This window comes from Crassostrea angulata, chromosome 6, assembly GCF_025612915.1.
Source record: "Crassostrea angulata isolate pt1a10 chromosome 6, ASM2561291v2, whole genome shotgun sequence".
Lineage (NCBI taxonomy): Eukaryota > Metazoa > Mollusca > Bivalvia > Ostreida > Ostreidae > Magallana > Magallana angulata.
Window position 1 is genome coordinate 14,409,493 of NC_069116.1, and position 258,008 is coordinate 14,667,500.

The 258,008-nt window shown below is 34.5% G+C and overlaps 19 protein-coding genes across 40 annotated transcripts; 7 read left to right on the forward strand and 12 right to left on the reverse strand.

Annotated features, from left to right (window-relative positions):
* Positions 1-2,492: 2,492 nt before the first annotated feature.
* Positions 2,493-4,379, reverse strand: LOC128188506 (titin-like). Of its 2 annotated transcripts, XM_052859600.1 has the most exons (7): positions 4,275-4,378; positions 3,998-4,099; positions 3,385-3,693; positions 3,252-3,299; positions 3,075-3,119; positions 2,963-2,990; positions 2,493-2,587 (listed from the first exon to the last, which is right to left on the reverse strand). In XM_052859600.1, exons 2-6 carry the CDS (start codon positions 4,079-4,081, stop codon positions 2,967-2,969), a joined length of 510 nt encoding a protein of 169 aa, XP_052715560.1. In that variant the 5' UTR covers positions 4,082-4,099; positions 4,275-4,378; the 3' UTR covers positions 2,493-2,587; positions 2,963-2,966. The 2 variants fall into 2 exon arrangements, with proteins under 2 accessions (XP_052715560.1, XP_052715561.1); XM_052859601.1 differs by lacking the exon at positions 2,963-2,990 and having other exon boundaries at positions 4,275-4,379.
* A 2,479-nt stretch (positions 4,380-6,858) lies between these two features.
* Positions 6,859-19,914, reverse strand: LOC128188505 (GTP-binding protein RAD-like). Its single transcript, XM_052859599.1, has 4 exons — positions 19,034-19,914; positions 15,585-15,670; positions 14,492-14,675; positions 6,859-8,510 (listed from the first exon to the last, which is right to left on the reverse strand). Exons 1-4 carry the CDS (start codon positions 19,722-19,724, stop codon positions 8,248-8,250), a joined length of 1,224 nt encoding a protein of 407 aa, XP_052715559.1. The 5' UTR covers positions 19,725-19,914; the 3' UTR covers positions 6,859-8,247.
* A 9,264-nt stretch (positions 19,915-29,178) lies between these two features.
* LOC128188507 (uncharacterized) lies at positions 29,179-39,036 on the forward strand. Of its 2 annotated transcripts, XM_052859602.1 has the most exons (7): positions 29,193-29,780; positions 29,884-29,981; positions 30,821-30,923; positions 31,353-31,394; positions 32,061-32,102; positions 32,687-32,773; positions 37,849-39,036. In XM_052859602.1, exons 1-6 carry the CDS (start codon positions 29,714-29,716, stop codon positions 32,770-32,772), a joined length of 438 nt encoding a protein of 145 aa, XP_052715562.1. In that variant the 5' UTR covers positions 29,193-29,713; the 3' UTR covers position 32,773; positions 37,849-39,036. The 2 variants fall into 2 exon arrangements, with proteins under 2 accessions (XP_052715563.1, XP_052715562.1); XM_052859603.1 differs by lacking the exon at positions 32,061-32,102 and having other exon boundaries at positions 29,179-29,780.
* Positions 39,037-39,938: 902 nt separating this feature from the next.
* LOC128188510 (uncharacterized) lies at positions 39,939-46,631 on the forward strand. The gene is made up of 9 exons (XM_052859607.1): positions 39,939-40,320; positions 40,414-40,505; positions 40,836-40,938; positions 43,071-43,162; positions 43,784-43,886; positions 44,228-44,269; positions 45,148-45,232; positions 45,491-45,519; positions 45,717-46,631. Exons 1-9 carry the CDS (start codon positions 40,269-40,271, stop codon positions 46,403-46,405), a joined length of 1,287 nt encoding a protein of 428 aa, XP_052715567.1. The 5' UTR covers positions 39,939-40,268; the 3' UTR covers positions 46,406-46,631.
* A 235-nt stretch (positions 46,632-46,866) lies between these two features.
* Positions 46,867-65,806, reverse strand: LOC128188508 (uncharacterized). Its single transcript, XM_052859604.1, has 33 exons — positions 65,586-65,806; positions 64,941-65,223; positions 64,366-64,504; positions 63,919-64,155; positions 63,486-63,758; positions 63,086-63,204; positions 62,726-62,839; positions 62,353-62,533; positions 61,803-61,953; positions 61,502-61,605; positions 61,091-61,253; positions 60,744-60,865; positions 60,503-60,579; positions 60,093-60,297; positions 59,442-59,611; positions 59,200-59,336; positions 58,812-58,941; positions 56,949-57,004; positions 55,258-55,457; positions 54,720-54,986; positions 54,003-54,254; positions 53,465-53,583; positions 53,224-53,340; positions 52,840-53,017; positions 52,444-52,594; positions 50,995-51,098; positions 50,623-50,785; positions 50,410-50,525; positions 50,001-50,083; positions 49,446-49,656; positions 48,888-49,048; positions 48,540-48,670; positions 46,867-47,268 (listed from the first exon to the last, which is right to left on the reverse strand). The coding sequence occupies exons 2-33, from the start codon at positions 65,220-65,222 to the stop codon at positions 47,127-47,129; spliced, it is 5,055 nt and encodes a 1,684-aa protein (XP_052715564.1). The 5' UTR covers position 65,223; positions 65,586-65,806; the 3' UTR covers positions 46,867-47,126.
* Positions 65,807-67,455: 1,649 nt separating this feature from the next.
* LOC128188509 (uncharacterized) lies at positions 67,456-95,150 on the reverse strand. Its single transcript, XM_052859606.1, has 17 exons — positions 94,997-95,150; positions 90,609-91,407; positions 85,553-85,671; positions 84,231-85,226; positions 83,667-83,939; positions 83,346-83,458; positions 75,249-75,449; positions 74,574-74,676; positions 74,236-74,357; positions 74,006-74,106; positions 73,277-73,443; positions 72,132-72,273; positions 71,632-71,768; positions 70,905-70,958; positions 70,527-70,618; positions 68,929-69,336; positions 67,456-67,588 (listed from the first exon to the last, which is right to left on the reverse strand). Exons 1-17 carry the CDS (start codon positions 95,103-95,105, stop codon positions 67,514-67,516), a joined length of 4,011 nt encoding a protein of 1,336 aa, XP_052715566.1. The 5' UTR covers positions 95,106-95,150; the 3' UTR covers positions 67,456-67,513.
* A 12,207-nt stretch (positions 95,151-107,357) lies between these two features.
* LOC128188511 (junctophilin-2-like) lies at positions 107,358-115,089 on the reverse strand. The gene is made up of 2 exons (XM_052859608.1): positions 113,245-115,089; positions 107,358-108,873 (listed from the first exon to the last, which is right to left on the reverse strand). The coding sequence occupies exons 1-2, from the start codon at positions 113,627-113,629 to the stop codon at positions 108,758-108,760; spliced, it is 501 nt and encodes a 166-aa protein (XP_052715568.1). The 5' UTR covers positions 113,630-115,089; the 3' UTR covers positions 107,358-108,757.
* Positions 115,090-116,001: 912 nt separating this feature from the next.
* On the forward strand, positions 116,002-119,685 carry LOC128189363 (zinc finger protein 629-like). Its single transcript, XM_052860939.1, has 2 exons — positions 116,002-116,692; positions 118,229-119,685. Exons 1-2 carry the CDS (start codon positions 116,629-116,631, stop codon positions 119,329-119,331), a joined length of 1,167 nt encoding a protein of 388 aa, XP_052716899.1. The 5' UTR covers positions 116,002-116,628; the 3' UTR covers positions 119,332-119,685.
* A 2,012-nt stretch (positions 119,686-121,697) lies between these two features.
* Positions 121,698-141,401, reverse strand: LOC128188700 (tonsoku-like protein). The gene is made up of 25 exons (XM_052859919.1): positions 141,275-141,401; positions 140,314-140,409; positions 139,833-140,051; positions 134,852-135,031; positions 134,443-134,515; positions 134,191-134,362; positions 133,816-133,924; positions 133,348-133,493; positions 132,986-133,138; positions 132,006-132,131; positions 131,616-131,823; positions 131,243-131,322; positions 130,892-130,972; positions 130,389-130,625; positions 129,950-130,064; positions 129,469-129,571; positions 128,176-129,033; positions 127,694-127,850; positions 127,446-127,524; positions 126,820-126,972; positions 126,292-126,461; positions 125,486-125,657; positions 123,401-123,576; positions 122,681-122,754; positions 121,698-122,571 (listed from the first exon to the last, which is right to left on the reverse strand). Exons 1-25 carry the CDS (start codon positions 141,303-141,305, stop codon positions 122,208-122,210), a joined length of 4,332 nt encoding a protein of 1,443 aa, XP_052715879.1. The 5' UTR covers positions 141,306-141,401; the 3' UTR covers positions 121,698-122,207.
* Positions 141,402-141,403: 2 nt separating this feature from the next.
* Positions 141,404-143,809, forward strand: LOC128188701 (Bardet-Biedl syndrome 10 protein homolog). Its single transcript, XM_052859920.1, has 2 exons — positions 141,404-141,531; positions 142,150-143,809. Exons 1-2 carry the CDS (start codon positions 141,516-141,518, stop codon positions 143,784-143,786), a joined length of 1,653 nt encoding a protein of 550 aa, XP_052715880.1. The 5' UTR covers positions 141,404-141,515; the 3' UTR covers positions 143,787-143,809.
* A 2,486-nt stretch (positions 143,810-146,295) lies between these two features.
* LOC128187721 (uncharacterized) lies at positions 146,296-161,094 on the reverse strand. 16 transcript variants are annotated; one of them, XM_052858217.1, is made up of 13 exons: positions 160,963-161,072; positions 160,279-160,601; positions 160,033-160,102; positions 158,516-158,609; positions 158,012-158,157; positions 155,234-156,586; positions 151,989-152,108; positions 151,543-151,599; positions 150,945-151,019; positions 149,814-150,028; positions 148,670-148,796; positions 148,020-148,157; positions 146,296-146,825 (listed from the first exon to the last, which is right to left on the reverse strand). In XM_052858217.1, exons 3-12 carry the CDS (start codon positions 160,072-160,074, stop codon positions 148,056-148,058), a joined length of 2,331 nt encoding a protein of 776 aa, XP_052714177.1. In that variant the 5' UTR covers positions 160,075-160,102; positions 160,279-160,601; positions 160,963-161,072; the 3' UTR covers positions 146,296-146,825; positions 148,020-148,055. The 16 variants fall into 16 exon arrangements, 15 of the variants coding, with proteins under 15 accessions (XP_052714177.1, XP_052714178.1, XP_052714176.1 ...); XM_052858218.1 differs by having other exon boundaries at positions 160,279-160,327; positions 160,963-161,036; XM_052858216.1 differs by lacking the exon at positions 160,279-160,601 and having other exon boundaries at positions 160,967-161,094.
* Positions 153,163-202,362, reverse strand: LOC128187720 (paraplegin-like). Its single transcript, XM_052858214.1, has 19 exons — positions 202,178-202,362; positions 201,656-201,773; positions 201,089-201,256; positions 200,798-200,940; positions 200,249-200,317; positions 199,978-200,102; positions 199,498-199,669; positions 199,201-199,359; positions 197,851-197,995; positions 197,365-197,476; positions 196,916-197,039; positions 196,301-196,463; positions 195,706-195,932; positions 195,185-195,268; positions 194,924-194,996; positions 191,915-192,075; positions 191,667-191,744; positions 191,250-191,468; positions 153,163-153,173 (listed from the first exon to the last, which is right to left on the reverse strand). Exons 1-18 carry the CDS (start codon positions 202,331-202,333, stop codon positions 191,322-191,324), a joined length of 2,424 nt encoding a protein of 807 aa, XP_052714174.1. The 5' UTR covers positions 202,334-202,362; the 3' UTR covers positions 153,163-153,173; positions 191,250-191,321.
* On the reverse strand, positions 164,834-168,072 carry LOC128187729 (nuclear envelope phosphatase-regulatory subunit 1-like). The gene is made up of 6 exons (XM_052858241.1): positions 167,961-168,072; positions 167,446-167,517; positions 166,833-166,906; positions 166,388-166,497; positions 165,863-165,917; positions 164,834-165,206 (listed from the first exon to the last, which is right to left on the reverse strand). The coding sequence occupies exons 1-6, from the start codon at positions 167,980-167,982 to the stop codon at positions 165,171-165,173; spliced, it is 369 nt and encodes a 122-aa protein (XP_052714201.1). The 5' UTR covers positions 167,983-168,072; the 3' UTR covers positions 164,834-165,170.
* LOC128187723 (nuclear receptor coactivator 5-like) lies at positions 168,057-183,241 on the forward strand. Of its 3 annotated transcripts, none has more exons than XM_052858231.1 (14): positions 168,057-168,175; positions 169,946-170,426; positions 171,227-171,337; positions 171,471-171,564; positions 171,712-171,765; positions 174,334-174,477; positions 174,700-174,786; positions 174,955-175,077; positions 175,277-175,476; positions 176,959-177,273; positions 177,406-180,086; positions 182,438-182,607; positions 182,705-182,775; positions 182,920-183,241. In XM_052858231.1, the coding sequence occupies exons 2-11, from the start codon at positions 169,964-169,966 to the stop codon at positions 177,906-177,908; spliced, it is 2,094 nt and encodes a 697-aa protein (XP_052714191.1). In that variant the 5' UTR covers positions 168,057-168,175; positions 169,946-169,963; the 3' UTR covers positions 177,909-180,086; positions 182,438-182,607; positions 182,705-182,775; positions 182,920-183,241. The 3 variants fall into 3 exon arrangements, with proteins under 3 accessions (XP_052714191.1, XP_052714193.1, XP_052714192.1); XM_052858232.1 differs by having other exon boundaries at positions 168,100-168,175; positions 169,897-170,426; XM_052858233.1 differs by lacking the exon at positions 171,712-171,765.
* LOC128187728 (synapse differentiation-inducing gene protein 1-like) lies at positions 184,384-188,888 on the reverse strand. 2 transcript variants are annotated; one of them, XM_052858239.1, is made up of 5 exons: positions 188,733-188,888; positions 187,266-187,410; positions 186,916-187,044; positions 185,094-185,115; positions 184,384-184,979 (listed from the first exon to the last, which is right to left on the reverse strand). In XM_052858239.1, the coding sequence occupies exons 1-4, from the start codon at positions 188,783-188,785 to the stop codon at positions 185,104-185,106; spliced, it is 339 nt and encodes a 112-aa protein (XP_052714199.1). In that variant the 5' UTR covers positions 188,786-188,888; the 3' UTR covers positions 184,384-184,979; positions 185,094-185,103. The 2 variants fall into 2 exon arrangements, with proteins under 2 accessions (XP_052714199.1, XP_052714198.1); XM_052858238.1 differs by lacking the exon at positions 185,094-185,115 and having other exon boundaries at positions 188,733-188,886.
* A 15-nt stretch (positions 202,363-202,377) lies between the features above and the next one.
* Positions 202,378-212,447, forward strand: LOC128187725 (centrosomal protein of 76 kDa-like). Its single transcript, XM_052858235.1, has 12 exons — positions 202,378-202,532; positions 207,001-207,232; positions 207,416-207,640; positions 207,881-208,066; positions 208,286-208,512; positions 208,777-208,968; positions 209,301-209,464; positions 209,726-209,846; positions 210,080-210,292; positions 210,538-210,625; positions 210,780-210,909; positions 211,476-212,447. The coding sequence occupies exons 1-12, from the start codon at positions 202,470-202,472 to the stop codon at positions 211,612-211,614; spliced, it is 1,980 nt and encodes a 659-aa protein (XP_052714195.1). The 5' UTR covers positions 202,378-202,469; the 3' UTR covers positions 211,615-212,447.
* A 569-nt stretch (positions 212,448-213,016) lies between these two features.
* LOC128187727 (aurora kinase A-like) lies at positions 213,017-224,212 on the forward strand. Of its 2 annotated transcripts, none has more exons than XM_052858237.1 (8): positions 213,017-213,124; positions 218,901-218,995; positions 219,108-219,225; positions 219,320-219,399; positions 219,590-219,728; positions 219,968-220,116; positions 221,842-222,073; positions 222,378-224,212. In XM_052858237.1, the coding sequence occupies exons 2-8, from the start codon at positions 218,901-218,903 to the stop codon at positions 222,513-222,515; spliced, it is 951 nt and encodes a 316-aa protein (XP_052714197.1). In that variant the 5' UTR covers positions 213,017-213,124; the 3' UTR covers positions 222,516-224,212. The 2 variants fall into 2 exon arrangements, with proteins under 2 accessions (XP_052714197.1, XP_052714196.1); XM_052858236.1 differs by lacking the exon at positions 213,017-213,124 and adding an exon at positions 217,535-217,581.
* Positions 214,909-217,227, reverse strand: LOC128187724 (uncharacterized). Its single transcript, XM_052858234.1, has one exon. It carries the CDS (start codon positions 217,127-217,129, stop codon positions 215,084-215,086), a length of 2,046 nt encoding a protein of 681 aa, XP_052714194.1. The 5' UTR covers positions 217,130-217,227; the 3' UTR covers positions 214,909-215,083.
* A 13,681-nt stretch (positions 224,213-237,893) lies between the features above and the next one.
* Positions 237,894-246,290, reverse strand: LOC128189199 (uncharacterized). The gene is made up of 6 exons (XM_052860708.1): positions 245,690-246,290; positions 245,098-245,301; positions 243,468-243,583; positions 241,649-243,291; positions 240,672-240,839; positions 237,894-238,190 (listed from the first exon to the last, which is right to left on the reverse strand). Exons 2-6 carry the CDS (start codon positions 245,285-245,287, stop codon positions 237,995-237,997), a joined length of 2,313 nt encoding a protein of 770 aa, XP_052716668.1. The 5' UTR covers positions 245,288-245,301; positions 245,690-246,290; the 3' UTR covers positions 237,894-237,994.
* Between the last annotated feature and the right edge of the window lie 11,718 nt (positions 246,291-258,008).

Here is a 258,008-nt window from a genome sequence, read left to right on the forward strand (position 1 = left end):
TCTTTTCATAGAGTATATTCTCCTCCTAGAAAAAAAATTAAGGCCGAATAACGTTAGATAGCCTACATCACAAACCAAAAATTGGATAAAACTTTATTTTCAAAATGTTTTGGGTGCTTTGGATGGCAGTCACATTCCAACCAATGTCCCCAAACATCCGCAACGTGCCTACATATATGGAAAGAAAAAAAAAATCCGTTATATCTCAGGCATGTTACAATGATTATAATGAATTGTTCAGCTTCAACAAGATTCAAGGTGGAAAAACTGTGAAATTAATCTGTTGCCTTCAATGCAATACACAATATCCGCCATTTTTGTGACGTCATAAAAAGTTACCATCGCTTACAAAGCTCTAGATCGTCTGCAGAAATGTCTACCTATGGCAAATTTTATCGACAAACATTGGTACCGTTGGCATACCAATGGTAAAAAAAAATTACCGGTGGTAATTTTGTCAGCCAACGGCAGTACTCTGAACGCACCCAAATTTATTCTGATAAAAATATCGCCTTCGCTAGCCAAGGGTTTTTGTATAAAATATTGTTAGTGTTTTGTCACTCCAAAATTAAAAAAATACATTATTTGAAATTCTTACCAATAAGCTACATGTATATCTTAGTTACTTATTATATTTGAATTATTGATGGAATGTATATGTAAGAGAAGGGGGGGGGGGCAACCCCGAACCCTACTCTGGATCCGCCAATGCTTACAAAAGCCAACCCCCTACTATTTTACATAGGCTGAATGTCGAGTTCGTGTGTATTTTAGGGCCAAACGAAAAAAGATCACTTTCTTACGACAGATTTTACAATATTTACTTTTTTTCATTGTCTTTGTCTATGATAGCATTGGTCGTTTAAGTTACTCAGGCGTATCGAAAGTTACCTGTGCACGTGCTTAAAGTAGTAAAATTTATTCGAGAATTCGCTGCCTATCGTGCAACAGACCCTTACCCACCCACTAAGTTTAAATGTTTTTATATTGTAGAATGTTGAATGAAGGAAAACGAAAAAAAAAATGGTTGTACGTATATGATGTAATAAAAAAAGTCTTGCACTCGCGCAGCCGAGCTGTTCCTATATATTGGTGTTTTGAGTTTTAGTGTATGAATATTTTATGTTCGTTAGAATGGGTGAATTAGAACATAATTTTATTTATTCAAACTGCAAACCAACCTGACATCGGAGTTGTCAACCGTAGATTTCGTGTGTTCAGATTGTGTAGATTATTTTTTTCTAATTAAAATGATTATTAATGTTATTAATTATATATTTTTTTTAAATCGTGTAAAACATAAAAAGTAAAATAAGGAAACCCCATATAAAATAACTAAAGAAAAACTTAAACAAAGATTTCCTGCGTTACAAATAATATTCCACGATTGAAAATAATATGCCAAGAATCATATTTCATTTTTTAAAATATTGAAACATATTAAGTTAAACTTTAATTACTAAGATATTCAGGCATATACAATTATAATATTTTAGAGTATTTTTTAAGCAACAATATTTAAGCCATTTAATTTCTACTGTCGTGTTGTAAATCTGCCATCTGGTAAATTAACAAATTAACAACAGGACTTTGAGATACAAAATTCCATAATTTTATGGGATTTAGGTCTCGAGTAGTGCACTCCTACAGTGGCCGGGCATCTGCGATACCTTTAATTATGACTTAATTAAAAGAATATTTCCTCCTCCATGGATAGATCAGAAAAATATCTTTATTTAAAACTCTTACATAACACAGAACACACACGATGCAGACCCTCGGTTTCACCCTTTGATTTTCTCGCCTCGCCCTAACGACTTGCACTCTATAGAATTACTTTTGAAATCGCGTTTTATGCACAGTGCACGTGCTAGCTCTCACAACAAGAGTCAGGAGATTTCGGGTGCTTAGTGCCTCTTGTACTTTTCACGTGTCCTTGTATTTACAAGAGTACATACAAGATGATAGCTGTCATTATTGAAGTTCCTACTGCAAAGTGTAAAAAGGACTCGCGTCAATCATAGGGGATACGGATAATTATATCACTCATACTGTAACATTGCAGAATTTTTACCGCGATTGTATTTGTTGTCTATTTCTACAATGCATGTTGTTTTAAAGTCCTCTTTTATGTTTTGGTAATGCAGAAATTTAAAACCACCGTTGGAATTTTGAGAATTCGCTCACTATAGATATAAAGCCTACATAGATGTAGATGTACAATCAGCTAAGTTACTTTGACACGTATTAATAATTTCTCGCTAAACACTGGTCGCCGCATGTCGTACCCTTGTTGGCTACTTACTGCAGAGTTTATGATCTACATGTATCTGTTCCATGTCATGACCTGTACTGTCCGACTGACCGTATTCTCTCTTACACCGTCACATGAAATATACAGATATCTTCAAATTAACACAATTAGTTATAGTATAGATGACAAAAGGGATTGCGAATGTCGTGTTAAAAATATAAGATATAATAAAAACTACTAAAAGTTCAAAAATAACTTTATTGAAGTAATTTATTCAATTTTTTTCAGATGTTCATATTCTTCTCGTTTTCCAGCTCAACTCTCTTTCTCGTTCTACAATATAGGTTATGTACATGTATATTCATTAACAAATACTTGAATATTTAAAAAAAATATTAACAACAATGTGTATCTGATCAACAAAGAAGGCCCATGGACCTCAACGATCACCCGACCATGAAGCAATGTCTGTGTAAGTGTTCGTTTTATATACTTGCTTGCTAAAAAAGGGTAATTCTGTTTTTTGGAGGGTTTTTTTTTTGCCTCTTAATATATTGTATGGTTTCATGGGACCAGAGTCTGTAGAATGTATTGATATTGACAGGAAGGGTAATTATTCATTTCACTTCTGCCTGTTCCCTTTGAACTCACAAAATAAACAATTTTGAGTGTAAATTTTGACCTACACTGTAGTATATTCATACATACCATATCATTCTTCTGTTTTCTCCTCAACCTGCATATAAAATATTTTTACAACAATAAATATAAACACCCGAAACTAACATACAACAAAACAAGATCAAACGGCTGGTAATACCTGATTTTCCTTTGGTTCATCTACCGGCACTGGCCGAGGGACAAACTAAATAAATGAATACACATTTATTAAAAAAAAAAAAAAGAATAAGAAAAAATACATGTATACAAGTATAAGTAAAGATAAGAAGATTTTCCTACACCTCCCCCATGCACCCAACCAAAATGACAATCATACCCTTCTCTTGGGCGGCTCGAATTCTTCTGGTGTCGGTCGACGAACATACTGAAATTATTTTTTCTCTAATAATTTTATACAGTACATAAGATTAAACATTAACCACACAACTTTGACTAGGATATGCACTTACCTGACTAGGGGATGGTTTAGTTTCCGGTTTTAACTCACTGCTCCGTTGGACTGGTTTCGTCTGAGGTACCAACTCTTCGTCCTCCCCATCAGTCAAATCTCTTCGTTCAACCGGTCTGGTTTCCGGAACCAAATCCTCTTCCGCATCCTGTTCGCTTCGAATTTGTTGAGCAGGTTTCGTTTCCGGTTTCAAATCTTCCTCGACTGCGAATTCCGGTCTAAGATCTGCTGTTCTTGAGGACGGTTTGGTTTCGGGTTTTAGTTCTTCCTCTTTCAAAGAAGATTGCTCTGTCTGTTGCCTGGATTCTCCCTTGCAATTAATAAAAGAAATATTCTTTCATAAGAATATCTAAATTGTCCAAAACATGAACAAATGATTTAGGTTAAACACTAAGTATTTATATTCCCTTTTCTTCTCTTTTTTATATAAAAAAAATGGTATTGTGCCAAAGTTTTATTTATACGCATCAGAACAACAGGTACGATTGAGAATAGCAATAATCAGCTATTCTATAAAAAAAAACTCTGTGATGGTTAAAATGTGCACCCCATCACTTTTATTATTAATCACAATGTGATATTGTGGTAAGATTGCTTGTAAGAGAGTTATTCACCGGCTTGAGCGGGAGTTGTTGTATTTGGTCTAATGGAGCTCCATGGGCAGCAACAGCAATGATGGCGAGGAGCAGGAACTTCATCGTAGTGTCTGGCAATAACTATATCCAAAGAAGAGAGAACAGACAGACGTTGGCTAAAACAACATTATAAAACCTGTAAAGACCTTATGTAGAATAGCTAACACTGTAACTTTAGCCGCGAACTTGGAAATATATAAATACGTAGACCAACATTTTTTGTCTATTCACAGTTTATTTTGGTTGAAATACTTACGTAACCTATTGCATCAAACGGGAATGATTTTTGGTGTACAAAACCCGGGAGTTTATATCTTATTTCGGGCGTGTTATACAAAATCTATAGATGAGTTTTAGGGTCTCCAGCTGTGCTAAACAAATGCCATTAGGAGCACCATAGCACTTCTGTTAGCAGTCCGCAATAACAAGGTACCATAAATACTGGTAGACACATGGCGAGACTTTAACGTGCAGACAACAGTATCAACATTGCAACCTGTACAGGGTTATTGTGCCACTGATATTAAAACGAAATGCTCAAAGATTTCAAAATAAAATCTTTTTATGAAACTTTATTGTATACATGAGATACATGTATGTGCGTTTTAGAAAGGTAGATAAAGAGATATTAACGAAAGTTAGTAATGATAGGGCAATTTTTGGTAAATTCGGCAAGTGGAGACAAATTAGCTCAAGGCCATTGTATGAAGAACCGTTATTTATTAAAGGAAATATTCAATATTTGATGCCAATTGCTGCTCACATTTAGAATTCAAAATCGCAGTATTTCTTGAACGGTTTTGGAGATTTCAAATTAAATGTATACAGTTTATCCTCATCCTTTTTGATTACTTACTTTTTCTATTGTTCAAGTCTTCTCCTTTGCTGACCCTCAATCTGCAGTTAAACAATAGTCTCGATTAAACTTATTAATTAAAAAATGTGTCGAGTTTTGTTCAAATAAATGAATATTAACATATTCCAATGTTTGAATTTTTTTTCCTTTCAGCTGGTGCGTTTTTCTAAACAATGCTATCGCGTACGTATACACGCACTCAGATAAATCTTTAATCGTAAAACATGTGCAAGAAACATCATAACATTATACTTATTATTGCATTCAGCAACTTTTTTGCGTTCTTGTTTTATACGAAGTTTCCACCCTGGTTGCTCCGCTAGAATTCAGCGCCATGCCACTCCGTTGCTTCCAAATCAACCAAGGAAATAGCATGTCGCCGTTTGATATTTACTGACACAATGCTAATTTTCAACGGCATCCTTGAAATGCCTTTTGGTTTTATTCTCTCTCGCATAGTACGGTGCATTTTTAGGGTGCAAAAAAACAAAAAATACAAAACGAGCACGCTCATACATACATCTATAAATGCGGAGAGTTGTCATTAATGTCAGCATCCTTGATGCTAAGACTCTCCAGTGCAACTCGTAGACTGCATAAAACATTGCTCAAACATTCTTTATGATAATGTTTGGACAGCCAGCAACAAATATTCGGTGCATTAAAAATTATAACTTTTGAAAGATGATCCATTTTCAAAATACATGGCTTAGCAGCACGGATTCAGAATTTTCAAAGTTATAATCCTGTTGATATTTTTGCTGCCAATTTCATGGCCAGTGGCATTTTAACCTTGGCAATATTTGAACCCATACCTCTTAAAGGATTACAAGTTGTAAACTTGAGCACTAAGCGTTATAATTTGGGTAAATACTCTTTTCAAATTACTACGAAATTCTTATTCATTATTGTGTATATGTTCACGTTTTTGGCAGTTAAGAGTTAACAGAACGTCAAAGAGACATTTTCAACTTCGGTTTCCACAAGCATTCTGTAAACAGCGCATCAAAGTACAGAAATGAGCATTAGTCATCGTAAGGCGAGAGGCTGCCAGATCTCAAGTAGTCTGGGGATGCCCAACAGGTTCCCCTTTTCCTATGGAAGTGTTATGATGATGGAATTTTATCATATGAGAGAGAGAGAGAGAGAGAGAGAGAGTTTTATAGTACATGTAGTTGTTGCGAAACAAACTGAAAAGAATATTTACTTAGAGATCAAACGGAATTCAGTAACTTGTTTCTTACAGCAAACGTGTATAAATCTATAAACAATTGAAGTATGAGATAAATTGTGAATTCCAAGTATGAACCGGCATTTCCTATATCAATTTGATTAGATGACAATGGTATGGATATTTTTGATATTATGCAATATCTATCTGTTAAAGTTCTGCACTATTAATTAGATAGATATTGTGAATCAGTGGTATGAAGCAGAATGACCTATCAATTTGATAAGATGACGATGTCATGGTCTTTCTTGCTAAATGAAAACATTTATCGGTAAAAGTTTAATACTAGATTTCAGCTTTAACCTTTAATCAAGATTATTTGCGTTTTCTTCGTTTAATCATTTATGCCTTTTTATACTATATAAATTACGAAACAGCAAAATTGAGCGGGGAAATGATTATTTTTGCAGACATTATCAATATGTTACATACCCCACTTGCCCATAAAGTATCTAGTTTGATTAGTCTTAATTTATGGAGCAATCCACGTGATAAAGTGCTAAGGAGTTTATCGGTGTCACGTGGGCGTTAACCACACTTGATTGCAACTGCGCCTTCTGAAATTGACATAGCACCTGCTCCTTGGCAAATAAACGGAAAAACTGCCATACAAAAGTTGCAAATCAAAAAATTATCCCTGCATAAAAAGATATGAAATTCATCTTTTTTCATATGTACGCACTCCATGGCCAATGATTTTTTTCTCTTGTCAACGTTAACCTTGATCGTCTCTGTAAAATTTGATTAAAAAAATTCTTCAAGTTGCTATTTTATTGACAGAAAAATGAAACATGGCGTATAGTAAAACATCGAATGTTTAAATATATACATAAAGAATATATCTGTATGAAATATACACATTATACGTATAAAATTATAACAAACGGAATAACTTTGGATTCACAAGATGTACAGAGCACCATATGAAATTTATGAACGAGGATCATGTTAACAAACTAAAATACAGATTCACAACAGTACAATTGTTTTACATAGGCGATAAACTCTATCGCTTCAAAGATATAATCCCCATCACACAGTCATCAAAACGTACGTATATTTACAAAACCATTCCCCATAATCTAACGAGGATGAGCTTCGGCTGATACCTTTTCTTTGATAAGCAAATAGTAAGTATTCTACAAAACTGATAAAATTTCTTTGTTAGATAAATATATATATTCAATGAATTTTGCTTCGGTCATTCTAACCCTACTTATCAGGCACATGCCAGGAGTGGAATGATTTAATTAAGAAGTCATCAGGTACGGGGTAATTCTCCATACATTTCAAAACATCCTGATCTTTGCCCCCTTTCATTGCTTCCGCCTGTAGATTATTTTTCACTCATTTCAATTGATAATGAAATATAAAGGTTAATTATACAAGCTAGAAGAAGGAAAACATCGTAATATGTTTATTTTTCAGGACCATTTCATGAGAAACTAAATTAACACATTAGCCAAGAAATTGCTTTTGATTAGAGGTACTCCCACAAAATGTGTCTACAATCAATGATAGCAAAGGTCAAGAACCCCCTGCTCTCCTATGAACGTGCTTTGTTTTGGTAAACAATTTTTTTAAACTTCAAGTGCAGTTACTGTAAACAGGGGGCAATGATTTAGAATGTAAAAACTAAGAAAACTTTTGTACATAAACTGAATTTCTAGTGCAAATGAAAAAAATGTAGACAATCTGCGCCATACATTCCGGATCTATTTTGAGTTTTCTATTCGAGTCATTTATCTACACAAATTTAGGAACTCGGGGGTTATTGATTTAATAATAGTAATACTTGATTGTTGGAAACAGAGTAGAAGAAAAGACATAAACAATTGATTTTGAATCAGTGTAATAAAAAATAAACACATTTAAATCGTAACATGTCAGATCAAGAACAATACTATACTTATTCTCGAATAAGGCTGAAGAAATTTTCATTATTATTGAACAGTACATACATGTAATAATTATTGATTTGTGGCGATATATAAATATCACAGAGTATAATTTATAAATACATACAAAATAATGAAAAACATTTTGCAAATGATCAAATTGCTTTTAACCAAAAAAAAAAGAAAGAAATTAAAATGCCATTGAAAGTGATCTTAAATGATTTTTGATTATCGTTTCACTCTTTTACGGTTTCAACAGCTTCGGTGACTTCTTGTTCCCTCTGCTAAAAAGCCTTCTGAAAAAGTCAATTGGTCCTTTAAATGATGGAACACGCATGGCATGCGACTTCCTGGTGTCTAATTTCAGAATCGGTTCCGGTAAGGACGGATTAAGTTTGTACCGGATGTGGTCTATAGTCCCAACCAATAGTTCGTCTACATTGTGATTCAGCGCGGCCGAAGTTTCAGTGTACTTAGCCTCATACTGATTTGCTACCTCCAATGCTTCTGCAAATAAAACATGAAATTGATTCTAATTAAAACCAATATACACAGTGACACGATTGTTAAATTATGTTTCATGTACAGTTGGAAACGTATGATATAATTCTTGAAGACATTGCCATTGAGCACGTTTTGTATCATTATATATTTACATTTTCCTGTGTCTTTGCCTGTGACAACACTACGTATCGATTTTGTACTATATAACTCATAAAGCCAAATTGAGGCGACAGCGGGGTTTGCTTATTTATATTTCCCGATAAATATTTAATCGTAAGATGGTTTAAAATTATATAAATATAAGAAATAAGGAATCATTCTTTGAATATTATGAGGTAATAATTTCGGTCGGGGCGTGATCAAATCTATCATAAAGCCCTTCGGGCTTTATTGGATTTGATCACGCCCGACCAAAATTATCACCTCATAATACTCAAAGAATGATTCCTTATTCCTTATATCAAAACTGGTAACATGTCCTAAGTGTTCCTCCTTTTTAGGACATGGTTTATTAACTTTTTGAGTCTAAACGTAATTCATCAGATTTAAATTGACATACACATGCCAAATTTTTAATGAAAACGTATCACATGAGAAATAAACGCAAATTACCCGTCGCTGAAAAACGAAAGATAAACGATTTCAGGGCACGTGCGTTTTAAAATGTCTAAAACACCTGCTATAGGATAATTACCGATGAAGATGGTTATTTTTCTTTCAATTTTTACATCACGTATTTTACTGATGTAGACATCTCACTTTCACCCGAGAGCTCCACCTGGACCGATAAGTTGCCAAGACGTTAAGAACAGACAATAATGGCGGCCTTGTTGGGGTTTAGCGGACACTTGAAAAATCACGACTGCTCTCAGATATCCTTACGTTAACTTAGGGTTTTTTGAAAAAAATATTACAGAGGGACTATTGAGACTGGAAAATGTCGATGTTTTCCAGAAGTATTTTGTGACGTAAACGATGAACTTTACAAGAGCCGGGGTTACATGTTGTTTGTTTTCAAATATAAACTATCGACCCCTTTCTACGAAAAACTATTCACTTTGTAAATCATCTTTCAGAGAGATGGTGGAAAATTGGCATTTCAACTGCATATATCAAATATATAAAAGTCTTCATCCGATATAAACATCAAGTTGAAATATAGGCAGGTTTTCGTTGATAACGGTTCTTGTAATTGGTTATAGAGTTCTTACAAAACCAACCAGTTAACTCTAACAGTCATCCAAGTTACCTCTCTGAGAAAAAGTTAAAAATACAGCTAAAGAAAATATCAAAAGAAAAAAATACACGGGTAATTAATTTCAAATGCAGCATAAGTTAACATAATTGTCTAGAGAGTTAAATAATTGATCGATCTTGAGGGTTTATGGCAAATAGCTTCATTCTAACCACGGGAAATTCTTTATTTTTCACAACATTCTGCCAAAACTACTTTATTGTTCTCGCCGATACGGTCTGTAAAAATGCATCATGTGGCCCGATAATGAAGAACATGTTTAGGTTAATTAGTTCAGGCATTTGACAGAATTCCAAAGTATTTTAGTTAAAACATAACTCTGTAACGTGAATATAGCAAATGCTCTCGTTTGTAATTTTTTGTGTGTTCAATTTTCCGAAAATAAACGGAAAATTTAATTTGTTAGCAAATGCACAATTGTCAAAGAACTGGAGCAGACTTCAAAAATATCAAGTTCCACAGCCAAAGAAAACATTAACTAATCCAATCCAGCATTCTTCATGTGGAACAAAAAGTGCAGTTATAAATTTGAAATTATTTGATGCTCACCAGATAACGTGATAAAATCTAGGTGCAAAAAATTATATGCATTAAGTAAATCTATAAATTGATTGCAAAAAACGTTTTCTTGATCAAGATTTCGTTGGGAGTGTCAGAATAATAGTTGTCTGCATGACGTCACAAAGGGGAGTACCATTCAATATTCTTTAATAGAGATAAACAGATGAATTTGGCTGTTCAAATCCTTCACAGACGGACAGCGATGTCAGTGAGTGAAACAGACAACGCCAGCTCTGACATTCAATCAAAAGTAATGGTCTCTTCACTGCAAGCTTGCTTATAGTTAATAATTTGATGCAGGTTCCGGAAGGATTGGAACATTTGATATTAAGCCTAAGGTTTATTAAGAGAGAAAGAAGGTTTGGTAGGATGGATATATCATATGTTGAAATCAAATGTAAAACAGTGCTTTTAACAATTTAAAATTGGTCTTAATGCATACATACACATCAAATACTGTATTTACTTTGAAATTCAACTTGATGTTTCTTTTCTTTTCAATGAAAGAAAAATCAATACATTATTTCTTCAATAAGGAATAACCCTACACATAAGAGGTACTTTGAATTCGGTATTGTAAACCGCATGAACTATGTTTGTTTCCAGTTGAAAGAATAGACTCGTCAAATCCATGCAAACTTGCAGACTATTATTAAGCAATGTATTGTGTCTATGAATGCTAACGCTGTCTTGGTGATTCTGTCTCAGAGAAACGTGATGCAACGAGGACAACGACTAGCAAATAGAAAAGACACAATGCTTCGCAACAATTTATATTAATGTGTTCGTCGCTTCCTATCTCTCCATTCTGACGTTAGCTTCCAATGTGTAGCCAAGAGATAACCATTACAATTCCCAGATAAATCCACAGGTGCTTGTGGACTGGACCGTGCACTACCCCCCCCCCCCCCTCCTTTTTAAATATTTTTTTTTCAATTTTTTTTTTATTTCTTTTATTAATTATCATTTACAACCCCTTATATATGTCTCCAGTCGAAAAATAAAAGAAATATCACGACTTGGTAGCATTTTATAATCACACTCGTTTCCCCTATATATATAAAGAGAGAAGGTAAGCAACTCCCGTTTGTTTACATTGAGGTACCACCTGGGAAATTCAAACGATTACTATATCAAAAATCGCTATACCTTTGGTGTCATCTATTTTTCTCACTTCCACACATATCCTTCTATCTGAAAACTTATATAAATTAGCACGCTGAACCGTAATCTATCCAATTAATAAACATTTGTCACTCGCGACCACGATATTTTGAAACGTTTCAAGTAGAAGCTACGGAAGTTAGCTGCACAGCGACATCTATGCTAAGAACGATAAGTCATCCCGTGTTCCGAATGTCATTGACTTAACGGTAACGCACGAGAGGCCCGAAAAAAAGTTCGGGAAAAGTTTTAGTGCAATATTTAAGAAAATGGATGTAGATCAATTGTTTACCTTTCAAGCAGCAATTAATGGCCATAACTTGGTCATCACTGGCCAAGCTGGGACAGGCAAAACATACATAACTAAAAAATTGCAAAACACATTAGGTATACTAAAAAAAAAAGAAGTATCAATAGTTTGCTCTACAGGCATTGCAGCAACACATTACCAGGATTTGAAAGCCCAGACACTTCATAGGTGGGCTGGCATAGAAGACGGCAGATATTCAAATGCTGAAATTTTGCATTTAATCTAAAACTTTTCCCGAACTTTTTTTCGGGCCTCTCGTGCGTTACCGTTAAGTCAATGACATTCGGAACACGGGATGACTTATCGTTCTTAGCATAGATGTCGCTGTGCAGCTAACTTCCGTAGCTTCTACTTGAAACGTTTCAAAATATCGTGGTCGCGAGTGACAAATGTTTATTAATTGGATAGATTACGGTTCAGCGTGCTAATTTATATAAGTTTTCAGATAGAAGGATATGTGTGGAAGTGAGAAAAATAGATGACACCAAAGGTATAGCGATTTTTGATATAGTAATCGTTTGAATTTCCCAGGTGGTACCTCAATGTAAACAAACGGGAGTTGCTTACCTTCTCTCTTTATATATATAGGGGAAACGAGTGTGATTATAAAATGCTACCAAGTCGTGATATTTCTTTTTTTTTCGGCTGGAGACATATATAAGGGGTTGTTAATGATAATTAATAAAAGAAATAAAAAAAAAATTTTGAAAAAAAATATAGAAAAAAGGGGGGGGGGGGGTAGTGCACGGTCCAGTCCACAAGCACCTGTGGATAAATCTAGTAGTTTTACAATCTCAAAATGCTGGATGATAGAATCATACTTCGGCGATTTCGTATGTACTCCCTGTAATCAAATAAGTAGTTGCCAAATTTACATATTTGTGCTGCGAAACAATGCTATCATTCTAAAATGCAAGAAAAAATTAAGTGAATGACATGCCAAATTTTAGTTGTTGCTCTTTAAAAACGGAGTTTTTTCAGGTGGTTAGAGATGCTATCTTTTTGACTTTGGCAACGTATTCATTTAAAAATGTGAATTACGCAACTTTTGTTGTTGTGTATTCTTCGAAAACATTCTTCAACCTTTTACTAGTCAAGTGTAGTTTTTACGAATCTGTCAAGCAGACGTTTGACCTTACACATAACAGATGTTGCCAAGGTAACTGGTCGTTTGAATTCAATTTCCGGGTTTTGTATTGATAGCTGAGTCACTTGCCGCAGCTACTAAGATTGACGAATATTCATAAAAACCTCTGGGTTCAAAGGGTGTTCAATCAATAGTATGAAAAAATCCCTAGATTTCCCCTTTGAAACGTTCCCCTCTAGCATGTCAATGCACGGCTAAAATTTCCATTGAAAAAGAAATTAAAGTACCCGGATGATAACGTTGATAAATTGTGCGAGGTATTCGATGTGGCTTCCGAAAAAATCAAAAGTACTGAAGAACTGACGGGAGCTGATTTTGTCGATGTTTATTTATTTTAAAATCAACGATATGTTATTTTGCATGACAAGTACATGTAGTTTCTAATTTGAATAACGCACATTTTTATAATATGGATTTTTGGACTTTTTCGACAAGAATGTCGAGAAACCCCCATATGAATCATGTTAAATAATATTCAAAGATAAAATTAATTCAATCTACTATGTATCAGTAATAGAAATATTTGTCGAAAATTGTATGGATCCAAGCAAAACTGATCTCTAGTCTCGTTCAACCAAACGCTCGGCTGACACCGTAATTATCCGACAAGGATTTACGGAGACAGCCGAGCGTCCAGTTGAACGAGACTTTATTGAACTCTGGCGTAGGAATACATACGACTACCAAAAATATTTAAATTGTTCGTACCATTTAAAATCTGACTATTTTCAAGGTATTTATAAATAAGTTTCCTTGAAAAACAATGCTTTAGCATACATTACATCGAATTTATCAATTATTTTCAAGAACTAAGTCTTGTCAGCAGCAATGATTGGTGCTGAGGTCCAAACACTGTTTCACTTTCGGTTTGTCTGAGTAACTGCATTGGAGAGTTGATTAAAATTAACTCCCCAAAAAATGTCAGCATTCCACATTATAAATCTCCCTAAGAAATCGGTTTTCGTTCCTGTGAATATTTTTTGAGTGAAATGTGAAAATGTGTCAATGAAAATATTTCGAAAAGTTTCCCTTTCATCGATTTCACTTGCACTTCTCTTACAGGTATGTGTATATTTATTAAAAATAGTTCAAATGTGCGGCATAAATATATTGGGACAGAATTTAGGTTAGGCGAATCATAGGCAGTTCTAAATGTATTGATCTCACAAAAATAACTCGTTAATTGTACAATATTTTACTAAATGCAGAGCTACGTGAGACAGTCTACAATCAATTCTTGCAACAGAACTCAAACTCAAACTTCAGTCGAAGGGCAACTATCTTGATAAACTTTAATTTTATTAATAATCGTGGGTATCAATTTTCGTGGGTTAAGTGAAAATGACATTTACAAGGATACTTAAATTCGTGACCAATAATTTAAACAAAACAATATGTTACTTAATATTGTACTTCTGTGAACATTTAATTTCGTGGATTATCTTACTAACAACACTCCTGATAATTGGCATTGAAACCAAAGTACATTGTATAACAGTTATCGTTGTGCTCACAATTATGGGTATATTGGCGGAGTAGACACTAACCTTCTGTGGTGACTTTACGCTTTCTGACCAGATCCGACTTGTTTCCCACTAGAATCGTGGTCCGGTCCGTCCCTAGGTCCATACGCAGCTCCTGTAGCAGTTGGACGGCAGTGTCAAAGGTATCCCGGTGTGCAATGGAAAATATCACCAGAAAGGCGTCCGCCCGAATGTCCTCTAGATCGCCCTGTAACAAAGCAGCATGTAAATATCGAACCTGACGCATAAAACAAAAAGCGTGCAAAACAAAGAGATTTTTCATTCAAAATTTTTAATTAAGGATCCTCTCTTTTAATATGCACATTTAACAGATACATACATATATCTATGGTATTTTTGTAAAACAAAAGTGTTATGATCTTTTGAGCTAAATTAAGTTTAAAAGAACAAATGTAATATAGAAACTTAAACATTAAATTACCAGTACATCAAGAAATAGTAAACGAATATCTCGCTTTTAAATGAATTGAAAAATTGAATAGAAAAATTTGCAAACAATCTAAACACCAACAGTCATGGTAAGACTGAGGAAAAGTACATGAAAACATGAATTTTTATGTATGAGTGAGCCACGTTTTTATTGTTTATTAATACATGTACATGTTCTTTGTTGTCTTTGCATTTGTTTCATTAGGGCAATTGCATGTAATCTACATTGTATGTTGAAAATGATGTAGAAAAACTTAGTATGAAGTTTATACAATATGACTTTCTCAAACTCTCATTTATTAACAAATCTTTAAAAATAAGAATTCTTTTTAAACATGATATCTACAAATAAGGACAAAATTATTTTAGTTTTAAAAAAACTTGTGCATACAAGTTACATATGCTCAAATTTATCACAAAAATGCTGAACTTATTGCTGAATACATTATCATGTAAACACAGTCAACGACTTCATAAAGATGCAGCGTCTACAAACTATCAATTGAGCGATGAACGATTCTTCAAAAAGAAAAAATAAAGAAAACGAACCTACGTGTACTAAGACATTGTCCACTTATTATTTGCTCAATATATCTATTTTTACCTTTTCATTTTATTGCAACAATATTTATTTCTGTTCATAAATGGACCCCGTTTAATTGTATACCTGTATATCAATGCCATCAAGAAACTCGACGGTAGATTCCACCCCATTCAGTAAGACCGATATCGTTTTCTCATGCTCACTTTGATCTACAATAGAATATACAAATATCATTAAAACACTGAGAAAGCATTCAAGGATACTAAAGATAAACAAGGCAATTTAGCATTAGCAAGATGGTTTTTGTTACTGATCCAAGATACACGGCAATGTTAATTGCAGCAATTAATTAGAGGGTATTTTGGCGGAATTTTCTTGATCTCTTTGTTAAGTCTATCCCTTGACGCCATGGAAGCTGTTGGAAATACGATAACTCAAGTCAACGTCATCCAAAAGCCTTCTTTTAGATTTCACCCCAAATGCAAATCGGTCAAATGTTTCAGTTTACATGCAGGCTGAATCATGGAGTTATTTTTGAATGTCTAACAGCCGTAAACTATAAACAAATTGGTCTAAGAAGCTATTTCACGTGTATAAATATATTGCCAGAACATGGCGGATTTTCATACCACTAGAAGCAATTCTTCGGCTGGAGACACTCGCTGATGTCAAACTTCGTTAGTTTAAAATGATAAAACAACATTTAGTCTGATTTTTCCCTCTCTGACTGTGGCCATGTTTCGTTGGTATTCTATGTCAGTCGACGGAGATTGATGCGCTGTTTACACGTGCAACAGAACCCCAAGAGCTCTAGAGCATCGGTATTTCAGAAATGTTTTCTTCTCTTATACTGTTGATTTCACTAAGTAAAATCATCTATCCTCAGAGATAAAAAGGGGTGATATAAAATGGGTGGAAATTTTGTACGTTAAACGTACGATGCTGATGAGATCGCAACATGCGAAACGCTAAAAATGAAAAAAAGTTTTCACATTTGTACATACATAAAATTTTAGCTTTATTTGTATCGAACATAGTTTATCAAATTAAATGGGGTATTTTAACTTAAAAAGTATAGGAAAAATTAGCAAAAATTCTTTCAGACAATGAAAACTTTAAATCCGGAATTCAAATATCTAAAAGAATCTGATTAATCCTCTGGGTTTTTTTTCTACGGTTTTTTTTTTAATTTCCCCACTGTCAGGGAAAAATAAAAAATCGTTGGTCCAAATAGTGATCGAGATTTTCGAAATTACACTATTTAATCTCCTGTCTTCATGGGAAATAAATGAAGGGTGTTAAAGATGAATTAGTTGTTCATTCGAACTCCCTCGGCTTATTTAGATCAGTAGGTTAATACGCAGTCCTAAATTCTCACCAAAAAACAGATTATCCTTGAAGAAAATCTCTGATTAAAACTACACAAACTGGTTTCTAAATTTGTCGGCTACGTATCGAAAGTAGAAAAGGGGAAGATAGCAAGGTATATGTAGAATTCGCGTCTTTTTGATATCTGTGTGAACGTAATCAGCTGATTACTCATCTCCGAATGATTCCTGATAATACAAAAAAGGTCTCACACCCTATGACCCTTTTTAGTTCATGTGGTTTTTTTTCTAGAAATTAGTGGCCATGACTCGGGGTTTTTTTTCAGCTCGACATATTTAATTAAATTAACTACATGACCATCAGTGTGTGTGATAAACATTAAAAGTATGGCACTGTACACAATCAGCGGAAGCTGAGAGTATTATCTCTGCAATTGCAATAACCCTAAATCGTTTGAAAAACCCTTCTGCGTTCCTTAAATAGATCTTTAATTAATGGAATTTTTGCAGCCAAAAAAAAACCACGTATTAATTGCTGAGAAAAGGACGCCTTGTATTCCGAACAGTAGAGTACCTAGAAGCTGTGTGCCCTTCGAGAATCAAGTGCGCCTTGGAGTACTAGTGTTCAGAGGAAGTCCTTGTAGAAAGAAACCTGACAATGTCCATCCTAACCCTACAGTCAACGCTTTATTACTCGCCATACCGCACAAAACAAAGTACTTGAGACACGAAGAGAGAGAAATACAAAAACATAACGGACAACGAACTTCTCTGACTCGGAACATGATTTAATTAGAGGGCAGGGAATATTAGACAGTAATATCATCTAAAGGACCTTGGCTTTCCTTTTAATATGCGTATAACCATCACTTGGTGTTGGAAGCTTGCTTTCTAAAATTACGGCGTAGTTAGTCAGCTGTCTTCGAAAAAAAATCTTATGAATGAATGGTGCGCTAAACAAGATTCGAATCCCCCCCCCCCCCCCTCCAAAAAAAAAAAAGAAAAAAAGAAATCGAACTGAATCCTGCCATTAGATATTGAGTACAGTGGCATCGACAAATGTAATTTTGATTTTAAGGATGTTAGTTAGCCATTGGTGAAAATAGAAGTATGGGATTTTTTTGTGTTCATTTTATCCTCATTTTTTCACTGACTCGATTTTACAGTAACATGCGTAGAAGCCAATCAATGTGTCAAGCACGTGGCCAAAAAGTGAGAAACATCAAAACATTGGTCCCGGAAATTAACAAGTCTTAGTTTACATAAAACATATTCATGAAATGTGGTCGTTCACAAACAATGCCAAAAAATAATAAGTGTTCTCTTAATTTTAAGTTTCTTTTCGCATCATGTTAAGTAAAAAGTACAGTTAGGTTGAAGGAAGAATTTCTAACAAATACGACTTATTGAATTGTAAGTGGAAAATGCTCATGTAAAAATCTTGCCACTTGAAAATATTATGACAACAGTTTGGAAGCTGTTGATTTTTTAACCTAAGCGCATGGCTCTCCTCGGTCAGAGATCGAGATGTACTCTACACAGCCAGATTTAGATGCTTCACGGTGAGTTATTAGCTTTATATCTGCGTTCGTCTCCATAGAAAATAGATTTAGCATTATTGTATTTTATCAAAGCCATCTAGCATATTTTAGGTATCCTGGGTTACATTCCATTAAGCACTGTTAAATTTCCTGGGATATTACGTCATATCAATTTAAGAGTATGATTAAATTAAAAAACGGCATACGTGTTTGTCGTCACAAATTCATAGTGCACTAGTCATTTGTACTAATTATACTTTTATCTTGACAGTATTCTAAAGTATATCATACGAAAATCCCTCATGAATGAACATTCAGATGAACACGTAGCAGTTTCTTTTGATAAGTTTGATTAAATAGTTATACTTATACTTATTCTAGACAGAATGCTTTGGCTTTTCACTGGCATACTGACATTTTCATTGACAAACAAAACCTTATTATTTACATTCAAGCCATTCAATTGTGTTCACCATCAGCAACAAATTACGTGCCATTTCTTTTTTTCATGGTTAAATCAATTATATGCATATCTTAACACGTACATGCATGTAAGTTCGGAGAGAGAGAGAGAGAGAGAGAGAGAGAGAGAGAGAGAGAGAGAGAGAGAGAGAGAGAATATATAAAAATTAACTTAACATAATTATTCGTAGACTTTTAAAAGTAAATAATCAAAACGATTGATAATAAAAAATAAACTTGCCCATTGAAGAATCAAATGCTATATACTCGGATGTCATAAACTGCTGGGTAATGGCGGTTTTTCCGACCCCCGGCGCTCCAAGTGCCACGATTTTGTAGTACGAGGAGTTTTGGTCTCCGTCCATTACAGGTGCAGGGGCTAACCGTGGGGTGGCCGACAAATGGGGGCTGACATTGGGGGTCAGGCCTCGGGGAGGGCTTTCTTTGCCAAGCCCGCCGCATCGGGCCCCCTTTTTACGAAATGAGTCTCCTCTGTTGACCACGCCTTTTGATGTCGTCTTAAACGAACGCACCCTACGCAGATTTGCGTCCGGTTTCCCCCGGGAAACGTCCTCATATGACACGGACAGGAGGTCGGGGGAACTTCCGGGAGGCTGAGAGTCGCGAAGCTGGGGGCTATTCACACGATTCTTGTACTTCTCAACTTTTTGCCTTAATTCCCCGGGCTCTCTGAAAGAACCACCCCTGATTACACCAGGCGTGGGAGGCAGGAGTCCCTTCGAAGATTCCAGACCTCGGGTACCTCTGTGCTCTCTTACACTGCTGGATCTAGAGTGGGATCCGCCACTGAAATCGGTTGGCTCCAAGAGAAGAGGTGTCGTCTGTTCCATACCGGAACCTGTGCTGGAATATGAAGAAATACTGGTGCCGCGCGGCTGGCCGTGTCCCCTCGCAGAACCGTGGATAGTCATTTTATCAGAAAATAAAAAATCAGAAAGCACAATTTATTCCTCTATGTCCAGAAATCACGACATGCTGCTGTTCCAATGTTTGTTAGGTTCCAGAAGGCAAATGTATCATAGCATGTTATCTGATGCGCAGGAAGAGAGCTGAGATACTGCCGAGATACTAGCCGTCGCCCGACAAATTGAACGCTCCAAGACGAGGCACTGCTTTGTATATGCTACAGAAGCTGGGATCACGTGCTTTGAGCGTTTCCTTTGCTTTGTGTGGTCGATGAAAGTTTTAACAGGATTTCATAAACAAATAGCGGTAATCCAAAACTTGATTCCCAAAACCCTCGATTTTGAACAATGATACATTGTACCTGTGCGTATTCAAAAGTAAATTTTAATTACATATCATCCATGCTATTTTCATCAACACATTTACAACTTTTTGATAATACGTTATAGTGGTTAATTTAAAAAAATACTCTGAATTAATCATAAAGCGTATTAAAAAACCAAAAAATATATCAATATCCAATTTTGTCGGTGGTCTTTACTAAATTCATATTTTACACAGACTGACTTTTTCTCCCCCATTACTAAGATATCTTACTTATATAATCAACATTCAGAGCTCAGGGCGTTTGGTTATATATTCAATGCTCGTGTTATGTTATTTTGTTATGTTTACACAATTAACAGTTTTAAGAGCTTATCGCGTCTTATCAGTTTCGGTATGGTATTTTCTACGCAACAATCCGAATGCAAGAATTAAAGTCGACCCCTTTTTATACATAACAAGAAATTGTAGGATAAATTGTGGCAATTTGCCTTCAAAGTATGAATTATAGCATTTCTTAACCTTTATAACCCCATCTTTACTTAGTTATGTTCACAACATTCATTCAAGTCACAACAAACAAGAAAATGTTAGCATTGTTGAATTGTGTCTTATATAAACCGCACTAAGTTCATTATAGCATTGAATGATTTATTTTTGACGTCGTCGTGTCAATAACTGCCGTCAGGTGAGCAGACAAATTGAATAACGCGCGTTAGCGCGTTATGATTATTTGTCTGCTCACCTGACGGCAGTTATTGACACGACGACGTCAAAAATAAATCATTCAATGCTTATATTTACATTCCCTTACTGAAGAAATCAATTGTTTACTAAAATAAATCGATATAAAGTGCAGATCATGGAGGGAGTAAATTAGTAACAGCAAGAACAGCTGATTTGTAAAACCGGTTTAAACTGGTTATCACAGAGACTGTTGAGATGAGATCGACGAGCATGAAAATATAATCCATGAAAAATAACTTTTGAAATGTTGCTTTTAAAAATAAAGTCAACTTTTTTGTTGAATAATTATAAAACATGGTGTTTTGACAACATTTATAAAATACATCTTTTAACCGATAACACAGAAATCACTGTTTGAGAACTACTTATGTAAATTACTTGTAAATTCATACGCAGTAAATAGGTGTTGCATTTAGAGGCATTTAAACATCACAGAATTTAATGGAAAAACACAGTGGAATGTAAATATTAACTATTTCGAGACTTCGGCTACAATGACAACAAAGGCTTCACGGACTGCACTCACACACGTCTGATTTACTCTCTTGTAATTTTTTCCGTAAATCTCGGCTGGTTCTGCTTTTAAGGTACATGTACACGACCAAGGTATGACGAGATATAACCTTCCAAATATGGAAGAGTTTGATGTTCTCTCCATGCAACATACTAATCGACAATTAAGATAAATTATGCATTTTTACGCACATTATACATATTTATTATGTAATTAGATTAGAGATTGAAAAAAGATATCAAATTATAGACAATAAGCTGTTTTCTTTGGTGTTTCACCAAATAAAGCATTTTATAGTTGAAGTAAAAGCTGGTCGTTGATCACAGTTGACAATGTTTGTGATTGACAGTTATCCGATTGACAGACAGGGATAACTCTGGGTAGCGCCATCTGAATGGGGTCGCTAACCTTAACCGTATAGATCAGTGCCTTTAGTTATTAATATGACTGTCATATTGATGTAATTTACTCGTATAACTTTGATGTATAAAAGGTGCAGTTATTAATGAGTTTATTTATAAATTTTAGAAATAACTTTGAATTTCATTTAGTTATTTTAATTTTGAGATACCTGTATGTTAGACAAGATACTTAGAGGAAATTCTCATCTCCTCTGTAAAATGAAAAGGAAAAAAAACCAAAAAGGGTGACTGTTCTGACTACCCAGTATAGTACAACATCTCAGAACTTTTAAATGTGTACAATATTAGCATAGATGTTTTCTGGGTTTTTTGGGTTTTTTTTAAATAAAAATTACCATTTCACGATTCGTTTCTTGCATCAAATATAACACAGCATTGATTTCTTGCAATTTCATATTTGCTGAAAAATAAAGCAAACACATTAACAACTGTTACAGGGTCAGTATATATTCGGAAGGATGTTGAATAATATAAATAAATGACTCCAGTTTTCCTACCGGTGGATTTTTAGTCCCACCCATTCGTGATATGATTAACGTAAACAAATGGCGTAATGAAGCAAATCAGTGTTAATTTCGAGGACACTAGGTTCACTTATAGTCATGTCAACAAATAGGCCTAGTTGTATCCCAAAATTTGTATTGTCTTTTTTACATGTCATAAATATAAGTTTATTTGAGTCCTCTTATTCCAATGAATATATATTGTAAATCCATTGAAAGTGCATAGTAAACACAAATTACACTGTACAAAAGAATTATTTAAAGAAAACAACAATCAATTACAAAAACTTTTCCTGCAGAACTACCCCTAATTTTGATTGCGAAGAAATATGACGTCAAACAAACTATTTACCTAATAAATTATACCCACTGCGCTCAGCTGTTGAAAACAATGAATGTCTATCCACACAGAATCTAGCATTTTAATATTTATCTTAAACTAATTTTCACAATATATCAAAAACAAGCAAGATAAGGATTGAAATATGAAATATAATCGTATCAGTGAAAGAAAAGTCAAGCTGCACACCCTCAGATATCAATTAACACAAGCACCTACTTGCAGGTGCCCGCTGTGATGAATGCTTGTTTGTAGGGACTCGCTAACCGGTGTCGCCGACTATCCCCCTTTTCCATTGTGTTTATTACGCTGCTTTTGATGGAAGGGATTTATCCATCAAGTTCAAAGTAACAACATAATTTAGCAGTTTCTTCAGTTTATTAATGTGAGTGTAGCTGGTGCCTTTGGTAAATGTCTGCGACATGATAAAGAGTTATCAATTATTCCAGCAATGCCTTGGTTGCGTTTCTTTTGGTTTATATCACAGGTAGCATATTGAGCTAGTCCTTGCTTGCACCCTGTTCTTCTAATTTAATACATGCTCTTTTCGTATACCAACAAGAGTACAAGCTCCGACAAAATCACATCCTAGGAATGCATTGGATTTGGCGGCTTTTACAATTTGTTGAAGTTCTCTTTGTAACGTTTTTAAGACTGATTGTTTTTTGTGTTTCGTTGGTTGAAAAGATCAAATATCAAGTATATGACGCAAGTAATAAAAATTCTACAAGTAATTTTTCTTTTGACAAGAGTAAAACAGATGGCAGTGACAGTGATGTGTTCTATGTCACTTCAGCTTGCCACTTAATTAAGTTCTCAAACTTAAAGACAGTTTTTAAAAAAGGTCGGTTACAACAGAAACATTGAGTTATTTTTGTTTTTTCCCTCAGAGGGAGATCTACTGCATAATGCAACGGCGTACGAAGTTTTCCCAATTCTTCATCGTTGTAAATGTCTATATAGTGTAATGAATCATTATATGCTAATACTGTATCTAAAAAAAAACAAAAGAATAAAATTATATGATTAATTTGTTTCGATTAATTATTGTTGAATTAAAAGGATCTTTGGTAGTGTTATTTCTCAAGCTATTGATAATTAATGTATCATTTAACCCTTTTAAAATTTTCTATAGTTAAATTAGTTTTTGAATTTTCCATCTCTCTATGTTTCATTTTCATTTTCTTATTTGTTTGTTATAACCATTTCTTGCAAGCCATTTCTTCAACATTTCTCTATATTAACTAATCAGAAACTCGCATACAGATAGTATCAACGTAAAAAAAAACCCACAAAACTTTGCAAGAAAGAGGAGAAATTAAGCCGTGTACATGGGTAGGAGATCATGTAGTGGGGTGAGTAGACGTACGTTTACATTAATGTTTGAAATAAAATTTCACCATGCAAGGAAACTCAAGTCATACGGGACATTTGACCGCAAGGTAAAGGAGGCTGGATGGTCAACAACTGACTCATCAGAACCACCTTAAGGTGGCATGGGACACCTCCATATTGTGACGTATATCCTGTCGAAATAAACAATAAAATCAAGTATAATTCATTCCCAAAATTATCACCCAACAGAGTACCGCAATGGGTTAGAGCTTTAACTACTAATCTGTAAGTCATGAGCTCACTTCCCGCTGGAGCTTTTCATACTTTTTACCTTTCCTAAAAGTTTTAAAGTATCCGATCCATATGAGGACATAATTTTTCTAACTCTGAATATCCATCATTTATAATGCTCTGATATTAATTCAAAGCTTTTTAAAGTAGAAAAAGATTTACCGAGAGAAATTTTCAGAAATATTACTAACTTAGCAGTTATCAATTAATGAAGATTGCATTAAGGCCTATGGGGACAAGCATATATTTTAAAATAAAAAAGTAAATACTAGGAATATCAATATATGCTTTGGTTAAAAGATGAATTTAATCATTAGGAATATAAAAACAATTAACAATAAATTTTATACCATATACATTTTTATAGAATTGATTTTTATAGATTAAAATCAAATAGGGACAACTCTTCAAGAACAGGAAAAGGTCATTTATTAGGACACATTCAACTCCTACCTACTGATACTTAAACATGAAAATCATGTCCAAGTATACTGAGTATTAAGCCCATACATATCTGTTATGCAGATCCATTGAATCTGGGGCTATTATGTGTTGGATACCTTAAAACACATGTTATTTGTCAAATATTGCAAAATTTGAGAATTCTAAAGAAAATAAAGTATTTTAAAGGTATATGTGTCGTATGTTTTGGTGAATAACATTACTAAGATCAGATTATTTGCTTCATGACTTTATTTAAATATAGGACTTTCACATTAGCTAAGCCGTCTAAGCAATCGCATAACAAAGATACGAGAAATAAAAAAGAAATATTTTATTTTTCTATTTGCCGTAAAAAATAGAACAGATTTGAATAACCCCGCCTTAAATGGGTCACGTGACATCAATCTAATATAGCTCTGTCCATCAACAACAATGGTGACGACGAGAAGGAGGGGACAGGCACGTAGCATCAGGGGGGGGCCAGGGGGGGCCTGCCCCCCCCCCCCCCCCACTTTTTCTCGCAGCAACAATTTTTTATAAAATTTACATATAAAAAATTGAATTATAATGGAGTTGGCCCCCCCACTTTTTTGGGAGTATGCAAAAATTGATTAGGATTTTGAAGATTTTGGAAAAGTTTAAATTTCCTTTTTTTTTTTTTTTTTTGCTTGTCAATATTTTTTGGATGAGGCTGCCCCCCCCCCCCCACCCCCACTTTCAAAAACGATGCTACGTGCCTGGGGGAAGACCGTTAAAAAATTGAATTATAATGGAGTTGGCCCCCCCACTTTTTTGGGAGTATGCAAAAATTGATTAGGATTTTGAAGATTTTGGAAAAGTTTAAATTTCCTTTTTTTTTTTTTTTTGTTTGTCAATATTTTTTGGATGAGGCTGCCCCCCCCCCCCCCACACTTTCAAAAACGATGCTACGTGCCTGGGGGAAGACCGTTAAGTTTAACAGATTTGGTAAGAAAATTAAAGAAAAAAGAAACAGAGAAGATAGGGAGATCGTCATCGGAGACCATGTAGATTGACGGAATAGGAATTAAAGCCGAATTAAACTTAAGTTTCCATCATGAAGTTGTAGGGGTTTTGCTAGTCAGGTTCGTGCTCCATGTGTTCCACATGTTCCATGTCTTTACTTTATTAGTTATAAACTACAAGTGGATTGTCGTAAAGAGAAATTTTGAATAAAGAATCCTGACAAAAACACCCCCAGTAATATTACATGCATCCCCCAGGGAGGGGGTATTTACTCCGTTTACCGTGTCGATGACGCCAAAATCTTGATTACACATAATTAACAATTTATATCGGTCTCCATTAATGAGGATAAGAATAATAATGCTTCGAGTATCATCTGAGACAAGACTATCATGTAATTTAAGAAATAAAAAACGTGATTCTAAATTGTAAACAAACTGTTCTTCCATCGTGTTTTCAATGTTGGGTTTTCCCGTACTCATGCGCAGTGGCGCTATAAATGGCGGACCACATTAATATTCATCAGATGTTTAGCAAAGTTTGGAGACAAATAACTTAGGACAGAACCTGTTTTATGGGTCCACAGTTGGTGAAACGTCTAATTATACGAAGCATGATGGGTTTTTTTCTCTTAAACTCATGTCAAAATTTTTACTCCAAATACGGCACATATACCTTTTTTTACGTACTGTGAAGTGACATATACAGGTGGGATTTCCTATTATGAGTTCCCCCTGTATGCCCACATGTTTATAAGTTTGCTAACAAAATTTTTATAAAATTCAGGGAAATAAAATTATCACTTTTATCCACATAATGATTCTGTCTGATCATAGAACGGATGTCTCTCATGTATCGTCAGTCGTGTCACGATATCATTGCTAGACTGTTAAATTAAGATTATAATTTTTTGCATCTGAAAAGCTACAGGAAATTAGACTACCGATATATGAATGTACAGATTTGTTTTCAAAGCTTATGAAAAAGAAAAACAACATTTAAAATCAGAACGCATGTCCAATTAGAAAAGTTTATACAATTGTGCATGTGTGTGCGCGCGTGTCGGTTTTGAAATCATTAGATAATAAATTAATGTTCTATGTAGAGTATAAATTGACCTCGTGAAACATATGCATACAAGTAGGACGCATGCCAGAAAAAAAATCATCGTAAAAGACACAAAATACCTTCATATTTTTATCATTTATTAATGATCGTCATATGTTATAAACGTTATTCTAAAGTACCTATTGTATTACATAGGCATCGGACCAGGGGACTTTGTTTTGCAAAGACAGATACAGATATAATATAATAATGAATGAATCAATCATTTTTAAAAATTCTTAAACTTGAGCATTATCATTCTAAAACTGCTTTTCGACAAATGCACTACAGTTAACCAAGAAGTAAATTGATTTTCAAGCAAACAGGTTGTATTATTTGATTTTACAATCAAACACGGCTAACTCCAAAACTTTGACGTTTCAACACTACTGTGTGTAAGCGAAGAAAAAGCACTAAAGATACAATTGTGTTCATATTTCAAAATATAGTAACTATCTCGTAATTTTCCGTCTTTCTTGCTCTTACGATATTGTTGATCTGCTTAAAGAAAAAAGAATTCCTGAACAATTTCATCGCAGAAACTCAGGTAAATATATGCGAAACATACCCTGGTTGTCCGACTATGGAGCAATTTACCGGTAGGCGGGGGTACAAGTTTTCAGAGTTTTTTTTTGTATTTTTTCAAGTCAGAAGTAAAATAAGGAGAACATGACACCATTGAAGCAGGATTTACAGCAATAACTGTGTTTTGCAGGAAAGTTATATACTTAGAAAAGCAAATGAACAATTTTTCTTTAAAAGAATTGTTGTTTAATACGTATACACTCCACTTTCTCCCAAGATGAGAAGATTTTTTAGGTAGAAAACAGAGCCGAGCTAGGCTAATATATTTCCAGTTCTACATATAATGAATTATAACCGATAGTACATGTACTGCGGCAAAGAAATCGTCTTGACAAAAAATTAGATTAAAAGATGTAAATTTGATTTCATACGATCTTTCTCTTTCTCTTTCCTTCTTCCTTCCATTTTATTATAGACAAAAAACCGCACATAATGAACTTTCCTTGGGAAGTTTGTGTTTGATGCATAAACTTATGTAAATCCTGATGCGCCTTTTGTGTTTAGTACATACTAAACATTCACCCACTGCAAAACCCTTTGTATAAATTGTTTGCTTAGAAATCATACGTCGTTGAGAGTTGGGTGATAAACGAGAACAGGAAAGTCTGGTGCAGAAAGGGCGGGTCGGTTCATAAAGTTCATAAAAATTAGGTGAAATTGGTAAATTTTAGATAAAATGAAAATTTATAAACTTCGTCCGGGAGACTTCCCTTCCGATACATTTTTTTCTTCTGAGGTTTTAGAGATACGTTTCTCCGACTATGTTATTTTATTTGGCTCTGTTAAAACATAAAAAAGTGCACCATCTATCATCCTTTTCATCTTATTTACTTTCTTTCTCGACTTTTTCTTCCGACATGTCACATTGAATTCATTTCAGATAGATCAGACAAAGTGTCAATCCGGACATGACGTCAACGTTACGCGCCATTGAAAGCAGTAAAGCGTGACCTCATTTAAGCTTCACATTGTGAAAGTTGATTCCATTTAAAAGGAATAAATTCTATTAATCTTGACAGCTGGTTTGTTTTAAACTACTTCATTATTTGTATAACCTACATGGTTTGATGCATACTTTCAATAACACATTTTGTCAGTTTAATTTGTTCTTCCGAAAAAAAAAAGTTACGTCAGTAAATGAAAGCTGCTTCATTTGTAAGATAAAAATGGCATCAGTTAATTCTCATTACAAGCAAAATTATTTTCCGCTGTTTATTTTGTGATTTACATTGCATTCTGTTGTGGATCAGATGCTATTTGATGAATTTCTATTTAATACAATTGCTACATTCTAAACTTCATGCAGTAAAAGAAAATAGCTTTCATTTCGGTTTATGTTACAAACGAATTGCAAGATGAAGTTCTGCAAATAAAGTTGAAACATTTGCCCGTTTGGTGGATTAGGAAGAAAGTAAAGCGTTTGACAACTCCAGGTTTCACCTAGCTGCACAATATCGAAAGCACAATCGTTTAGATATCAACTGATATTGCGAAATTCCCTTTTGTAAAAATCTTTGTTCGAAGGAATCTATAGCAGTTATAAATAATTTGATTTGATGTACATGATTTGGCATATACTTGAATTTATTTGGAAGTTTATGAGTCATGATTGATTTTTTTTTCTCCAAAATAAGTTGTATTAAAGGGAAGAGTTTTTTGTTGTTTTTTTTTCCAAAGATTTTACAATTACCACCCTTTTTTACATTTTTTTTTTGTTAGATATATAGATTTATAATATTCTTAAGATAAATCTTAAAATTCTACTCTATTAAAATAAAGTGAGACGGAAGAAAAAAAACCCAACTCTTCATACCAGGGATCATTTATTTAATATACTATATAAGTACATTGTACATTATTGAGCTTTCAAATCTTTTAAAATTATTTCACATTGGACATTTAAGGTTTATCAAACTTCGGTGACCTTTTTAACAGGTCAAAAGGTCATATTTTTGACGTTGCATTGTTCATTGCATGCGCTTATGGTTTGACGACTGTAATATCACACACATGAAAAATAATAATTATAAGTAATAGCATAAATCTATATGATTTGACTTTCTCAAACAATAAACAGAATGTTAAAGAGTTTATCGGGGTATGAACTTGGTTGGTGGCTATATCTTCTCAGAAGCCCTTCGGGCCTCACGGATTTGAACACGAAATCATGCAAGTTCGTATCCCGTTGAACTTTTTAACATTTCTGATTATTTCTTTGATATTACAGAAATGACGTTTTACTCATATGTAGGTTCATTTAAGGAAATATATTTGCAAATGTAAATATTTAAAGATATGTTGTTTATCAGGGCATCGTTTGACATCCGGAGATAACCCCAAGTAAAAATGTATATCTGTCTGTTAATCTGGGTCTTTTTTCATTTACTTATTTTCCACCATGACGATGAGAGCACACTTGAAATTCATTGTCCTGCTTTTACTTCCACAAATAATTGGAATGCAAGGTAGTAAATTAAAAGGACCATCTGGCGACACACAGGATGAATTATTAATACACTGAAAATTTTGTTTCATATTGACGCTGCATGTTTTATTTTCAAATCCCAGGATCTGTATCAGATGATGAAGAATCCATGTTTGATGGTTCTGGCTCTGGCTCTGGCTCTGGCTGCTTCGAGGTGACCGCTGTACCCGGGCTTTGTGACGTAGGTTTTAAAAACGTGTTATTGGTCTTTATCAGTTCACATATGTATTGGCGAAATAGAACATGATGAACTATTTAAGATTTTTTGAGATATCAGAAAAAAAATCACTCTCAGTTTTAAACCAAATACTGTCTTTGAAAAGGGATCAGCGTAGAATAGGGAATTCTTAGGCTATGTGTACTCAGCTTTTGTACCCCCTAAACGGCAAATTCAGTATGTAAAGTTTTTTAATACTTTAAAAAGATTAAGTGAAAAATGAATCATAATTACTGCCAATATGAAAATTGTTGTTTTACAAATATTTACATTATTTACAACGCTCTTGTAAAATGGGATAGTTTCTTTGACGATCTCTTAAGATAAGATACATTTCGATCAATCCTTCTATCTTTAAGCTTTCGGCTTTAAAAACTTTCTTCTGTAGTGATTTGTTTTAAAAAATTGAAGTTCTTAAAAACATTGTTATTCAGTGCAGCAGAGACTCTGCACTCAATTCCATGTGTTAAGTTTAGATTGCTGTATTTCAAATAAAATTTAGTTGCACCTTAATTGAAATAAAAGCAAAGGCATTCAGATTTCAATTTTAACATTTGTGAAACATGCTGCCTAATCCATTTATGTAAATATATATTTGCATAATAAAATATGTTCAAATCAAATCAATATAAACAATATGAATTTTGAGAAACAATTTACAATGTACCGGTATGTCTTACATTTTATAGCGCAAAAGTGTCGTCTTTCTAATGAAAATTGCATCAGATTCCTTTACATCTTTTGCTTTAAACCTATCTACTTTTGTTTCGTGGTCACGAAAGATGGTGAAAATCAATTTTTAGTGTACGGTCCTGTACGACTGCCTGGAGACCAGTTCCCGATCACAGTGTGAATCCACTCTTGGGGACTGCTTCACTAGATTCGACGGAACAGGGGGATGTGACGGTAGGTCGAACGAAAGAGACTCTATATACAGTTGTACTATTGTACTGTCGCGTGTAAATTTTGAATTTACCGGGTGGCAGTAGATACATAAATTTCAAAAATTGTCACCTGGTATATATATTCAAATTTCAGTACCCTATGTAACATTCCTGGTATTAGATTGGTTGGTATTAAAATGAATTAAGCACGTGAATGATAGAGATGCATTTCCGAAGTAGATTACTTGTAAAACTTAAAATGTAAATCCGGACAACTGAATCAGCTGAATAGTATTTATGCTTTATAATTTGAACTCTCGTCATCATCAGTTGTCTTAGATTGTCAGATTGTGATACCCTAAGAATATATATACGAATAGAATTAATACTTTTTTATACTAATACATATTTAATTAAGCAGATTGATATTTGCTGGTTTCTTTTTTTTTAGGTGAAACAAATTCTACCAATATCTCGAATAAACCACCAAATGGTATGTATCTATGTAAAAAAAATATTGAAGTTTTTTATGATAATAATGTTGATAAATAAATTTTTTTTAAATTATTATACTTTCGTGTTAAATACTGTAATCTGATTGGATTAAACACCGTTGATAATCCGTTCTATTACCCTCAAGCAACACGCTTGGCAACGGGTAACGTAACGATTTGTTATATGCGCCTAAATTATGCGCGTACGGTTCGCCGTAGAATTCACGTAATTTCTATATAAAAGCAATAAAATTTCTCTAAAATTAAGACATTCAATAATAATAATTAATAAATAGTGCCTGTTTGGGAGAATAACAGTTGAAATTGACACCCCTCGAAACCATTGTCAACCTCCGCTTCGCATCGGTTGACAATGGTTTTCTCGCGTTGTCGGCACTATACATATAAAGTTTTCTTTCCCAAACAGATAACATGTGTATGATTTAATATCAAGCTTTATATATATATCATAAAATTTAAATTCTGACAATTTGAAATTTTTTTCAAAGTTCGTTAATTTTTGGACATTATCAATGCACTTTAAAATAATCTTCATCGATTGTCGTGAATTATGATATTTTAAGAAAATATTTCCGTATAAAGTTAATACTTATTACATAGATAATCAAGTAGTTTGATATTAATTTACTGATATCATTTTCTAGGTGAAACGAAATCCACCAACACTTTGAATAAACCACCAAATAGTATGTATGTTAAAAAAATAAATAGCAAACATCATTAGTATCTCGAAAAGATAATAAACAAAAAGGATTTTTGTTGTGAATAGTCACTCACAGAGTAAGAGATAACCGAGTAAAACACTTTGTTTATATAACATTATACTTTTTATGTTAGTAGCTTTTCCAATAGTAGGTCTCTACAATTGATTAATACTAAACCCTTAGTTACAAAAATTATTAAATTTTTTTTTAAAATCCCAACTGACTTTAAAAACGATAATTTTTAAATTTTGCAATCTAAAGGTTTTTTTTTTAAATAAAATTAGACAAATGATGAAAAAAGTTACAGTTAAAGAGTTAACTGGGGACCAATATGTAATGACAGTTACATTGGGGACACAGTAGTTTTCTGTAGGATTCTTTGGAGAATAGATGGAGTGTTCTGGAGTAACACTGGACCATATTATATCATCAATCAAAGGAATTTCATTTGAGTGTCACTGGAGTTTATTGGGGGAATGTAAAGTATCATTGGAATTTGTTAAGGTTCATTGGGGTGGGGAGAGGCACATATTTCAGTTTTTTTATATTTAACTTTCATTTTATAGATCTTCATGATTCAGCAATTGTTTCCCAAACGTCTTGGTTTGTAGTTGCAGTGAGCGCTTTGGCCGCCTTAGTTGGTTTGCTTTGAGGTATGTGAAATGTTTAATTGACTTAGTTTTAGGTATTGATAAAAGATGCCCATACTCGATTTTTAAGGATACTTTTGATAACAGAAAACTGAAATCTATTATTCCCTCTTTTTCATCCTATCTACTGGCTTTGCTATGATCGGTATCTTGTTAATAAAAAATTCAAAAATATGTTTTAAAACCCATATACTAGTATTTGTGTGCGCTTTTGTGTTAATTCAAATACATTCAAGAATTATTAAGAAAACACGATTTTGCAGCAGAGAAATCCATGTTAAAAAGATAATGGCATTGTGATGAATTCCCTGGTTTTTAATTATTTTTAATTCAGCAGGATACTAGTATGGTACTTCATATGCAGTTTATTTACAAAGCTTTAAATTGACTTGACTACTTAAAGGGGCATGCTCACGATTTTGGTAAAAAATTATTATTTCGATTTTATTGTTTACATTGCTTCAGAAAGAAATTTTTTAGTAGGCAACCAAAACTTCATTCGTTGAGTTATAAGCGTATGGTGTCTGGATAGGGCCATTTGCGTTAGCGCGACATCGCGTTCAGATAAACAAGACATCGCGCTAACACACAACACGCCGTCGCGCTAACGCAACTTTGCACAACACGCCGTCGCGCTAACACACAACACGCCGTCGCGCTAACGCAACTTTGCACAACACGCCGTCGCGCTAACACACAACACGCCGTCGCGCTAACGCAACTTTGCACAACACGCCGTCGCGCTAACACACAACACGCCGTCGCGCTAACACACAACACGCCGTCCCGCTAACACAACTTTGCACAACACGCCGTCGCGCTAACGCAACTTTGCAAGTTTCACAGTCTAGTAGGAAGTCGTGTCCGGAAATATCAGACTGCGCATGCTTAAATATGTAGGCATGCACGGAAGCATGGATGAAAAATAAATAAAATGTACTTTGAAATATATATATTATTTTCATTTATTATCAATGCATATGAATAAAAATATAGTTACTAGTGTGTCACTGTATAAGGATATGAATTATTATAAAATCTACCAATTGATCCATTAACCTTAAATATTTGATAAAATTCATTAAATCAACAATAATATATTCATGACATATAGGCGTCGGAACCGGGGGGGGGGGGGGGGGGGAGTCCCCCCCCCCCCCTCTTTTTTTTGATAAGTAATACCTCACCATTAGGAACATAGCAGAATATAGGGTTCAACCCCCCCCCCCCCCCCCCCACACACACACACACACACTTTTTATCGCAGAAAACATAATTGTTCCGTAATGTACGTTTGAAAGATTTAGAAGTTGGAGTAAAAGGCATAACCCCCACCCCCCACGGATTAGGATTTCATGATTTTGGGAATTAGGTTTTTTTCTCTCAATATTTCTGAGGATTAGTCTAGCCCCCCACTTTTAATTTGCTTCCGACGCCAGTGTGACATGTTATATACCTGTAATTTTACATTTTAAAATTTCTTTGCTTTGGTAATATACAGAGCACCTAATATGAATTTGTGACATGTACATGTTATAGATAAATCATTGCTGAATTAATTAATTACATCAAATATTTAAGCTAAATTTATCAATTGGTAGATTTATTAATAATTTATATGCACTCTAGCATATCTTTATACAGTGACATACTAGTAACTTTATTTTTATTCATATGTATTGATAATAATTGAAAATAATATATGTATTTCAAAGTACATTTTATTTATTTTTCATCCATGCTTGCATGCAGGCCTACAAATTTCAGCATGCGCAGTCTAATATTTCCGGACACGACTTCCTACTTATGGAGGGTAATCGTGTTCAAAAATCCAGACATGTAAACCTGTAAATCCGAATATGCAATCGTGTTGATGTGTGAGCCTGAGCATGAATATGAGTAATTCTGATCGTGTAACCTATAAAACTCGGGCATAAACACGTGTAAGATTTGACTCAGTTCCTTCGCATGATGCACATTTTGCAACTTTATTGTTTACATTAGTTAATTAAACCTTCAACTTTGCACACTTTCAATCCGTAGTTTCTGCGTTTGTAACTTCAGGCTCGGCAATAGCACATCTGACATGATACAAATTGACAAATGTAAAGTCTACAAGTTTGTCGAATTTTGACATGACCTTATATGGAAACAGTGACGTCACTGATAGAAAAAGGCTAGCTGCAGGTAAAGGCATGCCGTAATCGCCCGAATAGGGACGGAATAAATAAAAAAAAATGTTAGGTAAGCCTATAATCATATTATCTCTGGATAACAACATTTCATAGAGTATTATTTTTCGGAAAATTAAATTATGAGATTGGTGTACATTTTATCAAGAGAATGTATAAAAGATGCGAGTAAAGAATTCGATCGGCTTCAGATATCCTCTTAGAACTGAACAAAATTACATTTAATGACTTTGTTTGAATACACGTGAATAAAGATGTATACGCATTTTTATTCATAGGCGTCTGAACCGGGAGGGTGGGGGGGGTGGGGGCTAGGGGGTGGGGGACTTAGCCCCCCCCCCCCCCACCCACTTTTTTGCCAAGTTAGATCTAACCATTAGGAACATAGCAACAGGGAGGATTCAACCCCCCTCCCCACTTTTTCCTCGCAACAAACAAAATTGTTCCTTAAAAGACCTTAAAGAGAATGAAATATTAATAGTGATATTGAAAATTAGAGTCATAGTAGGTATACTAGCACCCCCCCCCCCCCACCACCACCACCACCACGGATTAGGAATTTCATGATTGGGGGGGGGGGGTTGAGCAGGTAAGATTGGAGTTATTGGTATACCCTCCCCCACGGATTAGAATTTTCATGATTATGGGAATTCTTGTCAATATTTTTCATGATTAGTTTAGCCCCCCCCCCCTTTCAATTTGCTTCCGACGCCACTGTCTGTTATTAAAGTACATGCAACAAATTGTTAAAGTATAGGCTTCGGCTGCATTAAGAAAATATCTCCAAATGCATCCTTATCGCTACCACAAAGTTGTGACAAGACCCCCCCCCCCCCCACGCGAAAAATTACACGGGGTCCGTCAGCTGAGTTGCAAAGTTATCGATAAGAAAAACAAACCATTTAAAGACATTGGTTTTGAGATTGTGATTACCCGGTAATATGAGACATAAGAAGCGACACCCTCTTTAAAAAAAAATAAATAAAAATTCCAAAGATAAGGTTAACTGTCGTAAAATTAAAATTTTAAGAACTGTTTCTTTGCATTGTCGGCAATATATAGGAAAAAAAGCCTATCATTCAGGTAAAAATTGACATTTTTTAAAAATTATTTTAAGCAATTATTACGGGATTGAGTATGACGTCCTGAATGTCGGTTCAATACAGACTCACTTTGTGAAGTTGGCTGATAAAAATTTTCTGGAGAGCTAGTATAATACAGCTTTACAGCCCCTTGTGAACTAGCTGCAGGTCTGTAGCTCCCTGTCTAAAAATACAGATGGACGATCTTTGAGCTACAGTGCCTCCCATAGTAAAACTTCAATTTACGGCGCACAAAAATATGCGCTAGTTTTTTTATATTATTATTGAAGATTGTGTTATTATTTATCTTTCACTTACACAAAAACAAAAAGTATAAATACATGTAAAGTAACATAAATTTTTCCGCGAAAAATTACCAAATCCTTGCAGGTCGTTTATTACCATGAGAATTATATTACGGAAATTAGCGCATTCGTCACATCGGCAACGATTTTTTTTCTACATTAACCTCTTCCTGTTTGGTCCAGTTTCAATCATACTTCAAAAGCTTATTGCAACAGTTTAGCTGAATATTATGTTTATTTTTCGTTAATTCCGGTCCGGTGGTTACGGCATGCCTTTTCCGCAGCAAGGCAGTTGCCATATAAGGTCATGTCAAAATTCGACAAACTTGTAGACTTTACATTTGTCAATTTGTATCATGTCAGATGTGCTATTGCCGAGCCTGAAGTTACAAACGCAGAAACTACGGATTGAAAGTGTGCAAAGTTGAAGGTTTAATTAACTAATGTAAACAATAAAGTTGCAAAATGTGCATCATGCGAAGGAACTGAGTCAAATCTTACACGTGTTTATGCCCGAGTTTTATAGGTTACACGATCAGAATAACTCATATTCATGCTCAGGCTCACACATCAACACGATTGCATATTCGGATTTACAAGTTTACATGTCTGGAATTTTGAACACGATTACCCTCCATACCTACTAGACTGTGAAACTTGCAAAGTTGCGTTGGCGCGACGGCGTGTTGTGCAAAGTTGTGTTAGCGCGACGGCGTGTTGTGTGTTAGCGAGATAGTGTATTGTGTGTTAGCGCGATGGCATGTTGTGCAAAGTTGTGTTAACGCGACGGCGTGTAGTCTCGTTCAACCAGACGCTCGGCTGTCTCCGTAAAACTCCGACGAGCAGAGAGTCTGCTCGTCGGAGTTTTACGGAGACAGCCGAGCGTCTGGTTGAACGAGACTAGACGGCGCGTTGTGTGTTAGCGCGACGGCGTGTTGTGCAAAGTTGCGTTAGCGCGACGGCGTGTTGTGTGTTAGCGCGATGTCTCGTTTATCTGAACGCGATGTAGCGCTAACGCAAATGACCCTATCCGGACACCATATAAGCGAGTTACAGAACTTACAATTCTTTGCTTTGTTAACAATATGTTTACATTTTGGATGTTGAAGAGAAAATTCCAGTTTAAGACTTAAAATAAATGTGTTTAACTTTAAGAATTGTTTATTTTTGCTTAAAATTAATAAGAAAATTGACAATTTAGTTTGATAAAGACTTTTGCTGGTATTTTGAACAAAAGCAGGGCACGAGCCTTGTTTACATTACAAAGTATTGTGAGCCCTGTATCTTGCTTATACAGTAACTTTACGACTGACTCTTAAATTACATTTAAGCATTAGAAAAGCATTCCTAAAGCATTGTAAACAGCAAAAAAAAGAAAAATAAAACTTGACTAAAATCGTGACCATGCTCCTTTATTGAATACATGTATAATAAATAAGAACCATGAGAAGTGACCTCCTAGTAAATCTAATCTAGTTTGATTTGTATTATGTCCACAGAGCAGCTGACCGTCACTGAATGACTGTAGTTAAACGGGCCAACCCACTATTCCATACAAACCACGATCGAGAGAGGCAGAGTTGAAATTTCTATGATTCTTCTGTAATTTTGATTAGTTAATAGCTGAAAATATATTCCTTTTTTATATACAGTAAATTCACACTTGGATTAAAGCTTTACAGGTAAAATCTTACAGTTACTATAATAAAACCAGTTGTATTGTTGCATATTTGCATTCAAATGTCCAATATTGTTTTCAGTGCCATGATTTAATTTGTGTACATTAGACTATTTAATTATATGTAATAAATAAATATTCTTATCTTTATAATACTTAGAGAAATATTTTGCCTTTTATTGCAACTACATGTGTACATAGTGACGGTTTATGCTTTTCTTGATATTGACGTCAATCCAATATGATGTATAACCGACTCTCGGACAAGATAAGGGCGGATCAGGAACTTTTCCTGGAGTCCAATCCCAGCTCAAGCATTTTGAAAAGGCCAAATTTGGCTCGGCTTGATATTTAGAAGACGTTTATCCATGCAAGCATCAAGCCAATTGGAATCTCAGTCGAGATTTGGGCGGTTCCAGGAACTTTTCTATATCCTTGTGTAGCAGTAAATAGGCAGAGAGCAATGAAACGTATGACAAAAATTCTTTAAATATTGAAAGCAACCCTCCAAAAATTCAAATATGAAAATAGATTTGCGTTGCTTATTCTAGATTTGTAATCTCAGTTGAATTGAAGGGGTTAACGTTGCTACAATCCACAGGTTTTTAAAGTGAGCTTTTCTAGTCAGAATTTATCCGTTTAGAACTGTCGTGTTTGTTGTCGTAAAACTTTTCTTCTCTCCAGAACCAATTTGCCAAAGTTGGCATAAAGCATCATGGGGAGAAAGGCTTTTTATTAAGTCTAAATGAAGAGCCATGTTTGATTTTCATCAGAACAACCAAATAGCCTAATCCATCCTTTAACGTAAGGGTCTTATTTTTTTTGGTAGATTTTTGTTCTCTACAAGGGTTTAAAGTTCATTATAGAAAAAAGTATAAAACAGCACATACATTTTCCTTCCGAAAAACATAAACACGATAATTTATTATATAGAGGGGACCAGTTACACTGAATTTTTAGTGTCATAGATGCATGTCGTTTCGTCTGTATGTCAGATTGAGGTTGGGGATTGATTATAAATTCAGGGGAAAATCGAATAAAGCAAAAGACTTTAAACTTTTCGTATATGAAATTATTTCAAAGAATGTTTCAAATTTATTTATGCTATAATATCAGGGTGCAGACTGGCATGTATTTTGATTTTGGGGGGAGGGATTGGATAGATGTTTTAATGAATGTTGCACCCATGTGATGAGGATCGAAATCACGAAGTTTTAGACAGAAGTCGGAAATGTTTTCTTTGTTGCGCCACTGCGTCCATTAAGTAAAAAAATGGAATGTGTATTGAATCCATCACTCATCTGCGCATGAAATTTAAAATGTGTGACATGGATTCTCACAATAAAACACCAAACAAATGAATAATTAATAAAAACATCGTATCAATCAGGCATGTAGCATCGTTTTTTAAGGTTGGGGATGTTACGTGCCTGTCAATTCAAGTGCTATGTGTCAAAAGTCCGACTACATGTAACTCTATTTTTACATGGTGCACACAGAATAAAAAAAGATAAAATAGATAAACGGATGTTCAATATAGATAGCTTTTTTTACATAATTTCCTGGCTTTCATTTCCCTGTACCATTTCTTTCCACCATAATAAAACTTTTTCCAGTTTTGTATTCTTGGTCTTGTAGTATTGTAATGAGATCCTACAAAAGTCGTAGAAACAATTGCTGATTCACTTCTGGGGTCAAACTTTGTTGTTAATTATTAATGAAAAATAAAGATATAAGAAATAGGAACCAGTTTCAGAAGCATTCAGGAGAGGAGCGCTTCCTGTTAGATTATTGCTAGTTACATAATGACTAAATGAAATATTTACGTAAAATAACAATTTAACATTCGAAAACGGTTTCGAATTTTTTTCGCCTCGCTATAAAGCTATATATCGTATTCCCTTTGAATAAGCATTGGGCCACGAAGTGACGGTGAGTTGACGCTTTTGAAAATTCATGTTGTCTCAAAGAGGGTACCACGTGATTGATAAATCAGTTGTTTGAGAGAACTTTTGAGTAAAAGGCATTTTGATTATTATTAAAAAAAATAGCATAATATCAGTTTTAAAACCCAATATCCAATCATTTTCGTAGACACAAAAAGAATTAGACAGTGTCACATGTAATGTAATTTTTACTATTATTTTTTTCATTTCATAGAAGTATTTTTAATATTGATGTTATGTTGGCGGAAGTAGACATCCGTCCATGTAGACGGGACAGCTTCAGGTTCGTTTGACAATGAAAACCTACATACTGCTCCTTGTTGTGATGTTATTTCTACAATCTTATGGTAAACAAGGTTATGATATCTAGAATATTTATTGTGTTTGATAAGTTTTTAGTATCTTCTAAAATACAAAAATGCTTTTATTTAAAATCCCAGGTTTTCTATCAGACAATGAAGACTTTACGTTTGACAAATCGAGCTCGGGTTCTGGTTGCTGCGAGATTACCATTGCATCGGGACTTTGTGACGTGAGTTTTTTGGTCATTTGAAACCGCACCTAAATGTCAGAAAATTTATTATTGCACTTAAATGTCTTGATTTAAAGTTTTAAATTATAATTTGAAGACTTTCTGGTACTATATTTTTAATGATGCCGTAAAATGACATTTTTATTACCAAAAATTCCTTTTTTTATTCTGATGTTATATAATTCGACTTTCAAAAACTTAAGTGTATCGCAAATGACAAGGCTAAGACTTGACTATTTCCAGCTGACTAAGTAGTATCATGCTTAATCCCCCCCCTTCAAATCCAATGTTTTTTTTATTTTTTAACTGAAGGTGACATTTGTCTTTCAGTGTGCCGTCTTACACGACTGCCTGGAGACCTGTCCCCGATCACAGTGTGAGTACATTCTCGGGGACTGCTTCACGCGACTCGAAGAAACCAGAAATTGTGATGGTAGGTCGAGTGTTGATCACTTTATATGTGATGTATCATACCTTTGAACTCTGTGTCAAGTACGAATCCACTTAAAATCAGATGAATTTTCTAAACATGCTACTTGTTTTTGTTTTGTTTTTTTCTTAGAAACATCCCTTTAATTTGGGTTAATCGGGTCTAAGTTATACGTAATCGAAATTTAAAATCTTACATAAGTACCTGGGGGCCTGTTCCCGTTACAGGGGGGGGGGGGGGGGGACTTTTGAGGACAGCTTCACTAAATTCGGAAAAATGTTATGGTTAGTCGTGTGTCAATCACTTTGTATAATTATGATATAACATGAGACTTTGTTTGTATAAATTAATAAAAACAACACCCCATTTTCGCAATTATAAATTTCCCATTTTTTTTTAAATATTCATGAACGGTTGATTAGATAGGCCCCAATTATGGAGGATGAAATACAATTATATGTATTGAATCAGATCAAATTGTCGTAAAATCAAATAATAAAGAAACAAACAACATGAGTGATAGTTTATATATTTGCTTTTTCTTCGCTCTCTCAAAAGCAGAGTTTGGCCTTTTAAGTGCAGTTTATGCGGGTTTATTACTCATTTTCAATTACCTAATTATTGCTTTTTCGCGCCCATACTTCTAAAACTACGAACAAACTACTTTTTATTAGTTGTATTTTAAGACCAACGGACCCAACTTGTTTTTTAAGACCAGCGGACCCAACTTTTTTTTTGAAAAACATTTCGAAAATCAAATTAAAAAATATGGCCTAATGCATTGGAAAAGAAACAATATATTTACCTAGTGCTTCATGTAACTAATGAAAAAAATTATTTTAGAGTGGGATAAATCAAGTGTCCACGCATTTTTTTCAGACCGACATGTGTATGAAAAAGAAAACTATTTTGCAAATAACATTTTACTTATAATTAAATCCTCCAATCAAATATAATTTCCAGACTTGGTTTTTAAAATTGTTATGCTAACACTTATGACTAATTTGGTGTAACTTCGTTTTTGTAACCTTTCGTTTTAGGCCCCTTACAATATAGATAAGACCCTTTTACACTTGCATCTCCCCAATCTATGCTGTTGGTACTTCACTGATAGAGTACTGTTAGAGAATATTTCGGCAAAGCAAGTCAGTGAAAGACAATGCCTTGAAGGTAAAGTTGTCAGGTCCTTGTTATCGAAACTTTAACTTACGTGTATCTGATGCCCCCCCCCCCCCCCCGCCTTTGTTTACTATCTGTCTTTAACCATACGCTGGTAAGTAAAATTGGCGGGAACATTTTGGTTAAGAGTGAGATTCAATAATATCTGGGTTGTAAATGAAGACTTCGTTGGTATATACAGCATACTTTTTAATGGAGTCATAATTCTGTTATCCAAAATGAATAGATACTTGGGGTTTATGTACATCACAGTGAATGTAAGTACACAAGTGTCCTATCATTGTGAAGTATCAGTGAGTCACAGACACATGTCGTCAGTTCAAGGGGAGATTGGATTAACCTAAATAGTCCCAGCATAAATCATTCCACAATGATGATGGTTAAAATGTTATCGTTCACAAAGGGCACATGCACCATTTTGAATTTTTTGTTTCGATTTTTTCTCAAATGGTGAATTTTATTGGTGTTCTTTCATCAATAATCTAAATTTATTGATGCTGTCAGGGGTACTATTGCTAATTGCATTAAATAGGTTCTGACTGATTAGTAAATAGCATTACATAACATGTACGATGAATCAGATATTTAACGTAAAAGCTAAATAAAACTGTCTCCCTGCTCACATGTGATGAAACATTTACATATTACGTTACGTAACATTTGACTAATACCTAATTATAGTGTAAATAAGAAATATTTTGTGTTGTTGTTTATCGTAGCGGAAGTTGACATCCGGTTATGACGTACATATACTATACGACAATGCATGCTTGGTCTGGGTATTTTTCAATTTGTTCGCAAGCTCCTCAATGACAATGAGATCGTGCGTGCAAATCATTACTGTGATTTTACTTCAACAAATCTTTGGGATGCAAGGTAAAAATGACTCGTACGCTCTTTGGGTCTTCTTGTGAATATAGTTTTCTACCGAACACATTTTTTTTTTCAAATTCCAGGATTTGTTTCAGATGATGAGGAATATATGTTTGATGGATCGGGCTCTGGCTCCGGCTGCTTTGACATAACCACTGTATCTGGGCTCTGTGACGTAAGTTTAAAAAATCAGATTATTGGTCAATGTTAGAGCATATACCCGTTATGTATATGTATTGGTGAAAAAGATGTTGCATAATTTTTTCGGATTCTTAGGACCTTCATGAAAATATCCAGACGCCTCATCTTATTTGAAAATTTGTTCGTGAAAAGGGTTCATTATAAATTTGGCAATGAAAAATAAGCTTTGTACCCTCTAATGATAGATATTTTGTTTAATTTTGCAATTCGTAAAGCTTAAAAACGTATGTTTTGTAAGTCGAATAGTATGGAACTACAGGTTACATTATATACATGCTACAGTTAAATATGTTGATGATATTCAACTAACATTGTATTAAATAGCTTAGTATTATATTATCGTTAAAATTATTTTTTTATTACAATAATATTTTTAATCAACCTTTAACTCAGCCTTTTAGCCTTTCTTCATTTACTATAGGCATTCAGCACTTAAAGAATTTTATTTCATTTTACAACATCTTATTGCCCAAAAAGCGATAGAGCCGTTACTACTCAATATCATATCAGACTGTTATGCATTATTAAACACCCCCCCCCCTTCCGAACAAAAATGTTTGTCAAATAACAATCATTTTTGACCTTTCAATTTCAGTGTGCCGTCTTACACGACTGCCTGGAGACCTGTCCCCGATCACAGTGTGAGTACATTCTCGGGGACTGCTTCACGCGACTCGAAGAAACCGGAAAATGTGACGGTAGGTCAAGTGGAGATTATGTAAAGTTTCATACCTTTGAACTATGTGCCGAATATAAATCCACTTCATATCAGATGGGTTTCCTAAACATGATACTTAAATTGATTTTCATAGAAATAACCCCCCCCCCCAATTTCTGTTTTATCGTGTCTGTTTCTTACGTAATCGAAATTTAAATCAGTTGAGGTATGATTTCAAGCTTTTTTATTTAACCAAAAAAAACCCCCACATTTTGTTTGATAGTTGATTTCATCCAAAAGTTTCATTAAACTGTACAAATATAGAGCCTCTTTAATCGACAACCTTAATGAATTTAATCATAATACACTTTTTTGTTTTAGGTCAAAACAACACCACGAACATCGTGAATAGATCAACCATAGGTATGCAGCAGCATGAAATATTTCTGACAGGTTTCTTGTGAAAGTTTTAAAGCTTGTTTTAAACAAATTTATAACATATACAGGCTTCACACACCACAGGCACGTTTGTATTAACTATGATTTGATTTGAGACATTGGAATTCGCCCAGTCTTAAATTCGCCCATTGACAAGGAGGGCGAAAGGGGCAAAAATAATACGGGGCGAATATTTCCCTGTATACAGTAAGAAAAAAATTACCAAATTAAATTACGAGAAGAATTTTGCTAAAGTTTTTAAGAAATGTTGTCTTTTAAAGTAGGAAAAAAATAATGTGATGAAAAACAGCGTTTTTAAACTAGGTGTTTACTTAAAAATGAAAAATCTAAAAAGAAATCTATTTGTTCTGTATCATTTAACTGAATTGGTCGTTCTAAGAAATAAAAAAAATTAAACTAAAAGTCCAACGTCCCGAAAGCTAGACATCTACATGTGAAATAGCAAAGGCTTTCAAGCTATCATCCTGATTGTAATCTGCTGTGTCTCACGTGAATTTCAAGCGGAAAATTTCCCGCGAAAAAGTTCTTGAAAGTGATTTTCAATTCACATAAATTTCACGTTAAATTCACGTGAATCTTTTATAACTGGCTGTGTACACAAGTCCCTTTGGACTATGTGATTTATGGTTGTTTGGAGTCCGTCATTGACGTACACTTGCCTCTGAGGACGACATTGAATTATACTTTCAACATGTTATGTCCCATATGTTTAACTTAATGTTTACCGACTTTGTAGCTTGTATGGAGTTGCAATCGGTACTGTTTGGAGAAATATTGATGAAAACATTTTGTCGGTTATTTTTTTAATATTTATTACATCGGCATTCGTTTTTTCGTTCTAGACGGTTCTGAAACAACGTGGGTAGTTGCTGGAAGCGCTGTGTCTGTCATACTTGTCACGGCAGCTGTGGCCATGCTTGCTCTGAGGTAAGTAGAATGCATATACTGTACAAATGTACCTACCATTTGACAATTTTGAAAACTCAAAGCGTGCTTTAAAGTTTATCGGAACTGTTGATGTTGTGTTTATTCTTATAAGTGACAAATTCATTCTTTAGTGAATGATAAAAAATAAACTGTCGTTAATTCTTCTGTTACATATGGATTGATATATCGATACCATTACACTATAATACATATTACATACCATGCATTCTCTTTTGTATCATTTTCAAATAATTCTAGGAAGAAAACATGCTGTTGTAGAAGAAAAGGTAATGCGTTAATAAAAATAATTATTTGTTTTAGCCGATAATGTATTTCAAAATTGATCAGCTCTAAAAAAATTTGTTTACAAAACTGATTATATATCTGATATCATAACTATCATTTTACTGTTATTTCTGGAAACTAACTGGTTAAAAAGTAGGCCACCAGCAGTGAGTAACTTGTCACTTTGTGTCTTGTTCAGGGAACAGCTGTATCCCACAGACCATCGTTCACCAGCAGCCCAACACACTCTACCAGGCAGACTTTGATGGATACAGCACTATCCATATAGAGACCATGGCTTGCAACGGTCAACAAAACGGTAGTAAAATAAAGAAGGAGACCCAACCCATGATTACATCTCCAAACCAAAAGTTAGTCAGACAAGTTAGCAACAGCTCGAATGATTATCAACTAATGCCAGATATGTTTATCAATGACGTTAAAGAACCTACAGGACATCACATAGTTACAGTGAAAGAAGAAGCAGACGACAATCACAGAAATACCACCTACCAAACCGTGACTGATTTACCGGTACACTATAGTAACCATTACCAAGCGATTAACGAACCTCCGTCATCAGAAAAGAACGAAGCTGAAACTTACTATCAGCCAATGGCGGCCACCAATGATCGTACCTCTCAATACTATACGTTTATGGGAGATACTTCCGGTGTACAGGCTGATGACGAGTACACTGAGATGAAGGACGCGCATGACCAGAAGTGTGACGTTTACGACAATAGCACAACCAGTGAGAACGTCTATTACGGAAATGACGTGGGTGACGTATATTCAAACGAGCCAATCAAAGAAAACCTGATTCCAAAGTGTTCAAACGTCCGTAATCTTAGGGAGGACGAGATATACGAAAAGATAGAGTGTTAGACACTAATTTGCGAAGCTCAAAGGATATTTCCTGATGTATCAAAGTCGATTTTTTTCCATTTTTTTTTTGAATTTTTGAACGGGTACGTGTAAGGGGTTTATTTCTGCTTTTTTAACATGCATTAATAGAGTAAATCAAACGGGTTGATTTTCTAAAAGTAGTAAGCTACAACATGCAAAGGTTTCGACTGTTTTCAGTGATCATATTAAAACATTTTTCCTTGAACGAACATAGTTTATTATTAACAACATTCCCTGTCTTTATTTTATGAATATTTGATCCTTTTAGGTTTTACTTTTGGATAGGAAATAGTTAGTGAAGAAAGTGGATAAAACACAGTCACTTATTTCAATTTTTATTAACAGTATACCTCATATAAAATAGTATAAAATCTAAGAATGATATACAAATGGATATATAAAAAGTGACCTATGAGATAATTAACATTTAAAAGATTATAGAACTAATTATTACAATCAATAGTAAGTATGAAGAAGATGTAAAATAAAAAATAGTTCAAAGTTTTCCAACAAATTGGTATAATGCATTATTTAAAAAAAATCATTATGCACCAATGTATTGCTATGCCATTATCTCCCTCGCTACATACTAACAAAACACTTGTATTCCCTCCCTCTCCCTATACTTTGCTGTTACAGTCGGGCAGACTCTATAAGTCACAGGTTCGGCATGGCGCGTATGTGAAAGTTTCGCACATCGCTAATCCTTCAGGATGAAGTTGATGTACCCAGAAATGTCCGTCAGTTCCGCACTGTCAAAGCTTCCGCTTATCTGGTGCTGCCCACTTCTGTTTACTGTGACCTTGACCGTGTGCTTCCATTCAGAATTGGCGGGAACGTCTCTGTAAAGGTCGAAATTTCGAAAGTCAAGACTTGGGAGATCAGCATGCAGTTTTAAAATAATCCATGAACAGGAGAGCTAAATTATGTTAAAAACTACGAGTCATATAACTTTTCATATAAACCATAAGGGTGAAAATAGAGCGTGATAACTGAGAGGATACTTATTTCAAAATCATGAAAACATGTGTACCTTCATGTTTAATAACAATCCATTATTAATATTGAACTTTATCATGTTCATTTTATTTATTATTCATTCATGATTTCTTTTAGTCACGGGTTCCTACTCAAAGAAATGCCATGAAAAATATTTAAATTGTTTAAGTTGGTTGAGACACATGTTACATGTAAGTCATATCGTACTCTTTCTTCAGTGGAAATCTTTCGAAATATTTTGAAATTCATAATTAAAACACCTTTAACGTAGTCATATTGAGTGGTATTGTTTTACGTGTACGTTGTTATTTGTTAACTTTGTTTTTCTTTTGTAACTGTCAAAAATGTTGAATAAATAACCTTATCATTCTGTGACTGGTGCGTTGTAAATCAATTGAGTCAACAAACGAAACTTTACAGTCCCGATGATTGGACTTGAATATTTTCTTTTACAATATCCAAGTCCTTAAGCTGTGTGCAAGCAAATACGTTTATGTATGGTTTACCGATTTCAGTAGCTCTTGTAAAGATTTCACCAAATTTTTTAGATAATTTTGTTTTTTATAGATAGAAAAATGCACACTTTTTTGCAAACAGTTGAAGAGAAAAAAATATTTGTTTTATTTTTTAAAAATACAAAATAAAACTATTATAAGTGCTTTATAATTTCATGTATCATTTTAATACAAAGTGTTTCATTCAAATAATATGACTTGAAAACCATGCTGTGTGTGATGGTTATTATCCAAACCAGATACAAAGGTCAATCAACAAATACCTAAACAATGTCGCTGTCTGTCATATATTTTTATTTTCGTTATTATAATAACTTACACATCAAATTATGCAACAATACTTATTTTGTCGTGTTAACGCGCTGGTCACGAACTTTTGGAGACTAGGATGTTTATATATATGGTGTCTATTGTGGTTGTGTTGCATGATGCTGTGCAGTCATTTCAAGTGGGACGAAAACTTACTTTTTTCGTCCCACTCAATGACTTGATCCCACTTGAAGAGCATGTGAGTGTGTATGTGTGTTCGAGTATGTGATAAATAAGATATTAATTTATCTTTGAATGGGATCAAGTCATCAAATGGAATGAAAACCTACGATAGCTTGACTTCATCATCCTCCACTACTCCGTCCAAATCGAGGCTGCATTTCGTAAGAGGATGTGGTAGTGTGTTCTTGAAGGAAACTTTCAGGTCAAATGGGACTCCATTCTTTGCATTTTTTGGAACCTGAAAAGGTATCATAGGCGCGAAACTTGAGATATATATATATAAATATATCCGTATTGGTACAATGGGAAATAACTTCCCTCTAAACCTAAATCACTAGAATAAGCAGAAGAATATCATCAACTTATTGCCCTGAATTATTCGCTTTACATTTTATTCACACAGTAGTACTTTTAGGACTTTGATTTTTTGAGACGGGTACAATTTTTTAATGTACCTCGAAAGACAGGTCTGGTCTTCGTAGACGGAATTCGTCACTCTTGATGTAGATTACGCCATTTTCTTTGATCAGTGCTGTCACGCGCACCTCCATTGCACACTGTTCCACGAGATGAGGGACATACGTCTCGCCCTTTACCTCGTGAGTCAGAACTTGTTCTACGGGGAAAAAACGTTATTAGGTTTTTAGGACATGACAACCTGCTAGTCTCAGTTTGAACAATTTGGGGTCTATTATAACCTGCCAAATTGTTAGAGTTTGTCATGAGTTATACAATTTAAAGGTTAAAGGCAAAAACAAGAATATATGCAGACAGAACGACAGACAAATAGGACACACAAGCAAAACATTTTGAGACCCCGATCCTTGATCTAAGGGACAGGAGTCAAAATAAAATACATGTATCAACCTTTAAACAAATATCAGACATGTTGTCTTGTTTGATCTTTCCCAAAGAAAAGCCGTCATAATACATGTACTGTATTTGAAAATGTTCTCAAAATCGCTATCACGCCTCCTTAATGTCATGGCACACCATCATTCTACTCCACTTACTTTCTCCTTTCTTTCCATCCAAAGCGATGTCCGTAAATGTATGAGAGGTCACGTGGGACACGATATCGCCGGTGTACCTCTTCGTGTACACCTCCACAATCAACTTAGAAACCGTCCGCTTTTGTTCACAGAGTTTCGTCACTTCCGTTTTGACCTTGAAGTTTTCTCCTACCATGATACCATCCTCATCCAGAATGCTAATTCTTAGATCCTAAAATAGGAACCTGAGCTTATAGAATAACATATAAAGATTTTTTTACAGAGGCATTTCATCTAAAGTTTATGTGGTGCTAAAACAATTTATAGCTATATGAAATTGTCAGTATCATCTGGATAAGTGTTGGAGATAAAACAAAATTAATAAATTACCCGACTGTTGTCCAAAATTCTGACATCTCTTAAATTCTTTTTTATACAAAAGACATGTCTTTTATATGAAATATTGTTTAACCAAAAGTCGACACAAATTTTATCCCTGCAAGCACTACAAAAGTGATGAACCGCCCATTTGTATGTATATACATGTATTTTATTTAGGTTTACAAGCATATATACTTTTAGTTGTGTCTTGAGGTTATCCCGGTCCACTTTGGCAGACTTAGAGGCCTGCATAACTGCCATTCTCTCTTCCAGAGTTCCTGTTAATAGTATAGAGGCAATTTAATTAATTGCTTTACGCGCTAGAGTGTTCGAATCTGCGACATCTTAATTTTTGGGTTACTTTATCAATTAATACGGAAGCAGAATTTCTTCGGTCTTGCAATAAAAAAACCAGAATTTTTTATATAATGAAAAATTTAAGTAGTCTTTGTAGCTTTAGTATAAGTTTGAAGTATCGTTGGTAGCACCACCAGAAGCCTTGAAGTAAACTCTATACACAGTGATACAATTACGAAACTACTCTTATTTTTACATGAAACAGTTTCATTCAAACGACAGCATGTACTAGCAACCCTCTACGTACCCTCTTTACATTTATAGCTGTCAGTTATGTCTTCCCGGAACTTTTCGGAACCGACACTGAGAGTTTCTGAAAAGGCCTTCCCGTCCGCCACCTTGGTACTGATGCACCGACCAACACTACATACAAATAAGAAACAAAATGTTCTTATGATGATTTAACTTTATAGGGGATTATAAATTCGTTAGTTAAAGTAAGGCACTTTTTTAAACTTACTCATCTGTATCGCTGTATAACATCTGCCATTTGTCCTCCTTTAACCGGCACCACACTATTTTGTCGGCGTTTACTTCAGAGAAAACGAAAGCTGTGTCGTAGTTGACGGAACAGTCGCCTCTCTTAATGGCGGCCACTGACGCCGGGCCACAACAGTATGTCCCTATTAATAACATAAATGTGTAAGTGGTGAGGAAAGTATCGGCGCCAAAAGTTTCGATGTTTTATAAACTGATGGAATATTATCATTGGTCCAGTAAGGTTTCAAAAGTGATATTGAATTCAAATACTGGTACATGTACATGAAATTTGCATTTCATACGGCCGCATGGTCATACATCTTCCGTTATTTAAATTCTTAGTTTGCCTTACCCCCGCTGAGTTCCTGCGGCGTTGCATCTATTGCCTGCCAGCCGTGATAACTGGTACCTAGATCCCCGCGGGCCATCCATACTTCATTCCAGACATGAAAATTCCTTTTAAAAACATGGGTTACAGGTAAACACACGTAAACAAGCAATAATGACCACGTTATTCATTTGTTAAAAAATTTATTAAATTTATGCACGCACAATCTTAGTACAAGTGACAAGTATTTCAAGTGAAGCTCTTACTAAATTTTCAGTTGATATCTAAAAAAAATTTTTGTAGGTCAATAATAATGAAAATTGATTACGGCTGTTTAGATACAGTTCTAAAGTATATCGCAAGTGAATCGATATAATTTTGTCATTTGAATATCTTATTTTTTTTGCACATAAACGTTCTTGTTGACAGTATACTGTCCAATATGTTGCATATTTACAGCATCCAACAAATGAACAAATTTTTTGGTGCTTATACTGACTTGAAAATTCTGCGAATGACCGGATGTATCTACTTTATACTCTTTATCGATGACTGTGGGTGACATTTTTTTATTTATTACATAATCAAAGGGATTTTGTTGTTTTATTACCGATTAAATATTTGCATCTATTTTGAACTGCCGGTCAATGGACTGCGATCTATTAGACCGCCGGTCAATATACTGCGATCTATTGGACCGCCGGTCAATAGACGATCTATTGGAACGGAAATGTATTTCAGAACGCTGGTATGTTAATGTTACATCCTTTCGATAGTTCTCAGGGAATGTATATTCCTTTACACAGACGTTGTTTTTAGTACTTGGTGAAACCAAATTCAATGTTATCTAAATGGAGTATCAAATAATCAACAGCTTTAAAGCCTCAAATAAGGTAAAAGACTATTTAAAATCTAATGGGTTTAAGATCCCCCTCCTTTGTGTAAACTAATATTAAATTGAGATGTTGTCATGCATGCAACAGGTTCTGTGCATGTAAAAGGTGGGAAAAAATCTGAGTATATTGCATAATGGCACGAAAACCATCTGCAATATGCAAATTGTAAACCCCGAAAACTAAAAAAGGAATTAGGTTATAAAACAATTATTTAATGCTTGAACAGTCAATAGACCAAATTTTTTTTCCCTTGGTGCAGGGAACAGCTCAGTATGATCTATTGCCCTCGGCCGTTGGCCTCGGGCAATTGATCATACTGAGCTGTTCCCTGCACGCTGCTCAAGCATTAAATAACTGTATAATATTATATACTGTAAGTATACATCGTGAAGACGATAATATCAGTTACATGGATTGTAGGTGTTCTGGTATGATATACATGTATACATGTATATTTGCTGTCTTATGGCCCTGTACTGTACGTGATAAGTAAACTAAATATGGGACGGGAGCGAAGCTGTTTACAGTATAATGCAAAATAACAGCTACGTGTGTATATATATAGGTGGCGCTTTACCAGACTGAGTCGTAACAGAGTTCCGGTATCTTATCCAAGCCGCCTTTCTCGTTCTTACACATGACTGTGTCTATAGTCAAGCTGCAGTCAGTGTCATGCGCAGAACTGAAATTCGTGACACTCCTCGCCGGCATCCCGAGCGCCCTACAAACTTTGGACAGGAAACATATTAATGTCTATGATTTTTTAATCAGCTTACCGGGATTTATTAATCGAATTGTACATGTACAAAGATTTTTTTGTTTGGAAAATCATGTCTTTAACAAAATTAAAATCTTTTCAAAATGAAAAGCATGCAACTAATCGACTAGATTCTCAAAAAGTAAAATGATTTGTAATTTACAAGATAGAGTTCTAAAGAGACTGTTATAGATCTAATATGATATATACACGTACCTGTTGTAACGAGCCCAGAAAATACCCAGCATTGACCAAAACAAACAGGGTCCCCCTTATTTTTTTCGTACTGGCGCAGAATCTTTGCACTTCCGGTCCAATGAGTTGGCTTTTTGCCATCACTGTAATCTCCGGACCAATTCCCCACGAGGACTCCGTCATCATCCTGGCAGTTTAACTATTGACAAAAGACAGTTCATATCATTTACTCGCAATAAGACAGCTGCAATTTGATGGTAAGTTAATTAGAAGTACAGTACTAGTTTTATGAAGGCTATCAAATTGTAATTAACTGCTATTATGAAAGAGACATTTGATGTAATTGAAATAAACTTAGGGTGATAAATCTTGAAATAAGTTTACTTCGACAGTGGCTATGCTTACAATTTTGGTAATGGTCCGTGAGATTTGAATCGGGTCTGACATCTTGGCTCCGTTAACTGTGTTACCGTGGGATCGTCGCAAAAGATGAAAGCAAATCTCTAAGACACCTTCCTCAAACTTTTTTGGGGAAAAAAGAGAAATTCTATAAATTGATACCACAAATATAGAAAAAATTTAAGTGGATATTCAAGTTTCCATGGATACATCCAGTTTGTGTTCGTGTTTATAAAAGAAATAAAACCTGTCCAAAGTTCCATGGCCGCCCTCCAATCTGTCGATAGTTCCCAGCGAAAATCACGCCTCTATCGTTCAAAACATACTCATTCAAAAGGTTCTCGTTTTCTAGGTAAACTATGTCGTCTGTTAAATAGATAGACATAAACAACTTGTACATTATACATGAAAGTCATTTGTTTTATACGTGTATCAATAACTGGTGAGGACTCATTTCTAAAAGGTGTATATTTTGTATATGTCAAGTAGCCGATATGGATTAAATAAATCAAAACATATAATCGGACACGTTCTTCTCGCGAATTTTCAAAAATATTGTAAACGTATTACATGTATAGTTACGTGTACATTTATTCCTTTTAGCGTTTTAAGCGTAAAACAGTTTTCTCTACATCAAGTACATCCTTAAATGTTATGTCTATGAATCAAAACTAAATATACCAATTCAGAAATAGTTGAAAAATCAATTTTTGCCAAAATTATTCGCTCGAAATAACACGTAAACAGTACATGTAATTCTCGTGCAGTTTGTCGGGAAAAAGTACCTTTGCACCAAGGATTCAGCAATATATTGATGTCGTCTGGAAACAAGAAACAGAACAGGGAACTGCTTGAGAAGACAGTGGTCACACTGAGTGACCACTCCCCGATCACACAGGAGCTGGACGGGGTGATGTCCAGGGTCAGACTGTCGCCTTTAGTCTCGTGTACCTGGCTTTTCCACCCATGTTCAGCTTCCACTGATTTGAAAGGTTCCAGTTGTACTAATGTGAAATCGGAGGGTCTCGGGTTTTTTCCTGTAAAAAGTATGATTCAATGATTCTCACAAAGAAAAAATTATTGCTGTATACAGGATTATGTTCGCGGTGTTTTTTCGCCCTTATTCACTTGCAAACGATTTCATCCCATCTTGAATTTGCCCGGACATAGTTCTGTTGAAAGAGAGATAATTTAAGACACTGGAATTCGCCTGCTAACAACAAGGGCGAAAGGAGCGAAAATAAAACGAGGCGAATATTTCCTTGAATAGAGTATTCCATTACAATATTGTGTATGTTAAGAGTTAAAATTAGTGAGTTTTTTTTTTTAAATGAAATGAGGATTTAATTTTAAAATTAAGTTATATCATATTAGTTATATATATTTTGAATAATGATTAGCTGTGGAAATTTTGCAACAGAGTACCGGTACACACGTCACATTATGCAAATGGTTAAAGATAATTGGACATCAAATGTTCTGACTTTTAATTTTGTTTTTACCTGTAATGAATATTATCTGCATCCCATGTTTTTCTTTTAAGAATGGCTGATTAAATTTGACTGTGAATCTAAAGGGCTGACCCCGCCGGACGACTAACTCCGGGGGTAGGGACACCCCGTCCTGATTCTTGCGAGCCTTGGTACACGAGTACTGAGATGTTCTGTGTTTCTCGCAATTTTCGGTTATTTTTACATCAACAGACACAACATGGAGATCTTTAGCTAGCTCTTCCTCTGAGGCCTTTTTATCTTCTTCATCTTCATCACCTTTATAAGTGCCAAAAAAATTAATGATAAGATGAAAAATTTGCATCCGTTAAATTTATATTAGCACATATAAACTGTCATGTACCAATGGACATTATTTTTATTGATATCATTACCCAAAATTAACGAAGAAAAAAAAATTATGCATACATATTCGATCAACTCTGATGTAAGGTAGAGAAAATCATATTTCATAATATTCAATTAAAATTCATGCCCTGAATATCGACTAAATAATGCAATACAACTATAAAAAGATCAGAGCACTTACTTTCGTCACCGGCGTTGCGTGTACCGAGGCGTTTATCCCGGGCCCACGGCCTCTCTTTGACCCGGGGTGGTCCGTATGTAGCGATACTCCCCGAAGCGACAGGTTCTGCTGTACGTGTCGGGGCCACAGGATCTGACGGCGGGTCTTCAAGGGGGATCGGGGATATAAAGGTTCCACCGCGATATAGTCTTGTGTACATTCTGAAAATAAACATAAAGCCATTAATTAAATAATCATACTGATACGAAATATGTATTTTATACTTTCAAAAAATCAAGAATTGCAAACAAACAGTTTACAATTACGTTTTGCGATAAACATGGCGCATGAACTACAATTTCCCTGTTGGTATATTTAGCTCAACATATGCCAGCACAGCAGTTGCAGTTCCTCTTACAATATATTTCGCAGAAAATGTTGTTTACAGCGGAATTTAAACATTTCAACTAATCATACCGCCTTTATTTTTTTTATGAAAGAAAATTTTATTGATTGATATAGTTGGCGGTTTCAAGGTGTAAATAAAGGAAATTAAACCACTTTATAGGTATCTACATATTGTACATTAGGTAACATAAAAAAATAAAAGTAAAAAGTCTGAAAGGAAAGCCAACATTTTATTACATGAGTTTTCGCAGTTTTCTTGGGGCGTAAGAAGACATTACAGTATAATATCATTTACTTGGGTGCAACTTCATGTTGTGATTTATGTAACAATCTCTCTCTCTGTACAACAAAAGTAACCATGAAATTTTAATTAAATGGACAATGGCTATGCAAAATATAAAATGATGAGTTGTTAGTTCTCAAGTTCACTACAAAATAAGTCAGTAATCGGAACTAACATTGTTGTACATTGTACTTTCTAGATGATACTTGTGATGGTGTTTTGGTAAAGCTAACGCAGTAAATCTAATTGAGGTCATTCAACAACGTAACAGAGATGAAACATGCAACCAGGAAACATATTTTATTGGAAATTTTCGAAATTTTATATCATTGTAACGTTGACATTAAATGGCCATGCATAAAATTCAGGTCTATATAGAATCGGCATTCGGTATTTTTTGCACATTAGTTTTTAATAGCTTCCGAAGTTCATTAAATATTAATATTTCAGACAATACAGAAGAATGCATACATGTATATCCATGTGCCAACAGTGTGTTCAGATAGATCTATTTCAAAAATAAGTTTTTGATTATTAATTTACTTTCATCTTTCATTTTGGGTCTTCTCCGTGAATGTTATGCGCAAAGTACGTAGACTTAATGTTGATGAATGGTTTGTACAACATACTAGTATACATCAGTCTCCATTAACATGAAGACTGTGACCTTTAAAACTTGAACGAAAAATGTACATGAAGACTACACTTGTCTTTTAAAACTTTAACGAAAAATGCGTCATACGTGTTTAATGCATTCAATTCTCGAGACAAGACATGACAAAGGACAAGAGACTAAATTAAATTGAATAGATTACTAGATTACAATCATGCAGAGAGAGAGAGAGAGAGAGAGAGAGAGAGAGAGAGAGAGAGACTTACTTTACTTCAGCGTCTCGTCAGCAGTAGTGTTTACAAACGTTCTTTAGAGTTCAATTTAAACTACCTTCACTGTTTACGATAATCTCTAAGGGCGCGATGTTACTACATCGCTTCACTTGTCATCAGTATACCGAATCAATACCCATTCAAAGAGCGAGTCCCCAGTCCTCTTCTACTCACCCAAGGCGGAAGCTCACTCTATATAAACTTTTTATTTTTTTTTTTAAATAATTATGCACCAGATGCGCATTCTATTCAACGTCACGATATCGTATTTCAGACGAGTCCTAGTTGTTCTTTACCTCTGGTTTATTTTATTTTTCAATCAACAGAATCAATAAGTTTTGTCTGCATGAATCCATTTAAAGATATCATGGCCTTGGCTTGCCAGTCCACTCGGAATCTTTTTACAAACAAAACTTACCCAAAATCAATTAGCAAACAATTAACGCATCATTTCATATTATCATAATAGGCAATAGAAATAGACATAGCCTGGAATTTCTAAGGAGTCAATAGCTCTTTCTTTTTTGCAGTTTGGTTTATCCAAAACTATTTCTTTCATAGCGTCAACTTTACTTTTAAAAATGGTGCGTGTCATATTATAGTTTCATAATTTACACAGAGTAAAACGCCATGCAGTATCTGATATGATCTGTATCTTCCTGTCTGTAACGAACACGAGACAAGTCGGAGGGGTTTTTCTTTTTGAAATTCTTTAACTTTATTGTAAAACATTACATAACGTCAACTACTAAAACCTTTAAAAACAATCAATGTTGACTTCAGAGAGACATGCAAGGACAAAACACAAGGGTTAGGAATGCGCTTTAGAAATACTATTCAAAGAAACGACTCTATTTTTACTTTGGACTCTAATCCCAACAAAAAAATTATTTCAGATTTTTTTTGAAAATGAAATGAAACATGGATGATGCAAAAATAGTCATAAAACTGGTCCTTTTAAATAACGGATAGGAATGCCTTTATGAATACGGTTTTTAGAAAAATTGTGATGAAAAATTAGTAGGACCAGTTGCAAGTGTCACATGTAGCAGCATCTGTCCAAGGTTAGAAATCTCAAGAGGCGGGAGAATGGGTGGGGGGGGGGCTTTGGGGTGGCGGATCACAGACATATCAGGCGCGCGTCCGCAATACTTGTTATACTGTCATTTCAGATCATGTTAGGGTTGATTTTTAATCAAAATAAATTTATGACAAAATGTGATATGTGAATGTCTTTCAACTATGACCCCAGTGAACTGTGCATTGACTTGGAACTATTCTGATTAAACGTGTCTACAGGATATTTCTAAACAAATCAATTTGTGGAAAAAAATGTATCCTTTTTTAAAGATTCTGCTTGGCTTTTAAAAAGAACATTAAAAATTGTTATGCATTTATAACGGGGTTCTTTCATTTATTACGTAGTTATGTCAACCATAATTCAAACTACGAAACGTATTTATCTTTCAAATATTAGAACCATCAGTCATCGTGATTCAAATTAACGTCGTCTTCGATTCAAATGGAGGTCTATAAAAATAGACTTATTGCCGAGAATGTCGATGACGACAAAACATCCACTGTTAGCATTGCTTTAACAACCGTCAACCGCTTACATAATCAGTTGATGGAAACAATCAAAATACTTGTATAATTTTATGGAATTTTATTTATCAAAAGACAAAATTTCAAATTCTCTTGACATCTATATCTTATGAATATACAAAAAGTGTTCTAAATACTGTTGGACAATGGCTGAATATATAAGTTTACTGTTATTTACCCAACAGTTAATGAAAGGGTAATCAGTGCACAACCATTTCTAAACAATAAGAAATAAATGGTCGGAAAAGTGTGAATCTTCTAAATTGGATTCCTTGAAGGCTGAAACTTCTTTTCAAGATACATGTACCGGTAGATATGTAAAAAAATTCTAGTCTCCTAAGGGTTTTGCAATGTATATTGTACAAATGCTAATGTTCTTTGTTGTTCATTTGACTTGGACTTCCGCCCTGCCGGTAATGTCGGGAACTTCCTGGGAGTCAAAGGTCACAGAAAACTGTTCAAGGCCGACTCTCTTGGCCTTCACCTTCACAGATAACTTCCAATCCGACTTAGCTGGAATATCTCTACAATACATGAAGATTTCACAATGTTATTATTTACCTTTATTGCATGTGTGCATCTGACAATCTTTTACAAGTATTTTTTTCCTTACACAGTGATGTTTATTAAAAAGTACTCATCATATACTAGTATAGTGTGACTGTAATATCTGTGTATCATTGAACATTGGTGTTGAAATCTAAATAAATGAATGACAATACCAAACAAAACATGAGAGAAGTTGAAACCACTCGGCCGACTACAAAGTTCTGAGTTCTTACTTTTGGGGTATTTTCTCCATTTTTTCAAATCCTGCTCCCCCCAGGTAAACAACACACTTTGTCATGGGGACTGGTAAGTGGTTCTTAAAACTAAGATGTGCTGTAAGTTCCTCCCCCTTCTTGCAACTTGTGGGCATCTACAAAGTCAAAGATCCTCATCAAAACTAATGTACTCAAATGCACTCCTAGAAACAAGATATATGTGTATCATGAAATCATATTTCTTTGGTAAAGCAGCTTACTTTGATTTCAATGTCAGCTCTCCGAAGTCTGAAGTTGTCCACCTTCACTATGTTGTCTTTGTTGTTGTTTTCCTTGGCAACAGTTGCCGAGATGATAACCTCCATGTTGGCTTGCTCAGCAATCTTGTCAAGATAGTCTTTTGACTTTACATCCACACTAAATGTTTTATCTTGATAAAAGAGAGAATCAAACTTAGGTGACCAGTTTTAACCACTACACCTAGAGAAGCTTTTAGTGCAACATCCCTTTGTACAATGCCTATAATAAAGTTGCTTTCTGATGATGATTTTTTAATTCTGTAATAGGGAATATAAAACTATGTTTAAAATTACCATACACATACAATTTCAGCATAACCAGGGATGAGTAATGTTAAATTAAAAAAGATACTACAATAAACTGTATAAGAGCATATTGTGGAATCACTAATGTTCATACAGACCAATTTTTGTGGATTGCCAGTAGGGGCATATTTCGTAGTTTTTCTAACAAAAATAATGAATTAAAATTGTGCTTTTCAATTGTTTGAAGAGTGTGACTTCCTGGATGACAGTACATATAGTACATTATGAATAATTCCATAGTAAAAGTGATTCATCTCCATAGGTGTTATCTTATCAGCAGGAACCAGGACATTCTTCCATAAATACCTTTTTTTCCTTCCAGTGTGAGTCCAGGGAGAGGCTTGAAGAAGATTTTGGATTTGATTTCCCCTGTGTAAAATTTGGAGTAGAGTTCCAAATGAAGGCTGGAGACCTCCCTCTTCTTCTGACTGGTGTTGACCAATCGGAACTCGATGGTGAAGTCCTCGCCGACCATCATCCCATCCTTCTCTACCATCTCAATCTTTACATCCTAGATCAAGAACAAAAAAAACAAGGAGTAGCACAACATGTTAGGAGATTCTAGAAAATGGGTAAAAATTATTCACCGCTGGGAATAAACAAACAGCTTAATCTAATTGTATACCAATTTCACATACAATTAATAAATTGATTTCGTCTGAAATAGTTCTGAAACAATGACACTTTTATTAAAAGAAGAGCGTTGGGTGACATACATTTGGGGTCTGTTTTCCGCGGAATACCCTGGAAGCTTGGGCTGCATTATCTACAGCTCTTCTCTCTTCTCTGGATCCTTAACAAAAAAGAAAACATTGTATATGTATCGAAGTTTATGCAAAGCTTTCAATATATTTCTGATAATTAATGGTGTTTGTTAAATATCATAAATAATGTAAAAAAATTTAAAAGCTTAAATACTTCATTTAGAGATTTAAGCCATACAGTACATGCACTGACCTTCAGGAAACTTGTAGTCTGATGTCACATCGTGTGGACTGGACTTCTGCCATCTACTGATGGTCAGTGAATCGGTGTAGGGTTTACCATCAGGGTTTTTGGAGAAGATCTTTGCCCCAGTGCTAAGCAAATATTTTTCATTTGAATACTGATCACAATTTGTAGTTTTTTTTTGTTTTTTTTTAAAGTCCTTATTTATCTCGTGTAAGCATTGTGAAGTGCAAAATATGGCATTCTTCCAATTACCACTGTGTTAAATGGTCTTACATATCAATATGTCAGCGCTTTAATTTAAACAATGATAAATTCTTTAGAAAATACTGGTACAACAAAAACTCAGTAGTTACCGCTTTGTATCTGACCCCATGTTGATCCAGGTCAATTTGTTGACATATTCCCAACGGATGACGTCAGAGTTCACCTCCGCAAACACAAAGGGGAGGTCATACAATATCTTACAGTTCCCAGTCTTAATGGCTGCCACTGGAGCAGGTCCACAGCAGAAGATATCTAAAAAATGAAGTAACTGGTAATGTTCATTTTTATTTCAGATTTTGAGTTTTTAAAAGTATTTTTTATTTTGATTATCTGACAAAAAATGCAGAAATTGTTCCTCAAACATATCTTATACAAATAAAAAAATGTAATGAATTTAACACCAAACTGACCTTGACTCAACAATACAAATATAACAGTTATTGAATAAGCCAAACATTAATTCCAACATTAATGCCAATATCATGTTACAACAGACTTACCATCACTGATCTCCTGAGGTGTGGCATCAATCACCTGCCAACCATCATACTCATTTTTCAGGTCCTTTCTTGCCATCCACACCTCATTCCAAACATGGAAATTCCTGCATCAAAGTTTTGAATAAAAGTACTTTCATAATCTTTGTCCATGTTGTTTTTACTGATATTTTGATCACCTTTAGTTTAATAATCTCAATCTTGTGGACATCATTTATTTATATTTTCAATTAGAGAAACTTCAAGTATATAAAATTTGTTTCTTTTTTCAATGGTTTGAAATAACAGGGTGCTGATACACTACCAGATAGAGTCATCTGTCCTGTCGCGATCTCTCTTCAAATAACCATCAGCATTACGGGTAAACACGTAATCAATGGTCGTACTCCCATCTGTGTCATGTGCTGAATCAAAACAGGTCACACTTTTGCATGGTAAACCAATAGCTCTACAGACTGAAAAAAAAAACCCAACAGATTTAATAATTTTGGTTATTTCTATGAGATTCACATAAACATAGTCCTATTAATTTGCACAAGCAGGATATAAGGAAAAGGAGCACAATTCAAATGCAGTTTTCTTGGTATATTTGATGCTGGCATCTTTAAGGGGAAGGAAGGGGGAGGTTATGTGATGGCTGATTTTTGGAAGTTGGTTTGTAAATCAAATCCTCTATGCAACAGCTTGCTCCAGAAGTGGTGTGAACATTTGCACTCGTTGGATTAATGAATCCACAACATGAAATAAATCTTTGAAAAAAGGAGATGATTGTTTCTGTTATTCATTTCAGACTATATCAAACAATAATCCTACAAAAATTCAACTCTCTTGAGTAGTTCCAGTACTTTGATTACCTGTAGTGACCACTGCAGAGAAGACCCAGCACTGGCCGTACCTGACCGCCTCGCCCTTGTTGCGGCTGTACTGTAGTAGGATGTCTGAGCTGTTTATCCAGGCGGTAGGCGAGGTTCCATCGTCATAGTCCCCAGACCAGTTACCTACCAGCACTCCATCATCATCATCATTGGAATTCACCTGGGAGTAGTTTGTATAAGAAACTTTATACCGTACTAGACACAGATATTAAGATATGTTGGTAGTGGAAAAGATATTATGTTTGGTGATTCATGTGTAAATGAATCTAAAGCTAGCATTTTACATTCTGTACACTTTGTAAAGCAATGAGAAATAAGATTTTTTTTCACTTTGACCCTGCATGAAACTCACTATGGCGGATATAGCCCTAGCCATGGTCACTGGGTTTGACATATGAGGTCCAACTTTGTAGCCATGAGATTTCCTCAGCAATGAAAAACAGACCTCCAACACTCCTTCCTCAAACTGAAATCAGAGAAACAAAATGTCCTCCTCAATGAAAAATTAAATGTAAATATATATGTACATGTTATACACCATATGCATCTGTACTTTATAGATGGCATCAGTATAGAACATTGATGAAAATGCTTGGTCCAAATATAAAAAGGAGAGGACTCTAAGTTTTTGGAACTTGTGTCCAATCCTTTTGGCATCATTAGTCAATGAAATGTGTTCAACTCAAATATCAAAAGATGGTTCAAAAAGTACCTGAGCAAAATTCCAGACTTTTGCACCAATATGGTCAGAGCTGCCTTGAAACACAGCACCCTGGTCATTGAGCACGTACTCCTCTAGTAAGTTTGTGTCCTTCATATAGACTTGGTCATCTTTTAAAACAATTATTGAATTAATTGGAAGAAACAAAAGCTTTTTTTTAAAATATAAATTGTAAAACACATTACATATGTTTGAGTTTCAAAATTACAGAATTTTCAACATTGAAACAGCAGTTCACAATACAATACATGCAGTTGGATGATATTTAAAAGAGTCATCTTTATTTAGTGGTTTCAGCAAAGGTTTAATGTGTATAATCTTTTCCTAGCATTGGAAGACTGACAACTTTGCATGTTTCAAATTGATATAAAAATAAGATATCTCTGGAGACCTTTACACCATGGATTCAGCAGTATGTTGATATCAGATGAGCATTCAAACTCCTCTTTCTGGACATTTTTGTCAGGCATCTTGCTCTGGGCGGAGATGAACAAAGACCATTCCCCTACAAAACAGTTACAGGGCGGGGACACTCCCACTGTGACATCAGTCTTGTTCTGACCAATCAGGCGAGCATGCCAATTTTCTGGATGTGTTGGTGCTCTGCCATTTTCATCTACTGTTAGAGTTATGTCTGTACCAGCAATTGGAGAACTATTGGGTCCTGAAAAATAAAATATGCATTTTCTAAATCTCAAGCTGAGCAAGGTTCTACTATATACAGAGAAATTCCAACTCAACGTTAATGAATTTTTTATACGTTCTGTAATATTACTAGCAAATACTATTTTTAAATGCAATTTAATTATCAAGCATAAGAATACCTGTTGTGAAATGTAGGACCAGATCATGCTTTGCTTTGTCGTACTCCTGATCCAGTTTTAAAATGAGGCTGAACTCTTGACCCCTACGTACCACGAGTTCTCGCTTATCCTCAGGAAGCTGAGTGAGCTCAAATTTGTCTGTGTGATGAGCTTTACAGTTGTCAGGGATGTTCATGTCAACATCTTTGATACTCAGAGGTCTTTTACTGGCTCTCTCCTTCTCCAGTCTCTCACGTTCTATTAATTCATAGCAAAAGAATGATAAAAATATACTGCTACTTGTGTACATGCTTGTATATAACAAGAACTCAAGGAGGTTTAGCAACTGCTTCAAGTGGACTTTATATGAATGAATTAAAACCCTACAGGTCTACTGGTTTTTCTGTAATATATATTCCATCACTTTTAATTATAACATTGATAGAGGTTCAGTCTCCTGAATCTGACCTTCTTTTTCTCTTCGCTCTTTTTCTCTCATTTTTTCCAGTAATTCCTCTGCTTCTTTCTTCTCTTTCTCAAGCCTTTCTTCTTCTTTTCTTTTCTTTTCTCTTTCCCTCTCTCTTTTTTCTTTATCTTCTTCCTTCACCTGTTTGAACAATATTTATAAAACCATAATAATAAAGAACATTACCATACAGTTGTAATTCATTAAAAGCAATCACACACAAATTCATTAAAAATGCATAAACAAGTTTTAATACTGATTTGTTTAATCACTACTCTGAATTTTTTTTACTGCAGTGAAAGACATATTCTACAATATGTTCTTTATTAAAATTATCACAATTAAATGTTACCAGAAAAACTTTCAAGAAGGCATTTTCTTTCCTTATGTTTAGTAAAATAAAGGAAAAGGCAATCCAACATGGAAATCAGATATTTCTGTATTGTTTTTTAATCATTAATCTCCCAGGACCCCAATTTTCATTATCTTAGAAAAATCAATTAAAAAAAACATGAAAAGCATTGTCCATTTTTCCCTCAATTTTCCAGCCATCAATCCTATCTTATTTGATGCCTACCGATCTTGGTCGTCGCTCTTCGCTATCTTCCCTCTGCCTAGCCACCCTCTCCCTCCTCCGCCTGGAGGATGCAGCCATCTCTTCCAGGTCCCTCATCCAGGGATAGGGCCGGTGACGTCCGACCCCGTACCTGTCCATTGAGTAACCGCCGGAGTATGGGCTGTACATGCTGGTCCGGTTTCTCCTGTGGTACCCCACCCTGCCCCTGTACCCTGTTCTACCTCTGTACCCCACCCTGCCATGGTACCCCACTCGACTATTGTGCCTAAAGCGCCTGGGCATCCTGGAATGAGATGCATCAATTATAGCTTTTAAAACTTTAATGTCTTTACAAGACCTGTCCATTCATAATTTAAAAGCAAAAGGGGGGATAACATCAATATATCTAGATAGAAAAAAAATTTTAATCAATACAATGTAAAAAACATTCACTTGACAATGACTGACCACACCTGACAATTGATCAATCTCAATATGTTGCCTGATGGAAGTGAAACTAGATAGACCCCTACCAGTAGTATTTACCGTTTATCTCATCAATTCCATAGTCATATATGCACAACATGATATGTGCAAATATAGTACCATGTTTTCATCATTTACATGCAGCAACTATTTTTGCAAGTTTAAAAAGCTGTTACATACCTGGTCAATGTTTATCATCTGCTTCTGATAGACTCCTGTAAACAAGCTTCTGAAGAGTGCAATGTACCCGGACTTTAAAAACACCAATACCACTTGACAACAGTGCTTGTAAACAGACAACGTTATGGCTGGTTCATCAAATGTAGGCTTCAATGGTTTCTCAATATTTTTACCCTTTAAACTCAGCATGTTTGGTGGAAGAAACAACCTTAACAGAATTTTAAAACCCCTTATTGACGAGAGTATTTCTGCATATATAGAAAACTATGCCATGTCATTGCTAATCAAGGACTTTTAAAAAATTATGATTTTAAAATCTATTCAAAATATCTATTAATACACACAGTTGCATGTGTATTTCTAATCATCTATACAATTGACTTCCTTTCATGGTTTCTCCTCCATATACAGAATTTCAACAACAGAAAATCCTTGCTTACTGAGGCCTATAGTTTTCTCAGTCAAATCAATGTGTAGCTGGATATCAGGGTATTGATTGACATGCTTCAAATACTTTTCATAAATCAGTCACGTTCATTTAACATAAAAAACATTGAACATAAAATACCCTGAAACCAATATAAAAACAAATTTGGCTGTTTGCTGGTAACTAGGAGGATTTAAAAACAGTTTATAAACATTTTCTGTTTTTCATAAAATTAATTACCTAGAAACATAGAATAGGAAATACTTAAATGTATGGATGTGTACTGTATGCATCTGAGGCTCTGAGCTAATCAAAGCCAAGGAGGGGAAATCTGCGCTTGATTGTGTATGTGGTATCTTGACTTATGCCTCAAAATATTAAAAAATAAACAATTTATATATATACATCAAGTAAGAAGTAATAGAAAAGGTAAAATATGTGTATCAATGATTCCAAATTATATTGCGGATATTAATATTAAAAAATAAGCTTAATGTCTTTCGATTCAATAAAATATATATACCAGGTATACATGTTGTCCAAGCAACAAGAATAGTCAACACTTTAAGGGGCATAGTCACGTTTTTGGTTAAATTCTATTTTTCTGTTTTTATCATTTACAATGCTTTAGAAATGCTTTTCTAAAAATCAAATGAAATTTGAGTCAGTTGTAGAGTTAGAAGCAAGTTACAGGGCTCACAATTCTCAGTCATGTAAACAAGGCTTGTGCCCTGTTTTTGTTTATATAGGTTCAATTTACCTGTAAAAAATCTTTTTCAAGCTGATTCGTCTATCTTCTCATTCATTCTAAGCATAATAAAAACAGTTCCAAACATTCAACACATTCTTTTTCAGTCTAAAACTGGAATTCTCACTTCAACATTGAAAAGTAAACAAAAGCTTTGTTTACACAGCAAAGAATATTTGTAAGCTCTATGACTCGCATATAACTTGAGGAATGACACTCAAAGTTTGGTTGCCTATAAAAAAAATGCCTTACCAAAGCATTGCAAATATTGAAATTGTAAAAATATTTTTGACCAAAACCGTGATCATGCCCCTTTAAGTTTAGACATCTAGGGCCACCTTCAAAATATTGTTGCCCATGAAATAAAAAAAAAATGTCTTATTGACAGTCAAATTTCAGACCAACAATCTACGTTTTTATTATCAAACAGTTTGCTGGGCCACTTGTTATGTAATATAACAGGACAGTTTATAAAATGTTTGTGGTTTTAAGAATACAAAAGTAGAGTTCAAATTCTATTAGTAAAGAATAATTGCTTCAAACAATATTCATCACCACAATGAGCATTTCTATTAGTTCTCGCTCTCTCGCTCTCTCTCTCTCTCTCTCTCTCTCTCTCTCTCTCTCTCCCCCCCAAATGGTTTTGATTACATGGTAACCTTTTTTCACTAATCATTAAAGACCAAAAAAAAAAGTCTTATTTAATAAAATTTTATTAGTTGGTAAAAAAGAATAATCGCTCTCTATCTGTCCTCAGGTATCAGTGTCATCTTCCCAGTCTGGTTCAGCCCAGCGGGGCATTGAGGTCTGGTAATGCCAATCAGGGCCCTGAAAATATTCCACACAAGGAGAATCTCACCCTAAACTCAAAAACAAATACTAACAGACAAAGTTCATAAATCTAACTATTTTTTTTTACATACTAGTAAAAAATTTTGAACAATGAAAATTAAAGCTCATATTGCTATAAGGGAGATAATTCTTTTTACTCTTTAGACTAACCACAGTTTCCCTACTTTGTAAATATTTTTAAAATATTAAAATGAATTTGACTCATAATTTTCTCCACAACAAGAATGTCAAAAATATAAAAAAAAAAATAACAGTTCGTTAGTTGAAAAATAAAGCAATAGTACAGTGTATATCAAGACTGGTAGTAACATACACTGCAGTATTCATTGTCGACCAATGAGGCCAAAGAGGTATAACGCACTTAATATACGATTTGGCCTCAAATATAGCCTTTTGCAAACATCAGACATTTTCAATATTATACAATATTTAGTTTAAATATATTCAACGAAACGCAAATTACACAATCACCATGCTCTAAGAGTCTAAATTATCTTACACGACATCATTAAAATATTAAGCTTTTGTTATGGATATACATGTATAGGAAAGTAGTTAGTATACGATAAAAATTTGGATATTTGACTATTTGAACCAGTCTTAACCAAAGACGTCCGATTAAAATTATGTTCTACAGGTATTGTAGTACACCTTTACAATGAATTAGATTTGGTTTAACGTGGTCTTCGTACTGATAATTAGACAAATATTTCAATTAGTGTCTTTTCTAATACAATCATTTATATAGCCATATACATGTATATGTATATTGAAAATGCATCTGCTGAAAATGTTAGATGCTTGGCCTAGTGGTAAAGTGGAGGTCATTTTGATTTTTGTGGTCGCTGGATTGAATCCACTAAGTAGTAATTTTTTTCACTTAAATTGAAACATGAACAGAATAGAGAGGTTAAGTTACATGTATCTATTCTTCTGGTTTTTTTTCAAAATTATCTTGTTTAATTCAGTCTGAGTATGAGCATACCCAATATAAACAGATCTCTTCATTAACACTATGCATGTACTCTATTTACACTTAGATCCATTGCATTTGCTTGAACTTATCACAGTTCAGAATATCAATTACTGATATACACAGAGTTTCCCGAATTTATGACAAATCAGTTGTTACAAACACCATTATAAAATCAGTACAGTGTATCCAGGTTTCGAAAATCATATTGCGACAGCTAGGTACCTGAAGCCATTTTTAGTAACAGGTACTTTCCACCCAAACACAGGTGTAGGCGAAATAATGGGAAAATGCGCTATACCTCTTTATCAAAATAAGTCAATTTTGTATGTCAGTTGCCTACCTTGTAGCTGAGGGCATGCAGGTAGAGTCTGAGCTGACTTGGCTTGGGATCTAGATACTGCTTCTTACACTGTGGACAGGATTCAGAGGGGAACCATTTCTCCCACTGAAATGGAGGCTGAGGTTTTCCATCCATGGTCAACCTCTGCTCACCATGAGTCTGAACACTAGAGGGCACATCACAGTCTGAAGTAAAAGATTCTACTGAGGCGGTGTCACTTTTCACATCAGAATCAAACTTAGTCCTTTTGGAGTCAGGTTCTGGATCCTGGGAAACATCGTTCAGATCCTCGGAATCTTTTCCTTTCTCTTCTTTCCTCAGCTCTTGGATCCTCTTTGGATAGTCCAGGTTATCCCCTTTAACAGTCCACATTTCCTTGTTGTGTTCCTGTTCCTTTAATTTATGGATCTGAATTTCAAAAATAAAATTAATTAAATGTGGCTTATCTGTACACATCTATACTACTATATTAAAATAATAGACTCGAATTTATGGTCTTTAATACCAATAAATCATAGGAATACTGTCTTTTATATATTCTAAACGTCATTGGTACTTGAAGATTACCAATTTGTTTCTATTTTTTCTCAGTTAAGCTTTGCTAATTAATAATCAACGAAAATTCCTCAAAAAATCCCGGAAATCAACTGGATTTTTTGGATTTTACAATCTTGCTCTTGCGCATTACATTCACGTTAACGGGATCTTTAGTTTATGTTTCCACAATATCATATTTGCATGAAAATACCCAGGAATGATAATACAAATACAAATAATTTTCAATGGAAATTTGCTATATATTCTCTTCATATATATTATATTATGATTTCTTATGAGAGAAAGTATAAAATAACAATTAATATACATTTCAACTAGGTATTTACTTTGTCTTCGTGATGACAAAAAATATTTGATTACATGCAAAAAATCCACATTATATTTCTTAGGAGAGTAAAGATAGAATATGTTTTATCGTAAAAATTAATAATGTCCAACGGACCCAGTTTTACGATAAAATGCCTTTCGTGTATTGTCTCTGTAGCAAAGACAATACATGTACATTGGTAAAAAAGTGTTTAATTCTTCCATTATATGGAGTAAAATTTTTAGATGAAAGGTATTAACAGTCTCAAAAAGGTTTATTATAACGAATTTAACTGTTATTTTCAAGGCAACTTCATTAATTTTCTCCAAAATCGTTGCTGAGCGATTCTACAATTTTCTGCTACAAACGGGTATATGGAAGGCATTCAAACTGTTGTGAGGGCCTTTCCCGAGATACAGTTAGATAATTCAAACTAAGGAAAGTGTAGTGAAACTAACAGCATTATTGTAGGCTTATAGCTTTGTTATGTAAATGTCATTAATACGGTGTGTCGATGTATCTATTTCGTAAATGTCCGATATGCAATGTCAACCCGTGCACGCACAGGTTAAAATTCTAGTATACAATATATTTGTAGAAGTTAATGGCTTTGGGCATCATATTCACTTGTGAAAAGTATAGCTTTACGTATAAAATCATCAATGATGACAATGAGATATTTTCAAAGTATACCATAAACTCACAGCATCAGGACTGAAACAATCCAAGTTACCTGTTCGTCTGTCAGCTGATAGTTTCCACCTTTGCCTTTTTCTGGACCAAAACAAAGGCTGTTGTAACATGGGTCATTGACAATAGGGAAACCTGTTTTAAATGCACCAGACCAACGATTTAATTTTCGAAGATAACACATGACTTTAAATATTGTGAAATCATTTCAATTTTTGGTGTCAGCCATCACATAAAACTATTCTATTACAAGATCAACATCAATGCTATTTTATAGATACATGAATGTAACATGATCCCAATTTAAGAACAAACATTTACCTAAATGATTCAAGGAGGTAAATTTCTGGAAAGGACTTACATCAAAATCTACAAATTCTCTTTACTGTTATGGCTTAGACTGATTCAGAGATAAACTCACCGAGATATTGCAAATGTACCCTGATTTGGTGAGTGCGACCTGTGTGAGGTTTACCTGTAACAATGAGTGAAACCAAAATCATTCAATAACTGAATATTGTACCTGGCCCGGGACCACAGAACTTAAATGAGCTCACTTTCAATCTTAGTCTCACTTCTCCACTATTACAGTTGAACTTCGATATCTCAAACTGAAATCTCAAATACTATATATGGAAATGTGGAAGTGATTTGTAAGTCCCAATCACTTGTATTTTTTTTTAAAGTTGAACCATTTTAACAAGGCCTTGGACTTTCAGTAGGATGTAACAATCTATTTCTTGCATCAAAACAAGTTAAAAATGATGCTGGTTTCAAGCGAAATATGCACCGGTTGCGTAGTCTTAGCTCTAAAGCCAGACAAATCTTGTTGATTTCCAAGAGCCATGGCTGAGTGGCTAGAAATGAAATAGACAGGCCTACGTCATAGTGCTGCTAGACACCAACTACCCTACGTCCAAGCTCTTGTTAAAATGGTTCTATTTTCCTTGCAATATTCAAATACTCAGATATCTTGAAGATTTTTAACAGTCCCATTTAGTTTGCGATAAGGGAGTTTGACTGTATACCAGCATGCCTTTTGTAAGTTTTAAACTTAAATCAAAAGTGAGCCTGACTAAATTTTATGGCCTTGGAACCTGATTTTAAAATTGGAATTGAGACATATTGATTAAATGTCCTGCACTTACATTGAACCACACTGGTTTTCCCATTGAAGCTGAGGCGGGTGAAGGTCGTCTTTGAGGGTTTCCCGTCCTCTCCACACCTCATGATTCCGAGCTTAGAGCTCACTTTGGCAATAGGCTGCTCACATACCACCTCCCCTCTGTAACACCGGATCAAGTGATGTTATCAAACGACACAAGTCATGCTTTACATTACAAAGAAGGTATAAGTCTTCCAATACAAGCCCTAAAACTCATACATCCCAACAAATGCTGAATTGCATCTAGAACAAGTGTGTGTAAATACCAAGTAATGCACTTCTATAAAAGTCTGGATAAAAAAAATTTAAGCTACACTAAAATAAAGCATCTAACCATGTTATCTATTGTCCATCTGTTAAGAGTTAATGCAAAATTTAATCAATGTGGATCTCTATTTTGGCAGACAACAGTAAAATTTTACATCATGGAATAATATCTATTTAGAGCAACTTTTGCATTCTGCAACAACTATTTTGACTTACTCTGGGAACTCTCCCTCTACTCGACAGACGTATACCTTCTCCACGTTACGGTTAGTGATGTCATCAATATACTTCCTGGTCGCTGCTTCATTCTTCGTGAAAAACAGTACGCCCGACGTCAGACGATCCAGTCTGTATGCCGCTGAAATCGCAATATAAATGAAATCAAAATTTATTTAGCAAATGTTAGATATACACATACAAAAGGGCAAGGTTTTGCACTCAAAAGTATTGATAGATATAAACTAGAGGTACTGTGAGCAAGCCCACAATTGATACCCCCCACTAAGAAAATCATAACTCATGTATTTTTTCTATTATAGAAAACATTGGATGAATCTATTTCACCATCCATTTTCTATAAATAACAACTGCTCTATTTTTTAATAAAACTGTTAATGCTAATATGAGTACACAAACCAATCTCTATTCCTTAAATTCCATTTTAGTTCAAGTTAACTGATAATGCATGAGGACATTTTCATCCTTATGTTAACAAACATGACTCGAATCAAACAAAATTCCACATGTCAAGCAGCCATTTAATATAAACATTTTGAATTATAAGTTTACTGAGCCCGATTTTTTTTTTTAAACAATGACCTTGAACTTCCTCAACTGACATTGGGTCAAGGTCATGACACACCTTCAGGTTATAAGCAATCTTGATGTGAATTAAGAACTTCCAATGTTTCTCCATAAGAAAGATATGGACTGGACACGAATTTTGAACTTTTTCTGCCAGTGACCTTGACTTTGCCCAAATGACCTTGGGTCAAGGTCATGACACACCCTTAGGTCATAAGCAATCTTTGTGTGAAGTTAGAACTTCCAATGTTTCTCCATTAAAAAAGATATGGACCGGACATGAATTTTGAACTTTTTCTGCCAGTGACCTTGACCTTGCCCAAATGACCTTGGGTAAAGGTCATGACACACCCTTAGGTCATAAGCAATCTTTGTGTGAAGTAAGAACTTCCAATGTTTCTCCGTAAGAAAGATATGGACCGGACACCAATTGAACAGACAGACGGACAGACAGACGGACGGACAAGGTGATTCCTATATACCCCCAAAACTTCGTTTGCAGGGGGTATAACTAAACATATAAACATTTACTGGGGAGAAGTTTAGACCTTACTCACTTCTCAGATTGGCATATCCAAGTTCCTTGCCGAGGATAAAAATCATGGAATTATAACGATAACCTCCACAGGGATGGCAGGGAATGGACGAGGGCTTGTTAACTACGATTAAATCCTTGTTATCCTCAATCACCTCAATTCTTTCCCCTGTTACTGGGTTTTCATGCCTGGAAAATGCTCAGGAATTAAATTCTCTCTTATTGGTCTACAATTGTTATTTGGATAATATGTATCAAAATTTAACAACAGAGAGTGGAAATTGAGAGTAGGCGAAGATAGAGCACAAGTTACAATGTGCAAATGTAAGTATAGAATTAGAAACTAAAATGTGAAATAAAGCAAGCAACGTGCGGTCTTTTTTGTTGCTAATAAAAAGTTTAGATGGATGAAATCTATATATCTAGGCACAATTGGCAACTTGTACATCACTGGTATAGTAATTTCAGCTATGTTATTCTTTATGTATTAATGAACATAAAAACAATACAATATAACTTAACCACTTAACCAGGCACAAACATCTCCAATGCACCAAGATTAACATTGCACACAGTTTTATGAATCTAAATTATAAGTTGCAAGAGTAGATGACCACAGTTCACACAATTTATACACAGTTTCCTAAAATGCCTATCCTATCTGCCATTTATTCACTTGGAAAAAATTTAAAACATGCATTAATTGGCTTTTTGAGTAATTCAGACACAAATATAACATATTCATAAGTACCTGTGTATGTTGTTTTCTACAATGTCTCCCTGCTTGATCTTATAGTCTAGTGAAACAGCTTTACCATTCACAGTTATGTGACCTTCTTTCACCAAAGTTTCCTAAATAAGGTTTAAGGTATTTTTATTGTTAAAAGCATGATATATAAAAATTCACTATTTTATAGATATTATAGATACATGTACCAGGAATGTTTCTTTATCAAAAAAGAACAATGAACATAAACTCACCACATCATATTCCTTGGCCAAGGAAAACTCTGTAGTAAAGATATCGTACAGTGTTCGTTTAAACCATCGACCTTTGACAAATGTGGAGAAAGCATAGAAATAGGGATAGACTTTCCTTAATCCTGAAAGAAAAGTGTCAAAAATATATCTCAAAATGTAAGAAGTTATGGATATATACATGTACAAATCAACATGACTCTAAAAAAATTAATGATCATCAAGTAAAAAAAAAAATCGAACAAGTACATGTAAAATAAACTATCACTAAAAAATGTTCAATCGTTTATATCAAATTGAATGCATATTTTGAATACTTGCAACAAACTGAATACAAATACCATTTTCAAAGTAGTATTCTGTTTCACTAAAGATGCTGTATCCGGGATTAGGGTTGTTTGTCAAGCCTTTGTTTTTTCTCTTAAGTTCCTTGTATTTTTCTTTCTAAAAATTGAAAAATATGAAATAATTAAAAATACATTCAAATAACTGATTTTAAAATTTTTAGAAGGAATTCCATCAGGTACCCTATGGATATGGAGGAGGAATAGGGAATGATAAATCAGGAGAGAGAGATTGAGAGAGAAAAAAGAGATAGAGGACATATACATAATATGATATACAATATATGTGCACGACGGTATCTGGTTGGTTCCCCTATCTACCCGTTTGCCTCAGTCCATTCACCCAGTATGGTCATTAGAATATGTGTTGAATCAACTAAATTCAGCTTTTTCATTATCAAATTTATATAATTTGATACTGTATTTACGAAGAAAAAAAATTTAATTCTTGAATCTATGATGAACAGACTCAAGTGAACAAATTTAAGGGTGAAATGGATTCTGGGCAAATGGAAATTAGGAGGAAAGACATCAAGGGCAAACAAATTTTGGGCAGAACGAACATACATTCATGCAAGTCAGGTGGAAGACACACTTTATTGTGTTTGTATTAGTGTATAGTTATTTTAGTAGTGAACTTTAAAAATAGAGATATTTCTGCTGAGAACTGACCCTAATGAGGGCTCTCCTGGCCTTTCCAGATAAGTTTGCCAGTGTGAGCTGCTCTGTAGTGTTGCTCGGTCCTGCGTGGCTGGATGAAGGGTGCTGAGAACTCGAATTTTCTGTGTCATTTCCAGCAGTTTGGTGATTTGATTCTATGTCAATCTGTGAATCTCCATGAACTTCTGGTTTTGAGTTTTGGACATCAGTCATCTGTTTGAAGTATTAAACACTTTTCTAAATATCACACAATACATGGGATGAATCAGTTATCCCATTTAAAGGTATGTATATGAATGAACTTGGAATAAGGAAAATAGTGTATCCCAGTATTAATTAATTACTGTTGGTTTACCTTGGAGAATTGATGACTGCACACTATTCTCTTTGAGATCTCTACATTTATTCTATGTGTTAAAATGATCATCAGGGCTCAAATGTCAGTTGAATTATCGTAAAGTTCCAATATACATGATCAAATCTTAAATTACGACATGTTGTATGGGCGCAGCCATATTGGAATTCTATTATTCAAACCGAAATCCGCGTTTCCGATATTTTACTGAACATGAAAAGTGCATTCAATCTGATTAAAATCAGTATCAGAACGGCTTATTTTAATCAGATTGAAGTGCATTATAATCAGAATATTTCACCGGTCTAGAATTTTCAAATTTTAAATAGTCGACCCCAAAAATACATTTAAATTTTTTTTTGAAATAATGGAAATTTTAAAATCCCCAGCGGGATTCGAACTCTTGACTTATAAATTCGGAGTGAACGCTCTAACCCATTGCGCTTCGCTGGAAAGTGACAATTTTGGGGAAAATATTTACAAAATACAAAATTACACTTGATTTTATTGTTAATTCGATAAATAGTTCGTCAATATGGGAGTGTCCCATACAACCTCAAAGAGAAAATTTCACATGAAATTATACGACGGTTCCTCTCTGTAATATTATGTGTGTTAATGTGTTTATAACGCCGGATGATAAATAGGTGAAAATGTCATCATCGATGACTTACAGGCAGTCAGCTTTAAGTAAGCTTATGCAGGACTGGTCGTGGGTTGCCAGAGATTGAATGAGAATGTTCTGTACTTGGTTTATGACGATGATAAGAAGATTCTCCAGAGTTTGCAGCTTTCCAGACCGTCTAAATAGATGTTGGGGTACCCATACTTCGGGGGATTTCAAAACAAGAGTAAGAACCTGTATGGTTCCAGACGCAAAACCTTTTTCCATTGTGAAACTCCCTCTCGATCCCTTAGTGTCCATCTTACCTGTGCTCTTACTTGAAAACATATTTCCCTACGATCTTGAACACTTCAATAGATTCCACAACGGCCCACTAGACAGAAATCTCTGTCGTTTTTATTCATGTCAAGATACTTTCATGTTTTATCATTCATTCTACATCTTTGTACCTTGTACTTCTTTCCAAAGTTGTTATTTTTAGTTTGCCCTGCTTTGACTTTCTGACGAAGTCCACCGGATTGACTTCTAGTGTGAATGGTCATTATTTTCCTTCACATTGAATTTTGGTTATCCAGTTATCTGTCTGGTTAAGGAGGCTTGGTGGTCAACAACAACCATCAACATTTTCCGAGAAATAAATTATTTTGTTAGAATTTTCCAGTTTTACAGTCATATAATTTTGTTTCCTTTTGATTACGCCACCGTTTTTCTTTTCAACTCACATTTTAGTGTTCATGCTTTAAATTTGGTCAACACAATTTGAATTTTGCTTTAAATATCAATTCTGTTTGTTAATCAGAGTATTATCAAACATCCTTGATATTTGCATGACATTATATAATTAGTTATGCATGTATAACAGTTAGTACAACCACAATTGCAAACATTGGTTAAGTGTTAAATTACCTTCAACTCGCACCACTTAATTTGTAGTCAATTTCATGTAACAGGGGGGGGGGGGGGCGTTAAATTGTAAAATTTTTAGAAAGAAGAAGATGCGACTGAAGCGCCATATAAGATTAATATTTGCCTATCACTGCCTTGTTCTGTATGTATGCATACCTATATGTCCCTTATAAGTACTACTTGCAATTATAACTCCATAAACACAATTACTCCAATTATCTCTGCTGACATATCTGTACCGTATTATGCCAGCTGGTTTAAGATAATGTTATTCTCCTTGCCCTTAATTCATTACTTTGTGAATTTTTGATTGTTGATTAACAGATAAATACATTCTAACAATATTTTATTGGCGTTTCCATACTCTTTGTTAATCTGTACCCCGTGTAAACCATGTACATGTTTATGTTCTTGAAATGACCATGCGCACGCAGTTGACAATTTTCATTCCATTCGTAGAGGTTTTCAGTATTGTATGTAATGGTATCTTCAATGTTTTACTGATGTTTTAGTTTTTTGATAACATTTCAATGGTGGCATACCTCTGCCCCTTGTGTGCAAGTTATATTTCTATCAAATATGGATAAATATGTTGACATGCAAGATAATTATGTTAACATGCAACATAACTATGTTGACATGCAAGAAAACTGCAATCAGATAAGAATTTTACAAAATCTCAAAAAATCTCAAATATCGCCCACCTGTGACATCCAAGATGCTAGATGCTACCTTTTTATGTCGACATGCAACTTATTTATGTCAACATGTTGACATGCAAGATAATTATGTCAACATGCAACATAACTATGTTGACATGCAAGAAAACTGCAATCAGATAAGAATTTTACAAAATCTCAAAAATCGCCCACCTGTGACATCCAAGATGCTAGATGCTACCTTTTTATGTCGACATGCAACTTATTTAAGTCAACATGCAACTTACGTATGTTGACATGCGAGATAAATATGTTGACATGCAACTTAGTTATGTTTATATGCGAGATAAATATGTTGACATGCAACTTATAAGTTGTATGTCAACATAACTAAGTTGCATGTCGACATAAATATGTTGCATGTCAACATATTTATCTTGCATGTTAACATAACTAAGTGGCATGTCGACATAAATAATTTGCATGTCGACATAAAGAAGTTGCATGTTAACATAAATAAGTTGCATGTTGACATCAATAGGAAGCGTATCTAGCATCTTGGATGTCACATGTTGGCGATATTCGAGGTTTTTTATACCTCTTATTTGATTGCAGTTTTCTTGCATGTCAACATAGTTATGTTGCATGTTGACATAACTTTCTTGCATGTCAACATCTTTTTCTTGCATGTTGACATAATTAATAGAAAAATAACTTGCACACAAGGGGCAGAGATATGCCACCATACATTTCACTGTCTGGTACTTCAAACCATTGTTCCAAAGGTTGTCATACTGATAGCACCTCTAAAAGTCTAGATCCTAGCCTGTCTGTTTGGCTTGCATCAAGTCTACAAATACTGCTGCTGATAGGAGAAGGGATGAAGGCAGGTAAGAGCCGTTTTAACAAGAACTTTGACTTTGGGCAGCACTTGTTAATCTCAAATTGGATGAGGGTGAGTCTAATCATGGTTAAATGGAAAGTCTTGGCTAATAGATAAAAATACATAGAATGCAACGTACTTGTCTGACTTTATCCAAGGCTGTATCTTTCAGTCGAAACAGCGTGAATTTTACACATTAGAGCAGACCGTTGATTTCGACAGTCTGTGAATATTGATGAGCTTCTCTAAGCGAATCAGAAAGAAGATATTCAGTATTTGGTAGCTTGTTTTGATGAGCAAGCTAGATAGTTACATGCCATCGAAAGTCCAAGGTTTTGTTAAACTGGCTCTGCTTGGCGCCTGAAAACCAGTGCGTTTGGTAGATTGGGCTCACATGTCTAGGAGAATAATTCATCTAATAGAAGGAAAACTCTGATTGCAAACCACCGCTGCCTAACTACCATATCCACTTATGAGAAAGGCTAGATGGAGGAAATATAAAACCAAATGGGCAGACTGTGCTCAATTCACAGGGATGAAAAGTAGCTATAGTCTAGAAAGGAAACTCCAAAATAAAACCACCTTTCCTCGAGTTAATTAGAGGTTTGCACAGGACCGACTACCCTACCTACAAAAATTAAAAGTTACAGAAGCCCGAACGACAAATCAAAACCAACATAACCTGGACCAGATTGGGCCTACTTCAAGGAAAACTATGATGCTATAGAATGAAAACCAAAAGAAAGTTGCAGGGCTGACTCGCATTTTGGACACCCAGGACCAGGTAAACCATCAGACTCGCTACTTGGAGCATCACAACAATGTAAAGAGCAGGAAGAATAGCAAAAGTATAGCAAAGGAGATGAAGCACTACAAAAGTTAGAACTGAGTGAGACGGAATAGTTACAGATAGGACACATGAGGCTGATCATGCACCGAAGAAACTTTGTTGTATTCAGGACACTGCGCATACTGATGGTGTAAGCTTTATGCAATCCCTGACAGTTCCAATCAAGAAGAGCCAGATCAAATTGAATATCATCCAGTGTTATGTTCCCACCAATGATGCTGATGACAAAAAGAAAGATGCATTTTACCTATTACACATAGTCTTGAATAAAGCAGGGAAGAATGATATGACAATACTCATGGGCGACTTCAATGCAAAGATGGGCGACTTCAATGTCACAGAAAATCAGATCGACCATATTTTCATCAACAGGATGTCAGGATGATGAGAGGAGCAGACATTTCATCAGACCGCCATCTTCTGAACACGCCAATAAGGATTTGCCCCCAAAAGTGTAACAACGCAACAAAAAGGAGAACAAGGTACAACGCGAGTGTCCTAAAACAAAGAAATTCACTTTGGCATGTACGACAGATTTCAGCTCTTACAAGACCAGCTAGAAAACGATGATAAGAGCATCGAGACACAAGGTAGCACATCAAGGAAATGTTGCAAGAAACATGTGAAAAAGTCCTCGGCAGAAGAAAGGCTCAACACGAGTGGATCTCAAGAATCTCTCCAACAAGTTCCAACGGACAGACAAGCCACTGACGGACACGAACGGGAGCCCTCTCAAAGCAACAGGAGAAAATTGGAGAGATGGGTAGAGCACTTTAGAGAGCTATTAAATAGACCAACACCAGAAACATCTCCCGACACACAACCATCCGATACAGACCTCCCGATCGACTGCAATTTTTAACAATGAAGTCATATACGACAAAAATCAGGATAGCATTTACTACACTTACGAATGGAACGGCAGCAGGGTCCAATGAGATATTAGCGGAAGCCATCAAAGCTGACTCAGAGACAGCTGTTAGCATTTTGCACAACCTCGTTAAGTAGATCTGGGAGAACATTGCGGATCAATGGAAACTTGCAACCTTATTAAGCTACCACAGAAAGTAGATTTGGGGGACTGCAGTAATTACTAAGGAAATATACTCCTATCCGTGCCTAGCAATGTCCTCAGCAGGATCCTTCTAAAAGGGTGATGTAGGCAGTGGACCTACAGCTCCCGGACCCACAGGCTGGCTTTTAGTCTATTTGGACGCAATAGTTATGGGCTGACCAAATAGTGAGTCTGTGTATGATCATTGAAATATCGTCACTGGGAGTCTCCCCTCTATATTAACTACATCGACTTTGAGACTATTAAAGATGAGTATCATTTTGTATTTATATATATGTCTAATTTTTACCCAATTGACTTAAGTTTGTTAAATTATACTACTCCCGTAGACCTAGTGTATTCAAATTACCGTAATTCAACTGTTTTGTAGTACGAACACGAAAGAAAGAAAAAATAATTTGCTTTTTAGCAAACAAACATGGATCTCAATATTTTAAATCTACATAATACAAGTACGTTTAGTTATTATGTCAATAGGGAAAGAATGTGTACATACTATAATTAATATACTATCTTTTGTAAGTCTATGATGCATGTACTTATCATGTTCCTGTGTTATGTTTTTAATATGTAAACCTACGAGACGATTGTCTTTCAGAAACAAAGAACTTGAACTTTTTTTAAAAAACGAGAAAGCGTTCAACAGCGTGGAACGAGAGACGTTGTGAAAAATTTTGAGGCTTATAGAATACCTAAAAAAGCTTGTCTCATTGATTTGTAACCCATACCAAGGTATAAATTATTGCTCTACGCTAACATCTACTAACGAATCATCATGGTCAACCACTTAAAATGACTGATCTAAAGCTCCTCGACATTGTACATGTATCTCTTTCTATAATTATTTCTTGGACTTCATTATTTACCGAAGATGCTTACATCTAATTATCAGCAGTTTGTTTAATATTTCAAGTATCAGTTCTGCCTTTCCTTCTGTAACTCTAAGACAGTAGTAGCCAGTTCTTCATTTCCATACTGTACCCCATTGAAAGCATGACGGTATGTTGATGATACAAGTACTAATAAAAACTCAACAATTAACAAAAGGAATTGACGTTTTATTGTGATACTAATAACTATAACCAACTCAGCTGGTTTGTAATGGAAGGTAGCAAGAAAATAGATGTTCCTTCAATTCTCCTAAAGGGTAAAACGAGAAATCGTTTGTAGACAAACTGGCTGCCTTGAGGAAATCCAACACATTCGGGCGCAACCAGGTCGCGCAGATCACGTGTTCATCAAACCCACGTGACCCGTAGCGCATAATCGTTTCCAAAATTTAAAAATGAATTACTATATCAAAGGAGGAGAAACATTTCACAACAATCTATCACCATTGTGCTTTTTTAACAACTTTTTAAGGATAAAAATAATAATTACAATAAACACCAACAAATTTCCAGGTCTCTTTCTCTAGATACATTAAATGTAGTAATAAGTTACAAGGGGAAGTTTAAATATCCGATTTATTGGTAATGATTTTCACAAAAATTAAAGGTTAAAAAAAGGGTAAAGCTAAAGATAAAGAAATTTGCTCCTTATTTGGTCAATGAAAATCAGAAACATCCAAAATGGAAATTATATCAAAATCAAGAATTAAAATAAATCTTGATTTTTGTAATGAAATAAACATGACATTTTCCGTCAGGCAAAAAAACTAAAAAATATGGTTATATGGGATAATAAATGAAAAAAATGTGTAACTTGCGAATTATAATAACTACAGTAACGGAAAAAACCAAAACAAAGTGATATATTTTCCTTTTCTCGCGTTCCACTTTTTAAACAAAAAGAAAGATACCAATTTAACCATAATAACAATAAGACCATCGCTAACTCGATACAGTTTAAAAAAATCTTAAGGTGCAAACACTCTTTAAATGCAATTTAAACCAAGGATGACATAATGATGCACATGCTCCAGAATACAGCAACAGTTGCAGAAACTCGAAGACAGAATCTGAGTTTAAAACCTCTGTCCTTCCCCAAAAATCATACGAATTCTGTTGTAAACTGGATATTTGGTTTTTAAATTTGACCTTAAAACATGACAATCTTATAGCACCTTTTTAACACAATGCAGTCACTCTTCACAATAAAATATACAAGAAAATAAATAACAATAAATAAGTACATATAAATACATGATTTTCTTCATCAACAGACAAAACAGCTGTACAAAAAACAAACTGTGAGAAGAAAATGGCCGAGGAAGGGGAACCAGTTTAGATACAGTGCATTTCAATTTCTCCTACGACAAAAACTCTCGAAACAACGAGATGTTGTTCAAAATACGAGGTTTTAAAAAAGAAGAAAAAAAACTCAATTGAACACCCTGTTATAAGCTCATTCAACAGCAAATTTTTCAGCAAATATTGATAACAAAACTAAAGGATAACCCACACACATATGCACACAATCTGTTGTTGTGCCTCTGGAATGAACAAAAGGGCAATACCATCCTCACTATAGTTAACATTGTCATCTATACGCGTCAGTAGAAATTGGAAGATAATAAAGTGATGATACAATGACAGCATTCCGGATCAACACTCCTAATAGAATTACAATTCGGGAAATGATATAAAATTGTACAATTTCATTGACGAATATAAGTCATTCAATGTGTTTGTTAGGGAGAAATGCTTTGCGGTGGTAGATGAAGAACAATAAGAAATTTAGTAAATGTGAAGTTAAGATTTTAAAGAATTGGTCAAGCTTTGTATATATTAATTTGTATACAAATAATCTCTGACTTTGGCTGGTAACAAAATATGGAGATCTTTAAATGTCGCGTAGATGATACCAAAACCACTTGGAATTTGTTGTTCAAAACTCACAATGGTCATTCCACACAGAGTTCCAAGAACTGAACTTTAGAAATAAAAAAAAATGCCGACACTCATACGAATACATCGTTACTATTCTCTTTTAAAATGGAAAAAAAAAATCAGCAAACGGTGTATTCAAGTCACAAAATTACCGACCGACAGAGGGGGAATATATGAAAATTCACATAAAAAGGACAAAACTTTGGGATAAAACCAGTATTAACACGGTCGTCTCAACAAACATACGGAAAAGCAGGTGAACACAGTCTTTAGTAAGTGCGGCCTCGGCATCATGTGTTGCTTTACTGAATATGTTCATTTTTGGTCGAACCTTGTCAAAGATTCCCATTTTCTTGCACATCGAGCCCGACCCCGCATAGGTGTGCTTAGCACTTTCAAAGAACCGAAATCCTAATTCTGATTTCCGCATCATCAAGAGAGGAGGTTGAAAAACATTCCAGCAAGACTCAGATTCAGCGCTATAACTAGAACTAATAGCTGGCGTTGTTGTACGAAATCCTGTAAAATAAAGCATGTCATAGTAAAGTTATTGACACAAGTTACAAATATACTCGTATTTTTAGATTTAGCAAAATTCAATATGAAATACGATTAAACCAGATGTTTCAAATGTTAGAGGACCAATTAAGACATAGGTACATGTCAAGGTATACATGTAAAGTGAAAGATAAATATATTTGATTCCTTGATTAATATGCATTTAGTTGAAACAATGAACACACCAGTGATAACCATTGAATAATTTGCAAATGCACTAAGCCTAACTGCAATTTTCACCATTAACCATACTTACTCGAAGATCTCCAAGAATCACGGTTACATCCCCTTGTCTTCTGCGTTCAGCAAGCTCTTGTAGTTTTCGCAACTCCTCTCGCCTTTTCGAGCTCAGTTTGAAGGCTTCTTCTCTCGACATTGGTTTGATTTTGTCCTTCTGTTTCATTGCTGCAATGTCTGGAAGACTACCACGATTACCACCAGATCGAGTCAAGCTATTTTGGCTCTCTATTTGGAATTCATTTGGAAGGTTTCCTTTCGACTTTGAAGGAGTTGGCGCTGCATTCACACCCGTCACTCGCTTTCGTATTCCATTTTCAATGATAAAAGTTTCAGGGTTTCTCACATTTTCACTGCTATGCGCAGTTTCCTTTAAACCAGATTTGGAAATATCGTTCTCTTTAACTATACTTGGCATAGTGCTTCTCCTTACTAAGTGTTTGTCGTTATCAGTTTCCTGTGACTTTTTAGAAACCTCCTCGCATCGGGGCGGAGTACTGATATGGTTTCCTTGTAAACGAGTTTCCGTCATGTGACCCTCGGTTTCGTTCTGTTGAGCAGTGTACTGGTCGAAGTGGTCATTGAGAATAGTTGAGTTAAAAATCTCACTGAACCCTCGTCCACGCCTTGAACCTGCAAGGAAACTATACCTCCTGATCTTCAGGGATGACGGACTCCGGCTATGAGGCGAATGATTTGGAACGTTATTCCCAGGTGAACTATTGAATCCTTCTACGTTAAGGTGGTTCATTTCCGACGTATTAATACTGCGAATCGGACTGCCGTCAGGCGACACTTCGTTCATAGGAAATAATCCAGAGAAAGGAACAGAGCCCGGGGGACGGTCCAGCTCGTCCATGTCGGATTTGTGCATCATCATGGACCTACTGGAGCGGTTGTGAGGGTTGTGGTTCGGTACAAGCTTGTCGGTGCCGTAGTCGTACTCGTCATTGCTGTATTCACCATTGCCATTTGTCTGTTCTAACAACTTTTTCTTCATTATATCAGTGCCTATAACAAGATATATAAACTCCAAATTGTACAATTATTTATTTAGTGTCACACAATCCTTACTTCTAAACAAAAACTAAACAATAACAAACAGAATTCAGTTTGTACATAAGTTTGAGTTCAGCTTTAACTTTTGCTATATGACCACCGGTACTTTGAACCCTACTAGGAAACAAATTCGTTTTCGTCATAAACGTGTTTTAACTTTAAACTATACTAAAGAAAAATATTCGTTTTCGTCATAAACATGTTTTTACTGTAAAGTATTTGTCTACATCATGACATTCGTATACAATCAACCATGATCCTCAGATCCTTCTATATACCTGGCTGGTGAAACTCTGGGGCGTATTCTTTCGCTTTGATCCGCGCGTGATCGGAGTCTTGCTCTGCTTTAATGGCGGATTGGTCTGCTTGTTCGGCCTTGGCGCGTGCGTTTGCCATTCTAAAATTAACAAAATAAAAAATAAGCCAAATATTAATAAACCATAACATTGAGCAGATATTATGATTAACAGTAAGGCTCTTCGAGATGATTTTGACATGCTCAATATTCTGTGTACTATAAGTAGTTGAGTGTTTATGCTCAAAAGGGTGGAACCGTGTTGATATAATGCCTGTTTGTTGGGATTAACACGAAATTGGCACAACGGATTCGGTTTTTTGTAGAAGGGATTATATAATAGTAAGAAAATCAATGGATTTCTGCAGTAATTACGTGTTGTACTATCACTTATCACAAACATTATTTGAAAACATAAACTGTTTTCAAAATTAGTTCAAGGTTAGGGCTTACTCAGAAATACAATAAATTTAAGAAGTTCATAAAATTTTATAAACTAGGCTAAACGTATGCTCTAACTCAAGGCTTTTAAAAGCAAGATTGGAGTTATCCCGCATTGGCAAGAGAAATTGCAGGTTGCGAAACATGAATGATTCAAGTAAGTAAATTTAGAATAATTTGTCTTTCAATCCGTTTCGTCTTGTTTCTCGTTGTGACGGCGATGGATGCATCCGAATGGATCTCTCTGGTCGCCATTGTTCGGCACCACTATGCATCGTGGAAATCTTCTGCCTAACGTAAAACATATGGCGTTGTCTTGTCTACAGATTCATATCAGAGAAAATATGCGAGATTACGCGGTGCGTTGAGCTTGATTACGTATGACTACTCCGTACAGTCGTGGTTGGAAACAGAATCTTGTGCCTGATATTCCAGACATTGGGTTTCTACTAGATTTTGAAAAAAATGCGAAGCTGATCCGAGTTACAGCACCATTATAATGACTGTCATCTTTAACATCAACTCGAGATCCCGACCCTTACACTATATATAAACTGCTACCCACGGTTGATTTTACTGATGAAATATGGCTGCCGATAAAGGGCCATCAACCCGATCAATCAAACGAACAGACAATCTGAAAATCCTTTTTAGTTCCGTCAAAATTCATCATTTGTTAAGAAAATTGAAAAGCTGCAGAAACAAAATAAATTTTATATAAATGCAACTGAAAAATGGTATTGCTATATTAATCTACATCATCAAATAGGAATTCATTTATTACTTATAAAAATAAATATGGTCACTGGAACTTTCTTGCTAAAATAAGTGGCAAATAAAAATCGTTACTAACAAACGAGGAAATATAAAAAAAGGAATTTTTCAGATAAGCATATATTTCAAAATATTTTCAGCTTTTGTATAACCGGCAAAAATTAGACAACTTCGAAGCCGACTAGCAATAAAATATCGCTTCCATGCAGGCTGGTAGTTTTTCTATGAATCGTTCTTTATCTTTTCGCCTCATCCAAAAAACGCCAAGAAAAAATCTGGTGAGCAGAGAGCACAATTCCTGACTGTGTGAAAACCCTTCGATGAACACAAGACGCGGGTCTAATTTGACATCGCTATTATTTAACACGATATAAGTGTTATCCGATGTGCGGCAGCAAACAACATCTTATTCTGAGAAATTGGCAGTTTTGGCAATGATAGCAGAGAGAGAGAGAGAGAGAGAGAGAGAGAGAGAGAGAGAGAGAGAGAGAGAGAGAGAGAGAGAGAGAGAGAGATGAATTCACTTTGTTAATAATCGATTTAATGACAGGTTTGTTATTTAGTGCTAGAAGGTCAGCTTATAGAATACGAGCAATTGCCTCAAGCAAATCAGAATTCTTAGTCTATAATTTATGACAACTATCAAAATTTCGAGAAAAAAACCCATAAATCTTTGCCAAATCGCCAAGACAATTCTGGAAAACGACATGAAAGAAATGGATGTTCTCTTGGAGTGACAACGCATTATTAAGAGCTTATTGTAAATACAGAATTTTCTGCGACCTTCAATCTCTGAACGCAATCCTTTCCGCGACAATTATACAAGTAGGCTGTCATGGAACCGTGTCAGATGTATCGAGCTTTTACGTCGCTTGATGTATAAGTTCTGCTCCCCATTGATTGCAGACGACAGACGACGGATGTTGGAGCACGGGGAAAAACATGGCGGGAAAGGAAAAGATGGATGACAAGTCATCTGATTGAGAGGGAGATGGGAGAAGTTAAAAATGAGATAATAACTATGTCTGTAAACCTAACCGCCACCAAAAACACCTAATGATGAGCATGTAGAAGTACATGTATTGATAGTATTGTAATAGTCGCAGAACGTTGGCTCCATGGGAGTTACAGTTCTGCAGTTAATATCATAACATTATATACGATTCAAAATTCAAGTGCGAGTATCGTACGTATATTTTGATGTTGCAAAGTTTAGGGATAAAGAAATTGTTCCACACGTGTTTAAGACGCGTGAATGAACATCAGTACATTGTAATAACGAAAATATGCGTAGAGCTCAGAAATAAACTTTAAAATCAATATGCAATAGCTCATCATGCATAGGTATACAATATTTCTAATTTAACATAAATTCCAATTCCAATACCTGGTCAAAAGAATTGCAACGTTTCATTAAAATTCATAAATGCATATAAATAATCAATCTTCTAGTATATCTCTCTCTCTCTCTCTCTCTCTCTCTCTCTCTTCTATAAATAGAAACAAACGTGATTACGCCAAGGCATGATACCTCGAGTAATTTGCTCGTTATTACCATTATTACCACTTAATAAGTACACCCTTATACAAATCGCCTTGAGGGCGTTACTTTATTAAAATATGAAAAATATCTACTTCACGAACTCCTTAGAAAAGTTTGCAATGTGAGGCGATGATAACTTAATAAACTGGTCATGTATTTATGTGAGTAATCAAAAATGAAATGTTTAAATCGCGTCAAGTACAGGTCAAAGGCATGGACCTTTGGTAAATGTACGCCGTTACCTACAGCTATCTGCTGGTGTCTGCATTTTTACAATTAAGTCTTCTAACAAGCTGAATATTCCTTGTTTGTTATAATTTCAAATGATTAATCAATCCATCATCTTGTATTAAAAAGTCTAAACTTATACATTTGATTTAAATGCGATACATATGTATGTGCAAGACAAAATCTAGGTCTTAAAAACTATGAACATGTTAATGTCATTTTTATCAACGTTAACACGTGTCTGTTTGTCTACACTTACAACCTTAACAGAAAAATTATTTGCACGTGTCATAAAAGGAAAGCGGTGTATCAAGGCACGTAGAAAGAATATGGTGATGCTTGGAGATAAAGACATACTGGAGGCCGACTATCCAAAATACCAGCCTCATTCCATAGTCCGCATGCAAATTCCCCGACGGTACAATCCATTATTCAAAAATGCAAATGTTGGTCAAGTACTAGTTATTGTAGCTCGTGTCCTGGCGCAAGCGCCATCGCGATTATTTTATATAGGATTGCGGGATTTGAAAGTTAATATAAATGGATCGATTGACGTCGTGTTTCGCCATAGAAGTGTCGTAAACACCAATATATAGAGCAGCTGCCCAGAAATTCCAGAGGATGGTGCATTTACTACGAAAGACGAATAGGGCCACATAAAAGATATTTATATCTCGTAGTTACGAGAAAAGATCTCGTTATTACGAGTTAATTATCTCGTAATTACGAAAAAAGATCTCATTATTACGAGAGAAGATCTCGTTATTACGAGATAATTATCTCGTTATTACGAGAAAAGATCTTGTAATAACGAGTTAATCATCTTGTTATTACGATAAAAGATCTCTTTATTACGAGAAAAGATCTCGTAATAACGAGTTAATTATCTCGTTATTACGAGAAAAGGTCTCGTTATTTCAAGAAAAGATCTATTTAAAATGGCGCATTTCATTGTTCTTTTCTCTATATGTAAAGTGTATGAACTACTGCAATATCTATTATTATACATACCCTTAGCATTATCATCGTTTAAAAGCGTACACATAATCTGATATAAAATGAGACCAAGCGATTTTAAAGAAATTTCAGAAGAAGTAGCAAAGCAGATTGATTAATATATTCATTGAACTGTTTATGAATAAGATTTGTTTTCAGACTCCAAAATGCATATATACAAATATTAATATACAAAAACAATTATTTTCAATATGCATGTGGGTTATGTATGAACATATAAAAAACAATTCTGGTAAATCCTATATATCCATTATTGAAACTATAAAGTCATTAAAGTCATCTGTAACTAATAGAATTGTGTTTTTACGATTATAGGTTTACCTGGCATTTACTTCGGAGTGGGATTATAATATATAAGTTGAAAACTCTTTCCACGTATTCATATAAGATAAAATGTCAAATCCGATCATTTTATGTAGAAATTAATGGATATGATCGTTGTTATTAAAAAATTAGTCAAAATTTAATCAACGCTTCTAAAAAGAAAAAGATAGACTGAAAGGGTGATCCAGTCGACTAGGGGGGGTCTTTTCAGAAACGCAACATTTTGCTTAAAATACCTCGTTATTACGAAATGATTAACTCGTAATAACGAGATCTTTTCTCGTAATAACTAGATGATTAATTCGTAATAACGAGATCTTTTCTCGTAATAACGAGATCTTTTTCCCGTAATAACGAGAAAATTTTCTCGTAATTACGAGATAAAAATATTCTTTGATGTGGCCCTATTCGTCTTTCGTAATTTATAGATTGCGACTAAACTCATTATTACCATTTCAAAATGAATTTTGATGTAAGTTAGATTAAGCTATGTTCACAGTTGGTGCACAATCGTGTTTCATGATACAATATGATGTAAAAAGTGTATTTGAGTTAAAAAAATGAATTATTTGATCTATCTGCCTTTTTTGAAAACAATTTTATGGTATCGAATAAGAAGTGGATGGTATCAGATATTACTAGTACTGAAATTGGGAGTTAAAATACTATTCCGACGTTTCTAACTTAGAGTTGAACGGGGCATTGAACTCACCTGGTAAGGGCGATGTCCGCTTTCTGTAAGGCAATTTGCGCCCCTCTCTGCGCTGATACCACTGCATTTTCGACTCTTTCTTTTAGTTTTGAGGTCCGAATTAGAAATAACTTATGCTTCTTTCCTGATGATATTAAAACGTTGTTTTTATACTTTCCTTCTTCGCGGGTGCCATCTTTGAACGTAGTCACACCGTAACCGTATTTCTTGTTGTTAAACCACTCGCCTTCATATTTTAAGCCGTCGGATCTTTGACTCACTCCAAATCCAGATCTCTTGTCGTTTTTCCACTCTCCCATATAGGACTCCGTAACGTTAACGTCCGTGATGTCATCTTGACTAACAAAACTAAGATTACTGTCAGTGTACATGGAGGCGTTGGTAAGCCCTGATTGCGTTGAGTCCACACTGGCATGGCTTAAGCTACTGATTGTACTCCGAACTGACCCGGTGCCGGGCCGTTTTGGCGACGAATCGTTGATGTCACCTGTACTCTTTTGTTTCCTGATTTTGATCCTGCTGAAAACCGATTTCTTGAGACTTGAACGTTTATCTAAAATTGAACGCCTTCTCGTTGGAGGGGTTTCGTCACTTTTTGCTTTGAGAACGAACCCGCCTCGACTTTCGTCCAATTTCTTGTCCCTGTTTTTGACAACAAGTTCGTCTTCGTTTTCGCTGCGAAGGGAGGTTAACGAAGCACGCATTTTGGGGCGATAATGGGAGGCAAGGCCATAGGGAACACTCTGCCTCACTCCATAACCGTGTCGCATGCCTCGAAGCCATTGGCCCTGGTATGTACCTGGAATTATAGAAAAACAACTATCAATTGGGATCAAACCATAAAAAATTCATGAGTTGTAACCTTGTTGTTGCATGTTACAAAAATCAGCTAGACATAGGATCATGATCAGATATTTTTAATTTGTGGGGGAAAGCAGACAGAATGTATCATTTCATTTATTTGCCAAACAAAAATTTTCAATCATACCATTGTGTTTTGCGTTTTATAGCCTCTTTGCACTCTAAAGTGATGAAATAAAGTGTTTATTAAGCGTAACGTGAAAACGCGTATGCTCCCTTTCATCTTTATTGTTTTACAAGTTATCTCTAAAGTAAGGTACTTGTGTTCCTTTATTTCTATATCTAAATTAAACCACTGACCCATTCGTTTCCAAACCGTTACTAATATAAATGAACTACAGACACTAGTAAGCTTATTTTTTGTGAATTGAATACATTCTACCATCAAAGCTACAGACTGATTACTCTACATTTCATCGTTTTCGACCTTGGCGTTCAAATTGCTTTTACACGTGAACCAATTTTTTTTATGAAACGAGGGATATTTACAATATGTCAAGAGAAGTGAAGAAAATCAATGACAAAAACAGGCTAATGTATTTAAGCTTATACAAGAAAGAGGATTTTCTGTCTCTCGTATTGTTTCATTTCACCGAAACAGACATACTGCAATCAATAGCATGTCTCATTACTTTGATTCAAGTAAGTCTTATGCAGCAAAGAAAAACAATACTTCTTTTTGCAAACGACCAGTTTTCTTCTTCGTTAAAACTGAAACAAGTTAAGGTACTACATATGACAAGTCACTATGCTTAGTGAAAAAACCAACTATGCATAAATAAATATAGTATTGCTTAGAGAATTTCAGCAGTTTTAAATCTGGTGTTCTTTTCATAATCAAACACAATACCAATCACTGTCCGTCATTTTGATGGCAACTTTCTCCTGAAGAGCATGCAAAACAAAACAGAAAATAGACACAGAATGCTAAGAGAGGCACGGCTTTACATTTATCAGAGACTCGGCCTGGATTTCAGTCAATAATATATAAAAGAAGAAACTCAAAAAAATGATAAACTTATTTTCGTCCTCCGCTTCACACATGCCAATTTTAGTTCTATACTGGGAGCCTAAGCTTGAACGGTAAAAGTTTAAGATGTCTGGTTTTAGATGTCTGGTTTTATTTCGGTTGAAGATTGACTTCTTCAGAACATTTGTCTAGCACAATGGTGGGTTGCCACAGGAATACATGGTATTGTTTTCAAGAATCCATTCAGACATACTTCTTTTTTATCCAAGCATAAAGAAACTTTGGCGAACGCTTGTAAAAAGCAAATACAAAAAACAAACTTATTTGATCTGAGGCACTTTTTACTTCTATTTTCATGTCCTTGGAATTGGAACAAAACCACCTTGAGTTCGAATGTTTGAAAATATGTCAGTGAAATTTAAATTTGATGCAAAAATGAATTCGATTGACAAAAAGGTCTTTCGTATTAAGAAACATAATGTATCAAATATTAATCGGAGTCATTTTCAAAGCTAGCATTAAGTGTTTACATATGAATCAGTAAAGGGCAGATTATCACAACCCATTTTCCTAATGCGCTAAGAGTTCTTCTTATCCAAGACTTGGAGTCGGCTGTACCGTACGGTCATTGACTTCGAGGGTCGGCATAGTTTTCTAGGCGATGAAGAAGCTATTTTATAGAGAATTTACGGCGATAGTTCATCGTTCAGGATGATATTCACTAAGGAAACCAGCCAACGGTGGCTTATCTTTTACAAGGCTATGAAGAAAAGATACAATTTTTTACATTCTTTTTTTTATCAACAGAAAGAATTTATTTGTTATTCATTTAAATATTGAAGCGTTACTACTAGTATCTACCTTTCACTTAAATCTCGAGATGGTCCCGTTATCAACACAAAACTTAATGTTTCTTTTTATTTTAAAGAAAGTATTTTAAGAATACATGTACATACAATTTTCTTATGGTCAGTTAAAAGCATTGTTTACAAGTGGAAAACTGCAAAAGATCATCATGCTTAACCATAAGATACAACAAAAGAGAACAACAGAAGAAGCCATGAAAGAAATTTGGTACAAATTGGGAGTTTTGTTTTCCTTGAAATTGTTGCTACATGCTGCATTTATTGCTTTGGTGTTTAAGTTTCAGCACAGTGGACTAAGACTTAATGTCAAAAATGATATTTAAAGTACATGTGCCTCATAAAATTGTATAAGTTTTAAGAGGGCCACTCATGTGCTGTACGTCGTACAGAAAAAAAAATAACTTTTCCCCTTGAAAGCATATTCTATAAGGTTTTGAGACTTCCCCTTAAAAGGATGTTGGTGATCAGCTAATGTCTATCGATTGTTTGATTGATTGTGATTGAGGGTTTTTACTTTGACGTCAGATTTTCTGCCTCATTATATCTGTAAAAAATGAAATCGTTCAGGATGGCAAACTTAAAAGCAAATTTATCAAATAAAATAACTGATGTAAAAAGATTTTGAAATACAGTCGCTAACTTATGGATATACTTATAATAATTGAAAAGAAACCAAGTTGCAATCTTTAACTCTACACAATTATGTGAATATTGGTAAAAGCCCAAAGGGCGTCGCAATCGCTAGCATTCCATGTGTAAAATAAATGCGCAAAATTATTATTGGTCTAAGGCGCTTGGTATGTCCGCAAATGTTTGGATATAACGATAATTATGATTGGAAATTTATTTCTTCTCGTAATGAGAAAATGTCTTATCGCTGTTCTTTAGGACTTGATAAGTTGATCCCCATCATAACAAAGGCAGGATTACAGACCAGGCTATTTCTGGGCTCTCTCAGTAATTTAATGACACTATGGAATGACCAATTTACTGGATGAATGAGAATAAAGAGGGAAAGATGTATGGCCGATAGAGTGCTGAATTGTAAGCATTCACCATGGGAGAGATATACTTTTATCACGTGTTGCATTATTATCAGATGAAGTTGATTGTTTCTAACAAAATACTGCAGTTCTTGCATTCTTCTTCCGTCCGAATTGCGTCATTAGCAACGGAACAAGAGGCTTCATTCCAACCAAACACCACAACTCGAGCAAAAATCACACCTGGTTTCGTTTTATGAATGAAATCAACTTTTTGGGAAATTGGCAACGTCATTATCCAAGTCTCTAATAATATTCCGGCAAATATCACAGTTAATAAGGCTCGCGTGTACATTGATGCAGCTAGTTTCACCCGAGAATTGCGAAACGTATTTCAAGTTGACAGGAAATGATACGACATGCTGCAACATGTAATGCATTGATGAATTAAATACAGGAAATTGATGAAATTTATGTTAGTGGAATGCGAAAAAAGTTCTCGAGTTTCAAGTTTTCAAAATAAGCCTTTTGTTCCAAAATTGCAGATGAATAAAACAAACACGTGAATAATTCATCAATAAATGTAAGTATTCAGTGTGTAGCATCATATGTAGCATTTCCAGGACTAGTTTGATTTCTCCTTCATTTCATCCTTTTTAGTTCTATTTCTATACATATCACAAAAAAGTACACTCTGTGCGTACGTACAGCGGATAGTGGGCGTCAAGGTATGTGTAAACGAAATCGATACCTTTCTAGCACCAAGAAGCAGCGACAGTCGCTCAACACAAATTGGAATTTCTTGACAACGGCACATTTCATCAGCAGTCGAGATTACCTTTCTCACTATCACACAATGACAATGCCGTATAAGTTCAGCAGAGAGAGAGAGAGAGAGAGAGAGAGAGAGAGAGAGAGAGAGAGAGAGTTTTCTGTAAGGCCATGAGCAGACACAATTATTGCTGGGATTTCCTCAGTCCAAATGTTATGCTGATAAGATTGTACTGGAGCATTCCGTTGACTTCTTTTATGTTGTTTATTGTAAGATTGCAAAGAAAGCAAACTAGAAGATAAGGCAGTGAGCAGACTGTGACATTGACCTTCCAATCACCTCTGGTGATAGAGCGGAGGCAGGGAACCAGTCCAGATATACATCCCATCTGAACATGATTTGCGCAAATCTTTACGATAACAATAAAAATATTCAGACAATTTTTCATCTCATAACTTGATTCTCAATGGGAAAATTCCTACCAAGAATTAAACAACGTGAGTGTCTGTGAATTTTTATGCAGTTCTATAGCTTGGAGGTTCAAGTGAGACTCATGGCAGAGCTGATAGCCTTCAACAACTTTAATTCTATTTTCACAGTAAAAATTATGTAAAAAATTTTTTTATTGCCTTGCCAGTGTCAGAAAAAACAAGGCTAATGAGGACATATTGTAAATTTTATTGGTTCTCTGCATGTACTTAATGAGAGAGAGAGAGAGAGAGAGAGAGAGAGAGAGAGAGAGAGAGGGGGGGGGGCAAGTGTACTTTAATGGGTTTATGATTACAGTTAATAAGACTTGTTTGGTAACCCTGTAGACCAGTATCATAGAAACAAAAGTATCACGTGATATTGAGTAAGAAGTCTATGGTGGTTTTTTTTTTCAATCATCGTTTAAGTTAACAAAGTTATTGTTTCATTATAGCTGTCATTCATCAATTATTACAAAATGACTGCTGGAAAATAGTTTTTCTTTTCTGAAATAAGAGAGGCAATAAATCACATCTACACACGATATAGACCACGCGTGCAGAAAGGTTTTTCTTAATCCTATCATGGGATAGATGGCATAAAATTGTCTTTCTGGTCCAAATGAAACAAGATTCACAGACAATATAGAAAGCATATCAACCTTGCTTTTTGTGGGGAAAAAAGTTAGAAGAATAAAAAAGAAATATGTTGAAACCATTGTGACATGACTCACCGGAAATGTAAAGTCGACCAGGTTTTGTTGGTGATCCTGGTTGGCATGTAAAGACAAGAAATAGAAACTGACTGAAGAACTCACAGAATATCTAACACAAGCAAACACTTAACCGGCGGTGATTGGTGAAAAAATAGCACCAAAAGCCCGTAGAATCATGCATACAGGAAATCAACACAAAATAAAATGCTGAAAAAGATTCTTAAAAAATGACATTTATTTTTTTTTCCTTCTCGTTTTAATGAATGAATATTTTCGAACACAACTCTGCATGATGATGAAAATATGACTTAAAAGTCCGCGATTTCTCTAATATTTGACAATATAAACACAGAATCACATTAAACCAGTTCATTTCTTCAGTAAATATAGGATTTTTATTCATTATTCAACAATCTCTGTAATTCGATTGAGGTCTGTATGCAGAGAATCTATTTATAACACATCAATGGGGGGTTTTATATGGGTGAATGCTATATACGGAACATAGTTTCTTATTTCGATATCAATATAGCTCTTGGTACACAATCTACAACCAACAAGGAATCAACCCAAAGTACGGGGACTAAACACGGGGAATACCTTGTAACGATCTAGTTTAATTCATTCATCCTTTGGATTTCATAGTAGCAAACACCATATGTTGACATAAGTGTAAGGGAAATATACAGAAAGTAAGCACATTCATTCTGTAAACCGGATATTGATATTCATGTTAAAGGGAGTGAATTTGCGTGCAGTTTCTTCTATAAACTTCGTCATTATTTCGAAATGTGCATAAATTATAATAAGTTGTTGTTTTTCTAAGAACAAGTCAATTTTCTTGATTGAAATATTTTTCCGCTGAATTCTACAAAGTTACAAACACAAGACATTAAAATGATGCCTGCGCTGCAAGAGAGAAGGATAAAAAGTTTGCTTTCTACACCTGATAATTTATCCCAACTGAAAAAATCATATCGTTTCTTCTTTTTTATTAAAAAATGGTTCGCAAATCGACAAGTCAATACAATTTTACACAGTTACATTTCAAAGATTTTTGTAGCGATATTTTAATTTTCTTTCTTCTCGACCAATTTCCGTTGCTGTATTTTTGGGGAGCGGATGCTAAACAAGTTTGATTCTTAATTCTTAAAAGTGTTTAAAAATAGCCTTCTTAATTGTTCAACAAAAAATATGAAAATAATGAAAACTTCTTTATTAGCCTTCAATTCCACTTTGTGAGTCTTCAAGGTCATGATTAAGTTAATTGGAAGGCTTTAATGAAGCAGGCCAGTTTTCGAGTTTTTTGTCAGCAAGAATCGTGACACTGTTCACCTCTCTTCCAGTGATCATTTAAGTCAAGAAGAAATCGTATAACAGCTGTACATGTTTGAACCAGTTTATTTTCTGCAAATCTTTACTGAATATATCCGGCTAAAGTCATTCTGTAAGGCTATCAAAAACATAAATGCACCAGCTTCAATTGAAATACTACTCTTGAATGTTTAAAATTGAATTGAATTAGTACAGAAAAATACTCAATTTATTTGCGTGCAGAATAACAATAATCAAAATTGTATGAAAAGTCATGTTCCTTGCAAACTTAGCATTAACACTGTATACGGTTTAAATATATTTTAAAAATATGTCTAGACTTCTGATGAAACAAATGAATGCGAGGTTCTCTAAGAAGAGTATTCTAGCAAGGATGATTCTGGTTTACTATACCACTATGGTAGTTTTTACTGATTTACTATACCACTATGGTAGTTTTTACTGGTTAACTATACCACTATGGTAGATTTTACTGGTTTACTATACCATTATGGTAATTTTACTGGTTTACTATACCACTATGGTAGTTAATTATTGGTTTACTATACCACTATGGTAGTTTATTATTGGTTTACTATACCACTATGGTAGTTTATTATTGGTTTACTTTACCACTACGGTAGATTTTATTGGTTTACTATACCACTACGGTAGTTTATTATTGGTTTACTATACCACTACGGTAGATTTTATTGGTTTACTATACCACTATGGTAGTTTTTTATTGGTTTACTATACTACTACGGTAGATTTTATTGGTTTACTATACCACTATGGTAGATTTTATTGGTTTACTATACCACTATGGTAGATTTTACTGATTTACTATATCACTATGGTAGGTTTTACTGGTTTTCTACACCATTATAATGGTAGATTTTACTGGTTTACTACACCATTATAATGGTAGATTTTACTGGTTTACTATACCACTATGGTAGTTTTAGGAACATACACAATGTGCTACGTGTTAGTATATATAGTGTTAAACAATGAGGAAAGTGAAGTGCTCGTTAAACTGTTTTCTGTAGAACTTGTGTTAGTATCTACATAGGTCTGTTAGTGAGCGGGTAATAAGCGTATGAACTAACCTAAGGCGAATTGCTGATCAGAAGAGCCGAGATCGACTTCTGAAAGGAACAAAAAATAACATTTTAGCATAGCTTCAACTTCACAAAAACGCACACAAAGCAATAGTTAGAGAAATGTATACAGTGTATATTTGTTGGTATTATTGGAGACGAATAGAAATTATCTTCTTTTTTTTTATTATTCGTTTCCAGAACAAAAGTAACATAGATCCAAAAATTGTCATTATTATCTTAATGTTGGTTTTTATAGACTTTGATTTTAACTATGAAATATATGGACATTGAGTAAAATATGAATCTTAAACTCTTAACTAATCACACTAAAAAATACATATGAAGCAGAGAAAATTCAATACAAATGGGTGAGGTAAATCTAGGCTGCAATAACTTTTGTACGCCACAACGTAATCCTATTCAAAGATCAGTTTATCGTAACATTAGACTTTTAAAACACACCCGACATAAATGTGCACAATATATGCCAATCTTTCAGAAAGTGATATGCAAATTATGCAACCAGCAGAACGGATTCACGCCGGGTTCGATCTGTAAAATTTCCAACTAACCGCATGGTGTCAATGAACCTAAAGGTGTATATGGTGGGTTTTTTTTCGAGATCTTTAAAAGTTTGTTCAAAAAATGAAGACCCTTAGAAAGTTAGAAGCAAGATCTGGTTGGAAAGCAAGTCAAATATGCACACCCCGTGCAAATTAACAAAAATGCGGAAAGATGCAGAGCTAGAGAGAATAGCTTTCGTGTCGTCTATAATGCAGCACCAATCATACAGGCGAAATTCAAAATTTTACTGCCATAAAATACTCATAAAAATTTACTTGGTTTACATAAAAACTTAAATTAAAATTAAGCTTTTTGAATTGAAGAAGACGACGAAAAGAATTTTCTGGCAAACGAAATCGATCAAGTTTGATTTCAATAGGATCATTGCAAAATGTGTACTAGGGTTACCGAACTGAAAACCCGCGGCATAACAATACCAACATTATGTTGTATCATTAATGATTTATGTAACTTAAAATCCCCGACTGAGTGCAACCATTATGAAACATATTTCACTGCACCTGGTTTGACTGAGATCAAAGTAATCTCTTTACACGACCGCAAGCAGCAAACTCGCTGTCTCTCTGAGTTCAAGACACTTATGTCCCTGTATACTAAAATGTTCATCACGCGCGCTCGTTGGCAGACGATATGGAGCTCGCGCAGACAATAAGCAGACGGTAGATAAACTAGTAGATAAAGATAATCACCATGGGTCAGGTAATGGTCAGGGTAATCTTACGTTTTATGTGGGGTAGGATTATGTTGATTCATCATATCTCTCACAGAGAGAGAGAGAGAGAGAGAGAGAGAGAGAGAGAGAGAGAGAGAGAAAAAAAAATGTGGATTGAGTGCGTGCGTGTGTGTGTGTGTGTGTGTGTTTTACCCTCAAGTCTATTCAGCACCAATACAAGATCACAACCTAACCACCTACTACCTCATTTACAAAATTAACACACAACACTTAATAACAACTAGTTCAATCTACCCATGTGCGCCCATTTTCACCGTGTTTTTCTCCTTATTAAGTAGGTCATGAACAAATTATTGATTTCTGCAGTGTACTGCGACAAAATCTTTATCATACCAAAGTCATCCGATATACTGATACTCTCGCAGCAAAGCGAACAGCTTTAGTGCTTGGTTGTATCCTCTGGTTGCATGCTTTGTCGTTCAGAAGCGCACAAAATTTTAGCCTGGTCTGGCATTTATTGTGACATATTATTGACGATCCACTCGTTAATGTTCTGTTTGATAGACGTCATGCAAACAATACATAGAACTTAAATGTTTTCCTGCGAAACAAAGAATATTCTGAGTCCCTGTGGTATAACGCGATTGTTCACCCTGAGTTTGGTTGAGAGCTGGCACGGAGAGAACCTACTTAAGAAAGTTCAGGAGTTTTGCATCGTACAACAGAACCTAAATTTCCTTTTTATTCTGTTTCTACCAAAAGACCCAGAGTAAACAGCACATATAGTAATACTGACCACGTACATTCTAAGATGGAATTTTTTGGTGAACATCCGTATTATGCATCGTTCTATAAAACAACTAATTGTTTGTTTGCTCTGGGGTTGTTTTTTTTTTTGGGGGGGGGGGGTTGGGTTGTAGTTTATTACGAATTGTAAATTTGTATTTCTGAAGAATTATTGTACACTAATGTCATTCTTGTGATTGACTTTGGAATCATATAAACATTGTGTAGAATCATGTCAAAGACCACTATACTTTCATAGACAATAGACTGTAAACAACAGAAAGTACAATGCAAGTTTGCATTAGAAATTGTACCGCAAATTATAGAAACAATGAACGACGTGTATCATTATGAATAAGAGCAAGAGTGTGTTTATGATATTTTAAAAAACTTTCCTACATTCGAAATTTTGATGATAAATAGAACCATTTTAACAAGAGCTTGGACTTTGGGTAGTTGTGTCAATCGGCAATGTGACGTAGGCCTGTCTATTTCATTGCTGGCCACTCAGTCATGGCTCTATGAAATCAACAAGATTTGTCTGGCCTTTGTACGAAAACTACGCAATCGGTGTATATTTCGCTTGAAATCGCGTCATTTTAACTTGTTTTGACGCAAGAAAAAGTTACATCCTACTGAAAGTCCAAGGCCTTGATAAAGTGGTTCTATATGTCTATCATTCAGAATGCTGAACCCTCTGAGTAAATTATTGCAAATTTAGTTTTTGAATTATATGTTTCATTATGAATTCGAGTTTGTGTTGATAAAATCATTTTCATACTTCAAAGAAGAATAAGTTTTAACTATTTGAAATACAAAAAACCATGATAACCCCCATGGCGGTATATGCTATGCTCTAACGAGTAGCAAAAGCAGTGTCTGTCGTTCATCTGAGTACAATTAGTACTCTTGACAGCCGGTCGCTTGGAACACTAGTCGTTCGGCCTTTTACATCAACTTTGTCCGCGATAATTGCATTGAAAGCAAGCCCATTTTGTTTACACGGCATTTGCTCCGAAACTATGGAGAAAACTGACTTTTATATGCAAGAGAATACTGCAATGTTTATCGCCAGGTGGACTCGAGCATTTCATAACGTAAACTAACCATTATTTTGTAGCTTGTTTAGGTCAGTTCCCTCATTACTGGCTTTTTATGAATGTTTACACAACTAGGCCCATAGAACAGAAAGAGCTGTAAAAATACTACGAAGATAGATGATGTTATATGAAAAGTAATGATACTGTGTAATGGAGTTTTTTTCAGGGCCTCACAAGTACATGTTACAAATACATATACCATTTATAGTAAAGCTATGTGTGTTAGAAACATGTTGTAATTGTTAGCTTGGTTACGAAATGTTGTTTAAGAACAAAACACAAGTAAACTCTTCCTCAAAATCTGAACTATTTTAACGTTGGAAACGAACAACGAGCTGCAGTGATAACGTATTATGGTCAAACTTTTTAATACGGCACATCCTTACCCGGACGTGTTGATTAGCCGCGGTGAAGAGAGTTCCCTGAAGTGGAAAACCCAACAGCGAGCAACACCAGCCTATCGGTTCATTCATTAGCGAGCCGAAGCACGTTGGCACAAAACAGATGGGTTAGTGGTGCGATGCATCATTTTACAGACAAACAATATCGCACGCATCTGTTACTGATGAAGTTTCAATTTTACCCCCTTAGCTTAACAGTAGCAAGGTATTGTCTTGATGTACAGTAATGTGCGTGTGGTAAATTATTTACACCATTTTAAGTCGCAAGAGGCGGATCAAGTCTTTTATTTTTTTAACTTGCAAACTTGGTAATCTAATTCTCATAGATAAGTTCGCTGAAGGGTTAGCTGAAAAAAAACCCCGCAAATGTTTGTTTTAGCCAATCTTGAGCAGATGTTGAAAACTTTATTCTTTTAACAATATTTCATTGGTCTACGATATATATATATATATATATATATATATATATATATATATATATATATATATATATATATATATATATATATATATATATATATATATATATATATATATATATATATATATATGGGTATATCTAAAATAAACAGCTTCACTTATACATTATCTTAGCTTAATAATTTTGTATGTGGCTCAAATTATTGTTTTTGATAAATATATGTAAACATATAAGTCGAGTCAGGCTTAGCCTTAAACTGAGCCTTTAACCATTGTGTAGTGTTCCTAAAATGTCCGGGTTTTTTTATTTGTGTTTCTGAGAAAGACGCGACATTGTCTTGTTAAACTATGTTAAATTTTTAATTGTATGTCATTTTTCTAGTAGAACTGAGCGTCATCCTATTAGCAACTCGTGTGTCTAGCAATCATGATTGAAGTTTACACTATCGTACATTCAAACAGATATAGACGATGTCATAAAATACCAAAGAAACCACCAATTCCTTGAATAAATAACTTCAGACTAACAAAGTATTTATGCTTATTAGGCAAAGGACGTTTTCACCCCCCCCCCCCCCGCCCGTTACATAGTAAAAGCGCTATGACTGCATGAGGGGTGGGTTTCGCGAGTACAGTTAATGCAGCATCTGCAGGATGAATTTACTCATCCTCCAAGTATGTTTCGCATGCTCGCTTTGTTGATCATTTCATGCCAGTAGAAGTGTTATAGTGTATAAGAGATATGGTATATCGTTTCTGTTTGCCATATTTTTATACAAATATTCCATTTTATATCCGGTGTATCAAGCTAAACAAACTTAGTTTTCATGGAGGAGTTGATGAAAGCTTTGAAAGTTTTTCTTTGAGCGATCGGGTTCGAACCTGCACCATTCCCCGTGACCTTATCACTTGACCACGATAACCCGACCCTGTGAGGTTAATAAGTTTGATGTGAAGAAAATAAGGACTGCCGATATTGTTCTACTGACATAATTAAGAGCCCTTATGATTCTCCAAATTAAGTGCCCTATAACTCTTTCTTTAAAATGAGAAGAAAAACAAATGCGTTTACATAAGATAATGTAGGCGTTACGTATTCTGCGGCAATTTGTACAAATTGCTTCTATGTGATTTACTATAAGAAAAAAGGCATTTTGAGCGGCTTGTATGAGTCAGTCTTTCAATACTTAAGCATGCATAGAGCTAGACTGTTGATTAACTCTTCAACAAACCCGTGTATAATTATACAACGAAAAACTATCGAAAACATTAACATTTTCTGAATATTTTACATTTTTCATGGAAAATAAGAGCAAAAGCTTTCTTTATTTTTAGCTCGAATGGGCACATGTGTGTGGAGAAAATGCTTGAACAAATTACAAAAACCGCCGCAAGGATGCAGATTTTGGATAATTTTCTAAGTAGAGTGCACCTTAGCTGCCAATTTTGTATTAACTGAATTTTCTTCTCATCATTTGAAACATTATAAAGCGTCTGTGCATTTCTTACAAGTGCTGATTATCTGAATATACGAGATAAATGATTTCTATCAGTCTGGTTTTGGTTTTTTCTCTTTTTACCTGAACCGGAAGTTATAACAGAGCCGAGAGAATTTGAGTAATTTTAATCTTCCGATAAATTATCAGAATTTCATCACTTGTAAAGCAGACTATATACTTAATTTCTTTGAACACACGAAAAACATCAACCATTATACAGGATGCTCGCTGAATGATAAGACCTCCTCGTGTAAAATAAAAAAAAATATCCAGCATCACCAAGGCAGAAGGGAAGACCACGTGGCCGAGAGAGATAGGAAGCCTGACAGAATAAGCAAGGAGATTTAATAGTAAACGCCACTGCAGGTGGGTTGTGAAATCTGAAAACTCTTCACCGATAGAAATCCTGCAATTCTGAAAAGTCTGCAAACTAGTCAAAAAGTGTATATACTAAAAAGTTGCGTAAGATGGCATCAACAGACAATACACACACGTGCATTTATTTTGATAAATTTAATTTAATGAAATATGGTCATCGAAAAAATATTTTTTGTGAGAAAAATAAAACGTGCATTTGCTACCGAAAGTATGGCTAGTATGAGAGTAGCATTTTGTTTGCCAATGAGTTAGAAATTAAGTTTTAAATCTAAGAGAGATGCTTCCTTCGTTAAATAATAATTGGAACAATCTTATTTCAAAAATGTTTTAGGAGAGCTCAAATATTCAAACAGTTTTACTCTGTTAAGATTTTTTAACCTAACAAAAATCAAAGATTAAGCTTGGGGATGAGCTATGTTTGTTTGAACGTAAACTATAGTATATGTTTAAAACTCAAAATTGTTCTCATCAGGTGGGAAAAGTTTAAATAAACACTTACGAAACTAGAGAATTCCTAAAAATAAACAACAAGCCTATACTATAGTAGCTGGTTAACTTTCTAGATATACTTCTGGTTGACAGATTCCTACATACATGTATGTAGTTCGTAGAAGCATGACCTTGCCTTAAAGTGAATTTTCAAGGACATGTCATACTGTACAGTAACGTCTCGTAAATGTTGCTCTTTCCCTTTGAATCCACAATATACCGTTTGTGTATAGAAAAAAAATCATGGTCTGAAATTAACTCGCGGTGAATGAAGCATGCATGACTTTGAAAAAGATTTTGCATACCCCTTTAAAACGCATAAGAATTTAGCTTGAGAGTTAATTTATTTTGTTTTTAATTTCAGTTATCTACAACATAGATGTTTGTTCATAATGAGTGCATTTCTTGACACCGATTCCACAGCAATATGTTATTAACGATAACACATAATCTGAAGAACACATGAGAAGTAAAAATCCAAAGAAAAAAGAATGTAAATGAATGCCCAAAGAATCTTTTTAATGTTTCACCATAATATGTATTATTTTGTCTTCCAAAGCGTATACATGACCGAACATTGTTGAATTACTCCAAGATCTCTTAATCACTTACGCTGAAGACTTTGAAAAGGAATCAGCCTGAGCTTTTCATTCATTAGAACTATATTTTTTTCGCGCAGAGAGGATTCCTTTGTACTTTTACTCCATTGTTTATTTTTTTTTTTTGATAATGTTCAGCGGCTGTGTATCTCCGTCCACCTCAGAGAAGGTCTCAGAATCGGAAAGAACTGGCTGAGATTTCACCGCAACCTGATCGTCCTGACCCTCGAGCCAAAAATGCAAATATTGATAGAGTGAAATAACTCATTCAGTATATTGACGGAGATCGATAACGTGACTTTGAATAATAAGCGTCTGACTTTGTCAAGCAATGAACCATCAACGTTTGCAACATTTGTTCAAGAAAAGAGATCAAGCGTGACGGCGTTTTCCTCTGCTGCTGATGGTTTGATTGTGTTTAGAATAGGTCGACATGAATTGTAGTCATTTTTGTAAAAACGCAATTACTATTCGATCTTGTCCTCAAGCTAAAGCAAACACTCATCTAAACCTTCGGACTACGTGTTGCAAAAACACGTCTTTGTTGACCTGATTTTGAGATACCTGTTGAGAATGGTGACAATGACTTAATCAATCAATGGCTTCATCGATCGTTAATCCTGCAGCGCCATCTCAATTTACCAGTTCATGCCTCGGGTTCATTAACTATTGAAATAAAGAAATAAATTTTCAATGTGTTCTGATGAAGTTTCTCAGTGCACAAGCACATGTAACTGGTGGTTTTCTTTTTGTGCTTTTCGTTCACCCAAATAAATTCTTCCAGACTACGAAAATTCGAGTTAATAAATTGAAATATACGTAATAAGTGACAAAATTGTGCAAATTTAGAGCACGGATACAGAAATACTTATTCATATACATTAAACACTGGCAAAGAAATTCTGCGGGGAGTTCATGATCAATTCTGCACTTTCTGCAATTTTCACTTTACTACAGGCGTATACGGTGTATGAAACTCTAAAGTCTAGCGTTTTCATAGATTTTCGACCTGTAATGTTGGTATAGCTGAATCGGAGCTTGAACAAATACAAGTAAAACAAAAACATTATCGCCATCACGAGACCATTATGTTTTGGAAACTCGGTTTCATTCACTTCCTCTTTAGAAAAATCATGTCGTACGCTGTTCTGTTGGTAATTTTAAACGCAAATCGATTTTGTTAAAACCATTAAGCTCGTGAAATTACAATGACATGCAACTTATTTTTCTAGGGGGAAAAATTGAATTACACGCACATAATTCCGTTCAAACATCGGTAAACGAACGAAACCAACGCATTGGTTCCAAACAACCGTTGCTGTATTAGTTGCAGCATTTTGTGGGACTGGTCTTCGACCGAATTTCTCAAATATACACTCCATAAAAGAGAGTGCATATTATTGTATCTATGAATTATATACAACCCGTAAATGTAGAAATAGCTACTCCCCAAGCGCACATGGATCAGCAGACACAAGACTGGATAATGAGGACTTTTTTTTCAATAAGGACAATTTAGTACGCTTGAAAATTGCTGCTTGATGGCCATAAACTGGTCTGTAATTAGGAAAAGTTCAAGTGCATCAGTTGATATGGACATTTAGACAATAGATATGGGGAGTGAAAAGTTCGGGTCATGGCTATCGAGCACCGAATGCTTTCATAATGGTGATTACTCGGTTAGTTTGATTCCCAGAATATTATACATGACTAGACCTGACAGAAGTTTTCATTTTGACGTTTGAGTTTGACCCTCAATAAATGTGAATGTTTCAAGGACACGCAATTCTAATCCCCCGAGTGAAAAAGACATCCCTCACTCACACCAACACTGTTCTTTGCTTTATAAAGCATCAGAAATGAAACCATACCTTGCCATTTTAAACGGTTCAGTGTCAAGAAACGTAAACTTACACCATCCTATCTCATTACACTTACCATGGAAAGAGTGCTGAACAGCGAATGAAACAAGAACCCAAAGTCTAAGTAACACAAGATCAACCTTGTGTAAGTCATGACGTCAATACGTTTGGGGGTCGTCCGAATTCAAGACAAGCCGTTAGTGACATTTACTTTCATCATTAAGTAAGAGTTGTATGGGACTTTTGAGGTACAAAGCCAAAGCAATCAGTGGTCAGACAATGGACAAACGGAGTCCCAGTGTAGGAGGAGGAATATCACATCACACCAGGCTTGAAAAGAAAGAGGTTGTGGCCTAAAATTTACTTGCTTCATTGACAAGAGTTGATCATTTGTTGGTTATAGCTTTATAACAACATCTACAAAACACACTAGTTAACACTTCAGTATAGATTAAAGTTCATGGCTTAACTCAAAGCTTTTCATTCAAAAAGGTGACTCAGATGACACGAATAAAAACATGTCGTTCTCAGTCAAGTTGACACAGAGTTAAAAAAGTAGCTCTCTTTCTCCAACATTGCCACGTGGTTTACGTGATTACCGGTACATATGGTATTTTGTCAATATTAGTTAGTCCGTACCGAGATCAATACATGCATACAAGGTAAATATGGACAGTCATCTGATTTACAGGGTGTTTTAGACGATTTTGCTGCACTAGGATCGATGGTTTATAGTAAGAATCGATTTTCAAATACTCAAGTCAGTTACGGAGAAAAGCAGGCCGGCTACAAGGTCACGACAGGCTGCCACTGAACACAAAATCCATACATAAACTGTCTGATGTAGACACCGGCGACCACTTCCATAGATTAAACTTATTGTCTTCAATACAAAAGATCAGCCCAGAAATAATGTCGCTATGATATTGACTGGAAAAAATGTCTGTATGAAATATTTACTGAGCATTCAATAAAAGTCTTTTTATATATGGTTGCCTCAAGTTAATTTTCATTGTTCTGCGTTCATGTAGCAATGACAAGTTTTTCTTTCATACAATAACATGTTGTGTGTCCCTGCAGGGAGGTAGCCATATGTACATCGCAATCGGTCGAATATAGATCACACTTTACACAACAAAGCTCTTGTATTCTTTACATAAGTTTCATTGATTTATAGAGAATTTGCACTCTTGTCGGAAAAAGCTGCATAGTTCGTCTGTGCCAAACTGTACACACAAAGAATAAATATTGACGATCTCAGCAACATAAGCCGGAAACGAGGATTTTGATCATGTTTTGTATTTAAGCATTCCAGAGAAGCTTCCGACTAAGGCAGCTCGTCGTCTGTGCTGGTATGATTCGCACAATCTTTGAAGTAGAGCATTTGGAAGTCATAAAGACTACAGCAAAATTGATAACTAAATAAAGTTATCCAATAGAATCTTAAAAGGAAGTAAACTATTGGGTATATATTCCCTAAAGCTTAAGTTTTCAGTATATGCTTAAGACTTTAACTTAAGCATTATAAGCCAAGCTATTGTGTACCAGGTCATAGATATGGTAATTAAACATAACACATGGGAATCAAAATGCTCCCTAATTAAACATACTTACTTCGTTTTTTTTACAGCCATAATATTGAAACTTAATCTATAAACCACCCTAGTTAATATTTTTTTTTCAAAACCAAACAGGGTATCAAAAATACAGCAATCTGAAAAACTCAATCATATTGTATATGGTAAAATAAGATGTATTATTAGCAATCGGGCTCTACAATGTTTAGTAATAATAATTACATGAAAATCTTCTTGCAAAAGCAAACACGCTGTAAGCATGGTAACACAGAGTACCAGTATAATCTCTAGACTAATGCATTCAGGATATGACGCAGTTATCATTTAAGTCATTTGTTCTACGTCTTCAGTGATATAAATATTTATGCATCAAAATATAAAATGTTCGCCATTTCTCACTTCGTCTCAACAACGGTTTGAGACCAAACAAAATGAATATGGATAAATCAACTTCATTGAGAATACATACAAACGTTATTGTATGAAGAAAATACATGCATTTGGTTAAAGAATCCTTTCTGTGGCATTGCACACCGTTAATCTATATCCCTTTACTGACGATCAGCACTATAACTACCTTACAGTCAGTCCAGAAGCTACTGTAACTACCTTACAGTCAGTCCAAAAGCTACTGTAACAACCTTACAGTCTGTCCAGAAGCTCCTGTAACTACCTTACAATCTGTCCAGAGGCTCCTGTAACTACCTTACAGCCTGTCCAGAAGCTACTGTAACTACCTTACAGTCAGTCCAGAAGCTACTGTAACTACCCTACAGTCTGTCTAGAAGCTACTGTAACTACCTTACAGTCAGTCCAGAAGCCACTGTAACTACCTTACAGTATGTCGAGAAGCTACTGTTACTACCTTACAGTCTGTCCAGAAGCTCCTGTAACTACCTTACAGTCAGTCCAGAAGCTACTGTAACTACCTTACAGTCAGTCCAGAAGCTACTGTAACTACCTTACAGTCAGTCCAGAAGCTACTGTAACTACCTTACAGTCAGTCCAGAAGCTACTATAACTACCTTACAGTCTGTCCAGAAGCTTCTGTAACTACCTTACAGTCTGTCCAAAAGCTAAAGTAACTACCTTACAGTCTGTCCAGAAGCTTCTGTAACTACCTTACAGTCTGTCCAGAAGCTACTGTAACTACCTTACAGTCAGTCCAGAAGCTTCTGTAACTACCTTACAGTCTGTCCAGAAGCTTCTGTAACTACCTTACAGTCTGTCCAGAAGCTTCTGTAACTACCTTGCAGTCTGTCCAGAAGCTACTATAACTACCTTACAGTCAGTCCAGAAGCTACTGTAACTACCTACAGAAGCTACTGTAACTACCTTACAGTCAGTCCAGAAGCACAACGTTAAGAAAGCTGGATAGTTGTGGCCATTTTTATAGACTATATTTATCTCCTTGAGAATAAGAGCTCTGTATAAAGATAAAGAAACAATATTCAAATTTAAAAGCCAAAATACTAGGATTATTTTGTTTACTATAGACAATACAGATTTAGGGTAGATATGATGGATAACTATTTGACCACACAGTCTCTCCAATCGCAGTAGTGGCGGTTTCATGAGAAGGATAGTATACTTTGTGATATCTTTCTTTCTTCTATCAAAGATTCTAGAAAAATGGGTGGTAGCCCATCAAACATGGACCAAGATTCTATTGATAAGACAAGGCAGAAAATATGAAATGTAAATATAATATAAAGCAATACTAATAAATGTAGAAACATGTGTTCTAAAATGTTTACTGGAAGCTTGCATGTTTCTAGTGATTGCATCAAATAAGATAAGTTTGTCTTTGGTTTCTTTATACATCTGTAACGGTTGAAAATAACTTTTCAAGATGTGACCTTGTTAACTTTTCTAAAATTAGAACCGATCAGCTAATTTTCCTTTCATTTTGATTTATGAGCCTAACTTTTGGACGATTTGGCATTTTTAAAAACAGCAAAAAGATGTAAGATTCGGGCCCCGTGGGTTTTAACATGTCTCTTGGGCATCTTCACAGCGTTTAACGGTCATTCCGTCCGGTCTTATCTTGTCGGCTTGTCACGTCATATATAAATAACATGCAGGTATAGATATCGCACATAACACATGTAGTTCATGGAATCGTTTGAGATAGTTCTCTGGAACTCCGAGCTAGATATGAGATCCCTCAGGAAGGTAGTCCGTGTGAAATCAACCCCTGGCACGGCAAAGAAGAATGCCTGCTTTTCATTGTCTACAGGCAAAAGTCAAGTCAATCCAGTACGACTTTAACAGTTCTGTGGTACATCAGTGCAAATAGGCAAAGCTGTGTTTTCCTTATTTTATATTCAGTTGAAATACTGGTCATTGAAACTTTTCCCTCGGTTACATTTTTGTCGCAATGAGAAAAAAATATTTGTACGTATATGTTAACCGTACTTTAATTATTTACTGGATACAAGACCACATTGACAAAATAAAATATTGATATACAAAGAAGATGATACTACACTTTTCTTGTCATTTAACCGTTTTGACTCTGCGATCGCATTTCAAGATCTGGCAGAATGTAGAGTAAGATCAGTGATCGTTGACTAATGCTCCATATAAATGGTTTCTCCGATTGTACACCAACAACCTAATTTAACTTGATTCAAAAGATCGATTTTTTGTGTCAAAATGCAAGTTACAACACATTATGACTGATCGCCAAAAGTCATTTTTTTCCTAATTATGCCAATATTATAAAGTATCTGTTAATATACATTTTTCTCCGGGGTTTTTTTTTTCACCAAAGCGTGATGGCCAAGGAATTCATCCAATACAAGCTTCGATGTTGCTCCTTGCCAATTTCAAGTTTATCTCGCCTATCGATCTGAACAATTAGCGATCATCTTCTTGAGAAAAGTCTCTGCTTAATTCTAAACAGATGTTACGATCATGACGGGGGTTAAGTAATATTGACAATGATTTTTCCCGATGTACATTGCAAGGACGAATTAATCGGACGACCTTTGTGTTTTAAAACTGTGTATAGTAGTTATTACATAAATCACAAGGTGTTCAATCGGTATAAACAATGTAACAGAGAAGAGCAAGAAGGATTGCTTCCATGTTATTGAAATATTATTGTATTTGTGAAATAGTGTCTGCTTAATTTTAATTCAAAATATCATTTTCCAGTAAATAGAATCATAGAATATATATAAAACGGTTTCAGTTTGTTTTTTATGTTAATATGCATCAATCTAAATTTATTTCTATAGCAGTTTCATTTTATGAGATGCTATACTAGTAGAAATCACTTTACATTACTTTAACGCTTGAGAGAGAGAGAGAGAGAGAGAGAGAGAGAGAGAGAGAGAGAGAGAGAGAGAGAGAGAGAGAGAGAGAGAGAGAGAGAGAGAGAGAGAGATGGTAATCTTTTTTTAGAGCATAAATCCCGTTATCCAGTGTCGATATCATATCTCCACATTGCTCTGATCATCATGCCTCACCTGCCAAGTTTTGTTGCCGTGGCAACCAGAAGTAAAGAAATACCAGACTTTTTTTCTGTACAAGAGTCAGCGATATACCCTACATTGTAGACAATACATTACAACATGCATCCGTGTAGGCATTCTCTAAACATAACTCAAAACGATGGTCTTGCTCTTCATTCCTCCCTCCCAGTACCTATATTGTCATACTTTACTAATTAATAACACTGGCACCGCTCAGTTTGGCAGAAAATATGACTCTCCACAGCAATCAACTACTCACGTCCAAATCTATTTGGGATAGGACTGGAATTGTATGTGTAACGGTTTGAGTTTTTATGCTTATATTCATAGCATTCGCTGATCCTGATTTACAATAACGATGATGACAATAATGAGAATGATGAAGATAATGATGAAGATGAGAATAATGTAAAAACAGCCTTACGGGTTGTGACAAAAGACCAAGGCTTCTAATGGATTCCATATGACCATGCATGATATGTATCATTACTTAAACAACACACAACATTAACAAGGAGATGTTTTCGAAGGTGAATGGTTCCTCAAAACAGTTTTCGCGTGCAGTGCAAACACCTATAAACCAGTGATGAAAAAATCAAGGTCGGATCTGACCGGCCATATTGCAAGCATCGTTGGCTTTTTGTATTCAAAAACATGGCGTCATCATACATCAGGTGTAAACAGAAAAACACAAACTAAGGTGTTACAAAAGGTGAAATTCAAATATTACCTCCGTCTGCGTAGGTTTCGCACCCATAACCATCTTGAAGACCCGTGGTCCACGTTCCTTCGTATCGAGCACCGGAGGTCAAACTTTGTCGGACACCATAGCGACCTTTGAACCCTTGGGTCCACTCTCCTTTGTAAATCCACCGCCCTTTTGTCTCTACGCCCAGTCCATGTCGTTTTCCTTGAAACCATTGCCCTTTGTAATTATTTCCACTCGGCCATGTATAAACACCAGAAATTTCGAAACCGTACTGCCAGGCGCCGGAATACTCCCCTTGCCCCTTGGGCCCCGTGCACACACCGTGCCCGTGGGCTTTCCCGTCCTCCCAGCCTCCGCAGTATGTCCCTCCATCCTCAAAATCGAAACGCCCTCCTCCAGTTGTCATTTGGACCTACGGGTCATGTGTCCAAGAGGACCACAAGCTCCTGAGTTACCCTACACACGAATGGACCAAAGTTATCGACATCCTTCGAAAAAAAAGCGAGCAAAGTACCCTTTCTCATTCATGCATACTCACGTGATGGGGATAATTTCCAAAAGATCACTCATCTATGCAATAATTTCAATAATGTGCAGTAAATTAATCCGTCAATTGTATAATATGTCCGTAACACCCCTTTCACAAATATTTTCAATCCAAAAGCAGCATGGTTATTTATTTGTTATTTTGTTTAAATCAGATCGGTGAAATATTCTAAGTTTGAAAATTAGTGCACTTAGGTACACGAAGAATATATACATGAAATGATAATACACAACGGCTCTCCTCTGCAATCGCGTGTACTTGAGTGATCCTTGCTAAAGCATGGCCGTTATCGGTAAAAGAGTTAATTTCGGTAGCACTTTGGTCACTTTTCTCCAATCTACATCACTTAATTCGAGCAGTGGTGGTCGCTATCTTCCACGCGCCATCTTAAAAGCACTGATAATTTGTGTTCGAAACTGTCTTACGGTCTTAATCATAATCAAATCGGGGAAAAACACACTGCGAGGCGAGTCGAAAACAGCTTCGGTAGGGCGAATAAATTATGCGAAAGATGTCGGCCATTGCATTCGCTCGCTCTTCAGTAGATCGGAGATGCGATTTTCCTAATAAGGTCGCCTATGTGTTATTGGGCGAACAGGTTTGACTCGAGTTTCCCTCATCGCCGGGCAATGTGAACACACAAGACCTGTGACTATAAGAACACGTGTGTAGATGAGTTCTCTTATTATAAACAAGACACTGAATCTTTCGGATATTTACCAATATCAGTCCGACAGATGAAGACCGCTAGCATTAACACAGGAACGGGCGACGTTACTCCTCAACTCCCGATCGCACCTCTGTCGTATCAAATGTGAAAATGGATAGCGCAAAAAATCACACTACATGAAATAAAATTGTATACTCAGAGTTAAGCAGCTTCACGACAAATGAATAATTAATACTTTGTAGCGCAGTACTCTGTTGGCTTGTGTATATATGAAATCAATATATTTTACAATCAGCTGCTGAAGCCATTTCGATACTCCTCGCGGTTTTTCCACCAGCGGCTTGTGTTTCGATGTGGACAAACGCTGCATACGTCTAACGGAGCGACAGGTGGATGTATTATTGACTTATTGACATAGTAGGATTTCAGCAATTTGTAGAATATTTGACAAACAAAATTCTATATATCGATTTGACGGGTCTACTGTACTAAGAAGTCAAAGGAATCAAGGTTGTCTAAATGTTTGAGTAAAGAAATTATTGGAATGACCGTGCAAGTTTGTTAAGGAATGGAACATCAAGTGCTTGTAAAAATATTTAATCTTGAACGAAATTAACCACAATCGTTACATCAAATAAGTTAATGATTATTAGGACAAACATAAATACCATTATACAACCTATTTGTAAAATTTAAATTTTTTTTTTTGGGGGGGGGGGGCTTGGGTTGGGGTGGAGTCTTGTTTAAAATGGATAAATAATCAGTTCAAGTGAATTAGAGCAAGTGCACTATTCAAATATCAACAAAGCCAATTGTGCAGCACGTACGTAAATTTTATGTGAGAAAGCATGTGAGGTGTAAGGGAAATTTGGGCAGTAAATCACATTTTACAATATGATATCAAATAACATAGATATCAAACGCGTCGATTTGCGTAATTATATTTCTCTCTCTTTTGACCTTTTTTTTTCTTTAACATAAAATGCAATGTGTACAATGCAAAGGTATGATATTGTCTTCTCCAGTCTACGTTATTTATTTTTCGTAAACAGGAAAATAATATCTAAATCTATATTAGTATAATATATTCCTGAAATGAATTTAAGGTATTCGTTTCATCAATGTCATCTTTAGTTTCAGATCACTTCTGAAAAGTCAGCTAGTAATGATGGTTCGATGTAAATATTTATTGTTTGAAATCATCAATTTGGTAGCCCTAAAAATGAATTAAAATGTGCATTAATGTCAAATTATTTATGCATTCAAATGAGTTTTAAAATCCAATGAGTTTTGTTTCGAACTTGAATTCATGAATTAGAAATTAAGAGGGAATTATTCATACCATTGTCGTTGTTAATAATTTTATATGTTTCTGAGGAAATATACATTAAAATTTCACAGTTAAGCATGTCTTTTGATAAAACTATTATGTGGATGTGTAGATTTCCGAAAAGGTATACAATTCCTAAACTTCTTCTTTCACTAATACCCCCCCCCCCAAAAAAACAAAACAAAAAAAACGCACTCGCATCACTATAGCGCCACTACCACCATCAATTACACAAAGATTTTGACTTGTACGGATATAAATGGCATTAATTCCTTCGATTTTTTACGAGGCTGATACATGTTATTTAATATATTTCTTTAGTTTTAATTTTATGGCAAATAAATGTTTATACTAGGCTAACGTTATAGGTCCTTAATAAAAATATAAAATTTCAAATATATAACGAAGGAAAGTCCAAAAAGATATTGTACATGTATCGGTACTGTAAATAAAGTATAGGTAAACAATACATGTATATTAAATGGCATCAGTACATATTATGTCGATGTTGATAATAAATTAATCTACTTATTTTTTATACGTAAGAATCTGAAACCAATTCGTGATTAGAACTAAGCATACTCGTATACTTTGATTTTAAGAATAACATATATATATCTTTCAGTGTGAATGTAAATGCCAATCAAAATTGGATTAAATAATTGCAAATTGTAAGATTCGAAGAGCGACAACTCGAATGAATTAATATCTTGAACGCTGAAATCGTCCCGCAAAGGCTCCGCAAGGTGCCCTAGCAACTAACGTCATCGCACGCGGCTCATCTCCAAGGATGCAGACGAACGCCATGTTTACAAACAACGGTCCTCTGAAACTGAAAATCTGAAAAGAACAGATATAATGCCAAAATGTTTATTGCATTCAGTTCGAAACTACAAGTCTCGAAAGTACTCGAGACATTCAGGTTTGATCATTTAGACCTTTTTGCAAGTCCCTTTTTGATGATAAGTATTGTTGCACGATTCTTTTACGACAGTTTCATTTTACACATTCGTTCGTACTCGAGAGAAAAACAAAAATAATATACCCAGATAATATGCAATCATTGACTCAGTTATTATCATTGATAATAATACTGGTGTTCAAATTATCCCGGCACAAGAACTTAATTGTATAGTGGAAAACTGTTCGACAAAGCAAGCAGGTGCCCTGGAATGTCGGCTAAGGGGTCATGTCAAAACATAATTAATGATTAGTATTATCTACGCTAAATATGAAATTTGTGAAAAGGAAAAAATAATGTATTTAGCTCTATATGAGAGAAATTTATTGATATTATTTGCAGAGGATTTAATAACTTTATTTGCTTGAATCTCTAGAATGCTGAAAACGCTTCGATTTTTACATAAACATGTGTTATCTTTTTCCCAAACTTGACAGAGATATCCTATTTTATTCGACAATCACAAAGCAAAGGGTTTTGAAATTGTGTACATGTAGGTTTTTAAACATGTACAATCTGTTCTTATATTTAATGCTGCATGTGACCTTTTAAGAAAGGTAGTCTATTTTCTTATTGTAAAATTTTGTCATATTGTAAACTTTCTAATTGACACCCACCAACATCTTCCCAAGTCAAGGGTTTCTGAGCGGGGTTTGTGAGGAAAGATGCGGATCAGAAACTCTTTAACTGGGAAAAAAGACCAACCCACTAAATTCAAAATTTACAATTTATAACACCATTCTAGTTACTCTACTTTGTCTTAGTTATATAAATGAAAAATCGGGTTATTTTATGTCGACATCCTATATAGAGTTTGTTCCAAAATTATAAAATTACAATATATTTTATTATAACTTTCGCTCACTATTCTAATGTTTTCTTGGGCAATTTCCAAAGTTGGGAGTTCAAAAATTCTCCTTCATCAAAACAAAGAACTGGGCAATGTCAAACATTACAAATTCAAAGTGGAATTTATAAAAGCATTTTGATTTGGTGTAGAATTTTGTGACTTTATATCAATAATAAGACCCAGGCAGTGGGCAATCTTTCAACATTGGAATCCATGTATACTCGGCACAAAAATAATGTATTTTTAGTTTATTATGTAGGGATAATTTTTTAATGTAAAATTGTTTACTTTAAGATATGACATCTGTAGAAATATTCTTCTCTGTTACTGCTATGCCTAAAAAAAACGCAGGCGCCTTTTTTCACGAAATTAAGCTACTTATTATTTACTATAGAAGGTTCCGACGATTAAAAAATCATCCATTTTCTGATTTATTCTGACTGATAAATGTGTGATATTTTAACACACTCGACTCCATTTCCCTGTAGAAGTAAATGTACAATTTTTCGATTTGATTCATCTTAGGAAAAAAAAATTCCTGAAACTTGGGACAATATCAGAAAGGTTACTTTAACACATGTATATTTTTTCCTTATATACACAATTGAAATAAAATTATTTTAATTGAGTACATTTTCTTTTTACAGAGTTCGACCCGAATGTAATGACTACTCGATCTGGCCTGGCTATTAGGAAGGTCTCGGTCACCCCAGTGTTCGCCGGAGCCGCGAAGTACAGCTACATGGAAGAAACGGTCGCACGACGCCAGAAACCTAACTACAAGACGCCCTCTACACAGAAACGCAAATCTATGAACCATCTCCCGTTTGTCACTAGATTTTACCTTGGATTAAAGATTCCGGACTTGGATCTCTGCGGAAACGATTCCAAAGATTTCGATTCTAGAGATGACGACACTACGCAGACGTCTACAAGTCCTACAAGCAAACCGGGATCCGATCGCCTGCTTCTAGGGGACAGTGACGATGAAGTTTTCGATTCCAGCACAGACGATGAATTTTGTGACAGTATTATTGCTAAGAGTCGAGACTACGAATACCAGAGGATGGAGCTGGAAGAGACTGAAACAAAAACAGAGGCGCCCAGAAATATTGCTGATGCATTACCGAATCTAAAGCCAGTAATAAAGATTCCGGATACGAAGCACAGTGTCCACGAAACGTTAGTGGAGAGTTTGGCCGATAGTCTGGAGAATTTTAGATACCCGTCTCCAACTCAGTCCGTGACCGCGGGGATATCTGAGCTGAGTCTGTCTGGTCCTGTCACAATCATGTCGACAAACCCCACGCCAACCCTAACGGCCTTCACTGCCCCCACCGTCACCACTATACGGTCAGGGGTCATCTTTCAGGCCAAACCCGCGTTTACTGATTTACCGCCTTTTAAGTGCGAGGTGTGCGAGAAGGAATTCTACGTTTCAGCAAACTACACCACTCACCTTCGAACTCACGACACCCAGACAAAGAACAAATGTGACGTCTGTGGAAAAGTGTTCACGCGCTCCTGGCTACTTAAAGGCCACATGCGTACGCATACCGGGGAACGTCCGTTTGTCTGCCCGCATAAAGATTGCGACAAAGCATTCGCAGACAAAAGTAACCTGCGGTCACACATGCTTATTCACTCTGTCACAAGCAAAAACTTCTCTTGTCAGAAATGTGGTCGCTCCTTTGCCCAGAAAAGATATCTGCATAAGCATTTACTGGAGGTGTGTCGGGTAATTCAGTGATTAATACACGACTGAACTAAGACTGGCCTGGCAATATGGGAAGAAATTTAACTGTTCATTTCCTGTACTCATATTATGCATGTTCTTCAATTTTAAAAATATATACGGTAATATAACATATCGTACTTGTTGCATTGAGATTCGTTAATGTGATCGTTTTTTGTTTCCTTCTATGTCGGGTATATACCATTCATGTAATTATACATTGTTTGGGACCAAAATGCGTAACTCATTGTGTATGGTTTATATATTTTTCTTATCAAGATTGAAAATATAACAATCATTATTTATTCCATTCATCAAAATTTAATTTCGATCAACAATATTATTAAAGGCTACTAAATAAATACTTTTAAAAGGGTTTTTTTCTTATCAGCAAAGCGATTAAGTGAATGCTCAGTTTAACAAATATATAAATTAAGCAAAAAGCTATTCTTTTGGTTGTATTACTACAAATATGGAAATATTTTTATACATTCAGTACTTTCTCCTTTTTTTCGTAAGAAGTCTGTACTTACTCATATTTAGTCACTGACGTCAGTTGAAAACAATTAAGCATTTCAGGTTTATGTAGTGACAACAAATATTTAAGCATATCTAAGATTAATTATGTTCATATAGTTAAACGCGCTCTCTTATTTTGTACATTTGACGTATTACACAAGAGTTATTTTGTGATCAAATGAAACTTCTTGCAAGGCTGATGTTATTTTTTCTGCTTGCTCGCTATTTCTTCATAGCTCCATTAACAACCAAAGAAAAACATTTTAAATACGTTATGGGCTTAGAAATGAAATCAGATTTCTTCTGAAAAAGATCAATAAATAGAAAATAATACAGTTTTTTAATTAAATTATTACTTAAAAACAGCATGCATTTTTTCTCAGTATATTCCAAATAATCCGTTTCACACGTACATGTACCATAAGAATGACGTTTTGTGCCAGAAAGCAGCGCTCTGTTTCCCGTAAGAAGCGGTAACGTCATAATTGTCAGCATGCCGTCAAAACAAAGCAAGTATGGCGGAGACATCCAAGAGTGAATGCTTTTCATTGGAAAAGGGTAAAGCATCAGCAGATGTCAAGTGTTCTAGCAGCACTTCCTCAATGTTGAAGACATGCGTGCCAACACTTTCAACGGCAAATGGATCTACGCATTTGTCCCCTAGCGTTCACGTTGAAGTGACATCTTACAACGAAAATGAAACGCTGGCTGCCTCGTCGAGCTCAAACCCCGTGAACATGATATGGGTTGTGCAAAAGAAAAATGGACAAGAAGATTCCACAAATACTAATAATGCTCAGGGTCCTTCGTCTTCCGTTTTGAAGAATCTCCATCTTGATCATCAATATTTGTCAAATGTCGGACAGGAAATGGCGCCGACCATACAAGAGAAGGCATGCGAACGTCCATTGTTTCCAAAGCAGACGACCAAGGTTTACTCTATTAAACTTGCTAATCCCAATTCACCAAATACCGAGAAAAAATCCCTGCCAAGGATTTTGAATCACACGCGGGATGAACTTCCAGGAACTGAAGAATTTTTAAAACACAGAATGCAAAGAGCTATGGATCTTCTCCGGAAGCCAACAGTTGAGAAATCCCCAAAACGGAGGAGCGATAGTGAAGGGTTATCGTGCATACCTAACGCTGCTTCAATTCAGAGTAATTTTCAACGAGTTTTAAACATGACATCATTTCAGCCTATATCAGATGGATCCGATAAAATAAAAGGGCTGGATGGGAATTTGTTCGAAGTTTTGAATAACGAAAAGAACGGCAACGACATAAAGACTATTAAATCCTTGAAAAATTCGGATGAAACGAGAGATGTGGAAAGCGTTACTAGCAAAGAAACTTTTGTAGATAAGTCAAAAAGTGAGGAAAATGATAGTGAAACGGAGAAATTCTTCGAAGCTAAACTTGACTATGCGTTCAGACTTATGTTACAAAGATGGGCTGAATACCTGCAACTGCCACAGGAGGAAATCAGCCAGGTTGACGTTGAAAACGCCAAATATTTTAACTGTACATCTGATGTTATAGAAATGTTGGAAGACAAAGGTCGTTTTGTGTGGCAACTCATTGACGGAATTAGCGTCCATAACTTATACGATAACGTTATTTAACTACGCCAACACAACGCCAAAATGTCTTTTCAAAATACCTACCTCAATCATGAAAAAAACTGATATTTGTAGTTTATGATGTTTTGATTTATCATTTTATGGTTTACATGTCTTCATATTTGTAATTGGGCTGTATAGAATGATGGGTTATAGAATTAGATTTGTACAGGTACATATGCACTGTAAGTCTTAAAAATATTGTTTATAATTTTCTTGAATAACATCAAAATAGCAGCAAATAATTCAAGTGACTTTATTCATAACTTTTTTTCACTTAGTTCCATTGTGATATGATTGACAAATCCTCAAAGCAGCAAATTCTGACATCAATATTTCATTATACAAGAATATCAGTTTTTTTTATACATGCATTATAAATAACATTAATTCATTTTCCCAAAACAAAAATAAACAATTCAATGTCGGACAAGTTTACAAGTAACAGGGTCATTCACATTCAAATTGTAAAGCTCTAGGATGGAATAAAATTTGAGGTTTTACTTCAATGAAGAAGAAAGACAACAATGGTATTAAAACAGCACTATATACAGAGACCACTTAGAATTCTACTACCATGACATACAAGTAACAAATATTTTTAAAGTTCTTGGTGTTAACTACCGGTATATCCATATTTGAGACTTCATATAAAATACAGAAACCACTTAGAATCTTACTACCATGACATACAAGTAACAATTATTTTTCCCACATAAGTCCTTGGTGTTAACCATTCATATTTGTGACTTAGTCCGGTCCACTTGTTCTGACACAGAGCCTTATCATGCCTGAGTCCTGTTTAACAGCCCCCACCCCTGCCTGCCAGGCCTGTGTCCATATATCAGACAGGCACTCCACATCCACCTTCTCCAGGTCAGGACTGCTCATGCTCAGGTAGGTCAAAGGTCGCGCACTCTGCAGTTTGTCATTGAGCGAGTCCAGGAAATCCGAGTTGAGCGGAGATAAGACCGTGCATCCTTCTGTGACAAGCTGTTCCAGTGGGGAGCTCTGTTTCGCGGACTCGGATAACAAAGCTCCGATGACCTCGGTAGTCAGTTTTGGATTACAGGAGATGTCTAGTCGATGAAGTTTCTTACCAACTGTTACCAACCTTCAAAATATTTGACATATTGTAAGAAAATTAATATAACTGTGATTCCCTGTCATCTATCAGGTGGTAACCTGAACAGTAAAGCATTGGTAAACTGAGGAGTACATACCTGACGAGCTTATCCTTGTCGTCAAGGCCAATCTGACAAGAACTGAGAGTTAGATCAGCCAGCACACTGTTGTCCTGTAAACAAAACTGATAAATCAAATTCAGACTCAATTTGTTTCAAATTTTCCAAAGCAAGTGTTACACAAGTAATGGGTAAGGCTTTCTTTTCCATTTACATGTAATCTTAAATGAACCTATATCCTGACAAATTAATACAGTCCCCCGTTTTCCAGGGGAGGGGTGGTCTAATATCCATTTCTCATAACTTTACAGTATAAAATATTTAATAACTTAGCATACACTCCCTTTAGATATGTTATTGATATGTGAACGTTGCAGATTTCCAGTGCATTTAAAATGAAGATGTACACGAAGGTAAATTTACTGCATTGTTTTTCTCTTAATGTTAAAGTCTGAATTGCAGAAAACTCAGATATTTGTTATAAATAGCTCATAGTGGAGCTCATTTGTTAAACCATTTAGCAGAATAAGTCAAACACAAGACAACTGCCCTGAAATAAAGACAGAATATGGAGTTGGGCTGTATATGTGAAAGGGTTCAGAAAGCAACGCTCTCTTACATGTTCTCCAACACTTGCTCTCAATCTGCTTATATTATAAAACAGTAATAAAGTAGATTATGTATCAATTTATAGATTGATAATTTGTAGATTTATATCAATTATCATGATTCAAGTAGAATACACTGGGGACAGCTTACCTGACTGAGAAACATTTCAATGTGGTGAAGAAACAGATGGATTACTCCATTGGCCGTCACTGTCCCCGTCAGATTTAGACTGGTCACATGACTGGGATTCAAACAGCACAGCACAAGTTCTACTCCCAGTGCATGGAAACTATTGCAGGAAACATCCAGTGTATGGATACTAGATTCTGAAAAAAAAGAGCAAATCCACATTCCAGTTTACTCAGCCTGTACATGTACATACCAACAAGGTTGATGTTACAGTGTAACTCCCTGTATACTAGTAGCAGGCTTGGGGTAATGCTAAATGTAATGGTAATGCATTGCAATGCATTACATGTTTTCAAAGTAATGCTAGTAATGTGTAATGCCACAAAATTAGCATTACAAGTAATGGTAATGTAATTCATTACTTTCCAAAATTGAGTGTAATGCTGGCATTACATGGCATATTACTCTGCATTACTCTGCTTATTTATGCATGTTCACTTTAAAAAATGTGATGAATAAATGAATTGCTGAAGCTGAATTTGATTAACTTTATTATAGAGAAGAAAGAAATAATTCTTGAAATAAAAATGTTTTAGTTGTATTATTAATTTTTTTTTTTTATAAATTTTCATTTTTAAAATTGTTCATATTACTAGATATAACAACACAATTTCATAACATTTTTATGAGTGTTGTTATTAAGAGTTTTAAATCATTTAAACAATTTACTCCAATTTGTTTGCACTTCAATAAAGATGTGTCAACAACACACTATGCCCCCAGGATAACCTAAGTATCAAAACAATCTATTGTTATAAGAAGTTCTAAACACCCCAATTACCTTCCTTACGCCATGTCCCAATAGAATAGAGGACAGACACGCACCTTTAAGGACAAAATGAATGCACTGTCCATCCATGATGAAAATCAAAATCACTTCCAATATTACCGGTATAACCCATTTGAAAATATTCTCTCTCTCTCTTTCTCTCTCTCTCTTTCTCTCTCTCTCTCTCTCTCTCTCTCTCTCCCTCTCTCTCTTGTATATTAAGTACATTAGTTTGGACTGATAGAAAATACAAAATTCATGTATTTTTTCTATTTTTGCACTTTATCCTAAGAAAAAGATTTGTCAAACAATCTTTCAGTCCCAGCTTCTACTGCTCCTGTAGAACGTTTATTTAGTATAGCTGGGAAGATTTTTAAACTCATAGGATGCAGTTAAAAGATGAAACCTTTGATCATAAAGTGCAGTCTTTTGTCTTATAGTCAAGTGTCCTCAGCATAAAGAAATCCGATTAAAATATATGAAGAAATATGACTGGGAAAAACCCTCTGTTTATAAATTAATACAATTAAGTGTCCAAAATTATAAAGATTTGTGTAATCTGGGGAAATATCTCTATTCAGCTCTTAATAACCACAACATTATTCCATAAATTGTTTTCTATTATGCACGAATTCTGTGTCTCTATTTTATATCTGATATTGTATCATGCCAAATGTCTATAAATATCTTTTTACTTATGTAATATGTTGTTCATAATGCCACAAGATGATTATATATTGAGCGAATAAAGAATGACTCTTGTATATATAGTCATTGAATTTGAACCTGATACTGAACATGAACCTGTAGATATGTTAAAGAGTGTTTTATAATTGAAACATTTGCAAAAACTCTTTATTAGCTTTACTTTTTTAAAACAAAGTAATGGTAATGGTAATGCATTACTTTACTCATGTAATGGTAATGTAATGCATTACTTCAAGAAAATCAAGTAATGGTAATGGTAATTTAATGCCCAAATTCATGAAGTAATGGTAATGTAATGCTTTACTTTACAATGTAATTCGCCCCAAGCCTGACTAGTAGTAAAAATTTTTAACACAAAAGTATATAATCACAGGCACTTGTTTCTTACATATGTTTCTTAAGTACTCAACAAGTGCCTGTGTATATATATCTATAATGATCACAAAAGTTTTAAAAGCTTTAAAACAATTATGCGCTTTTCTTAGAAAAACTATGATAGATACTATGAAGGCAATATATCATACTCTCTAGAAATAAGAAATGATCAGAGAAAGAGAAACATGGCTTACTTTTGACAGTTTCCACAAGACTAAGTCGGTTTTGCTGGAACAGATTTGAAGTGAAGCCACAGGAGGAGAGTTCAAAGGTATCCAGGCTTGGCAGGGAGGAGATAACTGTGTTGAGCAGGGAACAGCAGGTGTCCCCTAGCCAGTTGTTACTGAGTGACAGGTGCTGCAATTTCTGTAAATATCATAGAGTATGAAATTAAGTTGCAGTGGTAAGAACTTGAGCAATTATGAAAATGGAGAGCTCTCTTAACCTTTTTCACTTCCAGCATTGTTTGGATGAACAAAGGAAAAAAAAAAATTCCGACTTTTAAATGCCATGTCAGCAAAAAGCAAAGTGTTCTGAACAAAGCTGACTGCATCATCGCAAAACACCTTCTAATCTTATATCATAAAAATACTACATGTACTAATACTGTGTATTTTATAAGTAAGAAAGTGGTTACTGGTTTATTTCTTCTACTAATTACATGTATCAGTAGTCAGTTGTGTAGTTTTGTGGAAGATATTTTTATTATTCAAACTGTTAGGCTTATTTGTAACAATTACAAATTCAACCTCATTTAAAATTCAAACAATTTACTTTTAGTATACAATCCAAATAAGAAAGTCTTATGCAAGCTTCATCAGCACAACTTTGAATGTTGAGTACAGAAAGATGACAGTAAAACTGATGACAGAAATCTCCTACTTGTAACAATTAATCTTCAAATGAACTAGACAATGTTGGAAAAAACTAGTAAATTAGCCTTTATCCTACTGTATTATACAAAGCAGATTGCAGGTTTGATGGTTAATATATGATTTACCTTTGGTGCACCTGTCCCTGCTTCTTCTCTGATGGAGGAGACACAGTCAGCCAGGGCCTTCAGTCCTGCTTTAGTGACCCCGTTACAGGACAGATCGAGGCTGGTCAGACCGGTGAGGGACCTCAACACAGACAGAAGGTCCTCCAGACCCTGGTCACCTAGACGGTTACCTGTCAAACAGGACAAATACATACACTATGCTGATACAATATCCATGTAATAACAAGAGCAGCACTCGTAATATAAACATACAATATGATCCATTTATAAATACATTAAATGTATTATGCTCTTGTCGAAGTGAATGATCATCCATTCAATTTTTTTTTAGAGCACCTTAAGGATTTGCGGCAATGGCTGAATGTTTCATTGTTCAAAATAAGTAAGTTATGATTATTCATATCAGTGTATATATTACCGGTAAAGAGCCACTTTAGGTTTGGAAAAAACAATTACATGAAAAAAAAAATCATTATTTGCTTAATGAAATATTGTAGATTCATCTAGGGTTATGAGAATATGGAATACCTTTGAGACATAATTCTGTGATGCTCTGCTGGAACTGTAAAGCCTTGAAAATTGGTTTCAACTGCATTGGTCGAAGTGCTAAGTTCTGGAAATCAAGCTTGCCTCCATTTGTATTTGACTGAAGCAATATAGTCTTGATATTTCTGTAGCTCTCTGAAAAATATATTTTATTAATAATTCAATACATATAAAATAATTCAATACATATAAATAATGGGAAAAATTATATCTAAAAAGACACTTTAAATGGAGAATTCAACATATTTTGTTGTATATGTATCTGCACTGTAGCTGAATTATTGTTATTCCTAATTATAGATCCTACTTCTTAATAATTTTTTTTTCATAGTCATATTAATCCTAACACAGAAATACATATGCCCAGCCATCACAAACTTTTCTCAAGCCTGAGTATTGACCTCAAATTCATTCACTTCTTTGTAGGATTTAAGTTAAGAACTGAGTTAAGCAATTTGAAAAATTTGGTGAATGTAAGGCCAACACATCCATGTGTAACCATCTTTGAACTGTCCCACTTTATGTATCAAATGGATAGAAAATGACTTCATTTACTAAAATTGATTTCCTCTAAAACTGATGACTATAACAGGGATTGATTGACTTACTACAGGATAACTCCTGACAGGATTGTTCATACTGCTGAGACATTGGTAGCAAGTCCATGTGTTCTATTATGGCCTTAATCTGAAATCAAAGCATATTTATAAATACACGTATGTCCTTTTTTACAAAATATCTATCTTTGATCTGTACACTAAAAAAAATATACATGTACATAAACTTGATGTTAAAACATGTCAAATCTGACAAAATCTGAAGAGCCTTATGAATAAGGACTAGATGTAACAGTTACCTCCTCCTTTGATGAGAGGAGCAGGGTGACTGAATCATCTGGACTCAGTACTGATCCGTCTCCCAGCTGGATACTGAGGACACACTGTAATCCAGTCAGTCGCTGGTACCTGGAAGCTGTCTCCTGAGCCAGCCATGTCACTGTGCTGTTCAAATCTCTATAGAGAAATATAAACCCTGATAAACATATCTTGTATCTTCTTAAACAGCGTAGTAAGTGACCAAAAGCATTTAACTGCACTTATGTAATATGTCCATTCAAATACTAAACCATTTACATATCTAATCATAACTTTGCTTGACATGTTGTATGTTATATGTGGATATGCAAAAGAATGATTTTATAGGAGTATCCTCAAAGGTATGACTCTTAACACTAACAGTGCATGTATAAGTATTCTCTTTTGAATATGTTTAGGTAAAATACATAAAAACAACCTAACAGGTGGATGAGAGCCTGGAGTACTAATACCTTAGACTTACTTTTCAAAGACAGGGACAAGAATTTTCAAATCTTTGACTCTGACTCGCAGAGATCCAACAGGGAATGCCACAGACTGAGTCAGTAAACCAGGTGTCACCTGACTGGATGGAAGATTAGCACAAGGATTCGGTTCTGTAGATACAGGTCTCAGTGGACTAAGATTTGAATTGGCATTCAGGGGAAGTCTTGAAGTCCCTGCAGCACTGAGATCTCCATTAACATTCTCATCGGTTACTAAACTATTTGATTTCCTGACTCCAAAATTTGTCAACTTCATCTGTCTGGGTTTTCTTGACAGTCGATTTGACCTTGGCCTAGTCTCTACACTGTCGTTACTGTTTTCGCTTTCACTAATCACACAAAAATTATTTGGTAGAGATCCAATATCCTCATCTTGATAGTCCAGAGAAGGTAGAACTGTCACAGCATTTATATCACTCTCTTCAGTATCACTTAAACTCCGGAATGGCTCTTGATCACTTGTATTCTTTTTCCTCTTTGGAGCTCTCTGACTAGTTTGACTTGTAGAAAACACATCGTTCACATCCAACCTCCGTTTTTTATTGGCCGGTCTCATATCGTCAATTAACCAATCATCATCTGGAGTTTCCTCTTCTGCTAAAAATGGTTGGACCTCTTTTGGTGCTTGCGAATTTCTTGGTTGCGAGGGAGACACCATCTTAGTTGCACTCAGCCCTACTCCTTTGATGGCGCTTCTATAGAAGTCTGTGGCCCGTTTTGGGGCCTTCTCTTTTTGAAGTCTAGGATTGGGATATGTCTCCTGTGAGTCATCTGTTAATAGAGTAGCTTCTGGCTCTGTCATTTCTTCACTCTCAGACCCTGATGACAAAGTTCTCCTAAAAAGAAAAAAAAAGCTTTACATGATTTATATAAACTGCACAGGAAAGTCTTTATGACATGTACATGTATATACAGCTTGATAATGTGCAAAGCATAGTCATATATGTACATAGATCAAAATGGAAATTGAGGGGGGGGGGTGTTGTTGTTGTTGTTAAAAATAATAAGAGCAGTTTTGGTCACTTCAAGTTCATGAATCAATGAATAAAAAATCTTTGCATCTGGCCTATTATTGTTTAATTTATCAATTCTAATTTATTATGATATACAGCTCTAATAAAAGGTATAATTATACATAGTTTTTCAATCATTTAATAAATAAATTCAGTTCATTATTGCAACATTAAAGCCTTCCAACTTTTACCATAGGGTTAATGTTAAATTAAAACAGATCCTCTGAAGACTTCAGAGGATCTCGAAGCAGTCATTACCTCAGATTTCGTTCATTTGCTTTTTTTGGACGAGTCAACAATGGCATCGCACTGGAGGACTGGGCAGACAGTCCCTGGTTCTCTTCTCTCACTGATATATGACCTGTTAAAGAATATCAATGATGCACTGTATATTTTTTTAAATTGTAAATCCGACTGCATGTACTTTACTTATCTAAAGACTTAACAGCCTCTGCTTCAAATTTTAAAATTCTAATCATAAGAGTCAATATACAATATACATATACATTGTACAGCTTTCTTGCTCCCTCTCAACCATAACCTACAGATAATTTTTCAAATACACATACATGTAAAATAAAATACAGTTCAAAAGAAAAGAAGGTAGTGTATTTTAAAACTGAATACTGTATATGTACTAGCATGTAAATAGCCTATAAATGGGTATCAACAGAACATGCAAAGGTACACAGAAATATAACATATTACATAGGATAGAATGAACTGTTCATGTACATACTAGGAAGTTTCCTCTGCAACGTGTTCTCCAGTTCGGTGTAGCTACACATGAGTTCATCAGTCATTGTGTCACAACGCTGCCTCCAAGCTCTCAGACAGTCCAGTGCTGTATTGTTCTTGTGAAGTAATGTGATTTTGTTAACACTTCAATCTCTTAACACTTAAAAGCATATTTGTTTGTTGAATAAATTGACAAAATTCTTGTTTTGCTTCATTAAAGGATTTACCAAGGTATTAAAACTATGATATAAATGTATGATAAAGTTACAATGTAAAGATAGGCAAAGAGATAGACAAATCAAGAACTACATTTACCTGGTATATAAACAAAACCAAGTAATTGTGGATCAAACATTTCCAAATAAAAAATGTTTGCACACAGAATATAAGACACAAAAACTTCATTGCTACAAAAAATTCTTAAAATTGGACTCCCTTACCCCATCATCTTTAGCTAGCACATTTGCTCCTTTTGAAATCAACAACTCCATGACTTCCATATTGCCACAGCTGGCAGCATCAATGAGGGGCGTTACCCCACCACAATGCTGCCCCCCACGGTCATTTACTGCTGCTCCATGCTCCAGTAGATACTGCACAATCTCAAGGAAGTCATGGTTGGCTGCCTCATGTAGAGGAATCCAGCCACAGTGATCCCTAGGGTTGACAGGGTGTCCCTGTTTGTAAGAAATTAGAGAAAACATAATATATTTTAGAGTAGAAAATAAAACCAAATCCCCTATATATAAATGCATAATTGTATCTATGTGCATGTATTTTTTTCCTTTTTGTTTTCCTTTCAATGGGAGGAATTCATTTATACTCTTGAAGCAGTTCAACTAACCAAATTTTTAATCATCCTTGATTTTACTTATCACAATACTTTTGGTAAATTCAGGATTTTAAATTTTCAAAAGTATAAAATACTTGTAATCAGCCCAACCTGTTCTATGAGTTTTTGCACTTTCTTGAGGTTTCCCTCGATACAGGCTCTGTGTAAGGGAGTTTCACCTTTTTCATTTCTCTGGAAATCAATCAAACAAGTGCTTAAAAACACAAGAACAAATGAAAACGTATGTGGACAAAATTACATTAAGATAACTAGTACTCAGTATTTCATCATCAATGAATTCCTGCCATCCCTCTGCAGAATATACCCAGAAACCATGAACCAGCGATTATGTGTACACAAATGAAGTCAAGCAAAACACAATACACAAATCTATGCACTGGTAGTCCTTATTTTTAATGATGAACAATATTTTTATATAGATGGAAATATGGTTTTTGTCACCTTGGTAGAAGCCTTGACCCGCCTGGCTCGGCCTGTAGCACTGGTGGCTACATCCGCTGACACCTCATCATCTGTCACATCTGAAACAGGTTTAATTCTACAGTCACTGTCATAACAAAAGAACAGTGATAAACATCACAGGATATTTCCATTTGGACATTGTCCACATTTACATGAATCATATGCAACTGATTAGCAATCCTTTGTAAGTACAGTACAGATCTTTACCTTGTTACAAGTTTGCTTTGTTTTAACTCATTTTACGGCAATGATCTTGAAATACAGAACCAAGAAAATAACTATTCACTTGAAATAGAGTAGAGCCTATCTAAACACAAGAAACATTTTAAGGTTCATTATTCCCCAAGCATACCTGACTCTGACAACTCTGAGATGCTGAGCTGGGCGTCGTCGTCCTCTGGGTACAGCTTCTGACTGTCCCTCTCGTCATCACTCAACTCATCAGAGCTGTCAATGTCATACTTTTCCTTGACTAGCTTCATCTGCTCAGAGGTCTGCTTCAGGTGCCCTTTCTTATTGAAGCTTCTCTGAACATCTGTTAATGCTTTCAGCACATGAAACTAAAATATATCTTCCATTATCAATCTAATTTCATTTCATTGCCTTGGAAAATTAAACCAAACAGTTGCAATAAATACAATACATACTTGTATTTCAGTGAAAGAAGTGATATCAATTATCATTGTCACTCAATCTGTGTGTGGAATATCCCTTTGCTTTCTATACATGTAAATCTACTTACCTCTAACAGATGATGCTGGGCCTTTTTTGCAAGTTTATAGGCCTTGAGGTAGGTATCACTGATCTTGTCATAATCCTGTCCGTCAGAATACTCAATCTCAGCTATGTTCAGAAGAGTTTTACAGACCTACAAAACAATGTAATCACACAGATTAATGCAAAATAAGAAAATTATAAAGCAATTATCTAATAAGTACACTGCAATACCACTACTTACCAAAAACATTTACTTTCTAAAAATTTCAATTATACACATATTGTACACATATTCCACGTTAATGTGATTAATTATTTTCAACTTCAAAGATCCAATTCCTATGGTAAGCACCAATTTTGGCAATTTTAATTTGATCCTCTATGTGAGTGAAAGTGTCCAAAATCACATCCATTTAATCTTGTATCCTTCTATCCTATGAGTCAATCAATATACAAGATGTAAAAAGATTTTTTGCCATTATTACTAAATTGCATCAGTGATGTAATTTTTAGCTGCAGGTCTGTAGCTCCCGGTCTGAAAAAATTCTTATGGATGACCTGGGAGCTAGAGTTCAATACATGTCAAAAAGTTTCAATTTACAGTGCAGAAAAAATTCCACTACTTTTGGACAGATTAACTATATTTCCGAACACATTCTGTACAAATGTTTGATTCCATAAAATTCCTCGAAGATTTTTACTACAGATATCTTCACTTTACTTGCCTCTTATATTCTTTCAAACATCATCACGGCCTCATAAAGTAAAGGGGTGCAGTTTGTTTATGTGGAAAAATGGTGACTCTCAATCTTGACGTGAATTTAACAACATTTTTTTATTGTTTTGTGCGCCGTAAATTACAACTTTTTACTATTAGAGGCACTGTAGCTCCCAGGTCATCTATCCAAATTTTTTTCAGACTGGGAGCTACAGACCTGCAGCTAAAAATAACATTACTATTGCATTTTCTGTAAACTTCAGTTTAAGTTTTCTGTATTTTATTACCTGTGTAGCATCATCTCCTCTTGCTTCAATTTCTTTATTGTAATACAAAATGGCATTTTTGTATTGCTTGTCATCAGCATATGTTTGTGCCAAAGATACATAAATTGGAATGAAGTCCTTTAAAGGTTTTTTTAAATCTTCAGCACACTTGAGCTAGAAAAAGAGATGTCATGGAAAAAATCACTCCATAAATTTAACATGCAAATCGAATGAAGGTATATCAAAGTCATGCAGTGCATTTCAAATTCATCACATTTAGTATTACAGAAATCTCACTAAAATGACAAATCTAAATATACAGCCTAACAATACATTATCAAAATTCCTTTAAAGTAGTATGTCAATGTCACACTTCCTCTTACCATTTGCAGGTAATACTCGATGGCCTGCTTGAAGCTACCTGCCTCGGCTGAGCAGTCACCTAGACTTTCAAAAAGTCGGAGTCTGGCATCACAGGGGGTTGTGGGGGTCATTTCCAATGATATTGTTGCCTCTTCTAGCTTTGTCACTACAAGCATAATAATTTGCAAGTTTGAACGAATGAACTCTTTATACATCTAAATATGTTTTCCAATTATTTTACATTAAAAACAGGTACATTATGTAAATACAGGAAAGATTTGAAAAACAAAAAATTATTTATGTAAACTAATAAATGATTAATCACAAGCTGTTTTCTACAGAAGGCTATTAAACCATACATCATTAATATTAATAACTAATCACCCAATAATCATGATAATATTTAAAAAAAATAACTATGCTCCTGATATATTAAAAACTTTCCTATCCAAAGATACACATAATTTCAGTCAAGTAATTTCACACACCTGAATGAAACAATTTTCTCAGGTTCTCTGTCTCTGCTGTGGAGCAAAGTTTATAGGCTTTTTTCAAAGCATGCTTGCTGCTGCTAAAATCACCAATTTGACAGGAAATCTACGAGAAAAGTGAATTATAAATTAGACACATGAATAAACAATTATAAACACATACATGTATCACACATTTGTCCTAGAACTTTTAGAGAGAACAATCTATGGATACAATTCCATACGTCATCTGTTACTGTCAAGTCTCCTATTAATGTTACATTGTATTCCTTTAACTCAAGTGTAATTGCATAAACTACAGGCTATATGCTGAAACTGAGCTATGAGCTTTATTTCATTAGAAATACTGTGATTTTCAGCCAGTTGACATACCATTGCTTTAGTGGTCAATGTGTCACATTCTAACTGCTTGTCCCTCAGTTTGACAGCGATTTTCTGGGCAGCGTCTAGGAAGCGTATAGCCTGGCTAAGATTTCCACTGCGCTGATACATGCTGGCCAGACACATCCGACATCTGTATAAATCACTGTCAAGGTGGTGGCGCCTACAAAAATACAGTTAAATTTCACAGACTGTACATGTAATATGCATTTTGGTTTTCTATACCAAACTTTAAATACTTACTCTGCTAAAGTGATAGCTCGCTTCAGATTGTCTGCACACAGTTTAGTATCTTCAAGACCGTCATGCACTAGACCTTCATAAAATATTCATGAATATACGTTATGCATAAACTTAAGTATCATTATTCATTTCATAAACATTGTATACTTCCAGTTTCCATAATTATTTGAAAAGAATCTAATTTAAATCAAACATATCAATGTATAACAAAGTAAGACTATTTTTTTTGGGCCAGATTTCGTTACAATGTGATGATTCAAATGAAAGCTTCTGAATATAAAATTTAGTACTCCTCATGTGGGAAAAAATCATCAGAAGATTATAAATGAATATGCAGCAATATTTACACTTAATAACATTAAACAGTGGTTGAAATTTAAGAATATCTTATTCTGAGATAAATCTATACCTATATTTAGATAAAGCCTAGCCTTCATCTCAAAATAGTCCACTTCCTTGACATTCCCTTTAACTTTTAAATCCTCACAGACATGGAGACTTTTGTGGAAGGCGTCCAGGGCTTTGTGTAGGGCCGCGGTAGTAGTCTCGCTGTTGTTGCTGTTCTCACTTTTAATGAAGTAAGTTCTTCCTGGAAATGGCAGCCAAGAAAACAGGTGAAATATATTTATTCTTTCTTCTGTATGTGTTTATTTTCACAAAACAAAAATTATTCATTTGATAAATATTGAAAATCAAAGGCCTGAAGGGCCATAATGGCTTACGGGTTTGATATGACTATATTTACATGGATCGAGTATGATTCCCTCTATTTCTAACGGAAACTTTAGTTTATTTATAGCTCTATAGAAAGTAACTAGCTACATGTAATTCATAGATCTATAAAAACTAACAGGACCAGTAACAACATGCCCCATTGAGGCCATTTGTTGATTGGTCGAACCTTAGTGACCGAAACAGACAGGATTGAAATCTAGACGCCTCTTTTATCAATTGATTGAAACCACCATTGCTTTTAGGAAAATCATAGACTGCATAAAATAATAATGATGATGTCAGACTCAAACTCCAATATGAGACAATTTGTTTCTTTCTTTTATCCAATGACTGAAGTATATTAACTGTAAATTCATTCAACTATATAGGACACAAAAACGCTTAAAACCAACATGCTCTCAAATATCAGTATACCTTGTATTCCTACACACTATGAACTTGCGCGAGAGTTGGTGCACGGTGCGATGTAACAGCACCACAGGCAGCGCGAAATCACTGCGCGTAAAAATAATATAACCAAATGATGAAATGTACTGCATGTTATGTACTATAATTAATGAATTCTCATGAAATATACACTAACAAGTATCATTCCATTTTATTTGTATTTCATAAATGTATATTTATTCATATTTTTCTGGGTTTTTTTTCTACTTTTTTAAGAGGCTGACCTTCACAAGCTTTTAAAAGAAATATAGATTCACAAGGCAGTTCTAACACCTTCTGTTTTATTTTTTTCCCTTTGTACAGAGATAAACTCTTTAGAGGGGGAGGGGGGGGCAAGAAACAGGCAGAACTATGCAATTACAGCAAATTTGTTTTGACACCAAATTTAATTAAAATTAATTACTGCACTATAACTTTGCAGTCAGTCTCTTCACATGACATGTGTACACAGTCATTTTCAGAGGCATACTATACGATGTCTCTGTTATAGTAATGTGACATCGCTTCTGTATGTGACTTGCAATCAAGCTTAACTGCACATTGTTTTCTTATTTGAGTACATTTGGTATCAAGTTTCCAATATTTTTACGACAAATAAACAGTTCAATCATAGCACAACCAAGGTAAGTCCATCGAGGGAACATTGTGCTAATTTTAGATCTTGGAAAATCCCCAACATTCGATAATGGCGGAGGTGTCGAAGAAGGCACATTATATTATAACAAGTAGTAATTGCCCCTCTATTTATGCATTTATTACCGATTTATAATCCCAGTTTCAATATATCTCAATCATAAGTTCAGTTCTTCAACCGTTAAACACTTTCCCCCTTGCTGAGATCGATGTCGGTCGAAGTTATCGACGCTCTCTCCGGGTGCAAACGTTTTTATGAGGATTGAACGAAATAACGACAACTTTACATTTACTTATCACTGTTAGGATCTGAAATAATGCTTATAATACAAGTAAGTATGCATAGCGGAAAGCGTGGCGGCACTGTGTGATGCATGGTGGGGGCCTATACGGCCTAGGGAAAACACTGCAGTTAATATTCATTCGCGTTAGATTTCGAGTTTGTTTAAATAAAGTCAATTCATATTGGTTACAAAAACATAAGTGCTAATAACATATGGAAAATACAAGAGGCCCATGGGCCACATCGCTCACCTGAGGAACAATAGGTATGATAAAGTCAGCTTAATGGAGTCATAATACAAACAATCTGGACAATGTACAATAATACATGTAGATCCTGTATAAATAAAATCCATTTTCCCCCTTGGAACTCGGATAGCCCTGATTGCTGCCAATACTTTCATCACCGCTCCTGCACATATATAGGGACTCAACGTTACGCAGGCAGCGACCGCACACCTACGCAAATCAACAGGTACCAACGTTAACGCAAGCAGGGATGACCGCACACTTGCGCCAACAGCTCAACCTAACACAAGAAGGGAGTGCTGCACACTTGCGCTAGAAAGGCCAGAACACCAGCAGGGATGACCATACACTACTGCTCCGCTGCAACCACCACCAATACAAGCATGATCCCACTCTTGTATTAATGCAATACAGGGCAGGAATGACCGCACACCCTGTATCATAGGTTAGAAAACACGAAGACGATATAGAGCAGGGATATCCACACACTCAGTCTATCCATACCTGTTCAATTTTAACCCCAAACAGTCATTCATCATAATGCAATAGACAATGTCCCTATATATGTGCCGGCCTAGAATAATTCATAGTATCTTAAAATTGGAAATATAAAATAAACAAACTAATCCGGCCTAACCCAAAACTACTCATTCAGAACAACTTATATACACTGAATATTTATTATTGTATAAAAATAATACAAGGTGTCCAAGTAGCTTAGTGGATAATGCACTCGCTTGTCACCGCTGCGACCCGAGTTCGATACCCGTGATCGACAGTGGTTGTATGTGATAGGGTATGGCGGTCGCCCGCTTGGACAGGTGGGTTCTCTCCGGGTACTCCGGCTTCTTCCCACACCAATGACCCCCTCGCGCTAACATCCGTGCCAACGAGAGATATTAATATAAGTTGTAGAACTTGCTTATCAATCGTTGTAAAATAAATAAAAGTTCAGTTTTTTTTGTTTTTTTTTTTAAAATAATCATCACAATATTTGGTTAACAGTGGATGCATTAATTAAAATAATAAAGAATCAATAAATCAAGGGCAATAACTCAATACAGTAATACAAAGAGATTCTAATGAAAAAAAAGCTGCCTGCTTCAATTTTATAGTCATATCACATGTTGAGTATTGCAGTTCTCAAAAAGATACTTTACAATTGTTTATATATGGGATATTTAGCTACATCAAACTCTGAATCTTCTTGTGAGGCCGAAGAATTGTCCTGGAGCCAAAGTCTTAACAATTATAAAGAAGCATCTTGCAGATTAGTTTCTGAGAAGAAGATTTTTAAAGATTTACTCTATATATTCCGATGTAAAACTTTAACACCCCCAGTGGCCTCACCCTACCCCCAGGGATCATGATTTTCACAACTGTGAATCTACACTACCTGAGGATACTCCCACACAAGTTTCAGCTTTCCTGGCTGATTAGTTTCTGAGAAGAAGATTTTTAAATATTTACTCTATATATTCCTATGTAAAACTTTGACCCCCCATTGTGCCCCACCCTACCCCCAAGGATCATGATTTTCACAACTTTGAATCTACACTGCCTGAGGATGCTTCCACAAAAGTTTCAGCTTTCCTGGCTGATTAGTTTCTGAGAAGAAGATTTTTAAAGATTTACTCTACATATTTCTATGTAAAATTTTAACATCCCCCCCCCCCCAATGTGACCTCACACTACCCCCAAGGATCATGATTTTCACAACTCTGAATCTTCACTACCTGAGGATACTCCCACACAAGTTTCAGCTTTCCTGGCTGATTAGTTTCTGAGAAGAAGATTTTTAAATATTTACTCTATATTTTCCTATGTAAAACTTTGACCCCCCATTGTGGCCCCATCCTACCCCCGGGGGTCATGAATTTCACAACTTCAATCTTCACTACCTGAGGATGCTTCCACACAAGTTTCAGCTTTCCTGGCTGATTAGTTTCTGAGAAGAAGATTTTTAAAGATTTACTCTATATTTTCCTATGTAAAACTTCGACCCCCCATTGTGGCCCCACCCTACCCCCGGGGGTCATGATTTTCACAACTTTCAATCTTCACTACCTGAGGATGCTTCCACAAAAGTTTCAGCTTTCCTGGCTTTTTAGTTTCTGAGAAGAAGATTTTTAAAGATTTACTCTATATATTCCTATGTAAAACTTCGACTCCCCATTGTGGCCCCATCCTACCCCCGGGGGTCATGAATTTCACAACTTCAATCTTCACTACCTGAGGATGCTTCCACACAAGTTTCATCTTTCCTGGCTGTTCAGTTTCTGAGAAGAAGATTTTTAAATATTTACTCTATATATTCCTATGTAAAACTTCGACCCCCCATTGTGGCCCCATCCTACCCCCGGGGGTCATGAATTTCACAACTTTGAATCTTCACTACCTGAGGATGCTTCCAAACAAGTTTCAGCTTTCCTGGCATTCTGGTTCTTGAGAAGAAGATTTTTGAAAATTTCTTGAAATTTTTCATCAATTTCTAATTATCTCCCCTTGAAAACGGGTGTGACCCTTAATTTTCACAACTTTGAATCCCCTTTGCCTAAAGATGATTTGTGCCAAGTTTGGTTGAAATTGGCCTAGTAGTTCTTGAGAAGATGTTGAAAATGTGAAAAGTTTACGGACAGACAGACGGACGACAGACAAAATGTGATCAGAATAGCTCACTTGAGCTTTCAGCTCAGGTGAGCTAATAATCTTGCTTAAATATATTTATTATGAACAACAAACAGTTAACTTTGCAACAAACGAATAGAACTATTTTTTGTCGCGCATGTTCAGATAACTGAACTCTTTGCCGTAAAGATTATCCGGCAACTAGATGGCCGTAAGCCATAAAAATTAACCGACTAAAATTATCAAAGCTCTTAAATTTCTGAATTAAACAACAAAACAAGTACAGTTGCTATCTCAAACCAACATTTCCTTATCATCTGAACCTATACCTAATCCCTCTTATATCTTAAAGATTTTTTCTGAGTCCAACAGAGTCATAACTGTATATTACATGTATTTATGTATTATATTTTTACCGATGGTTGCCCAGGCTCTTTGTTCCTCAATAAGATTGTCACATTTTTTGGCCAGGTTAAGATGGCGCTGCTGGAAATGTAGGGCTTTTTCATAGTCCTGCAAGTCACAGTAGTTCTCTCCTATTTTCCGACAAGCCACAGCAGCTCCGATGCTGTCATCCAAGGCTTCACACAGGCTTAGTTCCTGTTCATGTTCTTGTTTTGCTTCTTCAAATTTTCCTACACAATGTAAACTTGGCTATTTATAGCAAGCAAAGACCATCATTTTTCACAGAACTATAATCTACCTAATATGATAATTGTAAACAAAATATAATGAAAAGATTTTGTTATAGGACTGGATTATAAGAAATAAATAACATTTGAAAAGCCTCCATCATGATTGGTGCTTTAAAATTGTTTTCATTTAGTTCTGCACATGCACTAAATATCACATTAGAATCATCGATAACCGAAAGAGGAACATCAGATTATATCTCACCAATTTTAGCAAGTAACTCTCCTAAATAATTTGCTAATGTAGCAACTTCCTTCAAATTTCCTTTTTTATCTGCTTTCAACTTGTCTTTTCTAAGCTCTGAAAAAAATATTCAGGTAAATTATGAATAATTATTTTCTCAAGTAACATTTAGAAAATAAATTACACATACTAGTTTTCATGATTGTTGCAGAATAACCTCCAAGGTCGAGAAATGTTTTAAAATCTAAAAATATTCAAAACAACATTTTGCGACAGAGGAGGGTATCCTGCATCATTAACGATAACAATAACTACTGACAGCTCAGATATTTCAAATGATTGATTCTCCTAAAGAGAGACGGACAAGGTCATTTAGACTGCCTCAAAGGTTTTATTAGTATGCCTATCGATCACAGGCTACCATTTAGACTGATATGCAGTTGACATATCATTTTGTTGGATATTATAATATATACACTTTCCTTATTTAATAGATATATTTGAATCATGTTTGTTTAATTTTTTTATGGGGGTAATTTAATGTGATTAATATTACTATTCTGTATTTATTGTACATGATAACATGCAGTGTAAATATGCTATGAAGGTCCTTGGAACAGCAGCATTGAACTCCTTGAAATAAACATTTGAGGCAATACACATCGTTTTGACTGGAACTAAAATGTAAAATTGACGTGGTTTTAAACTTATTACGGTTTGAAGTAAAATTTTCGTGATCATTGCCAGAAAAATAGGTATTTCTGATCCGATAATTTACTGGTGACGTTTGTGGTATATTGGAAAACAATGTGCGCGGCATCTCTTTGATATCGGCAATAAATGTAGTAGATTTTATATTCGTGAGCTTCATTATAAATCAGCTGAGTTAACATTTGTTAAACACGGTTAATCTTGTTCCAGTATTGTAAGACCAAGTTTTATTTGTTCATGTGTTTGTACATGAAATATAAAAATTACTTACTTTCTATTTCTTTTTCATCTTTAGAGTACATTTCTTCATATATTCTTAGATTAATTAACTAATTATCAACATTGCATTCCCCGCCAATTTCTTGTGTTTTCCAGACGATATTTCTTGAACATCAAACCCGATTCGTTGTTGTTTGTGATCGAGATCGACATACAGGTTTAGAAAGGCCCACCACAAAAAGCGTTTGTATAGCGACCAGTGAACCACACTTCTTTGATTTGTAAGGATTAGAATGGATAACAATCAAGGTGAAATACAATGGGTTGGTGCATCCAATGAACTATGCATGATAATCTATGATTTATACATTTACATGATGTATAGCTCTGGAACACCAATCAGTATATTAATGAACTATATCAGCACTCCTATTGCTGTTCAACTGTTCAGAATAGCTTGTTAACGCTTTTTAATTGCATAAAATCTTCACAGAGATGATTTTAAAGATTTGGATTAAAATTACATTGTATATAATTGAATTTTATTTTTGCACAGAGGAATATTCAATTTCTTCCTTTTCATGCAAGATCATTCATAGCTCTTTTTGCAAAGCAGGAATCTTAAATGCATTAAAAAATGTTCCAAGTTGAGTAAAAAGCATATCATAATTTAACTTTTTTGTCCCCTGACATAATTGTCCATAGAGCTTGAAATCCATGCATTATATACAAACTGTAAATCCTCAGGCTCTATTCATACTGTAAATGTCTAGTATGATTAGCTGGTACTGGTAGGTAGTATATTTTTTCATAATGAGAAAAATAAGTAGCATAAAGTGCCTGTGACAATTGTGTTTGTGCCATACATATAAAAAAAAAGTTCTCTTTAAAAACACATTTACATGTATCAAATGGTTTCTTTTTCAGGTACAGAATTAAAGTTGTTGGATTTTTCAAAATCTCTTCAAATTGCACGAGCACTGGAGTCCTTGGTGTTACGTGGGTTTGGACCTCAGGGTCTGCAGACATTGATGTGTACGTCCACTGGTCAGGTCTTGGTAACAAACAATGGGGCCACCATCTTCAATGCACTACATATTGGACATCCAGCTGGAAGATTGATGGTAAAAGCTATTGACAAAATGATTCAGTACACTGGAGATGGGAGTAAAACTTTCATTGTAATGCTGTCAGAAATTTTACAACAGATTGACTGTAATTACACAGAAAAGGATCGAGGGAAGCTGATAAGGGGAGTAACTCATTTTACTCATAATGTTTTCCCTGTACTGCAAAAGCAAGTGTTAGACCACTCAAGAACATCCAGTTTAATTAATGATAAGAAGGCTTTTTGTGATAGCTTTGATGGTGTGTTGAGAAGTGTAATATCACCACATTATTCAGCAAGAGTTGTGGAAAACTTAGTAACCACTGTGACATCATCATTCAACTTTGACCTGCCCTCTGACCATTTTTATGAACAAGTTTCCATAATAACCCGAAACTTAAGTCAGTTTGTAATTAAAACTGTTGGTCCGTCAGTTACAGATTCTACAACATTAGATTCATTAATCATTCAAAGAGATTTTGCTCTTCACTTAAATTTGTGTCCAATGGAAAAAGTAAGATTTGTGATTCTGATGTGTTCAATTGAAGAGCAAGTTAAACAAGAGGATAATGAATCCATTTACCTTTCAACAAATGATAGTTTAAGAAATTTTATGCTGTACCAAAGAGAAAGAGTGGATAAATTTGCACAGATGTGTGTGGAACAAAAAATAAATGTTGTGATAAGTTCTGTTGGTATACCCAAATATTGTTTGCAAGTACTTGCTTCACGCAACATATCAGTGATACATTATCTTGAAGAGGAAGATGTAGAATTCCTCAGTCAAATGTGCAGAAAACATGTCATTTTAGAATTCCCAAGAGTACAATTTACCGAGAAGGAAATATTTGTAGCCTCATCTTGCCAGCGAGTGATTATCGGTGGTAAACCATGTGTTCAGCTGACACCTTGTGGAGAAGGACTTGCACCTTATACCAAAACCCTCATCCTAGCAGCACCTACTGACAGCTTGTGTGGACAACTGTATACAGTAATTCACAAGGCCATCAAATCTGTGTATCTATCTCTTATCCTCAGTGAGGGCCCATCCTGCTCATCAGCAACCATTCCAGGGGGAACCAGTTTTGAATTGATGTGTAGTCATTTTTTAACTACCGGTAGATGGTGTAAAAGTAAAACACTTGTTGATGAGGGTGTTCAGATGGTTAGCATACTTGCAGAGGCTTTTGTAGGGGTGGCCAGAATTCTACACAGAAATGTAACCGAAACTACACAGAACCAAACTCATGATTTTCTTATCAAACTCTCCAGAGTTTGGGAGAGAGATGCTGATATGGACAGCCTGCATTGTCTGGGGTTTGACAGGAGAGGGACTCTCAGAGACATGGATAAAGAGGGAGTAATGGAACCCATCGCTCTTAAGTTTCATCTAGTCTCCTGTCTGATGGACTTGTTATGCACATTACTGAAAACTGATGGCATAATTGGAACATAAAATAAAATACATGGTTGACTGGATATATGATTTCATTATTTTTTATTTTATTTTTTTAATATTTTATTTGAATTTATCAGAATATAATAGAACCATTTTAGCAAGAGCTTGGACTTTGTGTAGTTGTGACAAACGGCAATGTGATGTAGGACTGGCTATTTCATTGTTGACCACTCAACTATCCATGGTTCTTTGAAATCAACAAAACACTACAAACAGTCGCCTACACTTGTGATTGAAGGGGTAGTACCTTTTTCTAAAATACAGATACCGGTACCTATCTTAGAATATACTAAACATATGTACTGATTTTATAATGTGTCACCTCTGATTTGTTAAAAGTTCAGGAAACCTTCAGTGAGTTAATATTTTGGGTCGTGCTTCCTCCAGTCAAAGCAATGCATCTTCGCGTAAACAGCATGTAATGCTAATGAAGAGTTCTGTTTATCTTGGATGCGTTCATACTCGGAAGTTATACAAGATGTTTGAAATAAAATAAAAAACAGGTCATATATATATGTATATAATTATAACTAATTATTCTTATCGTGCTTTTAGTGAAAAGGAAAAAAAATATATTTACAACATGGGGAATCGATTCTAGATTCAGCGACCGCAAAAATTTTAAAATCTACTCGTTACGACATGGCCAATGTGCAACAAATCCTTGCAACTTTTTTTTAATTATTTAGCTACATATATGAGTATTTTAGAAAAGTCACTAAATATGATATATTCGCTTGATTTTCTGTACGAAGACAAATTTAAACTAAAAATGAATTCAATGTAAATCTGTACTATAGAAAGACTGTAGAACATAATTTTAAACGGGTATAAATCAAATACTTAAAAATGTAACTTTTTACTGCATACTCATCATTTCCCCATAAATCACAAACCTGAAAATACCGACTCCTCAAGACTATATGTGCATAAAATAAAACTAACCCTAAACTCTCCCCCCCCCCCCCCCCGCCCGCACACAGGTTCAAGACAACCAGTCACACACACAACAAATACCGGTACTTGTTTGCAGGATTATCGTAGGTAAAGATTTTATTTGGGTTATTTGTTTTGGCTTTTTTTTGGGGGGGGGGGGGAGGGGGGGGCTGCTTATTGTATGATAATTGTTATAGTGCCCGGCTATATGTACAAAAAATTCTGCCATTTAGTTGTGTTTGTTTCCTATTATTAGATTACAGTATCTTTTTATCAATGATTACTTGAAAAATCTTTGTATGAATTTGCGATGGCATCAGATCACGGACCTTCAGGTCCCGAGTTCTAATATACTTCAGATAAATTTTTTATGCACTTGTTAGTTGCTTGCATATTGCAAATATATTTAAATTTAAGTATACCCAAAGGTGCGATTTTGTTTGTCATTTTCAAATCATATATGATAGAATATCATTCCTTTTAAATGTACATGTAACTACTAGTAGTTTTTATTTTTAATAACTTATTTGTGAACGAAAACATGACTGGGCCTTGTTTATAGTGCAAGGAATTGTAAGCCCTGTATCTTGCTCACAACTCTTTTTTTGCATTGTTGGCAAAGGATAAAAAGTAAGCTTTGTTAACATATAACATAGTAATTAAACAAATTTGAAAATTTTAAACTCAAATTCTGACCACACCCTTTAACGTTAAGTCTTAAACGATCAATTACTTTGCAAGACAAGCAGCTGAGTGGGCAAGTTTTCTGTCAACTACAGTACCCATTTTCACAGGTACACTGTAGGTGTTGTTGTTAATGGGTCACGTTGAAAAGTTCATAAATAAAAAAACCTTCATTTTTCCTGTTGTTTAAGAATAATCTTGCGGCTCAGTTCTTATTTTTATCCCGATTACGTGAAATGTTAAAATTATTTATATATTCTATTCAAATTGTAAAACAATAAATATTCTTGTAAATTTTACGAATTATCTCCTAACAGCATTGTTTCCTTTCCATTTAACAAACAGGCCTTGTTTAATGTTTTTTTTCTTGCTACTTGTTTTATGTTCTTCCTCTTGCTACTTCTGACGTCAATCCTTTCAGTGCAGAGTCTGGCTACACCATGTCCACATACATGAACAATGTTTGTATCCTTTTCAACACAAGATTCTAAACGTTCTCCACGTGTTACCTACTGCGGTACACGCCTGTTCATGATTAACAGCAGCAGTAAGATTGAATATAGCGTTTGTACTATCATATCCTCAGCATTTAACAACCTATTATCAACTTTTACCTTCACAAAAGAATATATATAAAACATCTGAACGACATGTACACAATGGTGATATAGCCCCACCTTTATACACAGAACATTACCGTTATTATGTAAATGACTATTCAACAAAAATAATCCAAAGCAGCAAACCTTCGAGTTAGGGCTTGCTATAATTTCTTTTCGAACATAAAATCAACATTCTTCATATTCTTTTAACTCATGGCAATGTGTTCAACCTATGAAAGCAAGACTGTTCGTCGACTTGACCATGTGAATAAAAACTCGATACATAACTTTGATTTTTAATGTAGCATCAATGCCATGGTAACAACAAATGTCGTGACATCGTTAGAAATAAATTAAACTTTTCCAAATTTTTACAAAAACAAACCGCACGGTAAGCAGGAAAACATATACTCCATTGACGGATCTACCTCTATACAAAATCTCGTTTTGCAAATGAACGGATTTTTCCAGTAAAGAAAAAACTAGCGAAACGCAAGAGGATGTATGGAGGTTCAAACGAAACATTACAGTATAACAACTACTTTCCTCAGTTATGTTCAAACTCAACATATATCACAAGTGTTGCCTTGTTTCTAAAACATTAAAGAGTCCATCTAGTCACATAGATTTCAAGCAATAATATATTTATTTACAGTTCTTTCACCAGAAAGCAGAAATATATTACATCTGTCCACAGTTAGGTAATATGTATAAATAAGAAAAAAGTCTTTTATATGCCGGAGATGACAAGGAGATGGGTCGATTCCCTCCAATCAGACAGAGATGTTGTGAAGTATACTATTTTTTATCTGGCCTTTAAAAAATAGAAAAAGAAATGTTAAAGCAAATGTAATGACGGGAAATCATCAAAGAAACAGATAATAGTTCTTTGGAAAAAGATTAACTTTCATTTGTTTTCATTATTTTATTGCATTGCCATTTTTTTTTCAAAAACAATATATCAGTATATTAATGGCTTAATTAACTACATCAAATCCTATAATTAGAGCATTTAAATGAATGCTGGTATGCTGAGTTAAAGAAATAATATGAAGTTAACTTTACCACAATTAATATATTTTGTCAATTATTCTGATGCAAATTAATATCTTAAAAAATCTATTGTTCATTAGCTCAACATTTTCAGCTGTCATTTATTAACTAAATGTAGTAGCAAACACCAACACATGTTAATATTTAGGACATGCAACAGAGAGAAAGACTTTCTCACCTGAAAAGGAAACAAAGAGTTATGAAAATGGTATGAGACAGGGAGGTGTTCTATGAAAGTGCGGTTTAATGTAAAACAAATCCAATATTAATTTGTCGGGAACTAAAACTTTTCTTTAAATTTCAGGATTTTAAAGGTAGGGGATGTGTGAACAATCTCTGAAAGAGAAGGAGGTGCAAAACACCTGATATTTACCGGGTACGTTTTTATTGAGGTAAAGGTTCAGGTAGGATTACACTTATTTAGTCTTTCTTTTGATTCGAAGAGTATAATATGGAAAATTTAGGAGGTAGGATGATAAAAAGGGGTTCGGAAAGAAAATACAAGATCTTCAGAAACATCGGGTATTGGTTTAAAATCATTTCATTTGTTTATGGGCATCAGGATCACTGCCATTAACCAGAAGAGGATAACACATACAGGTGAGAGATTTCTAAGAAGGAATAAAGTATCGAATATGGGGGTTGAATCTAAACGTACGACAAAATCAGTGGTGTGAAGGTACAGAAAGTTTATACCAGCAACACGCTTATGTTTCGTTTGAAGTAATTATTGGGTTTTCACTTGATTCAATAATTACACAGGACAATTCATCCTCCTAAAATAAACAGAAAACAAGCGTGAGGTTAGATAAGGTCTACAAATAATTCTGATATTCCTGAAGAATTTTTCATGGGCCCTATATAGATCTCAATAGATGTGTTATCCCCTTAAAGATATGGCGGGTTAGTGCTAGTCTAAGATCTAACACTACTGGATCATCACAGATAGACCTACTTCCAAGTGGAAACCTTAAATTCCTGAAATAGGACATTATTTGAAGTAGAGAGGATCCTTCCTATTCTTGCAAATTACCCGCCTTACGCGCCTGCGCACGTCCGACATTGGTTTGTAGTCATCATCCTTTGACTTCGTCTGAAGATAAGGTTATTTTAATCAGAATATATGGCATACCTTCAAGTTTCACTTCTTTGCTACTTCTTTGATTGAATTGGTTGATGAAGATGATAATATGATCAGTGAATAGAGCTGCGCTGAATATACAATGAACGAAAGCACAAACAAAGCCATCTTACCGACTTTTCTCAAATACTTTTAAAAAATAGGTAAGTAATCTTTATGGTGGTTTGAAAGGGTTACATTATAAAACTTACTTATCTGTCGTCGGAATTTTCTCAAAGTTAGTCTTTCGTTTCTCCCATTTCAAAAGTAAATATTTCTAACAATATTAGCGACATTTATCAAAGAAGCTTTCAAAGAGAACAAAAGCATTTCATCGTTAAACTGAAAAGAGCTAAAGGAGAAACTCAGTTGGCGAAACTTAAAAGAAAGTTATCTTGAAAAAAATAATGTTACTTGTGTTCACGGAAAGATCTACTACAATATCTGCAGCACTAGAAGCTGATTGGCAGCCCGAAGTCACTTACAGGCAAACGGATATAGCGATAAGTGCTAGGAGCGGGGGTGCGAGCTCGTACCGATGGCATTGAACTGCTTTCCGTGACTGGGGCCGAGCTTCTAGTAGTAGCGGTAGAGAATGTTCCCCTGTAAAAACTTTAAATTCAAGAAAAAGAAAGGAACAACAATGTTAGTGAAAGGTCAAAAAAGCCATTCCAAGATTCTGTGCCATCTTTTGTCACCCATTGCGATCCAACTTTGAATTCATTTTCAAAAAGCCATCGAAAGCAGATGGAAGATGAAAGAACACATAGGTAAGCAGAAAGTTTTGGTTTTTCAAACAGACTATGCTAATTCAATAATCATATAATAAGTTATATTAAACTTTAAATTGGTACTTATAAAAGTCATAATATCAAATCGTATTTCACCTGTAATCAATAAGGACATATATTTGAAATCTTCTCAATAAGTAACTCTACGTTACAAGAGTGGAAACAAATTAACTAAGATATATATTGCTACTTTATTACTACTTGTTATTCAAATAAAATTATCTAGTACAAGTCACTATTTTAGAAAAAACAATTTTTTTTAAAAAATCTTATTCAATTTTTGCTGACTATAAACGTTGGATAATATATTCATGCTAATAAAAACGTGCAATGCATTAAGCCAAATGAGACAAAGAAATGTATGAAAAACAAAAAAGATTGAATTTAAATGAGTGAGGATACTGGTCAGACACTACGGATTTTGTGAGGAGGTATTCGGAGTGACTACAGAGGGCGCTAGTGGTTACGGGAGGAAAATAAAGAGGGGAAAGTCAGTTATTTGAACATGATTTTATGAACGACTTAACTACCTGTAAGAATATTAATTACTGGGTTAGAGATTAGACCACACCATGCGAGACCTGTGTCCCCATTTCGTACTCTTGGAAGACATTACTCTATCAGCTATGTGTTTAATAAATCAGCCGCAAGTCCGAGAAATAGTGACAAGCATATCGAAGAAAGCGTCTTTTAAATGATTTAAAATTTTTGAGCTTTGAAATGAAAAAAAAAAAAAAGATTATGACAAGAAATGCAGCGCCAGTATTTCACGAACCATTGGCGTACACCAATATCTAGACGCCAAACGTGTCAGGAGTTTTTTACGAGGAGAACTTACAAAGGGTCCCTCTCCTCCATTTCACTATACATTGCCAAGACTTTTGTCTTTATATCTGTGTCAGGAGCTAAAGATTCTGCGTCTAAATAGCGATCCATTAATTGGCGGTGACGGTCCATTTTTTCTTGGACGTCCCGTAACTTGGAACGTACGTTAGCATACACCTTGGGTGTAAAGAGGAGATCGCTGGGTGCTACACGAGACTCTAGACGATGCTGCAAGCAACATAAAAGAATTTTGTATTTTATTCCTTTCTCTGTCTTTTCGGAAATGTTTTAGAATTTATTTTCAAAGTTCAGAAGGAAAATCATTTTCGCGTTTCTTGTTGCAGTAAAAGAAGCAAAGCAGCAGCAACAGCAAAGAAACCGAAAAGAGCCATCTTCTTTAAGACAAAAACAGTTTTTAAACACAAAACATCCCCCATATATTTAAAAAAAAATCTTCTACTATCTTAACACTTTTGAAAGACATGAGAGACAGAGCAACCCCCAGAGCGTCAACTATACACAATTCAGTCGCTCACTTTGTTGACAATGGAACAAATGGATTTTGTTAAGAGACTGTTGTTGCAGATATAGATATATAGAGCTGCTCTACAGTATTTCATAAATATTCATACATATAGTTATAGGATTATTATTTACCTCAGATCCACTGCCTATTTCATTAACAATCTTCACATTACTCATTTATAGAGCAAACAAAGCAACGATTTAGTCTTATTGTCTCTAAACATGGCATCATTGTCTCTAAAAGCGCATACACAATTTTGATACTGTTCCTAATGATTGAATAGAGTTAACGAGAGAATGATAATAGTTTTGAGAGTTAGAAAAACTTAAAATAACAATACAAAGTATCAACGGTTGTTACTTGTTAAGAGCATTCAAAACTAAAGCAGTGTTTCTCTAACGGGAATCATTTCCTTATTGTTTTTAAGTTTTTATGTTACACATAATAACTAATACGTGTCTTTCTGACATATTTAATTCTTTATCCTTATTGAACATAGTGACTTTATAACAGTGAATTTGACAGACAATTCTTGATCAGAAATACCTAGAAGCTAGACATAGAAGCGAGCACAGAGATACAATGAGCATCTAGAAGCGTGTCTACACGTATACAAACCTTCCAGGAGAGAATATCGTTCTTAGGTTTTTTCACAAGGCCATCTGTATCGTCATATGTGCCCCTTGATAGGTACTGAAATTATTTGGGTAAACCAGGAGAGATATCTACATACTGTGTCATTTAAATTCAACCTTCCATGCAGATTTCCCATGCAGCATGATGTTAGTTACTGAATGATGAAAGCGTGCAATGAATGGAAAGGACTGTCTGTGGAAAGGCTTGGAGCGTTTTGTGTGTGAGCAGAAGAAGTTGATTTTTTTTAATAAATCAACAGCAACAATGCTCACTTTAGTACCGAAAATAAAAACCTCTTTTCTGGATCGCAATCAAAGCACAAAGAAGAAGATAACATTTTCCGTGCTTTCGTTCATTATATAACCAGCGCAGCGCAGCCTAGATAAACGAAGAGTACGCCAGAAACAAAAAAGGAACCAGTACAGGTGCGGTTAATCGACTGTTGCTTTAACAAATGTGGGTGGTGGCTCGAAATAAACATATTTATCTTTTGGGGCCATATTGCTGTAAACTATATGTTATCTGTACTGGTTTCTTCTGTAGTTCAGAGAAGCGGCAGCAATGCGAACTTCATACTCACAACCGGCCTCGGTGAAGCGTGCAGATGGCTTGTAGGAATTTCTGGCTCGGGAGCAACCTGAAACATCGAGTTATACACATGCAGGTAGACTACCAAACTTCGGGTACTAATACGGGTACTGTAGATCACTTATTTAGTTGTGATGAAAGGATGAATCGTAAACGTCCCAATAAAGTGTATGAATGAAGTTTTGGATATATTTGGTTAGAATTACGCGTATCTTTCACAAAAAGGAAACTCCATGAGTATGTTGTGAGGTAAGGTCTGTGGGAACGGCGTTTATAAGTGATATACAGCACTACATTAGAGACTTAGAGTGTATCAAAATAGAACTCTAGAGAAATACGAATATTATCAATGGAGGACTATTTACTAAACTGAAGTTAAAAGAACTACCTTCAATAAAGTATCAAGAAGTTTAGAACTACACAGTAGTCTATAGTTACCTCATCGCCATGCAAATGTTTCCTTAAGCTAATTTCCCTGATGACGGCAGCGGCGTATTTTGACTTGGGTCTTTTATGTTTTGGGAGGACTACGTCCACCTTGCTTCCAACAAGAGCCGCCTGTCCGTAACAAGCAAAATGGTGGTCAAGAAAGGGGTAAGACATGAGAGAGAAAAAAAAGTCATATGCTGCACGGAACGTTATCAAAATTTATCCATTGTTTTGGAATATTACAGAATAAGCATTAGCTGTGCAGCATTTTAGTTATTAAAGCAATTTTTTTTCTTAAAGGAAATGCAATTTTTTACCTCTTCAAAACCGAAATTTGTATCATACTAAAGTACAACATAAAATTATGGACCTAAAACAATAACAACAGTTTACACCATTTAAAAATACATTTAAACAAAGGATTAAGAAATATGAACAGTTATACAATGTTCGAAGGGAGATATCCTATCAACGAAGGTCATCAAAATACGAAGAAGAGAGGTACCGGTCAGTTTATGTAAATGGCTGCTGTAAATTTGTACTGTAAATGTACCGGTCAGTTTATGTAAATAGCTGCTGTAAATTTGTACTGTAAATGTACCGGTCAGTTTATGTAAATGGCTGCTGTAAATTTATACTGTAAATGTACCGGTCATTTTATGTAAATAGCTCCTGTTAATTTGCACTGTAAATGTACCGGTCAGTTTATGTAAATGGCTGCTGTAAATTAATACTGTAAATGTACCGGTCATTTTATGTAAATAGCTCCTGTTAATTTGCACTGTAAATGTACCGGTCAGTTTATGTAAATGGCTGCTGTAAATTTATACTGTAAATGTACCGGTCATTTTATGTAAATAGCTCCTGTTAATTTGCACTGTAAATGTACCGGTCAGTTTATGTAAATGGCTGCTGTAAATTTGTACTGTAAATGTACCGGTCAGTTTATATTAATGGCTTCTGTAAATGGATACTGTTAATGTCCCGGTCAGTTTATATTAATGGCTACTGTAAATATAGACTGTAAATGTCCTGGTCAGTTTATATAAAGGGATACTGTAAGTCGGTTTATATGAATGAATACTGAAAATATTTCGGTCAGTTTGGAAGAATGAATATTGTCAACAAGTTTGTATGAATGGATAATGGATACTTTAAATGTGTTGGTCAGTTTATCAATCTGTCTTTTCTTTGGGGTTTGTTGTTGTTGTTATAAACTGTGAAAAGTGAAATTAGTGCATGACTTGATGAAAGATGATATGCATTTCTTTCATTTTGAAAAATATCCCAATTACAATGCTTGCCAATTTTTGTCCCCCAGATTACGTACATTAGCCTAACATCTTAAAGTGTTCCCTACAAAATAGCCTCCCATTTCCACGTTTGTGTTTTTGGTATTCGTGGTTGGTGCTTGACGTCAGGGCTGTTACTGTTAACTGTTCACTTTTCTTGTCTCATAGAATACATAATACAATTAATTAAAGCCATGCTGAAAAAAAGTAACTGCTCATGCCATACCAAAACATATTGGAATGATCAATCGACCAACACCTTCTCCATGCTGCAAAACGCCTTTACATACATGCGAACTCAAATATTATGCCTGAAAAAAGGGAAACAACATCAGTGGGTTTGCAATCATAAGCATCTTAGCAACGCGCACGCGCAGTCCTTCCCATGAGAATAAACATGAATGATTTAGAAATATGTCTTCGCATTGAAGCACAATTCATTACAAATATCAAAAATATAGATAAAAAGAATTTGCTGCCAAACATACAATAATTTAGAGATAGTCACAAGCTAGCAGCCACGGCTGAATGGGTTCTACGATGTCATGAAGAATGAGTTAGAGCTGTCACTTAAGCGGGCATACTCGTCATGGCCATCGTTAAATCCCTTGCATCAACACCAAACCACTGTAAACGGTTCATATTCGCGTTATATTCATTAAAATTTTGATTTTCGAAGAAGCGAAATCTAAAGTTCTGGGTGCTTTCATTTTTTTTTTTTCAAATAAAGAGATGATCACGAATATAAAGCGTTTACAGGAACACCAAAAACTTTAAACTCACAACTTCAACAATACGACTGGATGGAATGAAAATGTGTTAAATGACGTCACCTTTCGGGCAAACTTTTTTTTGTATGGCAGTGGTGATGCAAGGACTCGAACGGAAACCCGTGCCCTTGCAGTTTTATCGGCGTATGGTGGCACGTAATCATTGTATAATGTGGGGTAGTACAGCCTAGAAAACATTGGCAAGGTCAGGGCAGAAGAGCCATATGCATAGTGACTTCTTGTGTCTACGCCTCTGAGGGCATCCACGAAGAATTTGCGACGCGGAACATATCCGCGTACGGGATAGGCAACAGGGGTATAATAGGCACGTGGATAGCGCCATCCAGCCGTGACCACCGGCTTGCGGAAATCGGCTTCAGAAACTGAAGCACGTCTAGGTCTATATACGACTACTACCTCTCTATTAGCCCTTCGAACATAGGATCGGGGAGGAGGCGAAGCTCCTCTTGGTGGTACAGAGGCCCTAGCACGGTAAACAGACTGTGTCACCTGCAGGGGCTGTGGCGGCTGAGACCGTGCACGTCTGGATGCTACAGCAGCTCTTGGGTTGTGATAAAGTTCAGTATCCACCTGTATTCATAGAGGGAAAATTGTTACGATTTATTCTGCTGAAATAGAAGTGCGATCATTAAAGTCATACATATTGGGGGGTACATGACATATGATGAATTCCGGACCCAGTCAACCGTTATGTGTTTTCGATCTTACTTTTTTCACATAAACCACATGATCAGTGAATTCCGATGTTCATTCTCATGGGTGTTTCTGTAGAGCCTCTTGAAAAGCACACTTATTCAAGCAACCCACCGTCACGATTTAAAGAAGCCGAAGCAACGCTTGCAAGGGCTAAAAGAGGAAGAACCAATAGTCATATAATATATACGTAAAGTCACGCCTACAATCACTACAAATTTCATAAACAAATAACATTGCAATACCCATAATACCACTAGTACAGTATTAATTGTTCAGTTAGTCATACTTGCATGTCGAATAACAAGATATATGAATGTTAATGGGCATTGAGCTATTTATGGCCACAAAATCTCTTCTATACACCCAAAAAGTAAGGATTGAGTTATTCAGGTCGTGCGTGGATTATCTATCTCAGATGGGATTTCCAGGATGCAAGGAACAGGGAAATCACCGAAACCGTATCAAACGAGTTTACCTTGATTTTGATTTTATCGAGAGTGGAGATCCTCATCTCTTCCCCAGGACTCTCAAACACAGCCACAGTTTTGAACCTGTCGGGTGACTCGTCCCTTACTGTGGAGACGGGTGAAGCTCCTCTTGATCTTTCACTCAGAGGGTATATGACAAGTTGGTCTTCCGACCCGTCCTCTAGGCGTTTTCTGTAGCTTACAGAGGGGTATGAATGCGAATATGATTCGGTGGATGGAAGGGCTCTGTATGTAGAGCTGTATGTAGAGCTAGGTAAACTTCTGTAACTTCTTGATGCATCTTTAAGAGCTCGATATCCACTATCTAGCCTCGTTCTAATTTCCTCTCTAAAGGATCTCATATCCTTGAAATATTTTTCGAAGGCCGAGTCGGTGCCCACAGCCACGGCGTATGTGCCCGGACCTGTGGCCAGCATTGGTCCCTTCAGTTGTAGTGGTCTTGAAATGTACTGAAATCCTAATTCTCCACGCTCGGGGTCCTTATATTCCCCCTCAACACTCAAAACGAGACTAGCGTTTTCATATTCATCAAGATCTGTTTCTGCCAACAGCTTCCTGGCTCTTGCTGCTGTTTCTGCCACAACATTGTGGTACAGAAGGTCATTTGTGACACCAGACCTCTGGACCTCAGTTGACTTGGAGGCCGTGTATGGAGTAATGGTGAAATCCGAAGAAATATTTGGAACCTTCGATCGGTATTCATCTTCGTCATTGTCGTCCTCATACGTCACTCGGCGTCTGGGGGCAAAGGGCACGTACTCCTCCTCAGGAGAAGGCGACCGGTTTCGGGTAATGTAGAAACATTCTCCAGGGGCATCAGCATCCTGATCCTCATATCTGTTCTCATAATCATAGTCACTGTAATCGTCAGAAGCCGCTTCTGAATCCAGATCAGAGCGGTAACTCTGACCGCCCGGCGGCTTCTTTCGTAGATCTAACAGTTTTGAGAAATGTTTTCCGATTCGATGCCTTGGTTTTCTGCTCCTTCCCCTACCATCGTCACCAAACTCCCTGTCTGGGGTTGCTCTCGGGCTTTGGTATGGCGATATCAAAGGGGAAGACGTTAAGGAGCCCCCAGTTTCTTGCCTGACAGATTCCCGGATGTTACGTGCGCATGCCAAAGCGCGCATGGCTTGTGAGGACCATTCGTATGGGGAAGAAGGTCCCTTCTTTTTATTTCTGAGTAAAGGGGGCATAGATCTGCCCCTCTTCTGTATAGGATCCTGTGGCAGGGCCCCTCTGTAAGAATCTGCTGTTTGGAAACGCCTAAAGGGTTTAGGTGGAGCGGAAGCCTTCAGATGAGTAGTAGGCAAAGGGTCGTTTGTTGCTGATGACGGGGGCTGCATGAACATGTGATATCATTACATCAGATTTTATTCTGAACATCAAAGTGACTTTTCTTCTCTTGTTTATCACATGTATCAAGTGTCTGGTGAGTGAACATTGATTTATCACATATAATAAAGCCGATTAATTGTATATATATCTGCGTTGATTATGCTCACAACACCGATACCATACATACGATTAGTAAATATAGGTGGAACGCCTTGATACATTACGGTAAACAAGAGCTGTACTGCTCAATAATTAGCTAAAGAACATTTGTGCGAGGACAAAAAAATTGGGGAACTCTTGAAACCAAAACTGTGAACGAGGAGTGGTATAAACTGGGTCCAAGAACAAATCAAAGTCAGATTCCCTTCAGCAAAAAAAAAGTTTAAAACATAACTACAGTGCTACAAAGAGAAAGAGAACAAAGTTGGAGTATCCTATGACAACAAGGCTATTGAGCAATTGAGTTTGAACTTCCTCAAAACTGTGTTGTCATTTGAATATGCATTTTTGATTAGAAAATACGAATTATCGGAACACATTTTTGGATATGTAAAAAGAATTCGAAAATTCAGAGTTATAAATATAGGTTTATATCTGCAAGTATGTTTAGCGTTTCTGTCATAAAATTCTTAGTTTGTACTCAAACCCCAACACATGATGGAAGCTCAAACGCTCTGCATAAGTTTATTTTGTGAAATTACCAAACAATATTTTATCTCATTCAAGAACACGAGCATCTCAAAAATATCTGAAAACAACCAAATTCACACAGTTCAAACCTCTAGATCCATTTTTGGCTAAAATAAATTCTTGTTTTAGATATGTTGCATTTACCGGTAAAACAGAAGGGAGAAAGGTAACATGTGGTGGGCATAAGGTGGGTAGGAATGGTAGAATAGAGAAAATAATTGGTTGAAAAATTAGAAGGACTGGGTTTTGATACTGAAATAATTGAGGAAGTGGATAGTGATTCGCAATCATAATATTTTTATTCAGCGGAAAGATTTATCTTTTCATAACATTTTCTGTAAAAAGAAATGTGACATGAATATTATCTGTCCCTATCTTTATCTATATAATTGTTTGAATACAGTTATATCCAGGCATTAAGTAACCGTATAATTTATCATAAAGTGAAACCATTAGTTATGATATGTGGTGTAAATATCAACATTTATCACTATTATCTCAAAATTCAAAATTTACCCTTAGGTTTCTTTAATCAATATCAAAGTATCGATTACTTTTTTTTAAAATTCATTCAACAAGAATAAGCATTCGTGTTTGTTTGGCAGTTTGATTTTCTTTTTTTAAGATTAAAATCCGCTGAACTTTCTTCGTTCTTAACTCTCTGAATGGCATTAGATCACGTGGTTTCCGCCACTATAACTGTCGTTCATATATATATATATATGGATAGTACTCACGATGGCCTGGGAGGCGTGCTTGAGGACCTCTTCGTCACGTTTGTGCGAGCTGCTGGCCAGGTCGTAGGCATCGTCCACGAAGTGGCTGGTCAGCATCAGTTCACGGTTCACGCTCTTACGGATGGAATTCTCCTCCCCTGTTGTGTCTACAATACCAAAGAGAAATGAATGAATAACAATTTGTGTATGTCACTTGAAGTATAAAGGGTATTATGGTAACAAACTCATCTTTTTGCAATTTGAAGCCGAAGTAAAACTTAAGTTATTAATGTTATTAATAATGCAATTACACATGTATTTTTATTTGATTTGAAATTTAATTTTTTTTTAAACCAAAAATATAATCCTATATTTTTTAATAAAAAAAATATTTTAATATAAGGCAGTTGATTTATTTTTTCAACTGGTTGAATGGAACTTCTAATGCTTTGTTAAGATTTAAATAGATGACGTATATGATACACAATGGTCAATTCTTCAACAATGAACACGGCGGTAACTCACCGAGGAACTGTCTATGTGGGACATAACGGGGGACGTAAGTGTCGTCGTAGAACCTAGGCACGCTGAACCCCCTTCTGGAGTAGCTACGGTTGCTCTGTAAAACAGACATCAGGCAAATGATGTAATACTATCTTTTAAAGTATAGTATTTGCAGGTCTAGTCTCTCTTACTTTATCAAAGCACAGCTTTATTATTACTCTTATTATTAATTTTAATCAAATTATGAATTTAAGAATATATTACATGTAATTGTTAAAGGGTTAAATTCCACAATATTTAATTTTTTTATGAATGTTTCTATCTCTATTTTATAAAAAAAATGTATGGAATCCATATCGGTTGCATATCACCTTTCTATCACCATGGAGATGTAAATATAGAAACCCATTTAGTTGTCTGTTCATATATATGAATCAGATAGCCGCGAGCTTCCGCATCGCAGGCATAATAATAGCTACAACAACAAAGGTTCATTCTTTGGCGAGGTTTGGGGAATACAATGCTATGAGTCCCGCTTACTGCAACTCGACTCTCGTTTCGGTGAGATTTGGCAGCCATGCAAGTTGAGATGTTTTTCATGCACGAACGAAACGTAACAGTAAACATACATATATCTAACCGCTGAATCTCCTCGGAACTCATTAACAGTGACACACTGCGTAAATATTTCCTCCCACTTGCGTTCTTTAAAATCAGTATGCAGCATACATATTGGATTATGTAATGCAAACCATAATTTATTTGATTTTGCGTGAAAATACAAAATGAAACCCTTTAATGATACGAAAATTAATCTTTATTAAGTTGGTTCGATAGCAGAAGTATTCTAGCCCCTCCCTTCTCACCTACTTTTCGCTGTTGCTACCCCCCCCCCCCCCAAGATCTCCTACACAATCTATTTCTATCACATTTTTACACGCCAATCGGGCTTACATATTCTTATCATATGTACTTATATATAAATTTCTAGGAAACAGAGATGTTCTTCAGCGATTTCTTGCTGATCTTCATCAGATTCACGCTGTGTTTACCCTTCCAGATGCAATGCACGTCAGCGCGTGCTGTAGGGATCATATATCACTTCGATTCTCAGCAGGAGATCGTCTACAAATCATTATCGACCGATTATGAAAGCTATGCATTTTAAAAACACATCTTCTTGAAAAATTTCTTTTCGTGTCCAAATACTAAGATTGTGTTCCGAAAACATTCTTGGGTGCCAGGTTCATGCGAACTGTTGCCAAATTTATTACTTATTGGGAAGAGAATCTTTAGACGTACAGTTATTTCAATTTATAATATCTTAAGTCTTTACATGAACCTAAGCTGTACTGTTCAAATACATCGTTTTACTATGGATAAAGATTCCTGCTGGAAAAATCAAAACAAACAAAATATCATGCAGGTCATGGAAAAGCCATAATTTTTATAAGGTAAAGATTACTTTTGTTTAAAATAATAACCACAAGCATATCAGACTCTCTCCCCTCTGGCTACACCAAAGCTGTAAAACTCACCCCGGTGCTGAAAGCTGGAGTCATAGCTCTTTTCCTTGCCATACCGGAGAGCGGCCTAGTAAGCCCGGGCCTGTCATACAACATTAAAACGAAGTCTTGAAAACACATGCAAGCACAAGTCAAGAAAAATGCAAGGTGTCCCCCAATGAATTCATTCCGTCAAGTTGTGTTCTGCTAAACCAAATCACTTTGAAGACAACCTTGCATTATTCTTCAGCAAAAAAATACAATAGCTAAAAATCATACCAAGTAGGAATCTCCGGGAGTGATGAGCAACATTTTGTCCTGTTTGTTCCTGGTTTAAATTAAATTTCAAAAATATCCAAATGAAAACGGGTGATCACAAACCAATGAATGATCAATTATTGCTAGGAAGCAGGCGAAAAAGGGAGATAACTCTTGAGCAGACGACCCCCACCACAGGATAATAGAGAGAAGAAAGTTCCCAGACTTTATAAGGTGGCCAGCGTTCCTGATGATTTAGTCAACTCCAGAATTCTTCAATGCCTTTGCACCAAGTTTTATCCTTCGCGATCCGGGTTTGACGCACGTGGGTTGGACAATGCAGACTGAAGAGCGAATAGTATTTCAGGATCGTGACAGGAGTACAAAGATACTTGCTGGCGTTGATGGTAGATAAAGTAGATGATAGGGGTGATGGTAGCGCGAGGCTTCAGTGTCTTGGGGTATCATTGTCGCCTCAGCAGGGGAGATGATTTTGATAGAGAGATTGCTGAACACATGGAATTTACTTGCACTTATAACGTCTAACGATAATACATGTATGATCATAGACCTTCACTTACAGAGATGCAATATTTGTCCGAGTGTCGATTTTTAAATTAATTAAAAGCGTTTAACTCAACAATTGCCCATGACAAGAATTTTTTACATAAAAGTTGAAGAAAAATAATAATTTTAAAAACTTACAAACCAGATAAACAGACGAAAGAAGGAAATCCTCAATTTCAACACAGCATCAACGAACGGAGGAGCCGACCCTATCCCACAGTACCACCGAGTGCTGAAGATGCGTTTTACGGAGTTGGTCTATTTTTGTTTTCAAGGGATGTGCAGCATAAATACATGAACTTTGAAAATAATTTGCATCATGAAAAGGTATCATCAAATTGAAACAAATAAGTCCGTTATTTATTACATTATCTCTCGCCAATTTCGGTTGCGAAAATAATATGCTTGTAACAATAATTACTTATGACTCTCATGAAAACACAGTTTTCTCCCGGCAAAATGAACTCGTCTGCAGGCGGATTCTTGTAGAGTAGGTAGACACTGCCTAAAAATGGATAACGGCAAAAGGTGCGAGCTCGTGTTCTATGCTGTTCGCGCCAATATCATCCTGTGCTAAGCAACCGGAATACTGTGTATATATCTTCACCTAAACAAAAATACCCTTTTCTTGTACAGAAATCTTGATAAGAAGGTTTACATGTAATGAATTCGTAATCTATTGCTGTGGTGTTGTAATATGAATGTATTGCACTCTGCACACTCCATAGTACTTGGAGAAATTCTCCCCCTCGTCTCTTACATTAGCAGGAAATCATAGCTGAGCATGCGCTTAAAATCTGAATATAACAAAAATATTTGATTGTAACTACTGTTTGATTCGTTATTCTTAAATTTTACACATGGTACCAAGACAAGCGAAAATAGAGTAAGTTGTTAACACGAGCTTTCATTAGCTATAGAAACGATCTCAATATTTCGAAGTTCATTATACACTAAGGTGAATAAAGTTTCTTGGGTCAAAAGATTCCGTGCTCTTACATTGGAATTACATAGGTTTTATGTTTGCACAAATAAGATTAACATGGGCACTGTTCCAAAGTGTCATGTTCGTACAGGTCTGTGTTTATCTGCTAGGAGATTCTGGCTAACTGAGCGGCAGATGTAATAACATCACATACAAGTGACCTTGGGTTTTTGGATGATAATTTTGGGTAATATCGTTATTATATTGTGTGACCCATCACAGATGCAGTGAAAAAATAGCACTATAACGTGAAACAGTTGCTTGTTGATGAAAACCACCTACTGCCTGGGACGCCTTTTTATCACGATGTGCTCATTAATACTGTGTTAATAAGCAATAATTCAATACAATAGAAGCATATCTGTCGTCTTCTTCCAAAATATGTTTATTATATCAATATGCATATAGAGCCATCAAACATGTTTTACACAGGCAAACCGCATACATCACTGCCATATGTGTGTGTAGTTCAAGGTTATAGTATAATTGTACTGTTTTGTCCAATATTTAGCATCAATACATCATTAAGTTTTTCCCATCGTCAATAACAAACACATTTAATCAAAAGAACTAACGTAGGCTATTTTGCCTGCCGTTGTATCTTTGTTCATTGTAGGTTCTTTATGTATATCGCGAACAAAATACTTCTTAAACTTTCAGTCGGACTTTTCGTTGTTAACAGCACTAAATCCCTATTTCTCATATTTGTGTGTGTGTGTGTGGGGGGGGGGGGGGGGGGTATATAACCTCTTCTTATATTCTGAGTTATAAAAAAACATCTTACAACATTACAAGATCAATGTGCAAGTTGGCTTACACTGCAAGGTTGAATGACAGAAACTACGAAAGCCGAATAGGGCCACATAAAAAATATTTTTATCTCGTAATTACGAGAAAAGATCTCGTTATTACGAGTTAATTATCTCGTTATTACGAGAAAATATCTCGTTATAACGAGTTAGTTATCTCGTTATTACGAGAAAAGATCTCGTTATTGCGAGATAATTTTCTCGTTATTACGAGAAAAGATCTCGTTATTACGAGATAATTTTCTCGTTATTACGAGTTAATTTTCTCGTTATTACGAGAAAAGATCTATATAAAATGGTGCGTTTCTGAAAAAGAATTCGACTGGATCACACTTTAAGTCTATCTTTTTCATTCCAGAAACGTTGATTCAATTTTGATCAATATTTAAAAATAACAACGATCATTATTCATTAATTTCTACGTATCAAAATGATTGGTTTCGACATTTTATCTGGTATTAATAAAAGGAAAGAACTTTATGTAATTTTTCTATTCAACTTACATATATTATAATCCCACTCCGAAGTAAATACCAGGTAGTCCTATAGTTTTATTAGTTACAGATAACTTTAATGACTATATAGTTTCAGTCATGGATATGGATACACAGGATTTACCCGAATTTGTGTTTTATATGTTCATACACAACCTACATGTATATTGAAAATAATTGATTTTATATAAACATTTTGGAGTCTGAAAAAAAATAAGACGTATCCTTCTTAATTATTGACATACAGTTCAATGAATTTTTTAATCAATTTGCTTTGCTAATTCTTCTGAAATTTCTTTAAAACTGCTTGGTCCGATTTTATATCAAATTATGCGTTTTAAACGATGATCATGCTAAGTAAGTGTATATTAATAGACATTGCAGTAGTTCATACACTTTATATAAAAAGAATAGAATAATGAAACGCGCCATTTCAAAACTAGATCTTTTCTCGTAATTACGAGATAATTAACTCCTAATAACGAGATCTTTTCTCGTAATAACGAGATCTTTTCTCGTAATTACGAGATCTTTTCTCGTAATTACGAGATAATTAACTCATAATAACGAGATCTTTTCTCGTAATTACGAGATCTTTTCTCGTAATTACGGGATAATTAACTCGTAATAACGAGATAACTAACTCGTAATAACGAGATATTTTCTCGTAATTACGAGATCTTTTCTCGTAATAACGAGATAATTAACTCGTAATTACGAGATCTTTTCTCGTAATAACGAGATAATTAACTCGTAATAACGAGATCTTTTCTCGTAATTACGAGATAAAAATATTTTTTTAAGTGGCCCTATTCGTCTTTCGTACAGAAACATATCTTTAGAGTACACTTTAATCACAGGCGCCGACGTTAAAAATATTTCTTTAAATAATAGAATTATTCCATGTGCTAAATTTGTTATTATTATAGTACAGGGGATAATTTTATTAGTAAAATAAATATTTTTAACGCCAGGTGTCTGTGAGTTAAGTGAAAGTACTAGTGAGACATACTGGTACGCGTTTTTATACATTGACATAAAGAAATACACTGACTATATATAAGCATTTTTCAAATTTTAGTGACTTTTCCCATCAACATTCCAACATAATTCGATGGGCAACAGACAAACTTTAATGATACAGTACAGACTTACATGTAAACGTAGTACTAGTAAAATAAATTCTTGACACGAGGCGTTTGTCTCGCTTGTGTTCCAAGGAAACTTAAAACAAACCATTTGCATTGCTAAGAGAAGCACTGTACGTATCATGCACATGTATATATACGATATTATCAAGCCTCTCTCGCACCATGGGCAATGAAACAGAGATGTACAAAACCAGCTATCATTTCTGAAAATGACGAGGTTGATAAGGGTAAATGATATTGATGATTTTAACATCATTAAATAACTATTCCTTATTGAAATTGTTAATGCCGTATTTCGGGGAAATATGTTGAAGTGGTTTGGAGGGCGATCTAGACATTTTGATATGAAACTTTAATAACAGTTCAAATCATCTTCGCTAGCCAAGTGTCCGATTCGTTTTTCTCATCTCATGAGAAAAACGAATCGGACACTTGGCTAGCGAAGATGAGTTCAAATCTGTTGGTCAACTTTGGTAGATTAGAGGATCGAACTTCTTTAAATAAAAGCTCTAAAGCTGTACATAGAGCAGTGGAATACTAGCAACCAACACAATAACGTCAACTCAAGCCGGCTGTTTAAAACAACGTCATCATTTTATTTCATTATGAAATACACAACAAATGCTCTTTCGAACAACTACATGTAGGTAGGTAAAACACGTAATATATGAAACTTCATAGCTGTATATGTTAACATGTAAGAACAAGGTAACAGTTCAGATTTAAGTCATGTCCTGATTGTGTGTAGTGCTTGTAAAAAGTCACAAAAACACTATACAAATTGCTTCTCCATCCCTGATCAAAGCACTAAGGAATATCAGAATGTAAGGGTGAGCTGTACAGGAAATGGCACAGTTCTATGAAGGAGACACGTCCACTAGAATTGTGTTGTTTTCTGAATTTCATGCTATATATGTCTTGGTTTTAGAATAAGTTTTCCAGTCTGTAAAAAAAGAAATTACCATAGGGTATTAGGAAGAAATGCTACTCTAAAATTTTATTTTATGAATCATTAAAGTATCATTTCAAAAACAACAAGATCAAGTTTCAGATGAATGATCATCCTTCTTCGAACAGCGAAATCATGTTTTGGAAAAGACACTTTAAAAACGATCCATAAATTAAAATTTTGGTGCAACATTCCACCTTAAGAGCATAACTCTAAACTTTAACAAAATGAACAACAAACAATAGCTTTAAATTAACAGTGACTTTTTAAATTTTATTGTTATAACTTCCCCTCATTAAAATGTTCTACTTACAGTAAAAATAAATTTTTGTAAATGATATTTGCCTTAAAATGCTAAACAAAACTGTAATTTCATATTCTCTTGGTTTGGCAAATGTAACATGTAGGTAATTTGAAATTTTTTTGTTTTTGCAAATCTGTCTCTGTTTGCTTCTATTGGGTAAGGTAAAAATTGATCATGCATAAATTTATTTGAAATTTTTCATATCAAGACAAAGTTCAGCAGCAAAAATAGACTACCTTTATATAAGATTGCAGTTAAATGTACACACCATATAAACCATTATTAATTATAACTTAACATGTACTTATACAAGTGAAGTATAATAAGTAAATAACCAGGGTCTTACATCATCACAGGACATGTTGAAATCTGTTAACACCTGTCGACATCTGGATGCAACACTGGCCAAGGTTAAGGATTTTCTACTTAAAATTTTCTAAAGATAATGCCTACTCAAATACCTAACTGTGCTTCAAATATCATATTGCTTAACATATCTCCGCCTATAGAAACCACTATGTAACCATAAATGCATCAGTCAATTCAAATTCAAAACATTTTTGTTGCTCCTAAATCTGAGTGCAAGATAGGCTGACCTTTAGTGAAAAAATATATTTTCCTTTCTATGATAAATACCTGAGAATAAATAATGAATATACTATTACTAAATTAATTTGATTAAAATAGCAAGACTACATCTTGTGTTTATAGGCAAGGATCTACTAATTAGACATGACAATATGTACATATCTTCAATTCATGTTTGATCAGAAGAGCCATGCCTGTCTACTCTGAAGATATCTGTATGTTTAAATGTTATTTGTTACATAATTCATTGTCATTCAGAAAAAGCTAGCCAGCAAAAGGATACATTGATGGTGCTACAACTCTTTTATGGATTCCAAACAGGAAAAGGAGGACTAGGAGAATACAGCTAATGGTGAAGAACGGGTGATTTAAAAGGGACTGTGGTAGTGATATCTGCAATAACAATATCAATCAAATAATAAACAAAAAATTAAGTTTTGACTTTAAAGGGGCATGATCATGATTTCAGCTGAAAATTAGTTTTATGATTATTATTGTTTAAAATACTTTGATCATAGAGGTAATTTCAATGGTAACAAAGTCAACCATTACAACAATGGACAAGTTTTGATTGGATATTCTCAATTTAACTTTCTGCTCAGTAGGGCAAAAAGCAAACACACAAGTAAAATTTATGTGTCATAAAGTTTTTCTTTTGTATTAAATCTTTTATATGCAGCAAATGATTTTTAAACAAAGTATCCTGGGAATGATTAATAGAAGAGTACCTGCTTAGTTTGTGAGTCCCACAGCCAGGTCCATGCGCCAACAGCTGTACAAACCGAGATCACTATGAGTACCACTGAAAAAATGATATCAAATCTCTTAGAGGATTCACTAGTACAAATTACTGGTACTACAAGGTTACTTTGAGGAATTCATTTATTCTATACAATGTATGTATCAAAACTTAGATAGCCATTTCCTTGATGCACACTGTGTATACCAGTAGAATATAATGATCTCCATTTCACAAAGATACCTTATAGTTCATTGCACCAGTGTTTGCTTTGTCAAACTTTGACAGTCATCTCCATGAAATACATGTAATCAAGGTTCAATTTAAGATACTGGTTAATCAAAAAACAGATATATGTACAGTAACAAAATAAGCTGGATGTCATGAAAACTGGGGAAATTAAGCTTTCAAACACAAATCAATCAGTGTAAAATTAGTTGGTTTTAATCCATAACTTCTAAAAAAGAAAGAGGTGTGGAATTAAAAAAAAATATGCAATTTTATTTAGATTGAGTTAACTATAATTATGTTGTTATGTATTATTGTAGAAATTGAAATGTGCTTTTCTACTTTCTCTTCAATACTTCTAGTATTGGCCTTACTTCTCCATAGTCTTGCTGTTGGCTGCAGCTTGTCTATAACTTCTGTTAACCTTCTCTCGAATGCCTTCAGGTCTAAAAAAGAATAAAAAGGAAGGATCCAATATTAATATTTACATCTACTATAAGTGTTAAAATGCAGTGATATTTCTAAAAAGTCTCTTGATTATGCAGTGTTAAAATCATTGGCACCTGTGTGTGAAGTTGTGAACATAACGTAAATTTGATCAAACAGCAATCTGCAAGATCTACAACTTATATAGGTATATATTTGATGGTTTCATATTCAAGATTTTAAAAAAATGTAGCTTATTCTAGATAAATCAATACATAGATCGATTTGCTATATAGCTATATCAAGATATTGAATAGATCACTTTTTATTTGTTCAGGTGACTATGATGATTAAAACACTGAAAATCTCACGACAATATTATTTTTCAAATTTGAATAGAAAATGTCAAATGATATTGCAGCGTAAATATTGATCAATATTACAAACAATTGTCTTAAGATACCTTCAGTCTGCTCTGCTGACATGTTGTGGTTGGAGAATTGTCTCCCTTAGAAAGATCATTTTGTAAACCCACACCTCATTCGATGTTTCTCAAGAATAGAACCAATCAAATTCCGTAATACAATTACATTTATTTTGGATCGAGGCTTTGGTCGAAAACAGAAGCTGCACATGCGACGTCGAAGAATTGTTCAATTAAAAGATTAATTGCAGACGGTATGCATTTTCAATATATATCTCATAATAATTGTTAATTGCAGGTTATCCATTGAGCGCCAGAAATGGTTAACACTAGCGAAATCATCTCGTATTGTGCGTAGGAAAGATTGTCGGCCATTTTCGGTTTTAATACATGCATATTTGCAATGTGTAAGATAAAATTAATGATATAAAATATATTTGAGAAGTTAATCAGATGCATATTCTGCTTTGTGCTCACGCATTAAAATCAATGTAGTATTCGTGAGATGTGTTTATTAAGTTTTTTTTAAACTTAAAATAATTAGAATGTAATCCTACAGTATGGGTTCCTGTGTAGTGCATCAAACATCCATTAAACCCAGTTTTTATCATGTTAAAAAAAGACTTATCCCTGTCGTCAGACTATACCTGCATGTTGTTGTATGATAAATTCTTTGTGTTGAAACATCCTCGATAGTATTACTCACCACACTAATCAAAAACAATGCAAATTCTCCATATAATCGCTGAGTAGAAACGAAAGCATACAATGAATTAAAAGAAATGATTTATCTGGATTTTATTTTTCTGTTTCTCTATACTTATCGTATTTTTTCGAACATCACAGTGATTAGTATATGAAGAATATTTGTCCTTCAAATATAGACTTCTGTTGCTTTCGACTAGTTTAACAAGGGCGATGCTGATGATAGGGTTGTGCAATTGACTCTTGTGCAAAAGGCTAAGTAGATTAAAAAATATAGCTATATATAGAATATTACTAATATCCTTGAATTTTTCAATGTTTTGTCTGCCCTGAATGTGTGTGCAACAGACGATATCGTTACACTTGTTTGCTAGTGAAATATTTAAAGAAATGTTTTCTAAATGCCTGTAAGAGAGTGAGAGAGAGTGGCTTTCTTTTTAGTAATTTGAACAAAACCACCCCTCTGTTTACTTATTTTTTGGTTGGTTGGGTATTACATTAATTAAGATAGATTTTATAAAATATTAAGTCAAGTACTTTTTTTTTGTAAGTCTGATATTTGTTAACAGGAAATGAATTTAATTATTAATGTTAGAGGTCATATATAATTGCAAACTGCTTTCAGTAATTTTTGCACAGCAGAGAAGTAATTATGCACTAAAACAACCCATAAATTTTCAAGCATTGTTACATTCCTGAATTGACCTACCATTCCAACTAAACCAATTTATTATAAATTAATGGACTGAATGATATATACAAGTGACTGTGAGGTGTTCGCATAGGCGAGTTTCTTGTTAAATAGAAAATATTGCCCTTTTAAATATTTTCCTTTTATGTTGTGCCTAGTGAAGGAAATCCCTGTTTCCAGTAAATGGAATAATTTAAAAGATACATCAAAACACTTACTTTTCATTGAGAACAATTTTTACCTTTTCAATTGCAGAGACATTCATTTGAAATGTTACAGTTTAGTTTTTTTTTTCATTTTCGAAAAAAAGTGTGCAGTGTGAGTGAGTTGAGAAAACGCGTTGTTTCATAGATTTGAATCAAATCCTTTCATTGCTTCCAAGGTCCCTTTTGCAAAGTGAAAAGGTAAAATATTATGTGAAATTTGATTTGTGTTGTTTTTTTTTTTTTACATGTAATGTTATACGTGTAGATAAATTGTCAACAGTTCTAATTTGATGACTTTTCAGCTTCATCAACTGCAATTCAACTTTGAGTATACCAATATAAATAGTAACATTTATTTATTTTTGCATTTCAGGATTTTGCAAACCATCATGTGACTTTTCACATTTGAAGTATCTTTACAGTATTTATAGTTTTCAAACATGGGAAGTAGCAGCCGATCTAGATCCAGATCAGGCTCGCGTTCTCGCTCAAGAAGTCCAATGCGCCTGGATCGTTTTGGTAGAGTGATACCAAAAGACAGGGACAGGAGTCGAAGTCCACGTTACTCCTACCCCAGAGATAGACGGCGGAGTCCTATACCAGTGCGACGGTACAGATCAAGGTCAAGGAGTCCTAGACGGAGATACTATAGGTCAAGCTCTCACCGGTCCTCCAGAAGTTACAGACGATCTCGTAGTCGAAGCAGAGGGGAAAGTAGGAGTCGTAGCAGTCGTAGCAGGTCTCACTCCAGACAGAAGGAGAGATCACCGGGAATACATGGCTCCACAAACATTCAAGATTTGGAACTCATGAAAGCGAGAGTTTTTATCGGAAATTTACCGTTTGATAAAGTTACCAAAGAAGAACTAGAAAATATGTTTGAAAAATATGGAAAGATTCTAGGTATGCTTTCTGTATAGAAATTTTGCATATCACAATTGCCAAGTGCAATGTTGAAACGAAACCTAGATCTCAACTTTCTTAAACATATAACATATGAATTTCTTATCTGTTCCTTTTGAAGTTTGTCTAACACTCTTCACGTATTTTGTACTTTAAGAGAAAATTTTATATTTATTTTGAGAACAACTTTTGCATGTCAGAAAAACTATTCAAAGTTTTATTTGATTGTCAGTCTTACAAAATTTGTAATATTCACATGTAAAACTTGTCTAATTATGATAAATCTTTTGTCTTTTCTGCAAGTCTAATGATAATAAAACCAAAATGATATCTATCTCAGCATTAATTGATTGTTTTCATTATAGCATTGGTATAAACTGAAAAAACGTTTTTTGCTTTTGAAAGAGGACGCATTTTTTCTCGTGATGTTTATATTTTCGCGAATGTTTCGTCAAGTTCTAGTGTTTGATGCTGTTTGTGTTTCGTAACCATGACAGTGCAAACAATATCGCGTTTTTACCCTTTGAGTTAAGAAATATTGGTAAGGTTCATGAAATGAGCATAGAGTATGGTTTGTCATTGCATTTAATATATTTTACATTTTTATTCATTTGAAAAAAAAATTCTCAATATGAAGAATTTCAGTTAACAATGAAAGCTTATTATAATCTTATTTTTATGCACTCTATTTTATCTGGGTTTCAGTTAAATATTTTGTGAGTTTGACAAATTTTAAAGAAAATAAGATGTGTATGAAGAATAAGTTGGCAGGTTGTTATATTTTGGTGCCTGATTTGTAGGTATCTCCACACACGAGAGAGGTTTTGGTTTCATACAGTTTTCTAAGGAAGAAGAAGGATTAGAAGCAGTTAAAAACGAGGACGGTGGCCTTTTAAAGGGTCATAAACTAGGTAATGCCTGATCCTATTTTACTGAATTTTAGGTTGATACGTGAAAGTTTAATCTTTTATGCTGTCAGAGATTAAAAATGAAATCGGTGTTAAAAATTGAAATGTTTTATTTCATTCATTTTCTTTTTTGTAGACGTAAAAATGGCCCTAGAAGGCAGAAGAGGAGGAGGAAAACCACCCCCAAGAGGCAACCCCAGGGGGGCATCACCCGGGCCCTATGCTGACAGGTATGCCAACATTTTCTGTCTTTGTATACATCTCTATTCTAACCATATTGGAAACATGATTTTTTTTTTTTTAAAAACCGCTAAGTGTATAAAAATTACTTAAATTTTCTCTAGATTATAAAAGCAAAAAAATGTTTGTTTTGCAAGATTTGTTTCCCCACCAGGCAGTAGAGATGGGCACCCTCCAGCGACCGAGGACAGGTGTGCCTTGCTAACCCCTCAAGAGATGGCAAACTCTTATCAATTATCAGCCTTTTAAGTTCTTGCATGGATTTAAAGTTTCATAATCAAAATCTCTCTAGCACTGTTATAGTCATAGAGCAAAGTTATTTTGTGTTGGAGACAACTGATCACTCATAAATTACGTCATTCAGAGTGTGTTTCTGAATTTTGCTCTTCCCACTCTGACAATATCTTTACATGTTGGCAATGTTTATAATAGATAGTTCAGCATATGTGAAGGCATTTTACGCCTTTAGAATTACCAAGAAACCCATGTGTTAGGATTGATCATTCTGTTATAAAAATTTGCCATCTCTAGGAGTGTGTTTACTGTGTAATAACTTTTGATTGTAGTAGATAAAGCATGATTGAAATAGATGTTTTATGACTTGATTTCGATCCATATTTTAGCATCATTTTATAGCTACTGTTATGTTTATATGTATGTTTTGGTTTTTAAGGCGTCGAGCTAATGCTCGACAGCCTTCTAGTGATCGTCTGGATTGGCAATCGTCCAAATTCATGCACTGCACCGCTTTTTAAATGCGCATAAGAAATAAGTTCCTTAAAGTATTAAACGTATTACAAGATTTTTATTCCATTTATGAAACTAAATTGTGTACAAAAAAACAAACTTTGCCTACCTGGTTATTGACAACTCATTGCATAAGTATAAATTTGCTTAATCAAGAAATGGTGGATGAATACAATCAGGTGTAAACATTCACTAAATATTATTTTAGTTTATCGCTTACATTTTAATTGGAGATCGTGCCCGAAAGAAATAAAATTTGCGATGTAATTTTATTTGTTATCGGGCACGGTCTCCAAAATAAATGTAAGCGATAAACGTATCTAGTGATTTTGTTGATAAAAATAAACACGATAATGCAGTTGATCTGGTCGAGCATTTTAGATAGCACGTGTTGTGGATTTAAGGAATGAATTCAATATTTTTTAGTTTTATACGATATAGAATGGTTTGGGGCAGTTTACGCTTTATAAACCGCGAAGCGGTTTATAAAAGAAGCGTAAACTGTTCCAAACCATTTTATATCGTATAAAACTAATAAATATTGAATTCATTCCTTATAATTTAATTTATTTGCTATCAATTGTTGATAAAAACGGTCATTTGATCTATAAAATGACATCAAATTGTACAAAATTCAAACGTAACGTCAGGCGGATTGATACGTTTTTGACGTTTGTCTTACTATGACGTAGGCAACATTCTTTATACGATATAAAATAAATTTTTCAACCAATCAGAAAGCGTGTTACAACCAGAATTAAATTATTTGTTTGTAAACAACAGTACCATAGGGAATCTTGTTTCAAACGGGAATTGAAATAAATGAAAGTATGTTTTATTATTATAATTAGGGACATACTGTTAATGTATTCAAATCACGAACCTGTGAAAATTGTTCAAAGAAAATAATTTATTTTTAAACTTTGACATTTCTTCAAATTTTGTAACCATAATGAGTTATTGAATTGTAAAAGCACCAATACCTATTTTATAAGAAAATAAACTTATTTTTGTTTTTAAAGCAGCACAAAACATAATTCATATACTTCTCTATTCTATGTCTAAAATTATTTGATATACAACTATTAAATTAACAGAAATTCAAATTATTGATATCATTCTATATAAAAGAAAAAGTCAGTTCGACGCCTTTGTGGCCGTTCTGGCCTTTGATTTTCCTTCTCAATTCTGAATTGTTATAACGTTGTTTTTGAAAAGTTTCAGCATTTATATATCAATTTCAAGGTTCCAGATATTCATTCTGTTCAGTGTTGGAAAATGAAGGGAAACATCTTTGAATTCTTTGATATAAATCTATAACAATTTGTGTACCCATTGTATGTGATTATAGTTGATATGTTGATGGAAGTTATTCACACACACCATTTAATTTTTGACAAAGATTTTTTCAGCAGGATTGTACGCTTGGTACATAATTTTCAAAATTTTAGTTATGTGTCCAGGTGATTGCTGTGGCATTTCCCTAACTCAACCTTAACAGTGCCTATATCACGAATGAATTTATCATTCACAAAATAATATATAGATCCACTTCTTAAAGTGTGTTCATTATAGTATTTTTTCTGGAACATACCCTCTGGTAAATTCTGGTATTACAATTAATAAACTTGATATTAGAGACATATTAAACATGCTGGTAATTGGTTAATTAAGACATCCCAGTATTCTATTTGTTTGTGTTTAGCAAGAAAAATTTCCCGGTAAAATCACAGTGTCCACAGGTTGCAAATATCGTATGTTGTTAAGTTTATTTTGGGGGGGGGGGAGCAGGGGGTGGAGGGAATCAAACAGCATAACTGTATTTGTATGCAATTTTGCAAGACACATCCTAGTGTAATGCTTATCTTTCAGAAGCACATTCTTTATTTGAATGTTACATGTGCATGTTATTTGCTGATATAGTTGCATTGCTTTATGATATTCTGAAAGACTTGGTTGTGTGTCCTTATGTTAAATTCTAGTCTCAGTGTATGTTGATTTTTGATGAACAGGTACCCACCCCCAGCTGGAGGTAGACGCCCACCCCCAGGGGGCCCACCTGCCGAGGGACGGGAGCGGTCCCCCCTTCGTGGTGACCCGTATGAGGACCGATACAGAGATCCTTACAGGGAACCAGGACCACCCCCACCACCCAGGTAAAAAAAAAAGAACACACCACTGAAACACAAATAGCACTTCATTAGGGTTCATTGTTAATATCTTTCTTGTACAGGTGAAATATATAGTGGTACATTTTTTGAAAATGGATACCAAGGTTCACTTTTTAAAATGAAAAGCATCATGACTTCAAGTCTCAATCACCTATTAATATAACATGCTGTTAATTAATTCATAGTCTACTTCTGCTTTCATAACAGGAGAGACGATCCATACTATGCGGATCCTTACAGAAGGCCTCCCCCTGACGACCCATACTTTGACAGATACAGAGAAGATCCGTACAGGTTTGTCCTGCAGCTTTTAGTTGTGTACAACTACATAATTCAAAACTGTCAGAAATACCCTTGATCATGCATGGAAACTGAATCTTCTATTTTGATATTACATGTCTGAATCACATTCATCACTTTGTGGTAAGTTTTGTTATTTGTACTTGGTACCTTTCTTTACAGATACAGAAGGGATCCTTACGGAGACCCTTACAGAGATCCTTATTACAGGGATTACTACGATGCCCCACGGAAACCCCCACCCCCTCCTGATGTGGAAGTCATCCTACTCAATGCCAAACTGAAGTAAGGACAATGAATAGAGATTTGTTCTTCCTCATTTAAAGAAACTGTTCCTAACTAAATAGATTTATTGTAGGGTCAAAATCTTAGATGAACTAAAAGGCACAATTTCTTTTGTTTTTGTTAAAGATCTGTATGTTAAATATCTATTTTATAACCTCCTTTGATTGTCTTGTAAGGTCTATTTGTGTGCTTTTTGTAGGGGCTATGGAGAATTTGTTGAAAGGAAGCTTAGCACTAAGTCAATTACAACATTGGTGACTGTCATACCGGAGGACCGGACCATTCCTCAGATGATTGAGGAGGCCTCCAAAAGGGGGCACCTGTTTGCCATTGTCATCAATAGTCAAAATGAGGTCCACCAGTCTCTGACTTTGAATATTCTGCATGGAACGCCACAAGGTATGTTTTGTATACAAAATACAACGTAGTGGATATTGGAATATTAAATAAAAGATTACATATGTGTGTGATCTACATATTTCGTTTGTACATAATGAAATCAAATTTGAAATGAGTTTGTAGAATTTATGTGTATTGGTTCATTTGGTATGGATTATTTAGAAATTTCTTCAATGATTTGGGATATGTGTGTGTTAAGAGTCTAAAGATTATATTTATACTCATAACATGTGTCATCCTTAAAAATGGTGTTTAACTGTGTAAAAAAATCAATTAGTTTCCATTAAAAATTAAAACATTGCTTGAGGTATATAACAAACTGCTCCTGCACAGCAGGATTGAAAAGCTTTGTTTGCTGCAGTGCATGATAGTTTGTGACAAGGGCGATAAACAAGATGAATTTAAAGAAGTATTTCCTGTTGGTATGCCACATACCAGTATATACACATAACGCCTTTGGTAAATAACTCACAGGATGAGTGTACAATGATTCAATTAAAAACTGACATATCAAATTTAAAATTATTCCATATGATTGACCCGGAAGAATCGGTGTGTGCATCACTTATTTTTTAAAATGCGTCTTAAAGTGAATGTAAACTTAAAAGTGTGAGAGTGGACTCAAAAAATATAATTACAGAAATACCAATTGAATTGGTAAAATTCATCACTTATTTTCATAAAATGCGTCTTAAAATAAATATTAACAAAAAAGTATGAGAGTGAACTAAAAAAATAGTTGAACTTTATCATGGGTTGACTGTTCTATTCTCAAAATTTTATGCGAGTGTGTAATGTTACATTAGCGCGAAGGTTTTGAATCAAAAAGGAGAATGCACTAAATCATTTTCATTGTTGAATATTAAACTAAAAGGCACTAAATAAAGGTTCGAGGTGCTTTAATATGCGATAATTCAAACTGTTGTTTCAACATTGTTTTAACACTTAAACATTTTTTTTTTTATGTAAATTTTAAAAATGACACCATAATGTTAATTACACAACTAAATTTAAAAGTTATGAATGGCGGATATTAACGGTAGAATCCTGCGTTCTCAAAATCCAAAGAAAATAATGCTAAAATGCCAACCTCATTAAACTGGCTACCCATAATTGAAAGGAAATTTAATGTGAGGGGAAATGAAAGTGCCCCCTCCCCCAAATAAAAAAGATTGAATTAAAACAGAGTAAAAAAAAGAAAATAAATAATGATAGTACATGTAATTGTTTTTTTTAAAAAATCTCAATTTAAAAAACATAATTCTTTCAAAAGGTTTGATGTTTCAAAGCCAAGATATTGTGATTTTCATCAAAACTTTTCAGCGTTTTTTTTGTTGCATTTTTCCTGCATTGATTTGGTACCTGTGGGTAAGTTTTGATTTTGATATGCAATGAGAGCCTTAAAAAAATAAAACAAAAAAGAAAATGGTCCTTATTTTATCAAGTTGCTTTATGATGAAATTGTTGTTTCCTTCCCACCAGAACACAGAAACATGCCAATAGAAGACGCAATAACTCTGGTTGGACGCAGCTTTGAAACCTACATGCAAACAGCTCGAGAAAAAGCCGCTCCTCCAGTGGCTGCACCTCCACCCGAGAGAGGTGCCGCCCCCACCCCCCCTGCTGCTAGAGCCCCACCCCCCTTTGTACCCCCAGGACCCGATATATCTTATCTGTTAAACTTGCTAGCTGACAATCGTCAGTTAACAATAGAAGAAATAGACAAAGTTATAGGGTACCTTAGGGAGAGAAGAGATAAATTATTTGATACTGAAGGAAGGAGACTGCCAGAACCTGGTAATTTTTTTGTTTGGTTTTATATCAGTTTATGATTGAGTCTACTGAGAATGAGACTCATGTAAAATATCACATTTTATAGTTTAGACAATCTTAGAACTCTTAAGTTGATGAATTAAACGGCATTTTTAGGATATGGTGTTGGTGACTTGAGGAAAGAAGACAATAATCTTCAGCAGCAGCAACAAGAGCTTCAAGCCAAAATCCTGAGTATTCTGAATGGTCCTAGTGATTCTGGCATCTCCCAGGCTCCCAAACCTTCCCCAGGGATGGGCAATGGGGCCCCCCTAGGAGGTGGCCAGCCAGGAATGTCCTCATTGATCAACTTCGATAACCCACACGTTCAGAAGGCACTAGACAACCTTATTCAAAGTGGCCCAAATTTGTTGAAGAACATCTCCTCCACACCTGGAATCAAGCCAGTGTCTGCTGGACTGATGAGTCGAGAGGGTGAGCCAATGAGAAGAGAGGGTCCCGGAGGTGGGTATGGAAGTATGCCAGGTAACGCCCCCATGCAGCAGATTCGAGGTCAAGGTGGACCAGGGGGTCAACAGCCAGCACAGAGGCCCATGTACGGGAGTGGCCCTGGGGGAGCCCCCCTCAGACCAGGGGGTCCTGGACAGATTCGGTACTGAAGTTCCGCCAGAGCTATAATTTCCATTATTCATTTATCATGTTTTAATAAAGTATCAGTGGTAGCGGTATATTTATGTACCCATCCATGAAGACATTTTTAACCCATTTAAAGTTTGTGCTAAAAACATTTATTAGATGACCATTTCATCATGTTCATTATGTGTGGAGATTAAAAAAAAAGGGATTGACAATAAATCAGAAAAATGACATAAATTTTTTATCAATGTAATCTTTAGTTGCACTTTCTTATTCTGAAATTGCTGCACGGAGATTGGGTTCAGACTTTAAAGAAATACGCTAATTTACGACGAATACCGAATCAACAAAACGCTAGATACAAAAAGTGAAATAAAACATTCTATTATAATAGTACACTGTCATTGTAATGCATTCATTCAAACTAATGATTTTAAACCATTTAATAGCGGATTAAAGACATGAAATAAGATAAAGCGATCCCGTAGATCAACTCGTACATAACAATGACATAATTTTTGGAATGTTGGTTTTCGTGAATTTCGGGTTTATGCGAGAGAGAAGTTAGAGTAAATAAATGTGCCTTTTAAATTTATAGTTGTTTTGTGAAGAAAGATGCCGCTGTTTATCGACCAAGAGACGTGATTTCAAGTTCAGCAGTATGTGTTTGTGTTCAGAAAAATGTGGGGGTTTTTTAAAGAGCGTCGCTAAATTAGATACAGAGCAAATCTGACTGGCACGTACTTCGATAAGAGCGATACTAAAAAACATCAAAACAGGTATTTTGTTTACACATTGAAATCAACAATTATTACAAAGCTAACGAAATGGTTTACGCGGAGACTATCATTCAATCCATAACACAATTCCCACTTCAGATAAATAACGCGATGTTTTTGTACAAAGACTTGAGAAGAATGTGCCATATTTTCGTTTTATAAAACACTACATCACAAACTGGTGGTGACTGCTCGTATGGCAGCTTATTACTCAACGAAACAAATAGTAAGATGTCCGACAAGATACACCACCTGACTGATTTTGATCCCTCTTAAAACAAGCATCCTGAGAGTATTGCATAACCAAACTTGTCCCCTACAATTGCCGTTTTATAGGCTAGATTGGTTTGGAAAAAGATTCCATTAGTTCTGAAAATTAGTCGATTAAGTTTTAATTTTTCCATCATCATTGCGTCCATTGTTTATTTGGGTCCATTCGGTAAATAGAAGCACAGGCGTAGTGCTGTTGACCCGATCATCAATGCGAGAGACTTTAAAACCAGTGGATAAAAAGTAACGCACGTAGAACTCGATAAGTGTCAATTGCTGTGTAGGATGGATTTGATCAGTATGATCTGCTCGAAAACTTTTGTCCACCTTCGTTTACTGGAACACAGCCTAACCCGATCGGAAATAATAGTTTATTCCGTAAATACATGTACCCATGGGTTAAAAGTAAAAGTATTCATACTTTATCTGCATGGCATAATCTGAAAAATGAAGAGAGGTCAGACTAAATGACAAAGTGCGACCGCCAGCATAAATAATTGACTCGAACATAATAATAGCAAGAAAGTACGGGATGTCACAAAGGGTCACATTAACATTACATTTTGTGTAAGTCTTATGTAAGTAATAGCAAATTCTGATGTATAATGAATTTTATTAAATTTTAAATAATATTTTTCAAGCATAGAAAGTTTGACATCATTCATAGTATTATTGCACCAGACCTTGTCGGTGAATAAAGAAATCGCTCATTCTAAACTTTAAAAAGTCGTCTTTTTTATCAAGAAATTTATTTGATCATTGTGTGAATTAAAGTTTTATAAAAAAAAAAATAAAAAAAATTTAAATGAAGAATTAAAAAAAGATTCCTATAGATAAATAGATCAAATAAATAACGATTGTAAAAATATGAATAAGGATTGGGAGCACCTTTAAACAGTGAAACTCGGGGTTTCCTGAAATTTTGCGTATTGAAATATGTAAAAAGAAATCGTTGAAACTATAAATGAAGGTTTAAAAATATTTCGGGGATCTTTTAAATTAGACGTCAAAATTTAAGATAAAATGAAATCAAAATCTGTGGACACCGAATGATGTATAACGCCAAAAAGAAATAAAAGAATCTGTTGAAACCTCATCTAAGCTGTGTATCGTGTGCAAAGGACTGACGTGTTCAAGTCGGACCACCTTGAGGTAAGTTATAAAGCTAGTCGTCGAATTCGTTTTCCTCAAGAAAAAGAATGTTCGATGTCTTTTGTTCTGTAAAACGGTTTTGCGTGTATGTCATCTAAACGAATTGAAACACTATGCATACATCATACACGAGACTAAAGCGTTGATGCCGCGTGCAATATTTATTTGATTAAAATCGCATATGTACAAAAAATATTTCAGAGTCGAGCCTTTAGCTCAAAGAGAAATTAAGAGAATGTCAAATGATGTACAAAAGGGCGTTCGGTTGAATTTCGATGACGTATACAAATTTTAAAAAATCTGAAGAAAAATCCTTCTCTGCGATTTGTTTGATGTTGAACGTCCTATTGAGATTTTTCAATTTTTTTAAAATTAGATTATAAACTATGTTAAAATTAAGTATATTTTAAAAATGTGTGAAAAAATCGAACTGTTGGTCAAGTGTCTCTGAAATGCAATTTTGTGAACAACGGCTAAATGTACCCTACCTTATGGTTTTTACAATTTTATTCGAAGTTGAGTTTGTTATTCGATACTGTTAAAAAAATATCACTGCGTTGCATTGCTAGATAACTTACGAATTCGGGTTTCAACTTCTTTTGCAGCCTAACGCCTTTTATATACATGTATATTATATAGATATTTCATTTTCAACTGATACGTAGATATACGTCGTTATTGTGTGTTTATGAATTGTTGAACGACATTGGATCGTCTAAATTTATTGTTCAGAGTATGCTGTCCCTCCCGAATAACTTTATTTTACCGAATGAAAATAACCAACATCGCGATTTCAAATAAGTACATTAATAACAAACGACATAGATCGTAGATAGACCGTAGTTTCTGCCAGTAAGTAATAAAATCATCGTATAAACTCGGGGAGGAGGGAGTCATAAGAATGGATACCAGTAATATGTGTCAAAAAGATGAGCCTTTAAATGTTTGATGCATGTGACGATGCAAACCTGGCTTTTTTCATGTAAAAAAAAATTATTTATCTGCAAATTAAACAAAATTGACTGAACAGATTTTAACGTAATTCAAAAATAAAAGGTTGATTGTAGTAAATAAATAAATAAATCTAATTCATCCACTATGCAATTCACCAGGGTTTTTTTTCATTTAAAACTAAAATCTGATAACAAAGGTTGAAGAATTATTGAATATTTCAGTCTAGTATTAATTACGAGAGACAGTACGATGATCAACAATGACCATTTAAAAGATCTGGGAGTAATACGATGTCATTAATGATAGTATGTATCAATATTTTTTTTTCTCCGAATCAATAATTCATGAAAGTGAGAATAAATGCGTAAATTGTTACTGCTGTCGATCAGCACGTTACACAGAAGGAACGACTAATTTTTTTCATTTTGAACGTTACCGTAGTTACTACAACTACTTGGAAGTCCGTGAGTTCAATGTAGCTTGTGTTTTTATTATTAAAAAAATATATGCGAAGTCGATTTCATAAACAGAAAAAGGCATCAATAAACGTTATTCGTTTTATGAAGTTTTAGTATTTAATTTAGCTTATAATATATTTTCAAGCAGTTTTTAATAGTTGAAGAAATCCGTATGACTGTATGTGGATAGTGTTGTTTTTTGGTCATGTCAGTTTATGAATTGTAATCAGTTTTAGAGGCTAAAATAAGTGTAAGAAGTTATAGTGTCGGCAATATTTGGTGTCAGTCGTGCCATCACAAAACACAACATTAAACAAGGGACCTAATTATCTCCCTTATTGTGACTACTGATTAAAAAAAAAATTGCATCATTCAGTCGTTTTCTGATAGGTTTGAAAGATTTGTTTGATATTTTTTTAACGCTCTAAATTATTGCATTGGCTTCTAAACTTCTAAAAGATCCATATTTGTTTTTGCCCAACATTAGTTCCAAACATTAGTTTTCAAGCATAATACATGTAGTGTATGTGAACCGATGTTACTTCATAGCTTTTATAGGGAAAATTAATCGAAGCATTACCCGTGTATATTGAACTGTACCAAATTTAGATTTTGTAAAATTCGTTTTTAACCACGAATACTTTTCAAACATTTCTTTGATTCACTTAGTACTTACACGGGTGCTTGTTACATAACAATTAAATGGAGATTAAAATATTAATTTTATATTCGGGACCTTTGATAGCTTGATATAAACTAATGTTCCAAGAATCCCAATATGGAAAAACAACGTATCTTTGTGTGGTGACATAAAATTGTCGAAGCGGATCAAAGCTCTAGTGGTGTCAGATTTAAAAATGGTTACTGATGTCTAACTTGAACTCTAGTCATCATTTAAAGCATGTCAAATATTTGAATTTATTATTTTCCCCTTTTCAGCAGCCTTATTCTGATGTAGCAGTGTGCTGTAGTCCATTGAGATACGTTCACTCTGTGCAGATAACATTGGATGGAGACTAGTCGAGCTAGAGCTGACCGAGCTAGTACTTGTATGTGTCAACCAATGGCCCTATACTGCACTGGATATGACACACATGCAGTGTTTAATGGTAAGTAATTGTGTATTTATAAAATTGTATGTAAAGGTATCTAATTGTACTCTATCCAAAATTTTAAATTCAAAGACTGTATTTTCATCTGTTCCAGGCGATTTGATGCCAACACCAGGATACTGCAATCTGTGGGATTTGAAAAAGATCAAGACGGTAACTTCAAAGGTCGGAAAAATACCTCATCGTTTGTTGATCTTGACATCAGCTTCTAAGTTATGAAATTTTTTTGTTAATTGTTAATTGTTTAAAACGGATGCAAGAGATGTTGTGCACTTCACAAAAATCAGTCACAACTTCATGTATTTGTAGGACACAATCCCAGAAAATTGTAAGCTGCAGTGATACGCCATAAACGGTGCTGGATGACATTCGCCATTATTGATTCTGTGCCGTAAATTCAAATGCGATTGTTGCTGAACTCCAGTTACAAATCAACGCACTGCGAGTACTGATAGAGGATTGTATTAAACCATAGCGTGAAAAATTCAAATTGTAATAGTTAAATTATTTCTCATTTTGGTAACAAAAATGTTTCTTTGCTTACATTATTAGATTGAGGATAAGCCTTTAATTCATACTATTTGAAATCTTAAATTTGTTCACTGTGTAATAAAATAGAGAAAAAAAGTTATAGATTGAATTATTTTTGATGTAATGCTCCTAAGGAGAGAATTGTAGAAGATATACAAGCTGTTAAAGCGACTTCTCACGAATATGAGTTTCCGGTGATCGATTATGAAGTAGGTAGATTTCCATTAGAGATTTTCAGGAAACAAAAAATTTTTAAATACTGGTTTAAATTGAGAAACAGTAAAAACTGTATTTTAAAAGCATGCTACGAAGACATGGTGAAAAGTAATGACATATGGATTTCAAATATCAGGAAAGAATTTTCCATAATTTAAACATATTTTATTGAGTAATCAAATGGATTGGGCAACAGGCAAAGCCTATATAAACCCTCTAATTGTCCATCTTAGGCTTAGCCGATTTATATCAAAGTACTATGAAAGAGTCTGTTATTTTAGATATTATATTTAATAGAATGTGTGATGTCTTTAAACAAAAAGTTGTTAACGATATAAGCAATGCATCAAAATGTATATTATATAAACATGTTGTTGATCATTTTTGTTTACAAGTTTACCTAAAGAAACCAATTCATGTAAAATATCGTAAATTAATTACACGCTTACGGTTGTCCTCACATGACTTAAAGATTGAAACAGGGAGGTATGATAATTTAACACGTGATTGTCGAAAATGTGAATCTTGCAACTTAAATGTAATTGAAGATGAGTTCCATTTTTTTACTTATTTGTCCATCACTTTGTAGTTTAAGAGATAAGTATATTAAAAAATACTTCTCCCGAAAACCAAGTGTCTATTAAGTTATACAGTTATTATCTACCTCTAATACTAAAGAACTGTGTAATCTAGGTAAATATTTATATTATGCAAACAAGCAACGAACTCTCCATGTGAATTATCCAAATCGATTATGTACACTTTGTTTTTCTTACTGTTTATTTAATATGTATATGTTCATATGTATAACCTATGAGACATTTGTCTCTTGGAATAAAGAACTTGAACTTGATAAAAGAGTAAGCATGAAGTATAACAGTTGGTAGTACCTATATATTCGACTATCGCAGTTCTCCCTATGCCCATGACATCAGCAAGATCCAGCGCGCCACTTTTGGAGGCAATGCTAAAACACCTCATACTTCTCTGATTCTCATAATAATGTAACAATAAAAATCTCATACAGAAATTATGAATCTTTTATTACAAAGTTTATATCAAATAATAACTTAATAAAACATATACACTATTAATATATGACAGAAGCATACAACAAACAATAAGCAACAAACTACAAAGAATAAGGGCTTTAATATGTCGCCTAAAATGTGGTCGTAACAAAAATGCATGTTTATGATGACTAATGGCTGCTGTTTTGAGATTCAAATTTCTTGAAATATGTATTTCTTTCCAACATATACCATATATCAATAAAGAGATTTTCAAGAAACAGAATGGATCTGGATTTCCTGCCAAACAAAATGAATACAGATCTTTGTTTAAAAGTCACGGCTTTAGATTTTGCTATTCAGATCAACATTTACAACAATAAATTTTGCAAGAATGCCGTGGAGATTAGATTGACCTAATGCTGAGAAATCAGTCACTGATTCATGAAAGGTGATTGATCAATGAAGCCTATTGGCAAATAATACGGCCCCGATCACACCTCCAAACCAGAGCAGGGAGCCCATCAAGAGGGTCAAGTTGATGAGTAGTCGGGTTCTCTCGGACGCTGTGATGGAACCCGAAAGGTTCCCATTCCGAAAAAGCTTCTCCGTCTACAAAACCGAAACTGCTATTGTGAAGCATTGAAATAGGAAAACATTGACCATAATTCATTTAAATTGTTTTTCAATTCTAGTAAAGCAATAACGTAGAACTTTAATGGTTACCGGCTTCTTTCTATAACAGTTTCTGAAATAAAAAGGATTTAAAACGATTTTTTAATAGAATTAATCGTTTAATTGCATCGTATGCTCGAACTTCCTCGGGATATTTTATAAGCATGCATGGAATGAAAATTCGAGGGGGTGTTATCTGATGAAGAATATTACGATGACAGGGAAATGTGAAGTTTTATTGCCCTGGCACGTGATTGTCTACTGTATAACAACCAATCAGATGTCGAGTTATGTAGAATAATTGTATTGAAGTATAATAATTTAATTAAGGTGGAATAAGACGTCATCACAACATGGATCATCTTCGCTAGCCAAGGGTTTTCGGTCCGCTTTGCTCCCCATAAACCCTTGGCGGATTTCATTACGAAAACTCGGTGATGTGGTGGCGCTATCTAGCGAGCAACTTGAGTTGCGCCCCTTGCATATTTACATTTTAATCGAATTAAACAACAGGTTATATACACACTACGGCATTAATACAACTTGAAAACATATTGACTACCGAATATCGGAACATAATTAACGATGCTATTAAATACGAATTAAGTTATAACCTAGGGAAAGCACGGAATGTGTTATATTCATAGTGTTTTGTAATGACCTGTACCGGGAGTGAAAAAGTCGCCGATTTATATGAAAGCTTTCATGCCATGAAATCAGGTATCGTTGTCGTGAATATTGCGGACCAAAGACATTAAATAAAACAGAGCTCACTGAACCTTTAAAAGCAATAACCATAAGCAGGAACGTATATACTAACGGGATAGGCAACTTCTACATTCGCCATGTTTACGTCCCATGTTATCACGCGAGCCTTGACAAGTTTGTAGAACTATGGCAGGCACGTAGCATCAGGGGGGGGGGGGGGGGGCAGGGGGGGCCTGGCCCCCCCCCTTCCCCCCACTTTTTCTCGCAGCAACCAATTTTTTAAAATTTACATATAAAAAAATGAATTATAACGGAGTTGGCCCCCCACTTTTTTGGAAGTAAGTAAAAAATTGATATGAAAATAAGGAAATGAGGAGTTAAATTGAGTCAAATTGAAGTTACTCCCCCCCGGATTAGGATTTTGAAGATTTTTGAAAACTTCAAATTTCCTTTCTTTTTTTTTTTGGCTTGTCAAGATTTTTTGGATGGGTCTGCCCCCCCCCCCCCCCCCCCACTTTCAATAACGATGCTACGTGCCTGTATGGTCATATACAATGTAGGTTTATAAAGCGATCTGGTTAGACCATCGTTGCGGAGACACTGTACTCGAGAACTTGTGTCTCAATTTGTTAAAAGCACCGAATGTTTTACCAAAGATCACACATGTGTTCTCTTTTAAAGTTTATATTTACCAGCACTGCGATTGGATCAGCTACTCGCAGCTGCAGCCAATCATAAAACAGATCTTGTCACCGAGTTTTCGTAATGAAATCCGCCAAGGGTTTATGGGGAGCAAAGTGGACCGAAAACCCTTGGCTAGCGAAGATGAACATGGATGACCTCTGATCGAAACGACATATCGTTTTACTGAAAGGATTTTATCGGCAGGAATATATAACATACTCCATAGCCGAGTGGATAAAGTGTCGGGGTTGTGATCCGAATATCCCGAGTTCGAATCCCGCAGGGGCTTCTGTTGTTACTGAATTGATATTTTTAAAAATTCATTTTTTTATCCCCAAACTGCAAATTGTTCCCAGTTTATTTATCATTATTTCTTTCATAATAAATAAAATAATTTATTGTTAATTTGAGTTACTTTTTCCAGGTGTGTTATTCCACCTTAATTTATATGCAGTGATATATGTGATAAAAACATGCTTACTTTAAATGAATAATAGATAGCAAGCAATCCAAGAGGAAAAAAACAAAATATTGCACTCAGAATAGCTCCCATTCGGAAGTCTTTTGGAGGGTTCCTTATGTATGCAACGTTAGGAGCGTAAGAAAGACCCTGTCAATAAAAAAAGAATTATTTTGCAAGTTTTAACGCATGGGTAAAGTTGCAAATAATCTTAAAAATGTTACCCTAAATGGACACATGAACAGTTGAAGAAGTCCTTAATTTTAAAATGTAAAACCAGCTAATCTGTTTTAAATCAGAAATTTGACAGGAATACAATGTGCTAACAAAGGAATGGCCATTGGTTGGTTTAGGAGCTATGGTGGACTCACTCGGTAGTATTCAGCACACAGCGGACTGGATTCATCCTCGGAAGCCTCGGCTGCGTCCAGCAGCACGGGCTCCCGGGGTGTCTGTTTTCTGGACATGGCGTGCACAAACCCACCGTCAGCTCTGCCGCCTAGGCTCCACCATGGCCTGGAAGTACACACATATATATATTTACAGCTGTATCAGATTATATAAAGCATGGCCTGAAAGTTTATTGGTGCTATGATAAAAGAAGATAAGACTATAAGAGAAAGCCTTTCTTGAGTCACAAGATACGATGACAAAACGGACTTGGAAACCAAAATATTGCGATGGTTTGACAATATGCAGAAAGGGTCCAGCAGGTTAGGTTGAGTGGGAGCTTTTACCCATATTTTCCTAAATAAGCATTCACCAACCATGGCCATAAATACGGCAAGTCTCACCATCTAGCTGTAAGTTGGTTCTATACATACAGTCAAATATAGGCCTGAGAGACGAGTCAGGCACAGGGGCCATCGTATCCGCTCTACTCTCTAGATGACATATATTTAAATATATAAATGGTGTGTGTGTGTGTGTGTTTATATATATATATATATATATATATATATATATATATATATATATATATATATATATATATATATATATATATATATATATATATATATATATATATATATATATATGTGTGTGTGTGTGTGTGTGTGTGTGTGTGTGTGTGTGTGTGTGTGTGTGTGTGTGTGTGTGTGTGTGTGTGTTATAGAGAGTAGAGAGGATGTGATGCCCCTGTGGGTCAGGTATTAACTCCTTGTTAACGACTCTGATTTCACTAGACAATGAACATGTAGGTTAAGGGTGAAATAGAATAACGATCTTTATCAGATTATTGTGTCACATTTGAGGCTTGAGGAAGAAATAGCACCTGTTTTGGAACTAAACCAATATCTTTGTTCCTTCATTTCCTTGACGATCTTTTTCTTAATATATGTATTACATCCTCCTTACTATAGTGTCCTCTTCCTTGTATACATAGAACACTACGCTTTGAAGTTTAATGCCAGATAACGTGTAAATGAAGAATGGATTATAGTGTACCAGCCTTTTGCAACAAAAAACAAACATGATATTCAGATTATTTCGCGGCCACTTTCTTCGCCAAAAATTCCTTGAACATTTGCATTTTCATTTCCACTTCGAGATAAAAGCAACGTATTTTTCAAACTTAATTAAATCAAACACTTAACTGCAGTCCATTCAACAGAACCAACGGATGATTGAGTTATCTAGCCTTTAGGTTGAAATGCTGTTATCTAAAATAAATCCCTGTTCCAGCGTTTTAAGCTCCCCTTGAGCTGGAAATATGGCATACACTTTTAGTCCGTCCTGAATTATTCAGCTTTCGATCCCATATTCTTCTTAAACAGTAATCATTTAACAATGAATTCTAAACGTATCCTAAAGCTTTTTTAAACTCATGTACTTACATTGGGTACACCAGTGGGTGCCTCGTTGGCAAGTACATTTTGTAATCAGTCATTTATTTTAACTTCATAAAGTATTTCCTGCATTTACTATACATAATGGTCATTCATTGATAATTATGGAAGTAATTGTCTATTGTTATCTTGACTCATGACACCAATATGGTCACGAGATCACACAGCCAGCTCAAGGTCGGAAATACAAATGTATACTGCACTACAAATAAAAACACGCTTGTCGAGTGCGCAACTATGATGAAGTAGTCGTTACTTAAAGTAAATCAACATGTCTTCTACACCAGTAAATATAAACAATACTCACAAAGACGGTTTACACGTGTTCAAGACTGTAATTTGATAGTAAGAACAAGATTACCTCCTTTCTGCGAATTTGCGGTCTCCACGGTCTTATGACACTCACGGCACCACTTGCCTTACTTGGTTTACTTTCAGTTTCGCTTGTTTACAAGGGGATCGGAATATCGATCCCGGTTTTATTAATGGAAGAATTGAACATCTTCAGACCAAAATTAAAATAAAGACATCTTAAGCAGTGTTTTTTAATATTTTTAATGTAATGCTATTTTTGTGTTGTATGAACGTGGTTGGTTTTTATTATATGCTGGCAAGGAAACATCACACAAATCCACCCATAGATAACATGCGCGGATCCAGAAAATTTTTCCAGGGGGGGTCCGAAGGATAATTGTGTTTGCCAGGGGGGGGGGGGGGGGGTCCGAGGCATATTTTCGCGATAATTTTACTATGTAAATTTAATAAATTTTCATTTTCCAGGGGGGGGGGGTCTAGATCCGCGCATGGATAATATACGTAATTATTATATTCATCTTCGCAAACCAAGTCTTTGTTTACTTGCAAATGTCTTAATACCAAACGTCTTCCTTGTCCATGGTTTTCGCCGTGTGGATTAAAATAAAGATCTAGTAAATGAAAGCTGCCTAGAGTTCTATGAAATTCAAGTTATAAATTATTTGAATGATGCTTCATAACAGTAGCTTTGTTTGATATGATAATGTATATAAGTCATATTTTAAACTGTTCTTTTCTATGAAATATGAAGGAAATATCTAACAAACCTATTTGTCCATTTATATTATCTTGAAATAAACAAACTAAACCAGCTATATTCAATTTATCATCATTTTAAAAAAAGAGTTCACGCGCTTGTTTAATGCCGTTTTTGGAGAGACCGTAGGCATTCTATATTTCATTTGTCAAAAATTTACAAAACTCCCGAGATTTGTTACTAATTACCTTCATATTACGTACTAATTGATAAATAAAAACATTATTTTTTATTGTATTTACGTTACCAAAAATTTTAAGTCCTAGCACACCCTATCAAACAATGCCGGCTTTTGTTATGAAGCATCATAATAAAATAAAATTATATCACGAATTCCATGCATCGAAAAATTAAAATATGCCATTTGATAGACCATTGCTTAAGTAGTTTATAACCACCTATGTCATTAATTTGTCATTTGTCATTAATTTATCTCACCTGTTAGGTGAGGTATTTACGTACCTGTAAAAAAAAATTCCTACAGGAAAATAATTTTTCGCATAGGAATAACAATTTTCTTATAGGACATTTGGAATTTCATGACGGAGTAAAATAACCTACTATAGGAATTTTTATTCCAATAGAATTTTAACAAAACTTTCCAAATTTCCGATAGGAAATCTTAATTTCCTACAGGAAAACTACCTATCTGAATCAAATTCCAGCTGGTAATACTTTTTTCCAAAAGAAAAATCTATATAACTCCTATAAGGATTTTCAATATTTTCTGTAGGAAATTATTTCTCCTATGGGTCAAGAGAAATTGTCCTACGGGAATTATTATTTTCCTATAGGATATTAATTTTCTGATTAAAAAATGCATGTATGCACAAAATACTTTAAAGCAGAGCAGGGCAAATTAACCAACAAAGTAAATATAAAGTCTCAGCCTTTGGACCTAACGTCGGAACCCGTGAGTTTTGTATCCGTTTCAAACAAAGTAACGGATAGAAACATTATGGGTTCTGACAATGCTTCTGACCCAGGTTCAGGTCATTATAAGATATAATAACATTCCCTCATACTACCTGTATAATAACTGTAGCTTCAGGCAACTTGGGGGTGGGGGGGGGTCGGCTGCTCCTCCCCTACCTTTTCTCACAGCAGACTTTTTTTTAAAATTTACATATATAAAATCATACTTTTGTATCACAAAATTACTGGGTAGGGTTAAAAATATTCAGAAAAAACTTTGTTTTTAAATACACATCTCCCTATTTGTTAAACACCATCATGCCATATTTTTCATGACAATTTCAAAATTTTTATATGAAAATGTATCATGATGAAAAAAGGACATCATATAAATAATTTTAAAAATTTCAAAAAAGAATCCAAACCACAATTTATAACAATTTATTGTCAAGTTCTCAATCAACCTTTATAAAATTAAGTTAACCAACACTCAGACTTATCTTTTCTTTGCATTTTTACATTTTTACATTTTTCTTTTCCATTCACACATAAAGAAATAACAATTCGTAAAAAACAAATGCTATAATTTGTTATTCTGTAGAACCACCTGCTGCTGCCTCCACGTGAGTTAAGTTGACATAATCATCTGGCATCTTATTACCATGTGGAGGGGGGCCTATCAATTTTTCAATGTCTTCATATGATAAAGTTTCCCTTTCCATTAATGCTTTTGCAACCTGCAGATCAAAATATCTCATAATACAATAAATATTTCTAAGGCAATCATATATACCGGTAATTATATTAATGTAAACTCGAAAATCACTGTACCAAATGCTTTCATACCTTTATTTGTCCACTTTTTTTGAAAATGTAGTATTTTCATAATTCAGTGTAATAATTTACTTTCTGTGGATAACATACATTATATTTACCTTATGCACTTTTTTCATATTTTCCTCCAATATCTTCTTTGACTGCACACTAGCTTTTGTAACCAAATTTCTTGCCTCCTGTCAATTGAAGAGAACAGGATTTTTCCAACTTAATCAATATTTTTTGTTAACGGGTATACTGTATTTTTAAATAAATCATTAAGAGGATATTGATATACCAATAAATTAATAAGATGATATTGATATACTGGTACCACTTATTAAATATATGTGTCAATTTTTCTCACCGTGTCAATCATATTCTCCATATATTTACTGTAGGGTTTAGGGAGGGTTTCATCCCCCTCCTCGAAATGAAATGAGATTTGGCCAACATTTTCATTCATTCCAAATTCTCTAACTTGTAGGTAAGCAAGTTTTTTGACAATATCCAGATCTTTTTCAGCAGCTGTATAATTTAAATCAAAACTGATTGAAAAAAGTTTAAGATGTAAACACAACTACTTAAATTTCTATTAAATTTCGCCCTTCCAAAACTTATCTAACCATTTTAAATTTTTGTAAATTGTAGAATTTACTGTGGATTCCTTTTTTTATGTGTGTATGTGAGTTTTTATGTGAGTTAATTCCCTGATTCCACTGTTTTATATAAAATTGTGAGTATCAAATAAACTTGTGTTAACAAATGTCCAAAACAAGAGGCCCATGGGCCACATCGCTCACCTGAACAGCAGTTCCTTGTAACATTACATTTCGTAGCATATGCTTTTTCCATTTTAAACATTGAACCCCTTTCTGGGGACCCAGTTATGGTCCGAGGTTTATGGTTGGCTTGAACAACATAAACAGTAACATAGGAATGAAAATGTGTAGCACTGCGGTAGGACCGCACGTACACAACCTGAAAAACTGAACGTAGCAGAGTTCCACTTCAAGAGAAATAACTCTCAGACTGTACAGAACATCAAGAAAGATAACTCTTGGTTCCACTACATTAGAGTTTACACAATTTGAGGATCCTTGCATAATAATCTCACAAACTGTAGCATTATAGTTCTCGAGAAAAACTTTTTAAAAACATTTTCAATATATCTTTCTATGTTAAACTTTGAACCCCTCTTGGGGCCACAGTATTAGTCCAAGGCTAAAGTTTTAATTATTTGGAATCTACATTATTTAAGGATGCTTGCATAGTTATCTCACAAGCTGAAGCATTATAGTTCCCTAGAAAAAGATTTTTCAACATTTTCCCTCTATATTTCTATGCTTAACTTTGAACACCTCTTGAGGCGCCAGTATTAGATTGAGGTCACAGCTTTTATAATTTCGAATCTACACTATTTGAGGGTGCTTACGTAGTTATCTGACAAATTGATGCATTGTAGTTCTCGAAAAGAAGATTTTTAAACATTTTCCATATATACCGGTACTTCTACATTTAACTTTAAACCCATCTTGGGTCCCTAGTATTAGTCCAGGGGTCACTATTTTAAAACTGTCGAATCTTCATTACCCAAGGTTGTATGCATGATAGTAATCTCACAAATTGAGGCATTGTAGTTCTCGAGAAGAAGATATTTTAACGTTACCTTTATATTTCTATAATAAACTTTGACCCCATCTTGGGGCCCCAGTATTGGTCCGGGGGTCACGATTTTACCAATTAGGAATCTACATGAGCGAAGGCATAGAAATTCCACAAACTAAAACATTGTAGTTCTTGAGAAGAAAATTTTTATACTTTTCCTTTATGTTTTTTAAAATGTTTAAATTTTGAACCCCTCTTGGTGCCCATCAATTGTCCGGGAGTTACAATTTTTTGAATCTACATTATTCAAGGATGTACATGTATGCATAGTAATATCCCAAACAGTTGCACTATAATTCTTGAGAAGAAGATTTTAAAACATTTTCCTATATATGTTAAAATCTAAACCCCTACTGGGGCCCCACTTTTTGTTCAGGGGTCACGATTTTTACAATCTTCACTATATATACAACCGTTTGTGTATGTATTGGCATTTTTGGTGAATTGGTTTTTGAGAAGAAAATTTTTAAACATTTTTCATATGTAGTTCTATGTTAAACTTTGAACCCCGCCTGGGGCTGCAGTTTTGATTTGAGGGTCACGATTTCTACAATTTAGAATCTTCATTATACATACAAGCTTTTGTGTAAATATTGGCATTTCTGGTGCAGTGGTTCTTGAGAAGAAGATTTTTTAAACATTTTCCGAAGGTATATCTATGTTAAACTTTGAACCCCGCCTGGGGCCCCAGTTTTGGTTCGAGGGTCACGATTGTTATAATTTAAAATCTTCACTATATATACAAGCTTTTGTGTAAATATTGGCATTTCTGGTGCTGTGGTTCTTGAGAAGAAGATTTTTAAACATTTTCCTGAGGTATATCTATGTTTAATTTGAACCCCGCCTGGGGCCCCAGTTTTGGTCCGAGGGTCACGATTTTTACAATTTAGAATCTTCACTATGTATACAAGCTTATGTGTAAATATTGGCATTTCTGGTGCAGTGGTTCTTGAGAAGAAGATTTTTTAAAAATTTTCCTATGTATTTCTATGTTAAACTTTGAACCCCGCCTTGGGCCCCAGTTTTGGTCCGAGGGTCACGATTTTTACAATTTAGAATCTTCACTATATATACAAGTTTTTGTGTAAATATTGGCATTTCTGGTGCAGTGGTTCTTGAGAAGAAGATTTTTAAAACATTTTCCTATGTATTTCTATGTTAAACTTTGAACCCCGCCTGGGGCCCCAGTTTTGGTCCGAGGGTCACGATTTTTACAATTTAGAATCTTCACTATATATACAAGTTTTTGTGTAAATATTGGCATTTCTGGTGCAGTGGTTCTTGAGAAGAAGATTTTTAAAGACATGCACCCTATACTTACTGTTTCGCAATTATCTCCCTTTTGAAAAGGGCTGTGCCCTTTATTTTTACAATTTATAACCCCCTTTCCATAAGGATGCTTTGTATTAAATTTGGTTAAATTTGGCCCAGTGGTTTTTGAGAAGAAATTGAAAATGTGAAAAGTTTACAGACGGACGGACAGACAGACGGACGGACGGACGGACGGACGGACGGACGACGGACAACGGGTGATCAGAAAAGCTCACTTGAACCTTCGGTTCAGGTGAGCTAAAAATGAAAGCAAGATTTTAAAATCTGCTAAGAGTGCATCTCACAAACATATGTATATATATTAACTGTATGCAATTTATTAGGAATCCACAGTAAAACATAGCAAAGTTGCCAGTGATGTCAACATTTATAATACCTGTAGAATGATGGTTGAAAACCAGAGCCTCTGTAGCACTGCCTGCTAAGTGCACAAGCATCTTCTCAAATAACTACAAAAGACAGAATTATCAATCAGAATATTTGACAGTAGTTCCCAGTGAAAACAGACAAAGCATTTACACAATTTTCTTGATTGATATGTAAATGTATACTTCCAATTTTTGTTATTATCATGACAAAATATTTATTGCAAGCATATGGGAAAGTGTACACATACATTAGTCATATTTTTTCTTACCTGCACATTTGTTTGAAGATCCCTCTCTGGCTTATAATACTGATAATGGCCTAATCTGTATTTACTTCGAGGTACAATTGAAATCTAAAAGGATTATATCATACAATATATAATTTTGAATGTTCCCTGATAAAAATTTTATTGCCTTTGAATCATAATATTCTTGGAGACTACATTTAAAAACATGTACATGTATTACAATTTTCTGAAGAAATTATGCGTGATTTTTCACTGGGGTTTCATCAATATTCATTGATGCCAAATTTTGTGGAATTTATTGTTGAGTTGATCAACAAAATAAGATGTTCATTTATGGTAAGTGCAATTTCTAATTAGTAATAACATTTTAGGTTGTTTGAACTGTTGGCCATTGTTCTTAGAACTGTGTCTTTCCACAAAAAAAGATATTCATAAATGTTAATGAAACAGCAGTGCTAAAGAAAAAAAACTTCATAGATGAGTAATAGTATTCAAATTTATAAAGGTTATGAATAAATGAAATCAAATGAACATCAATTTACCTTTAAAATGGCATCAGAAGTTCTGGTCAACCATGAAACCACAGCTCTTCCTGCCTCATAGTACGCATTGATCTTTTTCTCGCGGGCATCCCTCACAAAAGATCGCTTCTCTGGACCGCCGATGATCCTCTGTAGAGCGTAGTCCATGTCTGCCATTGTTACATGATCTTTGTTGTTGGTTGCAGCGTAAATGGCTGCTTCATTACACACATTGGCAATGTCAGCACCTGATAAAGATACATAAAGTCACCACAGGTGACTTTAAAATAAATAATGCCTCTAGTTCCTAGTAGGTTTCTCTGGTTAAAAATTTTCATTGTAAAATGAAAAAGAAAACTTTGCAAGCATCGCATCCAAATCTGTGTAAAGATCAGGAAGCACAGGAACATAGTAATTAGCTGTTTGCAAGGATGATACATATAATACAGGCAGTTATAGTTAGTGATTTAGCAATCTTGTACAAGTAAAATCTATTCCTCTCTTACAAACGTACAAGTAGGCTTATTCTGCTATCAGTTTAATATGAAAATTGAGACACTTTTCCTAATGCTCTCCATTTTCTTTAAAATAAATAGTGCCTCTTTATCTTTTTCACCTGACATTCCGGGTGTAAGCTGAGCTAGTCGTGGTGCAAATACAGAAATGGAGAAGTCTATTTTAATCTTCGACAAATACATTTCAAAGAGTTCCACTCTCTCCTCAGATGTGGGCAGGTCAATAAGGATATGTCTATCAAGTCTTCCTGGACGTAGCAAGGCCTGAACAACAGAAAGGAAAACAGACCATGCAGTCTTGATTCTAATTTAATTCACAGTCTTAAATTACAATATATACCGGTAGCTTAAATAGCCACAATTCTTATCTACCACAGATTGATAGATTTGAGTGGTTAAAAATATGATTACTTATGAGGTAATCTGGGAAAATCCAGTACAATACCCATAGTTTGATTACAGAGTAAGATCAGCTGGACAGTATAGAACATTAAATTAAGTTATCCGTGATTAATGGGATAAAGGATACAAAATTCATGATACGATAAAAGAAATCGTAAGCTAAAATATAAGATTAAAAACTCTTCATTTGATTTGTGAGAATCTTCAGTGGTAAGCTGGGAAAATAGATGTGTGTCCATGGTATGATAAATGAAAATGGTAAGCTGAGAGGGTTGACTACTGCACTGAGAATACAAACTGCACTGATGTCCTACCTTGTCCAATATATCCACCCTGTTTGTGGCCCCCAGCAAAATCACTCCTTCTGTCGTATTAATGCCGTCCATCTCCACTAACAGCTGATTCAGTGTCTGATCTTCTTCTGTGTTGCCTCTTCCTCTATAATTCATGATAATAAGCCAAATATTTCAATCTTCATTACAGGTGTTTAAATTAGTATAATAAGAATTCAAAACAGGAACACATACTTTGAAATATACTCATAGAAATATGCTTATAAACATACAGTTCTGTACTACATGAGAATTTATACTAACACATGTACACAAGAAAAATAATTACATCAAAATTATTTTATTTACAAGATCTGAACTAATAAACACAACTTTAAATACAACATATTATACTATAATGTACCGGTATATGAAGAAATAAAATGACAGATATGTAAACATGGATAAAAGTAATCCCATGTGCTACATACCCCTTGCCACCACGAACTCTTCCTATGGCATCGAGTTCATCAATGAATATAATACATGGGGCCCGAGCTCTGGCAGTCTTAAATAGCTCTCTCACTCGGGAGGCTCCTTTACCTACATGTACATAGTAGAAAATTTATTTCATAATATTATACCTATATTTAATTACTGCATTTTCTCTCGCTCTCTCTCTCTCTCTCTTGCGTGTTTTTAGATCACACCTAACAAATTGTTTTAAAATTCTTATCACTTTGGCTGGAGGCTTGAATGTTATGTAATTGACAACTGACATTCAAATTTTGGCTAAGCATTAGAAATACCTAAAATATCATAAACAATATAATATACATTTTAAAATCTGTGTTAAATTTTGCTTTAGTTTGTTTGAAATTGTTTGAGTACATACTTTACAGTTTTGTCTAACAACATCATTACATCATACTGAATTTTGCAAACACCAATTTCTATTTTATGGAAATTCAACCCACCTCCAAATATTTCCACAAATTGAGATCCAGCTCTATAGAAGAAAGGTACACCTGCTTCAGCAGCTACAGCCTTGGCCAAAAGTGTTTTCCCACATCCTGGTGGACCAAGTAATAGGGCTCCATGTGGAATCTTAGCACCTAACCTCTGTAAATATAAGATATGAGGGATATTGTTTTAAATGTCATCTTATCTTGTGTGAAGTCAACATAGTAAAGTTAATTAATTGAAGAAGATTCTATGTTAATAGTTATTGTTATATGGGACACTGAATGAATAACTTCGATATATGATATATATTGTTCAGTACCACTATCAATTTCCCCTGATCCAGAATCAACAAAATATAAAGCATTTTCACTGTATCATCAATAAAACCCACTCTTATCATCAAAATCCATGCACTCGGTTGGATACATGGAAGCAGCGATTACAGATTAAATTAACTTTCACCATTTTACAAAACAAAAGATGTTTGTGAAACACTTATGCCCGTTCCTTGAAAACATCCCCAAAGAAAATTAATATAAACTGCAAATAATTGGAATTTTTCTGAGCCCAAGGGGAAATACTCTGAAAAATTGCTCATCGTACCCAAAATTGAAACTGACTTTGATATTATGTTAAATCTTTAGGCCAAATTTCATTTCAATATGTGCATTGTGCAACCTCTGCAAAGAAAATGAACAGGAACTGCAAATAATTGGAATTTTTCTACATCCAAGGGGCATAACTTTGTCAAAAATTGCTCCATCATACCCAAAATTAATTTGACCTAGTTATTATCATCATAAATCTTTACACCAAAATCCATTTCAGTAATTGCAACCTCTGTGGAGAAAATGAACGGAAACTGTTGGTGGACAGTCTGACTGACAGACAGAGAGACAGACGTAGAGCAGCAAAGCAATATGCCCACCCTTCTTTGATCAGGGCATAAAAATAAAAGCTCTCTTAAGAGTTGGGGAACTGAAATTCAAAGTTTATATTCCTGTTTGCCAATAGATATTTTAATCAAATTTAGTCAAGATTGTCTAAGTAGTTTTGCTAAGTGGGGGATGAAGTGACATAAAAATGCAAAAAGACACAAGATTGCAATGTATGGCTTTTGTACTTAAAAAGAGATTTCACTTAAAGCTCTTCCTTAATTGAACTGGATTCATTCATTAAAAAAAACTTCTGAGTACATATATTAAAAATAAATAGGAAGAAAGGGTATTATACCTGATATCTTAAGTGGTTCATCAAGCATCATACCTGATATCTTACAGGTTCTTTAAACATACCTGATATTTCAGAAGGATTATTGAACATCATACTTGATATTTCAAAAGGTTCTTCATGCATTATACCTGATATCTCAGAGGGTTCTTCAAATAATCAACAAACTCCATCACTTCCACTTTAGCTTCCTTTATACCAGCAATATCCTTGAACTTAATCTGTTTCTCATTATGTGTTTTGACTTGATTGTTAAAACTTTCATCAAACTGTGCCCTGCTCTTAAAACTCTGTAAGCATTACAGAAATGATAAAATTAATACAACAGACATAGTAAAAAACGAAAGGATTCAAATCAAATATAATTTCTACAGTTTCTTCTCCTTAATATCAAATCAAAATTAATCTTCTGAATCAACGGCAACAACCTCTGGCTTCACATCTGATTTGAATGCTGTTGTATCTTGCTTAGTGCTTTTTCCATTCTGTTTGCTAAACTTTGCATTTTCCGCTGCTGTGATTATTCTGATGGTTCTTTTAAAGGCCAAGAAATATGCAAATCCTATTATCAACATTGGCAAAAGCATTGTCAAATGTTTCCTAAAACAGATGAAAAATAAGACCACTTTTTTAAAAGTGAACATTAAGTTGACATAGATTAATTATTACATACAGGTAAACATAACAGAAAGTTTGCAATTTCAAAGGAATTGTCAATCTTTAATGTTTTGTCAATGTACCAGTATACTGTAGCCAAGTTGCCTATAATATATGTAGTACCTATAATTGTAGGTTGGTTTATTAGTCTTTTTTTACCTGGTGAACTTTATTTTTTCACTCTTCCAAAGAATTGTCACAAAAGAGCACCAGTCCACCTCATAGTTTTATTATCATTTAATCATACTAACCTGCCCTCATCAAAAATCACATCATTTTTGACATTAGGATTTCCTTCCGTAGCACGTCTGACATAGGGCACAACATTACTGAATGGCTCTTGAAATAAAACCCAGCAACCACTGGGAATAGTGACCTGGAAAGGATGGAAATGGACAGTCAACCTTATACAAGCTTTTATGCAGGACTTGCTCATGCATACCAATATAATTCTTAAAAACATCACGGTTTTGAATGACAAAGTATCCTGCATACGTATTAACGGATGAAAGAGAGACTTACTGTTTTTCCTGCATAGCTATCATAGAGATAAACTCGGACACCTTGAGGATGTTTAACTATTTTTCTCACCTAAAAAATCAAACAAAAATGGAAATTTAAAAACATCAGGAACCCTTATTTTCAGTTTATTTCAACTGGAAAAACATAATCTTTTTGATAATATTTTTTTGTCCATCAATTTGTTAACTTTATGTCTAGTAATTAATCAATCCAGCTTTGCTTTGTCCAAAATCCTTCAAACTTAGCATTAGCTGCAGTTTTGGTCTATAAGTTATACAAACAAGAGTGGCAAATATATCCAAACTGTTGAAATTCATACTGTTAAAAAATGATTCAGATTTCAACAGTTAGATGACGAAGATGATGACATGTCCTTAAAACTTTCTGCTAAACTATTAGTATAATTTTTTTTGGCAAAGTCCATATAATTAAATCATTCTTACAATTTATACTTTATGTTTATCTTTATTTTGTCATCCTAAAATGACAGTCTTATTAGAATTTCATTCACCTAAAGTACATTACTTAATGCAATTAATCCAAACATACTTTTCCTCCAGCTATCATATTATCAAATTCATTCTTTGAAACGGTTCCACTGTAGGAATATTCCATTAAGGAGTAATCTCGAGTAACTGCCAGGGAAACCAGTGCGAAGACTATAGCAAAGAAAAACAGGGGGTCGTTTGCATCTGCAGAAAAGACAATTCACAATTCAATATTGAAAATGCTAAATCTGCCATGTTTAAAACAAGTTGTTTAACATTACATACAGATTGTTGAATGACAAAAATGCACGCCTTAATAAAAATCATAGATTCCTAAATGAAATGTTCTCACTTTTTGCTGCTATTTCCTGAGCAATAGCTTCTTTTTTCTTTTCCTCCTCTTCCTCTTCTTTACTTCTCTCTTTTTCATTATTTTCATCACTTTTCTTTTCACTGTTGTCATCTTTTTTCTCTTTATCTTTTTCTAGTTTTATTGTTGTGGTACTGAAGTTTGACCGTGCTGCAGATAAAAAGCTTTATATGAGACCAAGCTTAGATGAATACTTTTGACCACGTGCAAACAAGGGTATTGCATTATGTAAAGAAACAATCATTTTCTGTTCAGGTTTGACCATGCACCACCAAAACAATTCCATTACTACATTATAAAAAAAATTGTTCTGGTTTCATTCTGACAGTATAAAAAATACATTCAACAGTGTAAATAGATATAACGGCATCTCTATAAATAAAAAAAAAAAAACAGTATTCAGAGAGGCATTAATGGTTTAAGAAGACATTTGTACACTTCATTCCTAAATGGCATTTTTAAAATACATGGTACTTTAAATTTAGGAAAAACCTCATCTAAAACATCAGATGACAAGTAAATACATTGTATATGGATATTATTGTTTACCTTGGTACCAAAGGACCTGACACTCGCTGTGACTGTCTTTAAGATAAGATCTTGCTGACATTAATTTGGACCAGGAGAGGCATGTCTGTTTGTTCATGGAGTTTCTCCAGTCACACCTCTGAATGATAATCACATTTCTTACAAAACTTTATCAGTTAATTAAGTGGCTTATTTGTTGCAGAGACATAATGTCTCTGGTTGTTGGATAGTGTAGTATTTGCAAAAACAAAAATAAAATTAATCATAAACATGCTTCTTCATATTACAATAAAAGAAATCATTAAAAACCCTTTTAATCATGATAATGATGAAATCATCATAAGAATGTTCTAATAATTAAACAGATCAAATCGCACAAGAATGGAAAACTAAGAAACAACCACAAATCATACATAAACATTTCAATTCAACTTATTATAGAACAAATAACTTAATTTGTGGTTCAGTTTTATTTATGACTTTTATCAAATTACGCAACTTATGAATGACAGAGGCAATTCGAAAATAAATTATTTAACTTACTCTGCACTGTAGATCATAAAAATTAAAATCTCTTGAAGTGCCGGTACTTGACGTACGTATATGAATTATATTCGGATTATGTTTACAAACTTTTCCTTTGAAATGTGATAAAATATAATTTCTCATCCTCGCTTTTGCAAATATTTTCTTCTCCATTCTGAGCTCGAACCCGATTTAAAATAAAAACATCGGGATCAACTTTATTGCACATGCGTGAAGCGGCGAAAACAAACCGATGTGTATGTACTCTTGAAACATAGCAGATACATTTCAACGAGAAAGATTCCCCAAAATGTCCCTACCACCAGAAAAAATTACAGAACTAAAGCAAATCATTCACTCTCAACTTAATCAGGTATGACAACTTGCATTTCAAACGTTTTGTTTGCGGCTGAAAATGTCTGTGGACATGCTGCAGCTTGTATTCCTACACATTTGTTCAACATAAAATTAGAATGTATGCATACTGCACAATAATTTCCGTAGGAGATATGTGTTGTTGCATATGGTTTTTATATGTAATCAAATTTTAATAAAGTTGACATTTCCTCCTTGTGAAACAATAGATCAGGGACGAGGGATTCCCTAAAACATCAATATAAACTATACATGATATACTTTTTGTTTTCCCTTGGACTGAAATGTCACACTGTCATTGGTTTAAACATAGAACGTGATTGCCTCATATATCTCTATATTTGTTCGGTGAGAAATAATATTAGGTAATTGGCCGTCATTGGCTGACGCTTCGCTTACTCATTTCGACATTTCATATTATTTATTTAATACATAAACCGAATGCCGTAAGTTCTTAAAGTATTTGGATTAGTTGCCCTTTGAAATTCTTAAAAATTAGAGTAGTGGCCCCTAGAATATTGACGTAACATTGTTTTGTTTGGAGCAGAACAAAATGGCAGCGTCAAAATTTGCTCAAATCTCTGCCGAGGAAAGGGAGAAAACATTTAAAATTGAATAGCAACAAAACATTGTAAGTAAACATGGGTGAAGCAAAGATTTTTAAAGAGCATTTGAAATGTGAGATTGAAAATTTTAAAGAGTTTTATAATAAATGAGTTAAATTGGACAAGATGTTTGGCATCTTGTACATGGCTTTCCGTAGATCATTGCTATTTGTGAATAAATATGTGGCTTGATAGTCCTTGGGAAAACAAAACACTTATTAGGGTAGTTACTGACTCACTACGGAAATATATTGGGTTGATCAATCTCATAGACTGCTCGGCTTCGCCTCGCCATCTATGAGATTAATCAACCCAGTATATTTCCGTAGTGAGTCAGTAACTAACCTAATAAGTAATAATGTTTGTCCCAAGAGAGTGTATGTGTTTGCCCCTGATACAATTGAGATATTGATTTAAATTTGCCCAGTCCATTGACCATATTTTCCATTCGCCTTATTTTCATGTTGAATATAAAAGGTTAACATTGATTTATCAAAAAGGTAATAAAATTTGATACTGGTGTGCAACCAGTTCTCACCAAGTACCATTTCTCGCTAGTACGTTGTGACGTCATTTTATCAACATATAAAATTATGTAAGAAAAATGACGTCACAATGTATTGGAGAGAATTGGTACTCAGTGAGAACTGGTTGCAAGCCAGTACAGTATTTACTTACCTATTTGATATTTTATAGAGACAGTGTGAACTTGATATTTAGCAAACAAGGTATTGGGCAAATATGATAACTAATATGGCAAACGGACTCTTTTGAACAGACTCATGCAAACCACACAGGGCAAAGACCAACTATGGTCTGAGCACATTTAATTGTATATATAATATCTAGTAGGTTTTAACTCAAGTTCTGACAACATAAGGTCAAGATCTAGTAAATGAAAGGTGCCTACAGGTTTATGAAATTCAAGATATAAATTCTTTTAATGATGCTTCATAACAATATCTTTGTTTCATCGGGTGTACCGGGGCTTTAATTTTTGGTAAACACGATGAAAAATCATGTTTTAAACAACTATTTTCTATGAAATATGAAGGATAAAAGTAACAAATCTTGGAGTTTTGTCCATTTTTGACTAATTAAATATATCTAGATTGCCTACAGTCTCTCCAAAAACGGCATTAAAAAAGCTCTTGACCTCCTCTTTAAAATGATGTCAAATTGAATATAGGTACCGGGATTACTTTTTTCGTGATTAAATAAAGAATGTCTTAATATTGTTTTATTTTCTACATTATTTCAGTAAAGCCGTAAAATATGGTAAAAGATTCATCAAATCAATTATGACGTCATAATGGTTCTAGCACCAAAAAGACACTCTGGAATCATTTACTAGATCTTGACCTTAATACAAGTACAAGGTTCCCATCCTAATACAAATAATTAATAATTGTAATGAAACATAATAAATCTGTAGAACAACTATATGATGTTGATTTCAATGATATCATACACAAAATGACAATTTTGATATCAACTCCAACCTGTAATAGTTTTGTTACATTTATGATGTTGATAATTGACGATATCGTACGCAATATGAGAATATAAATATTGTTTCTGATAAGGCCTAACAAAAAAATAGGTTTGTTTCCGCTTTCAGGCTGAAAAAAATAAGGGTCGGTAGGTAAGCCCTATTTTTTTTTTTTTTTCCTCTCCATCTGTTCAATTGTGCATATTAAACCATATTTCTATTAAACTGGGTAAGATAAAAAAAAAAAGAAGCCCAGAGGAAATTGTTTTGATGAACTTTTTCCCCCGCTGGTGGGAACATTTCTCGAGCTCAACTGGCACGACATGTTCTGCCATTTGTAAATAACGAACATCTACACAACACTGATGACATCTAAATAAGTTCTATAAGCATTTTTAACCGGGTTTTCCAACGGAAAAATCCGGTTATTAAAATGGTGAAAATGGCGGGCAGGTGGGCGGGCGGCTGCCAAAAGGGTACCCTCATTGTACGGATAACTCCTCCTACAGTTTTCAAGATAGGAAGTTGTTCTTTTGCAGATCAATTGTACATATATCAGAGGTGTGCATATTGCTAGGATTTTGATTTCCGATAATTAATGAAAAAAATACCAGCTTTTGAACTTAGTCATTTTTCGGCTAAAAATTGCATATAGGGTACCCTCATTGTACGGATAACTCCTCCTACAGTTTTCAAGATAGAAAGTTGTTCTTTTGCAGATCAATTGTACATATATCAGAGGTGTGCATATTGCTAGGATTTTGATTTCCAATAATTAATGAAAAAAATACCAGCTTTTGAACTTAGTCATTTTTCAGCTAAAAATTGCATATAGGGTACCCTCATTGTACGGATAACTCCTCCTACAGTTTTCAAGATAGAAAGTTGTTCTTTTGCAGATCAATTGTACATATATCAGAGGTGTGCATATTGCTAGGATTTTGATTTCCGATAATTAATGAAAAAAATACCAGCTTTTGAACTTATTCATTTTTCGGCAAAATGTTGCATATAGGGTACTCCATTTTACTGGATACGGGTTGACATGAATTATGGATACAGTTCACATAAAAGAAAACCCGGTTTGCTGTCACATTGACAGCTTTTCACTTGTTACGACTTAAATTTAGAGGACACAATAAATTTTTAAATCAGATAAAAACGAAATTTTAACAAAAAACAGATAAAAACAGAAATTTACAAAAAAATTAGAAATTTTTTTTGGGGTCGGCAGGTTTAAGTTAGGGTTGGTCGGGAAAGCGGAAACAAACCTATTTTTTTATACCTCCCGCAAACGAAGTTTGGGGGGTATATGGGAATCACCTTGTCCGTCCGTCCGTCCGTCCGTCTGTCTGTTCAATTCGTGTCTGGTCCATATCTTTCTTATGGAGAAACAATGGAAGTTCTTACTTCACACAAATATTGCTTATGACCTAAGGGTGTGTCATGACCTGACCTAAGGTCATTCGGGCAAGGTCAAGGTCACTGACAGAAAAAGTTCAAAATTCGTGTCCGGTCCATATCTTTCTTATGGAGAAACATTGGAAGTTCTTACTTCACACAAATATTGCTTATCACGTAAGGGTGTGTCATGACCTTGACCCAAGGTCATTTGGGCAAGGTCAAGGTCACTGGCAGAAAAAAATCAAAATTCGTGTCTGGTCCATATCTTTTTAATGGACAAATATTGGAAGTTCTTAATTCACATCAAGATTGCTTATAGTCTGAAGGTGTGTCATGACCTTGACCCAAGGTCAATTGAGGAAGTTCAAGGTCATTGTTTTAAAAAAAAAAAATCGGACTCAGTATACTTATAATTCAAAATGTTTATATTAAATGGCTGCTTGACATGTGGAATTTTGTTTGATTCGAGTCATGTTTGTTAACATAAGGATACAAATGTCCTCATGCATTAACAGTTAACTTGAACTAAAATGGAATTTAAAGAATAGAAATTGGTTTGTGTACTCATATTAGCATTAACAGTTTTATTAAAAAATAGAGCAGTTGTTATGTATATATAGAAAATGGACAGTGAAATATATTCATTCAATGTTTTCTATAATAGAAAAAATACATGAGTTATGATTTGTTTAGCGGGGGGGTATCAATTGTGAGCTTGCTCACAGTACCTCTAGTTTTGTTAGGCCTAATTTGTAAATGCTTATGTTGTAGAAAAATCAATATCGATATGATATTGTCAATCTTAACACCAAGGTAAGACAACTTCCCAAATAAGACCTCATGCAAAATAATGATGATAGAGTTTCAGTACATTGAAACAGGTATAGGTAGGGCTAACGGACCTAATATCATGATTGATCAGAGATGTTTAGTGTTTTTTTTATCTTTTTGAATTAATTTTGCAGATGGATATTCAAAACAGAATCCGAGACATATTGTCTGACACAATTCAACAGGATTTCATGGGGCAATCTGGTAAAGTGGGAGAAGAGGAGCTCCTGCACAAATTAAAACAGCAGGGATTGGTTGATGATATTCTCCACCAGCTACAGTTCAGAGGTCAACAAGGGGGAACAACTCCTGCCACACACTTCCTAGACAGAGATGACAAAGTCACACAGCTTCCAACAAAGAAAGGTATGGTTTTTTTCTTTAGAATTTGTTTATCAAAAATAACTTTAGTAATAAAGTTCAAGGCTATATTTTCAAGTTCATCAGTACTTTAATGAGTATGAAGAGAATACATGAATTATTTAGACATATTTATTTTCAAAAAAAATATTTCATGTGATTAATGCAAGTTAAATTTTATTTTCACAGTAAATATTGATCCAACAAGAAGATATGTGTATTTTCAAATCAAGGGAGGGAAGGCTTTCTTGGAGCACATTGATGAGAGTGACCCCATGCCTGGACAAGTGTCCTCCTTCTTTATGTTTCACATTTACTTCCGTGGTCAGCGGTTCAAATCCCGGCCCATTCCTTGTGCCTGTGAGCCTCAGATAGATGAAGGCTTCCTGTTGGAACTACACAAAGAGTCATCTGGTAAAGTATTTGTTTTCCAGATTGTTAATGTTTTTTAAAATTATTATTGGATATTTACTGATATCTATTTGCAATGTGAAGACAAACTACTGTTAGATATACTAGTACCCAGTAAATCTGTTTTTCTAATGACATGGACAAGAAATTAGATTCCAGCTTTTGTTCTCACTTTTAAATAGATATTTTATTTGTCAACAATACAGCGATAGAAGAGATATTAATTTGTGCTTTGTTCTGTAGGTGAAGCAGGCAAGATGGCTGATGCTAGCACCATGTTGTCCATTAGTGACCCCATCCACATTGTGCTGATCAAAACCGAGGCCTCAGGAGAAACAAGCCTGGTGTCCTCCAACTTCTTTGAGTGGAGAACGGTGCTGGCGTCTTCTGGGAACAGGATGTCCATGATGCTTGAGCTGAAAGGGACAGGTAGCAAACTTTTACGTACTGGCATTCAGTTTGATAAATAACAGGCTATTTAACAAAAATATAAAATAGATTTACAGAAAGCAAATTTTTAAGAAAAAACTGGTCAAATGAGATAATTTGAAAACATCTTTATTCCATAAGTGTGTATTTAAATACTTTTCTTGAATATTTTAAACCTTTGAAACATATACGTCTACACATTTACTTGTATTGACATAGGGAATGAAAGCAAGGTGCCATGTGGGGTTATTGAGATCATGATGGAACTCTTCCCCAAATCCACTAAAAACTTTGGACAAGATGTTGTTGCAGCCCAGATAAGCCTTGAGAAAAGCCGACAGGCAGAAAGAGAACGGCTTTTCTTGGTCTATGCAAAACAATGGTGGAAAGAATATCTCCAGATTAGGCCTGCTCATCAAGACAGACTTGTCAAAATATTTGCACAGGTAAAGTGATCAAACTTGTTAGATATTTATTCCAATGTCAGGATCTGTGGTTCTAACATGCTTTTATTGTACATATTGTTCTTATTTTCATGAACCATACTATGTATCCATTACTTAGTTTCAACTTTTCACTTATGAAAGGTGCTAATACAAGTATATGTATCTATACTCATTTTACATTAAGATATCCCTGTGATGTTGAGCAAAAATCAAAATTTTATGTTTTTGTTAACCACTGATGTCATTCGGTTTTGTTTTCTATAGGATGAGAACATGGTAAACAGACCAGTCAACTCATTTGTGAAGCCCCTGAGGGGAGGCAGGCTGCTGGACTCTGCGCGACACGCTGCTCGCTTTGTGAGTCTGATCCATCATGAGAAAGTCCAGTCCCTGGGGGGTGGCAGCAAAACCGAGCAATGGACCAATGCACATGCATTCCTCTGTAGAAACAAAGGGGTCAGTTGTTTTGCTTTTATAGAAGATGGAAATCTTACGCATAGCAAAATACATGTAGTTTGATTGTAAAGTATAGTAAATTAATGACAAGATCATATACCTGTGCTTTATGCAATGTCAAAATTCTTGTGAAAAACCTCAAATCTGAACAAAATCCACATATATAAAGGATTGTCACAATGAAATGCAAGTTACATTACATAGATTTAAAATACATGTATATGTCACCTGGCTTTCCTTTCACATTTTCTCTAAAAACTGAATGGCATTCAATTTTTACTGTTCACATAATATCATACATGTCTTCAAATGTTCAATTGTTGATCTCTCAGGACTGTGAGGATCACGCCATATTACTGTGCAGCCTTTTACTGGGCTTTGGCTTGGATGCCTACGTTTGTGTGGGGACAAAGTCTAAGGGAGCAGTACATGCGTGGGTGGTCACTATCAGTATCGAAGGAACCGTAGTCTTTTGGGAAAGTCTGAATGGACACAGGTATGTATGGTGTAGTCGAGAAATTTACATAGAAATGCTTTTTCAAATTTTTTCTAAGGCCTTTAATATCACTAATAATTATTTTAGCTTTAAAGATATATAATATACATGTATGTACTTGTTTTTAAATTTATACAGCGAGTTATCTTAATTACAGGTAAAGATATCCCTTTACAGCATCCACTATACCAATAGCATTTACTAGGATTCTGCTTTTATATGCTTTCATTTTCAATTTAAATATTTTACGTTTATCCTTAGGTATATTCATCTTCCAATTGATCCCAATGCTCCACCAATGGACAAACAGCATCGCCCTAAATACCCATACAAAACAATTGGATGTGTGTTCAACCATGTGTCGTTTTATGCCAATAACCAGGTATGGTGATTGCACAAGCAATCAATAAATTGTTCAAAATATTGCAACCAAACTACCAATAACAATCACTTAACTATACCATAGCTTGCATCTGTACAATCCATTCAATGATTTTATTTATTAATGTAACCCAAAAGTCTACTTAAAAATTACCTCTGTCAGCTTTAATGATTTTTTTAGAGTTACCATATTGTACAGTTTGACAAGTAAATGATTTATTTTGTGTTTTTCAGCCATCAGACTCAGTTGAGGTGTGCAAATTTAATCTGAAAAATGAGGCAGACTGGAAATCAATGTCCCAGGATGCTGTTCTGTCGGTGTGTGGACCAGGGGCGTCCCCCGCCTGGCCCTCCATGCCCCCTCTTTGTTGCTCCAGCCTGGACTCCGCCCTGGTCAGCAATGACCTGGAACAACAGCTGAGGGTCATGGTGTATGAACACAGAAGGGTTCGTAAACAATTTATATTTTCCACTCCTTGGTTTAGTGTAACCAGACTTCGGTTTAAGAAAGAGAACAGATATTGTTTACATAAAACATAATGATGCAGGTTAATGGTCAATATTTCTGCAACATAAAGCAAAATAAAGGGTTTTTACCGATATTCCAAAAAACCAAACCATTTTCAGTGACATACTTTGACATTTGACAGGACTTAAGAATAACATGTAAAATATTTCACCCTTGTTTGTAGGATTTGGGACTTACCACAAACTTTGATGATCAATTGAGTTATCTCTTAACACCAGCATTAGCAGCATATGAACTGGAAAGAGTCACAGGTATAGAATTTTGTTAGGAAGATGTAAACTATTTACCAGTCATGAAACCCAACTTTATTTTTTATACACTAAAGATCAACACTTAGAGATTTTTTTTTAACCTACCAGTATGTGCTTATTTGATATCATACTTTCATGTTTCTGTTACCTTCAGGAATCTCAGCTGGGAACGAGGAATTCCAAGACTCTATCAAACAGGCTGTACCAGATGGCCATACCTTTAAGGGATACCCTATTCAATTTTCTCACAGAAATGCCAAACGAGCCTTTGCTACATGCTTGAAGTAAATGTTTGTTAAGATTACCTGTATACTTAGGTGACCAAAGGATATGCCTCTTTTGTCTCTTTTTTGTCATCCTTCATTTGCCAATATAATACTTTTGAAATTTCCAACTTTCTCTGAAACTATTTGGTCAAATTGATTAAATGGCAATGTAGATTCTGTAAGAGAAAGGAATCACTAATAAAGACCCAAATCCCATAGAACTTGAATTTTGGATGAAAACTGAAAATTGTTGATGAAAATGAAAACAAATTTATGACTATGAAGACCTCTATGAAAATTATGATATTTTACATGTATAAAACAATAACTTTCGTAATTTTGATTGGGTGAAAGTACATCACATGAGATTTGTTCTTTTCTAATATCAATTTGAAAGCGATTCTGCAGAATATGATATCACAAAACCTGGCAGTACCAAAAAAATGTGTTATTGTATACAGTTTAAAACTGACTTTTAATTGGGGTGGGCTACATGCCAAAGGTAGCCATTACAGTAGTTCTACTGTATTTCTTCCTACCAGTACTTATTATATATTTAATGCGGTATTGGTTTCTGTTTGTAGATCTCCTGTTTGTGAGGAAATCATCAATTGCAGAGGAGACCATGTCCGTCTGGGTGTCAGAGTGAAAGTTTACCCATATCCTGAAAATGCTATTGCCACATGGATAATGTTTGCCTGCAAATATAAATCTGTGTTGTAGAATCACCCTCTGAAGAAGAGACTAATGGGTGTATCCTAGTTAAACATTTGTGTAAATAGTCAAATGTGTCTAAATCAGTGTGCAAGGGTAATTGCATGAAATGTTAGTTCAAATACTTCTGTTATAAGCACAGACTTATTATCAGTTTCATCTGTAAGAAATGCAATGTACTGGTACATGCGTTATGAGTTCATTACATTTATCTTTTTTAAGAATGATGAACTTGAACTTAGTTTTTATGTATCAGGTAATGTATGTACATGTAGTTCAGAATATTTTTAATTAGCATTAAGTGCCAATTTAAAGAAATCCAGCATTTCTTTGTGTGAATGATTTATAGAAATGAGAAATAAAATCAAGAATGATAGAACAAAATAGATACTGATTATTGAATGTTAACTCACATGTTAGACATATTTTAAGGACCAAGAGCTGTGGCTACATGTACCTTACTTTGGGCTCAGTTTGCATCAAAGTTACAATTAACTGCTTTTTTGAACAAGTTATTTTTTATGTTGTGGGGGTGTGTTGTTTTATATAGTACCGTATTATTGTAGGTACTTATAAACGGCAGTTGTTTTCTGTGATAATTGTTTTCCTTGGTTGCATAGTGCTAAAAGCTTATAAAGTTGTTAACATTTGCATTTATTTTATTGATTAGTTTATGACCAAATAGAGGTTGCTTTAATCACTGAAAAATTCTAGTATCTCAGACACATTTTGTATATATACATGTACATCTTTATATAAATATATGCTATATGACATACGTGAAGAAGGAAGACAAGTTTTGTTGTTTATTTGGCTCAATATTAAAATTATATTTCATCCAATACAGCCTTGTTTGCATTTGTAATGGCCATGTAAAGACCATCGTACAATATGCTATACATGTACTAGTATATAACCACTGTACTGTTAGACCTGTCACCTTGGTTTTGCGGTTTGAATGGGGGGGAGGGGGTTAAGTACATGTATTATTGTTATTATCTCCTTAAAAGACAGAAACAAAATATCAGTCTTGGACATGTATTTATAATTTCAATCTCATTTTAGGATACATGAAATATTCTACATTTACATTTTTAGACCAGCATTACCCTTGTTGGCATTGATCTTTTTGGTCATGCTTTATCTGCTAACACCAGTAATTTTTGCAAAGACTGATATTTTATCTATCAAGAGAGGGAGTACTGTTATATGTCACTGGATTAACAAGTGTGTGACTGTCAGTCAATATATCACTATATGTCACTCATTAGCTCAATTATTAAAGGGCTGGCGGGATATGCCAGAGGTCCTGGGTTAGAGTCCTGGTTAAGACTTTTCACCACCTTTTACACAAAAATAATTGCCCCCTTTGTATTCATAAGAATGTTTAATCAGGGGTAAAATAGCTCTCTCTTACTTCCAAAGTCATTGTTGCCCAACACCATGTACTGGTGTTGTGGCATGAACTTCCACCCTAAATTATTTCCTACCAAAAAGATAAAACGGAGTGAATGTCCAGGTAAGATTTTTTCTCATAGGGAGAAAGCACCCTAACACATGATTTGAATTGATTTCCCCTTTTGCACAAAGCAGGTGTGCAAGTTCCCCCTTGGTGAAGAAAGATTTGGTATAGAATTGCTCCCATTCCATTTCATCAAATGGAATCATCTAAGTAGTAGTTACCCCATATAATATTGTTGGTTATGTGCAGATACCCAATGGGCGTGGTCATAATGACACTCGAAAGCATAGCTTCCGAGTGTCGTTATGACCAAAATGACACTCGGAAGCATAGCTTCCGAGTGTCGTTATGACCACGCCCATCAGGTATCTGCACATAATCAACAATATTATATGGGGTAAGTTACTTGTACCATAGTTTACGATTATTCATTGTATCTTATTATTATAGTAATATTGCGAGTGCACTTGCCTCTAAACAATACGGTGCCAATGCGCTGGTCTTTATATATATGTACAATGTACTTCGTGAATTTCAAAAATGACTTTCTATCCCCGACAAAGATTAATTATTCTTCATTTTTTTTAAAAATTCATAGTTATAATGACTAGATTGACTTCTCATTGTTATATTTTTATTTCATATTCATTCATTTTCCGACTTATAGTATTGATATTTGCTTCAAAGAATTAAATTTATTAACATAATTTCATATGTACGAACCCTAAATTGTGCAATGCTTCTGTTTAAACAGTTGAAATTAAATTGATGAAGGTAGTAAGTTTTTCAAAATCTAATTTGATACTCTGTATCAATGTATGTTTTTTAAAAGTGGCTTAAAAATCATGTACATATATATTTTGAACAAAATCAATCAATAAGCAAAAAAAATATTATTTGAGAAATGCATGTCGCGAAACCGTTAATGGTTAATGTCAAATTCAATTGGCTACCGCTATTCACTCTGTCCACAAAACAAGTTTTCTATTCAAACGCCCTCCTATCACGTGATTGACTTTCTATAAATCCTTTAAACATGATACCCCTATTTCATTTAACACGCGTTTCTCTACTTGTCCGCACACATGGAATATTAAAATAGAGTCTTTCTGACAAAGCCATTGCCGATATTGTTTTGTTTCGTGCTAAAAATGAGATTTATTCGACGATCAAAGTTAGTCGAGTCATTTATCCATGTTGAGTTTTTGGCAATTTTGATTTGGAGGAACCTCTTACTGTGGAGTATTATGGACGCGCTATAAACAACTTTTGTAGTAGTTGGGGCTATATGGACCGTGGATATCGGCCTGGGCAGCTCAGTGGAAGAGCTCCTGACTAGAGTTGCAGGGGTCCCGGGTTCGATTCCCAGTCCAGCCATATGTTTTCATTGTATTCATTTACTCATTCCTCTTTTCCTACTACAGATGGTGCCGTGGCCTTCCTTGTTCAGGCATATATATGTAATTAATAAGCCCTGACAAGGTGAACTTGTGTTGGGTCTTCGGGGTCGAAGACTATTTAAGGAGGGAGGAATGTAGTAGTTTGGGCTATATGGACCGTGGATATCGGCCTGGGTAGCTCAGTGGTAGAGCTCCTGACTAGAGTTGCAGGGGTCCCGGGTTCGATTCCCGGTCCAGCCATATGTTTTCATTGTATTTATTTACTCATTCCTCCTTTCCTACTACACTTTGTTGATGTTGTTTTTACTCGAGATAGTGGGCGGAGTTTAAAAAAAGTGTGGGGTATGTACATATAACCCACACTTTTAACAATAGAAAACTCTCCAAGCTATGGTACAAGAATTCCTGTCTATCCTTTCCATAAAGATGTGATTTGTAAAACATATTAAAACAAAAATTTATTTGGTAATATTTCATATAAATATATACATGTAAACAACTTTCAATTGTTCTTTTCTCAGATAGTATAAAACTAGTTACTGACATTGTGAAAGACTGAAGCATTTTTTGTTTTTTGAAAGGTTCAGCCTCTCAGAAATAATACATTTTTTTCTTTCTACTGTTGTTGTACTTCATAAACTTCAATTTTACAATGAGATTCTATGTAAGAGCTCACAAAAAACTTTTTTCTACATTTATCAAAACATAAAGCATATGGTTGCTTGATTTCATTCAAGACGGGAAGGATACTTTTGACGAAATGTCCATCTTTGGAAATCATGACAATGCAGCCTCCTTTTGAGTTGCACACATAAATATTATCATGATAATCTACTCCAATGCCTCTTGCACCTTTTCGTGCAATTCCTGTTTGAGTTCCGGCACACTGGAAAAATTCCTCTTCAGATGACACATCCTCACATACAACTGAATTGGCTTTAGAGTAAATTATTTTTTTTTCATCACGAGAAAGTGCAAAATATCCAAAGCCACAATTGCTACCATTTAAAGTTTTTAATATCCTTCCATTGTTCCTATCAATCATTTTAACACACCAAGGATTTCCTATGTGAGCAAATATGTAATCCTTTGAAAATGCAATTTGATAGAATTCCATATTTTTTGTTTGGAAATCTCTCTCATATTTAAAATGTGGAGAGACTGAAAATTCAGAGATGGTGTGATCCATAGAAACAAATGCCTTTTCATCCGCATTGGTTGTGCATATTCCTCTGATAGCACTAGATTTTTTAGAATAAATGACCTTTGTGGTTCCAGAGGAGGATATCTCTTTTATCGAGGAGTTGTGCTTGTCAACAATGATGAGTGACCCATTTTCCAAAAACATGCCATTGGTAACCCATGGAATATTTTCATCTCCATGACATTTGACACAATATGATGTTACATAATTTGCAACCACTTGTGTACATTCTGGGTTTTTAATCTGCAATGTATTGGCTTGAGGAGAATTCATTTTTGTCTGATATAATTCAATATCCTTCCTCAAACCAGGAACAAGATCAATATTTTCTTTTTTAATTACCTGAACATTGCCAATATCTTCAATGTCCAAAAGATTTTTCAAAATTGAATTTTCTTTCCATTGATAAGTTGTATCACCATGACATTTTCCATCCTCATCCAAGTCATGGAGATATTTCATTACATCTGTCTTGACCATTTCCTCGGTGAGAAATTTATCTACAGGGGAGCCTTTTTTATCAACTTGGGCAAGCATCATCTCATGCTTCTCCAGAATCTCAACAAACTTTTCAAGACATCTCTGTTTGTTTTGAACACAAGATATTTCATAGTCATGCACCATCTCAAAATTTTTCAGAAACTTGTCATGAAGTTCATCAAGCTTGCTTTTAAAGTCTATTATGAAATTGATAACTTTTTCCTGTATGTTCGTCCTACTGTTTTCCAGATGCTGCAAGTTCTTGATTGTGTTTTGAAGTTCAGAATCCGTCTTCTTTTTAATTGACCTAAAAATGTGACTAAAACACCCCTCCACATTATCTGCAACTTCATCAATTGATTTCACATGCTCACATGCACAATGAAATGAATCATAACATTTACTGCAAGCTAATTCTTTATGATCCGCACAATAATATTTTAGTTCACTGTGTTCATGAATTGAGCAATGCTTAATGTCAAATGAAACACACCATTTCTCTTTGGAAATATATGCGACATTGTGATCAACATACTGCGGAATGCGCCTGTGAAGATATGTGTAGCATGATTCACAAAGTCTGTCATCACAGTTGCTGCAGTAAAACACTGCTCTTTTTCTTTCACTAACGCGTTTGCATGGCTCACACAATACACTTTGAACATTGTCTGGATTATTTTGATCACCCTGTAGGGAAACCAAAATATAATTCAACGGTAATTCATTAACCCAGTCTTCGGGTGTCTTAATATGTTCTGAGGCAACAGCTTTTCTGCGACAAACCGGGCACTCAATAAAGTGAGCAAAATTCTCACCATCAGTTGATTTTCTCACATTAAATTTTTCGATATAAGATTGTATACATTGTTTACAAAACGTGTGAAGACATGGTAAAGATTTCGGGATCCTATATCTCTCTAAGCAGATCGGACAATCAAATAACGTCCCGGTTACATTTTCATTTTTCTCAGTGTTCATCGTTTTACTTTCATTTTGGGCGGAACCGGAAATAAGATCTTTTGTTTTAGAAACCAGTAGAGAGATCTTTTGATCTTATAGGACATTATTTTGTCAAAATACTGTTATAAATATTATCAAAAGAGAATAGATTGAATATTAACATAAAGTATGTTTAATTCTTAAGCATATATAACATTCTCATAATTTTATGACAGATACAATTCCATATTTATTCAATATTTAAAAAAAAAACTCTTTTATCTTTTCATTTAATTTCAAAACTGTTATACATTTTTTTGATATCTTCAGATGTAAAATTTGTTCCTTTTTATTTTATTGATTGTAAATAAGGACTTTATGACGAATGTGCAGAATTTTCTGTCTGTTTTATTATTGTTCTCTCCCTTTCAAAATTTTCGTCAATTAGTTAGTTCTTTCATCCGGGCACTTTATTTAGAGCGGTTTTCAAGGTAAGTTCAAAACATTGAACATGTTTCCAAAAAGTATTTCTTATGATCTGAAAATATTTTAGCTAAATTGGATATTTTCATGGTCAAGTGTTCATATTTGTAAAATAAGAACTTTCTTTAACTCTTTCATCACGCCATAAACTGTCCAGATTTCATTTTCTTATTTCCGCAAGATTTAAATTTTGATTTAGAGCCAAATTATATGTTATTTCAACACTCGACTTTCTTTTATCTTCACTTTCACAATAAAACATTGCTTTTCAATACCATCCACTTAATATTCCTGTCTGAAGTAACTGTGAGGCCATGAATCAATTGCCCCAAAACTTTTAAAATCACAAAGTCTCAGAAAGAACCACAAATTGATGAGTAATCTTTACATGCATTGTTTACAGAACAGTTCAAAGTTGAAATCTATCACTGCACTGAAGTGCGATCTTGTATACATGCTGAAAAAACACACATTTCAGAAAAACGTATGACAGAAAAAGCTAATCTGAATAGCTTTATTAAGCTGTATAGCTTTTTCAAGCTACATAGCTAAATCAAGAGATTGTGCCGGACCTGTTAAATAACATTGACTCAAGATGGCCATCTTTCCGATCTGTTCCCTATATTTTAGTCAGTCCCCATATTAACATTATTTTGTATCACCATATACCATTGTTCTATACCAAAACGTCTTTTTTTCTAATAATATGTGAATTTATATCCTACCCAAAGTTTTGTTCAATATAAATGGGACAAAAAATGTTACTTTTACTCATATTTAGTTCTCTTACAGAACAAAATTGTAAATGTTGTCAGTACAAAGGAAATCATCTGTATTCATATTCATTGTACATTGTGGAATGTATATTTGTTCTCCCCTAAAATGTGTTTGCTATTGATGCCGTTCACCCTCTGTTTGGTGTTCGGCCTAAAATTTGCTCCCCAAACATCTGGTAAGCAGGTAAATAAGGCGAACAGACCCAATACTTACATTTTGAGAGAGAAAAATGTATGGTATGATTTGGCCATTTGAACACAAAATGTTTATTACATAAAATGGTTTAAATTTGATATGAAATGTCCATAACCCCTGCTTTAATTTTACTTTGTAGAATTAATATTACAAAATTTCCCCAGGCACAATATTTTGATGACAAACAGAAATTGTTTGTCAGAAGTTCTGTTAATCTCAATTGTTATATTTCAAAATTAAATTTCACTATTAAATCATTTAGGATTTACACCAAACTGGGTGTTTTAAATATTTTGTACTGGTATATACTCGCAGTAAGGTAGAAAACTAACTTTCTTTTTACCATTGCATTAAGATGGAGCCTAAACGGGTTTTGGCTGAGGTTACCAATAAAAACCTGGAGAATCCCAAGGAAGCAGTCAAAGAATCTCATAAAGAACAAACCAAGCAGTAAGTCATTAATCCTCACAAATAAACATCAACCCTTTTGTCAGAACTATGGAGAAAATTTTGACACATCACCAGAAAATTTTGTGCAAACTTTTTTTCTTTCACATTTCAGGGAAAGAGCCAAGTGGTCATTAGATAGTTTTGACATTGGGAAACCTCTAGGAAAGGGAAAATTTGGCACAGTCTATTTGGCTAGAGAAAAGTCAACCAAATTTATTGTTGCTTTAAAGGTGAGGTTATTGTTAAGAAAATCATTCTTTTGGTAAGGATATTTTTTCAGATTTATTGCCATTGGTATTTTACATTTGATCTCGATGATTGCAGGTTCTATTTAAGTCACAGTTACAGAAGGCTGGTGTGGAGCATCAACTTCGCAGAGAAATTGAAATTCAGTCTCATTTAAGGTAGTTAAAATTATAATAGGACAATTATGGAGTTTTTTAAAAGTTTGAATTGATTAATGATATGGACTAACAAGTACCAGTATTGATAGATTGCATTGTAAAATCCATGAGTATTCCTGCGATAGATGAATTATATGTTCTAGTATATTCGTAACAAAATGGATTCAAAGAAACAAAATTTGATCTCCAGGCATCCCAATATACTACGTCTGTATGGCTACTTCCATGACAAGTCTAGGGTGTATCTGATCCTGGAATATGCACCCAAAGGAGAATTGTACAAAGAATTACAGAAACAGGGACGCTTTGATGAAAAGCGCGCTGCTACTGTAAGTATGTTAAAAGAAAAAAAACAATTCTTTTATTGGAAGAGTATGGACCAAACAAGGCTTGCAGTTGAATTCCATAATTCACTAGTGGATTGAAATAAAGGAAATGTTATCTTGTATTGTGATGCACATAGAGATATGTTCATAGTATAAACTGAAGAAAAATTGTCAATTTCTTATAAATATATTATTATTATGATAGATTCATTCATTCATTGTATATGTATCATTTGATGTAGCACATGCTGCAAATGTTCAAAGCCATGTCATACTGCCACGAGAAGAAAGTCATTCACAGAGACATCAAACCAGAAAACCTGTTGATGGGGCTGACAGGGGAACTCAAAATAGCTGACTTTGGCTGGTCCGTGCATGCTCCCTCATCCAGGTGAGTACCAGGTTTATTTCATATTCGATTTCAAGTTACCGTATTTTTCCGAAGATTAGTCGGTATTTTTTCTCTGAAGCAGAGCACCCGAATTATCGTCGAAATCAACTTGTCTTAGGCTTGAGGTCAGAAAATTGTTAAATATAGCATTAAAAGTCTTGGTTTTAATCATCTTTAGTTGGCTGTGTGATTGTAAATTACCTTATTGAATTCATTGTTCATCTTTATTAATTATTATGTTCACTCATTTGTTAACACTAGTATACATAATAATAACGGTAATTTAAAAAATGGTACATGTCTTTAATCAAGTAAAAGTTTACTGGTCTGTTTATATATATCCGTCACATGACATGGTTCTATATATCACTAGTGGGAAGATAACATTGCGCAGTAAAATTAAAACCAAATTTGAATGGAAAAAATTATTGCAGTTAGGGAATGTTTTTAATTTGAATTATTTCATTAGTAAAGAGTTGTTAGAAGAAAGTATCAATAAGAAATATTTTGTAGTCAAATTCAATCTTAAAATACGTAATCGGCAATTTTCAATACTATTGTTTATACAATAGGCTGACCCTGGTTGTGTGAATACTAAAGTAATCATTCCCTAAGGTTGAGATCCATACGGCGTGTTCACTCCCTGTGTATTTAAAGAGTACCATTATAGTGATTATAGTTCATTGATTAATTATTGTCCAATTCTTTGATTGTTTTTTAATGAAAATTTTAGGAAACGTATGTCGTATATCGACATTATCAAGTCGTACAAAATATCGATCTATTTCTAACGGTGTCTGTGTAAAACAATAGCGTGTAATTGCATTACTGGATAAAGGTAAACAATTTCATATAGTCATAGTAATTGCTGCATTCTGCACTTGAGATCCCCCTTTGAAGTCCGACACGAGACAGGTGCATGCTACTGACACCGGAAATTGTTAAACAAACAATGATCACACCCCAAGTCATCAGGTGGCTGGTTACATAATGATGAATACACTGGCTATGGTCAGAGTGGATATTTATTTTAATACATAGGAATAAAATATTTCTGACAAAGTAAGGTTAGTTTACTCTCATACAACTTGCATAACACGCGATATCTGGAATTGTATACAATGCAAGCGACTTTATAGATGTTACCGGTATTTGAAAATACGATGTATAAGTATAAAGTGTAATTGTTTAAATGTTAATCATTAATAATGATTGGTAGCAATATCGGGGACATCCTGGCATCATACACTAATAATGTTGCTTGCAGTTTGATACGCCATTTTAAAGCGATAAGTTTGACGTGTCGTCTAAATCTATGTATCATAGGATTTTTTTTTAATTTGGGCTAAAAATGAGCAATTCAACTAGTCCACATAGACGATTCGTACGAAAAATAAGGTATTTCAGTCAATTTTATGTTTTCACGATAACTGGAGAACAAATTAATATTGTTTTTGTTATAAAGACAATTAATGATGTTTTTAAAGTTATTGATTTGTTGTCATATTTATATTTTGTACATGTATATGCATGTATAAGAGTAGTACTGCAGTTAATCTTTCAATAGTATTTGAGAGTTCTTTTCCCTATTAAATATCAGAAGGATATCAACACTCAGTATATGACCTTCATTATTCCCTTGTCGAAAGTGGTTTAAAACCTCATTTCAGGTTTTACAATAGGAAAAGAACATTTTTTCTTAACACTTTATCATTTCATTTAAAGACGTACCACACTTTGTGGGACCCTGGACTACCTTCCTCCGGAGATGATTGAGGGACAGCTTCATGATGAGCGTGTGGACCACTGGAGTTTGGGGATCCTCATGTACGAGTTCCTGGTTGGAAAGCCTCCCTTTGAGGCAGAGACAAACACAGATACTTACAGAAGAATAACAAAAGTTGATTTGCATTTCCCTCCCTTTGTATCTGAAGGGGCCAGGGATCTTATATCAAAAGTAAGTGGAATTCATATGGAAATTTTTACTTGAATATATTTTATGATCAGAAATCTCCTTGCAAAACGTGTTGCAGAGGTTGTACATCATTGCTTACTTAAATTATTTGTACAAATTAACAGTAGAACACTGTAAAAAATTGAGTTTACAAAACACTTTTTTTTAGAATTCCCAGCTAAAAGGGAATTCACTGTTTGGCAGTGCTCTTGTTGATTGATCTTAACAAGTTATGGGCAATTCTTAAAAAAAGAAGCAATATTGAGGGTTGATATATTAAATAATTGATATTGCAATTTTGTTACAGCTATTGCGTCACAATCCTAAACACAGAATCGACTTGAAGGACGCCATGGAGCACCCCTGGATCAGAGAGAACAGCCATATTCCTACCACCACCAGCGGCCGGACAGAGAGCAAGTCCTCTACCTCTTCTACTTCCTGAGAGGCCTTATTTCTCAAAGGGGTCTGCAATATTTCTGTGTGATTGTCATCAAAAGGGGATTCAGTCTTCAGACACACAAATTGTCTGCATCAATCAATAATCTTTCAGGAAATCAGTGCTGTTTATTAAGTACTCTTGACCAATTTGTAATTAAACTTTTTTCATTCTTTTCATTGATGTATTGGATCAAAATTCAGTGCTAGGTTGACATCAGATATGTGATATTTATGAATGTGTTCTTTATACTCACTTATCACCTGGAAATGTGGATCATGGTTTTTTATTTTCTTCATTTTTACCTGATGTGCACTGTATTGGGAAGGTGTGTATTGCCAAAAAAAGTTGTACTCCAGGCTTCATTCTTTAGTTTATGTTGATTGAAATTTATGTTGTTGTTTTTTTTTTTTGATATGTAAATTAATAGAGTTGTTTCACTTGAAAACTCTTCCAAGTCATCTTGAAACAAGAGATGATATATTGATACATAAATGATTGAGTGGAATGGGTTTTCTAGAGCAAAGCTCATTAATCATTTGAAATATTTTTCAACGTGACCTAGAGCTGTTATAAAACATTTGTCAATCAAGAATCGGGTTTCGAGAGTGCCTGTACATGTATGTACATCTTGAATAGATGGTTGGTTTGAATGATTGCAATGTTGCCTTACTTTAAGTAGGACTGGTAGAGGACTAATGATTGAAAATATTTTTAATTCCAAAATCTCTTGATATATTTTCTATTGTGTTAGGTCATTTTAGCCAAGCTGTATGATTTGTCAATAGCTTACATATGTATGTTGAATGCAGAATATGCTAAATACAGAACAAATTTTATATTGAAAACACTCTGAGTTTGAAACAATCTTTAGAAAACCCTGTAAGTAAATCTTTCTCTGTGTTTTTATCTTGGCCATTATGTTGAAATATCTTTATGCAGATAGTGTACAGATTTGAATTGAATGACATCAGTTTTAGACGTGACAGGTGGAAGGAAAAGTTGTGTTGAATTGTCAGAACCTGCGATGATTGTTGATTTGTTTTTGTAAATTAACACCAACTGCAAAACCTGTTTCTTCGTTTTCCAAATTCTATTTTAATGTGAGAATTGATTTCTGAGAATTTTCTGTGAAAGATTAAGAATGCTTTAGTACATGGGATTGTCATTCACTAGCTTCTGTCATTCACTCATATATACACTGTGTAGAATCTGCTGTTACTATCGTTGTTATTTTGTAGCAGAATTCAGTTGATGTAAAATTTAAGGTATATTTTTGAAATGTTGTTTCCTCAATTGAATTATATGATGAGTTGTTCTCTAAAGGTTACACAAGGGTCATCAAAGTGATCCAAGGGGTCGCCAGCGATACAATACCTGTATGTATGACTGATTCACCTTAAACCTTCCCTTTAACCTTGGGTATATGCAAAATTGAAATAATGTTCTGTTGGCAAAAATATTTACATAAGAAAAAATGAGAAATGAATGTGTATCGACCGGTAAAAGTCAGTCTATAGATTTTGTTTCTATTTTCACTCTATGTTGCTCTACATTGGAAGGGATACTAGCTATTCATATTTAAATCTTGTGAAACTATGTAGCTTGTCAACAGACAACCTCTTTGAACATTCATTACATCTGTGTAGAATTACAAAATCATGGTTGATTTTATTATCCAATAAATTATTTGTATTAAACAATTCTGTATTTTATATTTATAAATGCTATCACACTAAAAGAGTATGATGAATTGCATACTAATGAAAGTTGACAACTATTGTCAAAATATTATTGTACTATTGCACAAATGGTGACTGGCTGACGCTTGTTTTCAAATCTTGATAATGTTATCGTTACTAAGTCTCTGCACAAATGGTTTCAGCACTGCTCATTAATTATGAAAAGATAGGGGAATATTCTTTTAGTACTTTGTTTTCTAAAACTTGTATAAGGAGTGCAGTATGAAATATCCATAGCTCCCACGGTATATGCATATAGCTGTAGATATTGGTTTTTAAGTGATACTTGTGATGTTTAAGTAACAATATAGTTTCAATTATTTTAATCCGAAAATAGATAAATAACTTTGGCTATCTTGACAGGTTATGAAAACAAACACACTTGGGCAGATAATTCCATCAAGAAAGGTGCTGTAAAACAAATCGTTTTCTTTATTATTGTGATTCAATTGTTCTGAAACTTGTCTGGCACATAAAGTTAGTGTCGAGTATGGTGTGAAAGTAATTCAGTTCCAGCCGTACATTTTTAACGTCTAATAGACGATGTAAATTTCAATTGACCATGGAAAAAAACCGCGAATGAGACTTTTATAAAGTAAATACATACTATAAGGTCTAAGTTTCTTAATATTTAAAGTAGTACCGTATATGAGTACAATAGTACCTGTGTGAAGTACGTGTTATACATGTGAAACATTTTTTTATACTGTGAAAAACGAGAAGTACATGCAATACCTGCGAAGTATTATTGATACTGTGAAAGATTAATGATCCTCTAGGATTTTCATTCAGCTAATCTGCCGGGATTTCATTCATTAAAAACCTGTTTTCAAAAACTTAGGTGGGTTTTTTTTTGTCATGAAAGAAGATACTATTTTTCAGAATGCTGAAATTGTATTTTCTCAAATTCCAATAAATTTAGATGCTTTTCTTTTAATGGGGAACTGCAAATTCATATTGTTCTAGATGTGGAATGTAGATATTTAAGAATCAGGAAAATAAAGAATAAAAGAAAAATAAAGAATAATATGTTAAAATTATTTTTTCAGGTTTTGAAACGATACCTACAAAAATTCATCATATTTCTCTGTCATTTTTAAAGCGCTAAGCATAGCTCAGCGCTTTATTGTCGTTAGACTTCTATTTCCGGTGCAAGGAATAACTGCCCTCTATGAGCAGAAATATACATCATTTAAACTGGTAAGAGGTATAGGGAACCAGTTATCTGGGTGACGGAAATGGCCGAGTAGATACGATTGGTTTGCGGGGCTTACGTACATCAGCACGGGATGTTACGCAGTGATGAAAAAATATAGTGCGTATTCAGAAGCTAAAATATAGAAAAATATAATCGATTCTTTGCAAGAAAATGTCAAAAACTGTGATAAATTACTGTTCAAAAGGTATAATTCGTGATTTTAACATATCTTTTTTCAGACAAGTATCCATATACAAGTCGTGTTCAGCTTTAATTCACATCATTTTCAGAAAGTAACACATATTTAAAGAAATCTGGCCTTCGATACTTTAAATTGATATTTATCAAACATAAACCAAAATTTCAATAAGGCTCATTTCTGCCTACGCTTGCACACAGTAAATTTTCTTAGAACCAAGCTAGGTTAGCGCTTTTCAGTACTTTCAGTACTTTGATTCAATTATTAGCATCTTGAGAACCACTAGCTTGAGAGTCTGTGTAAAAAACGGTCATGGCGAAGTGTATTGCGGGCGCATAGTTTGCTGATTATAATTTATACAACTAATACCAACTTGGCATGTATGGATAATATAAACTCTTTTTGACGTCAAAACGATGAATTATTAAGGTCTTCCGTTTTCCAACGGAAGACCTTATTGTTTTCGTTCGGTTTCTTTTTCCCTATTATTATTATTTTTTTTTTCTTACAAAATTTGTGCAGGCGATTTCTCGGAAATGACTGAACCGATTTTCGTGAAACTTTCAGATCTAATAGATATTAATCCGAACTTAATATACATTTTTTTACTTTAATGACGTCATTTCCGTTCTTGAGAAAATGACGTTTTAGCGAATTTCAGAGGGTCGGCTTGTCCAGGGATCTCCTCCGAAACGGTAAAAGATATTGAGTTCAAACTTTCAGGGATTGTAGACAAGAGATTGTAGATGTGCAATTTGGCATTCATATTTGTCATGCTCAAAAGGCGTTAAAACTCGCCCGGTCCCGAAAATTGAGACTAAAAAAACGCCTTAATTTTTATGGTTTTCTTAGTTTATCTCTTTTTTGAAAAATATTTTGTTAACACATGTAATGCCAAAAAAGTTTATATTTACAAGACCTTTCATTTGATATCAAGAAAAAGGGGCTGGCCCCTAACATTAGGAAACCAAAGGGCTCTAAAGTCTTTAATCTGTAGCCCTTTACTGAGAGATATTTTGTGAAATGTTATAGAAGCAAATATGTTTATCTCACAGTTATGTATCCAAGCAGTGTAATGATTTTGTCATGTATTACGTAATTAAGGGTTTTTTAAGGGGCCAAAAGTCCAAAATGTCGATCACCCAAATCTCAGAAAGGAAAAATATTTTGTTATGCAACACAGAAGAAAAGTTGTTCAAATTAATGTTCTAAACAATATGCAACCTTCAAAATTTTGTTTAACGGCCCCTATAAGGAGATAAGGGATCGGCCCCTAAAACCTTCTTTCTCATATATCTCCAGAACGGTATCGGTTTTCTAAACACTTGTTGAACAAAATTTGTTTAAATTTAAATGAGCTTTCATTTAATATCAAGATAAAGGGGCTGGCCCCTCAAATAAGGGGATCAAAGGGCTCTAAAGTCTCTTATCTGTAGCCCTTAACTGAGAGATATTTTGTGAAAGGTTATAGAAGCAAATATGTTTATCTGACAGTTATGTATCCAACCAATGGAATGATTTTATTATGTGTTACGTAATTAAGGGTTTTTAGGGGCCAAAAGTCCAAAATTTCGATCACCCATATCCCAGAAAGGAAAAATATTTTGTAATGCAATACAGAAGAAAAGTTGTTCAAATTAATGTTCTTAACAATAAGCAACCTTCAACATTTTGTTAAACGGCCCCTATAGGGAGATAAGGGATCGGCCCCTAAAACCTTCTTTCTCATATATCTCCAGAATGGTAACAAATTTCTGAACACTTGTTGAATAAAATTTGTTAAGAATTAAATGACCTTTTATTTGATATCAAGAAAAAGGGGCTGGCCCCTCAAATAAGGGGACTAAACGGCTCTAAAGTCTTTAATCTGTAGCCCTTTACTGAGAGATATTTTGTGAAAGGTTATAAAAGCAAATATGTTTATCTCACAGTTATGCATCCAAGCAATGTAATGATTTTGTCATGTATTACGTAATTAAAGGTTTTAAGGGACCAAAAGTCCAAAATTATGATCACCCATATCTCAGAAAGGAAAAATATTTTGAAATGCAATACAGAAGAAAAGTTGTTCAAAAAGATGTTCTTAACCATAAGCAATCTTCAAAATTTCGCCAAACGGCCCCTATAAGGAGATAAGGGATCGGCCCCTTAAACCTTCTTTCTCATATATCTCCAGAACGGTAACGAAGTTTTAAACACTTGTTGACAAAATGTTTTCAGAATTAAATGTCCTTTCATTTGATTCCAAGAAAAAGGGACTGGCCCCTTAAATTAGGGGATCAAAGGGCTCTAAAAATTGTTTATATATAGCCCTTTAATGAGAGCCATTTTGTGAAAGGTTATTAATGCTAGATAAGGTATAATACGTTTCTATATCCTAACAATATAATGATTTTCTCTTGCGTTAAACAATTAGGGTTTTTAGGGACCAGATGTAAACAAAATTAATCTTTTCATTCTTGATTGGAGGAAATGCAAACATTTAAAAAAAGCAATGCAATAGAACTTATAAAAAGCGATGCAATGAAGCATAAGTACTTCACTCCTTTTTCCATATCATGTTTTTTATTGTCGAAAATCAAAGTCGATGATGTCATATTTTCTTCTAAATATCGGACGGAAGACCTCCTCGTTGCTCGCAACGAGATCGTGTCTAGTTTTCATTATTTTGGCAAGTAGTTTGCCTTCGATAACTAAAAACGAATCGCAAGAAGGTTGGGAAAGTTTTTACCTTGTACTAATTATCTATTTCTTGCATCAAAACAAGTGAAAAATTACGCTGGTTTGAAGTGAAATATACACCGATTGCGCAGTCTTAGCTGAAAAGCCAGACAAATCTTGTTGATTTCAACGAGCTACACTGTATGGCCGAGTGGCTAGCAATGAAATAGACAGGGCTACGTCACATTGCTGTTTGACACACCTACCCAAAGTCCAAGCTCCTGTTAAAATGGTTCTAATACTTTTGTTTGATATTGATTTTGGATTTTCAAATTCTAATTCATTTTTTTAACAATGTTTCTAATGTCAGCACACTTGAATTAAGTGTGCTGACATTAGAAACATTGTTAAAAAAATTACTAAAACAGATGTAAAAATTTTGACCTATGGAATCAAAAATTGATTGATATTGTAAATAATCCGTTAATGTTTTGGTATTTTCCTATCGTAAAAAATCCTTTGATGTTGTTTGATTTTCAGATTTTTACACTCAGTCATAATTAAGAGACATATTCATTTCTTTTTAGTATGAAATTTTTATAAACAATTTATAAAAATTAATAATAGTACTGAAATTCTTTTAGAGCAAAATTATTGTGTTACAAGTCAAGATAACAACACTCTCTCAGACTTAATACCATTACAGAATCAATTTAAAACGGTGAAAAAAAACCTAATAACCGGTCATTTACATTCCGCTAATCGGATTGTGTACGCAAAATTGGCGGCGACTTTGAAATAGACAACACGATGAGCGAGATGTAACCTGTAGTTTTTATTAGCTCATCTGAGCTGAAAGCTCAAGTGAGCTTTTCTGATCACTTTTTGTCCGTCTGTCTGTCCCTCCGTCTGTAAACTTTTTACATTTTCGACTTCTTCTCCAGAACCACTGGGCCAATTTCAACCAAACTTGGCACAAAGCATCCTTAGGTGAAGGGGATTCAAATTTGTTAAAGTAAAGGGCCACACCCTCTTTTAAAGGGAGATACTAGTAATTAAGAATTACTAAAAAAAAAAAAATCGGTATCTTTAAAAAATCTTCTCAAAAACTAATCAACCAGAAAAGCTGTTACTTGTGTGGAAGCATCCTCAGGTAGTGTAAATTCAAGTTTGTTCAAATCATGAACCCCGGAGGTACATTGGGGCCACCACGGGGGATCAAATTTTTACATAAGAATATATAGAGAAAAATCTTTAAAAATCTTCTCAAAAACCAATTTGTCAGAAAAGCTGTAACTTGTGTGGAATCATCCTCAGGTAGTGTAGATTCAAATTTGTTCAACCCATGGTCCCCGGGGTAGGGCGGGGCCTCAATGGGGGTCGAATTTTTACATAAAAATATATAGAGAATAATCTTAAAAATCTTCTTCTCAAAAATCAGTTGGGCAGGAACGCTGCAACTTGTGTAGAAGCACCCTCAGGTAGTGTGGGTTCTAGTTTATTCAAACCATGATCCCCAGGGGTAAGGTTGGGCCACCATGACCGGTCGAATTTTTACATAGGAATGAAAAGAGAAATATCTTCTTTTCTAAAGCAAAGCAAACAAGAGGCCCAGGGGCCACATCGCTCACCTGAGCAACAATTGCCTTAATTCTGACCAAATTAGCATTACAGTATCAAAATATCTTGACAACTAAGTACAGTAGATCTTGCTAAAAAAAATTGAAAATCTGCCAATTTTTATCCACCTTTTTTTTTGGGTAAATACCAAGCCCCTTTTGTTGTTGTACCTGTAAGAAGATTTTTCTCTATTCCTATATACCCCCCCCCCCCCCCTATTTCGTGGCCCCACTTTTCTCTAGGGAATCATGGTTTCATCAAACTTAAATCTACATAACCTGTGCTTTAACACTAAGTACTGAGTTTTGGACCGAAAACTTTCCCAGAATATTTTTAAAGTTTTTCTCTATATATTCCTATGTAAAAAATCAAACCGCCATCATGGCCCCGCCCAACCACTAGGGACTGTGATTTTGCAAACTTGAATTTACACTACTCGAGGATGCCTCTACACAAGTTTAAGCCTTTCTGGCCAAATAGTCTTTAAAAAGAAGATTTTAAAAGATTTTCTCTATATATTCCTATGTAAAAATTCATCCCCCATTGTGGCCTCACCCTACCCCTGGACTATTATTTAAACAAACTTGAATCTATATGATCTGGGGATGCTTCCACTCAAATTTCGGCTTTCCTGGCCCAATAGTTTTGAGAAGAAGATTTTTAAAGATTTTCTCTCTATATAAAAAATTATCCCCCATTGTGGCCCCGCCCTACCCCTAGGGACCATGATTTGAACAAACTTGAATCTACATTATCTGAGGGTACTTATACGCCAATTTGAGCTTTCTTGGCCAAATAGTTTTTAAAAGATTTTTTTTCATAGGTTTTCTCCATATATTCCTGTAAAAAAATTTATCCCCCAATTGTAGGCCCACCCTACCCCCGGGGGCCATGATTTGAACAAAATTGAATCTACACTATCTGATGATGCTTCCACTTAAATTTTAGCTTTCCTGGCCTAATAGTTTTTTAGAATAAGACTTTTAAAGATTTTCTCTATATATTCCTATGTAAAACTTGATCCCTCCATTATGGCCCCACCCTACCCCCAGGGACTATGATTTGAACAAACTTGAATCTACACTACCCGAGGATGCTTCCATTTTAATTTGAGCTTTTCTGGTCTAATAGTTTTTAAAAAGAAGATTTTTTAAGATTTTCTCTATATATTCCTATGTAAAACTTGATCCCCCTATTGTGGCCCCACCCTACCCACAAACTTGAATCTACACTACCTGAGGATGCTTCCATTTTAATTTGAGCTTTCCTGGCCTAATAGTTTTTGAGAAGAAGACTTTTAAAGATGTTCTCTATATATTTCTATGTAAAAATCCATTCCCCCATTGTGGCCCCACCATACCACCAGGGACTATGATTTGAAAACTTGAATCTACACTACCCGAGGATGCTTCCATTTTAATTTGAGCTTTTCTGGTTTTATAGTTTTTGAGAAGAAGATTTTTAAAGATTTTCTCTATATATTCCTATGTAAAACTTGATCCCCCTCTTGTGGCCCCTCCCTACCCCCGCGGACCATGATTTGAACAAACTTGAATCTACACTACCTGAGGATGCCTCCACAAAAGTTTAAGCTTTCCAGGCAGAATAGTTTTTGAGAAGATTTTTGAAAAATACCAACAAATTTTCAATAAATCTCAAATATCTCCCCTTTAAAAAGGGCGTGGTCCTTCATTTGAACAAACTTGAATCCCCTTTACCTAGTGGTGCTTTGTGCCAAATTTGGTTGAAATCTGCCCAGTGGTTCTTGAGAAGAAGATGAAAATGTGAAAAGTTTACAACGACGACGACGACAACGACGACAGACAACGGACAAATTGTGATCAGAAAAGCTCACTTGAGCCTTTGGCTCAGGTGACCTAAAAAGCTGTTACTTGATTGGAAGTATCCTCAGATAGTGTAATACATAGAGAGAAAAAACTTTAAAAAATCAAATAGAACAAGGATGAGACTATATGATTGGGGGGAGGGGTTTGAATTTTTACATAGGAAATAAATTCGATCATTCTAAAAATGTATAGAATATACATTTTAGTATTACTAATATGCAAACATATCATTGTTTACATTTGTTTATTCTCAGTTGTTTAGATTGTGACCCTGGATAATGCTTAGGTCACACAAGGGATTCAAAGTTTGGAGTGTGTGTGTGTGTGTGTGTGTGTGTGTGTGTGTGTGTGTATATATATATATATATATATATATATATATATATATATATATATATATATATATATATATATATATATATATATATATCAAAAAAAGAAAAAGAAAATTTACATCCTTCTTCAGGTGAACGTACATCAGTTATGAAATTGAAATATTCCGTTCTTTTACGTTCACTCCAGTTTCCTGAATATCATATGTTTAAGAAGGAAAAATGTCGATTTGAAAAATGTACTTTTAGTTGAACTGGATCTTTGGTTGTCCCCCCTATCAATTTCATAACTGATGTACGTTCACCTGAAGAAGGATGTAAATCCAGAAAGCGCTAGTGAATAGACACTTTGGAACTGTTCATTTTCTTTTTCTTTTTTTGATTATTGATACTGTGTGATATCACCTTTCACTCTTTTTGGATTTTATATATATATATATATATATATATATATATATATATATATATATATATATATATATATATATATATATATATATATATATATATATATATATATGAACAGTTGTTTATGATATTTTTGAGAATGGCAGTGCTTTTAAATATGTGATAAATGTTTGAAATCAACTTGTTACAAAAATGCTCAACATAAAAAAATCTGTAGAATTTGAAATTCTTTAAATACAGGATCTGTTTTACTTATTCATTGCCCCTACATGTATATTTTGGTAATGATTTCATAAAGCTGATTCTATAAAGTCTATTGTTGCTCAGTTGAGCGATGAGGATCATGGGCCTCTTGTTGATTTTATCCCGGAAAATATGGTATGGAATTTCGCCACTGTTTGTAATGATCATAGTAATATAATAGTGTTTGCTCGAAGAACAGCGGAGAAAAAAGAATGATATTTGAAAGAAGTCGGAAGTGTATGTACCTATAAAACGCATGTAAACAGATACTTGAGGGAACCAATTACCTATAGGCATGACAACACATTATTATTAGTCAGCAGATTCAAACATTTTAATCATGTATCTTCACCTAAGATAACTAACAAACAAAAAAACATTTACTTCCACTAGGAATTTTCTCTTTTCTCTCTTATTTCTAAAGAATGGTCAAAATCCTTTCAGTTTGATCAATGAAAAATTGTACTCGCTAAATAAACCCCCGTTACTGTGAGGTTTAGAAAAGTTTTTACAAATGTATGTGGGTTTTTGTTTTTTTTAATTACGAAAGACGAATAGTGTCATTGAACATAAATCATTTGTCTTATAATTAAGAGTTAATTTTCTCATAATTACGAGAAAAGATCATGTAAATACGAGTTTAAATTGTCTCATTAGAAGGCTAAGCATTTGACCGTGTACGTCTACGGGTACGTGTAGAACTACAGGTATGTTTACACTAAAATAAACGTGAAAAATAATTAGAATGTTCAATGTTCATGTTCAATTTACTCTCACTGTTCATGAAATAATTCAATGAATTTGATGAAACCAAAAGCACAGTCGTCATTAACCTATCGTCTGCTTTACATAAAACAACTTTTGATATACACAAGGTATGTATTTCTTTTGAAAAATGCTACAAGTTTACACCCCCGTGTACTTTTGATTTTACACGTTTTGTACAACTTGTAGAATTACGCGGCATGCAGATATTATGACGTATTACACATTAAATTAGGGAATTCCCCCATTTACACGTACTCGTACACGTACACGTTCAAATGCTTAAGCTCTCTATTATTACAAAAAATGATCTCGTAATTACGAAACGAGGTACCGTCATTACGATATAATTAACTAAGCATGAAGTTCGTCGCTTCAGTTCTCGTTAAGCTCTTAATGAAATACAGCGCTTCACAATCATTATGTCTGATCAATTCTGTTTTTATACGTATGTAGATATACCTTATGCTTGTCATCCATAAGACTTTATGGCATTTTATATCTACATGTATGTTTTAGAATAATATTTTTAAGCAAGCGAGAACATCTGAAGTTCCGTCCATCGACACAGGTATCTTTATTTCCATTTAGACAGAGTACAGCCAGGGGTCTAGTTAACAAGTCAGTCACAATTATCGACGATTCTTCAATCGATACAAAAAGTTTTTTTATATCAAGAAAAGAAGTCTTGATATGAAGAAAAGAAAGCTGTATTGATCCGCACAAAGAACCGTTTGAAGGATAGTTTATCCTAAAACCACGATTTCACATTGTGAACAAGGACAGTATATACTAATATCAACTATAAGAGCATACAGTTGTTATTTATAGCACTATTCGTCTTTTGTATTTAATGTTCATCGTTATCAATCTAAAACTTACAATATATTATGATGTTAATATTTTTATGTTTATTTTATACTCTATAGATTCTTCGTAAACTATTTTGAGGTATTTATATGTTTAGCAATATAAAAAATATTTAAACCAACGGACGGTAATATAAACTTTTTGGCTTATCAATCTATGCAACTCCATGATGATCGTTACAGAAGAGAAAGTGTCTATATAAGCAAATGTTTGATATATATAAGGGAGCTAATAGAGACAACCATTACAGAAAAAAAAATACGTGACTGCGTTGTGTAGGGTTTTTTTTTCGCAGTGACTACAACCCTAATTTCCCATTTACGACCACAAAAGAAAAGTTGCCATTTTTTCCCAACTGTGACAGTACCAACAAAGTTGATGCTCAATTTGTAAGAAACATAGAATTGCGCGATAGTCAGCATGATATGCTTTCGCGATTATATAAAGTATCAATATTACTGACCAATTACGGTATTTATATGTATGTAGTACAAACTCTGGAATTCATATTTCTTTAAAAAAAAAAATAAATGTTATTACCTAAGAATATAAATAATGTAGGCCCCTTACAGTTTATTTGACGGACACTTATAAACTAAAATATTTCAATTGATTATATAACCACATCAACATGCTACATTGGAAAATCTGTCAATAACTACGCGCAAATCGTGTTGACCCCAGTAAGACTACCTAACAAAAATTAAAACAAACTAGACTCTTGTTGCAAAAGCAACAAAAAGGTCTTCCGTTTTGATATACATGTATCAATTTAACTGTAAGACATTGCTTCTCTCAGTATTTCATAACCATTAGACAACAGGACTTAATTGACTATCAATTTGTCTTACTTTGTCAAACAGAAGCAGTAAATCTCTTAAACAACATGAATTGTTTGAACTCTTCCGGTGTGGACCGGAAGTGACGGTTGACAAAATAAAAACGGTTAAACACATCTTCTATCAAATGTCTATCATCCGTGTAAGTTTTGTGTCTTGGTCACTTACAGTTTATGAGACTTCGTTGTCATAATATTTGTTTTAAAAAGACTACCTGAGATATTTGAGATATCTCACCGGAAGTAATTTTTTTTGTTTATTAATCATCGGATAGATGACATATGAAAGCGTTTATACCTTTATATCATTTCAGTGTTAAACAAATAAAATGCGTAAAAACATAATTTTTGAAGTGCTTCCGGTGACGACCGGAAGTTACAACGAACAAAACAAAATAGTTTAAACACATCTACAGCTATAGGTCTATCATCCCTCAAAGTTTGGATGTTCAAGTCTTTATCGTTTCTGAGATCTCATTGTCCATAGCTTTTTATCGCGGGACAGGAAACGGACGACAGGAAGGGAATTTTGAAAAAATGAAAAAAATGCCTAGAGATATTTTCGTTCTCTATCAGTCCTATAAATTTCAAGAAAATCCATCCATGCATCTCTGAAAAATCGAGTTAAACTTTTAAAAAACCTGATTTGTTTGAACTCTTCCTGTGTGGACCGGAAGTGACGGTCAACCAAATAAAAACGGTTAAACACATCTTCTATCAAATGTCTATCATCCCTGTAAGTTTCGTGTTTTGATCACTTACAGTTTCTGAGATCTCGGGGTTCAAACATTTACTTTAAAAAAGGCTTCATGAGATATTTGAGATATCTCACCGGAAGTAGAATTTTTATGTTTATTAATCATCGGATAGATGACATATGTAAGCATTTATACTTATATTTCAATTCTCCGAGAAATATATTAAATGCGTAAAAGCATAATTTTTGAAGAGCTTCCGGTGACGACCGGAAGTTACGACGAACAAAACAAAATAGTTTAAACACATCTACAACTATAGGTCTATCATCCCTCAAAGTTTGGATGTTCAAGTCTTTATCGTTTCTGAGATCTCATTGTCCATACCTTTTTGTCGCGGGACAGGAAACGGACGACAGGAAGTGAATTTTGAAAAAATGAAAAAAACGCCTGGAGATATTATAATTTTCTGTCAGTCCTGAAAATTTCAAGAAAATCCATCCAGCCATCTCTGAGAAATCTTGCGGACAAAAAACGGACAAAAAAAAATAATAATAATAATAATAATAATAATAAGAAACATTACAATCACTATAAGGTCTTCCGTTGGAAACGGAAGACCTTAAAAAACCTACCCCAAACTACATTTAGATGAATATTACAAACCGCCACGAATTACTACTACTTTTCCAATGACGTAAGTCAGGTCACGCGCTCTAACACGCTGGTGTATATTCTAGGGAGCTCAAAAATACAATAAAAAGTTATGCTAGACTTATTTAGTTTCCAATATTTGTGAACTAACACTGAAATATTCAACCGAGTTTAAGTTTCATAACTCTGTACATATGCTTCATGAAAAAAGTGCCAGACGATATCTTTTTTTCTACATTCAAAATAACCCAAAAATTTTCTAAGTCTGTAAACTGTCTTCCAGACATATGAAAAATTTTCATACACCCACAAACAAAGCGTGAAAGTATGGAGGCAAGGGATTGGAATTGCAATGATACTCTATCTTTCTTTAGATATCATCTTTTCCGAACAAGTTCAAATGAGCTACATAATGAATCTTCAATGATAGAAAGATATCAGTTTGTATTTGGTATTGATATAATTATGATCGGACATATTTTATTCTACACGTGTTTTTCAACTTTATGGAATTGGCCTAAAAAGGTTTTGCAACAACATGGTCACAAGACTAAGACATTAGGACAGGCAATAATGGAGACATTATGTAAAATTCTCTGTTAGTCCGTCCATTTAACTGTGTCCAATTTTTGTCATATTATAACTTAAGGTGGAATGCTATATTAACCAAAACAGATTTTTCATTTTCTCATTAAAATACTAAACATTTCCAAATATCGTTCTTTGAACAACGAAATCATGTTTCAGATATGATATTTTAACGAACCATAAAATAAGGTTTAGGTGTTGCATTCCGCCTTAATGATAAAAATATCAGAGGTTCATACTTAACTCAAAGGTTACCTTTGACCTGAGGGTAGGTCAGTTACCTGCTTTGAGGTTATCGACCAAGGTCAAGGTTAATTACTATCATCAATATCGCATTTACGCAAATTTTTGGACAGTTCTATTAATACTTAAAATCAAGATTGTTTCAAAAGGGGTTCAATATATATATATATATATATATATATATATATATATATATATATATATATATATATATATATATATATATATATATTAACAACACTAATCGCAAAACGTAAGCCGTCAGAGGAAGAAATGAAAGCGCTTACGTTTTGCGATTAGTGTTGTTAATTTTTTTTATTTTAATATATATTACCGGGCACTGTGACTGTATATATATATATATATATATATATATATATATATATATATATATATATATATATATATATATATATATATATATTACTTTGCATCAATGATAAATAAATACAAAGTCTAACATGAATAAGCTAAATTATGGAATTTCTGTACTTTAATTCTCAACAGTTAATTCACAAACAAGAACGGTCATATAAAACTTAACAAAGATATGAAAAAGAAATGTATAAAAATAATTTTAAATCAAACCAAGTATTCAACCATCTCTATTTCTTCGTTGTGTGCCGGAGTTGAGTTTGGTTGAATTGCCCACGAGGCATCCAGGGTTCCCTGTTGGTCAGTAAGCGAGGTCTGTTCCGGTGTGTATACAATGTCTCCTTCTTCAGACACATGTTCTAGTGTAAATGCTTTGTTAATGATTCCAGGATAACTTGGTCTTCTAAAAATACACAAATCAAAATATTTTTTCATAATGCTGCCATATCTCTTCCACCTTTGTTTTACATATCTTGCCACTACCAACTGCTTTCATAACCCCATTTACTAGTATTGCTTGAATGTCATAAATTGCTATTGTCATCGTCTGTTCCGTATTTAACTGATTTTCGAAAAGGACGAAGGATGACTGGGAACATAAAGTGAAACGTGTACAATGCCATCATGATACCATTACCAATTTGAGCTTTTCAGGTTTTCTCTAGCCTTAATTATAGATCACTGTGCAACACAACTTGACAATAAACTGTCTTAGCAGGACTACACAAACATAACTCATTATTTGAATATCATTGTTAGACCTCTCTCAGATATCAAACAGTCATACAAATTATAAATTTTCTTATTCTGAAAATTGCTTACATGATCACGATAAAAGCTGAAAATGTTCAAACTTTCCGGTTTTACTGTCTACAAACCAATGCTAAATTAAGGCATTTCAAATGGTCTTCCAAACATTGAACGTTAGTTGCCAAGCTATACAAAATACACACCTCCCAATTTTTTTTTTATGTAAATGTGACATGCTGTTGTTACCTATATGTTGCTGAATAGTAAAAAAGAAAACAAATTTAAAATTGATGAAGACTATTTATTGTTCAACTGTGTTCGCTTCAATTATTTAAGAAGAAAACTTAATGATACATGAAGCTTATCCTCGTATGCACAACTTTGATAACAAAAACATAGCAGAATAAAGTAATCTGCACTCTCAAGTTTTGGCTGGCCACAGTGCACTAGAATACCTTAGTAAATCGTACAGAAATCAAAGCACTGAGGTACTGACGGGAGTTGATTTTATCGATTATTATTAATATATGTTATTTTGCATGGCAAGTAGTTTCTAATCTGTATTTGAAGTACGCACGTTTTTATAATATGAATTCTCGAACTTTTCCGACAAGAGTTTCGAGAAAACCCCATATGAATCATGTTGTATAATATTTAAAGATAGAATTAATTCCATCAATCTATGTATTAGTAATCGAAATATTTCTAAAAATTGTACACATGTCGGAATCCAAGCGAAATTGAACTCTAGTCTCGTTCAAGGAGACGCTCGGCTGTCTCCGTTTATCTCCGACTACCAAGCGAGACCCTCTGCTTGTCGGAGATATACGGAAACAGCAGAGCATCTGGTTGAACGATACTATAATTATTGAACTCCGACGTAGGAATACATACGACTACAAAAATATCGTACTATTTAAAATCTGACCATTTTCTAGGTATTTATAAACTATTAAAACGTTTCCTTGAAAGAAAAATACAAAAACAAAAAACAATGGTTAAGCATACACTACACCGAATTTTTATCATCTTCATCATTTTCAAGATCTAAGTGTTGTCAGCGGAGATGATTTGTGCTTAGGTCCAAACAATGTTTCACTTTCGGTTTGCCAGAGTAACTGCATAGGAAAGTTCAATAAAATCAACTCCCAAAAATAAAATTTGAAACTTTCAGCTTTAATCGTGAGCATGCCTCTTTAAGATGAAATGGCATGGTCATGTACATTAGAAAACAAACAAAACATCAAAGAATACAGAAACTTAGGAAATAATAAAACTCTCATTTGTTAAAAGTGGAAGAATATGTACATGTATACCGTCAAAATAATTCTTTCACTGATTAAGGAAGAAAAGATTTTATTTAGAAAGCAATAGATTTGCGACCATTTTAATACTTTTTAGATGACCTGAAAACACAAGAAATGGAGAATATATTCATAATGGCTGCTTAGACTCAACCTACAATCGACGAAATCTATTGTCTTGACATTTAAGCAGCGTCGGATTCGGATGAAGAGCTATTTGAAATTTTGAAGATGAGTTAATAAAACGTGTAAAATGCCTGCATAAGGACGGATACGATACTGAAAAATTAAAATATCGATATCAGCAAATCTGATAATTGTTTTAAAAACCATTCAAAACAATTTATATTTAACAAAACATCGATTTGTAACCTTTAAATATGTTCAATACTTGGAATATATTGATTTAAACTGGTGTAAGCATATCAAACCTCCAAATATTGTCAATTTTTTTAGAACTTCAGTGCCTTTTCTATTATAACGTGGGTATGTGCTCAATAATTTTGTCACATTCATAAGAAAGTTAATGGGAAACGAACTGATATCAATCAACAAAAACGTGGTAAAACAATTGGTTACCTTACTGTACTAGGCTTTATAGGTACAGGGTTCGATACCACAAAAAAAATAAGGCAATGTTTTTGTTTTCGTATCGTTTGTTTAATATTCAAAACTGAATATAGTTAGTAATTGTGCTATTGCAAACTTGTATTATAACTTCATCAAACAGATTTAATTGGAAACAAATAAATTTGAAATTGTATTTTATGACTAAACCAAATAAGCATTTACACTCTCTTATCCCCCATCTTCTTAGGTCTGGTACTCACCTTCCTGAATTCTTTGAGTCAACTTCTACATTCGGTAAATCGTCGTCAGACATCGCGAACGAGGTGCTGTCAACCGAGAGTTCCTTTGTTGGGTAATCTCTATTTCGTAGCATCATTAGCTTGAAAGAAACTTGTTCAAGCTGATTTGTTATTCGTCTCTCATCATGTCTACATCAATAATATATTGTATTCATGTAAGTCTTATCAAAATTCAGTGGTAATGATTAAGAAAAATCGAGACACAAAAAAACCCCTCAAAAACTTACTCCCTAAAATCTGGGAGACCTTGAGTTAACAATAATGATCAAAGTACTGAAGAATTGACGGGAGTTGATTTTGTTGATGTTTTTTATTTAAAAATCAATGATATATTATTTTGCATGACAAGTACATGTAGTTTCTAATTTGAATTACGCACATTTTTATAATATAAATTTTTGGACTTTTTCGACAAGTATGTCGAGAAACCCCCATATGAATCATGTTAAATAATATTTAAAGATAAAATTAATTCAATCAAACTATGTATCAGTAATAGAAATATTTCTCGAAAATTGTATGGATCCAAGCAATATTGAACTCTAGTCTCGTTCAACCAAAAGCTCTGCTGACACCGTAATTCTCCGACAAGGATTTCCGGAGACAGCCGAGCGTCGAGTTGAACGAGACTATATTGAACTCTGGCGTAGGAATACATCCGAATACAAAAATATCTAAATTGTTCGTACCATTTAAAATCGGACTATTTACAAGGTATTTATAAATAAGTTTCCTTGAAAAACAATTCTTTAGCATACATTACATCGAATTTCTCAATTATTTTCAAGAACTAAGTCTTGTCAGCAGCAATGATTTGTGCTGAGGTTCAAACACTGTTTCGCTTTCGGTTTGTCGAAGTAACTGCATAGGAGAGTTGATTAAAATCAACTCCCAAAAAAATACTGAGTATTTATATGATTTTATATTTTAAAAAATACCTTTTATTGAATTTCTCATATGCTCTCTCATGAGACCTCTCGAATGACATTGTATCCATGGAGGACTGACTTGTTTCGTAGGCAGAGTCTTTCACCTTGTAACTGTTAACAGAGTTTGTGGACCTAATGCTGTGTTTTGGAATATATCCATCGGGGGGTTTTGGTCTAGTGAAAATGTTCCCTGAATACACAGACACTTTACCGTCATCTTTCCACGGTGATGCATACAGACTTTTCGACGATGATGAAAATCCGGTGTCTGTATCTGTCGTAAGAACACCGAGATTTCCTCGATCTCTCACATATTCCATAACAATGATTTCGTCACTCTCACTTTGATTTGAGCTGGAGAGATTATGGGTTTTGTCTTTGTAATACAATGCGTTAATATCGCCAACTTTATGAAAATTTTCATTATTTTTTAAACTAGGTCTACTGGAATGCGAATGTAACGTTTTTGAAATTAAAAACTCTGGTGTCTCTTGCTCTCCATTTGTTTGAGTTTGTCCATCTACCATGCACTTCTTTAGATATCTAAAATTCAAGTTTCTGTTGTTTGTTTTCTGCAAGGAATAAAAATCCTCTTTGTCACTGCTTGAATCCGTGATTTCTACTCTCTTCCTTATTCTTTTCCTCTGTTTTCTTTTCCCCGATTCTAAATTATTTAGAGCATTTCCAGAGCCACATGAACATTCAAACGACGAATCTCTAGAACGTGAACGGGCATGTTTTTTGGGGATAGTATTTTTCACAATTCGAATGTAATACTTGCATTTTCGTGTGGATTTAGCCCTTCTATTTTTCATAATTTGAGCCGATGCTGTGGAATTTCTTGGGAGAAAACACGTTCTATCGAATGTTTTAGAGTTCGAAAAGGTCATCGTATTCGTAGGTGCATTATAAGTGTCTGTCAGTGACGCAGAATACGGGACATTGACGTCTAAGGAGTTTCTATTGAAAACATCAGAACTACAGTTATCACTCTGTGATACAACCAGTACCTCGCGGTTACTATTTGAACGCTGTATGTTTGGAGAAGGGACGATGCTCTTTTCAGGATAAGAACTCTTGCATTTTGAGAAAAGTCTGCGTTTGTCTTCAGCTTTCATATCCGTAAAAGACGACCTTCTGATTGTGTTTTCTCTAGGTACAGCCAACGAATGGTCTTTATCGTCTCCAATGGCGTCTTTGGCGTTTTCGTCGTTTATTTTAAGAATAACCGGAGACTGGCCCGTTTCTCTCAAGATTCCAGGTGTGAGCGACTTTGATCGTGTGATCTGAGAGGAGGCCTCTTCAACGTGACGATCACTTTTCGCATCGAAAACCGAAGTTGTTTGACTGTACTTCAATTTTCGATACTCAGATGGTAAAGGCGGAGACCTAAGCACAAACCGGTTGAATGAATTTTCTTCTTTTTCTTGGGTATTAAACTCAAGGACCCCTGACTTGAGGCCCCCTACAGGGTGAAGCTGCATTGAGTGTTTATTGACAGGGCTCTGAGTGCCAAACGGGAAAGTTAATTGTTTATCATATGACGCAAAAAGCTTTGCTGCTGCCTCCCTGTTTGTCAAATCTAATGTTGGTGTTATTGGTTTTGGAGTAGCTGTTGAAGTGTCCCTGGCAATTTCAACTACAATTTTCTTCTACAAGTCGAATAAATATCAACTTATGAACCTATCCTCAATGAAAGGTATTAGTTTTTTTTTGTAAGTGAAAAGCTGCTTTTAGAAGATTATTAAACAGTACTCAGGTGTCAGTGAACAAATTGCAGTACAAAACGAGAGAGAGAGAGAGAGAGAGAGAGAAACGAAAACCTTACTCGGTTTAGAAAAGAAGGTGAAGGGTCAGAAGACTCGCTGATGACCTCGACAGAAACCCGCGGGCTCAGGTTCGGCGAGTTTGATATTGGGTTATTACAGTGAGCTGGAATTTCGTCTACAAAAAAATCTCTTCGTGAGTTGCTGACATTCATAGTGTGATTCATAGTAATATAACTAAATGAAATGCGTTACGCCAATACATATATATATATATATATATATATATATATATATATATATATATATATATATATATATATATATATATATATAATATATATATATATATATATATATATATATATATATATATATATATATATATATATATATTGTTCTGATTTTATTTAAACCCCTCATGCCATTTTGCTAACATAACATTGTTTCATCTTTATATATAATAAAATTTATCAGTTTGATTGAAGTATTTCCCTAAATGCGACAATAACAATATACATTTACATTATTTTACACTCTTTCATTTTTAGAGCGTTATACACTTAAATGAAGCATGGTATCTCTTATGGTGGTATGGGCCATAATGTGGATTACAGTACATTATAATTAAAATACTTTCACCTACTTAGAATTTTCAAATTTCGCAATATTTAACAAAAAATATGCTTTAAATTTTTTTGCAAAGGTAAAAATCATATTAAAATCCCCAGCGGGATTCAAACTCATAACTCACAGATTCCAAATGAAACATCTAACCCATTGCGTTACTCTGTTAGATAACAGTTTTGGCAAAGAAACTATTTATAAAATTACATTTGATAGTATCGTTTATTTCGATAAATAATACGTCACAATATAGACGTGCCCTATACCACCTTAATTAAAACTTTTTTGTAATCGATAGATGTGCCCTGTGGAAAAACTATTTCAGTTGTACGGTTTGTTACATAACCTTAAATAAGCTTTTGAGACACATCGATCGAAAGTCATTATATGCACATGTCTGCATCGTAGCGAAGATTACTTCTTTCAATAAAGCCCCACCCAATATCTTTGCCTCTACGTCGGAGAGCCTAAGCATCTTTGGGATGCATGTTACCAAAACTATTTCAAAAGAACAATACAAATATAATATTTTTCCTTTTGTTGCAGATTTTAATACCTGGTTCACTGGTATTTAAGTTTAACATAAGTAGTTTAAAGAGATTTTTATCTTTATATAAACATCAGTCCGTACGCTCGTAAGACACAGAAAGATCAGATCCAAATGAAGTTTTAGGGAGAAATATCAAGTCCAATGGCATTTTTAGGGAACGTACTTGTAAATAACCTTATTTTCATATTTCAATGAATAATGTATTGTAAAATCAATTTAAACCTACAATTTATACTGTTAATAGTATAAAACGGAGTAAAATATGCGAGTTTTTTTTAAATAAACGATGTCTGTTAAAACGAACGCTAAAGATTACCAAGTGTCAGATAAACTAAAAAAAACTATATTATAAAAGTATATACATGTAACAATCGAAAATGCTTTGATTTGATTTTACGTGCTTTTTACTATTGATAAAATATAATCATTCATAGTGCTATCAAGAAATGCTACCAGATCTTGGACCATCATCATCATTAAAATGTGATGGTGTACAGATATTAACATTTACATACCCTCTCTTTCTCGAAGTATAGCTTTCATATCCTTACAGCAAACTGTATACTTCGCACACCTTTTCTTGATGACATAGCATATTCCAAAGATGATCAACAAAATGAACACTACTACCATTCCTATCCATATTGGTTCCTTCAATAGTTTTTGCCCTACGGTCGTGAATTTAACATTGTTGTTTGAATTCATAGAACACTCCTTCCCTAGGGGTAGAGAGGAAAATGGCGAAGATATTAATTCAATCCCGATTTATATATGCAGTACTATGTTAGCTGTAGGTTGTATCTATATATATTAATAAAGAATCAATAACTATACCTGGGTATTCATTGAACATTTCCTCCCGTTTCTTGGTGCATGGACAAACATATATTCATTTTCTCACTTGTTTCCACGAGTAAGATCTTTTTTTTTTATCAACCAGTCATTGATTTTTAAAGAAGCGAGAAACAATATTCAAAGACGGATTTTGAAAGATTGTGCTATTATAGTAATATTAAAAGTAAAATAAAACTTAATACAAAAATCATTTGGTGTTAACAAAACATTTCATGATTTAAAAAATATAGGCCTACTAAAGATTCAAAATACCTTCAGATGGATAGTGGTAATTGCAATCCCACACGTCTTTTTTTTCAGAACATTTGCCACCCCCAGAACAGATTGTATGCAAAGACTCGCGGTGTGACAGGTCACAAAGACATTCCCGCCGATACTCTTCGCAGACACACCAGTCGCTGGAGCTGGACCTCACACACGATTCTTGTCAACGCTGCGCCAAATCACACCCAAAGACCTTGGTGTAGAGAACTAAACAATTATCACAAACAAGGGTTTGACGTTAGTGGCACGTTTTTTGCAATTAGTGGCGACGATTGGCACAATAGCAATCTTTTACAGAATACAGTTTTGTGGCGAAAAGTGTGAACGTTAATAATTTATTTTCTAGGAAGAGTTCTGATATTTCATCGCATTTTTGTTTTCTATATGTGTTCCATAAGTCATGTGTTATAATTACCAACATTTTTTCTACATCACATTTATAGGAATAATAATTACCTGTAAATTTACCGTCGCTTTTACATGTGAATCGCTCGTCGTCAGCAGTTTGACAGTTCCCTATATTAAAATGTTTCGTTTTCTCTACATGCTGTAAAACGTACCTTATTGGTGTGTTGTCATTTTTTAATCATCAAATGAGAAGCTGTTGATTAATGAATTAAATCAATGCATATTTAATAATAACAAATCATTGACATTTTAAAACATAACAATGTTCAATTAAATTAGATGTAGAAACATGCTATATACATATATTTTATTTTTTTTTGCTTTTTAAATTATTTCAAATTCTGAAAAAAAGTTTCTTCGTATACTATACAGTAGTATTTGTCAATTTTAAATATTGAATCTCCTAACACTGCGATTCAACTTTCTATAGGATTTATCGTATGTGTAGATAACATGACCTTACCATTTTCGATGCTCTATAATCATTATTCTTGCTCATATAGATAACAACCGTCAACCCTTTAGAACGCGGACAAATGTCAAATTCAAACTCGTGATGTTGACGTCAAGAAATTATCTTGAGTTGACGTCAAATAACTGCATTAATGCAGCTACTTGGCATTGTAATACACTTGATTTGTTCATTAATTTGAAATCCAATGCAGGATGCAATCTTTACTGGAAATTTCCTGACAGGGATTTGGATGAGGACTTTGTTTTACAAAGGACATGTCGTCTTCTTCTGTAAATATTCTTTCCGTGGCCTTCATAGTCAAATGGTACTGGCGAGAGAAAATAACAGTTAAAAGATGTTACAGTTTAAAACATTCTGAATCAATGAATGAGGTAATTTCTTAATTTTATTGATAAATATTGGTAAATGTCAAACAGAAAGAAAATTGTATCTATGGTCACCAAGTTAAAGATCTGTCATAAAAGACTGACAAAACACAAAATATCGATTGAGACCAAATTATGCCTCATAAAACACAAAATACAGACATTTGTGTATCATAACGATTTTTTCTAACAATATTTATCGGATATATTTAGACCTTATAATTCGTTATCATTAGAAAATTTCACCGGGTATATTATTTTGCAGCAAATTATCACCCCCAAGATTAATCGAAAGGTAACGTGATCTTTAACTTACCCCACTCTTGTCTCTTGGAATAAAGAACTTGTGCAAACTTGTATGATTTTTAGAAATTGTTGGAATACAAAATGATATTTTTAATCAATGGTGAGTCATCTCCACGTTCAAGTTGATTGTCATCAGTTTGTTTCGATTAGACCTTATCTAGAGTATGTCAAAAATTTGGAGCAAAGACAGACTTTATAAAAGTTAAGGCGTTGGAGTTCTAAAATATGACATTATTTGGGAGATTTGATACGCATACGCCAGTTAAACCCACATTTTCCAAGTATTGAACTTATCTAAGGGTCACAATTAATTAGTTAATTGATTTAAAATGCTAAATATATATTGTTTTAAATTATTAACTGATTTGTTGATTTTTTTAAACTTTACGGTATCTTATCCAACCTTACTTCATCCACCCATCTTCTAATTATTAAGGTGTTCCGTTTCGAACGGAAGACCTTATCGTTATTGTAACTTTTCTTCTTATTTTCTTTTTCATTTTTTTTGTCTACAAGATTTCTCAGAGATGGCTGGATAGATTTTCGTGAAATTTTCAGGACTGATAGAAAATGATAATATCTTCAGGCTAATTTTTATTCTCAAAATTCTCTTCCTGTCGTCCGTGTACTGTCCCGCGGCAAAAAGGCTTTGGACAATGAGATCTCAGAAACGATAAAGACTTAAACATCCAAACTTTGAGGGATGATAGACCTATAGTTGTAGATGTGTTTAAATTATTTTGTTTTGTTCGTCGTAGCTTCCGGTCGTCACCGGAAACTTTCAAAACTTAAGTTTTTACGCATTTAATATATTTGACAGAGAAATGAAATATAAGTATAAATGCTTACATATGTCATCTATCCTATGTTAACTAAACATAAAAATTCTACTTCCGGTGAGATACTTTAAATATCTCGGGTAGCCTTTTTTAAAACAAATGTTTGAACCGCGAGATCTCAGAAACTGTAAGTAATCAAGACACAAAACTTACATGGATGATACACATTTGATAGAAGATGTGTTCAACCGTTTTCATTTTGTCAACCGTCACTTCCGGTCCACCACGGAAGAGTAAAAAAAAATTAAGATGTTAAAAGTTTAACTGTTTGTCTTTGACAACTTTAGATAAATTGATAGACAATTAAGTCCTCTTTTCTAATGTTTAAGGAAATACCAACTTTTATTTTCATTGAGCACTTCCGTTTGCCCGTTTCCTGTCCCGAGACAAAAAACCTTGAGTCCATGAGTTCTCAAAAACGATAATGACTTGAACAATCAAACTTTGTTGGATGATAGACCTATGTATAAAGATGTGTTTATATTATTTTGTTTTGTTCAGCGTAACTTCCGGTCGTCACCGGAAGCACTTCAAAAAAAATTCTTATTTTATTTATTTTAAATGGAATTAATATATCAGCATAAAATCTTATATGTGTCATCTATACAATGTTAAATAAGCAAACAATTTCTACTTCCGGTGGGATATCTGAAATAGCTTTCCTTGTTACAAATTTAATGCCCACGAGATTTTAGTCACTGTAAGTGATTGAAACACTAGGCTTTTATGAATAAAAGACATTTGATTGAAGATGTGTTTTGCAGGTTTTAATTTGTTAACCGTCACTTCCGGTTTTTACCGGAAGGGTTCAAACAAACCAATGTTTTAAACACGTTTAACTGACATTCTTCAGTGTTTCATCTAGCATGATAAACAGTAATGTACACTAGACAAATGTTCGAGAAATACCAGCTATTCTTTTTATCATTCACTTCCGTTCGTCCATTTCCAGTCCAAAGAGAAAAAATATTGTTTCAACGAGATCTTAGATTTTTTTGTCCACAAGATTTCTAAGAGATGGCTTTATAGATTTTCTTGAAATTTTCAGGACTGATAGAGAATGATATTATCTCGAGGCGTTTTTTAATTTTTTCAAAATTCATTTCCGGTCGTCAGTTTCCTGTCCCACTACAAAAAGCTAGTGACATCGATGTCTCCATAACAATAAAGACGTGGGCATCCAGACTTTGTGGGATGATAGAACAATATGTGTAAATGTGTTTAAACTATTTTGTTTTGATCGTCGTAACTTCTGGTCGTCACTGGAAGCACTTCAAAAACTATTTTTTTTACGCATTTTATTTATTTAACACAGAATTGAAATATAAATATTAACGCTTACAAATGTCATCTATTCGATGACTGATAAACAAAAAAAATTACTTCCGGTGAGATATCTCAAATATCTCAGGTAGTCTTTTTAAAACAAGTATTGTAACAGCGAGATCTCATAAACTGTAAGTGACCAAGACACGAAACTTACATGGATGATATAGACATTTGATAGAAGATGTGTTTAACCGCTCTCATTTTGTCAACCGTTACTTCCGGTTCACACCAGAAGAGTTCAAACAAATCAAGTTTTTTCAAAGTTTAACTGATTTTTGTTTGACAATGTTAGATAAATTGATAGGCAATAAAGACAATACTGTTGTGTAATGTTTAAGAAATACTAACTTTCTTTGAGCATTTTGTTTTTCCGTTTCCTGTTTCCGAGACACAAAACCTTGATTCCTCGAGATCTCAAAAACGGCGACGACTTGAACAATTAAACTTTGTGGGATGATAGACCTATGTATGAACATGTGTTTTCACTATTTTGTTTTGTTTACTCTATTTTGTTTTGTTTGGCGTAACTTCCGGTCGTCACCGAAATTATTTTTTTCTTTATTAATTTATTTTACGTTGAATAAATATATCAGGATTCGATCTTAGATATGTCATCTATATAATGTTAAATTAGCAAATAAATTTTACTTCCGGTGAGGTCACAGAAATTACTTCAAAGATTGATTTCTTTTTCATTTCTGTGTTTTACATGGAAGTAACGTCTGGATATATCATTTACAGTAATTATCATATCCACTATTTTTTCTATGTGAGAGAAGCAATGTCTTACAGTTGAATTGATACATGTATATCAAAACGGAAGACCTTTTTGTTGCTTTTGCAACAAGAGTCTAGTTATTATATGATTTTTAAGAAGAGAGAGAGAGAGAGAGAGAAAACACTACAATATTCTTCTCATTATATTGATGTCTCTTCTAGTTATCTGAAATTTCGGTTTGAAAGGAAAAGAAAAACTAAAATAGTTCAAAAACTAATTTCTTTTGCAAAAATCATAAAATTTCAGGCGTCTTAAAAATTTATTTGTAGTTCTAAAATTGAAATATTTGAGGTATTGTGACATATATATGCTTTTGATTTCATAAATACAAATTTCTAATTTAACACAACCCATATTTCCTCTTTTACGCAGCATCATTATTTTGTTTCTTTCTAATCTTTTTATCTATCTTTTGATGAGTATTCATAAAATCTGTGTGTCTATGAATTACAATTTTTTAAGTTAACGACCAGTTTCCTATAAATGAAATGAATAAATCAATTGACAAAGTAATGAAGAAAAAACCCCAAAAAAATACCTTTAGTTCTTTAGATGAATGTTAGATATTGTGTTGAATAATATAAAAAGATAAGCTCACACAAAGAATTTTTTGAAATCTTTCGTGATAGCCAGTACTCTAAGCATAAAAGTATCTTCATACTGTTGTGTAAGGCCACTATTGAAATAGGTCCGGAGGAAATTGATTCATTGCAAACATTCTCCTCTATTTTGATCAAATTATCACATCAAATTTTAATTCTTCACAACTTTTGGTTAGGCTGACAGTTACTAGTTACAGATAACTTCTTGGCTCTTCACCTTTTAATTTAATGACAGCAGTTTAGTCTGTGATTAAATGGAATTGAAGGATCATTGATGTAATATTTTTTATCCTTCCATTCTACAGTCCAACAGGATGAAGAGTTAACGAACTACCAGCGTAAGCCAAACCCTTCCATTCTCATAAAATATTGACTTGAAAAATTATAGGTGGACAAACTTATTGAGACACACAAGCCTTAACGGTCATCTGGTACTATAAAGCATACACATAATCCCTCCTTACACCTGACCCACTAACTCAGGGGTCATGGATTTCACAATCTAGGTAGAGGCCCTGTTACTCATCCTTAATATGTTGCATTTAGTTTGCCAGCTAGATGCCAATTACTAGGCAAGAGTATTTAAGATTTTGAAAAAATAAATGCATATTGACTTTATAAACTTTAACCTCACCCCCTCTCAACAAAAAACGCCACAATGAAGGTGTCATAAACACATCAAAGACACATGCTTAGTTGCCTACTAGATGCCCATTGGTCAATATGATAACAATAATTAACCTTCGCTTCAGAACCTACAATAAATGCCCCTGTGACTGTCAATGTTGAACTAGTTTTGAGTTCCAAGTGCCTTATAAGATTTAGGGGGGGTCTTTTGTTATCATTATTATTTCTTTTTATTTCTTGTTTCTTGAAGGGTTTTTTGCAAGTTGTTTAATTGTTCTTATGGTTGTTTAGTTTCTCTCTTTTTTTGTTGGTGGGGGGGGGGGCTGTTAATTTTTTGCGTTTTATAGTCGAATTCTTAATTGTTTATGTTCTTCCAAGTCAAAGTATTAAAATCTGATTGTGATGGTAAATCCAAGAGAAGCTTCAATGATGACGACATAGTGTAGATCTTAAAGATATGTTCTGATCTCTTTGGGACTGCTGCAAATTACTTATCGGTTTATTTTGGTTAAACAAACATTGGCTTATAAATACAGAACAGCCTATAACAGAGATAGATCAAATGCAGTTAATTTTTTTTGTGAAACGCCTTGGAGTAAGAATATTTTTTATAATACTTTAATAACTTGAAATGTGTTTGGTGTGGGTATAAATTGTTTTTAAAGCAAAGTTTAAAATATCTAATGTGAACAGTTCCACTTGTATGATTATTGATCATTATGTTAAAAAAAAATAAAAATAAATACGTAATCATATGAACAACAAAAATGGTAATACCGCATACAGTAGTGAATATGAAAATGGATTTTGATACAACTAAAATAATTTAAAAAGAAAATAGATTATGTTGTTTATCTTTTGGAGATTATATATCTACTTTCGTTGACATTTTTATTCATTAAAACAAAAGCAGAGCTTGGGTTTGCATCGGCGATCGTTTGTTTTGCATCGATGTCTGTTGATTTTGCAATAGAGGCTGTTGGTTTTGTTTTAAACTGGTCTGTTTCGTATGATAATATGTTGTTAAAAATTAACTGTTCGTTTTGCACATACGTTTTTTTTTTACACTCGCCACCGCCCATACTGTTTTTAGAATTTCCACATACTTCGTCAGAAACCCATGGTCGCTTGCCTGTTCGTTGAAGACATCCGTCTGGTAGTTATACTTTGTCTGACAGTGTCTAAATAAGGGACTATTTGTTAAACAATACTTTGCACCTTTAACCTTTTAACATCAACAGAGACACAGAGACATAAATAACAGAGATTGGTAACTCCGCCATCAACGTGTTTTGTTGTTGAAAAATGGTACGGGACCAACCTTACTTTGAAAACTACATTTTAGCGAACTGAGATAATGATCTTAAACCAAAAGTATATTGTTTTAATGGAAAGTGTGCATAGGTTTTAGACATTTTTGAAACAAAAAATTGAAATTGTTATTTATGTCTCTGCAGAGACATCAATAAAAAGAACAATAAGTAATCAATTAGTCAATCAAATTAACATTATCTGGAGAACAAAGTCAATCATACGTACCACTTATCGTATTATGGAATTGGGAAACCTTAAATAACTGTAACCTTAACCATAGCCTTGTGTTTTCTGTAATAAACATGAGCAAAATACCTGTACTTCCTAATCATCTTGAGAGTGACCACCTTGGAATTGATAGTTCCATGATATGAGAGGATATACAAAATAATTCAATTACTATTATGGATTAAATTACTGAGTTTCTCGTGGACAATAACAGAGCGAAATTTTGGTCAATGTTTATGATTATTACCTAAATGAATACTTAAACATTCCAGAGATACAATAAACGTAAGAATCTTTTCATAATTACTGCCGCGGGGGGTGGGGGGCGGTTACATAATTGTATTGTTTATGTAGCAATGTGTTTCTGTGGAGCCTTTATGGACTTGTCTTTGTCATCATCTAAAACAAAGAATGTCTTGACCACGATCATGGTATGTTTTGTTTCGATATAATGAGCCATTCTTTTCATCAGTAAATGTGTATTTTTTTCCAGTCGCATTTGCTTGGTACGCTCTTTAATATAATACCCTGTAATATTTTTATAGACGTAAAGGAAAGACCTACATTTGTATATTCATACATTTTGGGCTGACAACACTCTTATACAAGTGTTAGAAAAATTTCTATTTGATGCATTTAAGGAAAAGCTTTAATTCAAAATATACAGATATGCGTTAACCACTGCTTTGTGGTTATTCTCAATATATACAGATATATATATATGCCACTGCCTTGTGGCTATTTCTATGTTTGCCAACCGCCCTTGCCACCTGGCAAGGCAACTTGTCGCACAGCCACTTGGTAATGCAACTTGGTCAGTAATCTGGATATGCCACTTGGCCTATTAATTTGTCACTCTAAATAGAACCTAATTAACCAACTTTAATAGTCTGAAGTTTCTATTTCTAATATTAACTTACAGAATTCACGTTTGTGAAATTCTAAGATAGAGTAATTCACACCATGAAATACTTTACGTCTCAATCTATAGTACAGACCTTACAACATTAACAACAGCAACTAGCGACACCATCTGGCTCTTATATCAATTGCATTATATCTAACATAAGTGTTTAAGGACAACCAAACATACTTTCTCGACTTATAAGTCTATTTGACTAATAAGAAACTACAACAACTGTTTTTGTTGTTTTGTTTTTATATAATAATAAAGAATTAAATAACTCTTTTAATCATTTGACATTTTAATTACACTATTAACAATAATTACTGATAATAAAAATACAAACAAGGGATAATAACTCTTTCAACCGTTTCAGTTTTCATGAATAGCGGTTAAGTTTAGAAGTTGATTTTACCCTAACACTATTTTCCCCAGTCATTTACAAGTCAAACACATGCTAAAAATCCATAACTTCAGTAATTTAGAAGTTCGAGCTTGTGTGCAGAACGTTTCCTAAAGGTGTGGAGGACCCTTAATCGAGTTGTTTTACAGGTCGCACTTGATCGTTTCAAAACAACGAACTTCTATGATAAACAATATTCAGGAGACGACAAGGTAAGAAAATAATATCGAAAGCAACAACTCAACAACAAAAGAGGCAGGCAACTGAACGGTATGAGAGAAGAGACAAAGAGGTGGAGGAAAAAATGCAAGCCAGACAAAGGACACTGCATAGAAGATTTGGCTCAACAAGTAGAGCATGGGGGAAAGTTGACTCAGGTCCATGTATAACATCACAAGACAAGGTAGACCATCAAACTCAAACAACAATACCCCTGTTAAAGATAAGAAAAGCGATTCAAGATTACCAAGTTAGAAGACCAACTTTGATAATGGCAAGAACATTTTCAAGAGATGCTAAATCGACCCCCACTAACAGATTTATTAGATAATAATAAGATAGCTTCTGAAATTTACTTGAAATCCGTGTAAAAGGCTTGTGAGAACATTTGAAGAAAAATCATGTTAATAAACAGAAATCTGGAAGAAAGGAAACATGAAAGACATACTGAAATAGTTTACCTACAAAACTTTCCTACTGTTTCTATTTCATTTGGCAAAACGTCCCCAAAATCAGGAAGCATGTGTGATAACTGTCTTTTAACACCGATGTTTAGATTGTTAATGATTCCAGGTAGAGATCGATTCGACTGCATTTGAATGTGAATATAGTTAAACCAAAGATGAAGGATATGGGAGAATATGAGATAATGGATCGCTCGATTCGTTTAATGATTCAATGTTTGTGCTTCAATCTGTAATAAAAAAGAAAAGGGATAGATCATTTAAATCTTCTAATGAAACAAAAAAGAAATCAAAGATAATCGATTGCTGTGTTGAGCAAAACTCTGGCATGAATGGATTTATTATAGATATCCATTACGTATACTGTAGCACTAACTCCAATGTCATTGACATTACTACCACTGTAAAATTCAACAACTATCAATCTTTTGTATCCACTAAATCCTATAGATTGTCCAACTGATTTTTCAACCTGTATCCACCAAAATATGTGTTTTCGTTTATTTAGTCAGAGCACAGACGGTTGTGTTGTTATTTCAGTTCAACAACCTAAAAATTTCTAATCGTATTCCAGTGCGTATTCATATCAGATTAATATCAAAAATAGAAGAAATGGGAAACTGTAAGCTTTAAAGTATTAAAGATACAAGTCATCCAAGTACAAATACAAAGCAATGATTGCACTCCTCAAAAAGATCAGACGATGTCAAGAATCGCTTTGAGTTTCCTAATTTAAAGAAAAATGATTGAGACAGTCATAAGAATTTCAAACAAAGAATAGGTTGCAACTTTACGCATCTCATAGTACATATGTCTTTTCATTTTGAGGAATTTTAACTCTATTAGTTTGTTGTTTTTAATAGTACATTTTAACTGTTTTATATTCAATAAAAACTTAATATCCGTCGTCTATTTCAAATTTCACAATGAAATTCATTTCACAATAAAAATGAAATCACCACAAAAATAGATCGAACTAGATCTCGTTACGAGTAACGATTAGGTCTTCCGCCCGATTTTGTTTTCATATGATACGATGAAATATCGATATTCTCTGCCAAATCTGCGATCTTGGTGAATCTAGGTTTTTGTCTCGAGACCGAAAACGGACGAACAAAAGAGGTTTATGAAAATAAAAACTAGGTTTTTTTATTCATTTGTTTAGTGTACACCACTGTTAATCATGGAAGATGAAACACCAAAGATAATCAGTTAAACTTGTGAAAAAAATAAATTGTTTGAACTCTTCTGGTGAGTACCGGAAGTGACGGTTGACAAAAGAAAACCCGTTAAATATATCTTCAATCGATTGTCTATCATTTATAAAAGTTTGTGTCTCAATCACTTACAGTGACTAAAATCTCGCTGGTATCAATTTTGTAAAAAGGCTAGGTACCAAAGATATTTGAAATCTTGATTGTTTTCAAGTTATCTGTAATACAGTTTACGAGTGTCTTGGCCCCTCATTTAAGGGGCCAGTCCCTTTTTCTTGAGTTCAATCGAAAGGTCTCACGAATACTAACATTTTTTGTTTTTACACCCATCTAAAATTGTTGTTCATTTTTGAGATACAAATGATTGAATATTTTAGGGGCCAGCCCTCTAGATCCTTAATGGGGACAGACTTTAGAGTTTTGATTAGTGGAATCGATTAGAATCATCAATGCAAACATTTTCTTTTCTACATTGCCTAACAAAATATGTCTCATTCTCAAGATATATTGCATCAAAGTTTAAGTACTTTGGTCCCTTAAAATCCCTAATTACGTCATAAATGGGTGTGAAAATGATTTTACCTGATAAATATTGCTACAATCAACAACTTTGCTTCTATCTTGCATTACAAAATTTTGATCGTTTTTAAGTTATTTGTAATAGAGTTTACGAGTGTCTTGGCCCCTAATTTAAGGGGCCAGCCCCTTTTTCTTGATTTTGTTGGAAAGAACGCTTAATTATCTACTACTTTTGTTATATATGTCTTAACAAACTACCAACTGATAAAAAGATACAGATGAAAACGTATGAAAATTTTGAATGAAAATTCGAACTCAATTTTCGAGCCCAGGCGAGCTCCAAGAAATGGCGCCACTGGCGTAAAACAACATAATAGTCCACAACTTCAAACTATAGACTACCTATCCTGAAAATTTCATAGTCATATCTCTGATAGTTTCTGAGATCAGCTCTGCACAAAATAGGTCGTGAAAATGTGCAAAATGGCCGATAAATCGGTACCGGAAGTGACGACAGAAAAAATCTCAAAAATGTATGAAGATTACATCAAGTCCCATCTTCTATGAAAAAATGATTGAAATCGATCGAATAGTTTTCGAGAAATCGCGTGCACAAAATTTGTGGAAAAAAATAATAATAAGAAGAAATCGTACGAAAACTATAAGGTCTTCCGTTGGAAACGGAAGACCTTAATAATTACAGAGATGAAAATACTACCATCTAAATGTATTTTCATGTTTGGTCTGAAGTAACCTTTACGATAAATCCAATTATGTACCATCAGTAGGAATGGATTTAATTTTCCTAATGCCTGTCCGTCACGAAATGGTAGTCAAGTTCTTTAAGTTCTTGTATGGATCGAATTACCCAAGTGAAAATATTCAAAATGTTACAGGGTTCTCATCATGTTTTAAGAAAAATTATCTTGTAGAATATCGCCATAGTTTTTAAATTTGCCACGCTAGGGAGATCATCGGGGAATGATGACGTTAATAGACCGATTAAATAAACCCCAACATATAGACACTCAATAAAATAAAAATAAAACAATAACTTACTCTTTAAAACAAGATCTAATCGCGTAATCACGAGATAATTATCTGTTATTATACATGTAGAGTTATTTATTGATTTATAGTAAAATGTGGTTAAGAACAACATTGATATGTGAGATGTCCAATCTAATGACGTTCTGGTTGTATATCAGTTGCATCTTTTCTCCTTGCAAACCGCTTTTATGTGCTTAAGTTGTTTTTGTTCTTGACTGATTGCCTATAATGACGTCATTTGGAGTTGCAAAGATTTATTTTAG

Coding starts and splice junctions, on each gene's coding strand:
- LOC128187721 (XM_052858216.1), bottom strand. CDS start 160,074: ATGGCAAGGAAAAGAGCTATGACTCCAGCTTTCAGCACCGGG. Junction 158,158..158,515: donor CCCACATAGACAGTTCCTCG/GTGAGTTACCGC, acceptor TTGGTATTGTAG/ACACAACAGGGGAGGAGAAT. Junction 151,600..151,988: donor AACATTTGCATGGCGATGAG/GTAACTATAGAC, acceptor TCGATGTTTCAG/GTTGCTCCCGAGCCAGAAAT.
- LOC128187724 (XM_052858234.1), bottom strand. CDS start 217,129: ATGAACACTGAGAAAAATGAAAATGTAACCGGGACGTTATTTGATTGT.
- LOC128187723 (XM_052858231.1), top strand. CDS start 169,964: ATGGGAAGTAGCAGCCGATCTAGATCCAGATCAGGCTCGCGTTCTCGC. Junction 170,427..171,226: donor AAAATATGGAAAGATTCTAG/GTATGCTTTCTG, acceptor CCTGATTTGTAG/GTATCTCCACACACGAGAGA. Junction 174,478..174,699: donor GGACCACCCCCACCACCCAG/GTAAAAAAAAAA, acceptor CTTTCATAACAG/GAGAGACGATCCATACTATG.
- LOC128188505 (XM_052859599.1), bottom strand. CDS start 19,724: ATGACTATCCACGGTTCTGCGAGGGGACACGGCCAGCCGCGCGGCACC. Junction 15,671..19,033: donor AGCATTTGATTCTTCAATGG/GCAAGTTTATTT, acceptor ATTCTATTGTAG/ATCAAAGTGAGCATGAGAAA. Junction 8,511..14,491: donor GCGTAAAGTCACCACAGAAG/GTTAGTGTCTAC, acceptor TTTTATTTGCAG/AAGCATTGGAGGTAGCAAAT.
- LOC128187725 (XM_052858235.1), top strand. CDS start 202,470: ATGTCCCTACCACCAGAAAAAATTACAGAACTAAAGCAAATCATTCAC. Junction 202,533..207,000: donor TTCACTCTCAACTTAATCAG/GTATGACAACTT, acceptor TTAATTTTGCAG/ATGGATATTCAAAACAGAAT. Junction 208,513..208,776: donor TTGTCAAAATATTTGCACAG/GTAAAGTGATCA, acceptor TGTTTTCTATAG/GATGAGAACATGGTAAACAG.
- LOC128187728 (XM_052858238.1), bottom strand. CDS start 188,785: ATGACTGATTACAAAATGTACTTGCCAACGAGGCACCCACTGGTGTAC. Junction 187,045..187,265: donor TGTGTGCTGAATACTACCGA/GTGAGTCCACCA, acceptor TTTTATTGACAG/GGTCTTTCTTACGCTCCTAA. Junction 184,980..186,915: donor CTATCTATTATTCATTTAAA/GTAAGCATGTTT, acceptor TCGGTTTTGTAG/ACGGAGAAGCTTTTTCGGAA.
- LOC128188509 (XM_052859606.1), bottom strand. CDS start 95,105: ATGTGCCGTTGTCAAGAAATTCCAATTTGTGTTGAGCGACTGTCGCTG. Junction 85,227..85,552: donor CCCAGAGTTTCACCAGCCAG/GTATATAGAAGG, acceptor ATCTTGTTATAG/GCACTGATATAATGAAGAAA. Junction 69,337..70,526: donor ATCAGCTGACAGACGAACAG/GTAACTTGGATT, acceptor TTTGAAATTCAG/ATCCATAAATTAAAGGAACA.
- LOC128187720 (XM_052858214.1), bottom strand. CDS start 202,333: ATGGAGAAGAAAATATTTGCAAAAGCGAGGATGAGAAATTATATTTTA. Junction 201,257..201,655: donor TCAGGTCCTTTGGTACCAAG/GTAAACAATAAT, acceptor TTTTATCTGCAG/CACGGTCAAACTTCAGTACC. Junction 195,269..195,705: donor CTTCTGATGCCATTTTAAAG/GTAAATTGATGT, acceptor TAATCCTTTTAG/ATTTCAATTGTACCTCGAAG.
- LOC128188511 (XM_052859608.1), bottom strand. CDS start 113,629: ATGACAACTGGAGGAGGGCGTTTCGATTTTGAGGATGGAGGGACATAC. Junction 108,874..113,244: donor CGAAACCTACGCAGACGGAG/GTAATATTTGAA, acceptor AACTTTATTTAG/TTATCAATTTTGCTGTAGTC.
- LOC128187729 (XM_052858241.1), bottom strand. CDS start 167,982: ATGTCAGCAGAGCAGACTGAAG. Junction 166,498..166,832: donor GGGACTCACAAACTAAGCAG/GTACTCTTCTAT, acceptor TTGTTATTGCAG/ATATCACTACCACAGTCCCT. Junction 165,918..166,387: donor AGAGTTGTAGCACCATCAAT/GTATCCTTTTGC, acceptor AACCTTGGCCAG/TGTTGCATCCAGATGTCGAC.
- LOC128188510 (XM_052859607.1), top strand. CDS start 40,269: ATGAAAACCTACATACTGCTCCTTGTTGTGATGTTATTTCTACAATCT. Junction 43,887..44,227: donor AGAAACCGGAAAATGTGACG/GTAGGTCAAGTG, acceptor TTTTTGTTTTAG/GTCAAAACAACACCACGAAC. Junction 44,270..45,147: donor CGTGAATAGATCAACCATAG/GTATGCAGCAGC, acceptor TTTTCGTTCTAG/ACGGTTCTGAAACAACGTGG.
- LOC128188700 (XM_052859919.1), bottom strand. CDS start 141,305: ATGTACTCTAAAGATGAAAAAGAAATAGAAA. Junction 134,363..134,442: donor CGAGCTATCACTTTAGCAGA/GTAAGTATTTAA, acceptor GTATTTTTGTAG/GCGCCACCACCTTGACAGTG. Junction 129,572..129,949: donor GTTGCAGAGGAAACTTCCTA/GTATGTACATGA, acceptor ATTCTTTAACAG/GTCATATATCAGTGAGAGAA.
- LOC128188508 (XM_052859604.1), bottom strand. CDS start 65,222: ATGCCCAGGCGCTTTAGGCACAATAGTCGAGTGGGGTACCATGGCAGG. Junction 62,840..63,085: donor AAGTCTGGAATTTTGCTCAG/GTACTTTTTGAA, acceptor CTCTGATTTCAG/TTTGAGGAAGGAGTGTTGGA. Junction 50,526..50,622: donor TTATACAGCGATACAGATGA/GTAAGTTTAAAA, acceptor ATTTGTATGTAG/TGTTGGTCGGTGCATCAGTA.
- LOC128188506 (XM_052859600.1), bottom strand. CDS start 4,081: ATGAAGTTCCTGCTCCTCGCCATCATTGCTGTTGCTGCCCATGGAGCT. Junction 3,120..3,251: donor TCGAGCCGCCCAAGAGAAGG/GTATGATTGTCA, acceptor TCATTTATTTAG/TTTGTCCCTCGGCCAGTGCC. Junction 2,991..3,074: donor ATGAACCAAAGGAAAATCAG/GTATTACCAGCC, acceptor TTTTATATGCAG/GTTGAGGAGAAAACAGAAGA.
- LOC128188507 (XM_052859602.1), top strand. CDS start 29,714: ATGACGATGAGAGCACACTTGAAATTCATTGTCCTGCTTTTACTTCCA. Junction 31,395..32,060: donor CTCGAATAAACCACCAAATG/GTATGTATCTAT, acceptor ATCATTTTCTAG/GTGAAACGAAATCCACCAAC. Junction 32,103..32,686: donor TTTGAATAAACCACCAAATA/GTATGTATGTTA, acceptor TTCATTTTATAG/ATCTTCATGATTCAGCAATT.
- LOC128187727 (XM_052858237.1), top strand. CDS start 218,901: ATGGAGCCTAAACGGGTTTTGGCTGAGGTTACCAATAAAAACCTGGAG. Junction 219,226..219,319: donor AATTTATTGTTGCTTTAAAG/GTGAGGTTATTG, acceptor CGATGATTGCAG/GTTCTATTTAAGTCACAGTT. Junction 219,729..219,967: donor ATGAAAAGCGCGCTGCTACT/GTAAGTATGTTA, acceptor CATTTGATGTAG/CACATGCTGCAAATGTTCAA.
- LOC128189363 (XM_052860939.1), top strand. CDS start 116,629: ATGCCAAAATGTTTATTGCATTCAGTTCGAAACTACAAGTCTCGAAAG. Junction 116,693..118,228: donor AAAGTACTCGAGACATTCAG/GTTTGATCATTT, acceptor TTCTTTTTACAG/AGTTCGACCCGAATGTAATG.
- LOC128189199 (XM_052860708.1), bottom strand. CDS start 245,287: ATGAATTCAAACAACAATGTTAAATTCACGACCGTAGGGCAAAAACTA. Junction 243,292..243,467: donor CACCTTCTTTTCTAAACCGA/GTAAGGTTTTCG, acceptor TTCGACTTGTAG/AAGAAAATTGTAGTTGAAAT. Junction 240,840..241,648: donor TATGAGAAATTCAATAAAAG/GTATTTTTTAAA, acceptor TTATTGATGTAG/ACATGATGAGAGACGAATAA.